The 262,389-nt window shown below is 40.6% G+C and overlaps 7 protein-coding genes across 23 annotated transcripts; 5 read left to right on the plus strand and 2 right to left on the minus strand.

Moving 5' to 3' along the window:
- The first annotated feature begins 22,779 nt into the window (after positions 1-22,779).
- Positions 22,780-41,785, plus strand: BNC1 (basonuclin zinc finger protein 1). The gene is made up of 5 exons (XM_074837495.1): positions 22,780-22,898; positions 35,376-35,478; positions 35,645-35,880; positions 37,089-39,013; positions 41,104-41,785. The coding sequence occupies exons 1-5, from the start codon at positions 22,890-22,892 to the stop codon at positions 41,783-41,785; spliced, it is 2,955 nt and encodes a 984-aa protein (XP_074693596.1). The 5' UTR covers positions 22,780-22,889.
- A 29,102-nt stretch (positions 41,786-70,887) lies between these two features.
- On the plus strand, positions 70,888-110,844 carry HDGFL3 (HDGF like 3). Its single transcript, XM_074837770.1, has 6 exons — positions 70,888-71,353; positions 94,337-94,413; positions 97,711-97,849; positions 99,149-99,307; positions 100,887-101,033; positions 108,484-110,844. Exons 1-6 carry the CDS (start codon positions 71,270-71,272, stop codon positions 108,487-108,489), a joined length of 612 nt encoding a protein of 203 aa, XP_074693871.1. The 5' UTR covers positions 70,888-71,269; the 3' UTR covers positions 108,490-110,844.
- A 237-nt stretch (positions 110,845-111,081) lies between these two features.
- Positions 111,082-132,454, minus strand: TM6SF1 (transmembrane 6 superfamily member 1). 4 transcript variants are annotated; one of them, XM_074837768.1, is made up of 11 exons: positions 132,262-132,396; positions 131,132-131,267; positions 129,965-130,068; positions 128,548-128,645; positions 127,465-127,568; positions 126,539-126,621; positions 125,022-125,143; positions 120,303-120,407; positions 118,151-118,243; positions 117,033-117,152; positions 111,082-111,457 (listed from the first exon to the last, which is right to left on the minus strand). In XM_074837768.1, the coding sequence occupies exons 4-11, from the start codon at positions 128,566-128,568 to the stop codon at positions 111,266-111,268; spliced, it is 840 nt and encodes a 279-aa protein (XP_074693869.1). In that variant the 5' UTR covers positions 128,569-128,645; positions 129,965-130,068; positions 131,132-131,267; positions 132,262-132,396; the 3' UTR covers positions 111,082-111,265. The 4 variants fall into 4 exon arrangements, with proteins under 4 accessions (XP_074693869.1, XP_074693867.1, XP_074693868.1 ...); XM_074837766.1 differs by lacking the exon at positions 131,132-131,267 and having other exon boundaries at positions 132,262-132,453; XM_074837767.1 differs by lacking the exons at positions 118,151-118,243; positions 131,132-131,267 and having other exon boundaries at positions 132,262-132,454.
- Positions 132,455-141,190: 8,736 nt separating this feature from the next.
- Positions 141,191-158,365, plus strand: BTBD1 (BTB domain containing 1). Its single transcript, XM_074837765.1, has 8 exons — positions 141,191-141,634; positions 148,291-148,447; positions 148,989-149,094; positions 150,715-150,912; positions 151,182-151,374; positions 151,926-152,013; positions 156,340-156,486; positions 157,259-158,365. Exons 1-8 carry the CDS (start codon positions 141,225-141,227, stop codon positions 157,415-157,417), a joined length of 1,458 nt encoding a protein of 485 aa, XP_074693866.1. The 5' UTR covers positions 141,191-141,224; the 3' UTR covers positions 157,418-158,365.
- A 379-nt stretch (positions 158,366-158,744) lies between these two features.
- C12H15orf40 (chromosome 12 C15orf40 homolog) lies at positions 158,745-199,303 on the plus strand. 12 transcript variants are annotated; one of them, XR_012624891.1, is made up of 7 exons: positions 158,745-158,854; positions 158,942-159,071; positions 160,179-160,306; positions 162,313-162,442; positions 177,142-177,312; positions 177,415-177,536; positions 179,572-179,643. XR_012624891.1 is itself a non-coding variant. In XM_074837649.1 (6 exons), the coding sequence occupies exons 3-6, from the start codon at positions 159,552-159,554 to the stop codon at positions 180,278-180,280; spliced, it is 525 nt and encodes a 174-aa protein (XP_074693750.1). In that variant the 5' UTR covers positions 158,824-158,854; positions 158,942-159,071; positions 159,512-159,551; the 3' UTR covers positions 180,281-180,476. The 12 variants fall into 12 exon arrangements, 8 of the variants coding, with proteins under 8 accessions (XP_074693748.1, XP_074693754.1, XP_074693755.1 ...); XR_012624890.1 differs by lacking the exons at positions 162,313-162,442; positions 177,142-177,312; positions 177,415-177,536 and adding exons at positions 195,958-196,073; positions 197,905-199,303 and having other exon boundaries at positions 179,572-179,791; XR_012624889.1 differs by lacking the exons at positions 162,313-162,442; positions 177,142-177,312; positions 177,415-177,536 and adding exons at positions 180,243-180,336; positions 192,887-194,228 and having other exon boundaries at positions 179,572-179,791.
- RAMAC (RNA guanine-7 methyltransferase activating subunit) lies at positions 180,585-185,396 on the minus strand. Of its 3 annotated transcripts, none has more exons than XM_074837657.1 (3): positions 185,284-185,396; positions 183,345-183,519; positions 180,585-181,722 (listed from the first exon to the last, which is right to left on the minus strand). In XM_074837657.1, exons 2-3 carry the CDS (start codon positions 183,509-183,511, stop codon positions 181,533-181,535), a joined length of 357 nt encoding a protein of 118 aa, XP_074693758.1. In that variant the 5' UTR covers positions 183,512-183,519; positions 185,284-185,396; the 3' UTR covers positions 180,585-181,532. The 3 variants fall into 3 exon arrangements, with proteins under 3 accessions (XP_074693758.1, XP_074693759.1, XP_074693757.1); XM_074837658.1 differs by lacking the exon at positions 185,284-185,396 and adding an exon at positions 184,144-185,203; XM_074837656.1 differs by lacking the exon at positions 185,284-185,396 and having other exon boundaries at positions 183,345-183,529.
- Positions 199,304-202,539: 3,236 nt separating the features above from the next.
- Positions 202,540-259,965, plus strand: HOMER2 (homer scaffold protein 2). The gene is made up of 9 exons (XM_074837646.1): positions 202,540-202,755; positions 225,240-225,396; positions 242,625-242,756; positions 249,640-249,732; positions 251,058-251,197; positions 252,711-252,867; positions 255,127-255,237; positions 258,173-258,253; positions 259,683-259,965. Exons 1-9 carry the CDS (start codon positions 202,664-202,666, stop codon positions 259,869-259,871), a joined length of 1,152 nt encoding a protein of 383 aa, XP_074693747.1. The 5' UTR covers positions 202,540-202,663; the 3' UTR covers positions 259,872-259,965.
- Positions 259,966-262,389: the final 2,424 nt, after the last annotated feature.

Raw genomic sequence — 262,389 nt, forward strand, 5'->3', positions numbered from 1 at the left:
AAATGTACTTTCAAAACAAAATATTTCATCATTTAATTCAAACTAAGTGATTAATTCCAACTTGTCAATGAAACTTCCTAATGTCATTCTAGCAAAACTTTCAGTTTTGACTAAGTTTCACTAAAACTCTTCCAATTTAGAAAGTTTTTGACACTTCTCTGAGCTGCTTTAGAAACTTATTAAAAACTCTGACCGAATTCTGTTGCTCATGAAGTTTGAACAGATGACAGTAGCTGGATCCTAGGCAGGCCATACTGCCAAACTGTGTGTATTTCTTCTCAGCCCAATAAGCCATGACTTGGACCTCAGTGGGCTTTGGATCAGGCTCTTTATGTGTCTTAATTCAGTGCAGCAATGCCTTTGCTAACCTCTGAGTAGGATTCTTTGAAGACAATGGTACACTATGAAGCTGGCCAGATGCTGTAATTTCGGTGATGAGGGTAAATATCCAATAGGAATTAAGGTGGATTAGTCAAACTACCTTTATATACTTGCCGAGCTTTCAAAAGTGAAAAGCTGCCACTAAGCCACAAGACCCTTACCACAAGCAGCACCATGCTCCTCTAACTGGTGTTTAAATGACTGCAGTGGGAGCTATCTCTTAATAATCATATTACTAGTGCAGAGTTGCTTAATGACTTCACAGGCAAATAGATAATTAAACCATTAAACACTATAGAACTGAAAATTGTGTCCCCAGCGAACTTCAAAGTTGTCTGTCACCTTAATGGACTGTGAAACCCAAGCCTGGGTCTGAATCCCTTATGATGTGAAGTGGCAAGAAGCGTAGGGGAATGTGGATTTAGAATTTACAGCTTCAGCCATTCTTCTCATTAGTCAGGTTTTTCTGAGTTATCTACTTTATAAACATACATGTAGATGTTTACACAAGAAAAACAAAATTATATCACGTCTTGAACTATGAAGGGGTTTCTGTGTATATAGTGGGTTTTTATCTTCTGTCTCACGGGAGAATAATACAGAGTTCAATAGGAAGATACTGTGAGAGGTACAATTCTAGTAGAGTTCTATATTTAGATGGGCACAAGATTTCTAATACTGCAGAATTTTTGCACCATTTATGTTAGGTGCATTTTTATCCTGAGATAAGGCAGAAACTATATTCTGAAACTGGCCTATTTCCTCACTGGAAGGGAAGGGGGAGGTATCTGTGTATGTGTGCACTTAGAAAGGGATGACGTGGATACTTTAGTGAGGTCTCCAGTAGTCCTTGGAACTTCAGGCATATATCTTACTTTTTTATCTTGAAAATTTAAAGAACACAAATACCGAAAAGAATGGCAAATATCTTGGATCTCAAATGGCAAGATTTGCAGTAGTAGTTCTTTTTTAAGAAAACAAGAAGCCACAGATTTGGTCAGTAAATGCTATGTCATAGGAACATGTATTATTTAGTGTACATTTCTGTTCTAGTATATTCATGCATCTCTTTTTGTAGGCTAAAATTAAGCATTTTGATACAAAGCTAGAGCAGACTGCAGTGTTTCTAAGATTAGAAGACAAGGTGATCAGGCCACAGGGCATCTTCAGTTTTGTCCTCTGAAAATAGGTGAACATATTAAAAAGCTATGGGAAAGTTTTTATAAGTGAGTAAATCTGACTTCTATGCAAGACTTTTATTTCTTGTCACCTGTCTGTTTTTATTAGATTTTTCAGTTTTCAAATAACATTAAAAAAAAAAAAGAAAGAAAACCCTCTGAAGAGGACCCTTGCCTGTAGCAGGAAGTATAATGTCCCCGTTTCTCTCTTTCTCTCTCTTTCTCTCTCTCTCTCTCTCATTATATGCTGGCATGAACACTCTGACATTGCTAATTGCCTCCACATTACACTGGCTGAATTCCAACAGTAGTGGCATAAAAATTAATGAACAAGACAGAGCTCACACATAAGGAACATATGGTGCAATAGCGGTCAATTGCATTCTAGTTTAAAATAATGTCTTGAGAGAGTCATGATCAAAGCAGTTTCACAAAATGAAAAGGGCCAGATTCTACTTGCACTATGTATCTATGCTACCTCACTGTCCTCAGTGAGAGTGCATATGTGAACAAGGAGATTCCCCAAACTGTAAATAGAGAATGCCAAAAAGTTGTTTCTTTTTCAAATATAATAGGAATTTCCTCCACTATTCTTACTGTGAAAAATACTGTGAATTAATTTTCAGCTGTGTAGCAAGGCTAGGGAAAAAATGTTCTTAGAAATGGAGAGAATTCTTCAAAGGTTTTATCATTGTCTCTGCTAACAGTGCCTTCACAGAGCGAGTTATGCAGTTTACAGAAAGGTGACACACAATTATTTCCCATTATCCTAAAATGTGCAATTTAAAGTTAACATGAGTTGTCTTTATCTCTGTATATGCTTCACGCAAAATCCAGATTTCAAAGCAATTAAGTTAGTGTTAATACAAGGTACTCTCAAGATTCTTTCAAGTTGAAAGCTTGCTTAAGATTAATGTTAAAATTCAGGTTTTATTCTCTTGCCAAAGTACATGGTAGGTAACCTCTTGTTAACATTAATGGGAGATAAATATTTGCACTCAGAGGAAAATAGACCTCAGTCATGATACAAACCATGGTTATATTATATAATACAAATAAACATTGCTTCTTTAATAACTTTTACTGCCATATTATGGAACAAACTGTTATATCGTAAGGCCTTGCAATACTATTATAAATTACTGATTTTTATCATACTGGTGATTTCCTATCATTATAAATGTATAAATGAGGTGTTCTTTGTCTCATGAAATTTGAACACTAACTTTAACTTAATCGCGCCAAGTCCTTCAACAGTTCAATGAATGACCCAAATAAATCACTATCAGTACAGTACTTCATATACAAGAAAGGGAGCTTTACAACACTTCAGTATCTGTATCCTCAGCCAGATGAGGTGCTTTGGTCCATACCCCAGGTTAGAGCAGCCTGGGTGTTGCCCAGACTGAAATGTGGCTGCAGATGGCCCCGTAGGTCATTACAGCCACTGGAGAGAGCTGGAATGCAGAAATGCTCCAGCCACCTCCCCGGCATGCCTCCTGCTACTCTGCAGGAATTTCCTTGGGGCTAACTCACACTGGCTCATAGCCATTTCTGCTTTAACTCCTAGCAGGATAAAGAATAGGTAGGACAGCTTATTGAGGCAGTGGGAATGAATGGTAGACAGTTCTTTACCTGTCTGGGTAAGAGTCTTATTTGTATTTGAATTTTTCCCAGCTACTTAAAGTAAGCATTTCTCAAAGAATTACTGCAACATCCTTTCAGTAATCCTGAAGTAGTAATTGCTTCTCATTTGGGTTTTCTGTATATGATATAATATTGATTTCAGTTGAGCTTTTATTTACTTATTTTAAGGTTAAATAAAATACTTGATTTTCAATTTTGGAAATAGTTTCGATTTTTGCTTAAGACATTGCAGATTATATTTTAATGGAAAAATCATACAATAGCTGAAAGCTGAGTTCAGTGCAGTACAGTGGCTTCAGCATAACCCTTTCCATTTACAATGCAATTAGATGCTATTCTCCTGCAATTAATGGGCCAAATGACACTCCCAGTTATTATAATAGGCTTCCTGATATAAATCTGAGATAACTCAGACTGATACTGAGACTTATGGAAATGCCCGTGTTCTACAGAGATGCAGCTGGGAGAGAAAAGCACCAGCTGGGTTGCTGTTTCTGCTGTTGGTTTTGGCCCACTGTGTCTTGGTCTATATATGAGGAAGCAGCCTCTCTTTTCTCCCTTTTCATAAAAAGAAGGCAAAGGGTACCAGATGGCATGTGTTACAGAGCTTTTCCTTCTAGCATAGAATTTATTTCCAAGATGTAGAATCGTGAGGATTCCTTCAGTCATCCCCCTAGAGTCACAGGTTTGGTATCTCGCCAATGGCATGTAATACACTTCCTGGCATGCTGTAGGAGAAGTAAAATTAGTTCAGAACTTCACTTTACAGTTGAGGCTTTTTTTTTTTAACTGTGTTATTTGAACATGCCTGGAAAAGGATCAGTGTTTAAGATTTATTAACCATTTCATTTCCGAGTTAGCCATAGCTTCCCACCCTGGTTGCAGATTTGGACAATTGTCAAAATATGTGAACACTTTGAGTCGTTGTTGCTTAATGCCATATGCAAGTATCACTCATGCTTTGTTCTGTTTCCTTGGTATGGACTAAAGCATTGGGAGGGAACTGGAAGTGATATTAGGAAAAATCTTTCATCTGTGTAGCTTTTCTTACAAAATAGTATCACTGGTAAAATTTATTTTTCGGGAGTTTGGGTTTCCAGGTGTAGTTTCAGGGTTGCTTTTGTAAACAGAAGCGAAAGAAAACAAACTAGAAAACTCAAGTGAGTAATTATTGTAGGCTGTTTCCTTTAAGGTTTTCAAGTGAATTTAAAGCTATGTGAAAAAAATCCTCATGAAACAGTTTTTAAAACCCAGTGATCAATGCATACAAATAGATACTTCTCTAGTTTGCAGGTTTGGGTGCAATTTAATAAGTTGAGTGTGAAAATAAAGTTTATCTCAAGGGGCTTCAGCAAAAACTTCGTGCAGCTATTGGGACATGACAATGACATTCTTTTATGGCATTTGCCTCTTAAAGGCTTTCTTCCTTTTTTTTTTTGTCAAAAATTCTTATTTGTATTGCATGAGCATTTGTTTATTATGGGTTGGTAGGGGGTTTTTTTGCTGTATCTCATACATTCCCTTGCCATTTTATGGGTATGCTGCACTGTTATCTCAAGAACAATACACATCACACCGTATGCATGTAGTTGAGTGCATGTTTATATGAAAAAGGAGATTGTTTCTGTCTTGCTATAATCCGTGTTTGTACAATTCTTTCAATGTCTTTAATTGTTTTGAACTCTAAAATGAAATGACTTCTAGATAAAATGAGCTTTCAGCTCTCTCCTTTTGTGACAGATTCCAGAGCATCTCTACCTCAAGGCACGTTTGGTCACCATTTTGCCTTTGTGACCCTTCCTAACCTGTACCACTCAGCAGGCTAGCACTAATGTCAGTACTGTTTACTTGGGCAAGACTGATAGCATCCAGGTGGAGTTTCCAGTCCTCTTTTTTTCTTTTTTTTTTTTCCCTTTTCTTTATAGAGCCATGGAATGCATACCCTAACCTAAAAGTCAAGCAGCAGACTATTTTGCAGCTCTGCCAGGTCTGTATTTTACAAACTAGTTAATATTGTCATTTTCTTTTGCATAAATGCAGGACAAAACCTCAAGTCAGTGGGAATCGGTATGTTTTAACTGACCTCAGTGGTCTTATTACCAGTCAGGTATAATAAGGATCCAGCTTGCAAATCCGAATTTTTCCCTTTATTTGACCTTTTCCAAATACAGTTTCTTTACACGTTGCCATGAGCTTGTAGTCCTCACTTCTCACTAAAATACTAACACCAGCACATCTTATTTCATTGATTTAAACACTTGTATGCTTGTTTAGGGATAACAGCTTAGTCAAATGCCCTTTCCCTGTTTTTCTTTCATTATTTACAGATTTCACCTAGATGAACAAGGTTGTGTGAATTAGTATAAATCAGTCCACTTGCATCTTCTGATGCTTATGATTTAAGTACTGAATTACTGTCCTTGACAGCTGAAAGCTGCACAGTTTCTCTCCCTTCTGAATTTAAGACTGGAATGTAATTCTTGGCAATTAATAATAGATCATTAGAAATACTCTGAAAGTATCCACAATTGAACTATAAAAGCAGCACGACTGATCAGAATCCTACAGAGTACTGCAGCAGCGCCTGTCAGAGAAAGAATATTTAACTGTGAGCGCTTGCCTGCCTCTGCTACATCAGCTCCTCCAGCCAGCGTAAAAGCAGGGTAGGACAAGTCCCCAGTCATGTCTTTGGGGACAACCTTTGCAGAGAGCTTAAATACCATTAGTGTGGCAAACTGTGCCGGGTACTTCTCATAGTCAAGTACAGGAAGTCTAGTATAAACCCACTCACTGCTCAGCTGAGGTTACATTTCTTTAATGTGCAGAGAGCAGGAGTCTGCTTCTGAAATGTGGTATGAGTCTCCATCCTTTGGCTCCAGTTGTAGAACTCATGCTTTTACCTCATTTCCAGGTAACAGCTAATGCTGTTTTCCAAACCTTTAACTATAGCTTGATGCTGATACCTCTGTAGGTTCCTCGAGCAAATGAACAGATGCAGCCCACCAAATTTTAGGGAGAGGTAGCTGAATGAATTATTTGCCCATTCAGAAGAGATGGATTTTGTCAGCAGGTGAAAATCTCTAGGGATGAGGTTTTTTAAATATGTTTTCCTTCCTCCCATTGGTCTTGGAAGCGGTGATTTCCTTTTTCCTGATTGTAGGAGTGGTGTGAAGCACTCCCATCAGTTCTGTGCCCACCTAGTTAGTGCTGCTTTGTAACTGCCACTGAGGGTTTGTGCACTGATGACCTAATGTTCAGATGATAAAACTAAACAAAATACCCCAAAAATAACGATTTCCCTTAAGTTTAAAACTGGAGAACCGCAAAATGTCAGTGACTCTTTCTCATCAGAATTACTGAGCTGTTTTAAATGTAGGTGAGTCCTTCATTGTCTGTTATACATTAGTTTGATATTCTGTCTGTTTAGAAGCTGAAATTCCCTGCAATAAGATGAAAACCTGTTTATTGGGCCTATTTTCTTGTGAAAGTGAGTTACAACTGGTTTTGTTGATTGAAATATTGAGAAAGAACACATTTTTGAGAAGGTTCATAGATAGCATTTGTGGACTTGTTATAAAACGCCTATCCAAGAAAACAGTTAAGATATTTAAAATACTCAAACTAAAATTAGTTTACCACAGAATATCAAAGTGTCCTGTTACTACTTACTGTAACTTTGTGCAGGAACACAGTCACTGTTGATGCTTTTATCACTGATAGCATACTGGGATCTAATTTTAAATATTTTTTAAAGGGAATTTAAACTAAGAAACTAAGAAATCTGCAGTTTTATGACATTGCCTTGATTTGGTAGTGTTTTCTTCAATGTGTTTGGAGGCAAGAGGGAAGGAAGGGAGGGAAGATGATGTGTAATGAAGCTAATCTTCCAAGGCCCTGTGTATCAACATTTCTGTAGAGGACTCTTCAGAGCTATGCAGAATATCTGTGTTAGGCTCCTGTTTTGAAACACCCACAGCAGGAGCCTCTCCCTCTGCACAAAAGACAGAGGAAGTATGGAGAGAGTAATCTTTTGGGATATCCTCTACTGATGCTTACTAATTACCAGAGAACTCAGGAAACGGTTGTGCTAAACATGGGTTTACTCAAGTTTCGTTCCTTTGAATGTATGGTTTTCAAAACTTTGCAAGAGGTTAACTAGTAGAACAGTAGCACTAGACTATCTGGCTCTGAAACGGCCCTTAGCAGTGCAGCCCAAGGTACTCTCTTGCTTCTGTGAATAGGGCAAACCCCATTGCACAGGCAGTAGGGAGAAGAGATGGAATCGCCTGCCTGTCGTTGCACAATTGTTCGGCAGAAGGTTAGGAATACAATCCAGGTCTCAAGTCCAAAGTCAGCATTTAGCCCATTAGGCAAAATTCCCTGGAAAACTATATAATAAATGTATGTAAGTCTAAAAGTATTTGAGCTTAGACTTGCATCATAAGGTCTTGCTTTGTTATATAAAGAGCTGTTCAAAAACTTTTGTTGTTGAATGCTACTGAGTGAATGACCTTTTTACATGTAAGATTGATTCAGACAATGTTTTTGCAAAAGTTAGGTAGTTACTTACAATGCTAAAATGGACACTTTCTCCAAAGATAAGAAATGTCTGGCTTCACTGCTACCTCAGGAATTAAAAAAAAAAAATTAAAAATTACACCAATAAAAAGGTCTTGCATCATGCCTAAGGTCATTAGCATCTGGCTTTGGGAAGCTGCCAAAGGGAATGAATTTCAAAGGCTGAGACTATTAGTTGAGAGCCTGCCAGTCCCAGGAGATCTTACCTCAGTCTTAGAGCAAGAGCTTCCTGGCAGATCTTAATAGCTGTGACAGTACTTTCAGTGCAAGGATATCACTTACGACTGAGTCTAGAACTACACAGGACTTGGAAGAAACTTTTCTAGCACAATGAATGGCTCCAGGAAGTCACCCGAACCCAGCAAATGGCCTGCGTGCAGGTGTTGCTTGCTCACATAGGTTCTCTCTGCTCCGGGGGAAAACAGATGCTTTTCTGCACCTGCTCTGCTTTCAGCCCAGCTAAGAAGAATGCACTGCATTAATCTTGTATAGAGGTGACCAAGGCAAGGTGAATCTGCATGGTCTCTTCCCCAGCCGTAAACAGGCAGCTCTCTAGACGAGCACTGTTGTATATAAACCCATAAGCCAAGAACAGTCAGTGCATATGCAGAGCAGGCACTGCTCCTGCTCAGTCCTCCAAATACTTCTCCAGCCAAAAACCTCAATCTCTTCTAGCTAAACTGAAATGAGTCGCAGTCAGATTGTTTCACAGAGTCCCCTGTCTTTGTCAGTCACTGAGGAATGGATCTATGGTTGAATGCTATCTGCCCGTTAATGTGATACTGCAAATCAAAATAGGTGCCCATGCCTTCCAGCAGCCTTTACAGACACAGTAGTGAGGACAGAAGAATGCAGACTTTTCTGGGGTACAAACAGTTGCCCAGGGGTGTGCTTTGGAGCATTTTAAAAGGGGAGTGCGTGTGTGTGTGTTAGCACATAAATAAAACCAAAAAGAACTTTGGCTGAGAGGCATGCAGGAAGTGAACTTCCAAAAAAAACCCCAAATAAATAAATAAAGCAAACCTGCAAGTCAAATACATCACTAGTGTAATTCCTTTTCTTCGGTGCTTTGTGTCCCTTTTCCAATGTACTTTTGTAGTCAGTGTCAGTTATTGTCTCCAGACATTAAAAAGCTGGTGTCCTCGCCTTATTACTGATGGAAATGTGAAATGGAGTGATCACAGTGGATACAGGTCCTTGGTTTCTTTTACAGATGGTAAAATAAGTGAGCATAAGCACAAAGGTATTTAATGGTTCACCAAAACTTGCCTTGCTTCATTCACCCTCCTGTTGTTCTCACCTGTTCTTAATAGATCATTGGTAATCCAGGTGTAATTGAAAGAAGTGCCTAAAATCACTTGCATGGCGATGTAAGTGGACAAAGAAGCATGTGACATTTGTTCCAATAGGGTGTTGGTGTTGCTGTACATAAAGAGATGAAATATATCTCCTACAAATAAAAACCATCACTGTTCCACAGAAATAAAATGTTGGCATTTAAAACTTAACCTGTGGCTCATCACTCTTCTACATGCGATCATTGCACAGCAGAATTTCACAAAACATAGTACAGATAATTTTAAAACAGGATGGATTACTGTCTTGCTTTAACCTCAGTAATGATGACTGGAAACTGTTCTACCATGTAGAAGTGAAAGTCGATAGGTCTCAGTTCAGTTCCCATATGGATTCAGTTTAGTTCTCACATGGGAAGGTGTACACATCACTGAAACTGCCATCTTTTTTTCTGTTCAGTTTTGTTTTTCTTTTTTGCTGGTAAATGAGATCATATTCATCAGGATCAGGGAAAGCAAAGATTTGAGTGAGCTGTGAAAAGGAAACATGTTTTTCTAGAGTTGGTCTCTCCAGAGCTAGATCTGGGTGTTAGGTGGGGCAGGATAGGAAAGCATACATGCCTGGTTGCTGTCTGCAACCCCCTTGAACGTCTGTTTGATGCCTTTCCTCAACAGCTAAAATAAGACATAATTTTATATATCTGCTTGCGCTATCATGGGGCCTGTGGTTTTTGTTGTCTGAGGAGCCAGAGAATTTTTTGTAAGAAGTAGAGAATAGCTTTCTCTCACATGGTTGAAGTTTGTTCATTTGGTCTTTAATTGCAGGTTCAGTGACATCCTTCGTGCAGTTTCCTCTGTAGGGTAAAAATTTAAAAGTGACACACAAGTCACTTAAGTATTTTCAAAACATTAACAATCTTATTATGCTTAAATTTAACTTCAGAGAAACCATCTGAATCTGAAACAAAATGTTTTTAACACAGATTAAGCAGTTTGACCCAAAATAAAATTATGAAGAGCTGCTCAAATATTTTTTTCCAAATTGTATTTGGAAAATAACTTGACAGTCTTTTTACTGTTGATATTAAGTGAAACTCAAGTTCATGGTTTTTAAAAATGCAATTATAAATTAAGAAAAAAGATCATAAATACTTATAGGTAAATTAAAAGGAGATCAGTGCAAATGTCACTTCTGCTATGCAGCCTTAACTCCTTGGTGCAAGGTACTGGCATTGGTAATTGGGTGTATTTTCGCCTAAAGCATCACAGCAGGATGCGGGACCTGATATCCTCCCTGCATTCCCTAGGTGTATGCTTGAGAGATGCTTGTGCTTCCTGGTAAAGAACTGTATGATTTCAGAGAGGAGGAGCAAATGCTCTTTAATATGGATGTCTGTCTTTTCCCAAGATTACTGTTACTTTATCAGCTTATTTATTCGTCAGCCACATTTCAAAGTTAGCTGAGAGTTCAGAGCTCAGTATAGATGGTAAGAGGCCAGTCAGTAATTTCCAGTCCTGGATACAGTTGTTAGTTACCTGAAGTCAGCAAACTGCAGGTCTTTGATAAACACTCATTTCAAACTGCGCTTATTTACTAGAGAGATAATAAAGTAGGTATCTGCTGCACTCCTGATCACAACTGTTGTTTACTTACATTCATTGTGCTAGTTTTTCTAATTATGGCTGGCTAGGTGCGATGCAACACTTCAATTGGTAAGTAAAATAAGCAGCATGTTCCACTGCTAATGGCTGGGCTGTGCAGAGCAGTCCCTAATTAGACTAAAGAGGCCCCAAATACTGGCATTGTCACAAACTGGCTTTCCAACAGCTTATTTACATCACAAAATCTGTATATAAAAGTAGCTTGCATCCCTCCTCCCCTGTAAACACATGTTTCACATTGTGTGAGGCTGATGCTTCACAATGAATGTCATCCAGATAATGTAGTTTGGAGTATGGAGAAAGCATCTTGATAAACAGAATACACAATTTCTATGGCTAGAAATGAGTTTTTAGAGCTTTCTAAAGAAGCCAATTTTTTTTAATAGATGTATGGCAAAGGCTCTGCTATTTCTCTTTACTGGCCAGTATAATATGATGGTTCTTCACAAAGACATCTTTTTCTAAGTCTATAGAGAAAGAGTTTGTAAAGGCAGGGATTGTACCTATACTCTGCTATTTTTATAAACAGCAATTGTCACTCGCTTGCTAAAATGGAGGTCAGGAGAAAGTGCTATTATTGGGATGAGGATGAAGCCACAGAACTGAGTGAATGACAGGCTGGCTCTGTCACAGGTTTATTATATAACTTTGGGTAAATCACAAATTTACTGGTTTGTAAAAGGGAGATAATGCTAAGCTTACAGTGAGGGTTGTGATGTTTTATTGGTGTTTTTTTAATAAAATGCGTAGAAATTACTTGAAAAGAATGGCCTCGAAGGTATATGGAATTTATTACAGATCTGGTATAAATTGCATTTCTTGGAACTAAACTGATTTATACCAATGAGGATTTGAATACATTCAGAGTACAAAAAGGCATTTCCTTCTTAGAAGTCCTTCTTTACTATAGAGAAAATTTAAGATCAAGTATTTAATTTCTATTTAAAATTGCAATAGTTTTTTAATAAAGATTGTGCTGACAATATCACGGCCTCATTTTAGCATGAGTGGTTTCAAAAGAAGATAGCACTAAATGCTTATGTTGAGTTTAGTGTTTCTTCCCTATTCAGGATTTTGTCTAATCAGCGTAGAGGTTTAGTGCTCCTTTACTGGAGAGTCACAGAGGCTGGGTGCCAGCTGCATCTCCTGCTTGTAGAAGACACAGTTCAAAAAGAATATTCTCTTAATAATCTGTTGGGCAAGCTGCGTATGGTAGAGCCATACCTGGGTGAAGAGTTTAATGCAGAAAAATTTATGACAAGCCAGAGGCTTTGGAACAAGGCATGTGGCCGGACTAATAAAAATGTCTCACAGTTACTGCTAGAGGGCTTGATCCTGCTTCCCTTGAAGCAAGCGACACGAGTCACGTTGGCTGTGCAAAGGCAGGATAAAGTCCTTTAGCTTGTGGAGACCCTCAGCAGGAGGGGACACCTGTCCCAGCCGTTGAAAAAAGGCATCAAAAGTAGTCCTGAACTCCCATTAACCCCATGCTGCTCCAGTATAGTCTGTTGCAGTATAGTCGCCTTTACATCCTATAGGGCAATGACCATTCAACTCTTCTCTATAGGAGCCTCAGGCTCCTTCTTACCACCACTGTATGGTTTATTTTAACATTAGGACAACATAAAAGAGAAAAGGAGGTTTGTGAAAAGTCACACAAACCATGTGTGTGTTTAGTATTCCTGAAGGCTCGTTACTTCCTTGTGGTAATCCTGCCAGGCCTCCTTCTTCAATCATTTCTGTGTCGGTCTGGCAGTCAGCTTCCTGCAGATATTATACCCCTAAACCACTGCTCCATAAGAGACTTCTGTTTTACACCTGCCATCCTTTTTTTAATTGTATGATTTCGCACCTTGTTCTAGGCCTGGCGCTCCTCCAAGCAATTCCCAAGCGTCCACTAAAAAGTGGTTGGTCTTGAAGCACTTTTCTTCTTTTCCACTTTTCGTGCTATGCATACTCCCCTATTATTTTAAACCGGGGTATTAATGGAGGGAAAGCCCTGGTAACCAGTCCAGTGCTTCAAAGTTATTAATAGGGCAGCTCTGGTCTCACCCTAAAATGGGCTTGTTGTTGTTCAAGTGCATTTCAGGCAGCATGGATGCTAAAATTTAAGCGACTCAGTAGCCAACACAACACTTATTCATAGCAGCTTTGTGTTTCTTGAATTGCTTCTACCTGTTGCAACATTCAAACATTCCCACAAGTTATTTAGTTCCCAAAGTTGCTAGCTGTCTAAATAAGCATCCCAGCCACTTTACCCAAGTCTAGTGTCCAGATCACCCAGATAGATACAGCTTGAGCTGACAAGGAGCTTAGTTCCAGTCTGAACACATTGAAGCTAATAATTTCCAGTATAAAAGTCTGTTATTAATGCTGCCTGAAAAATACCAGGTAGCAGAGAGATTCTGTTTTTTCTGTATAAGCAGTCTCCTGTTGGAAAGCTCAGTGAGACGGGGATTGGCAGAAGGAGGAAAGGGGCTGGAAAGCCTGGGTGTCTGTAAGTGGAGAAGGTCTCTGTTCTAGAAGGCTACTCTGTATCCTGGGTTCAGAGGAAGGCAAAGCGGTGAGGGGATGAGAGGAGGGGAACTGCGGAGACTGCCTGGGCAATGGGGCAAGACAGCATCGGAAAATAAATGAGAGCTCCCGGCAGATGCTGATTCCTAAGCCAGCTATTCTTGGCAATGAATAAAAAGGTTAAAGCAAGGAAGAGTTATATTTATTTATATATGCGTGTATGTATATGGATGTATGTATTTTATTTGTAAAAGGTTGCTTTTATTTCCAGGTTTTCAATTATTTCAAAGGTTGCCTGTATTAGAGGTGCTACAATAACTCAAAGCTTCACAGAGACAAATCTATTATTGCTTATATCACAGGAATGCCCAGAGGCCTCTTGTAGGGAGAAAGCCCCATTATGTCAGATGTTATGGAAACATCATGTATATCATTGATTTGTAGTGGATTTTGAATCACCCTTAATAGTCTAATATTTTTTTTACCATCAGTTAATTTCAGTTTTCAAGCTCTGAAAGGAGCTTTTACACAGCATGTGTAGGTTCTGGCAAAATGCTACAGATCACTACAGCCACCTCTGCATACCATTTCTGTACACCACCATTGGCAAATACCAACAGCAGGCAATAAAACTAGATCTAAGTGATTCTGAGAATGTATCACAGTGGTAGATTCAAGCATTAACTGAAAAAAAGGTAGGAAAACCAGACTTTTTTTTTTGTTAAGTAATCTTCTTAGAATTTAAATGTCCCTTTGCTAGCAAAGTATTTAGACATTCTGTGACCAAAAAGGAGACAGAGAGTAAGGTAATGAAAACACTGAAGGATTGTTTGGAAAAATTCAGTGTAACATTTTCAGGAAAAAAATAAAACTGACAATACTTTACTAAGAACTGTAAAATCTGTCCTAGCTGCTGATAAACTGCTTTTTTGGGTAAGACAGTGTAACAGACACTGGGCTGACATGGCAGTGTAAAGTTGTCCTATTGAGCAGACAAATAGTGGGATAGTTGCTCGCGCCATTTAGCAGCACACTCTGCAAATAATCTTTGGAAGCCACTGAGACTATTCATGTATTTTAAACAAGTGCTTCTGTAAAGTTCTGGCTTTGCCCAGGAATGGTAATTTTATTCATTATGTGAATGCAGCAACTTTGAATTTGTTCGGTGTAATAAAATAGCATCCGCTATACACAAATGTTGGAAGACATTTGGACTGTGGCTGCATAAAGTGATGGTTTCTGTTGTTCAGACTGGTGTTAGCCAGAATTCCAACATTTCTGTTAAAGCCACTCACATCATCGAGGTATATCCAAAGCTACCACCAACTAGCCAGGCAGCTTTCACTGCAAGTTTTTCACATATTATCCTTCTGCACTCCATTTCTAAAATCTTATCTCCCTTGTCCATAGCCAAAAGCTACTAACTTGGAACAAAGTTCAATCAAGACCCAAACATAATGAAGAAGGAGAAATCACAAAAGATGGAGTTAATGGCTGCAGCTACCGCTGTGGATCCTTTTGCCACAGGCTCTGAAAGTCTGGAAAATTAATCAAAGTTCAATCAAGGATGTATGATATTGCGGCTGCTGCAGCAGCAGTGTCTGGTGTCACCTGGGAGCTGTCCATTAAAAACAGCTCACTGCAAACCATCCTGGTATCGATGTGCTGTACTGGTTGAAGGGGGTAGTCAGATGCTACTCCAGGACATTGCTATACCTTCTACTTTCACTCCTGGGTAAACTTCAGAAGTTCAACATGTATTTTAGACATAAAAAGAACAGATGCATGTCTGGAGTAAGTTAATAAAAGAGGTAGTTTTAAAGGAATCTACTAAGTGGAGAATGGGTGACCCGTTCAAGGAAATTTTCTTGGAACGTCACTGTAAAATAACAACTGAAATTTCTTCCTCCCAATCAATAAAGGGATGTAGATGGGAAAAGATAACTGAGAATAAAAATTTTGGCTAAAGCATACAGTTATAAGAAAAGTCTTCAGCAGAGTGGGAGAGCTGGTAGATATGCCTCCATAATAAACATTGGTGGTCCTAGTAGTAACAGTACTTTAAGCATAGTTGTTAAACTCAACCATTTGGTCAGAAATTTGTAGTTTATGAGATTGGAAAAAAAATCTTCCTCAGATAACTGTAGTAATTTTTTTGCAGTAATTCTTCATTCAAAAGTTCATTTAAAAGTATAGGATGTTTGCTTTTTGTTTCATTGCCTGGGAAAAAAAAAAATTGTCCTGTAACCTCTATGATGTTTATGATTCAAACTTGGCAACACTTGTAGGCAAGGAAAATTCATCTTTCATTTTATCAGTCTGCCACTGAGACATGTCCTAGTCATCTCTCTAATACTGTAACACTCCCATGAAACAAAGCAAAATTGCCACCACTGGTATTACTGCTATGTTACTCATCGGTTATTATTTGCCATAGTTTAAACAGTTTCAAACCACTACCTGGTATTAAAGAGCAAGGACAGGGGAAAAAAAACAAAACAAAACAAAAAAAAAAACACAACCAAAAGGAGGGAAAATGCTGGAGGCTGTGAAAATAAATATGAAGCTCCATGCTGTAGGTGAAGTGTCTCCTGTATTGTAGGTCTTGATCGTCTTTGGAAAAAAAACCAACAGCATTACTGTTTCAGGTTTCATAGTGCCAACTCTCCTTTTCTTTAACCATGTGAATATGAGTGGCTACCAGTTTTATGGCAGGCATTTTATTCTGATTTCGACACACCTCTGGCCCGATGTCACACCCTTTGGCCTAGGGGCACAAACGTGGTTCCTGACTATTCCTCTTATGACAACACAAAGGCTGGAATTCTGTCTTAGCCCTTTCAATCAGATAGCGTAAACACATCTGTCTCCCCATTGTATTTCTGCCTGGTTCATCAGTATATCTTAACTGAAATTACTGGTATTCTTTTGATAAACCATTAGTGTTAGGAAGGAGGTTGAATTTTTTTGTTAATTACTAAATCTCGGTGACAGACAGAATCTGCCTGTTAAAACTTGTGTTGTAATTTGAGGATTAAATGCTGTACCTCTGAGAAACATCAGTATCAAAACTTATTTGCTGTAAGAGACTTAACGTTGTTAGGAGCTGCAGTTTGACAAAGTAGATTCCTTAATAATAGAGTTAGCAATTAAATGTTTTAAACTCCTCTCAGGACTTGCAAGATGAGAGGGCGATCAGTAGAAATGTGCAGAAAGGGAAATGTGTAGCCAACGTAGCTCCCACCTTAATCCCTGACAGCAAAAGACATCAACTTCCATTATTGTTTGGTTATTAGATAATACTTGAAAATTCCATTTCACTTGATAACACCTTTCTCATCTAGCCCAAAGGTTTGCAGGTTCATATTCTCTGCTAGCACTATTGTGCAGGCCCACCCCAAACTAGACTGACTGTGCAAAGAAAGATGGGCAGAGCTGCCAAGAGCACTTGGGCATCTCGTCCTTGCTGCAGCATTCCCATCTCACTCTTTAGAGCGATATATCTAGTTGGGTAGGTATCTCATACATACGACATTTATATATGACAAAACAATGCAGTCTCTTGCCATCCATTTAGATGGAAGCTGCGTACTTCATTGTAGTTAAAAAAAAAAAAAAAAAACCAAACTGTAGAAGGGTAGAGAACAGAACCTATGAGTAAGCCAGTTTTCCTTTGCGCAGTCCGGGAGGAGGTGGTGGGGGGAGTGGGAGAAGGGAGCAAAAAAAGTCCTTTAGTGTATGTTTAAAACTGTTCCGATTCAGGCAAATCACTTTAAATATGCTTATTTTGGATAGCAATGTATTGTGATTCAGATTTTTGTAACAGCTTTTCCGATCTTGATATTCACTGCGTATTTATGCAAAATGTTTCTATTTCTGTGTTTTTAAATAAATATATTTCTAGGGGTTAGACAACTACAAAGTTAGTGCTTTTTTGGCCTATCTGCAAGCTTTAGTTACAAATACAGATTTGGATTGTGAAGCCCTCTTCCTGAAGTTTGAATTTTGTGGAGGTTGATCTGTTTTACAAAACATTTTAAAGATGATAATGTCACTATATAAACTCTTTATAATTTCTTTTCTTGTACTCTTTGGTTGTACATATTGAAATCCAACTATAGAAAGCTACTAAGCAAGAAGGTGAAAGGTACTGTATTTAGCGTAACATTATAAACTGGCAGAAAGACAGAGAACAAACAATAGGAACAACCAGTGAGTTTGAAATGGCTAATAGGCTGGATGCTCCAGGCTCCACATTGGGTCAGATGGTGTTTATAAAAACACTGGGGAGGGTGGAGAGAGTACAGAAGGAATGCTGCTTGCAGAGAAGATACATGTTTTAGACTCATTAAGACTCTGAATTGTAAGGCTCTATGAAAAGATCTAATAAAACTGTTGAAAAATGCAAAGTGGAGCGTGCTGGAAAGAAGTAAATTGGAGTCTTTGTAAATGCTGTCACGTCCTGTAATGAAATTGTAAGCATTCAACAGAAAGGCCCAGTTATCACAATACCGGGTGAAGTCAACAGTATGGCATATATGAACAATGGATTAACTCTGCTGCTTTCATTAGGAGAGAGAAAATGCTGTATTTATCTGTCATCAAGTATATGCTAAAAGTTGTGTGTCTCTCTTGCTCAGTGCAAAACATCATTAAAGGGAGCAAACTAAAACACTAGAAAGCAAAAGAGTGGAATACAGTAATATTTAAGGTATGTTAATACTATCAAAAAGTCAAGTGGGGCAGTGTATCCCTTGTGGTGATCCTAAGACTCCAAAAAAGATCCAAAAAGATTTAAGCAAAGAATGAAGAATGAAAATTGAAGAATCAAAATACACAATTACAGAAATCATTGAAAGCAGGGGAGGGCTTTGATAGGGGGATCGTCAATAGGACCACTTCAATTAGCAAAGAGATTAATGAGATACGACATGAACAAATGTAGCGATTAGCACAGAGAAGTCAAACCAAGTCCTTTGGTTTATTGTTTCACATTTTAAACCAATGTGTTTTAAAACCAGTACATTAAAAAGCTTTTTCTTTGCAATGCATAATTAAGATATGTTATATAAATATGGTACCATTTATGCTGAGAAAAGGATGTAACTTAAAAAACCAAACTATATTAGATGGTAAACTTCTATAGAATCAGATTTTTCAAATACATTGTGACATAAAGCAATAATTAATAAATGTTTAAAACAAACTTACTATTCAGGCAGGTCTTTACATAAATATTAATTGCCGGGTTGCTTGATTCTAGTGACAGTTTCTGAGGAGAGGCACTGTTTCACAGGTACGATGTGGTATTGGTGATGTCTTTCTGGGTCTGCCATATATTAGCATTTTGTAATGGCCAGCGCTCACTTAACTTCACTGCTATTTTGAGCTACAGAAGAAAAGCAGTGCAGTGAATAGTTAGATGAAAATTAGTGCTGAAGCAGGGGCACAAATGCAGATAGTATTAAATATACTTCCTGTTTTCATTGGGTTCTTTTCGTCTAATTGCACTAAAAGTGAACATCTGAACTCTGGTCAAACTGTTAGTGGAAAAGTTTTGGACACTTTATAGCTCAGTATTATCTGCTTGGGCCACCTTACAAAATCAGCCTACCTGGAAATACCGAACAAGATATTTGAGTTTCTCTGTTGCTTAGATGAGAACTGGAGTGCCCTACCTGACTTTTGACGGATTTTAGGAAACCTTGTCAAGTACTTTATGGCTTTAGCAGGCCTATTTGTAGCTTGACTAGTGCTCAAAACCTATGCTGCAGCACATTAAGTTTAAAACGATTTTCATCTTCACGTGCAAAAGTTTGTTAAATTTTAAAAACCATTGGGCTTGCAAGTTGTTTGAAACCCACAACTGTGTTTATGTCTTGCCGACAGGACCTCAGTTTTCCTTGTTTTTGAGATCTGTTTCCTCTTTCCCTTCTTACCTCCCCAAAATCTTGTGTTCCTTCAGTCCTGAACAGCAATTCCTATTCCTGTTGGCTTTTCTCCCTGAAAGGTGACCCAGTGCCCATCTGTGTGATCATGGGGCTGACCATTACTTCACACGTCTTCTGAGAGGTGAAATGTTTAATCCACACATCTCTCCAAGGCAGTAAGTGAGCAGAGCATTAAATTAGCACTAAGATCTTTGCCAGAACTGATTTAAGTAAGAGGAACGTAGTGTATTATGTGTTTGGAATTTAGGCCAAGTGGGCAGGACATGGAGGTTAACGCCGTTTTGCAGCTAACTCTGGTGTAAGTGTGAAGCAGGCAACGTATGGTTGGGGAAGTTACATGCCTATTTGCCTAGGGAATGCAGCAGCAAAGACTAAACCTACTCTTAACATTTAGTTGGTGCTCGATTGGTTTCTTGATATCCGTTTTAGATTTTTTTTTTTCTTTTTGGAATGAAACACCAAAATTCAGATCATGATTGAAATTTTAAAATTGGGATAAATCTTTTCCGGGGATTGTATTGTGCTTTTGTGCTATCTCACACTGGCTCAATTATAGTGATTCCCTAGGATTAATACTAATTTTTTAAGCATCCTAGATAATAAAATCAGGTAAGAGCAGCAGCTTTTTGTTTATAGTCAGTTCCTTGTGCTGGAGCTCTTCTCAAAACTATGAATGCTCTTGTATTTGGTTAAGTAGTTTGAGCACTTCACAATCTGCCCAACATCTCCTTACATTCATGCTGCTCTGAACACAGGCTGAGACATGGAGTAGAAGAAACAGGCTGGGGCAGGTGGGAGCAGAAAGCAGCTTTCCTTGGGCTGTGTTGTTATGCCGTGATTCTAGGTATTTACGTTATGACTTACATGGAGTTCAGACCTGGGGACCCCTTTCCTTTGCCCTCAGCCCTGTCCCTGAGTACAGGCTAAGATGCCATGTTTTCCTTAAGGAGCTTACAACTCAAATAGATTTAACAAAAAAAAAAAAAAAAAAAAAAAAAAGTCAGAAGCAAGAAAATAGAAATCAGAATTTAAATAACTTGCCCAAGGTCAAATAGCAACTCAGTGGCAAAGCCCCAAATGAAGCCCAGGACCTCTGCCTCAAGCCTGGTGTCCTGTCCCGATGTCTGTTTCTTTCCATCAGAAGCTGGTTTTCCATTAGATTTTACTGCTGGAAGAGGAGTTATGGGAGTTACCCTCTGATTTCCATTTTGGTCATTCTTCAAGACGCATGTTGATAACTGTCCTGTACAAGCAAGCTTGAACTATGAATCAGCTGAAATTACTGAAAACACTGTTAATGTGCCAGTATTTCTTTAAAAGTTGACCTGTAGATATAAACTGTGCCTTGCACATGTCACGTTATGCTAGAGATCATTGGATTTTACTAAAAGGTGCACACATAGTAAAATGCTGGAAAATTGCTAATCAGTGATAGTGAATAGTTTAAAAAGAGCAAGGCATGAATATGGTCCCATAAAATATTCATTGAAAAAGCTCGAATAATGAAAATAATGCTTAAAAGAAAAGACTGTTAGTAGATAATTAATTAAGAAAAAAGTAAATTGGTCGTAAATTGTTTGCTATGGATAGTTAGCCCATTTAATAAGAATTATCATCTTCCAGGCTAATGGCAGATAACTAGTAAATAGGTTTTTCCTGGGAACTGGCTAGAGGGGAGAGCAGCTCTCCACACATCTAAGTTTTAGTCACTTATCATTTTGAAGTCAGTTCAGAGCTTCTGGCAGTTTATGTAATCTTAAGCCATTCTTCCCACTTTTGTTGCGGAATTCTCAATCAGGTGGAGTCCTTTTTAGTTACATCGCTGCTTATTTCATTAAGAAGGAAATATGATTTTAGTAACAAGGTGTGCCTTTGGCTTTGAGTTATCATCATGAGAGAGCAGTTAGGTTTTGTCTTCATCACAGAACATACGCTTTTAAAACACTGCTGTTAAGAATCACCTCAAATAGCATGACGTTGGCCATGACTTCTCAGGCACCTTTTTCCACATCTTACAGGCCTGCTGATAATCTGTGTGTAACTGCCTCGCGTGCCCAAGAGAGAAGAGCCCCGGCATGTTTCAAGGGGGAGAGGTGGCACTGGAGCCCCCATGTAGAGCTCTGCTGGGGAAGGACCAAGCCGCTGTCAGTGGATGACTCTTTTCACACTGCAGTGTCTTTTGGCAGAAGTACCTGGCAGACCATACTATGAAACTAAATCCCCCTCTTTGTTTTTCAGTGTTGTTCAATAGCTCAGTGGGAGAAATAAGGTATAGTGTGGAAAAACTTAGGGATTTAGGGAAAGCATATGCTTCATGTCGTGCTCTATGGGACCAGATTCTGGTATCCCATTGGCTTTATCCTGGCCTGGTTCCAGCTACTGCTGCGAAGTTAACATTAACTGTACTCCAGTATTTAGTAAAATGTTAATTAGGTTTTCTCCTTAAGCGCTGTGCATGTATCTAGCAAATAGTAAATAGGATTAGAAGACAACAAATTAACCAACAATAATAACACGTTAGCCGTCTACTCCCTACAGCTATCTTATTTCCTGCTGTCTTTCCTATGGGATTACAGGTATTCATCTGGTCAAATACTGTCCTGGTATGTTCCTACAAGGAATCCCACTGAGTTCAATGTGACTTGCTCATGTCTATCTCTGAGTGTAGTACAGTGTATTCCCAGGTTAGGAGAGTGCCAAGAAATTATCTACAGGAGGCAAAAGTACAGTAAAGAGGAGGGGAGAAGTGTTTTGTTCATGGTTTTGGGTTTTTTTTTAAATAGGTGAGAAATGACTATGACAAAAATTCTGCTCTAACTCATGAATGCAACCCAACACCTGAATAACTGAAACCAGATTTTGCCCCAATTACTGGAAAGTAATTCTTCTCCTGTCTTTATGACCTGTATTTCTCTTAATAGGAAGCTTCAACTTCATAAAAAGAAATAAAATTCAGCCCTAACTCAAAAGTAAGTTGATAGGGGGAAATGTTTTAACTTTAAAAAATACACACCCCACTCGGTGAACCTTTGAGACCTGCAAATGTTTAAAAAGGAAAAAAAAAAAAAACCACAGCAGCTGCAATTTGAAAAACAACACTCTGATGCTAAAAATAAGTAATTTTAATCATAAGTGCCTCATAGCTTATTTGCAGATAGTTGTACACTCTGAGAAGAAAAAAAACCCTCTGTAATAGGCCTTAGGTCAGCTGCATTGATTTAATGCATTACTTAGGCTGCCAGAGCAGAGGTAGAATCTCCTCGCACTGCATTAGGAGCGCCTCAAGCCTCCGTGACTCCTTTTGATCAAATCTCTGTGAAAGATGAGTGTCATGCCCTCTTCAAGCCAGCTGTGAGGGGACTGCCCTGCGACTGGAGGAGCACGCTGGAGCACACCACTCCGGGGCAGCGAGGTGAGAGCTGGCTGCAGAGGTGAGAGGCAGACACAACTTCGTACTGTAGGTCTGGAGAACACCAAGGGGGAGGATCTTATTTCACTCCCCTGTGCACAGCCTGAGCATACATCAGACCTTGAGGTGCTCAGAGTCAGACAAGAGTAAAGAGGCGTGTGATGGTTCTGCCTTAGTACTTGTACAGGCAGGAGTGTTTCCAGTACTTCTTTGTACAACTCACTGAGGGAATGGGAAACTGTTTTATAGCTCTGGAAACATAAGCACAGTAAGAATGTCTGAGGTAAGGAAAGTTCTTTGCAGTTCTGTATGAATGTGTATTTTTACTGTGCAACTTTACTTGTGGTTATGGACTGTGGAGATATAAAAAATTTTGCAGTGGTGTTGTTTTGGGTAATGAACAATGGAGATGAGAGCTGTAGGGAGCTGTACTCTCCATTTCTTAATTACAAAAAGATACTGTGAAAGTAGAAAACTAGTTTATGTAAAAAATCCTGGTTTTCTTTCTGCTGTGCACTGTAAACAACTGTATGACTTTTCTGTTCTACAGTAAGTAATGCAGAATTGCAGGCTGATTATAATAAGCAGAGCTATCACTTGTGTAATTGTTTTCCAATTGAAGTAGTAGCATGTAAATCATAAATACTTGACAATGTTTAATTGTACAAGTCCTCAATATACATTAATAGCAATAAAATCTATGATTTGTGACTCAGATGTGTTCTGAGTCAAGTGCTTTAAGCAGATACATTATCATTATCATGACGTATAAATGCACTGGAGAGCAGACAACAATGTAATTTCACTACGAAGTTCTTTAGAAATTACCACTAAAGTGGAGTCTAATGTATGCCCTTTATATACAGTTTATTGTTGACTATTCAGCATCCAGAAAATAAGGCCAGTAATTTTTTTCTTAGGATCAATCTGTTTGTATTTTTGGGGGGGGGGGGGGGGGGATGGGGGGACGGGGGGGGGGATGGACACGACACAATTGGGGAGAGAATGAGTGTGTGTATATGTGGGGGGGTCTGTTTTTTTAAATGCGTTGCACTAATTAATAGATGAAATGCATCAGAATACAAAACGCTTATTTAATTTATTTTGATTTTTTTTTTCATCACATAGAAAAATAACCATGGTTTAATTGTCAGCTCATACATAATGAGGTTTTGTTAGATGTGTTTAAGATACAGCATTTTACTTTCTGGTTTATTAATTGGCCAAATACTTCTAGTCCTCTGTGTAACAAATCCTTGGTTTAAAAATGAGGAGAGGGCAGATCGCTAACCCAGGGGAGGACTACTGGTACACACAGGCTGTGGTTTATCCGTCTGTAAAATCCTATGGATAAAAAGTGACACCATTTCTCTTTTCCCCCCTCTTTCTTTTTCTTTTCTTTTTTTTTTTAAATGTTTTTCAGTTTGAATAACCTGGGAGCCAGGCAACATTCTGATATTTTGGGGATGTGGGAGAGAGAAAATGAAATAAACTCGTTTTGTTTTAGTTTAAAACAAACCATTGTTTGAAAGGCATTTAGCAGTCAATTTTCACATCTGATCTGAAGTTGGAGTTTATTGTGCTCATTTAGTTGAGATTGTTGTTCAAGTGATTTCTATATAAATTTTTGTAATTCATGTAACTACTTGGCTTCTTGAACCTCGGGAGCTGATTGTTTGTCTTATCTTTTGGTGAGCTAACTCTGCGTTATGTTGCAAAACCTTGAGGCATGTTGTGTTTCTTCGTGTTCTTGCAGTCTGCAAGTGAAGTCAGCTTCATTAGTTTCATGATGGCACATCAGTGCATGGCTGGTGTTGCCGCTTCCTTCAAGCTACTCCCGGAGCATGATCTGGGCTGCCTTGGTTTGGATAAGCTTGTAAGGATTTGTCAGCCAGATGTGACAAGATTGTCAAGAGGCAAGTAAAGAAGGAGATCTGATATTAATCAGTGCATAGCTTGGAGCCAAACTTTCTCAAATGCAGTGTAGTAACATGTTCTTCTCATTTACTGCTTCTCTTTGTGGCTATAGAACTGCCACTGTCTGAGTTTGACGGTTAAAAGGGATGCCAGCTAATAGTCTTTAATTGTAAGGATACAATTCTAGGTGGGAAAAGATCATATGCTTCTATTTTTAACATCCTTTTGGAAAATACAGTCGTGTTTACTGCAGTTTGCTGAAAAATATGCAAGCTATGTTAGACAAGAGTCTCTATTTCTGTACTTTGGTTTTAAAATACTGAAATTGTGGCTCAGCCCTCAGTGCTGGAGGAGTGGGAGGTGGGGAGCCTCACTCCACTACAGGTCATGGTGCAAAGTAGGACTAGCATTATTTTTAACTACTAACAACAGTGCGTGTAGGTTTTCTTTGTTCTAGTGATTAGAAAAATATACACTGAAGAATACATTTCTAATTGATTCTTCTAGAAAAGGGAAAAAATACGGACTTTCAAAGAACGTATCATGTATATTCCGTTAGATCTATTTACTATTATGTGTATAATGCTAGTAAGTTTTCTTTATAATTAGTATAATTGTGCATTTCTGTTTGAATTAAACTCTAGAGTTTTTAGTAGTTTTCAGCTTAATCAGACTTTTATTTTAACAATAGGTGAACATATAAAAAGTAACCTTATGTTATGAAAAATACATTTTTGTTATACTTAATATATGGATTTTTGCATGATTGATTTTTAAAAAGTAATTGTTCTGTTTATTCTTTGAACTACTGAACCATATACAACATATTCAGAACCCTAAAAATAATGGTATCTGCAAACATATTCAAACCTGCAGGAGAGCTAAATCTTCACAGAAACAGGAAAAATTATTACAAATGTTGGGCCACTTCATGGGCTTTTACTATAGGTGAGATGAAATTCTGCATACTTAGGCTGCAACAAGGTTTGGCGTTTTGATACCAAATATCTTGACTTCCAGCTTCCATGCCTGTTCATTGATGTTGTTAAAAAATCCGTTCATACAGCATTGAGCATGTCATTCCATTCCCAATCAAACAAGCCAGTGATTTATTTTGTTTTCAGTAATAAGGTCTTCATTGTGATAATATTAAATACACCTCTGATAAGAACAAAAGTAATCTCATTTTATTTTAGAGTGCAGTTTTTCTACATATACATGTTTTAAAAGTACTTTTTGTGTGATTTGGCATTTAGTAAACATTTTACATACAGATTTGAGCTAAAATTTAGGTATGGATCTTGAATTCATTATTCCAGCAAAACATCCACCAAATGCAGGGAAGAAAAACTATTGTTTTGGCCCTCTGGGTCATCTCTTGCCCTTCCTGGCTTCAGTGGTGCGGGAACACTCACAGTTCCTATGTGCTGGGCAGCCAGCAGTTTTTGTCCTAGCAGATGCTACAGCTTAAGTTTTACAGCAAGTGTAATCGCCTTTCTTTTTAGTTTTTATTTCTTAGCATTTTGTTGCTAATCGCTATCTAAAAAATCTGCTTAGGGACTGAAATTTCAGTATTCAGACTCAAAAAAAATATTGTTGAAGGAATGAGGAAAACTGACAATTTCTAAAAGACTTCAGTCATTTTAGAATAAAGAACAATGACATTTTCATTCCACGCTTTAAAACCATGGTAGGATTGTTTATTTAAACACAGAGGTGGAAAAAAAAAGCAAAATGGAAACTTTTGACTTCAAATTTCAAATATAGCTGATTATCAGTGAGAAATTGGTATTTTTTCATTTGAAAGCAGCTGATGTCTGAAAGCCAATTAAAAATTTACTCATCTGTGTTCAATAAAAAGGAATACTAAGTTTTAAATTGTGAAATTACCAATGGAGCTACGCTGTTGCATAAAATATTGCGTAAGTGTAGCACCATAGATAGTATCATGCGTATATGTACCAATGCTGTTTGGGTTTAAAATTTATGAAATTGCATTAAATGAAATTGTGTAACGCTAAATATTTCAGAGAGCTGTTATTTTTCTTTTATTCTTTATGTCTTTGCTCTGTAACAGGGAAAAAAGGAAAAAATGTAAGCATGCATATTTTATGGCTTTAAGAGTTAAGCAGCGGTGTGAGGAGCTGAAAAAGTTAGAATTGTCTTTGAAACATTAACTCACCCACATTGCGCATATAACATTTTGTAAACTAGGTGAAGAGTTAAAGACATATTTTAAAGGGCTTGCAGTTGATTTACACTAATATTCTGCATTTCTCTTATACTTGGTGCATTTGTGTTTATAACACATTTCTTGCTAATGTAGGGCTTGGACTTAAATATTTAATTAAACTTCAATTCATGGATAGGTCTGTAGTTTCAGAATTTAACATGGTATGCATAGCATGTCAATACGGATAAATAGTATATGCACACTTTATTTGCTAGATTAAATAGCATCTAGTGCTTTATCATGAGAAATTTCACACCATTTCTATCCAGTGACTTATCTTTACCCCTAAAGCCTGAGCAGTTTTTGTCATCAGTATGCAGCAATCTGTTACTCATTTTTGAAAAGCACTAATAAGAACGATTTTTCCTGTAAATTTATTAAAAAGGGAAGTTACTTCAACGTCTTGCGATAGACACTACTTAATACTCAGCAAAATGTTTCTGACCTACGCAAGCTAGGGCAGGTATACCACGGCAACTGTACCATTGTAGTCTGTTTCAGAATCAGAAGTAAATAACAGCTATAAGATAATGATAATGCGACACTTTTCATACCTCAATTTGTATTTCTTGTTTTCTTTTCCAAACCAAATGGCAAAAGAGGATCTAAATACATTCCAGAGTTTGACCAAGCTGTCTGTCAGCACACACCTGTTATTAACAAGTGAGATTAATTGCGGCATAAGCCAATGTATCTACAAGCACGTTGCTGAACAACAAAATTAAGTTTTACTGTCCAGTGCTTTTTGTTTAAAGAGTAGCAGTCTGAGTGTGTGTGCTCACACACACACCACACACATTCTTTTCTCTTTATAATTATTTTGACAGTGCCATTAACAAGAGTTGCCCTAAGGGGCCCTTTAGGGTAAGTGACATGCATGAGGAGTGATTTTCATCCCACAAGTTATGCTGTGATTAAAGTTTGGCATTGTAGCTTTTTGCCTTTCTCAGAAACAGCTCCCTTCTGCTTCCTCGCCCAGCTGCGTTGCCCGAGACTGCCCAGAGCTCCTGGCTGCCCAGAGCTGCTGCTGAGCCTGGATTGTCTGTAGGGTTGTGAGTCTGTAGTTTGTTTAGTCTCTTATCTCAGCTCCTCACTCTCAGGACTATTCTCAGTTAGAAAAACTTTTTAACAAAGTAGCGGCATGTGGCCTCATGGTCCATAATTCAGTAGCCAGCTAAAACTGTCTTTTAAATCCACAAGCATGGTTCATTTGACAGGGTGGTGCCATCGTGTGAAGGTATTACCTAATTTCAATTCCATCTTACTGAGCTTTTCCACTCCCCCCTCACTTTTGTGCTGTTTTTGAGGATGTTTTAGTCAATTATTACAAGGACAATTAAACTTTCATTTCAAGGTGCTCAACTGCACCCACAAGAGAGAGATTTGGTCAAATTCTAGGCCAAAATTGTCTTTGTCCAGCCCCACTGAGGGAGAGGGTAATGGGGTAATGCAACTTACTGCAGGATCTGGGTTGTAAATACTCTGTTTACATGTATTCTCAGGCTGTGGCTGTTTAAAAGGAGGTCAGGTTTTGGTATCTGACCCCAAATAAACAATATGAATATATACATAAGGATCCAGATAACTAATGGGATGTATTCTGTGGTCTTATCTAGAAAATGTATTCAACTTGTGGCCTTTGTGTTCTTTTAGGAGTAAAAATCATAACATAATTTCCCCACAGAGAAGGGATAAGTGGGAGTTGAGTGGTATCAGCACCAGCCAAAATTTTCAGCACAATAGGTGTTAAGTTGATTTAACTCCTAAATCCATGTTTGGCCTCTGAAACAAAAGCTTTTTGTCTGGGTTTTCCAAAGCTTCTTGCACCTCCTGAGCTTGGTAGGAGCATACATGGTTGGTGTGTGTGAAAACCAGCCCAGTTATTGAGGAGCTGTCAGGGATTTAGGAACTGAGTTGCGAGTGTAACTTCATGTTCAGTGGCACTGTAAAAGGCAAGTTATGGCCCATCTCCATCTTTCCCATCTCTCTCCTAGTTGGTCTTTTAAGCAGGAGACAAGAATTTTGCTAAATTATTTTACTAATAAGCAGTTTGTGAAATGAATCATCTAGGGCTAGCATTTTAAACATGTCTGTTAATGGAGAAGGTTGGAGCTATTTGGTCAGTGCTGTTTACTCTGTCACATCCATGTGCAACTTTTCTCTACTTAATTAAAAGCTGAAAATATGGAAGATACCAGACTGTTTTTTGGATACAACAGGCTGTAAGGCTTGTTTGCTTCTCATGAAAGATGTTTGTTTTTACTTACTATGTTTATTAAATAGCTGTATTAATGACAGCTGTTACTTTGTAAGAAACATTTTTTGTAAGATAAGACTGTGGAAATACTGTGTGCAGCATTCAGTCCGATATAATTAGAAATCTTATAAGGACCTTTTCCTTGTTTTAATAATTTTAAGTAATTATTTATTTTAGTCCTAAGTATTTTTAAACTTCAGTATAGAAACAGCAGAACTTGCAACAACCAAATGTACTTGAGTAGGCATAAATGTACGTGAATGGAAATCCCTTTGTTTCAGGGCTGAGGTTGTTAAGGCAGGCAGCGTACGTATACTGTTAGTGGTGTGTAACTTAACAGTACAGCTTTGACCTCAGCCATAACTGAGAACCTTAAACAGGTGACAGAAGATAACATAATACTGAGCTGAACATGTGCAAGTTGTAGCATGGGCCAAGTCTACTTTGTGCAGAGCAACTCTCAAACTGGCCTTGCCATCGGACCTGTGCACATGGAAGTGCATTTCTGTGCACTATTGCTTGGTGTCTCCCTTTTCTCCATTCCTTATGTGTCCTCCCAGCTCTGCTTACAGGGAGTGAAGGGTTTCCATATTCTGTCCATCCTCCAGGCATCCTGTTTCCTCTTTGAAGTGAGCATGTCAGGAAGAAGAAAATGGCCCAGAGCCTTTCCTTGAAGATGCTGCAGGGGCCCTCCTAATGTTCTCTACAGGCAGCTGGAATTCATAGCCTTACTAAACTTGGAATACATTGAAACTTTCAAGGAACAATAGAGATATAAGATGCTTAATCTAAACTCTAACAGATATAATACCAACCTGCAGTTTAGACTTGATTGTTGGGCTGTGTCTTCAACAAGTACTTATACCATTTGGAGCAGCCCAACACCTTTTGTGATTGTACTCGGAATATACTGGAATATATTTTAGTTCCAGTAAACTGCAGGGAGCTCAACAGGGTATCAAAAACTGAAGTCTGTGTTTAGGAAGAACATGTACAAGGGCTGAATATGTACTATAAAGTGGACAGGGTGGATACAGATACATGTGGGACAGATGAAAAAACCAAGTATTGTTCATGTGATACAGATGGGCACAGTTGGGTTGTGGTACAGTGCAAGTAAGGTGGACAAAATGTAAATTGAGTACTTGTTTTAAATCATGACAAAACTGACAGACGGTGTTATTTATCAGTGGAATATATCCCTAGAGGAAGTGTCAAAAGTTGCCTGACAAAAAATGGACAAAGCAAAGCTTTGCTCATTGTATGATGTGGAAAAGTACAGCATTGACAGAGATGCTTAAGGTTTTTTTTAATTTGTCTCTGCTTTCAGTGGGTATTCAAAGGATTCAAATGCAGAAGTAATCAAATATAACTAGGTGATGAAAAAGGAAGACTTATTTAAGCTTTGCAACTGCAAGAAACCCCGTGGATAACAGTAAAAACAGGAAAGAACACAAATTCCAACAGGAAGGCAACTTCACACTCATGTATAGTTACTGTTTTCTGTACTGAAAGATGCACACAGATTTGGATTTGGCCTTTGATTTAGCTGTGGACTGTACTTTTAATTTAAGAGATGGTAAAATGTATCCATCCCTTTATTTCCCTAGCAAATCTTTTCCAAGGTTCAAGCAAGAAAATATTTCCTAATAATCAGACATATGTCCCATGTTTAATTTTATTTCTACAAACCAGAAAGAGACCTTAATTTCTGTGGATTATTCTTAATATGTGAGAAAATTGTTACCTGTACTCAAGGAAGTAAAAAGGCTTTCATGTTTTAGCTGATTGACAGAGAAAAAAATAATCCTAATGCTTTACAAATTTATCTTCTTCTCCCATTATAAATCTTGTCTATTCTTCAACAAGTGTTCTTACTGTTGAGCCACTGCAAATCTATTCTGCAGAAATGGGACACGTCCCAGTTCTTTCCTATAGGATATGTGCTCACCAGAGCACGTATCTTGGAGGGTTACATATATTCAGTGGGATTATTTCTTCTGGGAAATGAAGGTGAGATGGCCATAGGAGATACGGGTTGTTGCTAGAAGCCCTCAATAAAGGACATGAAAAGCGGCATCTGTTATATCTCATCTAATGAAAGTTTCTCTCATGCATTTCTTTCATGTAACTCCTATTTCTTCTTCAAACTTGCATTTTAAACTGATAGGAATTTCTAATCCCTGCTTGCAAAAGATGTTCCTGTAACATGGCATCAATGACACCATTTTGTCAGTAATCCTTATAGCAGAGCAGCAAAGCTCTCATGCTCTTCATGTGATGGCAGCAGCTTAAAAAAAAAATCAGTTTCTAAAGTGAGGGGTAGCTTTGTGCAAAGAAGACAAGGGTTTTTCTTGTATGCCAGAAACAAGTGAGGGTGCTGACCTGTGCATTACTGACACTAAATGCTACCAGGGTAAACTGGGATTTGCTCTTCCATTTTATTGGTGTCTGTACTTGCAGCTCCCCACTGCATGCAGAGATCCAGACCGGCTTTCTAGCGTGAGCAGAGATCTCTAATTTGGTCCTGACAGGTCTTCAGTATTTACTTACTTTTTAATTTATTTCCTAAGCCAAAGCGCTGTCAAACCAGTATCCACTTAACATGAATGAGCTTTGATAGAGTTACACCGCTCTTCTCTTGCTGCATGTTTTTAAACCTGCTGTTAGTATGTTGCAAGTGAGCATAGGTCCCAAAAGGCTTTAGGAGAGCATAGATGATCTCAAACTGGCTTTATGAAATGAAGCCTGATCATATACCCAGAATCAGAATGAACCTGTCCCATTAGCTTATGCTTTTCTTTAGCTGTGAAGGCTGTGAGTAGGTTGCAAAGGAAACGTTCAGTAACTTTTGAAGCATAATCGAAGTCACATTGGTATCCGGCAGAAAAGATGTTAGCAGTCATGACTTTCAGGCAACAGATGTTAAAGTTTCTTTTTCAGTATTAGTAGTTAGATATTTTTCACTGGACAGTTTAATGGTTAATCTGTCTCTGTAATAATGAGGAATCATTTGTATTAAAAATCCAGTGTTCACATTCCCACAGTCATGCTGGGAAAACCACAGAAAATTTTGATCAGAATTTTCAATTCTGTTTTTGAAAAAATGAAGAAAGTGCTACTGATAATGGATTTGGAAAGATCCATTTGTGATGGAGTGACTGGAAAGCAATAACAAAATCCTTGATGATAGCATAAGATTTATTTTTTTAAACATCTGCCTTATGTTGCTGGAAAATGAAACTAAATAATAGACCTGAATGAAAGGATTGCACTTTAAAAAATTTCCACTTTAATTTCCATCTACATTTCCAATCCTTTAATTACAATTTTGAAGCTTTACATGTGTGCAATATAGAAAGTTATTCCTTTGTTCTGTAGAATGAAATTGTGTGTCCATTCCACTTGTTGGGAAAATAAAGCTCATTAAAAGACTTACAGTACCTTAGAATAGGCATATTAAGGATAGTAGGATTAACAGACAAGCATATTAATCTCATGAAATTTTGCTAAATTTCTCTTCATTAAACTGATATAAGGTAATTTGAGAGATGATAAAAGTGCATCTTTTACAAGTGCCTTTTTAAGCTGAACAATGAATGAAGATTTAAAATTGTGACTCACTGATTATTTTAAAAGTTAATTTTGCCATGTTATATATTCTCTGTGACTATTAATGCAAATGTTGCTAGAAAAAATTTAGGAGGCACAGACTCTAAAAAGCACAAATGAAGGCAAATGCTATCAACCTGAAAATCACACTTGTTTCTTCTCAAGGGTTCTTGCAACTAATTTTTTAAGTCAGCGACAGATCCCTGATTTCAGGGCATACCTTTGATACGTTAGCAGGATGCAAGCTAACTACATCTAAGACTGGTGTCCAGAAGCAGTAATGTATTGACTAGAGAGGGGGATCAATTCCATATTTAGAATAGAAAGGAAACTACTCCCTTTCTAATAACCATTATCATATATGTAAATCAAAATGTCCTCCTTTTACTTTTTCTGATTTTTGCATGTGCAGTCTTCTACACATATACAGAAAGACAAAATAAGTATATGTACCATATAGAAGAAAGATCTTGCACTAAGCTATGAAATGCAAAATCTTGTGCGGTGTATCTTTCTTGTCTTAAGTACACAAATTAAGAAGAAAAATTAGTTTTTAAGGTCAGTGGTTTGTGGAACATGTCCAAAGGAAAAGGAATGAAAAAAATTTTGAAATCTCAATTAACTTATCATCATGACAGCTTTTTTCATTGTGCATATTTCTGTTACTTCTTGCAGAAAAAGGAAGTACTCTTTTGTAATTTTGTCTGCAAGGACTGCAAAAGATGCATTCGTGGAATGCACTGTAGTTTACCAAACCTAACAGGGTCGCCTGTGGAAGGGGTTCAGTCTGTGCAAGTCACAGACTATTGTTTATGTACAGAGGTAGAAGACTTGAACTGCATTATTGTTTGGTATCTGTGAGAGAAATGAATCAGCAGCCAACTACACCTTTTTTCCCAACCCTTCCATAAGAAATTTATGGCTTTTTATTGTTATATGAAAGTATTTTAACATCTAGGTGAAAATATATCCTCCATTAAAGTGAAACGATTCACACCATGTAGGGTATTGATGTGTATTTTATGACTTTATGGAGAGCACAGAGCTTTTCTCAAAAATTCAGTATTTTGCAATGGCTCCTTTAAAAGATTAAAGGCAAAGTGATTCAGAGATTTCAATAGCGCTGTTGCCACTTGTTCCGATCCTTCAAATGAAAATGAATCTCAGCATCAAGTCGCTGCAGTTTGGAGATGTGCATGTAAGCTAACTCCTTGATAAACCAGCTACTGAGATTTTAAAATCTTGGTCCAAATCCAGTCATGTGAAGCACTAGGCATCCAAATATCCTGCACATGCTTGTTTGTAGTAAACTGTTGTATGTAGTGTCCTCTTCTGCCCTGAGTGAGTCAAATTCTTCAAGCCTAAATAAATGCCCATTGCAAACCCCAGTGAAACTACTTTCTCTCACGTCCTTTTCATTTTAAACATTTCCTGTGTCCATCTTTCTTAGTCTGATTGTTCAAAAACTTGCTGCTTTGTATGTTTTCCAAAAGTGCCAATGTGGGGATGTCTGCGTTGAAAAGACAATACTTTTTTCTTCGAGTCTTGTCTTGCTTTTCTATGGGTATTAATAAGAGTGGAAGTCCCATTTTGCACAAGACCCTAGGAGCAGGAGTAGCAGCCAGCAGTGGCCATAACTTTGCCTTATTTCATATTTGCCTCTCTGTACTTTAAAATGTAAAACACTTTGTTTTAAAACCAGAAAAATGCAGACATGCTACAATTGCATAATCTAACTTTTTTTTTATATTCCAGTGCAGACTTTCTGCACGTTAATTTCTTCACTTTTCCTCCCTTAATAAATATTCCATTTATGCAGGAACTATTCTCAGTATGAAATCTAAGCAATGCAGAATCCTGCAAATGCTTTGCTCTATAGCAATCCCTATGGAGCTTTAACTAGGACCTCAAAGTTGTCTGTCTGCCTTCTGCGGTAGATGGGCGCATACAGAAGAAAGCATATATTCCAGGAACAAGTTTGTATTGCCCTGTTGATTAGGAATACTAATTTGATTTGCATTATAGATGACCTTGGTGAGAGTGAAGTGATGCACAAATTGAACTATGCAACTGGTTGCTATCTGTTTGTGTGCTCTATTTTGCCTACTCTCTTTCAAGTTTTTTCCTTACAAAATGTGACCACTGTTTTCTTTGAAGAGTTGGAGTACTTTTTGGTGAGCTTTGTTACTGAGAAGTGTTAGTGAACTTCTGTATCTTTGACAGGATACATATGTTCTATGTGGATACTGCTGTATGTAAGGGCTGGCATCTATGCAGAGCTAATGCATTGCTCATTAGAACTTCCTATATCGCAGTATGGAGTTCCAGCAAAACTTCAGGAGACTGGGGTTTTCATCTGTATGTCTCTTTTTTCAAACCTTCCTGAAAAAAGTGATCTTACATGAAGATCATAGCTTAGGTGAATGCACAACAACACTTTATTATTGTTATAAAGGTGCTTCAGCCTAAATAAATCCATGGAAGTGTTGCTACGTATGTCATTAAATATTTTGCTTCCATAATATTCTAGTGTTCTAGCTGGTGACCGATCCTCTTTAAAGCAGAGATAGTCTTGCATAACTCAGGTTTTCCGTGGATTACTTACACTGCACATTGATAGGTATGTGCTGGTATGTTAACTCTGTCTTCATATGGATTTTATGGGTGTCTTGTGTATGTATTATCTGCACACTCTAGATGGTGCTTATATATTACGTATCATCCTTTATATTGATTTCCAGGCTATCCGATGCACTCTTGTGAACTGTAGTTGTCAGTGTTTCAAACCTGGGAAAATAAATCAACGACAATGTGACCAATGCCGGCATGGATGGGTAGCACATGGTAATATTTTTTCTTTCAATCTATATAAAACCTTTTAGGATCCTCCTCACTATAGCATGCTTTTTGTGTCACCCCTCACCCTCCCCACATCCAGATATTAGTTACATTCAATTTTATCTATCTCTTGTGACTCAAGTTTATTTCCATTTTGTGATTTTATTTTCAGCCCTGAGCAAATTAAGGATTCCCAACCTCTACCCATCAAGCCAGGTAGAAATAGTTCAATCCAATGTTGTCTTTGATATTAGTAGCCTCATGTTGTATGGAACCCAAGCCATTCCTGTGCGCCTTAAAATTCTGCTAGATCGGCTTTTCAGTGTTCTGAAGCAGGAAGAGGTGATACAGATTCTCCATGCTCTGGATTGGACACTACAGGATTATATACGTGGATATGTGCTACAGGTATTTAGAGGGGCTTTTTTAATATAAATATGATAACTAAGTAATATTTCATAATGTTTTCTAGCTTAATCTTATCAGTGGTCCACAATGCATTAACAGTGATCTGAAAGGCAGACTTTACAAGTTTAGTGCCAGAAAAGAAAGGGTGGATTTTTGGTCATTGCTCTCTTTAGTCAGATGTAACTGAAATCTTCCTACTTTCCCCAAATCAATCAACAAAGGTAAGCCAAGATAAAAAGAAAAAGTTGCTGGGAATGTATCAAAGTAAAGGCTTCAGGATTTGCTCTAGTATTATTTAAACAGTGAGTTTACTTTTATGCAGCAGAATAATATCTTGACAAATAAACTTGCCATCATTTTAAACACCATCTCTGGTGTAGTGCTGCTGACCTTACTGGAGCTACATCAAGGGTGAATTTGGCCCTATGTGCTTACATTGATGTTACTTCTTGCTACTGTGGAAGTTACCTTTTATGTAAAGTAACATTATGATCTTACATTATGACATGAATCAATATTTAATGGTCTTGATAATCTTGCTTTTTAGTGTTAGGATTAAAAATATGGAATCAATTACCTTGAACTTCTACCACATGAAAAATTTATAATGTTACGTTCTTCATCATCTTAGAAACTCTTACATGCACTGTGAAAAATCTCAGTAGGCCATCAAATACATGTTCTGTGATAAAATATTTATTGTAGTTATTGGGAAAAGTTAGGCATAGCTAGAGTTTGAAAGAACTCCAACACTCTAGTGTAATTACAGCTGTGCTCTGTGAACACTGGCAATAGATCAATACAGGTTCATTTGTTCTCTGATCTTACTTGCTTGGAAGATTATTAAACTTGCAATGAAAGAATACTTGACTTAAATGAGGAGCTAAATCTTGGTCTGATTGCTCCATCTCTGCTGTCTGTACTTACATGATGCTAACTGTTGTTCAAATGACGTGACTTAATTTTTGTGGAAAAATATAGTTTATTGGAAAGTATTACTGTCAGTTCAGAAAGAAATAATATCACCAATGTGGTAAAATTTGGAAGAAAGTATCACAGAATTGGTATTAATCTCTCATTAAATAGAATGCTTTTATCATTTCGCTAGAGAAGAATTTTTAGTCCCTGAAAAAATGAGAGATCTGGGGGGGAGAGTTTTTTGTTTGCCTTAACTAATGTCTGACTCATTTAAATATTTTTGGCTTTAGGATGCTTCAGGAAAGGTGCTGGATCACTGGAGCATAATGACCACTGAGGAAGAACTGGCTACTTTGCAGCAGTTTCTTCGTTTCGGAGAAACTAAGTCCATTGTAGAGTTGATGGCAATTCAAGAAAAAGAAGGGCAATCAATTATAATACCACCACCAACTGCCAATTTGGATATTAGGGCATTCATTGAGAGCTGCAATCAACACAGTCCTAATTTTTCTGCTTCCTTGGACAAAATGAGTCCCACCAACATTCATCCCTTTGAGAATATTGTAAATAACATGGCTTTCATGCTGCCGTTCCAGTTTTTCAGTCCAGTGCCTCCACCTTTGATAGGTTCACCACCAGAAAGACATTTGATTGACCAAGGTCAAGACCATAGCAATGAAACTAAACAAGATGTTCAGATACCATTTTCTGAAAGCAGCTTCTTAACTTCTAGTTCTGCACCATTTCAAGTTGAAAATGAGAGCATAAATGGTCCAGATGTCACCACTAAAACAGAAGATGATGCCCTTTTAAGTGATTCCAGTTCACATAATACAGCAGCAAAGCTTGAAATGACAGCACTATCTCCAGAAAACAAAATGAAATCTGTTGAAAAAAATGGCGCTGGGCCAAGGAAAGGGCGTGTTTTCTGCACTGCATGTGAAAAGACGTTTTATGACAAAGGTACTTTGAAAATACATTACAATGCTGTTCATCTGAAGATAAAGCACAAATGCACAATTGAGGGCTGCAATATGGTATTTAGTTCTTTGCGTAGTCGAAATCGTCATAGTGCAAATCCTAACCCCAGACTCCATATGCCAATGAATAGAAATAACAGGGATAAAGATCTAAGAAATGGTTTGACCCTTGCCGGATCTGGAGATAGTAAAAGGACAGAATTTACAATTTTAACTCCGGATAGTAGAACTATTACCAGCTATGCCAGCTCTTGTATAGATTCAAAGGGTCAGGCTGGATTTCCCAGTATTGGACAGAATGGTGTCCTCTTTCCAAATCTGAAGACAGTACAGCCTGTTCTTCCTTTTTATCGTAGTCCAGTCACACCAGCTGAGCTTGCTAATACTCCAGGTACTCTTCCTTCTCTGCCTCTTGTTTCTTCCTCGATACCAGAGCAGCTTGTTTCAAATGAATTGCCATTTGACATGCTACCCAAGAAGAAATCTCGCAAATCAAGTATGCCTATTAAGATAGAGAAAGAAGCTGTTGAGACACGTAATGAAAGTAGTGATGTTGCCAGTTCTGAAGATGATACACGTCTGCAAGTGGTAAGCGATGGAGAGCTTGAGACCTGTGAGCATAAGATAGAGAAGCGGGTGACCGACAGGGTGGAAAAGCACCCCCATTCAGGTAATTCATGGAAATCTGTCTCTGGGGTAGAGGGCCCAAAGTATTTTGAATCTGTCTTTGCGCCAAATAACAAATACATCAAGGATATCTCTGAGAATGAATTGCATCACTGTGAGAAAGAGGTTAAACCAGAAGAAAACCAACCATTAAAAATAGTTTCCCATGAGATTATGTATGAAGATCCAAAACACCACCACAATGATGTTATAAAACCAATGACTGAACCCCCCATGTATATTAAAGAGCAGTCAAAGCGCAGGATTCCTAAAAATGACTGCCCTGAATTGCAACACCACTTGCTGACCGGGGGCTTTTTCAGCACTTTGTCAAACAGGGGTGCTGCCATTCCTTGTTTTGAAGACTCTAAAGATATGGATCATGTCAGTCAACATGCACTAGGGATTCAGAAGGAAGAAAGCCGCTTTCATTGTGACATCTGTAAGAAGACTTTTAAAAACCCTTACAGTGTAAAAATGCATTTTAAAAATGTACATCTCAAAGAAATGCATATTTGCACAGTTGAGGGCTGTAATGCTGCTTTCCCTTCTCGTAGAAGTCGAGACAGGTAAGAAAATTATAAACAAAATTGTATTTATTTTACCATCACAATGGAGCCTAATTTGAAATTGAAATGAGTGTTTGAGGAATGGAGCCTGCAAAGATTTTCTGTGTATCCTCGTATAACAGGTACGATAACTTATCAGAACATTCATGAAATGAAAATCCATTGAAAGAAACATTTCCTTTCCACTAGACTACGAGGTATTAAATAAAGCCATGAAAATTTCATAACTGATAAAGACTGCAATAGTTGAAAGAATACTTTAGAACATAAAGGGAAAGCCACAAGGGTATGAATTCAGCAGTTTTCCAGTAGATGCATGTGTGGACTTATATGTTTAATATGTACTTTCATGTGTATTTTAATGTATACAGTGTTCTTTAATGAAAAAGCAATGAGATCAATTCAGGAAATCTTCACTTGCCCTTGTCCTTGCTTTACTCAAGGACTTTGAACAGACTGGTGAGAAAAAGCCTGTAAGAAAAGCAAGATTACTCTATGTCAGTACAAAACTAACATTACACAGTGCTAGTTGAACTAACACTTATCTGGTGTGTATCCACATTGGTAGTGCTTTTATGTGAGATTGCTTACTAATTCCTAAACTACATCATGAGCTTGATTCAGTGTACTGTTAGCTGCAGTATTGTGTTGCTGTAAATCATTTTATTTCAACCTATTATGCACATAGGCTGAGAAACGAGAACTGAAACTTTATTGTTGACCATCAGTTATGTATCTGAACTGATAAGTGATAGATAACAAACCTGTTAAAGTGCGACTAAGTGTTGTAAGTTTTCTAACTCTCTTGTAACGGTGTTACAGCAGCTTTTGGCTGCAAGAAGCATGTCTGGATAGTAGTTCAGAGTGACACAAGGTTTAGATTGTCTGTAATCTGCTAGGAGTACTGGAGCCAGCTGATGCAGTCCAGAGAGAGGATGAGCCAGTCTCTGAGGACTGGCCGCTGCATCTGAGATGCACAGATTCATCTCCTGCTGGCAGGGCTTCATACCCTGATCTGCTGCCTGCATCTTCCCAGATGTGAATTCCTCTCCACTGTAATTGTGATATGGGCCACAGGAAAGAAGGCCAGCAGTAAGATTTGCATTCACATGCCACGAATTCCTTCCCACACCAATATATTCAGTTAAGTTTTAACATAGGTGCTTTTGGAAGATGGTTTATTTAAAAAAAAAAAAAAAAAAAAAAAAAAAAAAAAAGGCAGCCAACTCACAAGAAAGTTCACCAGCTTTGTGCAAAACCATAGTTATTTGGAACAACTTTGGAGAAGTTTCTAGACTTTAACATAGAGTGCTGTGACTGCAACTGCAAAATATTTCTGTGCCCTTTTGAACAGTTCATGGTTTGGATTAAACCATGATGGCAAGGGGAAAAATGAATTTTTTCCCTATCTTCCAATAAACTGAATCTTCTAGTCAGAGCCTGGAAGTTCCCCGTGAACTGATTGATAGTATTCAATGAGGAGCAGTGATTTCTTATGTTTTGGTGGTTTTAAACTGAATCCAGAGATGCCCATTCGAAAACTGCAAGTTGCATAAAATGCAGTATTCCTTTCTTCAAGGAAATTCTGTCAAGGCAAAGCTCTGTACTGATGTGTACAGGTGCATCTTGGCACCTGGTTACAGTTACTTGAGAACATCAATATTTTTTGCAGCCTCAGGTGTCACTCCTTTCCTGCTTTGTCCATTGGTAAAGAATCTTGTTTCTTCTCCCCCTCAGTCCATTCTCTGATCTCAGTTCAGTATACAGGTTTTTTAGTCTGTCCCCCAACTCTTTTAGGCCCAGCACTAGATCTAGTGGAGCAAACAGCTATCCCCAATGCACGAGAGAATCTGAAACATTGATTTCTGTAGAGTTGTTTCTTACATATGCCAACGTGAGCAAATTCAAATACCCAGTCACATGTGTAAATCATCTGTGTGCACTCCCAGTGTGGCAGTTGGTCAAATTAGAATTATACCGTTCATGCATGCTACTAAATATTGATTTTTTTTCTTTGTTAATTTTCATTATGAAACAGCTGTTAAGTGAGGCGAAACACTTTCTTGCTAAGCTTGTCTTTGTTCTTCTAGACATAGTTCAAACCTAAATCTTCATCATAAGCTTCTGACTAAAGATACACTGGAATTCAACAACCATTTCAATGCAACATACCTCTTGAAAGACATGGCTAAGGAGTTTTGTCAAGATGTCTCTTTAAAACAACATGTTGGACATACTTCTGTAATCTTCAAAGGAATGAACAGAACAGGCAGCTTGGTTTTTCCAATGAGCAAAATTAGAGAACCCTGTTCTGAGAATTATGGATATGATCCATTGAATGATGGAGCTGTTCTGGATCTAAGCACTACTTCCAGCATTAAATCTGAGAGCAGTGCTCATTCTTCTTGGGATTCTGACGGAGGAAGTGAAATATGCACCATGCCCTTGGATGATAGTGATGAAAGCTGTGAAGGACCCAGCCTAATGCCCAATGATGAACTCTACCAAGACTGTACTTTAATTGAGAAAGCTAATCAAAACTTTACAAATTTACCTTCCAGTCTGCCAATAACTTGTCATATATGTCAAAAAACTTACAGTAATAAAGGAACTTTCAGGGCTCATTACAAAACTGTTCATCTCCGCCAGCTCCACAAATGCAAAGTTCCAGGTTGCAATACAATGTTTTCGTCTGTTCGCAGTCGGAACAGGCACAGTCAAAACCCTAATCTGCACAAAAGTCTGACTGGGTCACCAACTCACCTACAGTAAGATCATGCTGATCTTAACTTATTTCTGCTAAGAATTAATCATTTCAATTAAGGAATGTGTTAACATTAGTTTTATTTAAACTCATTTGGCTTCTAGTCCATTCAACAACCGCGGTCAAATTCTTTTCTCCTGTGTGTGCTCTTCGGCAGTTTCATTTAGCAAAGCTTGGTGCTGTAGTTTTTGTGCAATTATTTGGTTTGATGTTAAATAGCTAAAGCTTCTGTAAGGAAAACAAAGCATCTTAGAAATGGGGGAAATATGCAGACATTAACTAAAGTGTTTCTGATACCTGTGAAGTATTACTTGCCAACAGTAGGAGCTTCAAATGAGAACCATCATCCCTTGTGTTTACATGTTAAATAAGTTGTTGTGTCGTTTAAGAAATGAGTAATGATTGGGTTGAGAGTTTTGGGGCTACCATTTCGTTCCTGAGACCATAGTCTGAAGCAGACTTGCAGTGTTAGTTGAACATGGTATTTGCAGTTTATATATATCCCAAAATCCAAAAGATAAAATATAAATTTGGGAAGACTTTGTATACAGTCCAAATCTTCTGAAAATCCTGCAGTCCATGCTCTTTGAAGTTGGCATTTCACTTGAATAAAGACTGCAGTATTTTGGCTTTCTTAGAATTTAATACCATTTGCTTTGCAAAAGAAGGGGCTACCTAACTTGACAGGGTTGCCTGAATAAATCTGAGACATTCTGATAAATTGTAGCGATAGAAAGAATGAATAGATAAAGCTAAAATTTCAAAGCCGCAGCAAATGCATCCATAAAATAGGGAGAAAAAGTAAACCCTTCAATTTAAAATGCACTTTTTGAGTTCCACTTTCAGGAAGAGAAAAGGTTTTGTTAAAAACGGGGGGAAAAAAGGAGGAAAAAAAGCCCCCAGCCAAATATCCGAACTGCTTTAAGAGTTTGAAGGTGCAATTCTAAGCCTTTGAGAGACAGAGATAAAATGGATGCAGTAGATATCTTTCATGATTCAGCAGTTATTCTCTCAGTGGTGGGGGAAAAAAACATGTTGATCTTTGTAACAATAGAAGAATGCTTATTCACACCTTTTTTTTTTTGAGAACATTGTTCAATATCTGTTAAAATGTTTAATATCTTTGTACTTGTCCCTGTAATTAACAGTATTCTGCATTATGTTCTATGCACTTAAGAAGACTGGTCTTGCATTGTATTTAAAAAACACTTTAATATTTAATTTGTAGTCACACCATACAAATGCTCTGTGTGTACTTGTGGTGCATCTTCTTTGACTGAATCATTTCCAAAAAGAAAAAGAAATAAGCAAGTCTTACAGTACCTTTTTTTGTTACTTTAATTCACCAGTTGAAATCTGTTGATCAATTCTAGTATGCAAGCATGATATTGACAGCACAATCTGTACATATTATACCAAAGCGCTTACAGTATTTGTGGTTTCTAGAACTAGTCTAGTATTCCAGTATAACTGGATCTTAGTCTTCATTCATTTTTGTGACTGAATAAAAATAGACTGAATTTCTGAATTTCATATGTATGTAGAAAGAATAGTACAATGCTATTGCCATATGTCTTGATGTTTAACTTATTCTAAAAAATACTATGGTATTGTAACCATTTCATATTGTATAAAAGAAACAAAAGTGGACTGAATATTTCACAAATTCTTTTGAAAACTGGCTTGTGTGTGAGTATGGGTTATGCAAGGAAAAAACATGACACAGTTGTAAATGTTTGTGCTTACTAGAAATGGTTTCCATGCATTGTGTAAAGTAATCTTCTATTTTTTTAATTTACAGTAGGTTTATGTGATATTTAAAATAATCCATTTGTGCTTGAAGCTGTCAGGAAAAATTAGCCTGGGGAAAGTTGTGCCATTGCTTTGAGTTTTTGTGTTGGGGGGGGTTGGTGTTCTGGGTTTTTTGGGGGGAGTTGGGTGGTGTTTGGTTTTTTGTTTTTTTTAAATGGGAACTCCTATCAGTGGAGATCATGGTTTGAAAGCTAAGGGCACAATCATAGGACTATTGCTCCCAGCCTTTTGGTAGTATAAATCAATGATTTGTTATCCAGCTATTTCAAGCTCTTTTTTTTTTAATATATATATATATAAACTTATTTGTTTAATCATAAACGGTGGTTTTTTGAAACAGTGTGATGTAAACTAATGCTGTAATGCCCATTAATTTAGCTTTCACTGTGTCCAAAAAGGAAACACATTTGTATACCCTAATAATTTTGTATGTGTTAATAAAAACAAATAATAATGCCTCTGGTTGATTCAGAAAAGTAGGCTTTTGTGATTAAAAAAACTACTATTCTTAATTTTTATTTTAAAAAAAATAGATTCCATCTGTGGAGAGCACTGTTTTGACAGTGGTACTAACTTACTCCATAATAAGGAAGTGTCATTATTTTAACGAGCCATTAGAAATAATGTAATAAATGTTGCCAGATATTTTATTGATTTTTTTTTTTCTTTTCTTTGTGCAGTTGGCAAGGATAGAGATTAGTTTAAATGTTACCAGCTAAACAGAAAGTAAATATCTCATCATTGAGAATTCTGCTGAAAGATATTTTGGGCCCAATTTATACTTTATATTTTGGAAAGATTTTTTTGTTATTTCTCCAAACTCTGGACAGAATGGGAGATTTGTCAGAATAGGCTAAGCCCTTAGTACCCCTAGTACAGCATATGTATCTCATGAAGCATTTGTGTAGCTCCCTCCTCCTAATGACCACAATGTGGCTGGACCAAGCCTTAACATCTCCTGTTAGTTTTAAATACGTGTGATGCTTATAGCAGCCTGTATCACATATTCAGCACAGATGTTGAAGGAAGTAACCTCACTTCAGAATAGTAGTACCATTATTTTTTGAGCTTTTCAGAGTCAGTCTGGATAGCTGAAGCAGCTTCCACTGATTGAGGCTCAGTTCCAGAGATGTTTACATCTGTGATGCTGCAAGTATGTACAGTTGGAGGCTCAAATCTTTACATGAGATTTGAACTGGGCCTGGATGTGCCCATCCTTGCTACCCAAGTATGTTGCTCCATTTTTTTATTTGTATCTTTTTTTTTTTTTCCCTTAGAAAACAAGAGCCTCAAAAACTAGATCCTGTCATCTTTCTGTGACTCCAAAGGAGAAGGCACAGATGCACACTGCGGGGTAGCCACTCTGTACGTTTGAGCATCCGATTTCTCAGAATACAGGTATTTTGAATAGTTCTTAGTAGCAAGCCTATATCGCTCTGCAACAATGAGTGTCCTAGTGCTTACAGGAGTATTTGCAGAAATCCATTTTGAACGGAGTGTAAGGGATCTGTTTTTATAGCTCCAGTTTTCTAAGTACTTTGAAAAGAACTGTGGCAAAACCAGAGGCTATTGTTTCTGATGAATCTTTAGTGAAGTTATGCACTGTAAAACCCAGCAGAGTGGAGAAACAAGTTCTGAAAATACCTGTCTGATGCCCTGCATTGAATAGCAAAGCCTAAAAAACGGCTAAACTACTTGGACTTAGTCCAGGGATTTTTAAATAGGGTGCCAGGTCCTCCTTGAAAAGGGTTCACAAGCAGCTTCTGATTAATCAGCAAGCACAGGTTTAAGAAATGCAGCTAAACTGAAAACACCTTTAGAGTTTGAGATACAGCCCATAAGGATTCCATTCAGCCTGCAAGTGAGCATTCATTTCCAAACTGAAATGAGAGTTTGACTCTGTATTGGGAAGGAGACAACAGTGCAATAAGAGAAGGAAGGTTGGATCAAAGAGGTTTTGTAGAGAAAGCCAGGCTACAGGCTTTGTTCAGAGCAGCATTTACTGCCAGTCCCCCCCATTTGAGGGGAGGGCAAGACAATATAGAAAAGGTAAGGTTTGAAGTTGGATTAAGTATGCATAGCATGATCCAGTCAGCTTTGAATTACTTGGAACACTTTTGGAAAACTCTTTTGAACAGTTTGCTGGCTAGTGAGATCTCCACATAACCTCAGCAAGCATGTTTCTGAAGGTACCCTGGCTTTTAATTTCCCCTTGCCTTCACCCCCGGCTCTCCATGCCTTTTGGCACTCCTTGGATTACGTGAAGTTGCTAACTTGCAAATGTACTGTTGAAACATCACCCTGTTAAGTTCTAGCCCTGTCAGCTCCGTTCCCTGTGAGGACCCTTCAGCTTTCATGTGTGTTCTGTAAGCGGGTGAAGGAAAAGTAATACCGTGAAGTGACAGTCCCTCTCTGGTGAGCACTACATCTAATTCTGCACTGGTTTAGAGCTTTGCAGAAGCACCTGTAGCCCTTTGTATTGGTCTCTCTAGCTCCTATCCTAAACTGGTAAAACTGATTGTGAATTACTGCCATTCTTGCCTGCAGAGGCATGTGTTTAATAAGCAGAGAAGTTGCTTTAAACTCCTGAGTGCAGTACTAAAAGAGTTTGTCAAACTTGTGCTTGCCAAAGTCTCTAGCAAAACTCTCATTAGTTTGAACTGGAAGGACTACCATGTATCAGCATCCTTCTACAATTTTTTGAAACTTTTTTTTCTTTTCAATAAATTAAGGCCAATCCAAACATGTCTTAAGTGTGAGCTGGTTCTTTGCTTCAGTCTTTTAAATCTTTGGTCACTAACCTTCCTGTTCTGTAATTTTCGCTCATTCAGTGTAGGGATTTCCATAATGTGTCCCCTTATTACAGTTATCATTAGTTCCCACCTCTACCATTCTTTAGAAGCTTACAAATTTAAGTAGAGGCAATCATTGAAGACTGTACACTTAGCAGGTAGTTGCAAGTCTGAGCAACTGTCAGGATTGGATGGTGGAAATTAGTTACCACTTTCTGGGAAAGCATGTTGATGTGCTGCTTGAAAAGAGGTCCTAGAAGCACTAGAAAAAGCCCAAGCCTTCCCTGTCATATGATGATGAGAGTGAGAGAAGTCTGTACTTTTGAAGCTTCCCTGTTGACTTTTTGAGGTTTGAGTCAGACTTGAAGTTTCTTAACATGTGTAACACATTTCCTACTCATTCCCTGTCTGCATATCTCCTACCACAGACTAGCATTTCTCAAGTCTAGAAGCCACAAACCCAGCTATCAGTGAGGTGACTGTCAATGATGCACTGAGCCATCCTGGATTTTTTTCACCTCCTCTTTGTATCCATTCAAGTTCAGAAACAGCTAGTCCTAACATTTGTTCAGTCACAATTAATAAACTGCAGTGGCTTCCTAATTTTTAAAAAAAGAGTTGCAAGTAACACATTAAGGTCTGTGCTGAGTAACACACTGCAGTAAAACTGAGCAGACAAAAAGATTTCAATCTGAGTTCTCATCTTAATTCCAGAATATTTTTTAATTATAGTCCTTATACAAGCCCTTTTCTATAAAAATATTTATCTTATCTGAATCTGCTGATTTATAAGAATGACAGCATATATTTGCACACCATGCATAGGTAATTTATGCACACATATATCAATACATAGTGTAATTGCATATGCATATGGCTGCATATTCATGTTAAACCTAATTCCACTCTCATTTATGGTAATATAAGTTGGGAGTAATTTCAATGAATTCAATAGAACAGGGCATATAATACTGGAGTCATGTCTCAACAAGGATTGTAAGTTACATGTGTGAGTATCTAGGCTCGTGTTGGCTGCTTGTACTGCTTTGTAATTGCCAGCTTACTGAGGCAGGTCAAAATATAATAATTTGAAAGAACAAATATGTTTTACTAATTTCTATGACCCCATCTCCACTATAAATGACTAGTTTGCAGCCATATTTCTACATGACCAATGTAACAATTTTACTATGAAAAGTGCCATCTCTGCTGGTAAGATGGCATGAGACAGATCCTGTGTAGATGTAAAACACTAACTCTGAATGAGCTCTGCCAGTCTAGGCAAGTTCAAAATCTGTACGGATATACCTTATGACATTCAGACAGTCTCCAGCCAAAAATTCTCAAAAAGAACAAAATGTGTGAGTGTATGGCATATAGAGATGTGCAAGAACCGGGAGCAGCCAGAGTGACTTCAGAGGAGACGCTAGGAAAACAACATAACTTACTGGAGAGGAGACACGTTATTGCTGCTCTGGGAAGCTGACATCTGCACCTCTGTGTGGGATGATATAAACCTTACGTTAGATTCCTGAGCACAGAGAGGCCATGTGCAAGTGAGAGGTATACGCAGGCTTCTCAGGCTACAAACAGCTTGAATAGAGTGTGCTCCAAACTAACAACTTGCCTAATACTATCATATGCACAATAATGCAGGGCTTATTAATAATATCTACAAAAATGAGAGCTTATCTCTTTTCAGAAAGTCACTGTGCAGAGCTTTCAGCCTTCACTGATATCCTATAGACCGTGAGTCTCTCTGCCTTCACTCATTTGAGTGAAATCATCTATGTAGCTTGCTTTCCCAGCACTCTGCCTCCCCCTGCTTTAGCAAAAAACCATGTCTTTACCCTCCGTATACAAAGGATGGAGTAGCTAGAGCTTCTGCTGCACCCATCCTTACCCTTCATCTATTTCTTCATCTCCTTCCTTTTCGGGGGGGGGGGGGGGGGGGGTAGGGAGGGGGGCATCTGAGTTTCTCTCAGTGCTGTGGAGTTGGACAAAAATCTCCAGGCTCCTTTTGCTTTTTCTCAGCCTTGTCTTGCACAAAGAAGAATGAAAAGCAGTAACTGGGAATCAAACTGGGGGGCTGTAATTTAGAAAGCCACCACAGGGTGGTTCCAAAGGGTGAAGGAGTGCATGGAGCACATAGTTACTAATGCAGGTGAGATTTGTGTACTTCTGTGTGTTACCACCATTCACAGAGAACGAATCTTTTATGAGGGGTTCCTTCTAGAGTATTATTTGTGGCAGAAAGGCAAAATCGTACTTTATTAAAAAAACAGTAGGAACTGAATGGAGGAGAACCCATTTTTGAAGCTATGTGTGCATGAACATCCACTGCTAGTGAGCGGGTGATGGTATTGTGGGAGATGAAGCAGGAATGGAGAAAGATCTGCATGTTAAAGATGAAAGGAAAAATTTTGTTATTCTCTAATTCACTTTCTCTGTTCCTACTTTTTTCCCTGTTGCATTTGATAAAGGTACTCTCCCTTCTTTTTCCTGTATTCTGTCATGATAAAAGAAAAAATTCTTTTAAGGGGCAGTTGGGAAGCAGTCTCAGTTTCTCACCCATATCTTTGCAACACTCTTCATGGTAAAGAATGGGGGTTTTCCCCTCACTAGGACCATGCAGTTCAGCTCTAAAAAAAAAAAAAAAAAAAGCAGTGCCTTCTCTCACCTTGAGCTGCCAGCACTGCATTACACACTCTTTGCTCTCTTGCTAGTGCCCTTGAGCAGATGTAATGGGAGTCTGGTACGTGCTCTGAGGATGCGTTCTTCATGCAGAGGAGGGGAAGGGCTATCTACAGGTAACTGAGCTGATTTGGAGCTCAGGAGACCTGCATGAAAACTCCAGCCATAACTCTAACTTTCTGTTTAATTTTAAGCAAAGCTCTGCAAAGGTATTTTACGCCTCAGTCAGAATAGTAGTGTCTGACCTCATAAGAAAATTGTGAGAGTAACTGAGCTAATAAAGGCTTGGATGTATGCTGTGATATTGCAGAATATGTAAGAATACAGTTCTATAAAATCCTTATTGTAGAAGATTATTGCAAAGGTAGTTTTTGGATATTATACTCCCTCACCCTTTATTTTTAAAAAAATCTTCAGTATTCATAAACAGTCACTTCCTCCATCATCAGTCTTTTTGTTTACAACAAAATGGCAATAAAAAGTAAATTACTGTGTTTTCAGACCTAAAGAGCAATAGCCACTGTTTGATGTCAACTCCCATCCCCTCTCTATTACCCTTCTGTGTGACTGAAAGAAATCAATTTGTTGTTAAACTGGCGTTTATTTTGTTTTACATGTCAGGCTATTATTGCAGGGAATGGGTGAATTTTTGGGGGGGCCATTTTCTGAGTCTGGCCTGTGAGGACATGTTCAGCATGGGTATATACTGCTGCACTCTTCTGGATGGAATTAGAACTGGCCAGACCAGCCGTTTCATTGCTAACAACGGGAGGTGATTCTGGTTCTGCCACATGGTAGATGCCTGTGTAAAATCTACACAGGCGTGCTTTAGAAAAATAAGATCTAAGTTTTCTTTCCTCTTGTTTCAAGAGGTTCCTAGCAGTAATATCCCAGGCAATGCCTAACTTGATGTAGATTCCTTCTAACACACTGTATTTTGTCTTATGAAGCCTGTTGGTCATTGTAACAGACCAAGATCATGATGTGTGCAGCATAAACCAACTGTTACTGCTTCAAACTTTGAGATAATAAATACACATGATCCCGTTAAGTAATGGAAATATATCAAGTGTTGCACATCTGGTTTCAGGGATGCATATAACCTAGACAAAAACAATAGTCAAACAGGGAAAGTAGAATAATTTCCAGGTCAGTAATAATAACTGTTCACACAACACTCAGGGGAAATCAAGCATGCGTATTTGCATTTGGATACATACTGCAAACTCAAGAAGTCTGCATACCCTTCTATAAAAGCATGCCAAAGTTTCTTTGAAAAGTTGTGTTTTTCATCACATTAATTACATGTTGGATATGGATAGAAGACCACCATCGTGACATTACATCAACAGCTTTTGCACTAATATAAATACCACAAGGAATCCTGCAAACTAAAGTGAGCACACTCTACCCCAGAAATCTCTGCAGAACATGATTTAGCAGAGCAGACCAGAAATATCACCCTACTTGGCACCCTGCTCCTGAAATTTAGAACACCTCATGGAGAGTGAAGCTTTTCTAAAAAGCGAGAAGATCTCTCTCTGATTTCCAAGTTCGCCTTTTGTCTTTATAGTTTCTATCTTTATATTAAATCACAGTTCTTTCTTAGATGTATTTCTCCTGTGCTTTAACATGGATGTAAGTGGAAAACTAATACAGTGCCTTTGAAAATCCCAAAATTACACAAATTCTGTGAACAGCAAAGAGTGCGCCCCTTTCCTAACTTAACATCAAAGGAGAGTGTCAGGGCATTTCAAATGAAGATAAAAATGTTTAATTCTGTGTATAGAAAATACTTTCAAGTGAAACGTACATTGGAAGGAGAAAGCTCCCTCCCCAGTGTTTTGGCCTTGCAGCCTCTAAAGTCCCAGGACTGAGACTGAGTCACAAGCCGAATTTGAATGCTTTATTTGTTGTTGTTCTTGTCTAAAATAATTATATGCTGCCATGTTAGTGGAAGAAGGTTACTGTATGGAAGAAGTAGCTTGGGGTAGCTGGATATTCAAGACAGTTGTATACTTTATAGAAGCTATGTCTAAGCTGGAGGATAGTCCAAGTTCCTGGATCTGGGTGCATGACTCTGTGTCCATCCAGGTGCGAGAGTCAACTCACAGCCTTCTCATGTCTTAAGAACTAGTGTCCTAAGGCATACAAGGGCATGCACCTAGGGTTATTTTTGTTGCAAACTGCATAGCTTAAAATGTGTCAGAATAGTAGAGTTGGGTTGGGTGTGCTTTGAGGTTTTTTTCTGCATAAAGCGGTGATTGACTTCTTCATCCCACTTTTCCAATCAAGGGTGTTGGCACCAAGTGTTACACTCTACTTAGTAGCTATGTGGCTTCATTGCACCAATGCAAAACTTCAGAAATATAATTTGATTAAATGAAGGGAATAAACAAATGTACTTTCATTCTCAGTCCTGAGAATTCTTACAGAATCTAAAGCTAAGTGGGAATTAGAAATGTGAGAAAAAGGACCCAAGCATAGAGAAATCAGTGCCATTGGCATGTTAAGTAGATGTGGTTTGAGAACGCTCAGATATTCAGCATTGTATTCCTCCATCCAGCCCAAACTGTAATACATTATAATTCCAAGTGTTGTTAATATTCCATTTTTATCTGTTGTTTACAGTGTGAAAACCAAGCCCAGTGTTGCATCCTTACTCAAGGACTATGTTATGAGATCTTTCTTATGTGGACTGTGGTATAAGGAAAGATTATTCACATGATCAAAACATGGCCTTCCTACATATTTCCTCAGGTCTTTTGCCCTGAGACAGTGACTCTCATTTTTAAAGTGCTAATTTTGAGTAGCAGTACGCAGCAGAAGTATGTTATTTTTTAATTTTTAGAAATGAATACTGTCTGTGCAACTTTATCATGCATGAAATTGACAGTGGCTGTTGGAATTACACTATTTAATCTGTTGAAAAGCTTGAATTCACACCTACAGGTAACTGAATAGCACTCGGTTTTGTAAAACAGCCAAATAATGGCAGTATTATGCCGAATATCTGACCAGTGGAATACATACAAGTTCTCTTCTGCAAGTATTGAAATATTGCTGAGATCTTAATGTTCATGGCTTTAAAAATTGAGAGTAAAGAATTGTAATCTCATGACTTGCTCCTTTCTCTGCATTGTTCAGCAATGTTTTTTCTGTTGTTGAGCACTTTTTCTGTTGTTTCTTGTGCTGTGTTAAAAGCTGGACCACATTCCAAGTTTCAAAGTGAGGATCTTGTATAATCTGTGCACTTCTACTTCTGTCTTCTGTTATTCCCAGATTCTGCTCTCACATAATAAATGTATATTTCTGCTGAAGTCAATACATAGGAGGAAAATTTTTTTTTTCCAGGCCAATGGTAAGGACATCTTTAAATGTTTTGCTATAGCAGGTGTAAAGCAGGATAGATGGGGGAAGATGTGTGGTAAGATGGCTCTGAACCTCTCCGCTAGAATTTTTCTACAAAGAACACGTGCCAAGAAAAAAGACCCACAAACCCTCTTTACCGGTTGGATTATTCATCACCTTCTTCTGGGTTCGTGGTCCATTCTTGTTCTATTTTCATAGAAAACTGAAAGGCCTCGAATTTTGGAGCGGTAAGAAAGGAGGGCCCTAACTCATTTAGAGCCCTAAACATCATCCTAAACAACAACAGAAAGTTCCTCAGTCTCTCAGCTTCTTTCACATGAAGTGACCAGAAGGCCACTTTCGGACACAAAACAGGGCTAATGCATCTTCTCTCTTCTTTTTCTATTGCTCATCTTTTCTTCATACTTTTCTTCTGCATTCTGGTCCCTCATATGGATCAAAATCCAGTTAATAGTCGAGCTCAAGGCAGCCCTTTAATCTGTGATATTCTAGTGAGCTATAAATCAGATAGACTCATTTGTGAGTTTCTTCAGGTGCAAAACATGATAAATGTGCCGTTGAACTTGTAGCCTTGCCATTCATCTCATTTCTTCCTAATGTAAGCTTTTTGAATGGTCTTGTTCTGAAGATCTTGGCTCGTGGAAACATTTTGAGACAATGTAGAATGCTTATAGAAAACTAAGGGAAAAGCAGTAAGGAGGAGGGATATGGTCAATTGTACTTAGTGTTCCAGACCACAGTGATACTTGTGTGGTAGCTGCAGAGCTTCAGAGGTGTTAATGAAACAGTCTTTGTCATTCTTGGGATAAAGGAGGATATTGCTGTCCTTGGCTTTTGAGACAGGGAAGGATAGTCTCCTCAGATGTAGTCTTGATATTGTTATGACTTCTAGGTAATTTTCAGACGTTCTGAACATCCGTAACTCCAAATTAAATCTCTGTGTTGTTCCCAGACAATCCTGCCTCCCATTGTAACTTATTGCAGGGTCTTTTGGTTATAAGATTATCCGACAGGGTAGAAGGAGGAGGGAGTTTTATCTACAATGTCATCCAGACTTGCAGCAGCTATGTGGGAGGAAAGCATCTAACTTCAAAGTATCGGAACTGGAATTGTACCCTGATACCCAGAGGTTAAGCAGGTCTGCCTCTCATCTCCCTGTTATCATAATCACAATACATTTTTTCAGCTAAATGCAAGGTAGCAGGATAGATCAGATTATGGTGAGTTCCCCAAAAAGCCAACATACCATCTTAAATCAGAGACAATACTGACAAAATAAGGATCAGCTTTAGCTGAAATGCAAGTATTTGCTGGGAAGAAGGGAGTGAAGCATGAATCAAATTCTACCCAGAGTTTGCAAATCAAAGAACTACTGAGTTGCAAGTGAGTTTTTTCAAAGGACTGCAAGAATATCTACTAGAGTACCAAGGGACTTCTGTCTTATGGTGAATTATAAGCAGAAGACAGGTGCAGGCATTGATTTGACTAAAACATTCAGTTTGAGACACAGTGGAACTTTTTGCTGTTTGATTAAAATTCCTTGTGCTAAACCACAAGCAGTTCTTCTCTTTCACTTTGTCCCAAAGGGCTTGCTGTAGCAGGGGACACTGAGCAAGTGAGCACGTTATCACTCTATTCATTCAATATATACACCTTCTGCTAGCTGTGCATGGATAGGAGGGATTGAGTCAAAGCTGAACAAAGAATTATGGTGCTGTTGGAATTTGGCCACATCCATATAATGCCACCTTAACTCCAGTATGATTGTGTTGGTATACGTCGGAGTAAATTGTGCTCCTGTGCTAAGGTAAGTTGTAGGTCTTGTGCTATATGCTGCAGAGCGTAATACCTATTCTCATTTTGCAATTGTTGTGTGTGGTGTTGTACTGGGTCTGGCTGAGCCGGAATTGGTTTTCCCCTGTAGCAGCCCTCATGGTGCTGTGTTTTATGCTGGGAGCTGGCAGGGTGTTGATAGCACACTGGTGTTGTGGCCACTGCTGAGTAGTGCTTACACAGCACCAAGGCCCTTTCTGACATTTCCCCCCCCACAGTGGGACGGGGTGGGCAAGATCTTGGGAGGGGACACAACCAGGACAGCTGACCCGAACTCACCAAAGGGATATTCCAGACCATATGACGTCTGCTCAGTATAAAGCTGGGAGAAAGGAGGAAGGGGGTGGGGTCACCCTTGGTCCTCCGAGGCAACCACTACGCGTATCGGAGCCCTGCTTCCTGAGAAGGCCCGACATCACCTGTTCATGGGAAGTAGAGAATAAATCTGTTTTCTTTTTTTGGCTTCTGCACGCGGACCTTTGCTTCGCTTTGCTTATATTAAAACTGCTTTTGTTTTACCCACAAGGGTTGGGTTTTTTTCCTATCTTATTTTCTTTCCCCTCTTTGCCCTATTGAGAAAAAAAGGGGAAGGGGGGGGGAAGTGATAGAGCGACTTGGTGGGTACCTGGCATTTAGCCAAGGTCAAACCACCACAGGTGTTTTAAGGCTGAATTTGTTTTCAGTATTGTTCTCATTACTATACATGCAGCTTCCAGTAATGCCTCAATGCCCCAACTTGCAATATTTTGTGGAAATGAAGTGAGTGAGAGCATGTATGTATGTAGAGTTACCATCTAATAATGCTAGATTTTATGACATGAGTAAGAGCTATTAAGAAATTGGTTTGTGATTCTTCAGACATTCTCCACAAAACCTACTGCTGTGAGTCACCCCACTGAGATTAGTAGGATCAGACTCCAGTTACAGAAGCTGGTCGTGGTGACACAGATGTGCTGGACTGGTCACTGGCCTTGTTTCAATTTCAAATATGGAACTGTGATTTTTGGAAAGATGGAGATGAAGACAATGGGCACCTTTCACATCACAGTTGAAAGACTACGTCAGGATACATTTATCGAGAAGTTTTCAGGGTGGACAGCCATTAGCAGTATTTTGTTGTTGTACCACAGTTATTGTAATGTTCGCACACAAGAAGGTGTTGCAATTGTACTATGAGCTGGGGAAATCATGGCGATTCTGCTGCAAGACTCTCACATCACACTGTTCTCTGCCATAACAAATGTACACACCAGCAAACGGCTTGGCACAGAGGAGGGTAAAGTTCTTTCCTGAGGTGAGGGAAGGGAACTTGCCCCACCCCAGTGATATTGTTTGAGCTTCAAAAGAGCCTCTGTTTGAGACTTCTTGAAGTTTCTTGGTAAATTGAGATGCTGCACAGAGCAATTAGAGACCAGACCTAAAAGTAGAAATGTTTAATCCTTACTTTTAGCAACCTGCATTTTATGAGTGCATCCCACTCAGTGAAGTAGATTAGTAAATAAAATTAAAGACAGGGAAATGTAGGCATAAAAATAAATCATTTTCTCATAAGCAGACGGTATGCTTGTATTAGAGCCAGATGAGAAGCAAAGAGATTATAGCCTGAAAGTTAAATGTCTCTTGGAGCAGTTTCCCTTGACCATAGTCAGATCTCAACTTTGGGATCAGAGTACACTCTGAAAAGAAAGAAGTTTCTTTTCTTTACTTGAAATGACCTTGTCTGTTTTGCATCCAGAAGTGTGATATTTACAGTTTAATAATTCTCTGATGTATTTAGCAACGAGGGACTCTTAATTCTTAAATTCTTTGAAACATGTTGGTTTTGGTAGATAGGCTACATGTGCTGTGCAAACCTCAACAGTTATTTAAAATAGCTTACATAAGGAAACCTTTCCTGAGAATCTCTGTGTGTATGTAATAGATGGGCTTTACTGCCCTGTGAAGTGGATGATGATTTCTCAGGCACTCAGATTCATGAAGTCTTAGTTTTGTTTCTTAATCCTGTGAAGGAACAAAGCCTAATAATGATTTTTGAACCCTGTGTGCATAAGCAGTACAGCCAAACTTTAATTATTAGTAGGCAGAGACCTCTGCTGGAAATTGTTCAGTACTTCAGGGAAATACAGATTTCTATTCACAGTTAGAACAAAGCTTGGAAAACCCTCCTGGTGAGAAAGGTCAGAGGCTGGGGAAGGACTACATTAATGGCAGCATAGATATTCTTTATGTGGCTCTTCTCTCTGTCTTTTCTGTGAGAGCTGAATGGGTCTCTTTAAAGAAAATAATTGATCTAACTTGGATCTGTACACAAGTACAACAATGGTAACACTTTCGGACTGCTTCTGGGAAGAAACAGTCCATTTGACCCAGCAGTGTCTTGGCAGACAGCAGTATGTCCATGACACTGGCAACAGCCATGCAGGGGACGCACCTTTGGCTAATGCAGGGGACCCCAGTAGGTTGCAAAACTTGGTAGCTGTCAGAAGCATTGGCTTCCCATTTCTGTAAAGGAGACTGGTTTTGCATGGGACAGCACCAGAAACAGCAAGCTGCCAAAGCTCCTGAGATTCAACGAGTGTCTGCCAGGCAAATTTTGAAGAGTCCCAAGTTTCTCTCCTGACAATAGGATTCAACCTCAAAAATAAAAGAACACTTCTCATGGAAATAGCAACTCATAAGCATGTGCTGTTATTTTCTCCCCAAATCCATAAAAAGTCACAACAAAATGTCTAGAAATATCTGGATTCTTTGGAGTTGATCAGTCAGTTCGTTGGTCTAGCATGGTAGTTACAAACAGTACAATCAATGCAATTTGGAGTGAATTATGCTATAAAATGGCCCTCATGCGAAGTTTATTAGTTAATGGAAAGATTCCTAGTGACTTCAAGTTTTTGATTGTGCTCAAACAGAACATCTCCACCAACTACATAATACGCATGTATAGTAGATGGCATTTTAACAGTTTCCCTAGCCATTTAGCCAACTGCAGCTTTCTCTGCTTTAAAATAAGCCGAGTGTAGCTGGTAGCCATGTATACAAGGAATGGTAGTGAAGTTTTCAGTGTGAGTGACAGTCTGACAGACTTCTTGGAGGGGTTGGGATATTAACTTTTAAAGTAAAGCTTCCCAGTGAACTTCCCATTTTTCTTAGAAAAAATTGCCAGAACTTTCTTGGCTTATCCTCAGACCAAAGCCCAGTTTAGAAATCCTAGCTTTGTAGTATTTTATGGTTCTGTCTGCTAATGTTTCTTTCACTTAATTTTCATACAAACACACTCCTGCTCCTACTGACCCAAACAGCCAATACTGAATGCTTGTGGACTAGTTCAGTTCACACACATCTCTTTATTTGAAAGGATATCCAGAGTTACAGATTTTCTGGTTAAAGAAGAAATCAGATAATCTTGGCTTAAAGTTCTTTCATCCAGCACCCCGCCCCAAAGCTCAGGCTCTATACATAACCGCTCTTACAAGTTCCTTCTCAGTGAGTTTTCATGTTCTGCCTCTTCTTATTTGGTCCTGTCTCTTTTCCTTTGACAAACCACTTCTCACACCAATCCTAGATATATCTTAGGAATTCCTGGGCTGCTAGGCTTTTGATTTTTAGAAGAAACCATGTGCTTACAACCTTTGTCTTACACAAAGAGCCACTGACCTACCCATTTCAATGATATTTAAGAGGCAGAGGATTCTCTGATACCTCCTTCCTAACACGTTGTTTGACTCTTCTTTGATCTATGCTAACAACATAATTTTTCTATGGTAAATAGAGTATGTAGCCTTGGAATATTTAAAATATACAGAATATATTGCCTTAAATACAGAGTTGCATTCATACAGATTAGCTTCCCTGACATGCCAGAACAAATCACTCAAATATATTTTACATTATTTACTACTGATCATAAATAAAATCCACACTGTGATAACCCGTGCTATGATATTGGGCCTGCATGTTGTTCATTCCTCCAGGTGTTGGCAGTTTTCATAACCTGTCTATCTAGTTTTTGTGACAAACATTTGTCACAGACATAGGCTCTACTGGGCTAGGTAGTAGACATGTGCAGAGCAAAGAGAAAGTTTCTGATTTTCTATCCACTCCATCATAACTTTTCCAAACACTGTGCCTGAACTTAGTTTTTTGTTGCTTATCCCTGTGAGCATGCCAATCTGTGTTGACATTTTAGGTTACTTAAGCGCTCTGATGGCCATTTTAGTGTGGAAGAAGAAAAATTAATAAGGTGTTCCGAGTGCTGGGCTTCCATGTCATCCTCAAAAATACTCAAAAAGGTCTAGTGATCCAAACTGAAAATAATTTGAACAGTTTTTGATAGAAATTGGCAGTACAAGCAATGTTGATAAAGAAACACATGGACAGCTTAGGATAGTCAGTACAAAGCTGCAAATTGACTCCATTATTTCACAGAGGATCAAACACTAGGCAAAAGTTTACTTACATTATTGTGGTCAACTCTGATGAAATAACTGAGATTGTAGCTGGAAGGAACTGTAAGCCATCGAATCCTTTAAAATGCCTGTTGTTTTTATTAGTATTTTCACCTGTTATTCACATCATTAGCATTGTAAGGAAAGCAAGAATTGTAGTACATGTATTTCTGAAAGCCAGCTAATTTTAGAGAAAGCCAACATTATCTTCCTTTTACACTACAAATAAGATTATTAGAAGTACAACAGAAAGCAAGAGTGTTTAGAAAGTGCTTTGGAAGCCACTTTAAAAGCATTTGTATGTTACAAATGATCACAGAAATTAATATGAAAAAATGCATAGATGAATTTTGAAATTGTAGAGGTTTTGGCAAGCGAGAAGCCCTTTTCTCAGAGTGTCATCTGTTTTTACTTTTACACTAAAACAGCCCTGCAGTATCCTTTTAGATAGTGCAGGAGCCCCCAGCTGGGCCTCCCTGACTTCTAGTGGAAAACCTACCAAAATGTAGAAAAAAAGCTTTTCTTCTAAATAGCAAGAGCCATGTGTCAAGAGTGCATGTGTGTATGCTATAATATAGAATCGAGTTGTGTGATTTGTGTAGAATTCACAGATTAGAAGTGAAACCGTTTTGTCACCATATTGATACCTTCTCGTAGGTGAAGAATTCAGGCCAAGCAGAAAACAAAAGCCCAGCATTGGGACTAATCAGCCTTAAAGATGGAATAAATTAACATTTTAAAAGCAAATCCATCCTCACCAGATTTGTTAGCCAAGAAGGGGAAGGCTTCACTGAATCCAGTAGAGATTCAGCTGTTGACATTGCACAGGCATATTCCGATGCATGGTGACACAATGTTAAGAGAAAACATCTTCAGTCTTTTGAAGTAAGAATCTTTAGTTTGCCTCTGTAGGGTTTTTCATATGGAAGTGTCTCTACTACAGCATTCATTCTCCTCAGTCATGTATTCTTGGAGTTTTTTGTAGGACATCTGAGTGATTCAGTCAGTCTATGGATAGACAGTAACAATACAGCTCCAGGCCTCAGGAGCATCACAACATAACCCAGATTCCCATCGATTGCAGTAATAACAACTGTACATGTTCTGACTTGGCTTCTGCTCATTACTGTAGCAGCATCTCCGAATGCTACTGCCCATTCAGTGGAAGAATGGAGCTGAGCATGCTGCATGGTGGGGCAGCAGCCTTTGACATGTCTGGCAATGAACTACATGCCATGAATCTGGAGACAAGCATTTAGGTGCTCAAAGCCCTAGTTTTGAAGTGTTTGAAGCACAAGCTTCAAATAAAGGAGCTTCACTATGAAAAATGAGAGAAACGGAGAATTTGTCCTTAATCCAAACCAGAGTGGTTACTGACAGAAGAAGGACACTGAGAGGATCAAAGCTGTCACCTAAAAGAATGTGGTAGTTAAAAGAGAGTGTGCAGCAGTATCCTCATTCCTACAGATGCTTCCCTCCTCTCTGCAAAATGCTGAGAGAGACTGCACGTAAACATTTTTATTATCATGTCACATGATGGTGCTGCATTGACGGTGATAGATTTCCTGGCAAATGTTTGTGTAGAAAGGCAAACATATGGCAGAGTGATCTACTATGAGACGGCAGTTTGGACCTCCGCCCAGCCCATCAGGGATTCTCAGGATCAGTAAGAACCAGTAGGTTCATTATAGTGTGTGTGTCTGTGTGTCTGTGTGTGTGTGTGACAACGAGTTCCTATTCAATGAAATAAAGGAATGTGTATATAACATTCCTGATGTCTGAAGGTTTACATCAGCTTCATGTGTGTATACTTCACTGAATATAATTTTATGGGATATATGTATGCAGTTTAACATTTAGTATAAATTTAATCTTCCAGTTTTTCATTAGTCTGTAGGTGTACAGAACTACATAGTATTTTGAAGACTGAAATTCTGTCTGGAAAACTCAAATGCAGAATCTTGCTGGTCGTGCAAGTGGGCAGTCAGAATTAATGGGACTTTTACACTCAGCAGGCTTGCATGAGTCTGCTTCCTTCCATTGCTTTGTGCAGCAGAGGACTGGGTACACCAGGTACATATTGGCCAAATTATTCCTTGTATTGGTGTCAGCAAAGCTGCACCAAGAGCACTTGGCCTACTGACCTTGTAAACTACATATTTGCTGAGAAATTAATTCATCCCTTGAATTTGTATACCTGTTGTCACTTTATTAACTTTGGGAAATGAACACAAAATGGAAGCATCTTTTGCCGGTTCATTTAAAGTCCCATTGCTGAAGCAAACAGACAAACAAAGTCTATATAATGGCCAGTACTACATGTAAAACAGCTTATGGTTTTCAGTTATGGAATAACCTGCTGTTACTGCTTTATATTACTGCTCTGAATCTCGATTGTTCATATCCCTTGTTAACAATGTTAATTCTACATTATGTGGACATTACTGATATCCAGGTAAATAGTTTATACTGGTTTGAATCCTTCTATATTGGATGCTGAAGTCTACATGCTATAGTTCCCTAAGCTACTATTGTAAGGTAAAAACTACCCTGGAAAGCAGAGGAGGACACTGCATGGGAAAGCAAATTGCGGCTCATTTCAATGTCATGCCATTGCTGTCTGAGACTTGTCCTTCATACAGATGTATGGAAAAGTGAATCTTTTCCTGTTGGCAGGGTCCGAAGTGACACATAGGTCCAAAGCTAGGCTTGCGGGGCAGCACAATTTAACTAAAGGTCTGTGGTGCCTAACCAGACATACCAATTCGTGCCTTTCTGCTACTCCTCTGATAGCCGTGCTCCAGAAATTCACTGTTGATCACTGGATGACAAAAAGCAGCTGTGAATGTTTGTCCTCTTTGGGCACCATGGGCCACATGGCAACAAAGACCAAGTTTCATCTTCATAGGGCCAGCATCTGCCCAGTACAGCAAGCTGTCAGACCCCATGAAGTTGCAGAGAGAGGATGCAATACAAGCAGTTAATACAGGCATTACATGAATGGACAAAAGATTCAGGTATCACTTTCGGTCCCAAAGTTCCTGCTCATCTCTAGACAGGCAATATGCCCTTTGAAAGTTTCAGTGGGAGGTTTGCCTGAGTAAGACAGGGGCATCATGTCCAGTGGGAGTAACAGTCTATAAATACCTGTCCATTGTAAGACTATCATTGCCAATTCTGTTTGGCTGCTTCATCTCATAATATTCTCTTTGACTTTCTTAATACTAACCAGCCTAAATATTTTATGCTTGTCTTCCAGCAATATACTAAGCCCCTTGCTGCTACTCAGTGAAGATAGGTATCATTTTTCTGTTTATTCTGAAACATTGTAGTTCTCTGAACTACAGTGGCAAGGTTTGAACTAGTGTTTACGTTCAATAAGATAGCATCCACTTAAACATAAGTGACAATGAAAGAAAAAAATAAACAAGTGACCAGAAACAAAAGCCATTGCCTTACCAAGTCACTATGTTCTAATTAAACAGTATTGTTGTCACTTCTCTAGAAATATGTACATTTTCTGGCTTATAATAATTTCTCTGCAAAGTGTGTTATTTTGTAATATTTACATTGTTGTTGTATCTTATTGAGATTTTACATTTTAGCAACTCCGTTTCTCAGTGATATGAATCAGGAGCAACTTGACTGTATCCCAAGTAGATAATGTGGCATAAACAGTAGCAGAAACAGATCCTTTGACTTCTAAGAGACCTAGTGCATATTGGCTGTTTGCTAGCAAGTGCAGTAGCCCTGATTTTTTATTATTCTATTTATTATTTATAAACATATAACTTTCCAAACTCAGAAGAAGAAAACCATGCCTTCTTTGAAGAGGGCAGTGTTGAGGAAAACAAAGTCCGACTATAGGGAAAAGGATACATTATACAACAAAGGGATCACTGAAATGAAAGGCAAGGTAATGTTAATTACAAGTTATAATCTTAATTGTTATTAAACATGCTAACTTCCTTTCCTCCTCCACATCCTACTCATGACCTTTTCTTCTCATCCTATATACCACTTTAATTCCAGGCTGTTTATATTCCTGTGCTAACCCTTGCTCATTAGAGATGTGGTAGACCTAATCAGCTGTCCTGGGTGTCTGGGAGGAATGGAGTTTTGAGGAAGGAATTCAAAAGAAAGGAGGCTGTGATTCTTGAGAAGCAGGATATGAAGGACATGTCACAAGCAGGGAGTATAGGCTGGAGATCTCTGAGAGACAAATAGGTGAGCAGGATATTAAGTTTGGCATAGTTAATGGGGAAACAATCGACATGTGGCTGCCACATGACAAGATGTAAGTAGGAAGGGGCAGTCTTGCAGGCCATCACAAGAAACATGATCTGGAGGTAGTGGGTATGTGGAATGTGTGAAGAAATGTGCTTTTAAGAAGTTCTCACGGGAGCCAGCTGGAACCAGTTCTTGCATTGCACAGGGTGGTGTACTGATCTTTCAGAGTACACCAGAAGGCTTAAGTGATAGCATTTCAGACCAAGTGTGGTGGTGGTGGATTTGGCAGCTTCAGTCCCTCCCTTCCAGCTTCCCTTTACTCCCTGGAGAGGAAAGGAGCAACTGCCCAGAGAGCTGGGTCCTTCTTTGTTGGGAATAAGGGAGAGAAAATAACTTGCCCCATTTTCTGTCTGGCCAGTGATGACTTACTTCTCCTGCAGCCCATTGGGCACAGAATCATCCATACCCATTTCCGCAAGCACTTCCTCATGCCCATTTTCATTCTGGCACCCATCATGGTCATCACCCTCATCATCGCTACAGCCACACAGCCTGAGAACTCTCCTCAATGCCTTCAACCCCAGTAATATCTCAGTCCTTACCCCCCCATCCCCTTGAGCACTAGTATCATCCAGGAGTCAGGGGGATGAGGCAGCAGGTCTGGGCAGGATGAGGGTGGGAAGGTGAGAAAAAAATGTACTGGTTTTGGCTGGGATAGAGTTAATTTTCTTCACAGTAGCTTATATGGTGCAATGTTTTGGATTTGTGACCAAAACAGTGTTGATAACACAGGGATGTTTTTGATATTGCTGAACAGTGCTCCTGCAGTATCAGGGTCTTTTCTGTTTCTCATGCTGCCCTGCTAGCGAGGAGGCTGGGAGTGCACAAGAAGCTGGGAGGGGACACAGCTGGGACAGCTGACCTCAACTGACCAAAGGGATATTCCATACCATATGGCATCATGCTCAGCAATAAAAACTGATGGAAAAAGGAGGAAGGGGGGACATGTGAAGTTACAGCATTTGTTTTCCCAAGTAACCACTATGGTGATGAAGCCCTGCTTTCCTGGAGATGGCTAAACATCTGCCTGCCGATGGGAAGTGGTGAATGGGTTTGTTATTTTGCTTTGCTTGCGCACACAGCTCTTGCTTTTCCCACTAAACTGTCTTTATCTCAACGCACAAGTTTTCACTGTTACCCTTACAATTCTCTTCTCTATCCCACTATGGGGGAAGAGTGAGCAAATGGGTGTGTGGGACTTAGCCGCCTACTGGGAGTAACGCACTGCAAAGAAGCAGCAGGATGCTCAGGCCAGTGAAGCCAATGTGTAAAGCACAGGTATGGCAGGAAGGAGACGTTTCCAAGTGACTCTTGAGCAAAGCAAAATGATTATAAAGAATTGCCATGTCCTCAGAGGCACTGCTTCACACAGACTGGAGAAAGAGCGTATGTGGATGGGAGAGGGTAAGAAAGATGTGTACTGGTCATTTCACAGAGAAGAAAAATGCTCATGGAAAAAGAAGGATAGTGAGATCTGGATGTGACCTAGGTAAAAGAGGTGGAGGGAGATGAGGATAAGACTCATTTTGTAGATTTGAGTCACTGAGAGTTTGGTGATGTTGGCCATGGGAATAGGGAAAGACGATCTGAAGAAAGCTTCAGAGGTGACATCATGGGAAAAATATTGAGAGTTTTTCTACTGATTTCAGCAGAGTTGGGATGACATCCCAGTCATTTAGCTTGGATTCTGTTAAACTCTTGTTGATGCCAAGCTATCCAGGAAGAAACTCACAACTGAATTATTAATTCCTTGTTTTTCTTGTGTCAACACCTATGCATCACACTGCCTTACAACAGATGAGATTCAGAGCTTGGGTTCTGGAGCTGTGAATTCTAAAGCAACAGGTACATCCCAGCATCAAACTGCTGCTCCTGAGAGGGGTTTTATGGTACGAAACAGCCACAATCTCAAGAAGTTGCATGCTAGCCACATTATTTCTTTCTGTTCCCCGGCTTCTGTCACTGTCATTCAGGTGACACAAAAGTAAAGTTACAAAGCTCCTTAAATAAAGATGTTGTGTTGTCCATGTTGGGATGTAATTATTCATTAAGTCACATTCCAAAAGGCACTTTGATGGATGTACCAGAGGGCATGTGAGAGAAATCCTTTTCTCCAGTATTTATGAGGGGAAACTACGATGGGGTAAGTGCCATGAATCTGGCACTAAATTTATTGTTCCTGTCAACTCTCAACATATTTCTCACCCAATAAATCTCTGAGGCTTTAGATGACACATTTAAAATATTTCTCCAGAGCAGAAATGTCTGTTGCAGGTTTTCTTTCCTAGGTATTATGGCTTTATAGCTTTAGAGATGGAGTTTCTCACCTGGCCATTTGAAGAGGCATTTTATAGATTAGTAAATCAAATGGAGATGAGAAGTCATTAGTTTCATCGTAATGACGCCTCTACCAAACACTTAAAATTATGGGAACAGCAAAGTAGACTGTGCAACTTATGACCAACAAGATAATCTTTATATCACATGTAATGTTTACTGCATATTAATGGAAGTACTAGATTTTGATGAGTGTTTCTCAACCAACGGCTGCTAAAGCATCTCACATGCCACAAGGGGAAATTCAAAGAACAGTGAAGTTGCAAAGTCAGGTAGTCAAATGTTGGGAAATACTTGGGCTCATGTTGCTGGTGCAACTTTAATTGTTTTCTTCTTGGGCGGTTTGTGATACAATCTTCAATAATCTCTTTCTGGGTTGGTTGGTTTGTTTTTCCCCCATAGAAAATCTCAGGCTGGTTACCACTTAGAGACTCTAGAAGGTCATAGAGTCCCATACCTTTAATGCAGTGTCAAGATTTCCACATAAGATGATGAGTTAACTGGCAACATCGTTACGGATTATTAGTCTTTGTATGGAGAAGTTACCGGCAGAGAATGAGGCATACTGGGCAACAGAATTTTCTTAGATAATGTGTGGGTTTTCTTGATGTATTCGAAGATATTCTGAAATCTTTGTCTTCTTACACTTGTGGCTGCTTTTACCTGTCTCCTAATCCCTTTCTGCTTTTCTCACATCCTTCCCGGGCTTTAGCTCCTGCTACCCTTCCAGCTTTTCCCAGTTCTCTCTCTGCATGCAGGTATACTCACTGCACTCTGGTATACTGTCTAGGTACTCGTAGGGAGACAGCCATTTTTTCCTCTCATAAGCTTTGCTTCCACAGTCATCTCCAGTCATGAGCTGAATCACATTCACTTTAGCCTAGAGCATGTTTGGTCCAGACAGAACATCTGAGACTTGTTTATCAACCCCTGTTGAGCACGTATGAATGCTTTTCAGTCTCTTGCAACTTGGCTACATTTATATGGTACCTGGCGATTTGGTAATTTTACAATTATTTCTTCTGCTGTCATTGTCAGAAGAGTTTTGGTATTTAGCCACAAAATTATCATGGAAAATTTCAATTCTAATGGTTAAATTATGAAAAATATACAAGCAACAGAAAACAAAGGTCTGAATTGGAAATTGTTAAGCAGCATTGACTCTAGGCATCTTTTGTCTGCTGTAGCTTTAGCTGAAATGCCTGTAGAGAACAACGAATGGCAGCAATGCATACTTGCTAATAACATTTCCATCCCATACAAACCTTTCCAGCTAACAGTGGAAAGCTCCCAAGCAGAGAGGAAGTTCATTTTAACTGAAGTGCTCCGATCTTTTATGCCTCTAGGATACACGTTCACACCTCTGCAACATGTAAAGCAATCACCTTAAAGATTGTCTTATTTAATATGATTAGGAGATTGCTCCAGTGTATAACATAAGAAGATTCATGAAACTGAGTATAGATAACTTGCCCTGGCTATGATACACACCCTTTTCCCTTCTAAGCTTATTACAGAGAAGGCTCAAGGTCCCCTGGTGAGCTTCTTATCTTCAGTAATTAAGAATATCCTAATGGGCATAGTAAGTGCCTTTCTGTGCATGTTGGGATGGACATATAACATCATGGCCTCTTTCTGTCTGACATGAAGTAGCTCTGTGATTTCAGACAGCGCTCTCAGACATGTCTTGCACAGGGGAATGGCTCAGTTGTGACTCAGAACAATTTCCTATTAAAATATTTAACAGACAAGCACTAGCTTACTGTGGACATAGGCAAAATACTAATCATCATAATCATTGCTGACACATTTTTACATACAGGAAAAGGAAATGCAGAAGAAAAGAAAATTATATCAGCTATAGATAGATAAGTAAAAAGAAATAATTACAGTAAAGTTGATTATACAAGTGGCCATGCTGCAGAGCATTTATAGTTTTATCTCAGAAGGGATTTGAGTGGGGAAAGGAAAAATTGTAAGGTGACCAGGGACAGAATTTCAGAGGCAAATACAATAATCTGTGTGTCTTCGACAGACACAATATAGGCAGCATCTCACAAAATGACAGGTGCAAGACAGCAGCATGAATAGGGTCATGCGAACAAGACAGCACACAAACGTCCAATATATGTGTACAAAACCATGCATGGAATATTTCATGCAAAACTTCTGTATGTTTAAAAATGTATTCATTACTTTGGAGCATGCTTTTGAAATTAAGCCTTTTGGGTCCACATGCTCTTTTCTTAAAGATTGATCCACACTTTTGAATTAATGGAATTTTTCCTCTATGACAATTCTCAACCAGGAATGTAGCTATTTTCCTCCTCATATGAATAGGGGGGGAAATGATCAGGACTGGCTTAAAGCTTCTCAGTAGTTTAAGAACACTGTTTCCCGGGAATTATTGGGAAAAAAAAATTCAGTAATGTGGTAGTGGCTTCAAAACAGTTACCTCAGACACTATCTGTCCTGGGTGACGTTTCACTACTGATCACACTCCTGGCCCTGCCACCTCTCTGCATGGTCCTGCTGGGCCTCTGCCTTTATGCCCTTCCCCTGCTCATACCTGTATATACCGCCCTGCTCTGGAAATATAACACCTGTCTGGCAGCATGAGAAGTGACAGGGAACTTGGTCTTACATTTGGGGGAGCTTAGGGGGAAGGAGAGCCATCCCTGCTGCAGGTCTCCCTTGCTCAGGTGTTGATGCCTCTGTGATCAGCTGTCTTTGTGCTCAGAGCAGACTCAGCTGTTGACTTCTGTGGACTTAGGACCTGGCCTATATACATGTAGCACATATATTAGCAAGCCTCCGCATCCCTCCATTCACAGTTATGAGCTGAAACTGCTCTTGAAGTGTTTGGAAGAAACTCTCTTCACTCTTCTTTCCCACTTCTGTGTAGAAGGGGTTGATGAACTTCCCTTTGTAACAGAAGGAAGAGAATACAGGTGACAGCAGGAGATCTCAGGCTTTGTATGCTGTGATGAGTGGCTGACTGGGTTATGTACACTAAGGAAATCCTTTGCTGTTTGTGCTGAGGTGGTTTTCTGTGCTGTAAACGTGTGGAACATGTGATTTGGTTTTTCATTTATCAGCAGGGAAATTTGCTTTTTTCTTCCCCATCCTCTCCCAGCATCTTAACCATGGCTTGATGGAAGAACTATCTGCAGAGTGTGTTTAAGGGTCTTCAGCTGACCAAACCTGAGCGGAGTTCTTACCTTGGCAACTCATTTATCCTTTGTGGCCTACACACAAGAGAAAAAGAGCTGCATCCTTGCATGTCCACAGGATGAGTTTTCTTTGGTATGTGATTATCTTCACTGCTGACTATAAACATTATTCATTCACTGCATTCTCTGCAGACACCAATGCTGGGACAAAAGGAAGTAAGAAAATGGACATTTCAATGAGATGTTTCAGTTCAGTACCTAGTCACTTTGAATTTTGCTATTCTGACATTAGGAATGCATTGTTGCATGGATGTGTATATAATATGTACAGTTTCCTTTTGGAATAAATTAGCATACATCCTGCTTCTTTCTGATTTAAGGTCACTAAATAAGTTTCTAGAAAGAGCTATTCATATCTGAGATGAAAAGCAAATAATGTGTTAAAAAAAAAAAAAAAAAAAAGCAGCTCCACCTCTCTAGTAAGTATTCTGGAGATAAGGCTGGTTTGGGGAGATAATAGAGGTATGGGAGGTAAGTCACAGCACATGCGATTATTCTGGACAGACTCAAATCAGAGTCCACAGCTCCTATATTCAGAGCTTTTATATTACATTTTCCTGAAGGGAATTTAAACTGAAATGAGGTATCAATTTAAAAGGATGCAAAATCCTATCTGATGTGAAAGTGAAAGTGAGCTGTTTGGCCACATGTCTATACTGAAGGTGGCTGTGTTGGCAACCCTGTCACTGATCTCAGTACTTCAGGAACAGATAACAGCATTGAGCATAGTGCAGGCTAATCATCTAAATGTTTATCCAGCTTCTTGGATTTTTTTTTTCCATTGTTAGTCTGCTGCTGATACCTGAGCTAATGATTTTACAGCAGTGCTCCCCCAGCAGAGAAGTGCTTATCCTATTTTATGATCCAGAGTGACAAACTTTATTGACTCATGTACTACCAACAGCAGCATTTAGGTACCAGAACCACATCTGGGGACACCATAAACAGTAAGAGTTTTCTTGGTCCCGTTCCAGCCCAGGAACGGGTGCTAGAAGCAGCGTTTCTTTCTCTGTCATTACCAGCCCTTACAGACTGGTAGTGCTCTCTATGGTCCATCTACTCCCTCCCCAAAATGTGACCCTACAGTCTTCAGCCACCTATTTCCTCATTCATCACCGGGAACTGCCTGCAGCCAGGCGCTTTCCTTGGGACTCAGAGAAGTGCCCAGCCAGAGCTGTCTCCCTAAACCCAGAGGGGATAGTTGCCATCTTGCATGTGGGAATGGTTGGGGAACCCACTGCTACAGTCTCAGCCAAACCTGCAGAAAAACCTTTCCTGAACTTTTCCATTTGTGGCCCAGCTTGCAGGTGCCTACCTAGTTTTGCTCCTCGAGACAATACTTCAGTATAATAAATGTCAAGAATAATTGGTTTCTGACCATTACAACTTAACCAGTAACATTATGGTAAAATCAGCAATATCAGGGCTTTGGATTTGTGAGTTCTCAGTGCTTCCCCTCCACAGAGGTGCATGTTTGTAAAAACTGGCATCATCTGGCAAGAGCCAGGTCCCAGACACCCTCTGAAAGGAAGCCCCTGTGGTGAATTTAAGCAGATCCCAGGTCCAGGTCTTTGTGCCTCTGGGGTTTTTTTGAGTTTTAGACTGAGAAGGAAGGTGGAGGGGTTGGCAGCGGGGAAGAGCCTGGGTACAGAAATCAGGAAAACCATGTGCCGAGGAGTCAGGCCTTTGGCCAGGGGCCTGTTTGGGGCCGGGCGTTTGGCTGCCTGGGGAGGGCCGGGGTAAAGGCCGGGGTCTGCAGGCAGCCCTGGTGCAGGAGAGGCCTGGTGACAGGCTGTGTGTGCACCAGCGGCGCGGGGGGGCCGAGGCACCCCGAGGAGCCGATCTGGGCTAGGGCCCGGGCCTCCATGGCAAGGGGGGACAGGCCACCCACCAGGCCCCAGGGCTGGGAGCCTCTGGCCAGGGGAACTCGGGGCCCCCGCTGCAAAAATCAGCCGAGCTCGGCCGGCTTCTCCTCGTCGCCCAGCCTCCATGTCGGGCGCGCATAAAGAACCATGTCATGCTTCAGCTGGGAAGGACGGGCCGGGAGGGACTGGAGCCGCTCTCTGCTCTCCTATTTTCATAGAAACCGATCTGTGTACCTAGAAAATAACAGGAAGGGAAAGCGCGGGGGGGAGGCGCGGGCGGGGGGGGGGATAAGAAGATCCTGTTTTCGGTCGCTGCCCGAGGAGTAATTCGGAGGAGACGGCTCCATATTCCCGGGGCCGCGGCGGCTGCGGCGGGGATGGAGCGGGCGGCGCGGGCGGCGTAGCCAGCTCGCACGGGGGGGCCGCGGGCAGCGCCGCGCCCGCCCGCCGCCGCGGGGTGAGGGCTCCCCGGCCGCCCCCGCCCGGCCAGGCGCCCCGCCGCCAGCCGGCTCCCTGGTACCGGGGGCTGCTGGGGTTGTGTCCAAGGCCTCCCCCTCCCCCGCGTACACACTCACACACAGACACACACACTCACACTCACACACACACACACACACACACCCCATCTCCTCCTGCCGCCGCCGCCGCCGCCGGAGAGATCGGGGATTGCCCGCGGCCCGGCCCCGCTCCCGGCTGCGCCCCGTACCCGGGCGCATCGCACCCCGCGGGGGCTCGCCCGGCTGCCCCCGGGGCGGCGTGTGCGGGGCGAGGGGTGTGGGAGGGCGGGGGGACACACGGCAGCTCCCGCGGCGGCTCCCGATGGCTCGTCCGCGGCCCCGAGAATACAAGGCTGGAGACCTGGTGTTCGCCAAAATGAAGGGGTACCCGCACTGGCCGGCCCGGGTGAGTACCGCGGCGGGGGCGCCCGGCCCCGGCCCCGCGCCGCCGCCCCCCTCGCCCCTCCAGCCGGGCGGGCAGCGGCCGGGCCGCGGCCAGCCTCCGCCGGAGGCCCCGGCCCCGGGCCCGCCGGCCGGGGGGCCGCGGTGCGCGCCCACCCCGTTATTATTGTGCATCTTTTCTTTGATCTGCAGATTTCTCCCCGGCCCCCCGGGAGGAGGAGGAGGAGGAGGAGGAGGAGGAGGGAGGGAGGGGGGCGAGCGCGGGCTGTACCTGGGTTGTTATCGCGGGGAGGAGGCTTGGGGAGCCGGCAGCCCTGCCTGCGTGACAACGATGCTGTTTATTATACGCCCTCCCTCGCCCCGGCCCCCCGGCTCCCCCGCGGGGCAGAGGGGCCCCCACCTCCCCCCGCGGCCGGCGCCTGGGGCAGGGCAGGGCAGGGCAGGGCAGGGGAGGGCGGCCGCCTCCCCCGGGCCCAGCGTGGCCCAGGGCCTGGGCAGGGGGACAAGGCTTCGGGCCGGGCCTGGGGGACCCGTGTGGGGAAGGGGCACGGCCTGGGGTAGCGCCAGGTCTAGAGGGGGCATGTGGGGAGGGGGGGGAAGGGGCCAAGGCCCGGAGTGAGGCTGCGGTTGTCCCCAGGGTGGCGGGTGCCAGGAGACCCGGCGGTTGGGGCGCCGGTGGCAGCAGGAGCCATGGCTTGGTGCGGAGAGGTTGGGTGAGGTGAAGAGCGGCCTGGCTTTGAGGTGCGGCGGGGTCTGTGCGGGGTGCTGGCATCCATGCTGCTCGGCGACCACCCCTCCTGACGCAGGCGGTTTGGGTGCTGGGCCTCCCGCTTTATTTTGTCTTACTGGGTTGACTTTCTTTTCATAGTCCCTTTGTCATTTTTTGTTTTATGCTGCCATGATATAACAGGTGGAAAGGCATCGTGGGCATTTGGCAGTCAGATAAGCGCCCCGTTGTATTTAAACATCCATTTTTGGTGCTGCTACAATAATGCAGAGCAGAGCTTTCTCCGGGGCATCTGGTACCATGGCACACCGACAAGGCCTGTCCCTTCCCTCCTTCTTGGCCACTGTTGTGTAAACTCACTGCGTAACACGTGTTGCGTGAACTCACTGGCAGGCATCAACCAGTGAGAGTCTGTATTTACTTGTCTTCTCCAACCTTACCGGGACGATTGGGTGGTGCTTCATGCTATCATTTTCTAGTCAAGGAAAGTTACTGGTCTTTATAGACTGTAAAGAGCATGAAGATAATGAAGTGTTGTATGTGACGTGCAGGAAAACATAGATGGGCAGGATAAAGGTGGACTGACATTTAGCATTACCCTTGACAAGAGAGCCCTGGAAAAGGATGAGTGTAAGTGGTGGAAAGGTGTCCTGAGTATAACTGAGGAAGCAGAAGTGGTGTTGAACAGCAGACACTAGACAAGGAGGGAGGGCCAACACCACAGGCTTAAGCAAAGGTTGGTGAAGGAAGATTAGTGAGAGGGTGCTAAATATCTAGAAGCATGTAAATAAGGTGGTTCATTCAGTTATTTTGCCAGAGCAGGTAAAATTAGCATGCAAAAGGCCAAACTTAATCAACACTGGGTTGCGGTTTTATTATTCTATCATTATACAGGTTAGTGGATATACTACCTAAAAAATGGCAATTTATGTCAGCAGAACAGCATGAGCCACTGAAAATTGACTTCTTTCCTACCTCTGTCATGGTTTAATTTACTGTGAAAATTTTAATGTGAACAGTTGAGACCATTACCACGTTGAAGCATGTTAATCCCTTTCCTTTGTAAAACTCCCATTTGTTTACCCAGAAGCAGAACTGGGCCTTTTGTTTTAATGGCGTTTTCTTTGCTTTAAAAAATCATTATATGCTATGCAGCTGGTCATAGCCTTTGACTGGGTGTCTAAATAGGTATCTGAATGGCAATAATATCCAACAGAGTACATCTTCACTAGGAAAAAATAGGTGTGCTGTTAACATAACTTACTTCCTTTGTGCAAACTAACAGGATGTAAAGTTCAAGTGAAGCCAAAGTAGTCTCTAGTTTTAACATGATTTAGCAAGCAGAGTTGGAAACTGTTAGAGAGCCCAGCGTCTACGGTTGGGTAGGAAGAGAGCAGTCGGGCTAGGGGAGCATTAGTACTGGGTTTTAGTTCACCCGAGAGTCAGGATGCACAGAATGTGCTCAGTAACATGTGAGGCAGTTACATACAACTTCATGTTCGGTCAGGCTGATGTCTGCCTAAACCTAATGTATTACTCATGAAAAATACAGTTCATACCATCTTCATTAGGACTTTTCTTCATCTTGGTTGCCAAGTTTTGCCTGATGCACGCTTCCTTAAGTGAAGTAAAAACCTAGTGAGGACACTAGTCTTTCTTTTGTTTTCCAGAAAACATTATTATATACAAATAAGAAAAGGAAGTATTTCAGTTGAGAATCCAACTCAGATACTCTGATTAACTGAATGCCTTTTATCCAGGGGTTTCGCTTGTTTCTAGATCCTTGAGTGTTTGCTACCTACTTCTTTATTCATTATGCAATTAATGTGTTTGGTCTTTGTATTCTTATGTAAAAACTTACATATTTCATGCTAATATACTAGCTTAATAATACGAGTAACGATACATTTAAATGGCAGTGTTATTGCCCCTACCAAATGGTGTTTTGCATCTCTGAGACCTTTGGCATGAATTTCCTGTCTAGGGACAAACTTCTTAAACTGTGTTTAATAAACCTGAGAAGTGTTAAAGCAGGACGGAAGGACTCTGCCTATCCTTTAATGAAACACACAGACATAACCGACCTGGCTCAGAGTCAACCGTATATTTTTGTGTGCATGGGTAGTGTCATAGAGAAAATCTAACTCAGATCCCAGAAGCAGTCCAGCTGCGGTAGTGCAGATCTGCTCCTAGCTCAATTACTCTTGTCTCTCATTAGGTGTAATGCTTGTGGGCTCAGCCAGCTCCATGGGGCACAACACTGCAGACATACTCCATGTAGGCAGCAATCTCTGGTCCTAGACCAGTAGCTTTCCACCCCCTCTCTTTGGAGACGTGTTGATCTAGCGATCAGCAAGGACAAGACTGGCAAGCCTGACTTAACATCACTGTGAGTAAAGAGAGAGAAAATGTGAAAAAAGTGGCCAGGTGGAGATGATACACCCAGGGACCGTTGAAAAATTTTGTCTAATAATTGATGGTGTGTTATAGCAATCAAATTGCATTTAAAATTTCTTTGTGGATTGGTCTAGAATTAATTTGAAAAGGACCAAACTTGCCACATGTAGCCAAAATGGTAATAACCAGTAAATTTTATCTTTACATACCCTGTTGAAATAGAATTGGTGAATAAAACCACTCTCTTCAAAAGTTGGTTTTGGATACTTGGTGTCTGAAAGATGTCACTTAGGTCTTATTACCTGGAAGGGCCGCTTTGCATTTTGGTATCACATTTTCTTGGGCAAAGCCAAAATTTCCTTTAGTTTAACTGGAGGACAATGAATAGATTTAGGATTTAGGCCCCAAGAATTGTATTGAAGCTTAGTAATAACAGTAGATAAAATACTGGCAGCAGTTTGGTTTAACACGGTTTTTATGTTAGCCTGTGATGTCAGTTGTCTTCAGATGCTCATCAAAAATGTAGAATAAAACAAACTGATTGGGTCATCAGTCGCTGTGATCCAACAAATAAGTAATTGTGTATCCAGGGTGCATGCAAAAATAGAGGGAAGATGCTGTTGTGGTTAAAATCTAGGAAATAAGGATTCAATTCATTCTACATTTCATGAGTGGGCTTTGCCTTTGAAGCACTAAATCCTGCTGTGTCTTAGTTCCCTGTTTGTAAGAGACAATTAACAACACTTTTCCCTTTTAAAAGGAGTTGTGGAGACAAAATCACTAACATTTATGAGTCGCTTGGCTACTGCCATGATAGGAGCTGGATTAGCACATGTAGAGAGAAAAATCTCTTTCTTCAGATACCCTGGTTTATCTAGGATAGATGTCCTGGTTTATTGAGAAACTGCCCCTTGAATAGTCACTCAGATGAGATAAAAGGGAAAAACTAGTGGTAGATTCAGAAAGATCAATAATGGTGTTTGTTTTATGAGTGACCCTGAAGAAACAATAAGCACTTAGTTGCTGAAATTAGCTGCTGATTTAAAAATAGGAAGGAAGCTGTTAATGCAACTGTAGAGAGCGGAGGAAAAAGTCTGGAATGACCTCAATAAAATAAGAGCGTGCCCAAGTAAATGGCTGATGCCATTATTGAACAGAAATCTAGGATCATACAGCTGCGGAGACAAGAAGTATATTTGGGTAAACACAAGTAGTTTGTGTAGGGATGCTAAAGTTCATTTGGGACAATACAGAAGAGATCCAAGCAGGTAGGATCTCTTTTGTATTGTAGTGTAAAACACATGGATGTTTAGAGCTGCTTAGAACATTTTGTGTTGAGAGGAGAACACGGCCTTTGAAGTGAGGGTGCCACACTAACTATTATGGTGTATTTACTGTTCTGTGAAGGTGAATTTCCTATTTTCTGGACTCGTGTTTGTCTTGTCCAGTTTCTTTATTGCTGCTCTGAACACCTACTTGAACTCCAAATTTGCTAGTTAGCAGATAATCCTCATATGTGAATATCACTATTAAAAAGCAACTGCCAATAGCAATGGCAAAATGGTATTTGGGGCACTTTAATGTATTAGAGTTGTAAATGGGTATGAATTTTCAGTATATTGCTTAGAGTAATACATAGTAAATGCTGTCATTTTAATGGGAACTAGTGTCTGTGGCGGGGTGAGCACCATAAATGTAATGATTGCATGATAGTTTTTAGCTGAGTGCATTTTTTCAGTATTGTTGATTATGTTCCCCATCCAGCAAGGCATGAACGTAAGGCACCTTAAAGTATGAACTAAAATAATCCAAGGGAAGGGCTTAAAGGTAAGCTTATGCTTAAAGACTTCGTTAAACTAGAGCCTAAAAAGATAAGGCTAATAATACTGTACTATTGTAGTGTAATGTAATATTAGAGACTATAAAAAGAAATTGCTACTGCAGAGTGACAGAATTACAGAAGACTTTCAGTATCAGTAAAAAAAAAAATTTAAATGTATTTTGGAATGTATTTTGGACACCTCTACGCAGGCATTTTAGTAAATAAACCTCTCTCTTCCAGTTCAGTGAAGTATGGATGGAGCTAGGAGATTGATTGTGGTGAAGCTCTCAGTGTAGGACCAAGGCCTATGTTCTGACATAGTTTGGTAAAATACAAGACACTTAACCAGGAACAACTTTGGTCAGTTACAATTGCAAATATGACAGCTTGGAAATATCAAACTCTCAAACACATCATAGAAGAATGATTCTACATTTTAAGTGTTTGATATTTAAACCAGACCATTTGTTTTCTTATTAGTGTAAGGATATGGGAAGGTAGGTTTTCCCTGGCAGGGTTTATCTTTTTTGGCAAAGAATGACAGACAAAAATCAGATTAGATCCAGAAAACTTCAAAGGGTCCATCAGAAATAGACAACAGATCTTTCTCTGTGTTTTTCTGCCAAAACCCAGTCTACAGTCTTTTGAGCTTTTCTCCTTGGCCATTTGGGACCTGTCCAGTCCTTCACCATGTGCTCTTCTCCTTTTCCCCCTTTTGGTTGCTCTGGTTTATGACCTCACTTCTGCCGTGTTACTAAATACGAGTCTCCTGTGACTTCTCCAACTCAGAGCTTCTTCTGTCTCTCTCTCTCTTTAATTATGTACCTCACTCATACATCACTCCTCAGAGATCTGCAAGCAGCTTTTCATGGCAGGTCTCTGTTTGTTCCTTTCTGAGATGAGACATGGTTTGCTGATCACTGCAAAGGTCTGTCTTAACCGAGGAACTAATGGTGAAGTCACGGCTTCTTCAGGCAGCATTCCCATGACTTTTGCTGTGGTGCATCTGAAAAGAGCACATGTAAGGCAGTGAATCCTTTATGGAATTGTTTTTTGCTTTCTAAACCTTCTGCACCAGGTTGACACATGTTGCTTAGATAGCATTTAAACTTTTATTTGCAGATATCTGGTCATATTTAGAGTAGGTGTGAGTGCCTTTTCAGTGACTTCATCAGCTCATTGAGTACTGTTTCCTTCATTTCCTAAAACAAAAATAACAAGGAGTGAAGTGTGAATTCTCCTAGTGTTTGGAAAGTGGGGAACCTCAGCAGCTGATGGTCTTTATCCATGCTCCTGCATTTTGCTTTAAGTGTGACTTAAAAACAGATTTCATCTGAGGATTGTGGCGTAAAATGGAGTAGCTTTTATACATAAAGTTGAACCATAGCTTAGCATAAAACCTTTCCAGTTGCTCTTGTTTAGCAAACAAATCATTTTGGGGCCAAGATGTTCTATGTTTGTTGTTAGCATGGCAGGGATATTTGGGAAAACTTCTGTAAAATTCAGTTCTTTAAATCTCTCTGGTGTTTTTTTTCTTTAATTAGTTTAAATAACTAGCCCCAAATGTGCAAGTCTGATCTTTTTGTGTAAATGACAATAGATGAATACATTTTCTCCTGCAGTGTCATGATTTTAAGTCCAAATGAAGCTAACCCAGAATGAAGACAGTTGTCTCAGAAGTTTTGAAGCAAAAAACAATTGAAGTTTTTCATAGCCATACTGTACAGGCTTTTTGTTAGATACCTTTCCTCGTCATTTTGAAGCCACTGAATAATTTTCACCAACAAATCTCATGGAAATCATTGAATATATGTTTTGTTTGGAGGAAGGATGCCCCTTTCAGTGAAATCTATAGCCTGTCAAGTCCATCTGTATGTTCTTACTGCAAAAAGTTATGAGAAATGTTTTACATTAATTGACAGAGCTCTTCTTTTTATTACTGTGTAAAGAACCTTTTAGGACCCCCAACTGGAATGAATTTTTTGTAAGCGTAGACAGCAAAACGAAGGCTGAGTTTTCAGTTTTAACTCTTCATTTCCTGATTTCCCATTCATAATAATGCATTAACGAGTCTTCCTGCATTTAGGGTAATAAAAATCTTGTAAGCAAGTGATTGCTGACAGTAAGTATATACAATTGTCATTTGAGGAAAGATGAAAGGATTTCCTGATAATACTGGAAAAGTGATGACAATGTAGAGAGCTTGGACATTTTAACTGTTAGAAATGGTGATGTCTGAGCAGTAAAGACCTTTCCACTGTGTGCTTGAGAGGCATAAGGGAGAATGAGTCTGCCTGAGGCCTCTCAGTAATACTGTAATTCGAGTGATAAATATAGCAACAAACACGGGAAGGTAGCCTGTATGGAGCAGGCAGGAGGAGGTTATGGAGCCAGCTTTTTAAAGGTGTTAGGAATTAGCTGAACATCAGTACTTGTCTGTATCTTTAGGTGCCTTGGTACTATTCAAGTCGTCCCCTGTGTCATCTGATTCTCTGATCTCTACATACCATGGATAGGTATTTGTGTGTATACACATACCTATTCTGTGCATAGGTATACATACTCCCATAGAAAAGACAGATCCTTAAAACATAGGTGTAGCACATTGCCATGGTAGCATACCACTTCACTCCGGACTCCAGTAGAGGCAACATCAACAGAGAAGGGCCCGGTAGTTTGGCTGAAGCACAATAGGAGCAACTAGAATGAACAGTTACTTGAAAGATTCCAAGAAATATTTGGCAAACAAGTGAGTATCATGAGGTAAAGCTTCTAACACTTAAAGAAGGAAAGAGATCCTTGCTTCCTCTTCTTGGGAAGTTCTCTGTATTACTGACTTTGCACATCTGAGATTGTTTCGTTCATTTGTGTAACAGCCAGATAGAGAAATTGGAAATAAACTGCAGATTCATTTCCAGTTTTCCTTTCTTCTACTCAGACTATTTGGCATGACAGTCTTGAAAATACTTTTACCCAAAAGGTATATGAGGCCTGGCTTTGGGATTGGTTTTGTTTATTTGTTTGTTTATATTGGTTTTTAGTTCTAGAAAGCAAAAGGAAGGTAAGAAATCTGAGTAAATACTACAGCATCTTAAGCCAATCTTAATGAACTTCCCATGTTATGATGTAGTTCCTGTTGCCCCGTTCTGAAGTTCCCCATCCTTTAGATGGTCTCAGGTCAACCTAAATATTATCCTTGGCATCATTGCTGCTCCAGAAAGGCACATAATGTTCTTGAATTTCGGAGGGATTCAGTCTCTGGCTCCTGGCCTTTTGTAACGCCCTGCTGAAATCTGAAAATGCCGTCAGAGTCAACATAAAGAGAGGAAGACAACTGTACTCTGGGTAGCACAAAGCCCATTGTTAGAAAGGACAGGTGTCCATAGACTTTGGTCTCTGCCTTGCAAAAGTACATTTAAATCTCTTTCAGTTTTCCATTAGCAGACTGAAAGGATAATTAGCATACATCTGTAGCCCCAAAAATGCAAACTGGAAACAACTGTTTATTTTGCCTTGCAGCAATGTGTAAAAAACCTAGAGAGAGGCTGTTTGCCAGCTCTAGTTTGGCTGCTTGAATATAAGACATCATGTAACAAAAGAGGAAAAACAGGGCAAGGAACATCATACACCAAAGAATTTCTTTAAGACCATCAGTTAACAAAGCATCCTACACACAGCAGAGTAAGTAGGGCCAGGGAGGAAGGAAAAATTTCAGACTGTAGGGACCATACAGGTATCACTGTGGTGTCACCGATGTCAACTAGGAAACAGTATGTCAGCCTTTAAAGTCAGTAACTTTGTACTCCTTGGGCTTGGAAAGCACCTACCTGTGGAGCCACTTACAACACAGAAAGTAAAACCACACTGAGGCGAGGAGTAGAAGAAACTTTAAGTCTGGGAGAGCTCGAGACACAATTGCACAATAATGCAAGCCATTTCTGGGAATCAATCCTGTATCAGACTGGATTACTAAATGTACTAAATATAAGTACATAATGAAATTTCATAATAACGTAGGGAGTGACCTTACAGAGATATGTAGCATCAGTCTGGATATGGAATCCAGGTGGGAGAAGCAGGAAAGTACAGATAGAGGAGCAAATGCTGTAGTTGCAAAGAACAATTCTGGAGTTGCTGTCCTTCTCTTGATATGTTTAAGCATTTTGCATAGCAAGTCGTTGGATACAAGCAGCTCAGTTTTGATAGTTTTTCTTTGGCTCTTACATTTTACAAAGCCTCCATGAAAGCGATACTGTGAACCCCTTCTTTTAATTCCTGGAGGATGGGATATCTTTCTCATCTGGAATCTGCTCCACATGAAGAAAACAAGAATTCAGGTCTCTGTTCCTGGCTGCTACCCTAGTCCCTAACCTATTGCTTGGTAACTAGGAGGCAGTTCCTCCAGCTCCTCCTCCACATATCCTTTGGGAAAACTTTAGATGTAGGGTACTTACAGGTCACCTTTTCTATGGCACATATCAGTATCTTCCCATTGCAGTAGCTGTGGGGTGGGGGAGAAGGGAGGAAGGCACTGATGGAGTGACGTTTAGACTAGCATGTCCTGTGGGTTGGCTATCCTCACAAAGCAATGTGATGATGCCAGAAAGCAGAGCACTGCCTCAAAAGGAGGTTTGTGTCCTTCCCCCTCTCGAGTTTTGCCTTTCTCTTTCCTATTGCTTCTGCAGAGACCACCCAAGCACAATGGCCGAGGGGGGCTCCAGAGCCAGCAGGCATGGAGGGGTGTCATTTGCACCCCATAGCAGAAGTGAGGCGGTCCATGCATGGCTTGCTTTCCTTCTTTGGGATATAATTTATTATTCATCACTGTATGTAGATCAATCCCTCCGGCCCCATTGATTGCTTTTTGGTGTGTGCATTGACATAAATACCTGTGTATTTTTCTTTAGCTTCCTTCAACTCGTTACCAGCCTGTACAGCGATGTCCTGCACAGGGCCGAAATAATTTTCCTGGGCGCGGTTGCACCACGTGAGGGTTGTCTGCCAGCTCTCTGGCAGGATGTGTGTTTGCATATGGGGATTTCTGCGTATTGCCTTGACCTTTGCAGCACATTGGTTGTTCAAACGTAACTTGTGGTCCACTATTGGCTTCCTGTAGTATTGCTGCTTCCAGCTTTCTCTCTCTTACGTTGCCAATCCTTTTTCCCAGATGTGTTAGCTTTTTCCTTTTGCAAACTAAATTTTGGTTTCCTTGCAGCTCGTATTTCTCACAGACCCGGGACTCTGTGAGTCAGTTGTCATATTGGTTTTACCATCACTGGGTGTAGTGAAGTGACTGCATCTTTATACATACATACATATAAGCATAAGAGACTATCTTTGTCTTAATATTTGCAAAGGTTCCCAGCTTGCCGTCCCAGATGCCTCTTCCAGAACATGGAAGAAGGTGTTAAGTGAGGGAGATCCTGGCAAGGAATACACCTAAGCAAGGCATCTCATGCCAGGCACTATGCCCTACTGTAGTGGCATCTTTTGTCATCTTTTTCTTAAACTAATTAGTTGCTAGTTGGTTTTCAGCCCAGATGTCACTGTTTCCATCTGAGCCAGTGTAAATTTGTATTTCTGTGAGGATTTCTTCAGACACTATTATCTGGAATCCAATTAGGTAGCGTTCATTCAGGATTAATCACATGTGGAAGTGTTTGCAGAATTGAGGTTCCTGTGTTCTTAGCAGCGTACTATTACCACTGTTTCATTATCCTCCAACAGGCACGGGCTTGGGCATTTCCACGTGTTCTGGGAGTAGCCCTGCACAGATCCACTGCAGGGCTGGAGGCTTGCTGTCCTGGTTGTTATGGAATAGAGGAAGGAAGATGATACCTATCCCATTAGTTTGCAGTTTGCTCTCTAAAGACGGTGTCCCAAAGGCAGCAAATGAGTTCGACTGCATAAAGTTTCCTTGATTCAATAAAACTGCTTACATGTGTGCTGCCGTGCCTGAAGAAACATAAAGTAGGACCACAGCCTAAGGGAGAAGGCAGACATTCATCTTAAAAAAGCAAAAAATAAAAGATGACATTCCTTACTGCAGTCCCTCTCCAAATACCAGGGCTTTTGAAAGATATTAGTGGTGCAGCAAACTCAACAGATAATTCTTTTCGTATGGTGTCTGGATCAGGTGACTCACATATGTTCACATATTCAGGTACCCCTTTTGCTGCTTGTTATCAGGAGTTCTTTTTCGTAATCTTCCTCTTGTGCAACCTTTGTTTTTCTTTGTCACAGTCAGTGTTTCTATCACAGCTTTTAGAAGAAGGTAGCATAAAGTTATTAAGCCTTGTGGTTATAATTTTAATGTCTGCAAAGACAGTAATAAGCTTGTTCTATCTGTTAATATTTTGTTTTCTTTGCATTTATTTGAGAGACTCTGCTTTGGAGCTTTTTATTGTTGTTAAGGGAGTGGGTCAGTTTTCTGAGCAGGTTTTTTGAATCGGTACTCCTGGTAAAATGACAAGAATTCCTTGTTAAAAGATGAAAACAGATTAGAGAAGACACGTTTGTCAGACATGGCTCTTCAGCATTAAAATGCTGTGAATGTTTTCTCCTTATCTTTTGGAAGATGTTTTATGCCATCTCCTGCCTTACAAATGAATGGATTCACCTGCGTATATAATTGCCATGTTATTGTGCTGGATGGGATCTGATCATACAAAGACAATGGCTTTGTTTATGCTGCCAAACTGTATGCCCAGCTGTGCTTGCAGGATCAGCCTCTGGCTGTTAAGTTTCTAGAAGCCCATAATAATAAAGATTTTAGTGGCAATATGTTAAGAAGAAACACTAGCTTCTTTAGCAAATGTGGGTGCAAGGGGAACAATTTTTTAATGAGAAGCTTATACTTTTTCTGAAACATTTGCTGCCAGGAGAAGGTATTAGTTTACTTGTTTGTCAAATGTCAGCAATACAGTTGACCTGGTATAACAACAGGGTTGTCAGGGTTGGCCCAAGGCAGATTTATGGAAAAGGAACACCATCATGTGAGACTGAATTGGGGATCTTGACAATTAAACACAGTGTGAGCTGAAACTCTTTGGTTGTGGAGCATGGTTTGGACACATCATGTGTCATCACCAGTGTGCTAAAAAGTAAAAGCAAGTGATACTTAGAATTAAAATTTTGAATACTGACTGAAAGGCTTTTGGTTGGATTTTGTTGAATCACATGAAGTGTATATAAACACTGTATCTGTCATATGAAGTGTATATAAACACTGTACCTGGATCTCAGGATGAATTTGTGCAGTGTTCCCTAATGCCCTTCCTAGTTGCAGATACGTGTCTCACTAACCAAGTTCTCTTTTATGTGTAATTGTCTTTTCCCAGTTATTTGCACAATATGAGTCAGAATAATATGCTGTTTCTTTACAGCTGCTTTTTAAAACAAAATAGTAACCTGATTTAAAAACTGTTTTTTTACTGAGCTGCCAAGGGAGAATGCTAAGCTCCCATGCTTAGTATGGATGCCATTCCTGATTCAGAGGTAAAGAGTGGTTTTAAAATTTAATATTAATGTATGCAGGAAAACAGCTATTACAGTTCCACACATCTAATTTGTCCCTTGACAGCCTGTATCCTTTTAAAATCATCATTCCTTCAAAATTAATCTTCCAATTACCTCTCCAAGTCTGGTATAGAAATGAGAGAGAGCGATGTCCAAAAGCTCTTGGTCTCTTTTAGAGAAGGAAAGTTAGAGGAAGTCAGAGACTTTTGGGAGAAAGCAGATTCTCAAGTAAACTTTGTAACTTTTGTAACATAACATAACATAACTGCAGCAGAGGCACTAGGTTTTGTAGGTTAACTGGTGTTCGTGGAAACACCATATTCTGAAAGGTTATTTGAAAGTAACACAGAATACACATACCTCATACACATACTGAGGTTAACTCACCAGATAGAAGGAAAGGATATTCTAAAGTAACTCTTAATCCTACAAATAGATATATACGTGTGTGTGTGCATGTATAGGCCACTTCAAGCCCATGATTAATCCATGTACATTAAGAGAGTACTCACATGCTTAAAACTCATATTTAGTGTTTCTGATGTAAAATATATTTTTTAGAATAATGGGCATGCAACCCTAGCAAGTCTGGTCACTACCATATTGATATATTCATCTTGTCTCTTGACATTAATGCCACTTACATCTCTCAAAATACATCTTTTTGTCATTTATGTTTTTATTATTTCATTTGAGTAATTTTTTTCTAACATGATTTAGTAATTAGGATTTAAGTTCATAGGTCTGCATGTACATAATGGGTTGCTTTGTATATTTTTATATAGTTTTATTCTTGTAAACTGCTGCTTGAGATTTTATTGAGGAAAATGTTCATTTTCATAAATCAGGTTGTTAATCTTTTAGGGACTATCTAAGTAAATTTCAGCGACATTACATTTTTGGTCAAAACTAAATGAAAACTCTCATTCTGAGGTTTTGGAAGCAGAAAAACAGGCAGGTGGGGAGGAGTATGACTTGGCTTGGAAAAACTCGTTCTTGAGTCTCTTTAGGCAGACAGATTAAAATTCCTAAGAGTTTAACCTAGATTGAGGGACTTTGCAAAGAAGGTATTTGACACCGTAATGACAGCTCCTGGAAATCTGAGTAGAGATTGAAAGCAAACCCAGTAAAAATACAAAGTTGGATCCAAGTGCTGCACAGAGGCCACTGTGACTCCACAAATCTCTTTTCATTCCATGGTTTTTGCAACCCAGTCAAGACAGGCAAAAGTTCTATTTTAGCAAAATAGTCTGCTGGTTTAATTGGTTGTTTTGTGCCGTAGATGGTGGCTAAGGCTGCGGGAGTAATGGAAACAATTATTTACAGACAGTTGTTAGGTTTATAGCGACCCTAGGCTTTCTACAGATGCTGAGCTCTTCTGCAGGTACAAATTTGCAGTTTGTCAGCAGAGTAAACAGGAAAACCTGCCTTTGAAAAATTGTTGCACATCACTCCATTTCATTGGCTTTGCAATTAGGTTTCATTGCTTCTCGTTCCCCCCAGATTGTGTACATGTTGTTGTTGTATGTGTTATTTGCATCACAACAAAATAATTGGCCTGTGTGCCAGTGATGCATGGTGATTATACTTATCCCATAGACCCAGAAGCTGGACTGAGGCCTCTCCCCTGCTGAAAAGTCCCAGTCCACTGTCTTCACGTGAGCCCCCTAAGTGCTGTGACTTGGTGCTCTGAGCGTGCCTGTGCTTCCTCAGTCCTCAGCGCCAGGATGTAGGGTCTGTTCAGGGACCTCCACCATACTCACTGCCTGCAGAAGATACCTGTTCATATGGCTTCTGTGTTGTGTATGCAGCTCAGCTGGTGCAGACTGCCTGTGCCTGCAAAAAGGTGGGTAGGAAATAGGTAAATCAGTTTATGATACTGTGAAACAGTTTATGTTTTGAAGAAGTTGCTTAAATCCTTCAAATAGGTATTCTCTTGTGAACACATACACTCAGGTATTTAAGACCATGAGTCTTTATGGTCAGTGGGTCCACAGAGAGCAACATAATGAAGACAAATCCATGCTTAGCTGTATCTCCATTCCCTCTGGAGAACTAGTCAGGAAACTCATGTAGTCTCATCTCTACTGCTGCACCCAAACCTCAGAGGGTTGCAGGACACTAAAAATATTGTGTGCTTCTAAGGGACAAAGGTTTTGTGTTCTTTTCCCATGTAACAGTAAGCATTTTTTCTATGCAGGCACTTGTTCAGTGACAAGGAGTGCTTCAGTCCCCTGATATTATACTCCTTAGCTGCAACTGACGGTAACAAAACAGGTCACAGAGGAGCCAAGTAGGAAGGTTTTCTGTACCCAAAGGCCCAGATGATAGTTGCAACCTCCAGAGTGTCAAGCTTGAATCCTCCCTAGCAGGAGCCTGCGTGCAGGCTGCAGCAAGTGAAGCAGATTGTTCCCTTCTTTGTCTCCAGTATGTTTGTGTCCACCCTGACGCAAACTGGAGGTTTGTATTCTGGGACCTGCAGTCTTCATTGATCACGTTTCCTTACTCAAAACAATTTTAGCCGCAAGCTGTAATGCCAGCAGGGTTTTGTGTACTTTGTGGGAAGCTGGACAAAAAATTGCACAGGGATGCTCAATATTCTTCAGCCTGGAAATATTATGCCAATCCAATTTTTTTAACTGACTTTTTGGGGAAGTAAATTACATTGGAAAAGAAATAGTAAATTAATCCAGCCAAGTCTAGGAGACTGCAATCTTCCAGAAGTTTGCTTACCTTTTGGCTTTAAGTGTGCCAACATGAGTGTAAGGACTAGCAATACTTCTTTTAATAAAAGCTTGAACAGTGGAATATGGAACTTTGGATATGTGGAACAGATGAGCCTCGAGAATAAAATTTGGTGGTGTGTATTTGACCAAATGTCAACGCTCTAGGCAGGCTGCATCTGATTGAAAAGGTTTTGATGAAGTTGACTGGCCAAAAAATTCTCTCTCATGAATATTACATTTTTCCTTAAAAACAAACAAAATCAATGAAATAGTAAAATTCTAGTGTAAATATTGGAAGGCCAAAGAATATTCCTCAGTCTAATGAATCCTCCCTCGTCTGATCGGGACATGACAACCATTCATCCACTCTTTCTAGCAGATGTGATACAGAAGGTGGCAGGGTTTATCTGAGCACTTTGGGGGGGAAGATGATATGACTTTTCATGTCCCTTTGGCTTAGGAGAAGAGAGTGACAGGAGAGAAATACGGTGTTTGTGAACGTGCAGTCCCTAAAAATTCTCATCTGTTGATGTCTTGACTGGTTAATTAGTTTTCATTTGCTGTATATCTTCCAAACACATTTTTGTATGTGCATTTCTTGCACACTTTTATGTTTCAAGACAAAAATATTTGTAGTAAGATGATAAAGTAATATAACCAGATTTTGTCATCAGAAACTGCTTTCATTTGGTGTTAGTGGGCTCACTATGGTTTGCTCAGGTGGATGTACATTGCAAACAGTATTCTGATCTCCGAAGAATAATTCAGACAAAGGAGAATCAAGCTTCACTATGCTTAAAGGGAAGAAAAGTAAATACAAAATGCCTCAGAGCTGGCAATAGTTGTTGAAAATGAACAACCTCTCCCCACCCATCCACAAATAAAAAGTAATTTTCTGAGCCATGAAACTTAAGAAGTTTATTTTTCTCTGTCTTGCCTTCATGTGGATTCCCCACTGCCTGATGTTTTGGTTGAGCCTGCACTGCAAGCTATCTGTCAGCATATGGACTGCTTGCCTGTCCATCTTCTGATGGACAGCCTATTTATCACAAAACATGGGGAAACTTAATATCTCTTTGGCCTTTCTCCTTTTCTGTGGTTTGGCAAAATTGTCTGATGTGTCCCCGAGTTATTGCAGGTAAGAGTCAGACTGAAAATAGTATGACCACATGCTTTCCTTTCTTTAGGGTACAGACTGGGAAAAAAAAAATCCTACTGGTAGCACCATTGCTTCACTCACAGTGGCAGGGAAACACTTGATTTCAAGAAAATGGAGCATTTTTTCAGCAGTCTAACTTTGGGGCGTGCTCCCTGGGAGGATTATAGTTTGGTAACCTGAAATCCTCCTCTGACAGAGCTGGAAGTATTTGTTATTAGTAATACCTAGCATTATAGCAGTGGATCTCAAGTGTTTTATAAGGAGAACAGTACCATAGTCCCCACTTGTAAAAGTGAGCCTGGAGGAGATACAGTGATGTGGCCAAGGTCATCCCAGAGGCCAGTGGCAGAGACAGGGACTAGTCTTTGTATCCTCAGTGTCTCCTCCTCTGACAGTCTTCTGTCCACCAGCCACGAAAGCTCACAGAGGACTTGCATCAGATGAACAGATCTGTTATCTACAAAGTCATGCATATAGATACCAGTCACGCAGAACTAAGCTTTGGCCCCATTTTTATATTGAAGATTAAAGCAGCTCTGCAGAAAGTGTATTTCAACTTTCTGTCTTAAAAATATGCTGCTAATTAGAGATGTAAAGGGGCTGAACTCAGCTGCAAGACTGCTGATCTTTCCTAGTGAGACATTGCCTGCCAGCATTGTTTGGACTCCAACTAACCCTTCATTGTCTTCTATCTCGTTGAGGTCCTGAGCATGCACAGAAAAAAAGGAGGATTGATGTCTTTATATTGTCATTTCTGCCTGTCTGCAGGATACCCTTCAGCCATTTTCAGCAGTGCTCAAAAGTATGCTCTGCTGTTTTTAATCTTGTTTTGCTTTTTGTTTTTGCTGGTGGCACTCTTCCATGCCCAGAGACTTTTTTAATTTTTACTTTTGTAGCTGTGCAATTCCACCTTATTAAGTTGGATTCTGCTTTCAGTCTCACCCTTCACAGGGTTATCTTTTTTAATGGGTGAAAAAGTGCATATGCCAGCATTCCACACTAGGAGTTCTAGTATGTGATGTACATCAGGGAAGGAGTTGTGCTCTGCTTCAAATATCATATAGTCCTCATAAATGAGAGAAAAATTCAGCCGTCTCCAATCAGCTTTAGTTGGATTGCTGTTCAATTTAAGTACTATAGAATTTGAGTTACAGTTTTTAGCTTGAAGGAGGTTGGATTTTTATTTTTTTTCACATTTTTGGATCCTCTGGGGAAAAAAAAATTAATATTTTACATTTTACAGAACAGTATTTTAAATAATGGTTTAGAAAAGATACTGCCATGCTGCTAACTCCCAGTAGCATTAGCTATTAAAAAGCATATTAAATCCGTTTTGAATAAAAATGTTGTAGAGAAGCAAAATATCCTATTTTAATAATGGATTTTGAAGAGTATTGCTTTTATCCATCTAGAGTTTTGCTAATAAGCTAACTGCAAAAGATCAAGCTGCTTGCATGTGTTGGGCAATAATAAGCAACTTGAACCACTTTCCAGCAAAAATACTATAGGCCTTTGCTCGACTGCTGTGCAGTGACTCCAGGGATTTCAGTGGGAGATACTGATCTCTGCAATGCTTCTGTGTGCTTTTGCCAATCAAAGGCATTTACAGTATGTCAAAACAATCAGTGATCACTGCTCTGCAGTTTTAATTCCCTCTTTCTGCAAAATAAAAGGACTTGTTCTTGTGGTTTCAATGCTCGCACAAGCATCTCTGCATGCTGAAGTAAAGCTTTCTTGACTGTACACGTGAACCTGATAGGTATTTTTGCATAATACCTTTTTTTTTGCAGTGTAAAATTCTGTTGGAACATAATGGAATAGGGTCTGGTCGGAAAGCCACCCTGACAGCCTGGAATTCCTGCTTCTGAACAGCAGCTTATCCACAGCACAGAGATTTTGCGATAGCCCTACAACCTGCCACCTGCTGTCCCTCCAAGTGGAAGAAGACACATCTGGGATGCCCTTCCGCCTTGATGGGCAGAACTGCCCCTTTCTTGACTGCTGCAATAACGTAAACCTCCACAGAAAGCTGCTTTACATAGACGAGCAGAGAGACAAAGCGTGCCGTTTTCTCTGTGGCTCGGAGAGACATGTTTCCCATTTTGCAGGGAATGTAGAGCTCTGCGGAGCAGAACACGCAGGAGGGGGTGCAGCTCCCCCCGGTTCTGCACCAGCCCTCCCAGGGAGCTCCTCCGCCTGTCTGGAATATGCCACATTATCCCACAGGCAGGCACGGGGATGATTTGTGCTTCTGGGAGCCACTGTTGTTCTCAGAGGGCAGCTCTGCGCTCTGCTCCTCGCAGGGCTTCGGCTCTGCAGCTCCCGTCCAACCCACCCAGCCAGTGCCTCTCTCCCCAGGGTCCCTAACCTCATGACAACTGGGAAGAAAGTGTTGCAGTATGAGTACTGCCAAACCCAGCCTGTGAGAACCAGTTGGAAATACTACCTGAGAAGTCAGCAATTACTGAGCACCTCTGAGAGCAAAATATTTGGGCTGCATATACATCCTAGCCTGTAAACTACAATGTAAGGAGACAGATTTCTTGCTTGCTCCTTGGTAGTCCCTAGCAACACCATTTGATAAAGCCCTGCTCTGGTTTGAGAAGTCCAGACTGAATTTTCTGTTCAGTGTTCCTGACCCTAGAAGCCTGGCATTTGTTTACTGAAAAAAAAAAAAAAAAAAAAGCACAGTTACGTCTTTAAAGCTCTGCTGCTTGGTTGGCAAACAAATGCTGGGAAGTGCAGCTCTGCTGAGGTTGTGCAAAAAGAAAGCAATTGTTATTCATTAAGCAGATGACAGCAACGGGAGCAAAGGGGATAAAACTCGAAATCTGAAACCACCTGCTTTAATTTTAGCCATAATTGAAGCGGCAGCCCATGATGTTGCTGATGCACGTATCAGATTTGCACGCCATGCACCGCTCTCACTGATTTCTGTGGCAGCAAGCTCCAGCCCACTGTCTGCTCTGGTTCAGGAGGGGATGGATCTCCTCTTTGATTGCAGGTTATAACGGGTACTTTAGAATCTGTTTGTTTCCTTCCAGGAGCAAAATGCAATCGCAGTCTGGCTCTCTGATAGACAGATGCTTTAGTCATTAGTGAGGTTTCTGTAACTACAACACTGTGTCCTAGTATGGGTGCACTTATCTCTTTTGTTCCTGGTTAGCAGCAGTGATGCTTTTCTTGCTCTTGTGCTCACACGCTCTCTCTCTTTCTCTCCCTCCCTCTCTCTCTGTCTTTGATCTTGCTGATATGGGGGAAAATATCAGATCCAAATCTTCAGCATATTTAACCAAAACATCTTGTAGGATGGGAATAAATTGTGACTGAGTGCAGCAGCAGGGGGCTGCAGTATGGTTGCTTGTACTGCTTGCTTTCTGTTACTACAAAACAGCAGCAATCGTTAAGCAGTGCTGGGGTTGTTCTGCAGCTAAATAAGCACTTAGGGGTTCAGCATTCACAGAGGGCTAAGGTGGTTTTGCTGAGAATGTGTGGACTGTGCAAAAGCTCTCCTCTCACAGTCTCTAATGCAGGGATTTGCATGAAATGGGTAAAAAGGGAAGAGGTCTTTCCTAATGGCAGAGAGGGTCTCATCCTTCACTAAATTCCCTGGAGTTTTTGCCACAGACTTAAATGGCCATAAGACAGCACTGTCACTTCACTTCATATTCAACCTCATTACAGTACTAGCGACATAAGCCTGAGAGCTGGGGAGCTCACAGCAAAATCAGTGAAGGCAGGGAAAGTCTTGACCTCAGCTGCACAGTGAAATGTTAGTGTGGGAGCATTAACGGTCGGTCTATCCTTGAGCTGTTTAGTGCAGATTTATACTGCATGTGTTCATATGTGTATGCCAACTTTCAAAATCTATGAAAAGCTTTTTTATGTTTTCCTGTGATGGTGCATAGTCAGAGGGGATACTCAGATGAATAAAGAAATATGCCACGAAATGGGGAGCAGGTGAGCTGCGTGACAGATGTGTGTGCTGTCCTTTGTCGATTTGGTGCTGCTCCTTAGCTAACGGTATAAAGTGCTGGGAATACGACATGAGGCTTAACTCTACTTGGGATGTTGCTTTGGCAAAGATCCTCACTGCTTTGGAGCATAGCACGTGTGTGATGTAAGATCCCCATTCCCTTCTGATCAGCGTTCCCTACTAAGCATGTCTTCATTCCTCTGCTTTACTGATCATTTACAGCTGTTTGCTTTATTTCATGAGAAATTCTTAAAGGACTGAGACAGTAACTGGACTGTGCAGTTCTGTAACATAGCCCAGAGCTGGCGCCGTGTTTCAAGCAGCCAAATGAGATTCTCACTCGAGTCCCAGCAGACATTGTTCGTCTCAGTCGTGGGAGTCCACATTTTTCTGGGGTCTGGTATCTCTCTGGACATCTTCTTTGTTGTAATAAAGAGGAAGATGGCTATGGCATCCAGACAGTTGAGGTGTATTACCCCCATACTTGGTAAGCTGCCAGCGCAGCCTTTGGTCTGACGCGTAGATACTTCTATCTTTAAGGAGACATAAAATGTGTTGCAGAGTGGGACATACTATCTCCCTGACTTGCTATCAGTTTGTAGAGTGAGTTGCAGTGTTTTTCCCCTGCAGTCTTTTTATCACTGTTATAGTCTAATACCTGTATTTAAATCATGAATTAGTGAGCAAATGACCACATTATGAGCACTTACTTAGAAACAAATAGTTAATATCAGAAAATAATGAGTTCTAAAAAAATATCTTTGGCAGTCTTTCCTCTATGTATTCCTGATGATGAAGAGGACACTGAACAGCCTGTCATGTTGTTTCAGTTCCTTCTTACACACAGCTGAGCTAAAAGGGAATGCACGCTTCCATCTTCTACCAGGGTGTATCTTCTTCTATGTGCATTTAAATAATAGATTCTCCTTTTATTTATCAATTAAGTAGCTTTGTTAAATAAAAGAAGCAGGGTAATTGCTGTGCCCACAAGGCATGTGACACCTCTGACCATCATAGATTGTCTCCTGCAGACTGTGCTGGGCAGTGAGTGCACCATGACACATGGCCCAGAGTGCCAGAGCCCCACCATCCACGGCCCAGAGTCATGCCACAGAAAAGAGACAGGGAATGGTTTGGAAGTGCTCTTATATCTCCTGATTTTGGCATAGCTTCAGATAATGCTCCACTTAGACCTAAAAGATAGGCATCCATTTCTTTTGCAGAAAGGAGTCCTGTGATGTTACAGCTCCACATGTGGCTCTGGTTTCTCTGTCCCCAACGGGTGTCCTTGCAAAAAGACCAAAAGGACTTGAATTCTATAAAAGCTTGTACTCCTTTGAGAGCTATGTAGCCAGCAGATGCTTTACAGTGAAAGAGAACATCCTTTGAAAACAATCTGGTGTTTATTAATCAACAAGAATTCAGTGTTTGGGGTCCTTCGGCAGGAAAAGAGAAGGAAAGCACATGTGGGCCTGGCCTCCTGAGTGAAAACATGCAGGTTCCATCCCCATGCTCTGCTGAGGAGCAGATTTCATATAGCATTGGTATGTCAGCACTTTGCTCTCCATTCCAGTAACATTTGGCAGGACTCAGTATGCTTATGTTGAGGTTGAGTTGCTCAAGACCCAGGCAGCAAGTCATTCTTCTTCTCTCTGGTGTTGCCTTATAGGTATCTAGATTCGTTAGGCTTTCTCTTAGCCAGAGAGTTCTCTGGACACTTAATTCTAGACGCCCACATATGCTCAAAAGTGCCATTTCTGAGAAGACAGGCACTTAGATCTTATTTAAAGCTGTGCTGTGTTTCTGGTTTATGTGGGTAGGCACCTGGACTCTCATTTCTGTTGCAGAAGACTGAAAAATTAGATAGGGACAAGACTAAGTCATGGGCCTAATCTCCTGCCTTGCAACCAATGCTCTCACTGAGACATCGGAACGTGGAATCTAGGCACTGCTCAGCCTGAGGGGTTTGTCCCAATCCCATCTATGTCTCAGGAGAACACCCTCATCATCCCTCCCTTAGCTGCTCTGCAGCTGTATCTTGAGAAACAGGAGGCCAGGGATAAAATGTGAAAGAAGAGATGGAGTACAGAGAGGAGTGGTGACCAAAACCAGTTATTAGGATGGTGCAGGGGAAGGAGAGTCCCAGACCCTCCTCCCTGGTGTGCGTTATGCCTTTTACACTGCACACCACCATCACTACCAGGAAGCACCGATGGGAGTTTGTCTGGTTTTCCAGCTACGGAGTCTCAGAGATACCATCTGTTCCCCATTTGTTGCAGAAGTTATTTAGGTGGCTGTGTGAGACAGACAGGATTACCCTCTGGGCTTTGGTGCCTTTGATGAGGCAGCATCTGAAGTTAACACTTAAATTAAGCAGACTTGATTTTATTGCCTTTGTGTATTATGCCCGTGAAATCATTAAAACTTTTTGTCTGCTCCTTGGTCTTCTGTCGTCTCCCTGTAGTGTTTCTGTCATATGCTGACTTTGTATGACCTGCCTGCCTGAAAAATTAGCAGCTGTCTTCCCTTCCCCACCCCAGCAGACAGTGGGACCTCCCAGGGCTGTGGGATACCTGCACTAGCACTTCCATGGCTTGGTAGGGATTCTTGGATGAGGGACACCACATTTGGGAATAATCCTTTTTCCATTTCTGTCTCACAGATTGATGAACTCCCCGAAGGAGCTGTGAAGCCTCCAGCAAATAAATACCCCATCTTCTTTTTTGGGACTCATGAAACGTAAGTGAATGAACATGATCTTTTCCTTTGAAAATGTCTTCTTCCACTGCAGCTAACATCACCTCCACTGCTTTTATTGGAACAAATCCTGATGGAAGCCACTGGGATCCTAGAGATAGGTCCTACAAGCCCAACCCATTTATATTAAGACATGGAAGCAAAATCTGAAAGTAGGTGGGAACACTACTGCGTGGATGGTAAACCATGGTGGCATGATGGCATAACTAGTGCCTGTGTTTCCTGTAAAGAAAAGCGTTGGCATAAGTTTTTTAAACGGATCATCTGAACTCAGATGCAGGGGCAAAAATTTTTTACTTGGATGTGCATGATAGCAGAGATCAGGCTGCTGTACTCGGACATGTTTGGGTTCACGTCCTGTGTGAGAACTCACTTGGTAGTTTGTAAAATGAAAGGAAGCAGACCTCAGAGCCTCACGCAGTCCTCACATAGCTTTAAAATATATGCATTCCTGTGAGATTTGTGCTGGAGATACTGTAGGATGGAGCTCTCAGAAGTGGTAGAAGAACTGAGCTGGCTGAGCTCAGAGAAGAAAGGAATCAGAACAGTAAGGGTAAGTTAGGACTTATAGTAATTGCTACAGAGTTTCAGAATTCTAATGTACGTGTCGCTGTTTTAAACTATGTCTGAGGTAGTTAAAAGAATAAATCACCGTTTCCATTTTGCATGAAATGTTTACATTTTAAAACTTTTCCTTCCCCACTTTCAGGCAACATGTTTTCTAGAATTCCTTAAAAAATGGAAAAATGAAATTCTGATGACATTTTAAATTCAATTTTAGAGGTTTGAAGCTTTATTAAAAATTTATTATTTATTTTTTAATTTTGACATTATTTCAGAACATAATAAGCCCTGTAGCTCATACGTCACATTTTATTTTAGAAATCTTTAAAAACAGTTTCTGCTTAATAAAGATCAAAATAGATTCTCTTTAGTTAAAATACTTCTTCCTATTGCTGTAATGAAACAACCTGATGTTTTGATATGTTGCGACCTACTACTACTGTCACAAAATAACCGAAAAAGAATAAAGTTGAAATAAGCTTATGATGCTTTAAAATCAGAAACTAAATGTGGGGTTTTTTTTAATGGAAACATTTTTTTTGAGAAACGTTTTGAGAGAAAAACTCTGACTACTTTTATTCTGAAATGAATGAATCCCAAACTGCTAATCTCTTTTGGTTTGGATTTTGTTAGCTGATTGACCTGACTGTAACACCTGAAACAGGAAAATAGATTGTAGTTACTACCTTAATAATTTAAAAAGCATCATAACTGTTAAAAATGAACTGTAGATTGCAGCTCCTTAGTTTTATAGCAGAGCGGTGGAAACTATTATACTCTCCCAGTGGCAATGAACATATTTCAAACAAAGATGTAGACAATTTTTCAGTGTTTACTATACATAAAAGGCTGTAGAAACACTTCCATACATTACTGTTGAGCTAAATTAAGGTAGCTCACGGTAAGTTTCATACAGTTTTCCTTTGTTATTTGTGTTATAACTGGTTTTATGTATTTTTGGCAACAAGGAGACATCTCCTAGTATTAGCAAAAGCATAGATAAAATAATTTATTCAGATCCCTTGCTCTATTGTAGGCTTTAATATTAACGAGACATCTGTTAGTTTGGAAATCACTAGTTTGGCTTTCAGGTAGAAATGCATTCTTGGCTTTGTAATTTTATAATTGAGATATTTTTCAATGAGACAACTGAGTGTGGATACCATTCTGTCTCCTGTGTAGTTAAAAGGAAGCTCTTGTCATCTGATGCCTTTAGCCACTAGTTGGCTCTGTACTGGCAAACTTCTTGACCAGTGGGCTGATTTAAGTGAATGAAACTTTGCACATTCATAAATGCTGGGAAGAGTCAGGGCATAAATCAGGCATTAATCTGAAATATTGTTTACAGCAAGGAAGAAATATGATCCTGTGATAAAGGTATTAGTCTGCAACTGAAGAGAGTTGGGTTTTCCTCTGTATTCTGCTATCAGTTTGAGTTTGACCTTGGGCAAATCTCTGTGCCTCAGAAGCCCTTCTGCAAAAAAGGGCAACTTCCCAACCTCGTGGTGATGTTACAAGAATACATCTGTTGTAAATGGTGGAGCTCCGCGGTCCTGTGATAACGGAGACCACAGAGTTAACGTTAATTGCAAAGATCATCAGGAAAGTAGGACGGTGATTATAGTGAAGGACACTGTGACTTGCTCAGCTCCGGTCATTGATGACATAGAATCTTCCATGTGAGAATGAAGGGGGTTTTTTGCCTTCACTGTTTTTAATTTAACTTATGACTAGCCATCCCAGTACCGTGATACAGAGCAAAGACAAGACACTGGATATAGATGCCCAATGAAAAAGAAATTATGCTTTCTTCAGTTTTATATAAGAAGTTAAGAGTTTTACTGTAAAGTATGTAGAGAAAGCAGGATAAATCACCACTCTTCTTTTTTTTTTGTAATTATTTTTCCCTGCATTGTGGTGCCTGTGCCTGAATCAGTTGGCCCAGTGCATAGCTGACTTAACGCAGCAGCAGAGCACAAAATCCCTCCTTTGCTGTGCTGTCTAAAAACCAATTTGGCCACAAGCACCCTGTGTGTCTCATTGTTTCCTTGTATTAGTCATCTGCCTATATTCACCCATTGTTTCTTGTCTTATATGAAATTATAAGATTTTTGGGAAAGAGAGTATTTTTATTGTGTTTGCACAGAATCTAGCATGTGGGGGGCTTATTCCAAGAAAGAAACTCCCAGGCTTACTGGCAGTATAGATAATAATAAATGCCACTGCTTTTCCTGTCCTGTAGTACAAGGGATAAGTTTTGGCTCATGGGTTCTAGGCACTCCTTGCATGCTCTAATTTTCATATGGTATTTTTAGGCCTTTCTGGATTTGTAACACATAGGATTGGAAGTTTGGTCCCTTGCTATTGCAGGCAATTACGTCATATAATCCCTTTCATAAACTGTTCAAGAGCCAGTTCCCAGCAGTAGTTATTATAATAAATGAGACTCGTTTTAGTTGTTTCTAGAGAGACCCAGCATGATTTTGTAACATCAAACATCAGGATGGTGAGCCAACCATTAAATCGGACTCACAGCAGTAACTCAAAGCCAGCGTGTTAAATAAATAAATAAATAAACAAACAAATAAATAAAACTGAAAAAGAAATGATGAGATGAGCAGAAGAATAGGGAAAACATTTGCGCTGTTAATGTGGGGTTTTTTGAAGAGGAGGAATTTAAGTCCTTTTTTCAATGTTACCTTTGTTAAAATGCAGCGCATTCCTGGGGCCCAAAGACCTTTTCCCATATAAAGAGTATAAAGATAAGTTTGGGAAGTCGAACAAGCGAAAAGGATTTAATGAAGGCCTGTGGGAAATAGAAAACAACCCTGGAGTAAAGTTTACTGGATATCAGGTAAATGACTTTCAGTTCTATTCCTCCTTACCTGTTGTGTTTTATTCGTTGAAGACTTCTTGTCAATGTAAACACTGTATGAGTGATGTGGAGGGTCCTGGGTTTGGTGGAGCTAGAAAGTTTCACAGCTTTTGTAATTGTGGAATGTAAAGACAGCTGTGGTCTTGCACTCTTGACAAATTGAACTTTAATCATACCGCAGAGCCCTTTGCTTTCTGTGATATTCTGGGGTGGCGAAGTGGAAAATTCTGCAGCAGATTTAGTTGAATTAAAAATGGAAGGTTTTATTTACTCCAGTATAAACATGAATAATTTCTGACTTCTTTCTGTTGTTTATTTTTATATCAGGTTCAGTGTATTTTACACAGACCTTAAGGTCACTGCACTTTTGATTTTTACATTGGTAATGTATAACACGTAGAACACCACTGCCAGAGTTGTGAGGGGTGAGAAGGTGGAGGTTTAAGCTGCTGTTACGAGATAGTAGCTGCTGTACAACAGCTCTCCCTGTTGGATGTCTGGAGCAAAAAGTCAGTGAAGCTGGAAGGGGGGAAGAGTAACTGGTGGGCTGTATAAAACCAAAGAACTTTTCTCATTAAAAAAACGTGGTCCTTTGAAGGCAGAAATCGCCTCCAAAAGGAGGCAAACACCTATTACATTATTAGCACAAAACCTTACAAACCAAAGATACGGACCACCTGCAGACAAGCTGCTGCCCCTCTCAGTTCCTGTTTCATATTTTCAGCCCTACAGATGTTTTGCATACACTTGGCGATTTAAAAAAATCTAGTGAATAGTCTGCGGGAGATGGACTGTCAAAGAGCTCTCAGCCTTCTGGTCAGTGTCTGCTTTTTCCTACACAGAGATCTTGCCCTTTGCAGGGGTTTGTAACAGCCATCTTCTCTCCTGAACAAGTTATCTCCTATTGCAGCCAAAGGCTAAAAGTTTCCATAGTTTTGCCTGAAGTAGAACGTGCCAGGTCTGTCCACTGAGCAACCCTTAGTTCTCTGGCAAACACATTTTTGTTATTGGATCTTCTGTTTCTGTGTAAACCCTTCAGAACATGCTATCCCAGAATCTGCATCTGATAACTGTTTTCAAGTGGTGACTGAGAAAATTGCCTTTGCAGCCCTTTTTCTTGTTAATTGCAGGAATAACCTGAGCTCTTCCTGACTATAGCAATTAAAATGTAAGCTGTCTGTTACCAGTATTTCTATCTTCAATAGAGAACAAAAATTAAATAATAGACTTCAGTGATATTTTTGTTGTTTATGTTATTATTGTTATTGTTATTTAAAGGCAATTCAGCAACAGAGCTCATCAGAAACTGAAGGAGAAGGAGGAAATACAGCAGATGCCAGCAGTGAGGAAGAAGGTGATCGGGTAGAAGAGGATGGAAAAGGAAAAAGAAAGAATGAAAAAGCAGGCTCAAAACGGAAAAAATCCTATACTTCAAAGGTTGTCTTCTGAGTTTTTCCATTGTTACCCATGTGCATTTATAATTAGAATACTGTCCACCTCATGGCAATCTGTTCTTCCTTCTTTAGCATTTTGATTCTACTACCATAACAATGGTGTTCAAACAGGCAAAGGGCAGTGCTCTTGCTTTTGTAGACAGCATTAGTGAGCCAGCGGTTGAAATACTGTGCCCTGTTCTAGTTCCCACACTTTGAGAAGGAGGTGAAAGTATGGGAAGGAGTTCAGAAGGGCTGGAAAGAAAATCCATGCGAAGATGGATTGATAGGTTTGATCATCTTAGATAAGTATCTCCCCATGAAGAGCAAAAAAAAGCTGTAGGAGTGTGCCTCCTGGGAGACGTGAGCTCAGGTTTGGTTCCTGTCCAGGAGAATTGAAGCTTCCCTCTCCCATCTCCAGTGTGAATGCCCCAGATGCCACGCTAAAAGATAGGTAGGGTCAGATGTGCTCAGCTGCTCCTGTAGCTGAGTGTAAAATACTTTAGTACAGGATATGGAGGAAGAACTAATTCATTAAGGAGGGAGCAGGGCACTCAATTTGTAGATAAAAGACCTGCATTGTAGTATCTACCTGCCCTGTTAATATCTAAGTAACAGCGTAGATGAGGGGGCTAAGTGTAATGTGTGTTGGACTGCCTCGTAATGGCTGAGGAGCTTAATCACCTGCATAGTGACAACTTTGGGTTCAAGTAGGCTTCTCACTTGTCACCTGGGTGAAAGGGAGCAACATTATAGTCACTTCCTCCAGTTCTGTGTGTACCTCCAGGTCTGTGCTTTGCTTAAAAAAAGGTGGAAGGTGTGGCAGAGTCACGTTCATTCACATTCATGTTATTCTTTTCTGAAAGTGAAAACTAGATGAAATGAGAAGGAGCAAGCAAACAATCTGATCCAGGCTCAGTTTGGAGGAGAGCAAGAATTTTCGTGGTTCATCCACTGAACAAAATGTATTAAGTAATTTCACCCCCTTTGTGTGTTTTACATTAGAAATTCAGGTCTGGTCTACCATCTTCTTTCCAGAAGACTCTGGGCAAACAGAGGATTAGGAAAATGGTGGCTTAATGCCACAATTTATCCTTTTGTACTGTAGAATTGCATAACATAAAGGGAGCAGAAAAGATATATTGGTTCCACATGGCTTTAATGTTAATATATTAAAGCTGACAGCACTAAAAAAAGTATGGAAAGCAGCTCTGCTAATGTTATTCTCATTTTACATCTCTGTGTTTAATCAAAACTTTTGTCAAGCTGGCACCATCTGTTTCATTAACTAACAAAACCTACAGGTGACCCAACGCTAATACCCATCTCCTATTACTGTGTCTGTCTTACAGTCAGTTGTGCTGCCAACTTGTGTAGAACACAGAATTTCTCCTTTTGCTTCATTGATGGCAGTAGCTCCAACTACTTCACCTGAAAAATGTTTTCACCCCACATATCGTCCCCAATATTCACCTTGAACAGGGAGCCACATGATCAGACAGCATTCAGCATATATTTCAAAAGTGTCTTTCTATGACTGAAGCTCAGTTTTTACTTTTTAACTTTGTTGTTGATCATTTTAGAAATCCTCCAAGCAGTCACGGAAATCTCCTGGAGATGAAGATGATAAGGACTGCAAAGAGGAAGAAAATAAGAGCAGCTCTGATGCTGGAGACGCAGGCAATGACACAAGAAACACTTCTTCAGATTTGCAGAAAACCAGTGAAGGGGTAATCTGTTAATATCATTCACTTCCCATGCAGTTTGCTACCAGGGGGCTTTGGAGCTAGGGGTGACCGACATTGCATTGCAGTGACCTGTGCGTACCGCATGCGATCTCTTTACGTTGCACTTCAGCGCTCAGAACGTGTCTAGAACAGAAACATGGGACTGGTCCCTCCACTGGTACAAATTTTGCTCTAGAGAAACAACTGAATGAGAAAAGGTACTATAAGCATTATTTTTGTTCCAACACTTGCGTGGATGTCAGCTGAGAGGAACTACTGAAAACCATGAGCTGGACTGATGCAAAATTGATGTGAGAGCAGAATCAGACTGTTTGCGTAATGCATTTTGGCTCGCTAAACAGTGGGAGCCTGCTTATCCTTTTACACTTGTGTAAAGTTTGTGCAGTCCCACTGACTTCTCTGGAGTTCATGAGGGTTCATGTGCACATGACAGACCCTGCATGCTGCAGGTTTCAGGGCAGATCCTGCCTTGGGATATGACCTTCTAAGGAGGGGATATACAGTCTGCTCCAGGGCAGCTTCATACGATCTCCTTGTATGTTTGTGTCAGTTGTGTGCTCATATCAATATTACTTTGTTGTGACCACAACAATGGAAAGGAAGGCTGCTGAGCAGGGGAGTTAGCAGGGGCACTGGGTAATCGTCAGTCACCTTTAACAACCACTACTATTTCTGAGCCTTTGGAGCAGCACAGGCCTCCCTGCTCCAGCACTTACTGCTCCGGCTCAGAAGCAGTTCTTGTGCAGTTCCCATGCCAAGGCTCTGCCACGTGGCCAGCAGCCGGGCTGGGCTGTCATAGGAGCTGCTGAGTGACACGAATCCCCAGGTGTGAGAGGAAGCCAGCCAGCACAGACTCTCATCTGACACTGCCGAGGTGCCTTTGCACCCAGCTGCGTGCTCAGCCTCAACCCTTTCTCACAAAACACAACCTCTGGGGAGCTGCTGTCATCTCCCGCTTAAACACTCCTCCCAGAGCTTCCTTTCCTCTTGTCTCTCTGCGGTACAGTGTGTCTGTTTTGTGGCTCTTCACCTCATAAAGACTTTGATATGTGGCTCGTGGGGTTGGGAAGATAATGTGCCCCGAGCCTCTCCCATTCACTCTGAACAAGCCACTGGCTTGAGCCAGGGACTGACACAAGGAAACACTATGCCCGGCTGTGCCTTCCCAGCACCTCACCCACAGAATTTGAGAGTCTGGGGCTGATGAGTGTGGCAAGTGCGTAGCACATGTGTTGCCCATGTTCTGGCTTGTGAACCCTGTGACTCTTTCATGTCTTCAAATATGTATTTGAGTGAGAAAACTGGCCATAAGGTCCATCTGAGGTGGCAGGAGGTTCAGGAGGGCCTGCTTTGTTTCCCGTGTTTGTAGCAGTGACGGGATATGCCTGTGAACTTCAGGTATGTTCTCCATGTAAGTACCAAGTGCTTACTGAGTTAGGTCAGTTGCAGACTAAGTGGCTAAAAAGTCATACAGGATGTTGGCTTTGCGGCTGGTGACATTCATACAGCTCTTCCTTCTGTGTGTGATATGCTTGTAACCACTGGGAGATAGAGTCCAGCAGAACATCATTGTGCTCTTCAGCGTGTTCAGGATTGCAGATATTTTAGCCTCTGTGCTGAATTATCATCAATAGTCTGTGTGCTTCCCGCCAGCACCAACTCCACAGAAGTACTCACAGTCATCACTGTCATACCCGTGTGAGGAGTTGGCTCTGCTCTGACTTCTGCAACCCCAACACTCGGGCTTGTCTTCACACTTGAATGACCAGTCTTTAACTAGATCTTGGATGCTTTTAACATTATGGGAAAGGTGGGTTTAGTAGCATGTACTGAAGAGAAATGGAGAGATGGTTTTAAGGGCAGCTTGAGATAAAAGCACTGATAAGTTTGGAGACATTTGCATCCTGATCCAGATGTTTCACTTCGGGCATTTCTGCCACAGAATCAGCATTTCACATGTAAATCCTTTTCAGTGTTTCTTTGGAATTTTGTCAGTAGTGCAGTTCTCTTTTAGGACCAGGAGAGGACACTCCATCTCCTGGCGTCCTCAAAGCCAGACCAGGTGGCTTTTTAGAAGGTATGCCTTCATCAGACACCAGGCGCTCGGGGATAGAGTAATCTGAATTTTTTTTCAGCTGATCTCAGAGCGTGTGTCTAGATTGACCTGCTGGGGTGCAGGCCTGGCACATCCACACTGGGAGTCTGCCAGAGGGCGTTGAGCTCCTTCAGCCCCACGCACTTGGACTTCTCTTCTATAGAAAGGAAGGTCAAAAAACACATGCCTGCAGAGTTGGGATACAGTCCTCTTGTTCACACGCATGAATTCAGAAGAATTTCTAGGTCTGCTAAAAGACACCATCATAGATGAGATTTTGGTCTCTTTAAAATCATTCAGCTTGTGAGAAGAGCATTGGACCCACAACACGCAGTCTGAAGAAGATGGGCTCCCTCCTCCCCAGCGTGCAGCACAGAAGCTGCACCCCCACCACTGCACCTTCCTGCACAGCCGGCCGAGCTCCGGCCGTTTCTCTGGCCATGAAATGCCTCCAGGAGCGTCCCAACGTGGGTACAGCACTGGGTGCAAACCTGCTCCCCACCCCTCCTCCACAGGTGGGGTGCTGGGGGCTGCGTGACACACACCAGAAAAGAGTTTGTTTCAAAATAACTTGTAGAAAGGTACCATGAAGGCAAAGAGACAAGAAAAGCAAGAGCTCAGAGCCCTGATCTCGAGGATAGGCATGTTTCGTTGCCCTGGTTTTGCCACCGTGACCGGCTGCTTAGCCGATGCCGGGTAGTGGCGGCTGGGAGGGCTGCGGGAGGCTGTGGGCTCAGCTACCCTGCTGGTAGTGCTCCCGTGGCCGCATCCTGGCGAGCCTCTGGCTCCTCTGCTCTGCACCTCCCAGGGCTCTGACCATGCAAGAGTTGCCTAAAGGACACAAGCACCTTTTCTCTTAATAATACTAATAATAATGAGGTAGTGTTTAGCTTTTATAATGTTTGGGCTGTAGGCTGAAGACACATCTCCCCTCTTCAGATTAGAGGGAACCTTGCCTTTTAATCACAGACTTACCTTCAGCATTATGGGGATCTTCTTGAAGGGTTAACGGCTAAAGTCAAATGATTGCAGGAGCATCTTCACCTATATTTTTTAATGAAATTTCTAACCTCCAGGTGGTAGAGGATGAAAATGTAAGTGATGGCTTCCTAAAGACTCAAACCCAGAGCAAATAAAAGTACTTCCAAAGCTATGATATTTTTTTCAGCCAATTTCATACTGTTCAAGGGCTCAACTTGTGATTTTTTTTTTTTATCCCTGGGGTTGACAAAGCTGCTTTCTTTTCTTATCTCCATCCCTTAGTTTCTCAGCTGTTCTTGAGGCACTCTCAACAGAAGAGACATTAGCTTCCTCAGACTCAGCCACAGTTTATAGCTGCGTCCTGCCACCACCTGTTTCTCAGGCTCTTACCCTCACTGGTGTTCTTTGACCGATTCCTTCCCAAGAAAGATGCAGAGCCTGAACCTCAGGGGTTTATTATCTAATATTAATTAAATAATGATATATTAGCTAAGACAGTCCATCCCAGAGTTTGCTCAAGTCAAGAGTCACGGAACCCCCCCATGACAGTCCTCTGCTCTTAAATACTAAATTGTTTTGACTTTCTCAAAATACCACATAAACAGAATATTCCAGTGGAAAGGTATTCATGGCTGTGTGTTGTTTACTTTCTGTGGTACAAAATTAGCTCCTAAATTAGTGAATTCATGGCAGCAGTTTTACATTCCACATTTAAATATCCAGTGACTTGTGTGTTTGGTTCTTGGCTGGCATAACTCTGAATCTTTATAACTGAACACCTAAGTCGCTTTTTACTTTCACTCTCTGGATACCCATACAGTGACGCTTGAAAGCTGGCTGTGCTCCCTGCCCTATTAGAGAGTATTTGAATGTTAAGGTCAGCACTCGGGGTTGTGGCAAGTTTTTCTTTCGGTATTCCTTATTTTAGTTACAGTCCCGAATTGTGTTGGCAAATGAGGCATTCTCTTTGTGTACAGATGCATGTGGTTGCCTTTCAGGAGGTGAATGATTTTACTGAGTCTTTGAAAAATAATAGATTTGTTGGAAGTGAAATACATTTTTTTGCTCCTGGTACAGCCTGAATATTAAAGTGGGGTAAAGGACTGTGATCTTTTTACTCACACTGACAATCAGTTACTAACATGGGAGTCAGTGGATCTATTTGTGGAGGCGACTGCTTGCCAGCATGAATAAGGGGATCAAAATCTGGTCCAAAATTACTGCCATCTGATACTATTGCAATTGGGAGAACATATTTAAAACAGCCTGTGTCCAGGACATATTTTTTGTTGTGATGTTCTTGTGGGGTAGCAACAATTCCAGTTACTGCTGTGAAAGACAAGTGTTACGGTCGAACTGGCCAGAGAAACACAGGTTCACCATGTCCTTCTGATGTGGTTTTGAGATGTTTGGTTGCTTCGCTCTTCCTTCTTTACTTCTCAAGAATAACACTGGTTAGGCTGCATAACAGGTTTGGGGGTTTATCAACATTAAAAGCAGAGCATTTAGGGCTCTATTCAATGTAAAAGCATTTATGTGGGCATTTTTTCAGAAAATGAAAATAGAGTATGTATTTCTGTCTTGATTTTTTTTCTGCAATTTGAGATAAGTTAAAATCTACCCCTCCGAAAAGGTAACATTTGTAAAAATGTGTTTAGCTATTGTGCAGTGAAAATTTCTATGAAAAAATCAAATAGTGGCATACTCTCTGGTGTGAAGAGTTGTGTTGTCTGCTGCCTTCCTATAGCTCAGGATAACAGCACTGCTAAGTAAGGCAACAGGACGTAACTCGGGAGAAACAGAAATGTCTGAGTGTAAGTTTGAGACTAAAGCAGCCGGTATAGATAAAATCTACTATTTGCATCTCTGTGTACATTGAATGCTATAACTATTTTGACCTCAAACAACAGGGAATAACAATGATCGTACAGAGCAAGTAAATAATTACTTTTCTGCCCATCCAGCAAGAGCTTTTAGAGTACAGGATGGCTGAGTCAGTTGCCAGACACTGTTGAGGAAGGAGTTTTCAGTGCCAGAAAAAACAAGGCAATTTGTGGATTTAGTTTTATTCCCTGCTTTCTGTGTTCTGTCCTTCAATTTTATTGATGACTGAAATTTTTCACTTGAAGCAGTCAGATTCTGTGCTGTTTCTTTTGTGTGCAGTAGCATTGGTCAGCGTGGCACATGTTGTACTGTATCTTACAGTAAAGCTGAGAGACTTGTTCAAACAAAGATGATGAGAGTTGATCTGTTTCTGGAGAGACGTGAAACCATGGAGACCATGGAAACTGCTCAGCTCTGCCGCATCCTCGCTCAGCGGCTGCGGCGGGAGCCTGGCAGCACGTGCTGCCTGGGCAGGGGAAGGAGCTGAGGGCCCTGTGCAGCCCCGCTGGCCCCGGGGCTGCCGCACCTGGGGAAAGGAGAACTGCTGACTTCTGAGGCACCCAGGAGCGTGCCGAGGAGACACAACGTGTGTCACGCTGGCAGATGGTACTGGAAACTGAAAATGCTGGAGGATGATTTGCATACCTGGCTCTTTGTTGTCCCTCCTGTGCCACACTGTGGCCCAACCAGACGTATCTGTGAGACAGTGGGGAGTGGAACTGTTAATATTCCCAGTGCCCCACCTAAAAATGGTGCCTACCCAGTCTTCTGGCCTTAGCCCAGGGAGGAATTGTTGTTAATAAGTGCAGAAGTTTCATATTCCAAAAGGACAGCTTTCCTTACTGGATCTGAGGGTGATACTGTAGGGACCGACTGTTTCACCACCCATCCTGCCTACCAGTGCTGGGTAGCAGCTGTCCTTCAGAACTTCAGCAGAAGGCATGGTTTGATTGACTAATCATTTGTAGCTGTTTTAATGGGTGTCTGCATTTCCCTCAGAAGGGAAAGAAACGGCAGTGAACCCCTCCAAGCCACATCTCCAAAGCATCTGTAAGTATAATCTCATTGACTCTTAAAGAGGTGAGAGGTGAAGGAAGTGCGGTGCTCTGGAGGAGCAGCACATAGTTACACCTTTTGGGGGGAGGCAAGGCTCAAGCAGTTCCTGTGAGCCATCATGACATGCATGAGCATCTTATAATAACCCCTTATCATGTGTCGTTAGTCAGGATGTACCAGGACCTCCCACACGGAAAGTGCAGGTTTCCATTACTTACTGTTTGCAAACCCCTTGTCACAGGAGAGAAGAACCACACTGAACAAACACAGCCCTTAGTTCAGAGGTGCAGCAACCAGACTGGGATCCCAGCCTGCTCACTGGGCACTTGTATGCACTTATCCTCTTGGATAGAGAAGCACAGTCCACTATAGCCCTGGCACCACACGCAGCAGGTATGATGAGCCAGAGCAGGAAAGAGTTTAGGAGCAAACTGCTAGTGCAGGGACGTTAAAATGTCTTCTTTTTGTACTCTCCTCCAATCCTATGTAAAATGAAAATTCCACCATCCCCAGTGGATTTAACCTGTACCCCTCCACTTATTCCTTGATGTTGATTTTTCTCCTTGGATCATCACACCAAATGCAGTACTAATTCCTTCGTACTGCTTGTGTGTTTCTTTCCGTCTGTCAGGGTGTGGGTGCACAAGCATTCACACTCTGAATTCTTTACAAAGGAGGAGGGATGTCATGCTCAGGGTTAGGTAGTCACACAGCGTTGCATGTCCTCATGTTGCTGGACAAAAGTGGTGTGTCCCTGTGCCTGTAGGTGAGTTTTGCTGTCACTGTTTCATGTGAAGAATTGCCATGGTCACACGAGGACAAGCAAGAGCTGACTTTGACTCAGTCATGAAGTGGGAGTTTCTTCCTTTTCTGTCATCACCTTACAGTGAACTCCAAGCCAAACTATTTCCTTTTCAGAAGCAACATTCAGATACATTAGCTATGAAAACTGTTTATCTTTCTTCATGCTTGCTAAGTGTTCATTTGTTTGAACGACAGGGTGTTCCCATCGCAAGGCGTTCAGGAATACAGCAGTGCCTGAGCTTTTGCGTGAAGCGTAGCAGTGATTTAGTGTAGTGGAAAAATGCAAAATCTGGTTGTGTGTGAAGTATACTGCAAGATTCACAATTAAGTGATTGGGGAAAACAGAAAACAACCCACATAGAGGACTGGAGCTGCTTATTTGAATAAAGCCCTAAATGTTTACATTTAAACTTTAATGTTTTGTAGTGGTATGTTTAGTTGATGTAACATAAGCAGTTTTCTCTAGAAAAAGATTCCTGTTCAAACAGACCGGGTGGTTACTTGTACCTGTGACTTCAAAGTGTGGGAATAAGGCATTAATTATATCAAGTTTGTTGCAGCATGCTTATTCTTACATTAAATGTGATTTCTTTTTCTCTCTTTCTCTTTCAGACTTAACCAACATAATGACTGCTGAATATTAAGGGAAAACACAAGGAGGTTACATGTTTGGTTGTCTAATATTCTTGGATTTGATATGAGTCACCACATCTGTTCATTAGTATCATCAAGAGCATCCCAGTTTGTATGCACATTATTCACATTCCTATCTGTTGTGTTTGCAGAAATGACATTTTACCCTTTTTTCTAAGGGTTACTTTTTGATTTTCATATTATTTGGTTGCATGAAGTTGCCCTTTACCAGTGGCTGAGGTTTATGAAGATTTCGCATACTTGAACACGTTTTAGATTCCTTTTCTAGATAGAAAAGGTGTAACTCCAAATTATAGCATTCTAAATCAGTGGTTTTTTAAAAACAAGTAAATCTTAGAAATGAGTCCCCTCCATACAATACTACAATATCTTCCACATACAAACATAATTTTAAATTACCCTATATCCATACTTTCTTGATTTTTGATCAGTTTACAACATAAAAGAAAAAATCTTCAGTTGAGATCACCGCCAAGTTCAATAATGTAATAAAATACCTTTCCTTATTAGAAGTACCTAGCTAGTTATACTCTTAATACTTCTCAAAATCATGATGTAATGTACACTATCTGACTTAGTTCCTATATGTGGAGTTAGTGAAAGTCTTTTTGTGTTTCTTTAGATTAATACAAGGATTTTTTCCAATGCCAACACAATTTGAAATCATTCATTTGAATGCTTTCCATTTTTAAGCTTACTGTGATATAGAACCCTATGGGAAACCAAAAGAAAACATCAATTTTAAATAATGAAAGGCTTAAAAAAGGATGCTGTCATTCTGGCTTTTTTTTTCCTTTTGGAAATAGAACTAGACTAGTAAGTAAGCATTCCAAATCCATTATTCTGTGTACATTATTGTTGCTATTGTGATAATAGAGATTTTTATTTATTTTTATGCCAGCTCTTATTGTGAAAACATATTTAGTCTGGTTTTATCAATCCTTGTTATGCTTGTCCTTGGAACATCTTTTGCGTATTCAAGGTTTGTAGTTGATGAGTTTACTGTAAAAAACTAAGAAAAACCACAACAAAAAAACAAAAAACAAAACAAAAAGAAAACAAAAAAATGTATTGTTTTTACAGAATAAATTTATTGGAATGTGTATTGGGAGTAAGGTTTGAGGTTGTAAGCAACTAAGTTAGCGTCATATTTGGCTTCATACGTGTAATAATGTGAGGTATTAATGTAAGTAAGTCAAGTATTAAAGCAAAACATTCTGTTAACATGAGTTGACCATAATAGATACAAGTGCAGGTGAGATCTTTATTTTTTCTGTACTTTGCCTTTTCTGGATAACAGGAGGTTATTAAATTCACCTTGAATGTATTCAAAGTTTCTTTAAAAAAACATTAGAAGTAACATCAGAGGCTCAAATACCTGTTTGTGAGCCAGCATGTCCTACCACAGCCCCACAGCTCTGGGTTTGTTTTCTCGGGAGGAGGTGCTGGGATGGAGCTGTCCCGAATTCTAGCGTACGTGGAAGGAGCCCACACCAGGGAGGCTGGGTGCTGGAGGAAATTACTGCCAAGTTCCTTTTTGCCAAGGAGCATTGACTGAGATGCGTTGTGGTTAGTTTGGACCTTTGGCTGGAGGTATAAAACCGAGGGTTCTCTCTTCGGAGCACTGCTGTGAACTACACCTCAGTGCTCAGCGGGAGAGCGTCAAAGCCTGAATTTCTTGCTGCTCTGAAAGTCCCCTTGTGCAGGGTACAACACGCATGCGCGTGAGCTGTTGCTTTCTTGTTCCCAATTAGGTTTAATAAGAAAACTAAAATTCTCTAAATCAAAACACACAAAAGTCAACATCCCAAAATAAAATGTTTCCAGTTAAAATGTATCAGTTAAAATGTATCATCTGTGAGAAAGGCACTAAGTGTACTGCTTTTAGTATAAATACACATAAAAGGCATAGAAATAGCTGTAATTGCAAACAGAAACATCAGCCACACAAACCAAGGTCGCTGTATTTGCTGCTACTTGTTTATGACCTAACAGCATTAGCAAAAGTAGCTGCAGAGAACAGGGCCAAAAACCCCTCCTCTCTGAAAATGCATGCTACGGTGTAAGGCCTGACTGTTCAAGGTAATGAGCCCTCCGTGCCCACTTCAGAAGTGCTGGTAAAGCACGTGCGTAACTTCAAGCTGATGAGCAGTCCTTGCAGAAGTGAATCCTTAAAAGAATTAACAAAACTACATGATTTGCTTATCATATATGGAGTCTTACCATAAGAGTTGATTGCTTCTTAAAAGATTTCTTGGCATTTTTAACAAGGCTGACCCAGAGGACATACTTTTTGACAAATAAAACATGTGCATGTGACAGAGTTATGTATGTTAATTTTTCACACTTCAAAATATTGACCTTCACATTCTACAGTAGCTCTGTATAGGGATTGCTAGCATTGATACTCTTCGGTGTGTGGAGGCTAAACACTGACATCATTATTATTATTTAACTTCATGCAGTATTTCTAAAACTGTCAAAGCAGCTTACTTAAAAATAGCTATGTGAACTGGCAACTCCACTGCAGCGCAAAGTCAAAATGTTGAGAAGTGGTACTGAAGGCAGTCATCTTTATTTTCCCTTTTTGAGTAGGATAAACAAAACAGACCGTGCAACTTTACACAATTGTGCAATTTTACACATCTTACACGCTTCATTTGGGTTCTATTTGAGCAGTGCAATTACATCCCAACCCAATTATATACATAACCAGAAAGAGGAGCTGAAAACAGTTGTGCTATTCTGTTTTTTCTTCTTGTTTTGTTTTCATAAAAAACTCTGGCTTGTTGACACACCTGTAAGCCAACAGCTGGGGAAGAATCCCATACATTATGTTCAATATCAGGAAAAACTGTTTTGCTTCTTCAGGGACTCTGTAGATGTAAGGAGTTCGAGCATGAAGAGAAGCACCAATATGGGAAAATTGAGCCTGTGGTGTGTACATAACGTATATATTAAAAAAGGTAAAGTTGATGTATATTTTGGAAAGACAGCATAATCTGCACGCAAGTACGCATCTCCAGTGACATTTTCCAAGCCAGCCCTTTTATTCCAGAATTATCTATCATACTTTTGCATAGTGGTATAAAAATACAGCCTAAACTAAGATCATTAATATCTTGGTATAAGAGGCATAAATGGAACCATCAGCGGCATGGTAGGAGATGTATTTTATGCACACAGTGCCACTGATCTTTACATCGGCTATAGGATTTCACCCTTGGCTTACAGGTGATTATTCATGCAGCAGTGTCTGTGATCCTTCCCCTGGCCAGTGGCCGCTGAAACGCGCATCACCGTAGAGATCTGCACTCCTGAGCCCCAGCCCAGGAGTGGGGGTAGGACTCGCACCCACCTACCGGGGAATGTTGTGTTTGGCATCAACGGGAAACAGACAGACACTCACTCAGCCTGAATAAAGTTAGAAAGTAAAATCTTGGAAGCTTTGTTAGTTCTGTTTGGGTTGTTTTTTTTTTTTTTTAAATCTTAAACCCAGTCTTCCAGATTCTGATCCCAGAACTCCTCATGATTTCAGAATAGGTTAAGTTTATCAGTGAAGGTTATATGCAAAGACAAGCTTGCTGGGCTGAAGCATATTTTTAGCATAAACAAACATTTAAAGATAGAAGTGTCAGGGTAGTTGCTGTCTTTTGTCTCCATCTGTTACCTGCTATTTCAAGCCACAGCTCGTTCACATTAACTATTGTGTGTCCAATTTTTTTTTTCTTTTTTTTTTTTTTTTAGTTAGCAGTGGAGGAAGATCTGGGAAGATAAACATCTATTTGATCTTAAGCAGAGCAGGAAAAAGGGACACCAGGATTTTAGTAACACAGAGGAGTACACTATGGCCAGATCACATCCTCTGTCCTGGGTTCAGCAGGAGTTATTCTGGACCCACGAAGAACACAGTTAGCAAAGTAGAAAGTGAAATACAGTGCAGGTGTTTTAATACACACCGCTCTAGCAAAAGGTTAGGCTCAGACCATACATCAAAACAGAAAAGGAAATCAGTTTTCAGGTGATTCTAGTCACCTCCACTGAATGGGAAGAGCTGATCTAGCAAACCTGAGTCAAGAAACGGAGTAATCAAAGAAATCAAACACAAACACACTTCAGCAGAGTGCCACTTAGCATGTTTCTGTAAATAGCTATTACACAGTAAGCAGATGTTCAGGAGCACGCTATCAGCAGCCTTTTTATATCAGCCTCAGAATTCAGTCTGCCTCTTACAGCCTGTCCTCACCTGTTTCAGGCAGGAACTGCCTTTGGCACCTGGGTGGTCTTGCTCAGATCCTGCTACCTTCCTTGCCTCGGGAGCCATCTGGGCCCAGGCAGCCAGAGCATTAGTGCTCAGCAGCAAAGCCCTCTTGTTAATGTGGGGTAGCAGTTTCCCAAGGAGACCCAGCCACCACCGGGCTTCAGGTAGGAGGTTTGGGTCTGTCTGATGTTTACCTAGACACTAACAGCCTCCTGATAGTATTTTAGAGCCTCTTCTGGGGTGAACAAGATGCTAAGCTACATACTTCTCTGTGGAGGATTGCAAGGCTTGTCTGTCTCCAAGAGTGGCCAGGTGTGTGTCATAGTAAGTTGATAGTAAATTCGTAAGTTCATAGTAAGCCTTGTCAGAAGGAGCTGTAAGGGGCTGCTTCTGAGAGACCCAGAGCTCCCACAGCCTCCTAGATGCCTTTGACAATAAGCCTTACTGTGTGGTCTTGTCTCTCACAAGAGTTGTGGCACATTAGTCAGCTTTGAGCATTAGAAAAAGCAGAAACATTTTGTTCTATTTGTAGCCCATGAAGATTTTTACTAGCTAATGATGCACCGCATAATGAAGTTATTGTTTATTAGACTTGTTTTTCAATATAACACATTGCTTTTTGCTTTCATTACCAGGGAGGATATTTAGGTCTGTTAAAGTCACTTTTTTTTTTTTAATTTGATTTGCCTCTGTGGAAATTGTGTTAGGTCTTTAATCTCATGTGTTTCCTTTCCATGACTGTACTGTGCTTCTGCTTTTTTTTTTTTTCTCCTTTTTTTTTCTCCCTTGAGGCAGGGGGTGTGTCTTAAAAGCAGATCTCTCACCCCCCAGTAGCCCAGTCCTGCTCTTCTTTCAAGTACCAGGCAGACTTGCACCAAATCCATAATTTTAAGCAGTAAAACAAGAGCTGTTAGTTACTGCAGATCTCCATGCCTGTTGTGCAATAGGCTGGCATTGTGGCAAGTGAGAGCAACCTTGAGTCTGTTGTGTTACCTCGCCATGATCAGGTCTTCTCAGTGAATAAGCCATTCCTTGGTGCTTTCTGTTATTGAACCCTTTCTAAGTGGAGAATTTTGAGGATCAAACGCCTAAACTTTGGCTGAGAAATCAACCAAATGAGATGCTGCAGGTAAACTTCTAAGGTAGCTTTATCTGTTTAACATACAGCCTTTGTTAACCTCGAAGCCTCGGCCAGTCTGACGGAATTGGAAGGTGCCTGGTGCTGGACATGGCAGTGCTCAGCTTGACAGCTGCGATTTGCCTATGCCTGCTACTCAGTAAGTTTCTTGTCTGTATGAAATAGTTTGGGTTTGGAATTTTTTTTACAATAGTTTTTGCCTGTAGCCTAATCATAGCCAATACTCCGAATATTTCTTACCATGCAGTCAAGAAAACAGAGAAGGACCTGGAAAAAGGTTAGGAGTCCTTCTTCACTCTGTGCCTTCTCTCTAAAACTGACTAAAATCAGGCAAAGACTAACTTATTTTGGAGGGGTTTGGACCATGTCTTATGAGCCTAAGGAAAGCCATCAAATAGAGCTGGGGAGAGAGTAACCTAGAAAAATACGTTCCTTGGGTTTATGTTCTCTTGAAGACAAGAGGCACTGCAGAAACTAACCACCAAAATTGCAGGATTAAGGAAAACACTTAAATGGGGGAGTAGAAAAACTTTCTATATGTGAGAGAATAGAGAAGTGGGCTATGGAGAGTTAGTGAGACAGAATGGTTTTGGATAGCTGGGCTATGGCTCTTCATCCCTTTTCATGTGGCTCACTTGCATAGGGAAATAGCAATTTAATCAAGTTCAGAGGCTATTCCAACCCTTTTGCATAATCAAAGCTCCTGGTACTTTAGTCATATGACATTTAAAGAGCTCTTCCTGAAGCTTCAGAAAGCCTAATAAGGGTCACAATCTGGTTTTGGAGTCTGAAAGTTAATAATGGAATAATTCAAGCTGATAACTGTATGTAATTCTGAAAAACCATAAATATTTGTGTGTGTGAAAGGCTAGGCACTTTCAGAGGTTCTTAGTTTAGATGAATCACATGGTATTTTGAGACTTGCTTTTGTAAAAAGTACATACTTCATAATGATAGAAATAAAAAATAATTAAAATCTCCACATTCCCCATCTGTAGGAGCAGTGTTCATTCCCAGGGAGAAATGCCCACTGTTTCCATCATTAGATATTTGCCATTATTGGACCTTTGTGCGTAATAGAAAGCAAAATGTGCTTCAGTAACTACATATGTTTTAATTATCAATTACAAAGTTTTAACTTGAGAAAACAGTAGACAAACCTGGAAATGTGTTTGTGCCTCAAAATGACCAAAACCAAAAAAATATACAAGTCCTCAATTCATTGTCACACACATTTTTCATCCCAGGTTGCTCACAGTTCACCAAGTCAAATCAATTAAATCATATTCACCTGTGGAATGACTGAAGTTCATTCTGCAGTGCATTAAAATAAAAACTACAAAAAACCTCCCAAACTCAAAGAAATGTTTTTTGAATCAGGATAAATGTGTGCAGCACACTCTTTAAGTTCTCTTAATCAGTTAGTTTTTGTCAGCCCACGGATTTTGCCTGTGCCTAGGACAAGCTTTAAAGAGTTAAATGGGAAATTTTGAGTGTTAGTTTTTGTTATGAGCAGCTTTTCTTCTCCTTGTCTAATGTGTAAATCGGCATTATCCTGAAGCCAAACCACAAGGGACAACAGAGGGGTTTTAGACTTCAGCAACAAAATGTTGCATGTATTCATCATACAGCTAAAAGGTACAAAGTACCATTAAAAAAAAAAGAAAAGTGTTGGTTATGGGAAACATTTGAAAGAAAGAAAAAAAAAAAAAATAAACCCCAACAAACCAAAACCAACCAAACAAAAATTGCCTCCAATCTGGGAGTCTGAGCTTCTTTGGCAAGTTTGCAAGATTGTGATACTCAGCACACTCTGACTTCTGGTTTACTTTTCCTTGTGCTAAATAATCTTTGAAGGAGTGGTTTCTTTCCCAACTGTCTGGGGAATTCATGAAACCTGTTTTATCTGTCAGTAGTGAGAGGTTCCTGGCACTGGTTTGCCTACTTTAGCCAGCTTGTGCTTTTCCTAGATTAGATTTGGGCCAAACACAGTTGTATAATACTTATGATACCTTTTGAGCATCTAAACCTTCTCATTAATATGTTTGGCAGATTCTGTTTGGATATAATTTGGTAATTCAAGATTCTCTATAAACTGTTTAGAAAAAAAGTCATGTTCTCTGTGATAATTGCTCACAAATAGAAAATAAAATATCACTCCCCCCATCCTTACTGGGCAGTTAAGCTGGACTGTAGTTTGTATCCATGATTGTGATCTCAGGCCTGAGGAACAAAGTGTTGGTCTGTGTTTGTCTAATAGTGGTACTTGAATTACACTTATTGCCGCATCCCTACGTTCTCATTAGTGTTGCAGGATTATGTGCGTATTTTCTGCATTGTCTGGATGCTCAGAGCGTATTTCATTTCCTATGTACAGTACAAATCAATTTTGTCACTGTCTCAACTGTTTAATGGTCATCTATATGTCATGAGAAGTCATTTACTAGTTCCTATTGATTTTTTTTTTTTCTGTTTTGGTCAGTCTTCTCATAACCATCAGCACCATGTAGTGATTAACTACAGTTGTTTATTTAAGAGAATCGGAACAGAATGAGTTAAGAAAGTATGATCATGGGTCTGCCTCTGGCAACACAAGCAAGTGTTACGGTGGTTTGTGGCCAAGGAAGTTCCCAGTATTACATCAGCATCATCAACTGGTATTGTCCATTTTGTGTGACTAATAGATATTTTTTCTGTTTATATTTTTCGGACTACCTAGTTGGCCAACACATATTATGGAAACAATGTATTGTATTGTTTTGCTGCGTTTGGGGTTTTTTTACATGGTCGACTGTTACAGCTTTAAGACAGGCTTCCTACGTGGTCTCAGCTAAAGAGTGCATGGTGCCCAGTAAGGTTTAAATGAGCCCAATAAAAAGATTCTGCGGAAGGAGAGAACTCTACTAAAGCAAGAATGCAGTCATTAAAGACATGTAATAGGTTTGATTCTCCAGTCCCTTATATTAGACTTTACAGATACAAAAGGTGATCTGAGTTACAATGGCATAAAACCTGCATGGGAAGATCAAGCCCTGGGCCCCTTACTTATTCTGTAAGTCTCTACTTACTACCATGTAATTCAAGAGTGAACATTTTACAAAGAAATACCTGAGCTAGTCCTCCAGCATGTATAAGGGTTAAATCGGGCATCCAGGAACAACCAGGCACCAGTAGGCCATACAGAGCAATCACATGGTATGGCACAGAGTAGAACATGTATGCCAGCATCTGCATTTTAAACAGAAATATTAGTTGCTTTGCAGTTTGAGGGAGATGCATTTAAAAATCAGCCAGCTGCTGACTGAAGAGACTATTCAAAACTACACTCCTGGCGGCATTGATTCCCAGGCCTTCTTGCAGCTATAACTTCTTTGAGAAAAGTTTCACACCTGGATGCTGTTGACTGGATCCAGCTACCCCAAGGCGTCCACTAAGGCCTCCACTAATAGTGATGGCTCTTATCTCTTTGCCCAATCCAAATCCACTTCCTCCCAGGACATGTTTTCCTGCCCCTTGCCATCTTGCCAATAAGCATGGCTTGACCTAACTCAGCATCCAACACAACATGGGTGTCCACTTCTCAAGCTCCGTGGACTTTCAGCTGGGAGGTACGAGATAACCCAAGCCACCCCTTTCCCAGGAAGAACAGCAGAAATACGTGGTTTCTGCTCATCATCTCACTTGTGAATCCTCTTACTGCTTCAGGCCCTGCCCCCATGCAGCAGCCACGGTTGCAAAAGAAAGGCAAATACTGCAAAACTAAAGCACAACATTCCCTCCTCTGCAATGCTTGTGTAAATAGGGTTTGTAAAAAGTGTCATGTTTCAAGGAGTGTGTCACTGGTGACAGAAGCATAACATGAGCTTAAGGAACCTAGTTCTGCTACACCCCTTTCTGCTCCATTATTCCAGACTGGAAGTCTACTTTGCCCTCCTAAGGAAGGGGAATGATCATAAAAAGCATGTAGATCTGTTTCATGGACTATGTTACAAGAAGCCCGAGTAATTAGGTTGTATAACTATGTAACTGACTTGAATCTGAGTTAAGCTTATCACAATGAAGAGTTGGTACCCTGTAATGACTGTAGTAGAAAGTATGAAATACCTTTAACTTGCCATGAACAAATACTTTCCTTATTGATCTTGTCATCTGTGAAACCCATGGCTTCATCTTTGCACCAGTTAACAGATCACTTAACACTCTATGCTCCACAGTCAATGCTTTACCTGAAGCTTAGGATAGGCAGCAGGGTCTTTTATATAAGGCTCGTGAAGTTGAATATATAGCCGGCAGAGTTCAGCAGGGCAATCCAGAGCAATCTAAGAAGAATTTTTAAAACTTCCCGTGAACAAAGAATTTGTTCCAAAATGAGCTAACCTGACACCTGTTACCAGCCCTAAAGATTCACTAGCTGTCTGCAGCACTGCTACCCTGGAGGCTTGCTCAGATTCTATTGCAAAGGTGATCCATTTGATCACCAGTTAAAAAACCAAAATGCAGTCTCCTCTTAGCTCCTGCACTGAGGGTTTGCAAGGAAATGCTGACAGCCTGCTTTAAAGATTTGAGTGGAAAAGAATTCAGTCAGTTGGCTATGCTGTAGTAAAAGTATCATTGCTATTGATTTGCTCTGATAAACAGACTTTAATCCCAGCAAATGAAATTTCCAATAGAAAATTGCTCAAACAGTGGAAACTTCAGGTTAAGCACCCAATTTTAGGATAGCAAGCTATGAGTGTAGACCAAGAAAAGAGTTGCATTGTGGCAAGGTAGCAATGGAGAGCAATGCAGAGAGACAGGTGTTACTTAATAATAATTTTTAAAAGAGAGTAGCAAAGGAAAGATTATTGGATTTTACACTCTTATAGAAAGAAAAAAGTTCCTGATAAACATGAAGAGAGACCCAGTTGCAAAAGTAGTTCCTTTTCATAGTAGCCCTTAAAACTACTACAACAAATACTATTCTGAATTAGCAATCCGTGTCAACAGCTGTCACTAAGTGGTTTATGGCAAGGCATTGTTAATGCCAAAGTTACAGGACTGAACAGTTTTGCACAACTAAATTTCATGTGTGTTTGTTGTATGACTTTGAGGGGGAAATGCAAAGATTCACAAACAGTGGATATTCCTCCCTGTTCTTTTCCAACATGGGCAGGTCCACTCAGGTCTGAGTGGATTATAATGGATTATGTTTTATTAGCTTTTTCACAAAATCATGGTTACTGCATCTTACACAGAGATGTTCAGTTGATCTCTGTATGTATAAGTAAGGGCAGTAAGCAGATTCTGTTTGGTAAAGGAAATATGTAAGGAAATGACCACATTCTCAAAGTCAACAAAAAAATTCCTCTGAGAAATTGCATAACCCAGTTAGATGTTAGAGCATGAGATTAACATTTCCCACAGCGAAATTACAGGTAAAACAGCTGATTATCCTGCATCAGTGGTGCTCTAAAGTAGCATGATCTACAAGAAATAAAGCAGTCTGTGACAAGTTGGAAGAAAGAAAATATTTTTGAGAGGCAAGTTTTCACAGAAACAGCAGAAGGTGACAGCAATGTGAGCAGCAGAACTACAAAAGGACAATCTGCACTAGGTAAATAAAATGTTGCTTGGGTACTTATTGTCACCTCTTACTTGAATTATTTTAGACAGGATCAGATCTACAAATCAAGCAAGCAGGCGGTTGTCTGAGACACCTAAACATTTGAGTTCTGTTCACTGAATGATACACAACTTCCCTTCTGCTTAAGGCAGAAAGTGTTTTAGAGCTGACAAAGGACTGGATTTACTTCAAGCATTTTCAGTACTGATTCATTCCCTCAGAAATTTTAATTCAATCAACTATGCTTAAAAGGCAAACATTTTTTTTAAAAAATAGCTCTTGGTAAGTAGAAATGACGTGTGTTGTTTAGGTAATATGGATAAATCTTTTTTTTTTCAGGTGGAAATGCTCTCCTCTATCTCATGCAGTGTAAATTAACTTGGTTTCCTATATAATTTTAACTATGCATCTCTGTTTAGAAAAACATGAATACTGACTTAATTTAGTTGGTTTGTCTCCATGTTCTTGGCCATAAATGTAACACCAGACCAATGAAAACCATTTTGGGTCATGTTGATCTGCACTTGGGATGCTATTTACTCTTGTGATTGTGCACCTCCTTTTGAAAAACATACTTTACACAGGGAAAAATGGAGAAGCAAGGCACTGCTAATTATCATAAATTGTCCATTTCTATCAAAGCCCTATTCCAACCCTGAAAGTCACAGGATTTCCCTTGACCAAAATGTACACACTTTCTCACAGACACAATTATTTCAAATTTAAAAGTCTGACTGAAAATTAGAGGCCAGAATATTAAAATATCTTCAACTTACCATGCCCCTAAATATGCAAAACCCCGTTGCTAGAATGAGGTATGCAGCTAACATTAAATCTATTGGTCGTCTTAAGAGTCCTTTCTTCTGGACTTCCTGAACCACCTGCAACACAGAACGTGTTTAGTAAGTACATCCCGGTTCCACATGACATGTATTTTAACTCCAGATCAGTTGCTACAAGAAGGGTGAAGCAGTGAAACATTGATAGACACAGTTAGCTCTCATTTATCTTACCATATTTATCCACTGATTTCATAGAAAGATTTCCACATCTAAAAAAGTTAACTTCAGACTTTATAGGATGCAGTGGGGAAAATTAATCTGAATAAACTCCAGAAATTGATGGATCCAACTAAAGCCATTTCAATACAGAACAGTTTACTTTCAAAGCAACATAAATCAAATGAACTCTGCAATCACATAAGGCTTTAAAGGAGCATAACTAACTTCTTCAAAGTTGTGTCTTTTGTTAATTGGAGTTAATTCATCTTCCTGAATATCCCTATGTAGACAAGCTTTGGAAATGGAGGTTTGTCTCAAACTTTTGAAGTTGAATCTAACACACTTTGTAAAACTACTCTTTGGATGGACAGCAAAATGAGGGTCCATCTCTTTATTGACAGTGAATGCTGGATTTGAGCAGCCTGTGACACTATTGAAATTAATGGAATACCACTGGCATAAAATAAAAGCTTTTCTGTAGCCAGCAGAGTTCTCTGCTGAGTTCAGTGAGCAAATGATACATCTTAATATGTAATGCAGAAATAGAGACTGAAATGTGTTTGTGCATGTATGGAGCACGTGGCAAATCCTCCATTCTTCTGTTACTGTACACTATGGATTCCTCTGACGGGCACTGAGGCACTTCTCAGCACCTGGATCTGATCTGTTCTGTACCTCTTTTCCTCAGCCTCAGAACAGGAATCCCCCCGCTGCATCACATGGGCAGATGTGAGGGGTTCACACTCTACAGTAGCAAAGGAAGTATCGATATCTAACGTGGAAGATGGCTTGGAGGAACCAAAGTCATCTCTTTGCCTACATTAAAACTTTCAAGAACCATGGAAGTAATTCAAGGTACACTTTCAGCGCTGCATAGTCACAGACAAATTATAAGCACATCAGAGTATCTTTCTGTAGTTCAGAGGGAAACTTCTCCATTTGTATGTTACTCATTTCCTCTTCCTTTTTATTAACTGTGTGTTGGCATGCAGACAGCAAAAGAAAAACCCGATTTCCTTCCTGTTATACACTTGTGGAATTGTCTCCAAAGCACAAAACAATAATTAGGATGTAGAGGCACAGTTAAAAGCACTCAGGATCAAGATACTCACAATAAAGTTATTGAAACAGGAGAAGTGATCTTGCAAGCACAATTCCTGAGTAAGAACTGCAAGATCTGAATTGTAGTTTAAGAAAAATATGGCTATTTTAAACACATAGGCCACCCCTTTCATAAAACTATTTCTTTTTTTCTTTTAAAGGATCTTTTTCAGAAAAAAAAACAGTGACCCCTTTGTTTTTCAAACACAAATTACAGGTCTGTTTTGGCAGTATGGTGTCACTTCACAGTATTTAAAGTACTAGTGTAGGAATGTTTATAATATGACCTGCAAAGAATGTCTATATTCTAATATTTATTCCTATGAAAGACAAAGGCTGCCCATGGCTGCTGAGTTGCAAGTAATTTTCAGATGTAGACTACCTAAGGATAATGGAAAGTTTGAGGGTTGATAAATTTTCTTTCCACTTTTGTCTAAGTTGAAGCTTATATATATGCATCACTCCTCCTTTCAAAAGGTATAGTAAATGAATGTGTGTATTTACTGTGATCACAAAGCTACAATACAACTTTGTACTTAGAGGTTTTGGAGGCAAAGCCAGTATTAGTGGAAACAACTTTTGGTGCAGTATGAGTTTGTGAAATTGCTGAGGTGCAGAAAACTCACACCTTTTTTCTCTGTGCGTACATGTACGCAAACAAAATGAAAATGCAAAGCTTAAAAAAAAGCAGAAGCAAGAATTTGAAAGACTATGCACTTTGCTGACAGACCTCAGCTACACAGTGATACTGTCTTACCCTTCTTTTACACAGCAAAGTCACATCAGTACGCTAAAATGAATTACGTGTTAAGTACGCCGGCCAAGTAGAGATGACCTGCCACAGGTTTCCCATTTATTGCAAACAACATTGAACTCTGCACAGATCTCACCACCCTGCTGTTTCTTTTTGTGTAGCAAAGAAGTGTGTAGGCAGGCTTTGCATTTTCTCTCACTCCCATAACTTCTGAGAGGGTCCTGACGTGATCAGTTTTAAGGAATCAAAATAATCTTATGTGCTGTCCATAGAGGTCAGTCCCTTCAGAATTCATGTGCAAATCTGAATTTATGTGTATTAATCCTGTTAATTAATTTTAAATTGCATTAAACTTTTCTGGGCTGCTATATTTGTAGATAAATCTGTTGGGCTTTGTAAATGCTGCAGCACAGCTTAGTTTGATTCTAAATGAGGGCATAACTCCAGTCCTCTCCCATGCACCCACCTCTATTAGAAAACATCCAAAACTTGATTACTTCTTTTCTGTCCCCACAGTGATTTGTCTTTTTTTTAGCTAACTAGTATATAATAATATTAAGCAATGAACACCTTGGCCACCAGACTATACCTTGCTTCTGTTGCTTTCATGTAAGTATTTTTCTGTATACTCGCACTATCATGTTTAAAAGCATTACTACATTTTCTTCCTACATCTTTTAATCTCAACTCTGAATAATGATAGCTAAAAAAAGTTCAATGCAAATGATCTACTGAAAGAGAACTAAATATTTTCAGGACTTACAATAATTAGCTAACTGGTTAGTAGCGTTACGCACAATTATTATCTGGAAACCATTTAGTTTAGGACTGAGTTGTATAAAAAATAAGAAAAATTTATGAGTAGTCATGTTAAGATTTAAAGACATTTTAAGGCATACAGTTACTGAACCCAGCTATTTATGCTTGGATATGGAGCATAAATTAACTGTGAAGACAAACTAAGGCTTTTAAAAAAGAAACAACTTAGAAAGGGTAGGAGGCCCCAGTGAAAGGAATCAAGGCTTTTTCTATGACCTTTTGAGCAAGGAAGTTTAGGTCTACAAGAAAGGATTCGCTAAGAAGTGCAATGTGAAATTTTCAGATCACCAGCTTTTATGCACTCTCTTTTTGAAACAGAATTAAAAAACCTAAGTTTCTCTGCAATATATATACCAAAGTAAAATATCAAACCTAGGTAAGCAGTTTAGCTCCTGATAAGCATAGGAGACATGGCTATATTTCAGCAAATAAGCAGTCTATCACATAATTTCTATAATAGCAGTTTCTGTGGTGTTCTCAGTACTAGGAAAACAAACTGAAACCTTCATCCATCCTCCATGTGAAGGACGTTCTCATTAATATATATGGCAAAAATCACCATCACTACGTTTAACTACACTTAATTTCTCTACCCTGATGACTCTAAAGAATGTGTTGCTGGCCACAGTTAGTGACACCTTTAAGTAAATCAGCTCAAATTGCTTTGGGATGGGTCATGTGGTTTCCTATAAGCCTGTGCAAGAGGGTAGAGGAGGGTTTGGCACCTGAAGTCTCCCCCAGTTTGCCTTTCATAGAGATTTGCCCTAAAAGTGGTGATTCTGTAGTGGTTCTTCAAACTTCAGGAGATTCGAACATCTGTCTATACCCCTCTTTCCTATTGAAGAATCATGGATGGATGGCTGAGTGTTATCTTTCATCCACTCCTGGGAAAATCTGTCAGTGCATTATCTGCTGTTGTTCTATGCCATAGGCTGTGCCCCTTGCATACTGACTGCCTGTTAGCTACAGAATAGGAACTAACTCCTTCATCTGTGTCTGTGTTTTCAGTTACAGAATGAACCTAAATGAGTCTCAGGAGCTCTTGTGATGCAAAAATATTAATTGATTATATTACTTACAAATGATATGGTGTGCTGTGGCAATAAACTGGCTTACTTATAGCAACAAAGAGTTAAAGATCTGTTCTGTGCTTTGTACTGCAGGGATCTTTTTTTAACTTTTTTTTTTTTATAAAACATGCCTAAACTATTATTGCATTTTTTGATTACTTAGTTAATCTTGTTACAGCCCAACTATTAAATTCAAAGGCAAAGGTCTAAGGAGTTTTAAGTAAACATTATTTTTACAGATTTTTTTTTTTATAAGTAAGAAGTGTGTAAATAATTTTCATATCAATCAACATATGTTTTACCCATAAAATCTAATATTGCAGAATGCACATATGAAAAATTATTAAATTACATGAAAACTGTAAATCATCTGCAGAAGAATACTTTCCTGCAGAGCTTCTATCAGGATTTTGTGGTGCTTTATAAAGCTGGTATATGTCAGTATTTTCATCAGCTAAGAAAATGAAATAGTTAGAAACTGGATAGAGGGTAGTAACACAATTACACCTAGAAATGGGTTCTTTACTCTAAATGTGAGATTCTTTTGCCTTTTCTTTATCCCACCATAATGAAATGGTCCTGCAGTATAGATACTTTTACAGTGTCTACACAGCCTGGCAGCAATTGTCATAACAGTGAACAGTTACAGTACATTCCATGCTCACCGAGGGACCTATAAAACTCAGTAGAAACGGCAAGCATATTTCAGTTTTCCTAACAGTAGCCAACACTTAAATACAATAATATTACCTTGACTGGAGTGTCGTGAGTCACCGAAGGTTGGTTATAAATTCGGAACCCAGCCCATATGGGAAGGCAAACATATGGTACACTTAAGAAAAAAGCAGGACACACTTTTGTTCCATATTTGCCTGTTAAACAATAATTACAAGATGTATGAGAATTTGTAACCTGTGTTGCAGAACAGCTAAAAAATACCCTATGTAATATCAAACCCAAAGCAGCTATGGTAATGTAAACATAAAACAACACACATCTTGAAAATCATGTGCTCAATAGTGGTAGAGTCACAGGTGACAAAGAGCCTATCCGACAGGAAGTAATTTTGGAAATTAGGGTTTTTTTCAGGGGACAGGAAACCACCTCTGTCACTCTGCAGTAAGTAATCCTATAGGATGGAACAGATTTGAAATCTCTTAACGGAATCTGCTTCAAATAGAGACATCATTCTTTTAAAAATGGAAAAAAGGAATGTATCCATTTTTTTAAGATCTAAGATAGTGTTTGTTTTCCAAAGTCCTGATTTTGCCTACAGGCCTGTACTAATATTTGAGGACAAAACATAAATTCAGAGAGCTATCCTCAACCCAGTTAAATCAGGAAAAACTGTCTTTTACATTGGGTACTCTCTGCGTCAGAAAGGAAGGCAGAAGGCATGCTCTTGAGAACAAGTTTCTCGGCCTTCCCTAGAGGAAAGAGGAAAAGAGATTGTCACATTAAATTTGCTGACTCTTTTTTCTGTGGTGCGTGTATATCTACAAAGGATAGAACTGGACTGGCCCCAGGCTGCACCATGAATATTCCTCCTCTGTCATAAAAAGCGGGGCTATAGCGAGCTATTCTAAAGCTGTCTACAGGATTTGGACACATGAACATTTTTCTCAGTTGAACACTAGTCAACTTTGCATCAATTTAAGCTTTGTGAAATAGGAAATCTTTAATTGAGGGGGGGGTGGCACTCTCAAAGGATCACCTGCCAGTAATAATGATGTACAATTTTGTATTACAATTCTGTACCTCTAGCAGCGCAGCTATGCACTGATTTATGTTAGAAATCTAGGAATGTTACATTATTTTGATAATAGAATAACTTCCAGATTTCACTTTTAAAGGTGATTTGGATGCCTCCTGTAAGCTGCTTGAAAGTCAAACTACTAAGTAAATTGTAAATTTGATGCAAAATAAGATTTCTATTTTTCATGACACTAAGAGACAGTTATTGTCTCATTGCTTAAATTAAACCTAGTTTGGATGAAAGCTTTATGGGTATAACAAAATACAATACTTCAGGTTTTTTCCCCCTCGGGAACAATGTCAGTTGAAAGGGGTTTTTTTCCTGATCTCCATCTTCCCCTCCTTGTATTTAAATTTTGAAATATCTTGCATCTCTTTACTGATATTCCTAAAATTCCTCTTTCATATTATTACAGAAAGGAACCAATACTGCAGTGAAATACAGATAGCCTAATGCTGAATTTAGAAAATGTTTCACAGGAAAAAGTTAGTCATATAAATTATGTCCTTACCCACAATGTTTCCAGGCATAAAGACAATTATGCTCATAATAATGGAACCTAGCCAGTAGAGGCCAATGGTTCTATAGCTTTGTCTGTTTAAAAAAGAAAACAAGACATAATTATTGCACCATCCCTAAAAATCCACTAACCCAAATCACCCTCAAATATTATACTGATTGCCATGGTTGTATTTTACTAAGTAAAGGTTTTAAAATCTGCACCACAAGTCAACAGTGGATTCTAGCCTCTGAGAGGAGGATATGGAGAAATCCTACATTCACGTGTGAGAAGGTTATCACATGAACAGTACAGGATTTGTGCATACTCAGTTATTTGACATTATGTTTTACTCATCTGAAGGCTGACTGCATGATTTTGCACATCACAGGTTGTACAAGACTACCAAAAATTAAATCATTTATTTAATTCTGGTAGTGCTTCTATTACCAGTGGGTACATTAGCCTCTGGAATTTAAGTAGTCATTTTCATCAAACTCTTTATTCAACAGCAATAAACATAAGAATGCCTAGAAATAACCATTTTCTCTAAAACTGCATGATACTCTCTAAAATGGATGTGAGAACATCATAATATGTTATTTAAAAAAAAGTTTTACATGCATGATTTTAATGTGCATCCTCTTTAAGCTTTCCTTTTAACTAATAAAGTGTTCAGAGGGGCTACGCTCTCTGCTGCAGAGTGAAGAAGAGAGGCTACAACTCAGTGGATTTGCTGGTCTTATTCAGCTGAGTGAAAGGGTAACTTGGTGATGTTTCAATTCCTGAAAGTAATGAAATTTTAATAGTGTTGCTTTGGCCTAAGACATGAAATAGTCCTGAAAGAAAAATCTAAATACTGCATAGAAAAGAAACCCCTTTGTAGGTTATATGAGAATGCAAGCAAAGTAAACAGTATACGAATCAAAATGACTTACTCCCATGCAATAGCTGCCACCATCACCAGATACATCAGATAATGAACAGAACCATCCCAATAGCAGATCACATGGCCATACGCAGTGTTCAGATATGGTTCGCCCTGGGAAACATTTATTTTTAAAAAGATACAGTGATTAGAGGAAGAATAACAAATAATCAATTAATAAAGAACAGCAGGAAACCATTTCAGAAAAGTAGCTGATATTCTTTCAATCCAGGGGTACAGTTTCTGACTGACAATACACGTTTCCAACCACAAACTTGGTTTAGGTAGGATCGGGTATAATTAAAGCAGTTATATAGTTGCAAAACAGGGTGAAAGATGGAAGAGAAAACTCCCGTCTATCACTGTCAGCGTTGTTCTGCTATGTTATGGAAATACTACTTTTCCATATTTTAGTGACAAAAGCTAGAAAGTAAAGGTACATTTAACATGGAACAAATAATGATATATTTATAAACCTAGAGATCTACAACAGTGTTGAATATATTGATGACAAGGTATAACCTTGTAAGGTCCAACTCATTTCACGTTCATGGAATCTTTTCAATGACTTCAGTGACTTTCATATCAAGCTCTTACTGAGCTATTTTTGGGGGATGTTGATATTCAGCAGCCAACAAAATCTGCTGACTAGGTATCTGGCATCATCATTTTCTAACTCTACTTTAATTCCTTTTAGTAAAGTGATTAGGCAAAAATAAAGGAGCAATTTTGTTTCCTTCTTGGTAACACATTTAGGTACTGCAGTACTCATCCACTCCCAAGTGCTGAGTGTCTGTGGCTTTCTGCAAATGTGTACAGTCTATTCAATTCCCACAGAAGTTAATACGGAACAGCATTACTTCAACTAAATAAAATAATGTTGGAGGTTGAAAGGTATGCTATTTTTTCCAAATGGATCGGTGATATCAAGTCAATGAAGGTTTTGTCCACAACAAAAATGAAACAGGTCAATGACCAAATTCAAGATGACCCTTTTCAATGCGTTAGTGGCTGTTTTTTCTGTGAAAAATACTATTAAAAGCTATTTATAGTAAAGATTTTGTTTATATTTGTAAGCCAAACAATTGTTTACCTCTCTCAAGTAATGAGTCATGAACCCATCAATAATTCCATCCTGTTCCAGTCCAATTATTAGATTCACTACACTCGTAAAGGCAAATACAGCATAAACTGTAATAAGATAAAGGGGAAAAAAATAATAAATGAATGAAAATCTTGGAACCACACAGTTACTTCACAGTCCAATAAATTCAGGCACATCTAGATGCATCTACTTTGAGGTCATAGATATTTAGCATACAATATGACTTTCTCGCATAGCTTAATATTTTTTGTTGTTAGTCAACAAAGTTCTTCAGAAGCTTTTCTTAGGAATGTGAAATTCTGTAGAGCTGTAGGTACAGCCTACATGAAGAATCAGCATCTGCAGAAAGGACTACGTAGCCTTTCAAAAATCTTGGTCACACAAAGTATGCAACGTTGACTGTAGTCATCCCTTGGAAAGGAGAAAGGACAACAAAAAGGAGGTGGAGAGGGAAACGTAACATGCCATTTTTAGAGGTGAGCAAGGCAAACTGCGTTAGCCACAGCAGTCCATAGGAGACCTATCTGGCAAGTTAGCGAGTCACTCCTTTGAGGGAGGAAATTTATTTGCAGTAGGTTTATGTTATTTATTTCCTTTGACTTCAATGTGAACGGAGAGTTCCCAGCCTCACGCAGAACACTGGGGACAGACGCCTACAAGTTGCAATGAGGAGGAAGACAGAGGGCAAATACAGGTGGTTTGTGCGCTGCTTTGCCTATGGGCCCATCTTGTAAAATTCAAAAAAAACAGCAGTGTTTTTTCTTCTAGATTTTTGCTATAAGGTAATCTAGATCTAAGGTTTCCTTTTAAAAGGTAATATCTCCATTCTTTTATGGCAAAGTATCAATATAGAAATGTTTGCCCGAGTCTGCAGACAGGCTAAGCCAGGAGTTGGGGTGGTTTGAACTGTCTTATATATCACAAAGGTGAGTTAACACAGAAGCCTAATAAAAATGGGAGAATTAAGGAATTCAATCATAGGAAGAACTAAGCCATGCAGGCCATTGATCCAAAAGATCCAAAAATCCCAAATGAGTCCACTCAGGATGAGATATGTGTGAAAGGTCTACTGTGGTGCCTAAGTCCTGCTACAAGGAGGATCTTAACAGAGCATGTATGACAGTATTTTGAACACTTTCACAGCCCAACTTGAGTGTTATTCTTTCCAAATAGGAGGTCTGGCTTGTCGCTAAGATGGATCTCCTATTTGAGAATAAAAAGGTTCAAAAGAAGCATTATTTCTCTTCCTTTTTCCCCAGTCTTTCCTTCTTCCCTGGCGCCTTAGCACCTCACCAGACTGGGTTCTGAAGACATGCCTTAAATGTTCAATCTAAAATAACTATCATCTTATCATTTATATAAATTAGCACTTTCTGAATTTAGCTTCATTGTTACCAAGGCATACCATAAAACAGCGGGTCTTTTGGTGGTTTTCTTTTGACAAGAACACGAGCCAACAGAGCAATAAAAACCAGAACCAGCAATCCAACTGCAACGATTGCCCAGGAACTGTAACAGTATTAAAAAGAAAAAGAATTTAAAAGAAAGACAGAGAACGAGACAGAATTTTGTTTCTTCAGCTTTTCTTACCAGCTATCCTTAAATGCACATACTCTTAAAGTAACTTCTAATACTTTAAAAGGCTGTTTTTAAAGTCCATCACATAGTCTGTCACAGTATTCATTTTATAGTTTTGCAGAATTTATGTGCCTTTCTTTTCACATGTGATCATCTAAAAAAAGAAAATACTAAAATAGCTAGATAAACAATGTAACCAGGAGTCTAGATTTGTCCAACTAAAATCAGTTTTCATACTGGTATCTGCAAAAATAAACAAAAATGATGGAAAACTTAAAGGCCAATGAGAGGTGAAAGTCACAAGCACAGAGATTTCAAGGCCGAAAAGGATCATTAGGGACATTTAGTCTAACCTCAGCAATAAATTATCTACTCAGAAAATTACATATTGCACAAATAAAACACATCAGTCCCATGGAATAGGAGTAGCAATGTGGACCGCCTATGATGGATCTAGGTTTAATTTACAGTTTTGAAGTGCTACCAAAAGTCTCTCTGGTCCTACAAGGCAGGATCGCTTGAGGGGGTTCAGTAATCAACGAGGGTGGGCTTGGCAGAAAAGACCTTTTCTCAAGATGGGGCTATAATGATAGTACACGTAAAGTGGTAGAGGAGGAAAACACAAAAATCTTTGGCACAAAGCAGATTTGCCTCCTTCCCCAAGAAAACGCAAGTTAAGAAAATCAGTTTGAAATTGGTTTATAGTTCTAAGTGTGTAAAATGTATTTAGTTCTCTTTAAGACAGACTCTACTTCTCAGTCTTCATTTTTGTGCTTGCATGTGGGGAAAAAAAGGACGGGAAAGTTAGGTAAAGTCCAGAAGCGCAAGCTAAAAATATTTTGTACATGATTTAATACATAGTACCGCTCTGTGTGTCAAGAAAACAAACTGTGTACAAATAATAATATGACAATTTCTGCCTTAGTGAAACTTGACTTAAAATTATTGCAAAAAATTTGCAAGATCAAATATTTCAGAATATATACACACATACTTTCTGGGTCAGGATGAGCAGTACTAGCTTGTTGATTTAATATATGGTTTGAATCTTCTGCTAGTCTGTTTTTCCAGTGATGAATTTCTTCATACCATTACAGCTGTTAATATTGCAGTGACTTTTCACCTGCAGTCTAACAATTTGAAATAAATATTGGCAATGAATCAAGTAAGTCAGCATGTGTTATTCGGCATTTCTCTAGTAATGAAAAACAAAAAATTAAGTTATCGGCCAGAAGGAGGAAAATGAGGAAGGAACACGGGTAGCAAAGCCTTGAAAACACGAAGCAAAAATTTTTGTGCAGTAAAGTTGCAAAACGTCCCCGGGGCCGTGGGATCACAAAATACCACACGGACCTTTAAGTACATTGTTCTTCCCATGAGGAAAGACCTTTCCTTTCTAGACCTGCGGTTTATCCTGGGATCCTATTTTTCTGGCAGAGCGAGGGCATATGGACATTTTCAGTTAAAACTCGCAGGTTTTACGGGGCGCCTGAAGCGTGCGGCTCGGCAGCTTTCTGAGGCTCTTCCGTTCTTTCCGAGTTCCTCCATTCGTTTTTAAATAGAATTGGATTTTGTTTGCGAATGCCTCCGCAGGGAGCGGGCGGGAGGCCGCAGCGCCCCGGGACAGCCTCCGGCGGCCGCGGCCCCGGGGCTCAAGGCGCGGTGCGGGCGCAGCTCCTGCGGGGCCGGGCGGCACCCCCCGGGCCGGTTTGTCCTTTCGGCGTTACCAGCCGGCCCCGGCGGCGAGCCGCATGCGGGAGTGGCGGTGACCCGTGCTCCGGGGACACCGGGACACGCTTCAGGTGATGCGAAACCGGCAGTTTGGAGGGTCCGGGGGGGGGGGGGGGGGGGAGCGGCCAGGCTGGGCTCCCTAGCTAGGAGTCCCCGCTCACGTCCCCCCGGTTGGATCGCGGCACGGCTCCCGTTACAGGGCGCGGGCAGGACCCGGGAGCGGGTCTCCGTCTCCCCCCGCCGGCGCCCGGCTGCCCGCTCATCCGCCGCTAAAAATACCCGCCGGGCTCCGCCGGCCGCCCGCACCTCCCTCACCCCCGCCGCCCCCTCCCCTCCCCTCCCCTCCCGTCCCCTCCCGGTAGGGCGGGAGCCGCCCGGCCTCGCCCGCCTCACCTGCCGCCGGCCGCCAGGGCGTTGAAGAGGTACGTGACGGGGATGGCGGTGAGGGAGAGGACGAAGACGCCGGTGGCCGCCGAGGCGCTCATCCCCGCGGCGGGAGGAGGAGGAGGAGGAGGAGGAGGAGGCGGCAGCCGCCCTCTGCGCCCCGAGGCGAGCGCCGCGCCTTGCCCGAGGCACCGCCTCGCCTCAGCCCTTCACGCCCCGCGGAGGGGCGGCCGCCCGCCCGCCGCCCTCTGCCCGCCGCCCGCCCCATCGCCGCCGCGCGCCCCGCGCGGGAAAGGTTCAATCCGCCTCAGAAACCGGAGCCGCCCCTGGCCCCTGCGGCGGCTCGGGGAGGGCCGCGGAGCTTCCCGCCTGCCCCGGGGGTGGGTAGGGGGCTGCCCGAAAGGCGGGGAGGGGGGGGGGGATGAGTGTGTGTGGCCATCGGGGAAGGGCTCCTGCGGTAACCGCCGGCCGGCGGCAGCGGGGAAGGGCCAAGGGGGGCTGTGAGGGGCCAAGGGGGGGGCTGTGAAGGGCCAAGGGGCGTTGTGAAGGGCCAAGGGGGGCTGTGAAGGGCCAAGGGGGGCTGTGAAGGGCCAAGGGGCGCTGTGCGAGCCGAACTAAGCGCTGTGAAAGAGGCCTCGCTGATTAATTATTGGCTCGTGGCACTGCGGAGGGCTGCAGCCCCGTGCGCAGTGTCTTTTCCGGAGCGGTTTGTTTCGTGAGGGGTGGCAGGTAGAAAAGAGGTTCCCTTCATCTGATTAGTGCAGGAGTCTCTCTAAGAAACCTGTAAAAAAGAATGTATGCATCTCTTTTTGCATCAGAATTTAGGTGGGTTATTAAGAACAAGGTTTGAATTTATCCATCAGCATTTTTTTCTGGCTTCAAACTTTGTTTACACACGAGTATCAACACCAGTCAGTGTGCAAACAAAGGTGGAATGAGTCTTGTGTGCCAGGCAAACAGAAATGAAAACCACTATTCCTAGAAGTGACTGAGCATTTAAATTCAGGACATTGGCAAGAGAGAATGATCATCCTGTGTTGCTTAGGGTAAAACAGCAAATGCATTTCTGGCACGCCCCACAAGCTCATTCTGGTAGAGATCAGGAAATATTAACACCACTGTAAAAGCACCCATCTGCAGTTAACGGGCACAATTCTGATTCTCTCGGGTTGAAACGATACAAAGGAGCTCTGCGCTAAGGTGGCTGAGGAAACAGGCACCTGTCCATCAGCGAGAGGCTGGAGAGCTTGGCATACGAGTGCTCTCCATAAATACTTGAGGAGTTAACACCAGGGAGAGGAAAGAACTCTTTAATTTGAAGGACAAAGCTGTGAAGAAACTTTCACTAGTTTCTAGAAACAGATTTTTAGCTATGAGCAGTAAAGGGTCTTCCAAGTCTTTTACAATAAGGTGTGAATTTTTTAAAAAGTCCAGTTTTAAGATGTTATTTGATAAGTTTAAGCAATAGACTAATTGATATGATTGCCTCTGACAGAAAGGAACTTGATGACCCAGAACATATCTATGTCCTATATATTATATACAAACAAATTCTGGCATAGTTATGTCAAGTGAGAAAGGTCTAGAATCTGGCCATAGGTATACGAATGGGTTAAACCATGCTCAATCAAACTATCTGGTAAAAACATGATGCAACTCCTAAAAGTAATTTAGTCCACCCAAGTGTCAAAATTGCCATTGGATGAGTCAGGGCTAAATTTACCACCTCCAAATGCCTACCTTTCAATGCACAGCCGGTTTACTTCTCAAGCTTTCAAATGTATAGGCTGCTTATTTGTATGCAGCTGCCACAGTACAGTCTCAAGATTCATGTCTCAAGCTTCACTTCTTAGTTCCCATGTCCATAAAGTCAAACGCTCTGTGGGAAACTTCTTCCTTACCACTGTCAGTGTATTCCAGCACTGATTTGCACCCGGGCTTGTGAAGTCCTGTTTCAGCTTCTGAGTAGACACTGTCAGGGCACATCCTGTGGTAGGCACATAGCAACTCACCTGTACGGGGTGCATTGTTTGAGTCTATTGTGTTAAGATTTACCAACTTTTGATTAAAAAAATAATTATGAGCATCTGATAGGAGAAAAGACCCCTGAAATGGGATGTTTCAAGTGTTCGTTCAAAGGGGCATGATTTTTCCTTTCATTTTCATCTCTCCCCCTGTGAAAGAAGCACTAGTGAGCCTTCCAGCTCCATCGTTCCTTTCCATCTCTTGACAGAGGAGGTCCCCAAGTCCACCCATGGTCGTGTTGAACATGGCGATTCTGGTACGCCACGCTTTCCATATCAGAAATCTTTATTTCTAGTAGCTACAGATCCTTCTAATTCCAACCTTCCTTCTCTGTGCCAAAATATCCTGGCTTCTATTTCAGGCTTTATGGAGAAAATAACATCCCCAGAATTCTTGTTGACTTTATTTGTATAGCAGACACCAATTCTAGAGAAAAAGGGAAAACTCACTCAGTCAGTGCAGCCCAAAACCACTGACTGACTTTCCCAATGGCAAAGTTTAAAATTTGGGTTTGTCAGAAATTAAGTCAAACAGCAAACTCTCTTACTGATTGAACAACACCCTCGGTTTAAAAACAGGAGTCCTCAAGAACTAACACATGCATTTCTTGAAAGCTTTAAGTGTTCTTGTGGGGGAGGAAGGGGAAAGAACTTCAACCTCAACTGTATGTAACACCACCCTCTATTTACATGTACCAGAACAGCAATATAAAAATGAAGGTAGGAATAGGGTGTCTTTAACAACATAATTACTAATCAAGGTGTTACATGAAAGCGGTGTTGATAAGCTGCTGTCACCAGAATAAATGTAACATCTCAGCTTCCTGTCACATATTCAATTATATTCATTTCTTGATGTTGCAAAATCATTCTTTCTTTCTTTTCCCTGAATTTTATAAATGGTAACATCATCATGAGGCATGTGGATGCCATCACTTGTAGAAAATCATACAACTGTTTAACTATTTAGCAATATTAGCCGTCAGAATAAGATTGGAAAACATGTATATCCTACAGAAACTGCAGTGCAGCTTAGGAAAGCAAAATGGAGTAATGAAAACCAGAGAATTAAGAGTCCTGCCCATGCAGAAATTGTCAGAGGATCATATTTATTGACAACATAAGATTCCTGGAGTTCTGATCTCATGTTTCATCTGAAAGAGTCCCTTCAGCAGCACGGTGTCTAAAACAATGATCCTTCACCACACTGTAACATTCCTGCGTCAGAAACTACATGATTTCTGTCTAAATGGTCATTTTTAAATAGGTAGCCCAGCTCTCTGTCAGATCACAAGTATCAGCCTTATGCCACATGGCAAATTCCTCGCCGGGAATCCCGACTGCAGCAACAAACCAGATCCACTTGTGTGGCCCCTCGGCTGGCAATACTCAACACCCAAGCAATATGCTTGGGCTGGTGTTTGTCAGCTGCTCGATTAGACCATTACTGGATCAACAATCAGTATTCATAATATGGAAGAAGTTTCTCTCCAGTCTCTCTACTAAATGGCAGCAGATCAGTCTTGATGTCAGGACTAAGAAGGCATTTGTAAGTGTGCCAGCAGAAGAATACTGTGGAGGACATAAAAATGCTTATTTATTAATGGTCAGCTTCAAAGTAGGAGACTAACTGGCCATTAGGTCTTTTGTGTCTACTTTTAGTCTGGGAAACAGCTCTTATCTTTAATAACTGCCTGTTAAATCATGACAAATTGTAGGGTTTAACATTATATTGAGACATAGCTGATTTTATTTTAAATCAAAGAAATGACATTAATCTATACAAATATAGGTAGGTGAACCTTAAGCAAGCACATGAAGATCAATGCAAGGATTAAGAGATGCTATTTAAAGCTCATGGAAGCATTGCTCATGTGTTCACATATGGCTCTGCCAAGCAGCAAGCCTTCATTGCATTATGATGCCAGCTACAAAATACCATCCTGGTACAAAACAACTCGTGTCATTCAATTTTTATTGAAGTAAGCTGATACATTCTTGGGAGTGTACTTCCTGTATTTGCAAGTGAGTATTTAAGGGAAGTCAGTAAGCAACAGTCTAGATAAAGATGGATTAAAAGCTGAATTAAAAAGATGAATGAAAAGCTTCATGTTTGGGACTTTTGTTGATTTGTTAATTTGCTGAGGGAGCAGCTTAGACCAGACATAACTGCAGTCCTCTAACAGCTTTAAAGCCAACCTATTCTATTTCTGAATTTCTTCTTAGTTGAGGATGTAACACCTGACAAATGGTGCCGTATTGTAAAGCACAGACTGCACGGAGCACCAGGGGCAATATAATGTAGTTCATATGATACGCACTGGCGGTCAGGGGGCTGCGGGCTAATGATCTGCTGAGGATTTGGGGGGATTCTCCAGCAATCACAGCACTGAGGAAGGATGCAAAAGAGGAATTAGTGATTATAGTCTCCATTCCACTTACAAAACTGAGTATCGGTACCTCAAAAATGGAGCTGCTTTTTGTGCTACAGCCTGTCTATTCACCAACGAATAAGCTTAAGAGGGAAAGAGACATATCAGAGTAAAATTAATAGGCGTTACAGTAGAAGGGAGTATGTCAGTTGTACTATTTGACTTAAACTGTAAATGGCAAGAGTGTGGCTTCTCAGTAAGAATCTTGTTAATCGTGTGGAAATTGAACTGCTAGCTGAATGCCCTGGTAGAAATGGAGGAAATGTGCGCTCTGTCTGAAACGCTGCTGTGCCTCAACACATTTAGCAGGGATTGAAAAGTAAATAGCTCGTAAAATAGGCACTGCTCAATCATAAAGATATGCGGCCAATAACTAATAAAAGAATTTCCCCTCCTTTGCTTCTCCAGCTATGCAGTAATAGAACATTTTTGACAATTTAAAAAATATGGCAAACTGTAAGATTTTTCATAGAGCCAGTCATGTCAGTATTTGAAATTATACGTAAAATAGGTGTGTGGTGAGTAGAATCTTCTAAGGCTTAATTAGTTGGTTTTGTTTTGTAATTACTTTCAGATAAAAGATGTGAAGAATGTTGCTGTTGCCATTTGCTGTATATTTTTGAAATACATAAATTTGCAGAATGAAAAATGAAAGAGCTGCCTCCACAGTTGGAGTGATTAAAAATTTCCATGTGATGCTTGTATCAGTTGTATGCATCTCTAAGTTAGGATTCTGAAAATTTTCAAAGAAATATTTTGATTAGCAGGAATGTTTATGGCCACAGTGTACCGCAAGCAATAATTACAATATATTAATATAGAAATTATTATCACTAAAAATCAGAAAAGTATATCAACAATAATTGAGGGCACAGGATACTTAACAACCTTGATACTCCAGGACAACTAACCAGCACAGCTGAAATGTACAACATACAAGAATTACTTGTACAAAATGATAGCACAAACAATGATGAATTTAAAAAACTCTGAGAAAGTTGCATACTTATTATGGTCAGTTTAGATTACGGCTGAATTTATAGCAGAGAAAAAATACCAATTGCTCTTATGTTGGCTTTTTCATCAACATTATATAGGCACTTTACAAGACATAAGAAAAAACCATAATCCCTGCCCTTCAGCGTCCCTCACCTCTAAGACTCTGAACTTGTTTCTGTGCGTGCATGGATCCAGTGCTCCAAAAACTGCAAGGTTGTGTTAGCTGCAGACCCCACATCGCAACAGTACAGGTTACTGCGAACCAGAGAGAAGATAACAATAATAATCACAATAAAAAGCCCAATGAGATAATTTTTATTCTTGTTATTGTACTATTATTATTATTTGAAATCATTGTTATTAGAAATGTATACATTTGAGTAACTTTAATGCTACTAGTAATTCAGTCATGGGAGTGGTAATATCATGGATCAGATGTAGGGGATTTTAAGAATCTAACTGAGCATGGAAAGGAAAAGATGTCATCAAATGGCCTCAACCAGGAAGTTTAATCAGAAACAAATCTGTGATTTAGTCTGAATTATTCTCTTCCCTCCTGAAGCAGAAAAAGGATGCTAACTGCTTACAAGAACAATTGCTAATCACTGTAAAAATACGTGCCAGCTCAAAAACGCTGATCATAACAACAAATAGCTCTCTAGAACGTACACAAAGCTGAGTTCACGTGGGGAAAAGAAGGAAATGGAGGAGAATTTAAATAATTTCAGGAACAAATGATTGAAAACAATATGCTTTGTAACGCAAACCCTTTTGATGGCTCTCACATAACTGGCCCCGTTTCGCTGGCAGGGAAGGCCAGGGCCGCTGGGCAGGCATTCCTGTGTTTCTGGGACATCCCTGGCATCACAAGTATCTCAGAAATCCTTGCAGTTTGATCAGGACACTCTCTGGTTCCTCTTCAGTATATGTAAACCCACTTTGTCCTCTCTCTCCCTGCTGACAGTAAAGGAACCTCAAAACTTGGAGAGTACTTCCTTCATGAATTTCCACAGAAAAAAAAAAAAAGCACCAGGTCACCATGAGCTTGCTCAGGCCATTATGTAGACCTTGAAAATGAGTTGCTCAAAAGTGTAGACACTCCCTGACCTTCTGTTTTGCTGGCTAGCGATCAGGACAACCTTCACAGCCATATAATATAATACTGTTGAACTTTTGTCTGCAGCCCTTGATTTGTAGCCATTCTGTTACATGAGATCAAACAAAAAGTCCTTCTTGGGCCAATCTGCACTGCTTGTGTTATAAATATTTTTCTCTATATTAATTTCTGCTATATTTCCTAGGCAAAAACTGAGCATGCTAAGAAAGCAAACAACAGGACGGCATTTTAGTGACATTCATGTGTAGCTCCTTTTGGGAAAAGCATTGTGTATTATTTCTGATCTGGACTGGTGAATACAATCCCATGACATCACATTTAAAAATGGCTATGATCCACCTACTGACAATGTCAAAGAAAAACTGGCTGATTTTTTTTAAGAAGGAAGCTGGCACGAAGATTACAAGGTCTGAGGCTCATTGTCTACATGCAGGAAAGCCCAATTTCAAAAGGAAATCTGTTACTTAATATTTTTTTTAGCTCTCACTTTCAAAAGTGTTTAAATTAGTGCATTTGGCTTTTAGCTGATCAGATCTAATGGGCATCCAGGTCGCATTTCTCCTTTCCTTTGTCTCCTTTCCTGTTTTTCTTTTTCTTTAGATTTTTGATTTCTTTCATATTATTTTTATGTTTGAATTTTCTCTCTCAGCTTTCTTTCTCAGCCCATCTCATGGACCCTTCCCATTTTTTCTATCTTGCATAGCTGCTGCTTCTTATGATTGATTTCTCATCCCTGAAGCTATCTTACATATTCTGTCTGTGGCAGCCACCCTCCTTTTAGTTCTTTGGCATACCTTTCCCTCTTTTTCCTTAACCCTCTCCCATCCTAGTTAACTTCCTCTAAGGTGTTACTAACAATATGTTCACTTTTTACAAACACGGTTCTCTATAAGCAGAGCAGTCACGGCTGTTGGCTCTCAGCTGACAGACTAACCTGTGAGCGAACGCAGAAAGGTAAGAGCAGAAAGACAGCAATGACGGAAACTCCCATTAATACTCAGATCATCCCATGACTGAAAAAAATACGCCCCGAAAACTATTTATTTGTGTCCATGGAGTCACCTTTTCCCTCATGATTTTTTCCATCTCTGTCCCTAAGCTATCGGATGGAATCTGGGCTCCTCCCGCTTTCCCTTCTTTGCCCACCTTGGGACAAGAAAAGCACAAAGGTGATAGCTTCATTCTTCTAAGTCAGCAGTATGATTTTATTTTTAAATATAGCCTCTGTGCAAAGCTACTTGCTGCTTTCTGGTTGGTATACTATGTCTTCTTGTGCCCTTTCCCACTGTAGTTTACCCTGCTGAAATTGCTTCCATCTTGCCTAAGGTTCTCTAAAACTTGTTCTGCGAAATGGACCACATTCGCTTGGTCTCCGTTTTGTCCTAATTATAAACCTAAATGCAGAGTGGTGACATATTCTATTCCTCTTTTAGCCACACGCTTCCATAAACGCTGACAAGTCAGGAGCTGTGATAAATAGCCTTCAGCTCCATAATTTAAATTGCTGTTGTATTTACTGCAAAACTCCAGTAGATGGCAAAATGATCCACCGTATTTTTCAGCTGACAGCGTCTGGTTTGACAGCACTGTGAAAACGCAAACATACCTTTTTTAAAATTTCCCCTTTGTTTCCCAAAAGCCACCAAGACAGTACACTAAAAATGACCCTACTTTGCTTGTCAAAATCTGCCAAATTAACTCACCACCTTACATTCCAGGTCCAAGGGCGTTAAATTTGATAGCTACTGCGTTTTCCTCCTCAGTTGATAAAATCACAAAATGTCGAGATAGATTGTAAATGGATTTTTTTTTTGTATAAGAAATGTAAGGTATACGTGCTAAGTCAATGTTTCGACATTATTTCAGAAACAGTTAAAATAGGTGATCAATCCTTGTTTTGCCCATTATGAAGAATCTGGTATCATAAAAATTAATTTGCATTTCACGTGCCTAAACAGAATAGCTGCAAGATTTCTTCATTCCCACATGTAACGATATAAATTTCCGTGAACGTTGTGGTGCTCTGTGCTTTGCATGTCTGTTTTTACCCTCTTCGCGGCTCTGGAAGCGCATTCCCGCTGCACACGCGGCTGTCAGACGCCTTTCTAAAACTAACAAGCGACACATTCAAAACACGGCCTAGAGGACGCGGCCGACGCCTGGAAAACCGCGTAACTCACCGCCGCGGCCTCCCGCCCGCGCTACCCCTCAGCCGCCCGCGCGGCCCTGCGCCCCCGGCACACCGGCGGCCGCGGCTCCGCCGCGAGGCTGCGCGGGGCGGTGGCGCATGCGCGGCGCAGGGGCGGCGAGCGGCTGACGTCGGGGCGCGCGGCGGGGACTCGCGTGCCGCCGGCGGACGGAGCGGCCCGGCCCGGCCCGGCCCGGCCCCTCAGGGCGGCGATGGCGGCCGCCGGCGGCGGCTCGGGTGCGCCCGTGGAGACGCCCGCCGCCACCGCCGCTGTTGCCGTCGCCGTCGCCGCCGCCGCCGCGGAGGCCGGCGCGGTGCTGCAGCGGGAGCCGCTGTACAACTGGCAGGCCACCAAGGGCTCGCTGCGGGAGCGCTTCGCCTTCCTCTTCTCCAACGAGCTCCTCAGCGACGTGCACTTCGTGGTGGGCAAGGGCAGCCCCCGCGGCGGCGGCGGCGGGGGCGCCCCCCCCGGGCCTGGCCAGCAGCGCATCCCCGCCCACCGCTTCGTCCTGGCGGCCGGCAGCGCCGTCTTCGACGCGATGTTTAACGGCGGCATGGCCACCACCTCGGCCGAGATCGAGCTGCCCGACGTGGAGCCCGCCGCCTTCCTGGCGCTCCTGAGGTCAGGCCGCGGCGGGGCGGAGGCGGGCGGCCCCGGGCACGGTGGGGGCTCCTGGGCCGGGGGCACCGCGCAGCAGCCCGCCGGGCCGGGCCGGGCTGAGCTGAGGGGGGCCCGCTCGGCCGCTGCTGTAATTGCCTCGCTCGGTGGCCGCTCCTGTCCCCGAAGAGCCCTCCCTTCCTTTCCCCCGGCCGCCGTGTGCGTGTCCGTGGAGGGAGATGCAGAGAAAACGCGTAACCACCTTCTGGGCTGGCACGCAAGGTCAAACCGCCCAGCGAACACATTTTGGTTCCTTCTTGCTCTTTCCCCTGCATCCTTTTCCCAAGAGAAGTGCCCTAATTTTAGGGCAACTAATTGTCCATTTAGAAAAGTACTTTGATAGTGGTGGGTGTCTGGTTTGGCTCTTTGATTCCGGTTTTTGTTAAGTAAGGTGCTGGGACTTAGTGGTTCCTCTGAGTGGTGCAACTATCCATCCACCTTCTGATAATGGTTAAGAAAGGACAGAGACTGTTGTACCAAGCTTTTAATTTCATTTGATACTTACTTTGAAATTTTATTCATCTTACTGTTCACTTTTCTTTTTCAGCAGTGGTAATAAATTGTGTCTTTTTACCAGAGTAATACCCATTGTAATCACCCTTATTTCAGATACTTTTGGGTGGAGAGTGGACATGCAGGAGAAGGCAGTAACTAACTGGTTTTTACACACAACCCACCCAAGTGGTACCATGAGTGCAGTGATGGCAAAAAGTATGTAAAATGGGTTAGTGATTCCTAATTCTGGCAGAATAGGATCTGCTACTTCTCATGCTCACAAAACTGATGAGTTTATCTACCATTTCTTTTTACTCAGTGTAGTGGTAAATATATGGTGTTCATAGAAACAATTACTGGTAGTTTCTTTGTGCATCAGGCTGTGGTGTGGTAATATGACCAAACTGCTTAACCTTAAGGTTTTTCTCAAAGAAACTCCTCTCCTAGGCAAAACCTCTGTAAAATATGTGAAACAGATTCCTGTAATGAACATTTGGGAAACAAGTAATATTATTGCCTGGAGATAAGTATATAGTGTGTCAAAGCATTCTGTAATGGGAAAAGCTCCAAAACCTTAGCAACTTTCTCTTCATTTTGAGGCCTGACAGATAAGAACAGTGAGGAGAAGATTTCGTAATCATGGACACAGGAGTTGCAGCAACTGATTTCGAAAAAGAAAACCCAGAAAACAACAAACCACCATGCAGCAGCAATGTCTCTCTGTTGCCATTAGCAAAGGAACTGTATTTATTTTGTGGATGCTTAGCAAAGAGGGAGTGGCAAGATGAAGAGTGTGTAGAAGAGTGGGAGATAGTGGGAAGTGTCTTTCAAGCAAAATGGTTTCAAAGGTTAAAAGTAAATGGCTCTGCAAATAGATACGTTTCTCTCTATATATGTGGAAAAAACACTGGACAGTGAAAACTGAATAGAAGCTTGTCTGGATAAAAATACAAACATGGAAACAGGAGAGTTCTGAGTAATGATAAGCAGGATGGTATTTGAAAACCGTAGAAGTGAATGAAGAGATGTTGGAAGCAAACAAAAGCCATCTTGTGTTGGTAGAACTGCTAGTACATAATGGCAAGGGACTTACATAAGGACACTGATTATATGTGTGTCTTGTCTAAATATCACCAAACTGATGAACTGTTGAAACATCTCAGGTTTGATGTCTTCTTTTGGTATTAAATACATGGCAGCTTTGTAGGACATTCTTCCAAACTATATGTGTGTTTTGAGCTTATATTGGAATAAATATACATTGCAACACCTTGTTAAAAACATACCTAAGGAGAACTTCTATAATACAGACCACTACTGGACTTGTATACATGTTCCATGGTTGTATTCCATGCTTATATACACTGTTTTTAAAGTATACCAACTATGAGAGAACCTGGGTTTTTTTCCCCGTGTTGACCAGAAGAGGCGAGAATTATACCTTGCACTGTTGGCCTCTTTCATCTAATCACTAGTAAAATGGTCAGATAATGATGGTTGCCTTTCTTTAATCTTTGCAAAGACCAATTTGAGGTGTATTGGCTAGAAATTAATACACATAGCAAATGAACATCAAGGTAGAGGAACCGTTTAAGTGATGCAAAAACTTTTAGGGGTAACTCACTAATTATTTAATGTTCCGCTGCTCGTTTCCATTTTATTTACTTGTGGGGTTTGTTAGGTCCTATCTGTAGTTGATGTGTTTCATAAAGATCTACTGACAAATGCTACTTTTAAATTAAAGCCAAACAAAAAGATTTTTGATGAAAATTTTTCTGATTCTCTTAAAAAATTAATTTCATCTCTATCTGTCCCATAAGACTGAGTGTAATTTCTCTGTTCTGTGATGTAAACTTTCATCAGTGTTAGTGTTTTGTCACAAGATAGATGGTAGTTCAAGAATTATGTTTATGGGAAATAAAAAAGTAGTTAGAAATTGAACAATTTAAACATCTGATAGTCACCAAGTTAATGTGATGTCTGTTTTTTTTATTTTAATTTTGGATATAGTCATACACAATTTAAAATTGGCTACAGTTGCTACTTTTTTCTAACAGGGGACTCTAAAATAATAAATTCATAGAGTTAAAGTATTTATAAATAATTAAATGAAACTTTAATTGATGGTACCACTGTAATTCCAGTCATACATTTCAGGATTTCTTTTTTCCCCTTGAAAGTTGGATAGGCCTCGTTGTCTGTGGGCTAAAATCTTACCTGTAAAGACAGGAAAAGGGGAGACTTTTAAAACTGGCTGGAGAAGTGGAGAGAACTTTCTTAGAAAACAACTGGCCAAGCTCAAAGGCTTAGAAATGTCTGTGGTGTGTGCTTTGGCTCATCAGCCAGTATTCCTCTTGCCTGCAAAGTTTTCAGACATGAGACAGAGGAGTTTTTTAAAAGCAGCTGACTACTTCAGTAGTTTGACAGATAAATCCTTAAGAGATGAAATAATATCAAGGTCACAAAGTTTGAATCTGTCTCCCAGTTAAACAGGGTTTTTTTGGTATGTTTCTAACTGTACAAATTGAATAGCGGTGATCAAGAAGATTAAAGTTGTCTCAGCAGGATTCTGCTTTAGGGTTTCATTTTGTTGTTTTTAATAAGATTTTTTAAAATTTCATTCACGTTTTACAGTAATTTAACTTGTCCTTTGATCACAGTATAAAGGAAAGTGACGACATGGAACAAATTTAGCAGTCCGTCTTCCAAATGTCTTTGCAGAGGACTTTGGCAAGCAGTAAATAAAGGGGTAATCATGACTAACTGGAAAAAGATTCCTGTGTGCTTTTAGAATGGTGAAAATATTTCAGCTGTTGGGACCATACTAAGGCTAGGGGAGAAGGAAGTGTGAACTGGAGGGTAAAGAAAAGTGGCATAAAATGTATGAGAGGCTTATGTGAAGTGAATGATCGAGTGGTCACTTGGAAAAATTGTTCTGGTCACTGAAAGTGCACTGCGCAAGTATGGACACACCCCCCCATCCTGGATGACAACACCATTAGTCAGTATCTAGAGAGCAGGTTGTTTCTGTAAGGATCTCAAAGGGAGGCGAAGAGGGAAAAAGGCAAGGGGGAAGGATAAGTGATCTTGAGCCCCACTGAATTAAGTGGAGGAGAAACAGTGGTATCAACATAAAGGTGTGCTAGTTCAGGCATGCCCCAAATGGGAGAGTTAACACAGAGACAGAGCTCTTGGCACATGAGCAGAGGGATTTTTAGAGGGAAGACACACCTGGAGTTCCTCTCTTATGAGTAGGTGAATGCATCATGATCATCCATCTGTATACTTAAGGGAAATAAGATTATACAACATCCTAGAGCAGTGTACTTTATTACCATTTTTCATAGTTTTTGCAGCTACCTTTTAACTTCACAAATTCACACTTTTTAGTATTTGCAAAAGACTACAGTTTGGCTTTGAAAATTCCAGAATAGTATTAGCATTGTTAAAAACTTGAAATATTAAACACAAAAAACTGACCGTGTAACTTTCTTGATGTATTTGGACACTCCTTGTCCTGAGTTTCCTTAGTTTCAAAGTATGTAACTATATCAGATGTTCTGTAACTACGAGTTGTTATGCCCAGTGGTGATCAATGCCTAGAAACAGATGGGGTCAGTAACTCCATGCAACACACCACCTCTCCTGTCCTGAGTGAATGCCATAACAGATGGAGCCCAAAGTCATAGACCAAATGAACTCAATGGGGAGGTCAATGAGGATGTGTTGTGATGGTGTGGGACCTGAATGATGTAAATGGTATGCAGTAAGGGATGGAGAATGTACTGGGTTTGCCCGGGATAGAGAAATTCTTCATAGTAGCTTGTGTGGAGCTACATTTTGGATCTGTGCTGAAAATAGTGTTGATAACACACTGATGTTTTAGTTACTGGTTGAGAAACTGTGCAAATTTTAGTGGTCAGAACTTTTAATTGCTTAAAGTCCTGTTAGTTTGTCATTGACACACTTTCAGTTGGGGAGTGTCTCTTACTGTATATCCAGCCATACGGCAGGGGAGGGATTGGAGCATAGAGCCTCAAGTGTGTCCTTCATGGGATGAAAAAGCATCCTGTAACTCCTAGATCTCACATGAATGAAGAACCTGCATGTATATGCACTGTTGCCACATTTGAATTCCTGTCATTTGGGCCTGTAATTAGTTTTTGATCATATGAGGAAAAAGCCTGCAAAATTCCTGTGAAAGCAAGGGTCAGAAAAGTGCAGTTTGAAACTGCACCCTAATTCTTAAGAAGGTGTAGTAGAAAGTGAACCACAAGCCTAATGGAGCTCCTCTGGTGTGTCAGTTCATTGGCTTCAGATTTGACACACTTAAGGTATAAAATCAAAATCATGTTCCAAAACCAACTTGGTGATTTTTTTTTTTTTTTTTTAGGGTTAGGTAAAATTTATAATATAGTTTGTGTGGTAATGCTGCTTTTTTTACAGCCTGTTAATTTTCAGTTTTTATGTAATTTGGACTCCAAGCTCCTATAAAGTCATACAAAGAAGGTTAGGGCATTTTAAACAGATTTTTTAAAATCTTAAAACCAAAATCTAAATGCACTATTCTAGTGCTTTAATGATCTACTTGTCAATTTGGTATACAAAACTTACCTATGAGATCTTAGTTTCTTAAAAATAATTTTGTCAGTGATTGTGACTGGCAAGTCAGCCCGTCATTTTCATCAACAGATAATAGTTTATAGCTTTCATAACTCAGTTCTAAATGAAAAGTATGAAACTTCTACTAAAAAAAAAAGGTAGCATTTAATTAAACTCATTCTTTCTAAAAGCTGTTTGATGTAAATCTAGAAGAATTAATCTAGAGCATCATTCACATTCCCTAAGTGATGTGAAAGCTGGCTGTTTGAATAAGTTGGAGTATTGTAATGGTAAATTTGTACCCATTGGTAAGCGACAGCAAATTTAGTGTTGAATACCATATTTAGTTGTCTTAGCGATTACCAAGAATTAGTTTTCTTGGAATATAAGAAATATAAACAGCTAAGAGCTTTAGTTGAAACTTTAATTCTAGGTTTCTATTACTAGATCTCCCTACGTTGCGAAGAAGTTTAAGTCCATTACTTTCACAAGTTTCTTCTGTTAAATGCAAACTGCTTATTGTTACATTTAAAAACCCTTCTAAACACGCCTTCCATCTCTACGCATTGCTTGCCGTTCATCTCCAGAGGTTCTGAACAAAAAAATATTAAGAAATGTAAAGGAAAGACATGGTCTTCATTGTGGAATTCCTGCATTTGCTAATGTGCCCTGGTTTATTATGTTTAATCACCTGTATATTGAGGACAAATGTATTTTTCTAAGTCACAGGCTATTCTTGATTATTATCTGAAAGACTGATGAAATATTGCTAAGATTATCTTCAATGTCACCTGTAAGAAAAGGTACAGAACCTTAAAATAAATCTTATCTTGTATGGTCTCAGATAACAACTGCTCAGGAAACAGGTTTTGTTCCTGGTTTTGGTGGAGGCTTCTATCTTTTGGTTCACAGTTTATGCTAAAATCTCAACCAATCATCTAGCCTCAAACAGTGGAGACAAGCCAGAGCCTTTTGCTGTGGCAGGAATAGAAGAGTCAAGGTCACCTGCTAGAATGTTACTTCCTTTCCTCTCCTCTGAACACTACAGAATGGTAACTTTGACATAAGATGTTACCACAGTATAAGTCCTTGACACTGTTTCCCTCATGGTAGGGAAGCGAGTGTGACGTGTCAGTAAATTAAGTTCAGTAATATAGCCACAGAGGGCTATGTATTGATACTTAGAAATACAGCTCTTTAGAGTGTGCATTCGTATATTAAGTAATTCTGCAGCTCAGCTGTTGTTTACAGTTCAGTAGCTATGTATAACTAGTACAGCCAGATCAGTTGTAGGGAGTAATGCATATTTAAAACAAATGTATGCCATTAGGTTAACGTAATATTCTTTCTTCAACCCTTTAACTAGCTTATTAATTTGTAAAAATGCTAACGTGGTCAACTGTTGCATGTTCACAGTGCAGATCTTTGACCTATTTTCTAAATGCAAAGAGACTGTTGTGTTGTGCTTGACTGCCCCCCTCAAGATACATTTTTATGATCTGTATTTGTGTATTGATTTCTAGGTTTCTTTATTCTGATGAAGTTCAAATTGGTCCAGAAACAGTCATGACTACTTTATACACTGCTAAAAAGTATGCAGTCCCAGCCCTGGAAGCACATTGTGTGGATTTTCTAACAAAGCACCTCCGAGCAGATAATGCCTTTATGCTGCTTACTCAAGTAGGTAAATTTAAGCTTAGTTTTGATTCACTAGGAAAATCAGTATTTGGAGGAAAATTACTAAATATTACATCACAGTAGGTTTGCTGTCACATAGTCTAATTTATGTATGAAAATGTCTTGTTGCTCTGCTAGCATTTTTAAAGACTCAGCTTCTTATTAATGTGGAGGAAAGGCTTTTTTTCCCTTCTTTTTTTCTTTTTTTTTTTTTTAAATATGCCATGGACTAGGACATTTCAGATGGAGCCAGTTTATCCTACAGTGTATTTGCATGAATCTCTTAATTGTTTTTTTGTTAAGACTGTGCTTCAGTTCACTATATTGGATTTTATGTGTACTTTTTAAAAATTATATTGCATTTAGTGAATTCTCATTAATTATGTACTCCTTTGAGAATTTAAGTGCTCTTTAAGGTACAAACAGAGTACTTAGACAAATCAACCTATTTTAATTTGGATCTATACTAGAGTAAAAATACTTGCTTTTTAAGATTAGTGGTTTGTCAACTTTATGCTTAAGATGTATTTCTCTACCTTTATAGGCTCGTTTGTTTGATGAACCTCAGCTTGCTAGTCTTTGTCTTGACACAATAGACAAAAGTACTATGGATGCAATAAGTGCAGAAGGCTTTACTGATATTGATATAGGTAAGTAATTTTGTGTGTCCTAAGCATTAAACTTCTGAAGGGAATTGTAGGGCATGAGAAGGCTTTGTTACACTGACTCAGGATAGTTCGCCTCCCACGTCTGAGTGGGTAGAGTCTCAAGCACATCTTATCCCCTTGTCACGGTAACCTGGGGTCGTTCGCTTTCCCCGTCATCTGCACCCACCTTTGCACAGACGCCAACGCAACGGCCAGCTGTGGATCTCAGAATTCGGATGACAGTACCTGTATTACATCAGCAAGTTTGCTAATGAGCAAAACAGGACATTGCATATGTATGATATGTTAATCAGCGCACGATTTATTATCCACCCCTGCAGTGCTTCACTCTCAAGCAGGGTTCCACTGCATTGGGTCCCCATTTGATTGGTGTCAGTGTCCCAGCAGGGCTCCCACCACGGTCACACTTTTGGCTTTCATTAAAGCCAAAGCTTTCACTTGCTCAGTGTTGTGGCTCATCCCTGGGGGATCCACACCTCCTTTTTGCATGTAACAGGAATTACACTGTTTTGTTGCCACATGGCGCTTCTCTATTCAGAGTTGTGCAGATCAGGTACAATTTATGAAATCTGTTTAAAAAATAAATATGTAAACTTCTGGTTTCTTTGTTTCATCTTTTATGAAAAGCTAGCAGTTGTAAATTTTCTTGCTTAGTTTCATTGCTACTATATGTGTCTATGATTTTACTCCAATTCAGCTAGACTGTGTGAAAACTCAGACTGAGGGAAGGTGTTCCAGCTGCTTAAAAAAATTCTAAAGTCATTGTTAACTCATGTTCAGTGGGATTTGTGCCCAGACTGCGAGTGCTCATCTCTGCTCTTGATAAGTCCCAATCTGTTTTGACTTTCCAATATGATATTTTCTATGACCACAAACATGCTGTGCTTAAATTCAGGGCATATAAAAATTCCCAAGGAAGACAGAAGATTCAGAATATGAAAACACATTTGTTTTCAGGCTTGTGTTCTGTGATGAACTGAGAATTTTTACATACCTGTTATTCATAAAATGCCAGAACAAGTAAGAAATACAGGAAAACTTGCTTTTCTAAAGCACATGAGAGTACCTAGCCTCACATCCTGTGTTCCACCTTCGAGCTTTGTGGGTGGCAAATACTTCAATGTTTAAGACGACTTTCATGTATCTTTAAACTGGTTTTGCGTGCACCACTGCTGCTTGTGTCTATAGTTGATCCGGATTGGCAGGTGGCTGTTTGGATGAGAATATGACAATGTCATCATGAATAACTTGGTTTTTTAGTAGTGTGCATTCACCACTTGGTCACTTCCAATTTAATCCTGCCCTAGCCATGGAAACTCTTAAGGATATTGGTTGTCACTACATACATTATATATAGTCACACTCTTGGGAATCCAGAAGAAAGTTCATATGCTGTCTTCATAACAGGAAAATTACTTTTTTAGTTTGGAGTCTATACACCACTGGGACATTTCTTCATACATATATTAAGTTGTCTTATCTTTGATGTCTTACTATGAATGTTCTTAGTGTTTACTTAACAAGTTAAGTTTACTTAATGTGTAACACTGTTACTGGTGTGGCTGAAAACTGATATAAATCTGTTAACTGTTTTTAATTTAGACACATTATGTGCAGTTCTAGAAAGAGATACCCTTAGTATTCGAGAAAGTAGACTCTTTGGAGCTGTTGTTCGCTGGGCAGAAGCAGAATGTCAAAGACAACAACTGCCTGTGACATTTGGAAACAAGCAAAAAGTCCTTGGAAGAGCTCTTTCCTTAATCCGTTTTCCATTAATGACTATTGAAGAGTTTGCAGCAGGTGAGTTTTGGGGTTCTTTGTCTTACTGTTAGACCATATCTCTGCACTGTTCACCTGTAAGTGTTTAGAGTTTATGTTTAACACACTATTCTGTTATTAATATCATACAATAAAGGTTGTGATGCAGAAATTAAAGGAAAACATTCTGCAGAATATGTTCTGGCCGTTGGAAAATATTATTGACATCTTCAGTTTGCAAATATATGTGGTTCGAATACAACAGTTGGAGTAATTCTTCGAATCATCTTAGAAGTTTTTTCTTTTCACAGGCCCTGCTCAGTCTGGAATCTTGTCAGATCGGGAAGTAGTAAATCTCTTTCTGCATTTTACTGTCAATCCTAAACCTAAAGTAGATTATATTGACCGACCAAGATGTTGCCTTAGAGGAAAAGAATGCAGCATTAACAGGTTCCAGCAAGTGGAGAGTCGCTGGGGCTACAGTGGAACAAGTGATCGGATTAGGTATGGCTTTTGAAACAGTTTGTAGGAGAGACAGAGAAGTGTGGGAAGAAAGGGATGGTATTACTCAACTTTAACTTTTTGGCGTAAGATACAGTAACAAACATGCTGGTTCTGTTTGGGTAGGTGTAATCTTTCCCTTTTTAAAAAATAACTTAGACTGTTGTGCACATAAAACAGAGTAGTAAAGAACAAAGTTCAGGACAATTGCGTGCATTCTAGAGTGATTGGTTGTTAGCTGCATATTCCTTTTTAAAATACCAAGTCTTGATCTGATTTTATTTTGGAGATGTTGAAAAGAATCTGGCGATGTTTTGTTTAGTGATACTGAATATCTTGGGGGCTTAGCAAAGCTTTAACCTATAAAGGTGATACCTTACATAGCATTTTTCTTACTACTGAAATCTAAATAGAAAGTGTTATTGAAAAAAAAAAAAGTCATTTTCAATTTACTTCACTACTCTTCCATGGGAGTCTTTTTCCTATTTGACTAGGAATAAGGTAACACGTATCAGAGTTGTTTAAATTCCTTTCTTGGCTTGTTGTTTTACTAGGTTCACAGTTAACAGAAGAATTTCCATAGTGGGATTTGGATTATATGGATCTATTCATGGACCCACAGACTATCAAGTTAATATACAGGTACTGTATATTCTCTTTAAACAGGCTTGCGCAGAAACTACACTTGCAGCACTTGCAAAAGGTTTGGTGTATATTTGGTTAGGAGCAATTGATAGGTCAGGAATCTATCTAACCTGTGTTTTGTCCCCAGCAGTGGTCATAAGCAGATGACTAGGGAAAAGTAAGAACAATATGAAACTCTTCTCCCTTTCTGCTGTATTCTCCTGTCTTTCAGTCATTTTCAGTATAGGTGTTTCCCACGACCGATTTGGTTTCTCTGTTTAGTAGCTCCTGGTGAATCTTTCTTCAGGATACTTACCTGGTCTAACCTTGAATTCCTGTAAGCTTTCTGCAGAGGAATTTCATAGCTTTATCATCTGTTCAGTTGTGCACAGAGTCTGTCCTTTATTAAAGTTTCTAGTAATTCAGAAAAGAGATCTTGGATTTGTCATCAACAGCTCTCTGAAATCAGTGACACATGTAAGTGACTGCTAAAAAAGCCCACTATGTCATCAGGAAGATACTGAAAACAAGATAAAAGGTGACATTGTGATGCTGTATGAAAGCCAGGTGTACCCACATCTTGAGTATTGTGTGCAGTTCTCAATCCCACACAGTAGAATTAGAAGATAAAGAGGAGGGTAATTAAAACAATTAAGGGGATAGAGCTGCTGCTTTATGGAAGAGACCAGAAAGGCTAGGACTCTTCAGTCTGTAGGGAGGAAGGCTATGGGGAAGTGTGGGCAATGCTTCTAAAATCATGAGGGCAATGCATAAGGTAAATCCAGAACTGTTTGTTAATCACCAAACCCCAGAATAGTAGAACTAGGAGACTCTTACTGATACTAGCAGAAGATCAAAACAGTAAGAGTATTTTTTCAATGCAGAGAATACTAAGCATACTGCCACATGAAGCAGATACCCTGTTTTAAATTTGGTATTTGAACATGCTCATTCATCAATAGCAGATCCATTAGAAGATTCCAGAAGAATCAGAAGGGGCATGTGCACCGTAGCACCCCTAGTAGAACAGTTTTGGATGCTGGGGGAATGGACAGCAGAGCCCAGACCTGTGTGCTAATCCTCAGCAACATCTTCTCTTGCCACTGTTGGATCATATTGGACCATTTGTCTGACCCAACTGGGTATTTATTACACCCTTAGCTCACCTGGTACATGTATTGGGGCTTAGAGGCTTGTCCTTGCCCAGAGCTTTTTGGAAAGCCTGACATCTTATTTGCTACTGGGTTCAGTCTTAGGCAGAAGGTTGTATGTTACTGTTACCATAACTTCTTCCTTAAATTACTCCAGTTTTAGGTTTGCTGAAAACATTGTCCCAGCATAACTATCTCCCTGGTTTCTTCTGCTGGTAAATGATTTATTTGTATTGCTGTTCTCCAGGCTCCTATATGAAGATCTTATCCTGCTGCTACTTGTTTTATATCTTCATGCTGTTTAGCCCACCAGAGAGTCTGTAGGGCTTTTTGCTACTGCTGTGTTGAAAGAATGATTTAACATTGGTTTTGATACTTTCGGATAGCTGTTCCTAAAGCTTCTTTTGGCCTGCTTGATTGTATTTTTAAAATTTTAATCTGTCAGTTTGAACCTTTCTATTTTAATCTGGATACAACTTCACATTTCTCTATGATGCCCTTTTTTGTTTTTTTCCAGTAATAGCCTTTTGCTGATCAGCCATGCCAGGTTTTTTCCCCTTTTCTGAAGCCTTTCCTAATAGGTGATATGCACCAATACTGTACTTGGGCACGTGATGTCATTCAGCAGTCTGAATGCTTCTTATAAGAGTTTGATTTTAATTGCTCCTTTTAGCTTCTTTTGAACAAGCTTCCTCGTTTTTCTCCTTTTTAAATTTAGCACAGTTGTGGTGGATTTGCTTTTGTTGTTCACGTGGAGTGTTGACTCTTAAGGATATTATGGACACTGTTACATAGTGTTTCCATTATGAAATTTTGAATCTGATCCTGCTCATCACTCAGTACCAAATCAAGAGTTGCGTTTCTTCCTACTGAGCAATTGGTTAGCAAGCTCACGAAATGGTCAGTGATAGCATCTAAAAATGTCACCCCTGCTTCATGTCCTGATATGACACTTGCCCAGTCTGAGCAGGTAATTGAAGACACCACTAAAATTGTATTTCCTGCTCTTCTAGTCTGTTTGATTTCTCTCAGCATTTCGTGGTCAGGATTGTCTTCTAGTAATACTGATCCAGTACTATATTTTTTCCTTTTTAAGTATGGAATTTCAGTCCATTTGAATTCTCTTTCTTACTGATAATAGTTTTGATTTGATTCTAAGCTTTCTAACAAGGTATTGGCATTCCGTGACTGGCACGGTTTTACTCTGTGCTGTGTATGTTGTAACCTGGTACTATCGCATCACACTGATTTATTAGGGATGGGGGAAATTTTGTGAAAGAAGGAATCTGTGACGTCATTTAAGGACAGGAATTCCATTGTCCCTATCTTATTTTGTAGACTTCTAGCATGTGCTGAGACTGCTGTTTTGGTTCATTTCTGGGCATCCTATTTAAACATCAGTTTATTTGTTTTCTGTTTCCTATTTGATGATTACTGTTCTCTGACCATCCTGAACTTAAGGATAGGAATTTTGTGTCTGTCTCTTAAGAAAAAAATGTTGTGCCTTTCCTTTTATGATGTTCCAAACAGAATGTATCTGAAATGAGGTTTTGAAGGAATTTATTGGCTTTTCCACATTCTTCAGTTTAAAAGTTCACTTGCAAATTGATTTGAAGTGCCATCAGTTTGGTTTTCTCAAACAGTACATTTATGTAAATGAGTAACATAATGCACTAGATTGGATCTTTAGAACAAAAGAGTTGGTGCTGAGGACCTAGCAGCTATCCTGTACATATTTGGGGATTTTTACTTTGCATTAACTCTTGTTTGATTCTCTCAGCTGAATTCCAAGATGAAAGCATTTGGTGTGCTTCCTCAGCATGTTTACTGTATTTATTTCATCTGAAAAGAATTTACTACTTGCAAGGCAAACCAAAGCATATTAGTAGGAATGATCAAGAGATTCACTTGAAAAACATGCTCCCAATCCAAACTGAAAGGCTAATGTACCTTTATGTTTCAAATGAAGGCCATCCATGTTATACAGGTTCTCTTTATTCTGGAAGTATCCCCAATTCCTGATGGATCCAAAACTTTCTTGTCACAATCTTTTTAGACAGGTATTTAAGTCCTGTGTCTCTGCCTTTCTTCTTGGACCTGCATCAGTACTAGCAGAGCTCCAGAGAGTTAAACATTTAATACTTGTCCTAAAGTAGTGATAATGTATATTGCAAATCTTTTATGTGAAAGGGGCTTAGGACTTCAGCATTATAATTGTTAATATTTCTATTGATTGTGGCTGGAAAAAAGAGTTAGAGCATGTTTTGCCTAGAATAGGGCTTCATCTCATTTGTGCAATATCAAAAATGATATGGTATTAAAATTGATTACTGCACTAACAAGAATCCTATCATGAGAAGTGTTCATGTTACTCTAAGGCTCTGATACTCAGCTTCTGCAAGAGGTGTTCAGCAGCATGGATCAGGATATCTGGTGTTTAAGAGTAGGGTCGACTTAGCGCTGAGGGATATGGTGTAGTTGGGAACTGTCAGTGCTAGGTTAACGGTTGGACTAGATGGTCTTCAAGGTCCTTTCCAACGTAGATGATTCTGTGATTCTGTGAAATGACAAGTGAGATATCTGCTATTACTACATCTTAGCTAGTGATTGCTATTTGCCACTAAAATTGAAGGCAAAAGAATTAATATGTAGTCTGAGTGTAATTTTTATACAGAATCTAGAATAGAAGTAAATTTTATAAAACATAGCAGCACGAGTTCTCGTTTTAAGAATGTTAGCACTGACTGCTTATATTATCTCTAAAAACTTGTTTTCTAAATTAGCCACAGCCAGCAAATATGCTTCCCTCATGTGGGCTGTGTAGGTGTACGAAGATCAGCAAATCTAAGTACAGGATTATATGTAGTATATGAAGGTCAGAAGCTGAAGGTCAGAGAGCTATTTATTCTTCATCTCCCAAGCAAAGACTGTAACCTGGTTGGAGCAGTGCTGAATCTAGCCCACAGGTCGGACAGCCTGTGTAAAACTCAGAAGCCGTCGTTTGGCATGCTGCTGGGTCACCCTAATGGTATCGGGAAATTACACCTACTTTCCAGTTCTGAGATTGCGCTATCCTTGCAATTAAACTGGGTGGAGTAGGCAAGTGTTTGGTTGTAATCTTCTAATATGCATACAATAAGAATCTTTCTCAAGCTTGTAAACCTAAAAATACTATTTTCATGTTTTTGTACAGATAATTGATTATGAGAAGAACCAAACTCTAGGACAAAACGATACTGGGTTTAGTTGTGATGGAACAGCCAGTACATTCAGAGTTATGTTCAAAGAACCTATAGAGATTTTGCCAACCGTTTGCTACACAGCTTGTGCAACGTTGAAAGTAAGAATGCCTAACAGTACAGAAGAAAATACTATTTTGATGCAAGAGTTGTTCTTTTATCTGTCTTCTGATGGGAAAGTGTCTTCTAGATCTTGAATTTGTTTTAAGTTTAGTGCTAAAGAAGGATGTAGTTAAACTCCACAGTAACTTGTAAGACTGCTACCCCTTTTCTGTGCCACAGCACAGAATTTGTAACTGGATCTTTTGTGCCTTCCCACTTTCTGGCTTGATGTAAGAGTTAGAATGAGTCCTTATGGAAGTCACTGGTTCTGTGTGGGCAAAAGCACTATCTAGAATATTTAATCTGGAAGCTCTTTATCAAAATTTGTTTGATTTCTTTTATTAAGGACATTCTAATGACTAGCTAGAGTCGAGAAAACTGAAAGGTTTTTTTAATCACTTTTTATATTCTAGTGCTGAAATATAGGAAAGAATTATTGTTCCAGGAAAGTCTTCTCTTAATGTTATGGACAAATTTATTTATTCAGTTTTCTCAAAAATCTTTTAATATTCTTTTAAATATAATTCCCTATACAGAAATGAAAGTTGAGGGGCTTGGATAAAATCAAGCTGTCAGAGAAACTTTTCTTTGTTATCTAGACATAGTGCATTTGCTTCTGTTGCCTGTGATTTTGTATATAACTTAAATGATGTGGGTACAGCAATTTTATACTATTAAAATAACCTGAGTCAGTAATGTTCGAACTTCAACATTTTATGGGTCTTGCTGCCCACTTCCATTCAGTTGCTAATCTCTTCTGATATTTTTCAGGGTCCTGATTCCCACTATGGAACAAAAGGTTTGAAGAAAGTGATCCACGAATCTCCTACTGCTAGCAAAACATGTTTTGTCTTTTATAGTTCACCAGGTAACAACAATGGTACATCAATAGAAGATGGACAGATACCAGAAATAATATTTTATACTTAATTCCACATGATCATCTCGAATGCCTCTGTGTATCAGTGGACTTCAGCTCACTATTGACAGCAGTTAAAATTCTGTGAAACTACATGAATGTGTGAAAACAAAACTAGTTTGAGAGGTACCAGAAAAGCTATTTTCTCTGCATCGTTATTGGCAGAATGTAATTTAGCTTTTCCTCTTACCAAATTGTCAAGTGGAATAAATGCTCTGTATATTGAAAATATTGTTTTAAATAGTATCTTGTGATTAATTGCTTTGTATTTTCACCCCTTCATTTTTCATGTAGTAAAATTCATTTTCTGAACTGGAAAATCCTTAATCATTATGAACTTCTTGTGTATGTTTTCTCTAAGCTGTCCTAAAAAGACAGTAAAGCTGCTGCTGTAATTCCAGCTTCCACTTCTTTCCAAAATGACCTTGGAATGACCCTACAGACACGAATTGCTACTATATTTTTTGAAGTACATCAGCAAAGCTGGATTCATATTGCTATCATCTTGGCTGTTTGGATGAGCTGTGGAGAATTAACGGACTTAGCCCTGCAGACAGCATCTGCAGCTTCACTGAAGAAGTCAAATTCAGCAACAAACAGATCTTTCCAGAATCTCTCTTAATTCAGAAGGGCTGTTTTGGAACATAGAGCTGGTTATGGAAATAGCCACTGTATATACATATGTGCCTATAAGAAAATGTATAGTGTGAAAAGGAGAATACAAGACTTGTAATGATGTTATTTTATCATACTAAAAAATTAGTATGGACTAAGGATTGTGTGCAACTGGTTTTATGGATTGCATACAATACTTTGATGCAGTTGATGTATGTATATAATATTCAGTGTCTTGCAATATGTGCTGTGTAGAAGTAGAATGTCTCCATGTACAAAATCCTGTACCCTCCCCCAACTTATACTAAAGTAATAATTTGAGAACACGGGAGAAAAAAAAGAAACAGCTCCTCTTTTCTGTAATTTCTCTTTAAAGGCCTGCTCCCGGGACGGTCGGGCAGGTCTTAGGTCTCAAAACAAGCCGTGTATTCCCAGCCCCCTGCTCTGACGAGTTTCGGTCAGCGCCCTCCGCAGGTTTTTCACTCGGCCGGGACACGGGGCGGGGGGCGAGCAAGGGGCAGCCGGGGCTGGGCGAGAGACCGCGTGGCGCTGGCGGCTGCTGCGGTCCCGCCGGGCCGTGCCGGGAGAAGCCAGCGGCCGCACGGCGCCCCGGCCTGCCGCTCACCGCCCCACCGCTCGCACACGGCCCAGCCTGGGCCAGGCCCATGGCGGCCGCGGCGCAGCGCGCAGGCGCGGCCGGGGGCGGAGCTGGCGCCTGGGGGCGGGGCTAGCTGGTGTTGACGGAAGGGCCGCGGCGCGCTATGCTGGCCCTCGCCGGCTTCCGTCGGCTGCTGGCGGCGCCGGTGCGGAGCGGCGGGGCCATGCCCCGCAAGGTGCGGGCGGGGAGCCCCGGGGAGGGGGCACCGGGGGCGGGCGGGTAGGTAGTGACCGCGGTGACCGCGCCTGTTCCTGTGTTTCAGGGAAAAGGAGCCGCGAAGGGGCCTGCGGAAACGGGCGCTGCTGCCGCGGGACCGGTGGTGGCGGCAGGCGACGGCTGCGTGAGGGTGGCGGTTCGCGCCAAGCCCGGCTCCCGGTGCAGCGCCGTCACAGGTGGGGCTGCCGGCGCGGCGGGTCGCCCTTCCCGGCCCGCCCGCGCCTGCGGAGGGGGATCTTCCGCGGGGGGGGAGGCGCGGGCAGGGGCGGCCCCGCGCGGACGGGCGGGAAGAGGCGCGCGCTGCCGGCGGGGGGTCAGGCGCTCCGGCCGCTGCTTCTGGAGCGGGGCGCGAGGCGCCTCCCGCTCTGGGAATAACCGCCCGGCAGCGGAGCGGAGCGGGGAAGCTGGGGTTGTGACTGGTCTTACTAACGAGCTTCTCTCTAGCCATTAAGTTGGAAAAATAAATATTCAGAAAACTGAAGAAAGGAGTAATTTCACGCTTTTCTTACAGAAAACCGGTAGCAGCTCTTTCCCATTCCCCCATAGGTAACGCTAGGTGGTGCAGCGAGCACGATATAAATCCTTCTGAACCATTTTTTTTTTTTTTTTTTGAAAGGAGTAACTGCAAACACCTTTGATCAGCACTTCAGTTTGACATGGGTCATTTTGTGCATGCTGTTTGTCTCCCGAGAGGTTGTGCCGTTTTACTTGAGCTACAAAAGTTTGATCTAATAAAATATGTTCTCCCTCTGCAAATCTGGGCTTATCTACAAATTAAAAGTGCTTTTTATACAGGTGTGTATATGAGGCTAACGTGGTGGACTGTAGTAGAGTATCCAGGCTCAACTGGCAACACGAGGAAATTGTTGATGATGGCATAGCTCTCTGGACAGACTTATTTATCATGCTTTTTTTGGTGAGGTAACCTGATTTGTATTACCCTACACGATGCCAAGCTGGACTACACCTGCATCAGAACAGGCAACATAGAGAGGGGCTTAGAACAGTGCCCCAGTTGTGTGAAAACTGATAATTCATGGCTGCGCTCTGATACAGCTCTGAAGGTCTCGCTGTTCTTTGTATCAGAAGATTATCTTTGTACGGGCGAACAGTTTTAACTTAAGGGGATTTGTGAAGTGTAAAAATGTCATTACCTACTAATCTGTAAGTCTATTTGGTTTTAAATTAAAATGCTTTTGAAAGCATAAACATTCATTTTTAGGAGACAGTAACTAGATGTTTTGAATATTTTGAGCATAAAATCCTTCAAATATTTGTTACAGATGTGACAGCTGAGGCAGTAGGTGTAGCTATTGCTGCACCTCCATCAGAAGGGGAGGCAAATGCAGAGCTGTGTCGCTACCTCTCTAAGGTGCTAGAAGTGAAGAAGAGTGAAGTTATTTTAGAGAAGGTAATTCCTTTTTTTTTTTCTTTTCGGTCTTGTTCTACTGCAGTTTTGAAACTTATTGAGTACAGGGTGCTACTCTACAAGTTCAGTCCAAAAGACACTTTAATGGTGTTTAGTTGAGTTAGTGAAATAATTCATTGAGAACAAACCTAGTGTAAGAAGAACCACAGCTGATCTTGAGATCTTTAATCAGAATAGTTATCATCATGATATATTTTTCCAAATTTGTGTGGCTCATATTTTGTGTTCTTCAAAGATTCTCTTGTTCTTGTATCAAATACAGTTCACAAAATTTGTGCTTTGCAGAGAATGTGCATTTTATTAATAACTTTTCATTTGTTTTTTTGAAGTAACTTCTGTATTTGAGGGAAAAGTTTCTGACAGCTGCCACGCATAAGCAAGAGCATATATAAGCACTCGGATTATAGCTGGGCCTCAAGAGTTTCTTTGTATTAGAATTTACATGTCTTGACTTCGGCGAGTGGAAACTCTTTGTTTTATTCATTGCACTGAATAAATAATTTGTTTTATTAATTCATTGTACTTAAAGTCAGTCTTTCCAGCCATGTTCATTTATAGTTTATGAATATAAGAGCACAATGCAAAATTGTGCTTTTTATTTTTGCCTGTTGGTTTCATGTAGTAGTTGAAGCCTGTTAAAGTATAGTGGTAAATGGCGACGTGATCAATGAATTGTGCACTGTGTTACTGAAAGGTAGAGATGTGAAGTTTTGAGTATTGTTTTTCCTGAATCATGGACAAACTGCCTCATTTGTTTGTCAACATTTTACAGATAACACTGTTTTCCTACCTTAAAGGGATGTTCAGGTTTAACTAGATTGTTCTCAGAAGTGCTAAGCAGAGTTGAACATAAAAGGGGTCAGTGTTGTCTGACCTTGATTCAGTTGTTCTGACCTGGGGTGTCCAAATAATTGCATGCTAGTGTTTCTTTTTCACAAGCTGCTGTTTGTTCTCAGTGAAGCATTGTGGTAAAGTCTGTATTCTACCTGTGGGTTAGATTTTTCCATCCTGATCTGCTAGGTGTAAACAGCAAGTGATTTTTGGTACTGGTTGCTCTCTTAGGTGCTACTTGCTCTATGATAAGTGCTAACATTAACAAAACCAATCCAAATCTGGAAACTGGTGGGAAATGATCTGGTATAAAACTGAGGTTACTGGATTTTTATGCAAGGGCCTTTATTTTCATCATCAGCTGGCTAGACTGCTTCAAATTTTAAATGTTAAATTTCATGCTATATTTCTGTATAGTAAAGGACTTTTTTTTTTCCTTCAGGATGTCCCTTGTGGGCATTTCAAACTTTTTGCCAGGCTGCAGATTAGCAAGCAACTTGTTTCTCATGGTTTACTGAATACTAGCAAAGTTGTGTCTTCAGGCAATGTGAAATGAGGTTGCAGATGTGCCAGTTCCTATGTAAAATAGCCTTTTTTTTTCAGTAATACAAAACCAGGTCAATAATATTTCATGCTGTATGAATCTGAATATCTTATAGGTTATATACGATGTGATTTCATTTAGTTGATATTATCAATCTGAGAACTCAGTTTAAGAGTGACTAATACCCTATGGGAGACAACTTTTGAAGAAAGATCTGAAGGTACACAGTTATCAAATATAAATTTATAGATACACACCTTTTTAAAAACAAAAATACAAATTACTTGGAGTCTTGCTTCTAGATGATACAAGTGAACTATGAAGACTTACCACTCCTTGCTTTTCATTCTAGCCTATAAAAAGAGCATCAATTCAGGGCATGCTCTGGGAGCTGTATCCAATTTTAGAAGGAGAGTAGATAAGACTTTGTTTTCCTCCTTTCAAATAACTAGAAAGGACATTGATGAACTGTCTCTTCTGTTGTTAATTCTGCATACCCACAGTTTAAGAATTATTTTTAAAGTTATTTTTAAAACTGAGATTTTTTTTGGAATGTGTATGTGGTGGTGATTCTCTGAAATATGTTTTTTTCTTGTGTGTGTATCTAAATCAGGGTGGTAAATCACGTGAAAAAGTGGTGAAGATTTTGGTATCCGTGACACCAGATGAGATTTTAGAAAAACTGAAAAAAGAAGCTTCCAGTTGACCTAAAACAAGAGCGGGAAATGGGACAATGCATCTTGGTAAATGGACTGATATTCTTTCTTACGTAAATCTAGTCCTGTTGAGAATGTGGGTAATGACTAGGGAAAGATACTTCTCCCCCGCCGCCTTGTTAATATAACTGTTGTATAGTTGAAGTTTTTGTGTAGGCTTGGTTAGAAAAACTTGTCTTTACTGAGGCTCTGTATCTGCATCTGTCACTGCAGATTTTCTCCCCTCAGGAGAGTTTCCTGTGAGTAAGATTTGTCCTCTTTCCTGGTCCATGAACAAATGGTTTAGAAAACTTGTTTCCTACTGAAACAAACTGGTTAACAAAGTGAAAGGCTTCACAGCCTTCAATGTGAAAAGTGGTACAAAAGGATGAGTCTGGATGGTAAAGACCCTAGAAGAATGTTCTCCTCAGAATCTAGTGGCCAGTACTGGGTGCAGTTTTGCACTATGTGCACATATGTACATCTAAAATGAATGTATTTGAAGCCGATATACTGTTGTTGATCACACAGGCAGAATCACCTGAACAACTGAAACAAAACCAGAATTTTGCAGTATGAAAAACTGACCCAGAACCTCATAATTGCATACATGGTGTCAATGCAATAGTCTGTAATTAGTTTTCTGAAAAGTAGGGATACAGTCATGTATCTTTGCCAAATGTATGTGAAGTGTAATGACTATTTTTAATAAAAGGGGTAAAAGTATTATCAAACTTTGTTTTGTGTTTATATTTTTATCAAAAAAATTGTTTCCTAGAAGTCGCTTATTATATTATTTTTAAACAGGGCTTTTTTGCAATCTTTCCTTGGTTTAATAATGAGTATTATTATAGAGAGAGAGAGAACCGAGCAGAGTAATCTGTAGAACAGAACAAGAAGCCTGAAACAAAATGGTCAACTATACTCCAGTCTCAGGGCTAATGAGAAGCAGGCTTAACGTCTCTCTTAGTCATGCTTGAGAGGTCAGAGTAAGATTTAAGTAGTGTTTCACAAAAATGTATGTGATATCACACATGTCTGATAGGAGTTTGCTTTTTCATCTGCATCACTGCTGATATCTGAAATTGTCCTATCTTTACTATGGTTGTCATATTTTTTAAAAAAAATGCCTAAAGTAAAGAAAACCTGTTCTGAAGGTTTGTTTATGGTTTGTCATACCTTCTTCTGGAAAACAGTGTTACAGATGCCTAAGTTACAGCTGAATTTCTTTACCAGCCTCATGTAGTGCAGATGTCATAGCTCATAATTTAGTTTTTGATGGACAAAAAATCTTTTGCTTTAGGAAATTCTTCCTGCTTCCTGTTATGCTAAATATTGCAACAGTTGTTTTTAGAGGTAGAGAACTGGTGCTTGTCAAGATGACAGCTCCTTCAAGGTGACTCATTTTAAAGATGTTATGAAAAATGTTACTTTCTTGTTTGGACAGCGTTTGGAGAACTAAATCTAAATTGTTGTTTGCTTAATGGTTTGCATCTAGACTCACTTTCTCAGGCTTTTGGTCAGCCATACATTGCCTTAGTTGCCTTTCTTTACTTATCCTTTTTCAGTCTATACAGGCTGGTTTTGTTTTACTGTTCAGTCAGTTTTGGTTAACAGCTCCTTGCTGTTTCATCTGTTCTTGCCCAGCAGAGGGGTAGCATGTCTTGCAGAAAAACTAAGGCAAAGCAAGCTAAAACCAAGTTTTCATGTTTGTTTGTTGGTTTATTTCCTAAACTTTTTATTGTGAGTAGAAAGCAGCAATCCAAAGACTGAGGAATCCTGCATTTATGTTATAGTCTGAGTTGGGTGCTGCAACAGCCATTAGAAAGATTTCTTTGGAAGCTACTACCGTGTGTTACATTATATGTCTTATATGCTACATTGAAATACTGTATTACACTTTCCCATGACTTCAGACCCAGATTGAGGGAGGAGCTGGGTAGGCAGGTACAGGCTCTGAAGTACATTGGTCTTCAATGATGATTATCTAAATAGCCAATTTAATCTTTCAGTTCCCTCTTTGTCTTGTCAACATGTTCTGTCTGGTCTTTGCTAGCTTCTGCTTCAGAGGTTTCACCTCTCCTAAAAACCTTCAGCTGGTGTTCTGCATCTTTTCTTCCTAATCAGTGAAAGTAACTTGAAGACAAATAGGGTGCCTTCAGTGTATTATGCTGTCATTTCCATGTAATGTGAGCCAGGCATATTGTCATATTCATCACTTGTCAATCAGAAGACACATACTGTTCAGCTAGGAAGTTTACTAGTCCTTGGGAAAACAACTACACTGCCCTCCTCCCTATTGTATTTCTGTTTTCTATTTACAAGTATGTGTGTGCAGGGAGGGGGGAGCCATTTATATAATACTGATTTTGTGCTTGGCCAAGCCAAGTACTTCTTCTTTCATCTGGATTGTAATATGGCATTTAAGACTCACTTTTATCTGTCCAGTTCAGTCGTCATACAGTATTTTTTTCAAAACTTGTTGCAGTTGTCTCTTTTTTAGCATTGCTTCTTAGGAAGAAGAAATTTTATTGGTGGCATGTAGTGAAGCCCTATCTTCTGTTGCTCAAGGTATTACTTAGTTGAGGCCCCCAGTGATTGTGTAAAAAAGCCATGGCAGGTGGAAACCATGGTAGCAATCAAAGCAGAGGGATGGAAATTAAGTTCTCCTGGTAGCAGTGCCCTGTGCCACTTAAGGCTGAATCTGTGGACTAGCTAGCAGTGTGGCAAATAAAGCCTTTATGTGCTGGGAACAGAGAATTTATTTAATATGAGTAACCAAAATTATTTTAGAAGGGTAGTATAAATAACACTGGGGTGTTGCCATATCTAATATCTGAGATCCTCTTATATCAATGTTTTTCATGCAGTCTTCCAATTATATCCGTAATATCTTGGTTGTGGATGCGTGTATCCTGGTGAAATGCCTGGGAGGCAGGAATTGCTGATCCATTGTATATCAAAAGTGAGATACAGAAAAGTAAGCAGTTTGCGTGACCAAACAAGTCAATGCCAAAGCTGTGGTTTAGGCCTAGCTCTTTCAAATCTTGTATTGAAATCCTAGCCTGTCAACTATCTCTTAATGAACCCAGTGGAATATCCTTCATTCTAGTGAGAAAATTGTGGTAGCAAATATCCCAAACTCTTCAGCAGAGTATGTTTTTAATAGAACAGAGCTTTGTGATATTGTAGGAGGCTTCTTCCAAGAATTTCAAAACACTTTTCCCATCCCCTGTCTCAAAATAAAACTTAACTCTTACTTCTAGACCAGTTTAAAAACATTGTGGTGCCAGTTGCTACCCTCCTTTTACTTATTGGTCCCGACTTTATCCATGTGCGTTAAGCTACTTGATAACTCAGCTACTTGAAATCCTGCTATTGACTCAAGCACTGTCCTCTTTTCCTAATGCATTGTCTGACCAATTTCAGTAAAATCTGTCTAATGGTGATTTAATATCTTACTGCTTATAGACCTGGGCATTTTTTATATAATTAAGTTATTTAAGCATTAGCAAAATGGAAGTTATCTGAATAAATTCTATGCCAAGCAGTCCTGTGGCATAGAACATTCTTTGTCTTTCGTCTACTCAGTTACATGTATTTTCTAAAATCCAACTTTGAAAGTAAGTATATGGTTTCATTGCAGTAGTCTGGTATACTAATTAAGGATATTTAATTATACCCTCTGAAGCTGGCCTCTTTGCTCTTTGCATCCACTCCATTTGTCATCTGCAGTGCATTCCTATCTCTCCTTTTAGTTCCAAGTGTTTCTAAATCCCCATTTCTTCAGGTATCATCAGTCTAAATAATCCTGTATAATTGACAACTTTGTCAATAACTGGCAATGGCAGTTTACCAGAAAGCACAGTTTAATATCTTCCTTCTTTCAGCTTCCAGGAAGATAGATACACCTGATCTTTCTGCTCATTACTTCACATGTCTCTCTCTGTGTTTCCCCTCTTAATACTGTTTATTTGCATATGTAAAACTTGAACCAGATGAGTCCCTTTTTTAAATTTTTTACTTCAACCTACTGTATTCCTCTCTTAATGTTTTTAGTCTTATCACAGGAGGATGATTCATTGCCATATTAGCTATTATAAAAATGTGCTCCTCTGTCTCCTTCTGGGAACAACAGTGCTTTACCCACATGTAAAGCGTATCTTAGTTATTGTTCTCTAGGAAGGCTGCTGCACTTGGGGCGAAGTGCTGTTAATGTAACCAAGGCACAATGAACAGTCAAAAAGCTGCTGAAAAAATGAAATGCTTGCCTGAAAGGAGGAGTCTGATACTTCTCTAAGCTACTGGGAATTAATTTCCTCCTAGTCCTTTACATATTAATTTTTCAAGTAATTGTTAGTGAGCCATGAAGAATTTAGCTTTCATCTATTAATGCTGCATTTATTTGTTTTTGCGTTGTTTCAAGAGCTGGGGAACTTAAGAGTGATGAAGTACTCTACCATACCATCTTACTAGAGCTCGAGGCTCAGTTTTTGGAATGTTCTTTAAACAACATTTTGAGTTTCCAAGTCTGAAGTAAGGCAGGTGGAAAGGGAAATACATTATCAATTTAGCAGTTGGTCACTATAGAAACATGCTGTAAAGAGAACAGTTAACCATGGACTTCAGGAGAAAAGAATGCTGGAATGAACAATAGAGGGTCAAAGCCTCATTTTGTGCTGCTCAGATAAAGCAGTTGTCTGCTTTAAGAGAATAACTGGGGTTGCAAAGTGTAATTCTGGGGTGATTGTCATTAAGTTGCCTTGTTTCTATTACCTAGTGTGTGTGTAGTGCACGTGGGAAGGGCTGCAGCATGTTGTTCCTTTGGCCAGTTTTCATTACTGTAGTGTTTTCCAAACCAGGATGCATTGAGGCATAATTTATAAAAAATTTCAAAGCTCTCCGTGCATCTTAGGACACACTTGGTGCCTGTCTGTCTGAAAGGGGTGTTAGCAAGTTGAATTTTATAAAACAAGCTATTTCTATAGAACCTTTTTTTTACTGGTGCTACTTCCATTAGCTTGTCTTGAAATCTGCACATTTTTCTGCTCTTTTCTGATGTTCAGAAGGTCTGCAGGGTTAAATTTGATATCGATATCACCACACATGCTCAGCCCAAGCAGCCACTTTCCTGTCTCTGGTCCCTGGGTTCATATGCCCTCTTGCTGCCTCTCACCTTCAGTTTTCCTGCTGTTGTTTCAGGTAAGTGCCCTCCAGCAGGACCAGACTCTCTAGGGTTGTCTCTGCTCTTTATTTGTCACACCAGCACTGTTGCTGATGCTTATCTCCTTAGATGCTACTGCATTTCTTTTTCTGTTTCCTGGGCCTGAGAGCTTTTTGAGATGCATTCATTGTGGAAGGGGGTAAAAAGACCTTGTGATATAATCTTTGCAATCAGAAGGCAAACCTGCCTGTTCCATGGAGGCCCTATAGCAGCTCTGTGTAGCCTCCTGGCATTTGCCCTTTAATAAAATGTCTCCTTTTGTCTTCAGTAAATCTGACAACAATCAGGTAGCACGTATGTGAGGTCATGTTCCTGCTATGAGAAAAGATTACTGTTAGAGATTAGGATGCACTTCTGAACAGACAATTTTCTTCGGTTTCTTAGCTGCCTTTTAAAAAATGGAAGTGCAATCTCTTACTAATAAACCTCATAGGTTATGTTTTTAGGGGGATTTTTTCTTTTTGTTTGAAAACCCTGGTTAAGCTCATCACCGGCTGAATACAGATGTTAATACATAGAGGGGACCAGCCAGGCGAATTGCACTTGGCTAATTTTACTTAATGAGAATGTCTGATTCCGCTCAGTCACTTCCTCACTGAGTTCAGATTCAGCCACTAAAGCAGACCCAGGAGCTTTTTGTTAAATATTTTTAAAAGATGATCAGCTTATAATGATGTTCTCAAACTGTATGACTTCTGTTTGCAGTGATTGCTGTCACATATCAGCTAGAATAAATTTTTCTCTTTATTTAATATGGTGCCAGGCAATATTTCTGGCAAAAGACAAATGTGAAATTAGAGCATCTGAAAACACCAATTTGACAATAGCTGTCATTAAATTGTGTATTAGCACAATTACTTGCCAATAATTAATTGTGTGGCAAGGCCAGTCTTTCAGTAGTTGAATGCCTGTGTGTGTAAGAGTAGAGAAGGTGAAAGATCTAAGTAAACACAACTTTCAGTAGTCTGAAAAGTATAAATTCTAAATCTGCAAAAATAAGTCAGCTTGTCGGTGGAGGTGTTGGTATACGTGTGTTACACACTTAAAGAAACAAAGACAAAAAGAACATGTAATACCAGAGCTTGCCGTAAGCCTTTCTGCCAGCTTTATGGGGTTGCTGTTGCAAATTGAATCTGAAGGTGTTTTCTCTGATATTGCTGTAAGATAGACCGCCACAAGAAACAGAAAACTTTCTGCACCACTGCTCATGTCACAAGGCTGTGAAGAAAAGTTCCACTAAAGCATGTTTTATGGAAAATGGTGTTTAACAACCTCTTCTATAGAAAACCTTTGGTTTCTCACTGCATATGATTCCTGCTCACTTTAGTGGACCAACTTGATCTTTTTACCTGGGGAAGAATTTAGTGAAGTGCTCCAAGTTTTACACATTTGGGCTTATAAACTTAAATAAGCAATTAATGTTAGTTCATTTTCAGATCTTAGCTATTTCCAGTTTGGGTTTTAGGCTCTTTCCTGTGGTAATCCAGTGGGAGGTACCTTGGTTAGACTCTCTGAAGAAGAACAACTTGTTTGTTTTGTTCCTGGGTTTGCATACTAGGTGAACTTCTCCAGTCCAAAAATAATCAAACATGGTGAGGAGAGGGGAGTGAAAGAAAGGGAATGATTTACATCAATCAAAGGTCATTTATTGGGCTAGGATCAATTTTACTTGCCTTGTTGGAAGTATTTGCTGCGTATCCTTCTAAGCTCTGCTGGGGAGGAACATGCACAGAATAGAGGGTGTTACAGACTAGATATTTCTATAGCACCTGCTCTGCTGTTTAGCACTCGAGTCAGAATGGGGAAAAAAACTTGCCAGGTTTTCAAAGACTGTAAATCTAATAATTTGCAATGTAACTTTCACAGTTCCTTTTTACTTGCAATCTGTGAATCTAGGTGGGGAAAGGATATTACCTATGGCCCTCTTAGTGTGAATCCTGAGCCCTTAAATGCCAGTCTGAAATTTTTCAGGAAGGAGAGATTCATCTTCTGAAATGACAGATTCATGCAAGGGCCATTGATGTGTAATATAGGAAGAGCATCTACTGATACTGTTGTTATTTAGAGGTGTGTGGGTTAAAATACAAATTCAGATGGAAAAGTTGGTGAGTTGCTCATACCTAGGTCATCTATCCTGCCTTCCCACCTCATTTAAGTAAATTGATTCTACAAAGGCAGCTACAGTTTGCCAGTACTTTTTTCATTGTGGTGACTGAACTATTATCCTTCACAGCAAGTCAGGACTAGCACTTTGTAATTGCTGTGAGAGGCTGGCCATCTGCTTGACACCAGAGTTGGCCAACTGCAACTCCCAGGGTCTTGTCTTATCTGCAGAGCTTTGTCCAAAGTATTGTGAAGTCTCCCACAGGTTTTCATTACGCTAAATTGGCAGCCCTGGGAGCCCAGCCTCCGGCCTTTTGCAGTGGGGGGAGCTGCTGCCAGAAATGCTCGTTCAGGTTGGTGGATACAGTGAGAGTTTGCTCTGCAGGAGAAGATAACTGGACTGTATTAATAATTGTTTGAAAAATATGAGACACTCTTCTATTTCTGTGTCAGAAAAGAAAGTGTTAAGACTCTAATTAGAAGAGAAATTTGAACTCGGAGAAATTCATTGCCACCTTTCATCTCTGAATTTTAGACGTAGCCTCTCTGCTACATTAATTTCCACTGTTGAAAAAGTACAAATACCAAAAGGGGATGACGCTTCAAGGTTTAAGTGAAATCACTTGGGAATGGTGAAATCAGGTCTTCTGATTAACTGACTCATTCAATAGCGTAGTATGTGAGAGGGTAAATCAAATGCTTGTTTTCTTTTACTTTACTGTCTCTGAACAGCATTAATCAGAAGAGACACCCGTCTTTGTTTCTTCTGAAATGGTGTGCTTTCTCCACAAAGAAGCCTTTGGTCTATTGCTACATGCTTGTTCAGTTTTAGAGGATAAATACAGCCCACAGTTTTAGAGGATAAATAAATCTGACTTCTTAGTTGCAACAAAAAAGTGTGACTGGAGGCAAGTTTGGCAGCTATCAAGACTGTTGTGAATGTTGGATTGGCAGCAGGGGGGATAGCTGTGTTTAAGGATTTTAGAGAAGAACTTGTCCTAAACAATAAGATTTGAGCCAATTCTAGAGACTAGGACTGCTGATTGTCTTTGTGTCCAGTTTCATGAAGGACAGACTCTTTTCCAAAAAAGAATGTCAGACTTCTAAGGTAAGAAAATAAGAGCATATAAACTAGGTATAGCAACCTCTGTGTGTTGTCCCTTTTCCCCAGTCTTTTCTGTTTGTAATAACCTACAAATTCTCATTCTAGATTAGATGCGGGTTCTTGGAGATGCACGCTCCTCTGTTCCTTTGGTAAAGCTCAAAGTCTCTTGTTGCCACTGTAATACAAATAGTAATAAGAGCATAATCAAGGTTGTATTTGTTTTGTGGTTATTCTGAACGCTAGAGACTTACAGTAATTATAATACCATTAAATAGTAATGGAAAAAGATTTAAAAGCAGAACATGAGACTCCTGGAAGGAGATTAAAATCTTGCTCAGTTTTCTTCTCTACCCCAGGTGTTGCATTCCTCTCTTTTATGGTAAAAAGAGCAACCTAAAATGATTTCCAAATGCTGGGGCATAGATCAACCCCTCTGTGCTAGGGGCCAAGAGTGCCATATAAAAGACAGGTTTATGTGGGGTAAACTAAACAGGAATGAATTCAGTTTCAGAAATTAGTTTTCTGTAATTTTGGAAGCGCATTGCATCTAACTGCATTTAGTAATTACAGATACCGCATTTAGTGCCCAGAGACAGGAACGTAACTATGGAGAAAGCAATTCTTCCATATACCTCGGCATACCTCTCACCATGGCATCTTATTGCCTTGTAGATCTATGCAGCCAGTGTTATGACACTATTTCAAATATTTTTTTGGAGTGCACTGATGTGAAAACATTATATGATATGGCTCTGTGACCCAGCCCTTTGTTTCATGAAACAATACTCAGTCCCAACATCATGATTTGTACAAGCCAGTGTAAGGTGCTATTTGTCTCCCGTCTTCTTTTATAATGTGTTCACGGCGTAAAGCTCTTATTACGTGCTTGAAACTTTGTGTAAATACAAGGGATAAGAACACTATCCATCTAGAAGCCAGGTAATAAAATTGGTTGTGATAAGACTTAAGGTGGGAAAGTCCCCCAGGGCCAGAGCGGGGTGTGTGTAAGGTTCTGCGCTTTGCACATGAGATAGGCTCCCTGGAGCTGGTCTTTCAGGAGGTGGAAGGCCATTGCCTTGCCCTTTCTTTGGGATGAGTAAGTTTTAGGGAAAAAGTAGTTTTTTTGGGGTAGTTTAGTCTGTCTACTTTGTCTTTTGTGAGCCACAAGGCCTACTTTGGGCCCTGATTATACAGTGTCTGTGTGGCTGTTGCAGTGTTTACAGTGTTCATTTGTGAGGGAGAGATGATGTACATGGCTTTGGTTAATGATCCTTTAACACACAGTGCTTCCAGTCCAAATTGGAAGAGAGCATTCAAAGAGAAGGACAGGCTACGCATGATAAATACCTTGCCCACTGCAGTTAGAGAAGGCTCATAACAAACGTAAAAAATGCAATTTCATTTTCCTTCAACCTTTCAATTTCCTGCTAATACTTTTCACAGAGGAAGAAATGTTTTTTGTCAAAATCATTATCATTTAAAGCCATATAAATTTGAAAGCTCTTAGAAGGTTACAAAGATGAATTAAAATACTCATTTTAATTGTTCCTTAAGCATACTATGTTTGATTTTGGTTTATTCCTTTACTTCCTCTTGTGTCTAGTGAAGTTTCCTGGCAAAGGGCCGATGAAGAGGATTTATAAACTGATTTTAGTATAATCACATTCTGGCCTGTATCAGTATTCAGGACGCATTGCTTATCTTAACTTGAAGTGATGTGTTAATTTGACTTGGAAACGGAGTAAGATGTGGACACAAAGTAAACAATTTATTGAATTAAATATAACCATAACTACAGACCAGTGATTCTGCTACAGTGTTTTGCTAGTTAAAATAGAAGGCCTTGCTGTTGCTGCATGAGAACCTGCAGTTTATCATCTGCCGGCAGATAATCAGCCCTGTTACCAAATTGTGCGCTCTCCAGTTTTGCCTGCAGGCCGGCAGTGTCCCAGGGACAAGCAGGGCATCGTCAGCCTTGGAAAGAGCGCAGACCCAGCGTGGCACTTCCCCACCCCAGCTGCGATGCAGATGTTATACGCACACGATCCTTCATGCGTTATAACATTTGTTTAGGTTCTCAGCATGCTGCAGTGGACTGACTGTTCCTATATATTTATATCTGTTATGCTCACAGAAAAGAATGTGATCCATGTAGCAGCTTAATCCATAGGAATTCAAATAAATTCTACTCTTTAGACCCTTTGCTTGTTTTCAGGTCTAGTGTTCTCCACCCCTGTCTGTGTTAACCCAGACAAATCCTAGTGAGAGTCAATGACTTTTTATTACCTACAGTCATTTTCTTTTGTTAAATCACCTCTTCTCAGCTGATGAAACTGAGGCACTCTTGTGTAGTTAACTATGAGATTTGCCATATTAAACTCATCTCTCTTGCAAGCAATAGTAGGGGAGCTCGGTAGAGATTTCTGTAGGTGCTGTAAGGATCCTGGGCTCTCCCGAACTCAGCTGGGATTTTTGACTAGGCTGCTTTTATCCCCAGTGGTGTGGACAAAAATACTATAAGGTCACTGCCACACACTATTCCACAGTGAAGCTGTCCCAGAGTAACAAATCCATAGCAAATGAAAAGCAGTGTAGAGGAGGTCCCATACTTAAGCCATTGTTAAGAAAGAAGGAATTGGCAATGAGCTCCAGGAGGTTCAAAGAATAGCTTCCAGAGGGAACTGTAGAAAATCTGTCTCTCAATCTAAAATTAGCTTGGGCAAAACCCCCCAAACCCACCTACAAATGTTCTGTGTATGGAGGGATGGGATGATGGTATGGTGGCATCACAACAAATAGGAGTGAAAGACTGGTGATGGACAGGGAATAAAGATTTTTTTCCACTCAGAGACTTATTTTAAAGCCCTGCTCAGATTTTGCCAAGTGAAACCAAGATGCGCATATTTGATACGGTCTTAACTCAAGGTTGACATTTTCATCGTCTTGATGCGCACTTTGGGAGGCGTGAATAACCAAAAATGAGCTGACATTCACTTGTTAAGATTTCCTTTCTTTTTTTGTGTTACAATTCTTAATGTTTTCTAGCAATCCTTAAAGCTTCTATACTAGTAACAGAAAACATGAAGAGCCTGAGAAGGTTTTCTGAGCCATGTCTTGGGTGGCACAGTTACAGACAGGTTTCGGCCTTTTAAAACATAGTACAGGAGGTGTGATCTAAAGAGGCAGAAACTAAGAGTTAAGTCATTCATCAACCGATGTCCTGTAGCACTGCTGCGTGCCATATGCATGTGCAGCAAAAGTGGAGTTGAGCCAGAGAGCAGCTGAGTTTGTGGACAGCTTTGAATCCAAAGTCACGACGGGACCTGCTGGGATGTCTAGGATCCTCCCCCAGAGCATTAATGAGAAATAGATGCCATCTGGAGGAGTTTTCCTGCCAAGGGACTGTGATGCCATCTTTGTCTTCCAGTTCTTATCAATCACAAATGGTTTTAAACAGATTTGTATTTTACCTTCAGTCGGATGATTTTGTCTTCTTGGCTTCTAAGGACACTCTGACCTTTCAATAGACTCTTCTGGAAGACTTTTTACTTCTGATAAGGCACATTTGTTGCAATGGCTGCTCTGTCATCTTCTCTTTCCTTTTCCTGCACCAGTACATTCCCTCTTTCATCATAGCTGACTCATCCACTCTTCCCCTTACCCCACTGTATTTTCTTTCCTCTTCTTTTCCTGTAGGTGCAAAGAAGAACTTTAATGGTTTTAAACTCAGGTGCTTAACTATGTAATTCTAGTAGTTTGCATTAAAATTTTTGCATCTACTTGATTTTCAAAAAGGCAAACACTGTAATATATAAGGCTGGAATTTTAATCACTCTTGCCATGATTGTATGGTGTGTGCATGAATGTTTTTAAAATCAATTAAATATAAATGAGTAGTACATTCAATACAGTAACCATCAGAAGTTGTATTGGTGTGGAATCTAGTTTGCATAGATTGCCCCCTCATTTTTAATTCACCTCTCTTTAATTCAGTGTTAACCATCAAATTGGACTACCCATAGCTCTTAGCTATGATGAGGCTGTCTTTACGCTACTTAGGTTTTTGAAGGGCTTTTCTACTACACCCATAGGATTAGAATCACTTATTGTTTAGTGCAGGTCTAGCTTGGAGAGCTTGCTAGGCCATAGAATCCCAGCCTCTAAATACTATACTATATAACTATGGAGTGACATAAAGGCAGTATTTAAATCAAGTCACTGCCTTCATAGTATCTATAATGTGTTTGGTTTTAGTTAAAAAAAATATTTAAAAATCAGCAAATATTAATTTGCTCACCAGAATGTTTCTAATGCATTGTGTTAGGATATATGGACCCCAGCTGAGATTGTTTTACACCATACCTATGTTTTAAATGGAGTAGCCCCTGCCTGGGAGGACTTGTAGCTGAAATACAGAGCACAGAAGAGGGAAACAGGGCAGATGGAAGCTGAGACACAAAAGCATTGAAAGGGGTCTGTAGCTGAGCTGGGTATTAACACACAGGTCTGGTTCTGTCTTTGAAAACATCCTTTTAACTTTCTTTTTAGTTCAGGTAGAATGACTGGCACTGTGGCAAAGTTTTCTTTTTAGAATTTTAAAGATGTTTTAAAAGGTCTTGTCTTCAGAAGCATTCAAGAATATGAGGAAGTAGTAAAACAGATATAGCTGAAATAAATAGTGCAGTGCCTGGGTAGTGATAGGAAGGAGACAGTAAAAACAGTATCAAATTTAAAAAACATTTTTAGGCCAGTAGGAAGAATATGTCTAATGCAGATATGGAGGGAAGTAAGACTAGGCTGATCTTTTATTACCTAGCACTAAATCCATTTTGTCTCTAAAACCTAAAATCCTGCTGGTGAGGTCTAAAGAGGTTCTTCAATTGGATTTACCCAGACTGCAGGATATGCAATCAATAGCTATTTGTTTATCGTCCCTTGGATCTCTCCATCTTACTTAAGGACTTAAACTCCGCCAGTGTAATGAGCCAGCTGCTTAACTGCTTCCAGATTCCTGGGTCATATTCTGCCAGCTTGTTTTGTGCTGGGGAGGTCCCTAGTGTCTGTGGAGGAGGAAGGAATTTATCTTCACACACACACCCCCGCCAGTGCTGTGGTGGTAAAGTCACTTGATAACCAATAATCAAATCTTAAAACTTATTTTCCCCTGCAGGGTTCAGCATACGTGAGGAAATGGCCATGGAACAATTGTTCCTTTAGCTGAGCTGTGCTCCTTCCCATCATTGCCTGGACTGTACAACGTACCCTCCCACTCTTAGAACAACAAAAAACGTAATTCTGCTGATGGAAGTATCTTCTGACCTGCAGGCTTGGAGAAATAGGATTTGCCCATATTAACAATTTAAAGTAAAGCTCCTTTACATTCTTACAGCTGTTTAGCTGTACCTGGGGTTTAGAGGAGGGTATGTGTACCCCAAGCTTGATGCTCCATCAGCTCACTTCAGAGTGGGCATTTCAAGCATGTGGCTTATGAGTAATGGGAGCTTGATATGAGAAGAACATGTGTCCACACAGAGCTCTTGCACCAAACTGATCTAAACTCCAGAGCTTTTGTATGCTGTATTTAAATGCTTATACCATTAAAGCCACTGAAGCAGTATTCTTAAATGTACTTTATTTTAGGTCTCAGTGGCATTCATAAATCAAGATGACTTGATGACTCCAGAAGGAAGCCAGGCCTTTGCTATGGAAAAAATAATTTTATTTTGTAAGAGACTATGTAATCATTTGGGGCTGGTTGCACTTGGCAATTATTACTGTTAATTTCTTTTTCTTGAGCACATTTTCAGTAGAAAATGTATCATTTCAAGCATTTCTTCCGAAACAAACTTCAGACATGACTTTGGACAAAGAGCATCCACTTTCTGATCAGCTCTGACCAGGCTAAACTTGGAACATGGTGGCCAAAATCTATGTGAAACTTATTACAGTATGTTTGCAGTTCTTAACCTTTATCTCAGCAGTACATGTTATAATCTTAAGTATTTAATTTATGTGGGTATATAAATACCAAATTGTCTTTCCTCATACTGAACAAGAGCTTTGAAAAAACTTATGTGTCTTAATCATTCCTTTAACATTTAACATGTTTCAGTTTGAAGATTCTGCTTGAATCCTTGAAGTTTATTTTTTTTTTCTCATGGATGAGGTTGAGCCTTGGTTTATTTTTGTAGTTCTATAACAAATAACTAAGTTGTTTTCTAAACTTTAACTCATCTTTTGAATAGATAAAGTTTTTTTCTTCAAACAGTGAGCAGGAGTAACTTTGATACTTGTTACTGATACATCTTTCATTAGTGAAGCAGAGTTTGAATTACACAATATAAAAAAAAAGAAAAAAGAAGACAGCTCATACTTGTGGAAAAAAGTCATCCAGCTGCTCAAGTATTATTTGAAAAGAAAGCATTTCTGTGTTAGGAAAAAGGCAACATTCCTTTGTATTCCTGTTAGTCATGAATAACACAAAAGGTAATTATTGGGGATGATGATCCTGTTATGTGTTATTACTTAGAGTAAAACGTAGTTATTACCAACTTTCACCATCTCTTGTTAAAATTTGTATTTTAACAGGACAGAGTACTTAGTTGGGGTGACCTGTACAGAAGGGTGGCATCACTGTTTCGTATAAGCAAAGGAGGACCGACAACCACTAAGTGCAGTCCATGCTTTACTGAAGAAAAATATAGGCCGTGGTAAATGCAAGAATGAATTCCAGCCTGCGGGGCCTAATAGAAAAATAATCCTCTTGAGAGGCAAGATCATTGTGCACCACCATAGTACAGTTGCCATCTACTCTCCTGGCAGTGCTGGAGCCACTGGGCTCTGTTTTGATCTCTAGGATTTACCTCCATGTGTCTCGAATCAGGCTGCCTATTTCCTAGGTACTTTCAGGGAAACCTGGTCTGCCCTATAATCTTGCTTAGCTTCTGGTCATTAGGGTATCAGTACTGTACATAATTTAAGCAGGGTTATACAGCTCTCTTCTAACATGCAGGGACAAGGGGACAGATTATAGTAATTTTTCCTGATTGGCAAATGAAGGGCAAGGGAGGTGTGGTTTCGTTAAATTGCTCCTGAGGTGGTCAGTAGCTGCTGTAAGGAGCCATCCTGTTTTCCCTGCCTTCTTGCCTCATGTTCCTACATCCTCTTGTGTGTCACAGTTAGAGAAGGTGTGACTGGAGTTGTGTAATTCGGAGATTTTTTTTTTTTCCCCCCCCACTAAGGAACAGGGGTGGTGGCAAGCAAAACATTAGCTTAAATTTGATACAAAAAGAATTTTTCTTTCAACATCTGAGTATAAGAAGTACAAGAAACAAATGTGAACACATTTCTTGGTTAAGCAGAATATTTATTAGCAAATTAATAGTACAAGTTCAAATATATTCAAATATATAACTGTTGCAAAATATTCAAATATATTTAAACAGTAGATTAAATATCTCTCTTGTTCCAGAAGTTGAATGTTGATGATATGTATATCAGAAATGACACTTGTCTTCCCTGTCTGAAACGGCTACTAAAGAGCCTCTTGAAAGTAGTTCGGCTTCTAACTAACCCTTCAAAGCACATCTGCACATTTCTATCCCCAGCTGCAGAGCAAGGATAAAATAGAGGTTGAATAGTAGTGAGCACTTGTAAAATTTTATCTCACAAATCACTCTAAGATTATTTTTGACCATGCACTTTCTTTTGCCTTCAAGTATCTAGTGGCTTAGCTGCGATTCAAGTGTTTTTTAAAACGCTAGTTAAGAAATTGTATAAAAACTACTGAGTTTTCTTAGTTGTTTGCCACAGCATCTGTAATTTGGCGTGATAATTCTTCAGTATCAATTAACAAGTCCATACAAAATTGCTGTGTGTGTTCAGGAACGGGTTTAGAACTGCTGCAAGAGCTGTTTCCAGATCTTCTGGAGTGTTCAAACTCTTGGTGATGTGACAGCCATTTTTTAATACATAAGACTGACTTACCTTTCTTTTGTTTTATTCATGATAATAATGATGTCTGAGCAAATGTCAGATGGAAGAGATCTCTTAAAGTCAGATTCCAGACACTGAATTTCAATGTTTACCCTGCAATCTCCAGCACAGTAAAAGCAAACAATTTCTGTAGTTTGAAGTTGCACATGTTGATGTTACCGAGCTTCAGTTTTGTCATCTGTAACACGCTGTAATGCACAAATGGTAATTGCAGGCAATACTTACTGGTTTTATTTAGCTTGACAGAAACAGTAAACTGGACATTATCATAAATAATAATTCATTTAAGTGGAAACTGCTGCAAGTAACATATTTTGAATTCTACTTATCTTTCTGTCCAGTGCAAGGCATGCATTTATTTAGAAATGTATTCCCCCCAAAAAAATTAGATTCTTGCCATAATTGCTCCAAGGAAAAGTTTTGTAAATCATACAGGTCCTTAAAGTTGGATTGAGAGCTCTAAGGGTGAGGCAGATGGAGTCAAGAATGTAAAGACAGAAACTGGGAAGCTGCACTGGCCTGTGTCTCTCCTGGTCTCACAGTTGAGAAACTCAGAAAAAGAGAGATGAGATCATGAAATGTGTAATTCTAAATCATAACTTCCCCTTAAGCCATCCTAATCTAGCTGCTTCTAGTTTGGTCACAATGTTGTACATTCTTTTATTCACTAGCTGAAAGACACTAAAAATAAAATAGTTATTGGGTTTGAAGAAAAGCAACAGATGAGACAGAATCTGTTCCTTTTGCCAGGTTTTATTTCAACCTGAGATGCTACTCCAGATGGTAAGGAAGCAGAACATCCTGACACTGCCTGACTTCCGTGGCATAGCTGGCAGTGTCGGGCTCTTCGCAGAAAGAGACACGCTCCCTTCTTGGAGGTGGGAGGCTGGGATATCTGGCACTTGGCATGTCATTCTGCATCAAGAGGGAATTCCACCACACCAACTTGCAGGCTCTCCACAGCGCACCGGTAAGAACTTTGCATGATCTTATATCCCCCAGTGTCACAGCTCTGCCATGTTAGAGGGTTAAAAAGGCTGTGTTTCATCCAGTGGAAGTCCTTAAGGAAAAACAAACCTCTCGCTAGAAGATTTCTAAGGTCAAACAACAGAATTCAAGGCAAATACTTCAGGGAGTAGGATTATTAAAAACTGTATGAGAGTCAACAAGATTATATGAAAAGCAGAAGACAGAAATACTTAAGTAGGTGGAGATGCTTGTGTCATGGCTTTTGTATCACAGACTGTAAAAGCTACATGCAGTGTGTTTCTAACATCAACAGTAAACATACTCTTCAGCTCTTAAAAGCATCTTATGAGCTGGGAGACTGTGCTTTTGACTTCTATATTTATTCTTTGTTTTTAAATCAAGATGCACTAATTTGCTCTCTTTATCCCATAATGTCATGACTTTTACAACAGCCAGCACGGATGGTTCCGTGTTTCTGCACAACAGCTGAAGAAAATGCCAAGCGCACAGAAACGCACTGCCCTCCTGTACAAATTAGCTTATCACGTAAGTGGTGAAATAGAGAACTCTGACCCTATTATAGTAGAATGTAAGGTAGCAGATTAACACTCCAGACTTCTACTTAATCACAATGTGTCTCATCCTCTTGTTGTAGCGGAGTAGGCCATTCTTCAAACTTAAACCAACAGCTGTCCAGTATCACCACTTACCCGGTAGTGCTGCTGCTTGGGTGGCTCTCAGCCTCAATGACACTGGTGCAACTCTGAATGTTTCAAAAATATTCAGAAACATCCTTACACATGAACTATAATTTTATTGTGTGAATACTTAAAAAACCCCACAGAACTTAAATTCTAAGAACTGAGTAACACTCTGTACTGCTTATGCTATTTTCTCATGCAAAAAAAATACAGAACAGTACTGATTATGGTTCCTTTCTTCTACAACATGCACAAAGTATTTAATACAAACTAATTACAACTATCATCAAAATTTTACAGCTTTACTGAAATGGGAATTCCAAAATCTGTTATGCACATACTAAATATATTTTAAGGTGGCACAAATTATTCTGTGTCTGATACCACTTCTCAGGTAAAACTTGTATCACTGAACTACTACAAGATACATATTTAAACTACTTCATTTTTATTCCAACTTTTAGACCATGTTTTAACAGGAATGCTGCAAATAAATTGAAGCCATTAAGTCAACAGACATTATGCTGACCCCATAAAATATTTCTGTAATAGCATCTCTCTTTGCAGTTTTAAGGCATCTGAAATTCAAACCAAACTGATTTTCTCACTATCAAAAGCCAAAGTAAGAAACTCTCTCCAGAGAGACACAGCATGCCGCTTTCAAAAAGAACTGTCTTAAGGCAAGGTGCCACTGCTACAGGCTGCACACAGACCACAGCGATTTTCCCCTGACCTGTTGTCTCTTCTAAAATGTAACAGAGAGAAATCACAGTGATGAAAGAAAAGCGTACTAGTATGTATTCAGACAAAGGAATGAGACTCAAATTTAATCTAAGATCTACAGACCCTAAACAAACTCCCTATAATATGCTTTTATTATTCATAAAAGGTATTCCCTTTTTCAGTTCATACTACAGATAAACAACAATGAGCTGCAATGCTGATTCTTCAGTTATCTGTAAAACTGTGGAAAAATAAGGAAACTGAAGCCTAACTGAATTTGTTACATAGCATTACTGGACTGTCAAACCACAAGCATCATCAGTAGGGGTGGTAACGAGGCCCTGGGTTGTAGGAGTTGTAGCCATATTGTCCGTAGTGGGAGGAGTAAGATTGTCCTTGTCTGTGTTGCTGGTAGTTATTACCCCAACTTCTTTCTGGCCTCTGATTAGATCTATAGTCACCTTGCCAGTTGTATCTGTCCCCTCTAAAATATCTACCATCTTGAAACCTGCAATGAAAAGAAATGTCAAAGATTCACACAAATTGTGACTTTAAAAACATGAATGATAATGAACTCTTAAAATGTACATTTTCATGAAAACTATCAGGTAACTGTTTATACACTCAATTACTTATCTGTTTTTATGACAAACTGATGAAAACATATCTACAGTCATCTGAGATCATTTATTAATTTCTTACTACTACCCAACACACTAATTGCTAAGCGATGGAAGGACAGTTTCCTAACACAAAGCATTCACAGGCATTAGCTGAACTGCTGGAACTTTGAATAGACTCAAACAGACCATGTATCTAAAAACCAACCAGAAGATACATCCATAGCTGTATGAAAGCCAGGTTCAATCTAACAGCTTCATGGCTGAAAGCTGTGGCAAAGCAGCCTTAAGTACAATTTGGCTTCCTAACAGCACAGAGTCCTGGAATTTGCATATTCTCTAAAATACATACTACCACTGCTTTGTGGTCTCTCGAAGATTCCCATACGCAAAAGAGTGTATCTTATCAGTGGTATTTAGCCACTGTTCAGTCTAAATTTTGTCTTTTCAGCTGTAACTTGATTCCTATCAACACTTCAGCTGCCTCAGTCATTTTCTTTAGATATCTCAGTGATACAGTGTAGACAAACAACATTTACCTGAGGTTCACTTTGTGACCAGCGTACACATAAGAGTTCATTAGTTCAGAGAACCACAGTTTTGTAAGAACATCTCCTTAAACAATCACCTTCTTTTTTTTTAATCTCTAGAAACTGATTCTGTGTTTAACTTAATGACAAGCTTCTAGGGCAAGAAAAAGTTACAATGTTGTCCTTCATTTCTTCAGATAAAGCACAAATCCTATTTAGATATTTAGCTAACAAGTCTTCTCAATTGTTAGTTGGACTGGAGTTTAGCTACTTTATATTAAAAGCTGATATTAGTATTACCAAACATACTACATGCTGTAATCATTGTTTTTCAGTCACACAAAAATCAGGTGTTACTGTCCAGAATTCAGTAAAAAGCTGCAATTACATCCTGAAGAAATAATTCAAAATATGTGGCAGTAGACAGGTAACACTGCACTTACTAGACAGATTGGATGATGGATTTTACAGTCATTTCTACTAGATAAAAGAAATACTGGCTAATCTAAGAAAGTACAGCAAATATTTAGGTTACAAGTTAAACATTTTTCTGGACAGCTAGCAACCGATAATCACACTATTAGCCTGTTCCTTTGCACATTTTCCTGCCGGTTATTATCCAACAGATGATGGGCTGCTTAGTTTTGCAGAACTCTCATCTTTCCTCTCTGGAAAAATGTTCCTGGCTGAGTAGTACCAAACCCCAGGGCAATGGGTTTGGTGGTTCCAGCTTATTCCTTATTAAAAACCAAATTAATACTTTTATAAACAATGCAAAAACTTTTGACTATCAATACAGAGAAAATGTAATACCTCATTACTTCTCAGAGAAGACTATTTCTTAAACTTAGTTATCCATGAAGTAACAAGAAGATACTTCCGTTAACAGAACAAATTCCTATCTTTCTTCTAAAATAAATGATCATTTAAGTATATATTTGTGAAACTACCAAGATTTAAAAAAAAGAAGAAATCAGTACCGATCTCTGTTTCTCTGGTTGCCACCAGATCTGTTTCTCCATTCTTCAACTATAGGAGGGGGATCTGCAGGGCGTTTCAGATATTCTTGGTATTCTTCGTCATCTGATGTGAATCGATGAGCAAACATCTTTTCATAATTCAGGGGCATGTCAACCAAGGAAGTCATTCTGAAAACTTTGAACATGAACACAATAAAAGCAGCTTTAGCATGAAGTCTCTTATTGTAATAGCTACCAAAATCCACTTAGGACAAATGAAAGACAATGAAAAGTTACGCTCAGTTTAACACAGCAGTTAAGTTTTGGTCAGACAGCATAGATGATTGACTCTTAAGTCTTGATGATCTAAGACTGTAAATAACTCTCCTGAATAGCTTATCTCTGATGGAAAGCAATTCCAATGCCACGTGCAGTCTTTGGACATCTCTGCTGGATATGCAGACACCGATCTGTCTAAACACTGGAAGTAGTTCTAAGGGACTCCATCCACACAGGAGAAATTCGACTCATGTTAATACCCAATATAGTCAGCCATTACACAGCATCATCTTTGAATCAACATTGATAGACCTAGATTAGATGAGGTGTGGTAGAAAGATACGGGACATTTTTGAGGGTTAGTAATAGTAAAAAAGTATTTCTTCAGAATGCACTCCCAATCTACTCCCAATCCATTTCTGACACGAAAAACATTACTACAATCAACTTGAAAAGTTTGCTAAGGTAGAACATCATACAAAGCCTACAGATACAGATAGCCAGCAAAGCAAAATAATCAGATTTATCCACAGTAACTTACGTGTTAATAACTTCAGTCAAGGAAAGGACAGCCCCTAAGAGGAAGTTAAATTATCTCATAATATGCCTGTCTGATGGGACCTGTGTTTAAGGCCTTAGTTTCCTTATTTACCTGGCTATATATGCATTTGCCCTTCAGACGTTGGTGCTATCTAGTACTACCCATCAGTAGAAGTCTGGCCCTAATAGCAGATGCTGAGAAAGGCTCTACACCTACTGTTTTAACAAGCCCTGGGTAATTTAGAGCATTAAAGGCCTCTGCCTCTAGGCTTCCAGATTAAGCTCTTCTGTTGACTCCTGAAGAATTGCAGGCAGGACCAAATTCACCTTGCAAAATGGAGGTAAGGAAGGAAACAGGCTTCTTCTGGACCCTGAGAACTAAAATATACACCCTCAATGACCAAGCCCAATTCTTCTCCCCACTGTACCCATAAGCAGCTTGAGACTAGGGTAAGCGGATGTTTATGGGGAATCCAGCACAGTACTCTTTCTGTAGACTGAACTCCCCTTTCGTGAGTTTCAGAAAGTTCAGTGTTTGGTGATCTCCAGAGACCATCTGCAGCCTTCCCCCTTTCACCTAATGACACTGCGTAAATCTTTCTGAATCAGGTGTAGGAATTACTACGGCAGGATGTCTGGTGACTTCATCCTCCTTTTTTGCAATGAGCCAACCTCGTTAGTTTTTACTATAAGCTATCTCCAAGGAACCTCGCTTCTCGGGGGCAGTCTCAATGTGGGGGGTGGGGGGTGGTAGGGTGTAACTGCCCCGGGGACCCACCGCATACCACTACTCTTCTCCAAAGAGCACTGGGAGCGGCTCTCCTCGCGATTAATAACTTCAATATCGGTATTCATCCTGCGGGGGCCGGTAACAGGGGAGACCCGTCACCTTCCTCTGCCTAAGGCCAAACACTGCCCGGACGGGGCTCACTCCCCTCAGGAGGGCTCACGGCAGGGCCCTGTTCCCCTCACGGCGGGCCGGGCCGAGGCCCTGTTCCCCTCAGGGCGATGCGGTCCCCGCCGCAGCTCTGGCGGCTCCAGCCGGAGCCCGCCGCGGGACGAGCTGAGAGGAGCAGCGGGTCTCGGCCTCCCGCCACCCTCCTCCCCGGCAGCTGCCCCCCGCCTCCGCAGCCCCCCTCACCCTGTGCCGCCAGCCACCGCCGAGCCGCCGCGGAAAGCCCTCCTCTTCCGGGCCGGGCCCCGCCGCTTCCCCCCGCCGCCGGGGCGGCGCCGCCTCAGGCCGCCGTCCCCTCAGGGAGCCCCGGGGGTGGTTGAGGGGACGCTGGCCTGAGGCGGCGCCGCCCCGGCGGCGGGAATCCCGTAGGGGTGGAAGGATTGATTCCCCCGAATTCGGTTTTGGCACAAAGCACGTTGACGTAAATAGTATGGAGATATGTGGGGAGCTTTCCTTGGCTCCTACGCAGGTTTTAAGGAGGTGATACCTGAAATATTTGGATTTGAACAGGAAGGTGCAACTGAAAAGGGTAAAGTGAACATGGCGCCTCCAGCCGTAGCCCTGTGGCTATTAATAATGCGATTTCAATGTCTTTCAGGCATAAAAAGCTTAGAGGATGCGTTGACTGCTGTGTGAGGGAAGTAAGATGACATGAAGCCTTTTTGGCAGCTAAATAATTCCGTGTAAACCAAAGTAATTCTGGTTTGGAGTCTGCTTCAGCAACATATTTACGCTCCCACCTGGCGCTGTAGCTAGTGATTAGTCCTGTCACCTTTAATACACGTGAAGTTATGCATGAGTGTCAAAACTTTTCCTAAACAAGGTCCTGTGCATGTAAATAGCTAGAGGCAGGGAACTGTACCTCACCTCCTGTACTCCTGCCACCCTGGGTGTTGTTAACTAATTTATGAAGTGCCACAGCAGTTATTAACAGCTCAGTCTCCAAAGGATTTGCAGTATGGGGATGTGGTGTTGGCTCTCTACTCTGAACGACTGGTGGTATCAAGACCTTCCTGTAGCAGAAATGGTGTTGGTGTCCCTGTTTCCTTATTTGCCTTGTTTCCACAATGCTGACATCTTTACATTGCTGACTGTTTTCCACAACTCCTAAACCAATGATTTGGAAATGGTCTCTTGCGCTGTGTATAAGAAATAGATTTTTTTGTAGGACCCTTTCAAAAAGCAATGTTTTTTTATAAGCTCTGCTAGAGACTCTACCCCTCACAGGCACTAGCAAAACATAGAGACTGTTAATTGAGTACATCACTTGAAACAAAATACCCCAGCAACAGCGATAGTGGCATCCAATTCTCAGAAAATATTAGACCGGAACAAGTGCCCTATGTTTGATATATACAGCAGTAATTACTGTCTGCTCCCCTGCGTGACCTATAGCAGGAGTGTATTGTCACTTGCAGAATAGAAATGATGACCTCAATTCAAACAGCCTAATGCAAATATCTTATCCTGGATACTAGTTCTAAGCCAAACAAATTGTCATTTTGGCTGAAAAATTATATATTTTAGCTTGAGTTTTCCCCATATAATCCCTGTTCTACTGACTGCCCTTTTAAAATGGGCAGAAGTAAGTAGGATTCTATTTCTTCCCCAGACGTGCTTCATTTTGACCACTGGATATTGCAGTTTCAGGTGTGTCTACAGAGGATTTCATGCATAAAGTTAATGAGATGATCCTTAATAAAAGGGATCTAGTCTGCTGTTTCATGAGTGACATTTTTCATTAAAAGATCAAACTTAATTTAATATTAAACTTATAATTATAGACTGAAGTCATCCATACATTCAAGCACGTACATAATCTAAGCGCATATATATATATAAGTTATGTTTAAGGCATGGACCCCTTGTAAATGCCATGAGCAGTGTACTTCACAAATTACAGTTTTGCTAAGGTGCTCTCATCGGCATATTCTGCATAGAAAAAACACTTGTAGGGAATGACTAAATCAGAGTGGCACATAATTATATACATATCATATATATTTATACGTGATGCTTGTGCTTTGGATCTTTGTTCCTGACATGTCTTTATGCCTGCTATGGGTTATAACATTAAGAAGGAGATCATGATCTGGGTAGCAATATCCTAAGGTTTCTCACAGATGTTATACTGAAGTTCAAACTGCATGTAAAAAAACCCAAAGTACAGGTGATTTTTAAAGGAGTAAAGGCACTCAAAAATTAATATTGTCACCGAGTAGGACTTTCAACACCCACTAAATGCCTCACATAGCACATACCTACATAGTAAGTGCCCAAGTACTTAAAAGGTCTAGCTCCAAGTGTTGTCAAGACTGATGACTTGATAATCCACGCTTGCAATCTTTCTGCTCACTTCAAGGCTCTCCGGGTAATTAATGTGTTGTTTTTGTGTGAACACAATCTTGTAATCAGCATCTCTGAAGTCTACTGTAGTGTGATAAAGCTTCAAAGGGTTTGCTTTTTTTCTGTGGATTTCATTATGTTAAATAACATACTGTTAGATTAAGTCTTATCTTCTAAATTTTAAACCAGGAGTTGTTCCTTTTAGCCTATCGGAAATTAGTGGAGCTTTTGTAGAATGGATCTTCCTGACTGAACAAAGATACACTAAAACTAGCAAAGTCTTGTTTGCCTTGAAACAATGGAAAAATGACAGTTCTTTTTATAATTATTTAATATTGATAACTCTTACTGTTCTGTCACAAGACACTGTATTTGGTGTTTTACATAAATCCCCAGCTTCTGGACTCATGTGTTTTCATTATACTCAATTTTCTTTTGAAAATTAATTTCTAGCCCTTGTTATTATGGACACTTCTTGGGAAAAGAAGTAAATCTGCTGTACAGAATAACCAGCCTGTACCAAGAAGCAAAAGGAAAACATTATTCAAGTTTTGTTTGTTTAAAATCTTTTATTTTTTGCAATCTTCTGTTTCTTTATGACTAGGTTCGTTGCTTTATCTCAGTAGAGGTTGACAGCTGTGGCATTTTTAATGAAAAGTCAGCATGTATCTTGGTAGTAGGGGAAAAGGAGAACTACATTTTTTGTGCATTTCTATATCTTTAAACAGGAGGGATCCTTTTACTTCAAAGTTAATATCTACCTTGAGAAATCAACTAAGGAACTAACATCCCTGGTAATTGGGGCCTGTCTGATCAAGGGAATAGTTGTCTATAAACGAATAAGCAGAGAAACATCCATAGATTGTTATGGATCCTGCTGGGTTTCTTTAATAACAATATATCAGATAATATTTTAGTGAAATTTGTTTGTCTTCAAAACTCTGATTTTTTTTTTCTTAGCTTGCTGAATCTGCTCAGTGATTTCCTGTCAACCAATTTCCCTCTCCCCCCATTCTTTTTTCAGTGTCTCAGTTACAGTGTAACTGAATGCCTGGTTTGTTTGTGCAACGAAACCCGATTTCCCCAGATAACTTATTCTAGGAAATGGTGATGTCTGGCACTGCTAGAGAGAGCAAGACTTTGTGTTCTGGCTAAGGGCAGGTACAAAGGGCATGCGTGGCAGCCTTGTTATTGATTACACACTAAAGGAAAGCTGTGTTTCTGTGGGCAGAAGAGCCTGTAAGATCACCAGGGGACATCTGAGTAAGTGATGACCGCAAATTATTTGCTAGATCATTCATTGCACTGAGAGATAGGTAAGCCAAGATACTCTTTAGCCAGTCTGCAGAGACACTCGGAGGTGTGCTCTTTCTCTAGGACCTCCTGTGCTCAGAAGATAAGTTCTCATCATGGGGTATTATTCCTTTGGCTGGAAGTGATTATTGCCTAGATGAAGCTCACTTAAATAACAAGAAAGACAGAGCTATAACAGCTGTTACTGACAAATGCCTCTGAAGCCCATGCAGTTATTCTGTCATCTCTGCCTTGCCTTTGCCGTTATATTGTACAATATTGCCGAGCTTCAGAGTGTCTTTCACACACCTCCATATGGTATTGTAAAGTGAAGTCCATAAAGGAACAGACTGCGTGTTTCTACCAACTTCACTAAACTTAATACAAGAAATGTTTCCTTCCCATAACAATGACCTTTAAATGTTAACTGCCTAAAAAAATAACATTGTCCTTTTTTAAAAAGGGGAAAATGCAATTCCTGGTGCTTGATTGTGTTACAGAATATCGGTTTTGGTGCTGTGGGGCCCAGTTCCTTTGCATTAAGCTTACAACAGTGTAACGCTTGATTAGAAGGAATTTGTTCCTAATTTATGCCAGTATGAAAGAAGGCCTTTAATTTTCCTAAGAGCTATTTCTGTTATCAGTCTTTTAAAACTTCCAGTCACATTAAATTATATTTCTAGTGTATTGTTCTTAAAATTAGTGCAGAGGTGGTGTTATCTGACTGTCATTTATGCATATGTATATACATATATACAAATTAAAAATCACTACATTCTAGCTGCCTTCTTTTATTTTCACCTTTTAAACTGACTAAGCCAGCTGTGCCCTTTGGGGTCTATAAGAATGAATCATTTTTATTATTTTTGCTCTCTTAGACAGTAATTACAGAGTAGTACGCTGTCTCTGTTTTTTAATATTATGGTGCCATTTTAATCCTTGGTGCAACACCATTAACTTCAGCAGAGTTACACTAGAAATGAATTTGTCCCCAGGAGGCTTTTCCAAATGTTCAGTTCTTTTCTCATGATTACCCAGAGGAATGGAGAAGAAGGCAAGACAGAGGGCCCTTTGATAGGAGGAATGTAGTTCAAAGTGAAGTCTTGTTTCTGCCATTCATGGTGCTCCATATGTTCCTCATTTGGGGTGGAGGTGGGTTAGACCCCGTGGAGGCACGCATGCTGTGGCTGAAGGGCAGGCAGAAGTTTTTACATAGCACATCTGGTGCACAGGTTATGTTCTTTCCCAGATGTAGGTACTGTACAAATGGAAAAAAAAAAAAAAAAAAAAAAGAAGAAAAAAAAGTGGGAGGAATACTCAGATACTTAAAGCGTACTTCTGTGGAATTGCCTGAAAGTCAGAAAATGGAGTAGCCAAACACTACCATATCAAACTCATCATAATTGTCAGGCTGTCTAAACTCCAACTCAGACGCTTTTTAGATGTCGAATAATCCTGCAAGTGGGGATGTATGAATCAGTGCTACCATGGATTGCCTATTGTTAAGATAGTTGCAAAACATAAAGGAGGCACTTGCAGAAGTTTCTAGGACTAGATTTTATTCATATTCAATCTTCTTTTATAGTTTGCTATTTAATTTTAGTTTGGGCTCATTTCTCATGCCCGTATCCAGTCTAAAACATTCAAATCTGCTGTGGTATGGAAACACCAACTTGTAAGTTAGATACAAATTAGTAGTGCCTAGCTGAGTTTAGAAAGGGAATTTAGAGAATTTCCTCTTTGCTGTCGGGAGCAGGGAGGGACGGGGAGCCAACAGCACGGCTGGCAGGGTAGGGGGCCCGTCCCACAGTCCCCGAGCAGGGCTGGCCAAGGACAGCAGCCAAGAGCTCAGAGGGCCAGACAATCTCATGGGGACGAGACAAGTCCAAGGCAAGTCAGAAATTCATTCCATGGGTCACTGCCCAGATCAACAGGGCACAGCACAGCCGCAGCACAGCTGGATCTGAAGCCCAGCACAGCCACGACCAAGGGCCCAGGGCTGAGCTTACTTGAGCCCCTGTGCCTGCGGCAGGGGTGTGGAGGAGGCCCCACGGGGACTGGTCGTGGCAATTAAGGCCTGTCAGTGCATTCAGGGCCCAGACATGCACATCTGGTAACAATTTCTGTTATGTTTGAATCAGAAACTCAGATCCCTGCAAAACCTAGGATCTAGCAGAAGGAAGTTGTTATGCCTTTTTAGAAAACGTCTAGTGTTCCTCCAGGGTTGGATAGTTTATGCAGTTTGCATGTTGCACACCAATCAGTTGCCTTGGATACAAAGTCAAATATTCAACGTCTAAAGAGGATACCTAGGTCTCCCGTTTTACTCCTGGAGTCTCCCTTCTCCAGATGGTGATGTTCCCCAGGTACTGGAGCCTCAGGGCAATCCCTGAGGCTTCTTGTGTGGGACTCCTGTGTCCTCTCTGAGGTCCAGGTTTGAAATTTGCCCTTGCCGCCAGCCCTGCAGATAGATGTGCAATGAGGCCCTGCTCATGCCCGTCCTCCCGCTTCTGTGTGAAAGCCACAGCAGATGTTTAAGCACATGTTCGAGTTCTGCTAAAGGCAGTGAAACACAACAGTATTTCAGTGTTTTGTACCCTCTCAAGGCTCAGGTCAGTGGAACTGGTCTAAGTAATGCTCCCTCTGATAGATACTAAACATGGCTCTCCCCAGATGGCTTTACCAAGAAGCTGTTAGTTAGTACAGGAATTTATCTCCCTTCTTTCTCTTCTCTTTGCACGTAAGGAGAGTTCTTGAATGTTCTCTGCAGTTCCTCTTAAGGGCCATTAGAGAAAGAAAGGGCTGAAGTATAGGCCAGCTTTGTACTACTTCAAGTTTGGAGTGTCTTCTTAATCTAAAGTAATTTTTTTTAAAATTGTAAACCAGAATTTTCCAGAGATACCAGTCTGTATTGAGACCACACTGTGCTAAAGCGAAATAAGGTATAAGTGAATTAGCTGAGCTGCAGAGAAGCCTGCAGGGTTTTGCAAAGCTGGACTAAGCAATCTCCTCCTTGTTCTGACATTGCCTCGCTACTGCCGTGCACTCCCTTGGGCATCTCTATGTTGCTCCTTGCCCTACACAAAATCTGGCAACTCTGTGGGCAGAGACTATCTCTTCATTCTATGTTTGTGCTGTGCTGGGGCTGGTCCTTGCCTGGGGGTCTAGGTCACCACTACTCCTAGCAGTAATAACTCTCCCTCCTGTTACTAAACTAGGACTGGAGATCATTCTTTCCAGCAGACAAGGGTTCCTGATCTTTCAGGGGATTATGATGTGGCTGCCACCCCTCTGCGCCCCCTCCTGCCCTCCTCGACCCCTCTGCCTCGGATGTCAAGGCACAGCATCCTTGCCTGCCCCACACTGCCGTAACTTCTCCATCTTTGCTCTGGACTCCTGCAGCAGTTTTCTTTGCTGGGACCACTGTTCCCATGGCCCTGCTCACCCTCCCAGTTTCAGGTCTCTCTTCACCGCTTTCTTGAGTTGTGGCTGTTTCTTTCCCATCCCTGCACCACCTGCAGAAGCCATGCTGTGGTAGCAACCAGCTGCTTAGCATGCTAGTGCTCAGCTGAACACTGCTTTCTAATGTTGGTTGGGAACCAGTGCAGAAGAACATGCTGACTACACAACAGTCTAAACTTAAAAAAATATAGAGATGTTATCTTGGAAACATTCTGATGAAGGCTCATTAAAAACAAGCTCAGAAAATCTCACACATAAATGAAAACCACACGGTAATTTTTGGTGATACATTAAATGTGATTGTTTCATATTATGCTATGGCTGCTTATTTTAAGAATAATACACAGTTATTTTCTTGGTCTTAAATGCTGGTGTGGGGGTATCACAAACTTTCTGAGTGAAAACTTTAATTAAAAAGCAAACGTTAATCTCCAAGCAGTAGCATCTGCAGCATATTGCAAGATAAGAATTCGCCAACCTGAAAAACTAAGCAAGATTCTAATTAAATCAGGGGAAAGAATGATGAACTAGATATACGTTTTATTTAAGGATGGCAGTTACATAAGATATCAAAGATCTCATGGTTGCTATCTGATGAGAAATGTTGCTGCCAGATCTCACAGACTATTTCCAGGGAGAGAAATCCTTGTTCCACTGGTTCCAAGTACTGTTGTGATTTTGTCTTCAGCGGGGTCAGGACTTTGCTGTGGCTCTCGGTTTGACTCGGAAATCACGTCAGTCCTGTTGAAAGCTGCCGATGTTCCAGCAATGAAGCAATGTGTCAGCATGGTATGAGGAAACACCGTACTGCGAGTGCTGCCATCTTTCCAGTGAGGCACAAATACAGAGTCCTGACTATTTATGGTTATTAAAGGTCCCAGCACACCTTTTGAAAAGTAAGGCTCTTAATCCCTGTGTGCTGGCCAAAATCTATTTTCAGTGATGCCATTCTGGCTATCAGCATTTCCTGTATTGTTCCAGATGGAGATAGTGTTGGCCATTGCATCCTGTTACAAACAGTGTGCTGGGCTTCTCTCCGTTTTGGAACAGCTGATATTTTCCAGAAACAACCATGCTGCAGTGGTGTGTGAAGTGATCTCTATATATCCCTCACTTGTCTCACAGGAATGGAATGAGGATTAATCAATTATGACCGCATCATGATCCCAGTGAAGTCAAAAGAATGTTTTTTTTCCATTGGCATTATGGGGGCCAGGGCTGGCTTCTGTGTGGATATTATTGTTTTGAGATACCTGCACATGAAAACAAATGAAAATGCAAAGCATTACCTTGTTGAAGGTGTCTGTGTAGTGAGAATTCCTGTAGCTGGAGAGGAAAATGCATTTTAAAGGCTGTTTCTTCAAGAGTCTAGTTACTTATCACAACAGGCATTATTGTGCATGAGGAAATTCCAGTTTGTTGAATGCGGCTTTAAACATGTGGTGTTGGTTGGCTGGCATTTGTGGCTTTGCATGTCCTGTGCATTCAAAACATGCTTTGTTACGCTTTCAGGGCTGGCTCCTGTTCTTTTCCCAATGCAGCTAGTGGTGTGGAATTGTATCTGAAAAGCCGTGTTCTTAAAACCAACAATAATTCAGCTTTAAATATTGGAAGAAAGTTGAATACTGAGTAACAATAGCGGCAGGTTATTCTCTTCGACCAAATGTTAATTCTTCTGGGTAAACAAACAGAGGATCTAAAAGAGAGCAACTCCCTCTAGATTTCTAAGAGACTACAAAATGTTTCCTGCTTAGGCCTTGTCACATGCCACTTATGATGTCACATTTCAAATTGTAAATCAATTTACAAGTTGGACAAGTGATATCACTGAAAAACATTTTTGCAGGATCTCCTAACTTCTTGCGTGTGAATATAATAATAGTACATCTCTCGTGCAAATGTAGGAAAGAGTGGTCATGGACTATTTTGGGAAAAATGTACTCACCAGACAGACATATATAGAATATTCAGTCAGCAACTGAGGAGCAGAAGAACAGTAATAAATATTATTAACGGCAGGTATGGATGAAGATTAGCCTATTCCTCCAGGAATACTATCAAATTAAACTTAGAAAAATGTTGGTACATTCACAACATAAATCACGTGCTCTTCTGCAAATGAACAGTAAATGAAAAATAGAGGATATGTGTCATCCATACTTTATGGTGTTGACTTCATTTTCTCAACTATGTAGAAAAGGTTTTGATATGTGTATATTAATATTTCTCTATTGGCTAAAGATTAATTTAAACAAAACATAGCCCAAAGCTTTTCTGAAAGTTGTAACTGTTCTGCTCCACCTTCCACCAAGTCCCATGGAGTTAAACTGAATTCTGTAACTGCACGTGTGTTGTCATCTCCCATGGAAGTGCACTGTGATCCCTCCCCTGGCTCCAAAGCCCCAACTGAACTCTGGCTGAAAAACTTAATACTATATTAATGCATGGCTGCTGCTGCCTGCCATCCTTTCAGTACTTCTTCAAAACCCAGGTGAGCATTCTGGATCTAAGAGAGTGCTCCTCCAGGTGCTGGAGCTGCAAACATGTCTGTAAAATGTTTTTTTTTAAATATTTACAAGTGACTAAAAATTTTCCCGAATTTTCAAAACATATGGATTTTATACACCCCCCAAGGACTATGAAATTTCCCCAGAAAAGTAGAATCTGTGTTTACCATTAGATATGAGCACTTTTATAACTTCTGTTAACTAGAATTACACAAGATTGGATTTAAGAGTGTTGACAGTAAATACTTTCTGAGAAGTGAAATATGGAGCTGAAAAAATCTGATTGTGTTTGTTTAACTGATTGGTAGTGTTTATGTATTTTGTTGTCCAAGTATTGTTGCAGAACAAAGTTATATTAGGTAAAATTAAGAATGTTGAAGCTCCCTGTGAGCTAATTTTATCTAGGAAACACATGCAGCCCAACTTGCCACACAATAGAGTCTTTTAAAATGCATTTCCTGTCAAAGTATTCCTGGCATCTTCATTTGAGGGAGATGTATTTTCGTTGTTCTTTTGTCAAATAACTGTTTTTCACTTTTCCAGATTTTAATTATTAGTGTAGTAAAAAGAGAACAAATTCTGTATGATTTGTGGCCTTCTGGCTTCACTTTCATTATTGATTAATTACTGTAGTTTAGCAGGACCTAGACATAAGGACTGGTGTAAGTTAAGGTCTTTAACATTATTTGAAAGTGGTAGGGTTATTTGGTTTTTTCCTAATGCATTTTGGAAGCATAAAAATATTAGCCTACTTCTTAGATGCATCTTAATTGCTTTCCATAGAACAGTCTGCAGGGTGAAAAACTTAACACTTTTTTCAGAGTATGGTGCAAAATATAGCTCTGTGGTGACAAATAGTTTCCTTCACAAATGGAACCCATAGCTGGGTACTTCCAATTTCATATCTCTGAGCCAGGTCTGACTTCTCTGAACTCAAGATATTTTCCACAACTGGAGGTGAAAAATCGTGTGCTGTGGTGCCACTCATGTCCTTATGAGATTTAGTGAAAGCTTAGAGTGCTCACCACTATACTTCAACCACCAGGTTTTGTAAATAGGCTTGAAATCCCATGAGGCTTCATTCCCACTGGCCCTCTGTCTGTACTGCTCAGTCCTTTGAAAAATTCACCCAGGTGAGGGATCCAGATACCTCTGCCCACAATGAAACATATAAGCCTTTATCAAGCCATTGGGCATTCATGTAAATGAATCAGACCTCCAGTGTACCCAGGGAAATGTCTTCCTTTTCCAGTAAGGCAAGCAAGGACCTGATTAAGGGGCAAAGTCCACCGATGAATAAGTTCTCAAGAAACACAGATCGGGATATTTTGGGCCAGTCTGAAGTATGAATTCCTACAAACATCCAAGGTAAGCAGTTCTGGAGAACTGAAATGCTCTGAAAGGTCTGGCCCCAGCCTCTCTTCCTCTGTACTGTTTTATATGGGAATAGTGGTTTTTTGGGACAGTGAGGATGGGGATGCAGTGGGGAGTGACCCTTCAGGGAGGGAGCTGGGGGATGGAGACCTGCCTGCTGGCACATCCAGGGCCCTGGGAGAAGGGTGAGGGAGAGACAGGGTGTCTTGGAGGAGGACAGGCTTCGAAAAGAAGAAAACACATGTCTCACTACAGCCCCTAGGAATATCCCAAATCTCCTCATCCCCTTCCCTGGCACCCACGGCTCTGCCATCCCTTTCTTTCTGCCATACCCATCCCCGATCCCCAAATGTCCCTGATTACACTCCGAAATTGTACCCACTGCTGCAGACAGTCAGGTGTGGGGCAGCAGAATTCAGTTTTACTTATGCCAGTTGAACTGGTTCTGGTCTTACGGGCAGGATCAGTTTTACACATGATGCAGGACCACAGCAGAGTCCCAGGCTCAGCAAGGGTCCCTTGGCACTGCAGCCCCCTTTGGAGGCCAGACCCTCTTCCTGCTGCAGGAGAGCCGGCTGCACTGAGCCAGGGGGCTCTTCTCCACCTCCCCTCTTCCCTATCGCCCCAGCCCCTGTGGCAGCATGACCCCCTCGTCCAGCTCGCCGACCCGCACCCACGCCAGATATTGTTCATACACCACAGAGCCCAGTACAGCCAGTATAGCGGAATGGCTAATTAAAAAGGCAGCATTTAAAATGCCAGTCCGTGGTTGCTTGGAAATGTAATCCAACTTCAGTATTATTTTCGAGCTTAGATTTTTGAATCCAAAATTCCATGTGACGGAAGAGATGGGTATTTAAACAGATGTCTGCAATTTCTTTAAAAAATAGAGATTGAGTTACAGATGGTAGAAAAGGCCTGAGAATTAAAAACTCCTGAGCTACAAGAAAATTTACATGTGAGCAAAATGATTTGCTGAAATGAATGGTCGTGCAATTCTGCATGTTTGAAAATTAAGCTTCTTTCACCAAAAATATGAATCTTCTCCCTTCCATATTATCTGTTTCTCTACTACTAGCCTTGGCTGTCACCATCATCATCACAGCCAAGTCACAATACGAGGGTCCTGTTTCTAACAGACAAGGCATATAGTTCTTTCCTTCTCCTATCTCTTGTACAATTTGGCCTGCCAGGACCAAAAATTTTGATCTGAATTAGTTTAAAAGAAAACTAATCTACCCCATCTGCATAACCGATGCCTGATTGCTCTAACTTCCATTTAATAAATCACAAATAAATGGAATTTTGTGATGTAAGCCTGGAAGGAAACCAGAGTCATCATCTGTACTTGCAGATGAAATGGATTTTTTTTTCCCTTCTTTCGGAGATTTAAAAAGAAAATGACCAAAATAAACTTTGAGTGAAAAAGCTGGTAACTTCTAAAGTGGCATATGAAATTCAAAGCACTGCATATTGGAAGAGAAAAACTGAGCACATTTAGTACAGTTTTGAGGAGCAATTCAGGATCCAGCTCATCAGCTGGGAGATCTGTGCGTTGCTGTGAGTAGGTTTATGAAGATCTCCACTGATGCATATGTGCTAAAAAAAAAAAAGCAGTGTTAGGATGTATATGAAACAAGTACATAGACTCAAACACAAGCTGTAGGAGACCTTTACTTGCACTGCTCCTTACCTACTCTGCAGAGTCCCAGTCTGTCCATTGCAAAACCAGTTAAAATTAACATGATTCAGAGAAGAGCAGCAAGACCCACTAGGTGCAGAAAAAAGCTGTCATGTGAAGTGACCAGCTTTATTTACCTTACAGTGGAGTGGGCATAATCAAAGCATCTACATCAATGAAAACATTACGAAGGAGAATTGGGAGTATCTGTCTGTCTGACCTTGTAAGTACAAAGAAATAGGTCTGTTAAAGGGAACAAGGTTTGCTCAAAGTATGGGACCACCTTTACAAATGTTCAGGTTCAGTGTACACTCCTGGATATGTCTCAGGTGGGATTTCTAGTAAACCAAAGTACAGAGGATGCCTAGAGGATCTGTCCCAAATTGTTTATTAATGCTGACAGATGCTCTCTGACTATGCCAGTATTATTAGAAATCCATCAGCCTCTTAAAATTTTGCAGCCTTCAACACTGTGCTGTGTACTGACATTCAGGGCTGGGAGACCTGTGGTGGCTGGTAAGGCATTATTCTGCTTTTGCTTTGGCTTTGGGTGTCTATGTCTTTTCTCTCTAAAATCTTATTTAATATTATTTTTTGTTAGCTATGTATTTATGTTCATTGAGAAGGCAGCATATACCACAGTGTGACAATGACAGCTCTTTGCATTTACATAAAAACCTTCTTTGAACTGATATTCACATATTTCACAGGACAACTTTTTGAAAGTGAGGTGGAAACCCCTTGTGTACCTTCTATTACTCCACTTAGACAGGAGCTTTCTGGCACTAAGTAATTACACATATAAGAATAAACTGCAAAGAATAATAAGAGAATATTCAACCTACTCTTTTAGAGATGATTGACAAAACGCTTTTAAATGGGCTTCTTTTTTACTTTTAAAGACACAGAAAGTAGTCCTACATGATTTTTCTAAGATTATTTTGGTTTATTTCTGGAGGAGAGCGGAGAGGAAAACTGCTTTTACCTTAGAAATCACATGTCTTGCTGGAGGACTTGTTGAAGGTCTCAGATATTTATTGTGAGGTCTGACATTTTAATTGAAAGGACAGGAGTGTTGATTTTTTTTAAACAAATAGATCCTTTGTCCAAATTGTTTATTAGATGTTGGATTAAGTAGGTTTTAACAACAAAAATCATAAATCAGAATATTTTCAATTGTCTGACTTAAAATCCTTTCTTTTCTCAGTTACTCATCTTTAAAATTTTATATCCAGTGATATTATAATTACATTAATTCTCCATTTGTCAGGGGATTTTGAAAACTAATTCTCTGTTTCAAATGTAAAAATCAAGAATTCCCCAAAGCTTTTTTTGGTTAAACTCCTGGATATCATTTCAAGCTTGAAAATGGTTGGTTATCTGTCAAAGTAAAAAAAAAGGGAAATGGCATGGTTCTGTTAGAGTGAAAAAATGCAAATTTCATCAGGCTAGTTGGAAAAAAGAGAAAATCACAGTATTGAATATTTTATTTAATACTATCTGCCATGGGAAATAGGGAGAGGACTGGCTTGAAGTATAATAGTTGAAAAAGACTAAACAGCAGGTTTTCTGAAATAAAGTTATATCTAAAATAGAGTGGCAAAAGATGACAATAGTGAAAGCCAAACAAAAGGAGAGAATAGAAACACTGAGAGTGAGGAAGAGACTGGTGAAGTCTTTGCTTTTCAGAATGCAGACTGGGTACATACCCCTGATTGCTAGATCAGTTTTCTGAAAAGGATATTCACCCTGTATCTAGGAATCAAAAAATTATATCTTTAGGAGGGCCATGGGAATAGGAGAAATTTCTTGTCTAAAGAAGTTACATCCATTTACAGAATGTGGATATTTTTATTGCTCAGCTTGAATCATACCAAGGGATCCTGTGCCTTCAGTATTTTGAGTCTTCCTAACCGTGCCACAGTAATAAGAGCACTCCTGTGAATACTAAATGAGGACTGAATTACCATCATGTACACATCCTGCACCAGAGCCAAATCGGAAGTGAAATATCATGTCACATATGAAAGCTTAAGAACTGATTAATTTTGATAGCATATTTATAGTTCTCATTTACAGAGAACTCAAAATACTTTAAGCAAATGGAATACTAAATTATACCAAAATAATGTAAATGAATGGGACCTATAGACAAATTAGGACTCTTTGTGATGGTGGACGAGTTCAAGATGGAACTGTCTGTAGAGCAATTGCTTCATTCAATATTGATAATGTTTGAACGCAGGCCTCATTCAAATCCATGGGACTTTTACCATTGACTTAAATTGAGGACAGGATTTCATCCTCTTTTTAGCAGAGATAGAGGACAACAATAGTGTGCCACATGTCAGAAAGAGGAATATCTCATCCATTTGGAAGAATAGAGGGAATATCAGATGAAGGGAGTGCACTTACAGAAGCCCAAATATGAGCAGAAAACTGGGTTAACTTGCTGTCTGCTGACCAAATGTCTCAGGGTCATTGAGAAATAGGACCACAACTCTGTTTCTTCTAGAAGACAGTTCTGAAAAGTGCATAAATCAATTGGGAAGACCTTATGAGCAAAAGCAATATACAACATTTGTATCATGAGAATTTCACAGCCAATTATGCTTCCATAAGCTTAAGCTTTTTTTATATTTGGGGATGAAAATACACTCTTGAATGCAAGATCGGAAAACATTAGAAAATGCTAAGGCAACTGCAGTTCCAATTTCCAGTTTTTCATCTTATCATGACACATGCAGTAAGTGCACTACCCCATTTTGATCCAATTCCATTAGATATTTCTAAGTCACATACAGCGCTGGTTCATGAAACACAGCTTTCAGATACTCACCAAAATGAGCTAATTAATCAGAGAGGACTAAGACAACTCCTCTCTGATGAATGGAGTATGTAATTTAACAAAATTAAGTCAATGGTGTAAAAACAATGAGATAAAATAATCTGATTTCTGGTGGGACTTCCTTCCACAAGATTGCTAGGCTGCTATTTTTTCCCCTCAGAGAACGCTACCCCTTGCTGTTTACCCAAGAAAAGAGGAATGGTCATATCAAAGCATATTCAAGGCTGCAGCCCATCACGAACACAAAAGGATTGTCGCTTTTGCCATGACTGTCCTGGAGGAAACAGAGCCTCGCCTTCAACTGGCACAATGAGACATGGGAAGTCTTTAGACATCAGTGATTAGGTAAGGAGTTAAGTCTCCTTCAACATCCACAGTAACTAGATATCTGGCCACGGTAAAGAGAGCAAATATGTTGGAGTGGTGTCACCTCATGGCCTTTTGAAAATGTCTATGTAATTCACCCTGCTTTTTTTTTTTTTTTTTTTTTTCCCCACGGCATAGACTTTATTTGAGTGTATGGGATTGAAAGATTGAAATTCCATTTTGGTGTTCCAGACATCAGGAAATAATTGTCTGTCAGAGTGGGAGACAGTTTCGTTCTCCATAGCTGGAAGGTGTCAGGTTGCTGGTTAACTTTGCCTTTGAGGATTCCCATGAGGTCCCCAGGTAATACTGGGGACAATGTTGGTTATTGCACACAAAGTTAAAGCAAGCAAACATAAAGCCTTCCCCACAACTTCTAAACTTTCTTTGAAAGAAAGGATAAATCAACATGAGATTAAAAAAAAAGATGAAAATAATCACTCTTGATGGCAGGGTAGTAATTATAACTTTGTGTGGGAGAAGTTAAAATCCTCTCTTATGTGTGAATTGGGCGTCTTTTCCCCACGAAAGAATAAATGTGTCTGTGTAGCAGAGTCCTACGAATTCCTGAAGGAGCAGGTCCGTGGCTTTTCTATGGATTTGTGTCCTGTGGTCGCCTGCCAGAGGCCAGTGTCACCCTCGTGGCTGGGCAGCTGTATGTTATGGCAGCTCCTCCACACGAGTGCAATTTTTCCTTCCGTGGAAAGGGATCATCCTTCTCTTTATTTTCATGAAACCTACAGGGAAACCATAGCTTTGGGACGATGTCTGGCACAGATTTGCAGGGGGCTGAGGGGGAGCAGAAGGGAGTCAGCCCTCCTGGTGCAGTTCGCACTCCTGGTTGAGCAGCAGGATGGTGTTGGGGGGCGAGACCCCGGTCAGGGCTGTGGGACCCGTTGCCCAGAGGTGGCTGACCGGGGCTCCTCGGGACGGTCACGCACCAGCGCCCCGCGCTCCCTCCGTTCTCCTGGGAAAAGGGATTCAAAGCGTGAAAAGACGTGGGGAGGGCTCGGTGCTGGGAGAGAACCCCCTGCTTGTGTTTCACAGCATATCGGGCTCGGAAGGGCACCCCTGGGACCCGCTCTCGGGACGCAGCTGTAGGAGCCGGGGCTGTCGGCGGGGGTCCCGCCGCTCTGGGCGCAGCCGGTCCCGGGAGGAGCATGTCCAGGACCGCCGGTCTGGGCTGTCCCCCCACACCCCCGCCGTCGTGGCTTCACGGCACCGGGCGGGGCCGCTCGGGGGGCACCCGCACAACTTCACCCGAAGTTTTCTCGCCGCCCCATCCCCCTCCAGCCGGTCGCGCCCGCCCCCCCCCCCCCCCCCCCCGCCAGCGCGGGCACCGGGCGGACGAGATGCTGAAGGCTCCCGCCGGGGCTTCTCGCTCCCCAACCGTCGCACAAACCGTCGCAGGGCGACTCTCGCCGCCGCCTGTCCGGTCCCGGGGCGTGCAGCGGAGGGGCCCCGGGGGCGCGTCCCGCCGCCCCGCCCCGCCCCGCCCCACCGCCCCCGCGCTGCCGCCTCGCAGGGCGGCGGGTGCCGCGGGAGGCTGCTCGGTGCCGCCGCCGCCCGGGAGGGAGGTTATGTAAGGGGGGAGGGAGGCGGCGGGAGGAGGAGCAGGACGCCTCGCCGCCGCCGCGCAGCCGGGTAGCCGCAGCCAGCCGGGGCCGGGTCCGGTGCCGGGGCGGCCGCATGTGCGAAGTGGGGACGCGGCCGCCGCTGGCCGCCGAGCGCGGGGAGCCGCCCGGGGGTGCCGCCGCCGCCGAAAGGTGCCGAGACATGGGGTGAGTCCGCCGGGCCCCGGTCACGCGTGGGCGCCGACCCCACCGTGGGCGCCACGTCCCGCCCTGGCCCCGCGTGGGCGCCGCCTCCGCCGCCCCGGCCCCGCGCCCCGACCCACGCGTGAGCGCCGCCTCCCGCCCCGGCCCCGCCGCAGGTGCGCCCGGCCGCCCGGCGAGCGCTCCCCAAACCCGGCGTTTTATAACGTAATTAATCATTTACCGCCCGCTCCGAGCGGCGGCGGGGAGGCTCCCGCCAGAGCCACCGGCGGAGCGGGCACGCAGCGGAGGAGCCCCTTCCCCCCTCCGGCACGGTACCGGTGGCCAAATCCCCGCTGGAATAAGCGGGGAGGAGCTGGGGGTGCGGCGGCCTGGGGGGGGGAGGTGGTGCGGGGCCGGGGGTCCGGCCCCTCGCCGGGCAGCTGTGGGATGTGCGCGCCGGGCTGAGCCGCGAGTTCATTGTCAGATGTTTCATGCTCTGGTTCGGCGAGAGCCCTCGGCTGCGGGAGGAGGCACACAATAAACTTGCCTGAACTGTGCCAGTTGTTTGCTAATTTCTGTAAAAATTCCCCTCTTCCCCCCCCCCCCCGTTTGTTTTTTGGGTTTTTTTTTAACATGTCTCTAATTACACGTGATGGTCTCTCGGAGAATTCCTTTTGATCTTTCCAAAAATCAGTCCTGCGTTTTTCCTAGCCTCTAACTTTAACGAGGGGACAAAAGCCAAATGCGGGCATTAGAGCAGTTCGTGAACTACCTATCAGGGAACAGAGGTTAGCGTTGTGCTTTTGGCTTGACCTATATATAGGTTTGAGATCCTCTCGACCAGAATGTCTTGGGGGATTCCAAACCCACACATTTAATTTGCTTTATTTTTATCCTATTATGTTCTCTTACACCTTTTCTCTTCCTTGCCTCTCCTCACCCCCCTGTGGCAAGGAATCGTTCTCCAGTTTCTGAGCTGCCTCATGCCACTTCCAACTATGCAAACTCTCAATATAGATTTGTTTATTATTGTCAAACTGATATAATTCGAGACAGTATAGATAAATAATGAATTAAAATGCCATGCATGTGTCTGAATTTGATACCCAGGAGTACAGGGGCAGAGTGAGAAATAAGATCTAAGTGAGTATCTCCCCGTGTTTCAATTCAGAATTACAAGGGGCTCTTCTGCTTCTTAATTGTGTAAAGTTCCATTGGAAAACAGAACAGAAACTGTCCTTGGGGTTGGAGAAGCATCAAAACCTGGCTGGAGCAGCACTGCCCTGCTGAGTCCAGGATGGTCAAGAAACAGCCATCCAAGGGAAACTTGCCTCCATCGTTTTACCTGGGCATCTCTAAAAGCAGATATTTTTGTTGTCATGATTTTTAACCATTTCTGTACTGGTAGACCAGTTTAGCTGAAAAGTTTAGCTGTGGCTTGGTGAGAATTGAGAGGAAGATTGCAGTGGTGTCCCCCACCTCTTCTGTAAGTCAGTCGTAGCTCTGGGCTTGGCATGGTTCTGCTCTGCCCCAGAGCTGTTCAAGCTGCGAAGCACTTGAAGGCTTTTGGGTGCTCTGGTTGTGCTCGTGTCTGCGCTACGTGTACTGCTGTTGGGTCATGCAGACTTGTACGGGTATGAGGCACGTTTACTAGTCTAGTTCAATATCCTGATTTAATGTGTTTCATTTCAAGTAAGTTATTTCAGTCTTACACCAGTGCACGTGATACCAAGCTCCCAGCATCATTCATTCCCAGGGTTTTGGCGTGGGTTGTACACACTCGTACACTCTGTACAGAGTGCAGACAAGGTGTTTTTTGGATATACATTTTGCCAGTGTCTCACTTGCCATTCACCCTTCTAATACAGAAGTACTTGGAAGTACGTTTGAAATAGCGTTACTGCAGCCGTGGCTTAGCATATGTGACACAGGAGCAACCCCCCCAGGTTCTGCCCTGTTCCATCTCTGCTGGCAAATCCTTCCCCTCTGTGTGCTTCAGCTTTTCCTTCTGTGAAATGGGCACCTCTGTACTTCTCTGTCTTTGTGAAGCATGTTGTGATCAGAGCACAGAGTTCAGGCTTTCTTGAAAGAATATATTTTGTCCCAGGCATTCCAGTAGGATTTGCTTCCTGGGCATGTTTTGGTGTCATGTATGGGGCATGTTCTCACAGAAATTGTGACAATAACTTGACTCCTAGCTCTTAAAATATTTTTTTCCTTTTTTTTTTTTTCCCAGGAGGTGACCATTACTAATGATTCATTTAAATGCTGCCTATGGATTTGGCAATGACTGATGGTGCTATGAAACCTGATATAGCTACTTGAGCTCAGCAAAGCTATTTAAATTGCTTATTAGCTGTGAGCTGAGCTATTTAAACTGTTGTTTTAGTTCAACTTACTAGGCAGCAAGGTAGTGTCAAGTTTTACAAAAGTAATTTACATGTTTAAAAAAAATTAATGCCTGTAATTTAGGGGATGTGAAAACAATGTTGTAAAAAAAAGTGTCCAGGGAAAAAAAAAGTATCTGCTTCAGTGCCCTTTAAAGTCAATGTGAAAGTTCCTGCTGGCTGAAAACCATTGTCTTTGGGTCAAGCCACTGTTAAGAATCTCACTGGACAAATATTTACTTTAAAGGGAACAAATCTTTTCCTAAATCACTATTTTCTTCTACCCAGCATGTCTGATAACTGGTGTTACCTCAGTAGTCTCAGAGCTTAAATTTAAGCTATTCAAAAACCACAATGTCATGCATTTCTAGCTGTAGAAATCTTTCTCTGAAAATACCACCTGATTTGTCTCTTGGTGTTGTGAGCCAAGGGCTAACACAACCAAGAAAGTGGCTTGCTTGTCTATGGCTCTGTTATTAGTGAGCTGTACCTACTCATCTAATAGCTGTGGTCTGATTCAATTTGACCTCAATTTAAGCAGTCTAAGCTAACTTTCCAGTCATAAAGATGATTCGGGTTTATTTATTAGATGATTTAAAGAGGTATTGGATAGCTGCTTCATCTGTGCTTACATTCTTTTACTATTTTAATTTCTTTAGTATCTTTGTGTGTCCTTATCTATCCATTACAAAATATTTCTTATTGTGAGGTGTGTGACAAGTATCCAGTTTGGATTAGGCATGTAAATCACTGCTGCTGAAGCTGTTATTTATGTTATCTGTTGGATTAAAACTCCACTAATTTAAATACCTGTAGCAATAAAATTGAATTTTAGATCTGTTTTATAAATCATATCAAAATGAAAATCAGGTCTCTGAGTGTTAGAAATTACTGCAGAAAGCTGTACAACCATGAAGAAGTGTGCGCTATACAGGTTAATGATGAACTAACTCATAGCACACATTTCTTTTGGCTGATACGAGAGGGCTTCTCTGTGCTGCTTCCACAGGGGCTAATGTGGCAAATTAGTCCCATCCAGTTGGGATCCATCTGTACCTCCCCCAGGTGGACTTTGAGCCCACACCTTCCTCCAGGAAGGTGGGAAAAGGTGAGTTTCTAAGCCTGGGTCAAGCAGTAAATAAGCTCATCTTAAGGAGACTGGACTCATGAACAGAACTCTGCCCCTCCTGTAATATTTTCAAGAAAAGGTGCAGTTAGGAGCCTATATTTCTGAGAGCAGTCATATATAATGTTTTTATTACGTAGTGACATGTAAGAGCAGCAGGAAAGTCTGCCTTGCACTCTTCCTTTCTGCTGTTAGCAATAGTAATGTCCATCGGCCAACATACAACTTTATGGGGGGAGTAAAAGGCAGACAAATGGGAGGATGGGGAAAGAAGAAGGTGAAGGAAGCAGAAGATGTGAAGAAGCTAGTGTTATAGGAAGACATTAATTTTGGGTGGCGTTCAAGCTGGCCTTTCCCCGTACCAGCCGTACTTTAGATACCATGGTGATAAGCTTTGCCTAAGAAGCTCTGTAGCGGGGAATAGCGTGTTGCAGAGGAAATTCACCTTGGCCATCATCCAGCTCCCGCTGAAATCCACGGGAGTCTCGCACCAGCTCCTTCCAAAGTTTGGCGGAGCCATCTGTCTGTGAGGGAAGGGGGCAGCCTGGGACCCTGGGAGTGGCAAGCAGGTAACAGCACTGGGCTTTCAGTGCAAAACCACTGTCCCTCAAAGCAGGGCTGGGATGAGTGTGCCCCAACACAGATGAGTTAGTACTGTGAGCTCAGGGACTCTTTTCTGAGGTTTTAAGGTCAGTAGCTTCAGTTCCTGGAATAGCTCAGTGGGGCAGCTTATATCAGGCAGCATCCAGCTGGTGATGGTGTTCAAGGAAAGGGACTGAGATTCGATAGATGCTGAGGCTGTTAATCTCATGATTTTTGAAGCATCTGGCTGGGGATGCTTGATTCTTCACAGCCTTGGTTCCTTATGTAGCTATTCCCATTTTGCAGAGTGGATATAAACAGCTGCTGTTCTGACTTAGAGAATTTGGTATCTCTGTGTAGAGATACAGGTGTCTGTACAAAATCCAGTGGAAAAATTCACGTCCAGAGAACTTGTGAGTTCTAGAGCAGTATGTTGAGTTTACTGAAATGGATGGGAAAACACCGTTGACCTCAACAGGGTGTATAAAACCTGTTTTATGTAATTCCTTTCTTATGTTTAACACAATTTAAATAAGGTTAGAGAGGCAAGGAGCTTGGCGGAGTGGGGGAAAGTAAGAAAAAAAAGAGCAAATAGCTAGATTGCCATAAGGATTTGGGGTATGCTTAGTATTCTGGTGTGGTTGCATTCAAGTGAGTGAACAAACCCGTAACGTTGGAGTGTTTCATCCAAGTCTGCCATCAAGTGAGAGACCTTGTCATCTCTCACACAATTATGTGAGGAGTTTGTAACAGTGCAGATAGATGCAGGTAACTGAATTTGGGCAAAAATCTCCTGTGCGAATAAGCTGCAAGGAAAACATGGGATTGGGAGAAATTACAAAACAAGCTAATAAAAGAGTAGCAGAAAGAAATTATGAAAGAATGATTGGCATGAAAGACACAGTGGGTTAAGAAAACAATTCTAGGGTCTGCTAGAGATAAGTTCAGCAAATTACAATAGGAAAAATCTGCCAGTACCACAGCTACTTTGAGTGCCCTGGTACAAATTTCACTAAAATTTGCTCATGTAGACAATGCTGTAGAAAGAGTGAAGAGAAAAAAACCTTAATGTTAAGAGAGTGATCGTAGTCAAGTTGCTTTCAGCTACTAACCTAATTAATTACCACTGTTAATTTGATTGTCACTTGAGAAAAAACTTATAAATAAAATATCTTCCACAAAGTCGGGATGTCCCTCAAGGCCTTCTTTCTATTTGAAGAGGATGGTGAGTAGGTCTCCTGATAACAAAGGCATCACTTGAAATGTTAAAAAGAGTTATTTAATGTTCAGTTCTTTTAAACTGAAAGTAGTTTTAACTAGTCCAACATTTGACAAAAGCGTCTTAAACTGTTCAAGCATATTCCCAGCATGAGTGAAACAGGCAGAGAGAGGCAATGAGTTTGCTGAGAACCCAAAAGCAAAGGCACCAGCCTTGTTTTGCATCTGGATTTTCTGCAGCGCTGTGTATTCATTTTATTCATTCATTTGGCTCTATTAAAGCAGTGTCTACAATAAATAGCCTCACCCATGAACATATATTTAAGGACGCGTAAGCTTTTTGAATCAGCTGTTGACTTTGTGATAGGGTGTGTGCAGAGTGGGAAAGTCCTTGGTCCCGAAGGTTGCTACGTGGTCAAATCTCTGCTTGCTTTCACCTTGAGCGCTGTCTATCGCATCTGTGCACTTTGTACACTGCAAATACAGCGTGTGACTTGTTTATGCTGTGTTTTGGTTGTGGCTCTTCAGGATGTTAATGTGCTTAGGGGAACGTATTTCAAGTATGTTTCTCTGATAATTCAGCTGTACGCTGTAAATAGCTGACAATCCTGTTATTAAATCTCAGAATGTGACAAGGGCACTGGCTTCAAATGAAGACAGGAAGTGTTTAAGCTTGAGCATTAAAGAAGCACTTTTAATGGCAAGAGCAATTAGACAGGGAATAGACCATTAGTATCAGGGAAGGTTACTACTGTGCCACAGGCACACATCACCCAGCTGAGGTTAGAGACGGTGTGAGTAGGGGTTGTGTAATATGTACTCATGCAAAGTGTACAAGATGAGATTGGATGATGCAGTTGATCTTTGATTATATTTTTGATGACACATCCTAGATGCTCTCTGTCTGTTTGTAAGAGAGAAGTCTGCCCGCTGCTGCTGGCTTTGATGCTCTGTGCTTAGCTCATGTGTGACATGAGTAGCTGGCTGCTTACTCCTCATTGACGTAGCAACTATTAGAGGCTATTGGACCCTCTTGCATCACTTGGAAGTGCTTTGTAATGGTAATTTTGCCACTGGGGTCAGGATTAAAATGAAGATATTTTAAATAATTGATGCTTGAGGCATTTTAGGATTTGTTTAAAAAAAATGGGTATTGCTGAATGACATCACCAAGTGGGACAGCCTGCTTAATGACTCATAGGGGAGCAGGAGGCTCTGCTGTGTAGGTGTTTTAGGATTTGTGGGCTTCATGTTGAAGGCTGGCAAGACTGGAAGCTTTAGCTGCAAAACAACTGTGGCTTTATCATGGAGAAGAGTGAACAGATTTGACACAGGGGAAAGAGGGCCTGGCAATGGAGGTGTGAGCAGAAGTGACTGCTGGTTACTGTGCAAAGCTTGTTCACTTCAGTGGCAACGCATCCTCCTTTCCTGCCTCCCACACACACTAGTCTGATTTTATTTATTGGACGTAGCTTATCAAAATGCAAGCTTGTAAGAATTTCTGAAGTGACAAACTGTTTTCTTTCCGTCTGGAAGGTTCACTGCAGCCTACAGGATTTAGAAACTTGAACCCTGCTGCAATTCAAAAAGAAATTTTCTGTAGAAGTTGTACTTTTCTGCCTACCTATCAAGGGGCCTGAGAGAGCCCTCTGGAGCTGCTAGGTGTTGTTCCCTATTAGCATTTGCATTAGAATAATAGAAGTCCTGTAACTGCATTCTTACCAGGTGATGTTTAGTACATCAATGCAGCAAGACAGCAAAGGCTTGAAAATATGCAGCCAGCCTGTACAATATTTTTTCTAAAGCTGCTTCTAGTTGTACTGAGGATCCTTCCTTGTTGACTGTGAAATTATGTGTATGAGTACTTACTGTAGAAAATACTTGTTTGTCTCTGCTTAACACTTTGCAGTAGATTCTCCTCAGATAAGGAACACTGTATTTTTTTGGGAAAAAAAATAACAAGTGTTGTATGGCTCGGAGAGAAATGTTAATTTTATTATGTGGAGGTGTGAGCATCTTATTTTCAGTATTCATTACTTATTGTTTCATCTCTGGGAGAAGGACAGGTAGTGTAGCCAGAGCGGGGAGTATTCAGCAAGGCTTTTCTTTTTGAAAACGTCGTCCTTCAAGATGCACCCTGTCTCTCCTTCATATTAATTGTGTTGCAGTGACTGACTCAAGTTCTTCGCTTTTGGTGAGTTGCTCTGTAATCTAACAGCAACACTTCGTTGTTGCCTTTGTTTCATTCCCCAGTTTTATCAGGCTTTTGTATTCCAGCTTCCCACTATAAATCTGTTGCACACATCTAAAATGTCTCCCTGCAGTTGTTTAAGTGGGAACATGTGATCTGTTTTGTGATATTGAAAATTGTCAATGAGAACGTATGAAAAAAACGGGAGAAATTCTCTGAGACAAGACATGCAAAATGTCCCCAACCAGTACTCAGGGCTGCGCTGGGGCTCCGGGCTGCTTAGAGGATGCGTGGGAAATGTGGGGAGTCTGACACCTTATTGTTTATTTCGGAGATGGTGATGTCTAAAGACGAGGCAGGAGCTCTGTTCTGGTAGATAGTTCAGACGCCCATGCAAAGATGGCAACAGCGTGGTTGTCCCCCTGTCTCTGCCTTGTCATCACCCCATCTCTAACCAGGATGTACCTATGCATTGCTCCTCCAGCCCCCGTCTCCTACAGCTTCACGTAGTCCAAACCCCCGGTAGCCCCAAAGCTGAAATACTCTACCCTGACCTGCCAGGAGGTTTCTACCTAGACAGGGCAGCCCTGAGGTCCTCATGAGCACAAAATACACCCAAGGGCGCAACTGTTGCCCTTGGGTATACAAGGAGGAGATAAAAGCATCTTCGGACCCTATTTATGTATATGTATAATCCATGATTGTCCTAATAATCCTCTCTCCTCCATCTGGGATAGGGAGAAATTTATTCTTTTATTAAACAATAAAGGAGATTTAGTTGCCTAAAACTTTACAGCACACAGGTGAATGAGAGCTCTCTCTTTTCATGATTATTTTGTGTTTGACAGCAGTTTGTCACTTATGTGGTCCATTACAAGAGATAGCTAAATTTCTGTTGCCTGTTGTTTATAGAGGTGGTCTTTATAAACTTGTATTTAAGGCATCTTCTAAAAAAGCTAATACATAAAAAGGAGTCTAATTTGGTTTATGGTCCTTTTCAAGACAGACTGGCTTGACTGAGAACAGGGATTTGTCACTTCACTATATCCACCCAAATTCAAGGATATTAATTTAAAGCTTGAGTCTCTAATCTCAGTTACAATGAAACACAATAGCTACAGAGTAAGGGTCAGATCCCACATTCCAGAAAGGAAGCTGATGGTTTGGGAGTTATTTAGGATGGACGGGGAGGGGAACTTTCCTTTCCCCTCTGTGCCTCTTCCACTTTCCTCTGTGCTCTGGAGCAGGGGAGTGGGTGTCTGTTCCCTGGGCAGAAAGTTCTGAGCATTTGTTTTCTGAGACCTTCAAAATTGCATACTATGGATGATGCATCAGCTTTCAAGGACTGTCGTATGCAGCCTGATGCACCCAGCAATCTCTCTCGCCCTGCTTTGCCTTCCCAGACTTCTCTGCAAAGCCTGTGGTTTTGCAGAGAGATGTGGGGGCTGCTTCCTTCTTCAGCTGGACTGAGCTCCTCGTGAAGCTTGGGGTAAACAGTTCTCCTGTGGTTGTGGTTACTTGCTTTTCCCTCTACAGAGAAGGTCTGTTCTGATTTTTCAGTCTTGGAGCAGTAATCTTGCATACGTATTGTTCAGATCTTTGCAAGAACTTTTCTCCATTGAGTTAGAAATTAGCATTTCAAATTCTATGGGGGAGAAGTTGCCAAATTTTTTTATATTTTAAGCTTAGAGTTTGGAACAGAATCAAAATATCTAATCCACTTTGCATTCCCTGCTTGGTCTTTCCTCCCTGCCTTATGAATTGGCATCCTTGTCCTCAGGAGGTAGAGCAATATCGTGCAACTCTATAAGGCTTCTCCCATGAAATATCAAAGTAACATGGCACTGATTCTCAACACACTTTCCAATAACTGTTAAATTAGCATAAGTGACATAAGGCTGTACTGGAGAGAATTTATGCTCGTCAACTGCTTTACAGGATGACCTCTGAATTATTGGCCAGAAGAGAAAATAGACACATGACCGCTGGGAATGGTTTGGGATGGTTCAGTGCTGCCTGTTATTCCTTAAAAGAACAGCTGACTTTCATGACTTAAACAGCGAGGTCCCAACTTTGCACCTTGGATCTAAGTTACTTTTCCTCTTTTTCTTTTCCTGTCTCCTTTTGGCATCCTCCTTCCCCTGCCATGGCTCCCTGCGGGGAGGACAGCCCAGCTGGTGCCTGGGGTGGCAGCAGCTCTGAGCCTGGGTCAGTGCTGGCTGGAGAGGCATGTGGAAAAACACAGGGCTGGTCTGGGTTGTCCAGGGAAAAATGGAAAACCGAAGTGCTCTTTTGCTGCCTTTCAGGGGTAGTAAAGCTTCTTAGAAGAAAACCGTGTTTAGAGAGATCTGTAATAGAGGCCTTACAAGTCAAATAGATTTAATTCTTAGGGTGCTAAAGTGTGAATGTGCAAAAAGCATAGTAAGAATTTCTCACCAGTTGGCACCTTATCCTCAGTGGCTGAGTGAGTACTTGATCCATTCTGCATACTAACACCAGCGACTAATTTTAGATCACAGGGACTATGAAGAGTGCAGTTTCTAGCTCTTGACTTGCTATAATTTACTTATGGCAAATAGGGGAAACTGGTGCATAACCTTTTTTCTCCCCCAGCAAAGGAGGTATCTGCTTCCACTTGCAAGGAATCTCCTACCATGAGAGTGCACTCAAAACAAAGTATTGCAGAACACAAGATACGATTTTTATTCTTATTTTAACAGAAATAACTGTTAAGAATTTTTTTTAAAATGAAGCAAAAATCAAATTATGTAAAATAAATTAAATTGTGTAATATGGGTTATTATTCTAGCATAAATCTGTCTAGAATTTGCGGGCTGATTTTGCTCACATTTGTTTGGTATAAACAAGCAGTAACTTAGAGCAGAAGAGGATCAGGTCTCCTGCTTGTACTCTCCTGTGGTTTTCAAGGGTGAATTCACTGCTGCATAAATCTCATGAAAGGTTCAAAGCCCCACAGCAAAAGTATTAGTAAGGGACACAGAAATAAGCAGGTTGTGTCATCTGGGATGCATATCAGCCTGACGCGTTATCCATCGAGTGCTTTGTTTGCATTTGGTAAATACGATGAGCTACCGGCTTCGTGCTGAAGTAGCACTGCAGAACTTAGCAATGGCTTATCCAGTCGGCAGTGAGCAGGATGAGCCTCTGGTCACCATCCAGCCAGTTTGTTTTGTTTCACAGGATTTCTGGGGCATAGTTCTGTCCTCTCCCACTTGATTTTTCTTTTGGGAGCAGACATGGGAACAGCTAAATGCCTATAGTGCATGTATAGTCCTATTCTAGAGACCCTACTGTCCATGGTTTGGGTAGCCCTCCACCACAGTTTCATGGGCCAGGGCTGGGTATGTGGCTACCTTTAAAAATAGGATGATAACGTCAATGTGTTTTCAACCAGAGAGCAGAGAAGGATTTAGAAAAAAATACCAGGAAAAGAAAGTGTATCAGTGCTGCCAACTCACAGGGCAGCCGGCATATCAGGCAGCAAACAGTGGCAACTAAATAAGGGCAACGCAGAATAGCTAAAATGAGGCATGTTATCACCTGACTATCACAATGGCACTGTACTCCAGCTGAGCACCCAGTACACAGTCGGTTTCATCAATAACTGTGCGATACCCGCAGGCCTTCGAGCCTGCACCACATGGGAGTCCTGGGAGAGAGCCCAGCCCCAGTGTGCCGGTCCATCTAAGCCCATCATTTTTATCCTAGTTCACAGAAAAAATTATTTTAGATCATCTCATCACTTTAAACATTTTGGTAAGTGTTAATATACTTTCAGCGCAGTGGAAATAATCACCATATGGCTGTAAGATTTGCCATCTGTCCAGAGATGCTGAAATACAATTAGTCCATGTAGTCCATTTATCAATCTATAAGTGACAATATTCATGGTCCTGGCAACTTTGGCTGCTGTCAGAATCAGCACTTGTATAGGCCTACCTGTCTGGCCTTATTACAATCAATATATAAATGAGATGGAAAAAAATCCCGTCATTCAGCTGTGTCCTTCACACTTGACAAAAAGAAAAAAAAGTCTATATTGGTGCAAATGAGACTGAGGAAGTGTTATGCCTTATTTTTTGTAGTACTAATTGGATTTTTATGTCTAGTAGACCTTAATTTCATAAGGCAAAGCCAGATTTACTTACAGTCTTTCACTCAAGAAATACCGGCAGGACAGAGTATGTCACAGGGGGAAAAAAAATATTATTAAATCCTCTCCTGTTGTACTAACTTCCAAGGCACAAAAAGATAAATTTCAGAAACATGAGAAATGTGATCATTAGCATCATAGAGGTAAGATTTTAGTTTTCCAAGGTTCCTTGTTTGACTTCAGAAAAGTGAGAAGATGGCTTTTCAGCAAAGTGAATAATTTTTTGAAAAAAGGTCAAGGCCTTTTTATTTTAAAGTTACTAATGATCTGACACTATAAGGGGTCTGACTTTTGACCGCTTCTGCAAATCTAGCCCCTGGCAGGTTTCCTAGCCTGGCACCTCAGGACTGTTACCCCCTTAAAACTTGGGTTAGATTTGTAATGGCTAATGCATATCCAGAAAATAACTTGAACTTTTTATTTGGTTTTACATATTACCCGGACTCATCTTGCAAAATAAGTTTATAATAAGAATGTATGCTATGTTTTGTTTATTCTAAAATTTTCAGCCAGCCCACACTAATTTTTGAGACTCCACTGACAGGAAAATGTAATTTTTTTCGCATATTTGCATTATAGCCTGTAGTTATGGAACCTGCATCATATGAAAAATGCTGATACTTGAAATTAAATCCTCCCATAGCCTACACCTTGTATAACCTGTACCTTGCATAACCCACAAAGTTGGAGGCATTGGCATGGGGAAATCAGAAGTGCCAAGGGAGCAGGACTGCGGGGATCAGAAGTAGGTGGCTGTTGAGGTTCAGGAATTTCTGGGATAAGTTTCTCCCAGTATTACCCGTAAATATGTGCAGTTTGCAGTGTCAGCAAGTTGTAGGGGTTTGGTTTTGTGTTCTTACTGGTATGGGGTTTTTTTGTGGCACGGGGAGTAGTGGGGTTTTTTTGTTTTGTAGATACTGTGTTTCTCATGAATAACCTGTTGGTTAAGTTTTTCAGATTTAGTAGTTTTTCTCTCTGAAGCTCAGGAGATTACCAGAGGATCTTCACTTCTGCGCTGGGGTTGCTGACAGCTTTTTATACCAACAAGTAAATGTACATATCTGAGATCTGTACTGTAAATCTGATGGCAACAGATGGTGTTATATTTTTAAAGATTAAAGTGAATAACGTTAGCTTCTAAATGTTTGAAATTTCCTCTGTATTTTTAACTTGAAGCAGAAGAAATGTGTCATTCCGTGATCTTACTGGCTGCTAGTAAATACATTAGTTTGAAGAACCGTGTCCCCCAGTTCCTTAGAGAGGTGCTGCTTGTGTGCTAGCAGCAACCAAAATACTCTGGTTGTTGATTCTATTTGTCTATTAAAATTGCCAGAAAATGGAAATCTGCTTTTTTCCAGATAGTCTAATTTAAACTGCATTGAGTGGGGAATGATGCTGGCTTTAGCCGTGCTCATTTGTGCCCAGCACCTTGCCCTTTCCCGACTGCAGCTGTGGGGTTCCTGTCTGTGAGCACAGGGGACATGCTTGCGCTGGAACCTCTCTTTGCTGTTTTTAGTACACCATCTTGGGTGCTCTTGGCTACATTTGGTGAGTTTTGTCTCCTAGATGGTTTGCTTTAGAAGGAGGCTGGTAGCAACAAATCTATTTAAACATGGCAATGCTGTTGCCAACCTGGTGCTGTTCTCAGCACGAGCAAGTTGATACATGTACTGGAAACCCAGCGCGGGCATTGGTTTGCATCTTTCTAATCTCTTACAGAGTAAAATGCTTATTCTTTAATTGCTTTTAATTTTTACATGCTTAAGTTTCATTAAAAGCATGCATCCTCGTGTTAAACCAACTGTTGGCACCCTTTTTCTTGCAGTCTAATAAAGCACTGGGACCTGAGTGTTTTATTAGCCCAGGTGCTCTGGCAGCGTCTCCAGTCACAGCGTGTACCGGCACAGGGTGCGCACCGTGCCCTGCCTCTGCTGCCTGCACGTGGTGGTGGCCACCGCAACAAGCAAAGCCCTATCATTTGCTTCTGACGTTACAGTTGGTAGAACTTATTTTATCCATTAGGCAGTAGATCAAAAAGAGTTATACAATGTGTTCTTTAAACTGAAGTGATTGGCTTTTTTTTTTCCCCCCTAGTGTAAGTGGAAGAAAAGCCTCAGGGGAGAGCATTTGAATAGGGCATGGGAAAGCATATCGATAATTACATGCATGGATTAGTGCACAAAAGTACTCCCCTCCAAGGATCTGCTTACTTCTGTGGTGTTTGAAATAATGGAATGTTTAATCATATTATTTTGCAATAGTGAGGCCTTGATTATGCTACTGATTAAAATCAACTTTTCAGATTTCTTTGTGCGAAGGTAACCTCATCTGTCATGCAGATTCTTACAGCACGGGAGGAGAAAGTCCTAAACCTAAAGATGCTGCCCTGGTGGTGTCAGTGGGTTTTACATGCACAAACACAGACATGGTCTTCCACTTCAATCTTCTATTTGTAGGTACAATGTATTTTGAGCATATATCTTCTGACATTTAATCTCTTAATAGTTTGAATAAACACCAAATAGCACACACAGCTTCAAAGTATCTGCAGTCTTCTGTCACACAGCAGACATAGTGCAAAGGATTAATAAAATAATAAAGGCTCCACTAGGATGCTAAAAGATTTTCCTGATGGTTTACACATGCAGAATACATTACTCTTCCTCCAAAATTGTGTCTAAATTATTTTCTCTTCTTTGATCATTTCTCACTGATGCTAACTGTAGATGTGTATGGTGTCTGATGGGAGGGGAGGAGGCCCAGGAGTGGCTGAGGCTGGCACCTCATCGTCATCAGTGGTGGGGGCTCCTGGGCAGTGCTGGGGACTCCTGGGCAGCATTTGCGGGGCAGGTGAGGGCTCTGAGGAACACTACCTCTTTTATTTGGATGGTACTCAAGGAGCTTTACGCAATTCTCCTTTCTAAAACAAACCAACCAACCTCCCATGGTATTTTACTTGTGCATGAGAAAATTCATGGTGGCACAGAGCTGCAGAGCTGTGGTTTCATTTGGTTCATGTGGTTTCATTGGTTGGGCTGCTCTGACAGCAGCACAGACCGATGTCTGCCCTGTGGGGGTGAGCTGAGTGTTTCTTGCATGTGGGGTATCCCTGGGCTGACTCAGTCCTGCACCCCCCCACCCTAATGAGCTCTTGTGGGGTCCCTCCTGCTCAAGCCTCTCTGTGCTGCTGCAGAGGCTCCTGCCAAGAGCTTTCCAGAGTCCCCCACATGTAAAATGCAAGGCTAGTGCATGCTGGTGCTTCATCCTTCCTAACACCAGGTGCATGGGGTAAATTTTGGTGCATGCACACAGGTCTGTGAGCCAGAGCCCACGGAGTTGTAACAAACCCGATGTTTTGTGGGTTTGTGTCTGGGTGGGGACTGCTGGCACTGGGCAGGGCGCAGAGGGAGGCTTCTCTCCTTCTCCTACGGACTTGTGCTCTCTACTCCAAGATTTACACTTTCAATTTACAATGGCAATCTCTTGCTGAAATATTACAATGCAAGCATTGTGCCACAGAGGAGGCTGTGCTAAAAGCATTAACTCTACTCAAGCTGGTGAACCCAGAGGATGTAATTTTTAACTGATCCAGAGAAATAGGAAGGCTTTGGGGGTCTGCATATGTGCTGATGCAGCCTCATTTGTCAACAAGGGTAGGAGAGGTGCTGGGGGTAAACAGAGTACAAGTATTTTTTTGAGTTTAATAGGGTTTGAATTTATCCCTATGCAAATGGGGGGCCATGTAAACATTACCAGGGGTGCAGATTTATGGATCCTCTTTCAATGTCTTCTCAGGAAAAATATCTGAAATAACAACACAACCAGTTTCACACGTGCATGCCTCAACTTGTTTTATTTTCTAATAAATACCCTTACCTGTGGAGGATTAGTTCAGGGTCCTTTCAGTTCCTGTCACTTGTGTATGAGTGTTTATTTGCAGTGTCTTGAAAGGTTAATAGCTGTCTGGAGATAACCCAAAAATACAGTGTGAGCTTTTTCACTGCCCAGGTTAAGCCTTTTAATTTATATATTGACTTCATAAAGGCATAATAGTATTGTGAGACCTCGAAGATGTTACAGTGATTTTCATACTGAGAGGTTTTATCCTCAAGATTTATTCTTTTGGACATACTCAGCTGCAAATCAAAAAAGAGTTTAATTAATGTCTGTGCTTTTAACAGAGAATTCCTCTTTAGCTAGCTAGGGTTTTTTCTTATTTTTTTTCTAAGTAACTGGAACTATTATGTTTCCTACAATGCAGGAAGCACTTTTGCTAATTACATTCTATCTGTTGAAATAATAATTCCTGTAAAAGAAAGGAGCTAAAAAGATGGATTTTTTTTTCCTGAATTTCATGCAGGTGAGTTGATATCAAATCTAGTATAAAGTGGGCACCAGAGAATCATGACTGTGGTTATATGAACGAGATGCATGACCTTGCCCTTGATTAGTGCTGCTGCCAGATTCAGCAGTTCTTTTCAACCTCATTGCAAGGAGATTGGTCTGCCTGCAAGACAGGAATTTCAGCAGCAGAAAAGCTGAAAAGAAGGACTTCGAGTAAATTTATATTTTTTTTCTCTTTCTTGTTTTCTCTTTTTTTTAGGGACAGTGTAACTTCTGTCCTACTAGTCTGGGTTTTTCAGAAGTTGTTCCCTGTACCCTTCTATGTACTGGCAGGGAACAGGAATGCCACCCCGGAGTGCAGGGCTTGGCTAGCAGAGTACTGACAAATGCAGTTTAAGGGGTACCTGCATATTTGTTTTTCACAGAGGGGGGAAAAAGGAAAAGCAAATCCAGAGTGCAGTTGTTCCCTGCTAGCCCAGCCTATCGCTCTGGGCCAGTTTTCCCATCCCTCGTGTACAACAGATAGTAAGGCTTCCTTCTTCTCACTGCACTCACCCTTCCTGCCCTGAATTGCTCAGTGTTGCTTCTCCATCCTTCCGAGTAACTTTTGCTGTGGAAATACCTGCATGAGGAGGACTCTTTGCATTGCAGGACAAACAGGAGCTGCCCAGCTCTGGGCAGACCCTCATCTGGCCACCAGTGCTTGGCTGCAGGCGGGTGGTTTGCAGGGCTGGCACCCTGTCCCACCCTCCTCCACATCGTGTGGAGCAGTTGTTAAACCCACCAATAGCTTCTCTCTGGTCTGTAAAGACTGTTAATTTTTACAACAGTCTCTTTTGTTGAGTGGTGAATATTCAGCTATTGATTTAGCCTTTTAAATTCCCGTAGTCAAAAACTTCCCTGGGTAGAAGATCTGTTATAAAACTGCCCTGCAATGATAGCGATAGCAAAGCTAGAGAGAGGAAATGAGGCGATTTAATTTTATTTCCAGGCTTGCTACTGGCTCTGTTATCCTGGGATGCCATCTCACTCTCAATGGCTGTTTCCTCAGGTGTAAAATGGAGCCATTACCCACCTGCTTGCTTGACGCTATGAGTTTTGCACCCTTGCAAGTTGAAACAGGCTCTTGACTTCTGCTGGTTGTACACACTGGCAGCCAGCACCAAAACCTGCCTGTCGCAGCTGATGAGATCTGAATGACCTGGATTAATTAACATATGCCAATTTGAGAAGGGAGCAAGCTGCCTGCTTTCGTAATGCCAGCTTGCTGCTAGCACATGTGTAAAATGTACAGGTTTAGCGTTTGCCTCTCTCCAGCTCTGTGTATTGCCTGTGCTGACTGGCCCCAGCCTGCCATCCTGGCCCCTGACCCTAGCCATGAACTAGGCGGTGATGGACGTTGAGGTTACAGTATCTCAGGGAATTGGGCTGAGACAGCTGAATGGACCTTGTTTGTGGTGAGTGTAAGGGGACTGCACTTGTCTTGACTGGAGTGTGTGTGGTGAGACGAGGAGGGGTCCTCCAGCTTCATCCTCGGTCATCACTAAGAAGGTAATTTGTGTGGCTAATCCACTGGTTTTCCTAAAAAGATTTGATCCAAAATGTCGTGACCGTTCAACATGCAGAGGTAACAGACTGGGGGATAGTGGACTCTCTCTTGCTTTGAGCAAAGATTAATTTTGTATATAAACTGCAACTGATGTGCTAATTACCATGCACGACACCATGAACTGTAACTTCTCCCCACAGCAGTTACATCCTTCATCAGAGGTCTGCCTTTACTTGGATTTTGGTCATTTTGGGAAGAGGGGTTGATTGTTTTTTAAAAGTTTGATATGTGTGTCTATGAACAAGTGACTAGTGTTATGGGTAGATGAAACAGTGTTTTCACAGATAATTTTTAGGCATCGCTACTTGCCTGAACTTTCATTGGCATGAATATTTCAAATAGGAAATTTCATTCTGTTAATGAAAGTTTTAGCAAAGTGTACGAATAGTGGTTTTGCCTCTGGTGGAGTACCAGAGCTCCTGTCACATATATGTTTGATGTTCCAGTTCAGACAACAAGTAAAGGAGCTGCTTTGTTCTATTTACTGCTCAGTCAGCGCGTCCACCCGACACTTTGCACATTTGAAAGAATTTGTGTGCTGATCCTGCAGGCACCCACATGAGCCACAGTGTTGTATTTACTACCAAAAAAAGATTTCTCCGGTACAGAAGTGTTCACATCATCAGTGCCTTGTTTGTAGGCAGAGCTGGCTCCACGTGGCCCCACGCGTGGCTGAGATCTGGGGTCTGGGGCAGGGGCTCTCCCAGATACCGACTGGCCACCCAGCCAGGGCTTGCCATGCTGCGGCTCCATCAGCCACCAATATCCCACAGCCTGTATGGTGCTGTCTGCCAGTCAGCAAAGGCTCTTTACAGCTGAAGTGATTTAAATCACTGGTTGTGCTCATGATTCAAATGATAAACAAGGAACTTTGAATTAAATAATTTGAACTTTTCCTAAGTGAGAGCTCATTCCCGTTGATTAGGAGGAGTAATATAAAACACATGCAGCTAGTCACACACTTGTAAAATTTGGCATGGTTGTATATTAGCCAGAAAGCAATACTGTATCTCACACAGCTGTGGATGCAGTTAGTTAGCTCCAGAGTCTTGGTTTTTTAATTCTTCAGAAAAGCTTTATGACATATTTCTACATTAATGGAGAATGATTGTTTTTTACTTGAGATTTCTCATATGACACAAGGACAGAAATTAAAAGTCAACTAAAATGCATAAAACCATGACTTGCAAATTGCAATCATATTTATAAAACATGCTGGCCATATTTAATAATAAAGAAAGCTTATCAAAGTACATTTTCTGTCTTAATCTGCATTATTAAACAAGGAACTGTTAGCTATAATTTTGATTTCCATTTGCTACTTTTCAAGCAGCTTTACTCTAAGCAGTGGATATTACTGTCAAATTGATTTTTAAACAGATTCTTTAAAGAGTGTTTAATCAATCATTAACAACTTTGGTTAAAATTAATGAGATTTTAAACATTCACAAATTCTCTTTGTCTTCTGATGTAGAAGTCTGCAGCCTGGCTGGCAGTGCCACTGTTCCCTGCCTCCCCGGGCAAACTGTCAGTCTCCCGTAATGACCAGTTTACAGGGGCTCAAATGACACAGGATGTGCTGCGGGAATTTCAAGTTAGCGTTGCTGTTGTTTTAAGCATAAAACTTGATAAATCTCTGATAAAATGAAAAGGAAAGAAACCCTGGAAAATAAAGTAATTGTTCTATCAGTAAAGTGCTTTCTTCAATGTCAAAAGTTGCGAGTAACGCAGAATAATTCTTCTCAATCTGGAGCGCTGTAAGGCTGTGTAAGTGCTTTAAAAGTGTCTAATCCAGCATTTCATTTGAAAATTGAGTGCCACAATTTTATAGTTGCCTCTGTCTGCTTCACTGGTCAAAAGAGTTTGGGATGCAATGAAAGAGGATATTCCCCCTCCATTATAAAGCTGCACTACTGGAGTTTGTCAACGCTGTTGGCTTGCTGTCCCGCTGTGGGGTGAGGGAAGGCGTGGTGGCACGGCTCCCAGTGCCAGTGGTGCCGGCTCACGGGCCCTGCTGACGGATCTGGGCTCCTTGGGGTAGCAGCTGAGCACAGACCTGCAGGTGGATTCAGCAGCAGGGAGTGTGGCAGGGCAGGCATAGCTACAGAAATGCATCTTCTTTTCTTAATTTCTACAAGCCAACACTGGGAAATCCTTCCAGGAGGTTGTGTCCTGGGGGTGCTTCATCTGCTGCAGGGGGTCAAAAATCAGTCCTGGGGCTTTGCTGCCTAGTAGAGCCACCTATGGCAGAAAGGTGGAAGGCATATGTGGAGAGCAACCAGCTGGCCCTTCCAAATTAGAGTCTCAACGAGAGGTCAACATCTCATTTATCTTGAATGAGTTAAAATGCTTGCATTTACACATCACATTTCCTTCTTTCTTAATAATTTATCAACTAGCACACTATCACTGTGAGTGATAGGGCTGCTGTTTGCACCCAGGAAGACAAAGTGCACTCTTTTTTGGTTTAATAATCATAAGGATTAGAAACATAGCCAGGTTTTGCCTTTACTTTTTAATAAAAGCCCCACATGAATGGATAGATGTCTGTCTCAAGCCCTGAGCTTCATTATCCATTAATTTATCCACTTGGATGCATGTATACAGCTCCTGTTGACAACAGTAGCTGCTACAAGACTCCTAAAAAAATAAATAGCTTTTCCCTTCATTCTACTTTTATCTCCAGATTTACTTTATGTGTTTACTGCTACTGCTGTAGAGAGGCCAGGCATAGTTTTAACAGCGTTTTTTGGTATTGTTAAGATGGGCTAACAGAGTTAAAGTTGTTGTGGAATAGGTTTGCATGAAGGAAACTTCTGAAAGTTTAGACTGAAATATATAGGTCATGTTACCATTAGCAAAAGCAAATCTTAGTAGAATCCACTAAAAATACAGAGCTAAGTAAAAGGCAAAATAAATTCAAAATTATTCTTCACTCAGAGAAAGTACACATTTTTAGAGTAAGACTAAGCAGCTTGGGGGGAACTTCCCTTCCCTGCATTTCTTATTGCAAACTAACTCCATGACTTTTGTGGGCATTACGCTGCTAATCCTGTGTAATGGATGATGGAAATATTTTTAAAATGTTAGAGACCTGCTCCTTTTTCCCTCCCAGGATGGCGTCAATTTTAGCATGTGAAATAAGAGTCAGGTTCAGTGACTTACTGATAAGAAGTGAAAAAAATGCTACTCTTTCACAGCTGTAACATGACAGTCTCATTGTCATTTCGATTTATTTCATGTAAGTATTTTAGAGGGTTCAGCACAGCTGTCCATCCAGAAATCATGGCAGCCCCTGGAAAAATGTAAAACTGCATATGTCTTGCAAGGAGAAAACCATTGTTTCAGTTTCTCCCTCCTGAGGCCTTGCCGGGCTTTGCAAGCTCACTCCATCTTTCCTGAGCTAATTCTACACTTAAATTGCTTCATCTGTTTGATTCTTGTAAATTTACTCCCCTTGATTTTAATTTAACTGCAGTGGTCAAGATCATGTGTGATGTTTGATACAGTACCTGAAGTTGTTCTGTTCTAAAAATGCAGAGGTGGATATACAAGGAGCTGAAGATCATAGAAGTCTTAATAGAAACATAGTTCCAAAACTATGGGAATGAGAATAATAGAAAATAATTATTTATATGAATAGGAAAGAATAGCATATGAAAGCGAGAGATCTCTCTGGCCTTTCACCTACCTCTTTTCATTTGTTTTGTGCAAAATTCAGCCTGGCAGCCTTTTCAGTTTCTGTGTGGTAAATATTTTTGGGCGGTAACTCTTATTTCAGTGCAATTGTTTTTGAATCCTGTCATAATTCTGTCAAGTGTAACTATTCATGATACAATATTTTTATGTGATGAGAATATAGAGCAGTACACTTAATATAGACCATTATATGCAGTAGCTTTTAAGAACTAAAAGCATAAAAATGTATATAAAAGCACCATAGAACTTGATTTGCTGTTCACTTCTACTTCTAAACTTGGTTTAAGGGTATAGTTGGGAGTGAATTTTAGTTTTAGACTTAAGTCTTAATTCTGGTTTTCAACCTGAATGACTGTGTGTGTATCATGATTTATTCTTTTGGTCCTGCATCTTCTCTTTATGTGTGATTTGCATTGTCATGTGTTGAAGGTAAAACAAAACCCCTCCACTGTATGCACAATTTTCTTGATGAGAAGAAGCATCTGAGGAGGGCTGGTGTTTAGGAACGGGGTGTCAGGGGCAGTATGTCGTCCACTAAGAGTTGAACTGAAAGGCAATATGTATCAACACAGGGTTTTGGTTGTGTTTTTTTTTTTCCCTTGCTCCCCAGGATGATTGGCTGGTTTTGCATCTGATGAAATTTTCATGCACATCCACAGAACAGTGGGATTCTAAGGATAGAGATTAATATTTCAATAATTATACTGTGCCAAAGGTCACTGGAGTCCTTGGTGCATCCACAGAGGAACGCTGGCTGTAGGTAGTGGCTCACAGGAATGCGTGGCAGGAGGAAATCCAGCTGTGGGGGGCTGCTTGTTGCTTTTGGAAAAATATGTGGATGGGGAAGGAAAGAATGTATGTGAGTGTTCTTTCCTGGAAATAAATATTTTGAGGAAAAGGTGGGTACCAAGTTAGTATAACATGGGGAGAAAAAAGCTGATTCCTTCCTGGGCTATGGCAGTAACTTTAAGGCACTGAATGACACTTAGTGATATCAAGGAGAGGTATCCAAGGCTGGATCATGGCTCAGCAGTGTCTCTGCTCTGCCTTTTCACTTGGGGGATTGCCAGGCACTCTCTGTCTTGTGCTTTCAACATGCCTGGTCAAGGCTGGGCTTCTGGGACATTTCATCTTCCGCAGACTCATGCATCCATTTCTCCTGTCCCTCCCTATTCCAGAGAACAGCCCATCTTCACCACCAGAGCCCATGTCTTCCAAATTGACCCCAGCACGAAGAAGAACTGGGTTCCCGCAAGCAAGCAGGCTGTAACTGTTTCCTACTTCTATGACAGCACGAGAAACAGCTATCGGATTATCAGTGTGGATGGAGCCAAGGTAGGAGGCTGATGGTACCTCGGCGTGTTTACTGTGTGGAGAGGATCGTGACTGCCAGCCCTGGCTGAAGATAGACATAGATGGGCTACATTAAGCACTTAAATTCATAAATAATCACTTTTTTTAATATAATCCATTATGGGCACTTGTAGCGATAATTGGAAAAACATAGAACACCTTAAAAGTGATTTTGCCGAACTTAACTGATTTTCTCTCTGACTAGTTTGACTTCCCAATCTTAATGAGCCAAGAGCTTTAAGTGTCCAAATTGAGTCTGTAGCACAGTATCTAAAACCACCACCCATGTTAGGTAGATAAGGCTGAGTTTGGTGAAAAAATGTTCTTTTTAAAGGGAATGAGGAGACAGATATGTGCAGGCTAGAGCTTTTAATGTAAATGCCAACTGCATCTTCACTTTTGCCCAGTTGAACTGTTTACAGGTTAGCACTTCAGCTTTTGCACTGGAGTTCATCAGCCTTAGGTGACAAATTAGGCGTGAAGACTTTCCCCCTCTTCCTCTTTTTTTTCTTACTTTGTTTTGCATTACCAGATAGTGTGCTGAAGTGTTTCCTGTAAGAATCCTGATCAGTTGGATTGAATGGGTTGCTCAGACAACCATTTTTATTACATACTAGATTTATCCCTCTGATTAATCCCTCCAAAGTAACTTGTAAGGTGACTGCTTTCCCCTAGCAGATGCCAGTCAGAGGTATAAGTTAAAACATTTCACTCATGTACAAAAATCATCAGTCACTTCTGCCAAAGCACAAACCACAGGGTAACGAGACAAGTTTACAGCCTGTTTATCTGTGTTCCTGTTTAGATGAGGATGTTAAAATATCACTGTCCTGGGAGAGAGACATTGCAGAAATCATCCCTTAATAAAGCTTTTCTATTTGTCATGCCTATTTCACATACTTGTTTTTCCAAACATCTCCTGTGTTATATTTGGTTATATATTGGCTTATAAATCAGCCATACTGCCTGCTTAAATTGATGGTAATGTTTCATTGACATCGGTACAGCATTAATATATCACCATCGTTACACTGTTTGTGCTGGTGTGTTCATTTCCAGAAATGCCAGCTAACTGCCCTGGCTGCCTCAATTTGCAGTTGACACACACAACCCCTGCAACTTGCTGGGTAAAGCTGAGCCCCTCCCCGATTTGCTTATACCCCACAGATACTCCTGCTCCTGCTCAGGTGAAGCTGGTGCTGGTGGTAGTGGGCTGTTGGCTTTACAAACCCAGGCGAGTGTGACTTCCAAGCCAAAACTGCTGTACTCACAGCAGTGGGTTGCTTGATTTGTGGATGTGCATGCATGCATTAAGACCAATTAATGAAAAGAAAGTAATTATTGTATGTGGCAGGGGGAGGCTGCAGGGGCAGCGTATGCTCACAGCCAGAGGTCCTGCCCAGAATTGCAAAGTGTGTGCTGAGAACAAGATGGGCATCCAAGCTTTGCTTTGTAGTCTGCCCACAGACATTCAGAAGGAGCCACCCCCCATTTTAGCATGCCCCAGAAGAAGGTGAGCTTTCCATGATTAAAATTCTCCCCTGGGGCTGCCCAAGCAAGAATCAGTTGCTGGCCACATGAATTATTCCTCTTGTGTTGAACCTTTGCTGATTAAGGAACAGGTTGAGAAGAGATGCTGCCTTCACGCTCGCCTCTGGAGAGTCCCCAGTTACCCTGACTGATTTAAGAGTGTGATTTGGAAAAAGAAGGGTGTTTATACCCAAATAAGTTAAAAGTTGCTTTTCTCCCTCAAACGATTGTTTAGTGTTTTGACCTACTTTTCTAGCCAAAAATGAAACTGGGTAGGACTGTGAGGAAGAATATAGACAGCATCAGTTGGTGTTGTCCTGCTTTCTGTCCATCTCACTCATTAGAATAAACTCTGCTGTGTGTTGGCAAATACCGATGAATTAGCATCATGGCATCACTGCAGGCAGTAGTTATCTCTGTTTTAAAGACAAAAGCTGAAGCTCACGTACATTCAGGGACTTGACCCTAGAAGGAAGGTGGTGATGAAGGAAATGTATCTCTGACATGTATCTCTTACAACTCTCTGTCCTTGTCTGAACTGTAAACGGGCTGCTCTAACAGTTTATTTTAGACAAACGTGTATGATGCACATTGGCTTGCAGAGAAATCTCACTTAAATACAACTTATATGCAGCTGTTAGATTAATTTGGGGTTTTTTTTACCCTATTTACATTACATAGTAACAATAAAAATACTTTAAAGTGATCAAGGATACAGGGCACTTCACTTAAACATTGTTTGTTACCCCGTTGCATAAGCTTTATTTTACTTTTAGCATTCAACGTATTGCTCTGGGCAGCATGTTGAATTGCAAGTACGCAGAGTAGCATAAGGCTGCTGAAAGCCATTAGCGCTGCTTTGTGCAGGATGTGGGGCAGGCTGCGTAATGCCAACCTGATGAGTATTTAGTTTCCTCCCGATGCACCACTAACCTGATGGGCTGTAATTCTTGCAGGAGTGGCTTCCTCAGGCTGCTGGTGCTGTCCCCAAAAGTCTGGACTCTCTGCAGTCCCCTGTCCTTCAGCCCCATCCTCTCTTCTCCCAGCAGGCATAGGCTGTCCCCTTCTCCTTCCTGGCAGGTCCCTGTCCCTCATCCTCAAACCCCTGGGGTGCAGGAGGGTGAGGAGGGGTGTGGCAGGGCAGAGGGGAGCAGGAGGATTCAGGAGTGAGCTGATGGGAGGGATTAAGGGAACTGCTGGACCTGTGTGTTTAAGGGCATAAATACTGGGAACTCATTTTGTGAGCACAGCTGGCAGAGGGGCAGGGGGGTTGCTTGGCTCTGCTGCCTGTCACAGTAGGACGATGCCTTCAGGTCCTTACCCATTTGCTAAGTGGTGGAGGAGGACAGAAGGGCCCAGCTGGTACAGGTGAAGGTGGTGAAGACGGACGTTGCAGCAAAGAGGAAAATGGGACAGAAAGGGAGCAGGATGAAGTCAAAGGAACTTAGCTCTTCCCTTGCAGAGGGATATGCAAGAGGCTCATGCTGAAAACTAGGAGTCCAATGTGATGGAGGGCAGCCAGGTGAGAGCATACACCTTCCAGGTGCCAGATTTCTTCCACATCTTCCCAGCCCAGTGACAGAAAACCCCATTGAAATGCGTGAGGAGTCAAGCACTGAAAAGTAGAGACCCTACATTCAAAACTGCTTGTATCACTTTAATTCCTTGTGTTTGCAAAGCTAGAAGAGAAAAGGTATTATAATTCCTGTGTCTTTCACAGAAAAACAGGTGCTGTGGGCAGTAGCTTACAATTTATAGCAAATGATTTCACAGATACCATACAAGTAGGCACTGGATGATCTTAACAAAGATACCATTACCAAACAAGGGAATAGAGTAGTATATCTTTTAATTACATTATAATTGACTTGTATGTTGTTGAGAAAGTAATTTCATCATGATGTTTTAAGAAGTTTCTAGCCAGAGGCTGTTTAAACTGCAGCATAATGAATGCTGGAGGAAATGATACAGTAAAATGCAAGGGCACACACTGATTCAGAGTTAATGAGGCAGCCAAGAGACTTCACCATATGAAAGTGCCCAGTGTTGTAGGCAAAAGTCAGTCCTGTTGAAAAATGACAAAATACAGTGATGATGCAGGGAGAACGTGAACTCATAAGTGCCCAGTTGCTGTGTGGTGTGTGGGGAAAGCCACACACAGGCCTCCTCATTAAAAGTGACCTACATTATTCTGCCTTTTAGAGGCAAAAAGAAAGTTTGAAAGCATGAAAATTACTCAGCCTAATATCCTTTGTCATCCTGTGGAATAATGCATGGTAGTGCCCTGGTTGGTGGGTTTGTTCATATTTTATGAATTGGAAATATGTGTTATCTGAACAATATAGACAAGGAGGAAAGGATGAGAAACTTGTTTCTGTGTAGAATTTGAGAAGGAAATATAATCCCTCAGGAACAAGCTTCTGTCCTCATTTTCAAATGTTCAGATGTCTTATTTCTACAGAACCTGTGATTGCAACAGCATAACTTTTATCTTTTGAGAAATAAGTTGTTAATAAGAACATAAAACTATCTTAAAAATTAATAGCCAGCAGTAAAGTATATAGTGAGGCATTGTGAGATGGCATCAGCAAAGTGACACAGCAAGAGTCATCTCAGATGCCAATCCCAAGTTGTCTCTGTGAGATGCTTAAAGAGATGACTAGAAAAAAATTAAAATCAGGGTTAAAAAGATTAATAGATTGCGAGAGTAATTTTGGTAAATACATGATACAGAAATAAACACTTTATATTTCAGAGGAAAAAAAAAATTGTTGGCTGACAATCATTCCCTGTTGCTAGATCATTTAGAAGAGTTTATTACCTAACAATTACCTTGAATATTGAAGATCAGCAGCTAAGTTGGGCATAAGTGTGTGAAAATATTGGAGAGAGCCTGAAAAACTGCTGTGCTGGGAAAGCAAAATCAGTGAGTCTATTTCTGAAGTATATTGCAATTAATAGGAAAAGAATATGGGCCAAATTTTGCCAGTCAGTATTCACAGAGTGTTTCCCAAAGTGAATACAGTCCATTATATAGTATGATGAAGCTGTTTAAGTGGCACATATGCCCTTATAATGGGATCTATCAGTGAGTGTCCCAGCAAGAATGGACAGTATGATTTCCAGAGCAGAATGAAGCTGACAGGGGCAGAGCCGCAGCAGCGTGTGGTAGCAGATATTTAGGGAGGTAAGAAGGGGTGATATGTAAATCTGCTAATATCTGATGTATTTCTGGCTTTCTCAGTTCCTGTGCCAGTCCTAATTGCTACCTAATTTAATAGCTGCCCACCTCTTTATGACCACGCTTTTTTTGTTCTCATGACTGGAGACAGGCATCCTCAGCACACAGAGAGGAAATTCAGAGTTCTTCCAGCGCTGTGTTCAGAGACTCAAAACAAATCATTTTCTTTGCCCATGGAAATGGAATTATTTTAAGACATAGTTGTTAAAAATATCCTAGAGTATTTTGCCAAAAGGTGACTCTTAGATTTAAGAAGCTTTCCTTTCACAGGAAAAAAATTGCAGGGTATGGTAGCATGGATGAAATTCTTTCATCTGGCTAGTTCTTTGTTTTTTTTTTTTTTTTGCTTTCATTGACGTAAATTCAGCCATTAAACCAATAGCAACTCTTTCTCAGGAAAAACTTAGCAAGTAATTTAGATATTACAAAATTTTTGGCACTGAAATAAAAAAGGCTTCTGGCAGCGCGTACCTTGCCAGGGGCCTGCGTTGGTGTGGCAGCATTTAACTGTGCCTCTAAGAACTCATGGATCTGATTTGTGAAAACATGTGTAGCAGAAGTGATCACAACATCACCTTCCCTCTTGGCATTCAGAGTATCAGTGTGTGTTCACCTGACCCCCTGCTCGATGAATTAGGTGGAGTGATGTACTGTGTTTCATATATTTTTAAATACCTAAATTTTTAAAAATACCTACGTTTTTAGTGACCTACATTTTCAGGTTTAATAATTTTGTAGTGAAATGATCAGAGGATGTTTTATAGCCTTGGGTAGCCAAAGATAAAGGGATGTAAAAGTGACTTTATGAAGTGGTGTATGGAGAAATCCTGAATTAAATGCTGTGATTTTGAAAGGTGTGGGTGAGCATATATGTGTGTTTTGTCAAAGGGATGGAGATTCTTTTATTTCCAGTTTTGCCTGCCCTAGTTTTTATTTATGGCCATCGCTTGTCAGGAGTGCTGTGTGCTGTGTTCATGCTGGAGGAGCGCGGTGCTGCTGGGGCGTCCGAGCCGACTGCCCTGTGCCTGCTGAAATGCCGAGAGGCCCCGCTCCTTGCCCTGAAGATTATTTTGCTGACTGCAAAATCTGCTGACAGTAAAATCTGATTAAATTAGCAGAAAATATTTTTTATTCCAGCTTCTAAAAGCTTTTTTCACCGCTGGATAATCGAGATGGGTATTTCTCTTTTTTTTTTTTTTTTTAAACTTTTTCTGCCATGCTCTTTTTTGCCCTTCGTGCCATTTCTTCCAGGCTGGGTGGGAAAACTCTTATTTTCTGGTTGTCCCAGAAAGAGTGCCAACCATAAAGCAGGGGTGTGGTGGGAGCATGAGCTCAATATTACTTATACTTCTGACACTGAGAACCAACATAAAAAGGACCTTTCATCAAAAAGGCAGTGTGTGACACTTGTTACTGTTTGAAGAGCCCAAAAGACAGATCCCAGCTTAAGGGTGACACCGCATTAGTGTAAGCTGGTGGAAAGGTGACCAGGTTTTGACCTCTGGAGGTCTGAGTTGACTGATCCAGTATTCCTGCATTCTTGTCCATACCTGTCCCCAAAAAAAACCCCTTTGTATGCTATAAGAAAAGATTTCCAGTACTGGTCTGGGTGATTACTGTAATGAGAGAAATTTGAGCATATTTGATGGTCTTCATCTTCTCTTTATCATAGTGTTAAGTATTTCATGAACTATTGGAGCTAATTTCAACATGATTATTAGCACTAGAGATGATACTGGAGCCATAAAAGAGTAATTCCAACAAATGGAACTAATTAACCCCCCACATAAAAGGAAGAACATCTTTTGAAATACAAAAACATGATATAAAATATAATTTTAATGCATACTCCTGTCTTCCAGTGTGCATAGTTTGTGTGTATGTTATAATAAACATCTCATTGCTTTTATGCTAGCGAGATGACTATTAAGTAATATTAGTTGTGGGTTTATGCTCTTTATATTTACATCATATAATAGATAAGTACTTTACTGTTGAGACAGAGCAACATAATAATATCGGTGTCTATAAACTGTGAATCCATACTAGAGCCTTTAAAATAATTTGATGCCATTTAATCACTCTCATCAGATGAGTTTTCTTCGTAAGGCGACTGCAGTGTGGACTTTTCCTGGTTCAGATTTCCCAGCCTGTGCTGGAGAACGATGCTTGTCTGCGGGAGACATGTTCTAGCACCAATGTGCTAAACAAAGTACTTTGTAAAAAATGCCTGAAGAGTCTCTAGCTGCTTTTTGCAGTCCCTTTTGGGCTTGTTGTTGCTGTAAATAATAAAGCTGGATCAGGCTGCTCTCTGAGAGGCAGCTGCTCCTTTCTTGGAGAAGTTCTCCTTCATTTTGTATGATGAGCAGATTATGAGCAGGAGAACATCTGTCCTGCCCTGAGCCATAGCGCACCAGCCTAACCTAAGCTGGAACCAGTCTCTCAGACAGTGAAACAACTTGCAGTAAATAATTAATATTTTTAATAGCTATTTTCTGATTTCGTTTAAAGATGTTAGTGTTGTGGTGATACAACTTCCAGATTTTTTAGCATCACTTTAAATGATACAGAGGGAACTCAATTTAAGGAAAGCTTGCCATCAGTGGGTGGTGCTGGTGCCTCCTAGGCAGAGGTTGCTGCTCCGGTGAAGGCTGAGGTGCAGGCGCCAGGTCAGCAGCAGCTCTACAGCCGGGACGCGGGTGTAGCGGCAGGAGGGTGTCTGCACAGGGTGGCGGGTCGGGCACCTCGAAGGAGCAGGGTGTGCCCAAGGTGTTACACTCCAGAGGGGTCTGTGGAGACGTAAATCATTCAGCCTGTGGAGTATCAAAGAGAAATGTGAATGTTGGGGTTAATGGAAGTTGAAGCAGGACAGATGCAAGTAGAAAATGAAATGCATGTTTTAAAAAGGGGATCAGTATCTATGTGGGGTGAGCACAGTGAGGCGTGCGCTGGATCCTTCTGCTACATAGACCAAGACTTCACATTCTTCTCAAAGACATCTTTGAAATAAGAGTGAATGAAATTAAGGAAAATAACGGTTCCCTGATGATCTTAAAATATTTGTGTTGTTTATGTCTGTGGTATACTTGGCTTGACTAAAGTTACTTGAGATTTTGTTTCTCTCTAGAGGTTAAAATAACTTGAGAACATTTTCTTTGGAATTTGGTGATGAAGAAATACAGCATGAAGGAGAAGCAGAGCTGTCAGCCAAGGATGAGACTACCCACTTGCATCATCCTTTATTTGCCTAAGGTGATATCAAGTATTCAGAAATTCAGGCTGAGCAAAGGTGCAGGATTTAATAATTGGGAGGATAGTACATTGCCTGGAGTTTTGTCTGCAGGAGAATTTTCAACAGTTGCCAAGACTGGTTTAGATAGGTAAAGCTAGTAACATTAGGTGCACTTGTGTGAACAGGTCCTTGAGTGTTCAGAGGATGAAAAAAAAAAAATACTGTTAGGGCTTAACTGCAGTGGTAATTTCAGAATTGCTAATACTGGTGGAGATGAGCTGGGAGTGGAAGGAAAAATTTTAAATGTTTGCACAAACAAGACCTGGGGCTTCAGGTGAAAGAGAGCTTGTCAAAAGCTGAGAAATGGAGCAGAGTAAATGCTAGGAAATTTGGTGGGTCCCTTGAGACTGCATCAACCAGAGATCATGATCATCTGCTGAGGATGTGTTTTGATTTAAAAAAAATTAAAAGTCTAGAGCTGTAGAACTCACATGTTTCTATATTAATCTCTTTCCGTGTTATTAACTTTGAAATGTGAAAAATCCTCTGTTCATTGTCTGGATTATTCCTGGAAGTAAGTCCTTCAGAAGCCAGTTAGTAAGCTTAGGAGAAAAGATAACGAAGTGCTGGCAACAGCTGTATCCTTGACAGAAGAACAGAAGCACATCTGCCACTGTTTGATCCTATCTGGCTCATTTTTCTGCTTGTATGTAGTGTGTATGTGTGTCACTGACTCTGGAAAGGCCACACACAACTGAACCCAGGAGATTGCAGAAGCCTTTTCAGAAACACAATTTGTTACTCTTTAAAAAGAGAAAAAAAAAAAAAAAAAAGATAAAAATCCATGCTAGAGGGTTTCTTGCTGCACCACTCACCAGCAAGTAGGGAAACTTTGGTCTGGGTAGATTTTTTTCCTTTTAAAACCTCTCCATAAATTTCTCAGAAGAGGAAGTGTTTCACCACATAACTGCCTCACACAGAGTTGTTTCTGATCACCAGACTTGAGTATGAATGTGGCATCTGAACATGCCAGAGAGGTTAATTAAACCATGTGATTTTATTGTAAAGAAACCTGGTATCAAGCAAAGAATGCCTGGTTTAGGTCATGGTCCTTGAACTTGGTGAAGCTTTTGAAGAATCTTGAATGAATTTTTGGTGAAAATAATCCATGCCTGTAATTAAGTGAAAATTGAGAAAAAATTGAAAGTTTTTAGTAACATCATCAACACAGGCACAACATGGTAGAGTTTACAGATGCTTTCCCTCATCTTTTTGGTTTCATTATCTGATCAAAGTAAAACCTGTGGGATGAGACTGAAATAAACTATAGATGGTAAAAACGTTCATATCTGTTCACCAGACTCCAGGGAGTGCAGTGGTGCTCACCTTGCTTGTGGGTTTTGCATTGTGCTGCCTTTTTCTTCCAAAAGAAAATATAAGGGGCCTGAGGAACCTTGTGGCCAAAGGTGGCCTGAGCACCTGCTCCATCCCCTTGAGCTTTCCACAGCCTCCTCCTAGGGTACTAGGGACTTCTGTCAAGAATTGCAATAAACGCAGCACTGGTTAGCTGTTAGTTTCCTAATCTGGGATATTTACTCCCTTGTTTTTTAAATTCAGCTACTGAAAGTAATAAAGAAAAATTCCTATCAGCTGTGCTTTATGAAACTCTTAAGGATTGCTTGTCCACTGAAACAGCTATATAAATTATTTGTTCCCTTCTCCCCCCTGCTGTAGTTCCAGAGGTATCTAATAGTTGGAAATCCCTATTCAGAGAATTAATGTATCAGACATGCTAATCAAGTCATGCCAGATGGAGTTTATAAATAAACTACACTGCATTGTGTATTCTTAAAATTTGAGCATGAAACATAATTCAAGGCAATATTTTCCTAGTTTTATGAAAAAACCCTAGAACATCACTTCTTTCTTGATTCTGGATTATGAAGTTGCATCCAATGACACAGTGGTTGTTAGATGGAAAATGAGGAATAGTATAAATGACTCAACCATTAAATACTAGCTGAAGTCCGAAGCTGATTCACCCTGAGGAGTGAACAAAATGTTTACATGAGCCTCAGCTAACCTCCACCTAGCTTTATTTTCTAACAGCAAAATAAGGGATGAGGCATTTCTGAAGACATGGAAGGATTGTTATTTTATATTATCTCATAGATACCTTGTATCTTCAGTTATGTTAGTGTATTGTTCCTAAGTGTTACTAGACCTGGTTGCTCTTGATTGTCATCTAACAGTGACCACTTTGAGGTGCTTTAGAAGATGCCAAGTGGATCCTGTCATCTCCTAAAAATGATGTACCTGTCCTTCTTGGCTATTCCTCATGCCAAGGGACAGTTTTTCCAGATTTTGGACAGAAAGTGCTAAGCTATCCTATTGCTGACTGCTCCCTGGGGTGTGTAGGTTTTTAAAGAGTAGAGGAGTCTTTAATGATGCCACATGGCTGTGCCATTTCTGACCTTTGCAAAGGGACCTTCAGGCTTACATGAAGCTGTTGTCATACAGCTTGAAGGATGCAGAAGATTATCAGTGCTTAAATGATTCTCATAACAATATGGTTATACTCTACACAAAGACTGTATGATTTTACTAAATCCTCCAAAGCGTGAATGTGATATAACTATGGGGTTTTGTTTAATTGTATCTAATTGTAGGTAACACAACCTTTTCCCTCACCCCAATTTTAGTCACTAGGGAAAAATAATCTCCACTGTATTCTTCTCCTTGTCTCCAATAAGTTAGAAATCTTATTTATCATGTGAAAATAACACAAGTGTCTTGGTTTATATATTTTGTAAAATGTTGCATGAAATTCCTGGGTAACAATTTGTTCCAGTGTAGAGGGTTTGAAAATCCTTGCTGTAGATTTTCTTCATGAAACAGCTGCTGGTGCTTTGAATTGTGTGGGTGGGTGGATGTGTGTGCTGTGCCTAAAAGGAAAAAAAATTCTAGTCAGATGTCAAAGCAAAAATAGGAGATTTTAGAAATTTAGACTGGGTGGAGGAGGTGGGAAGCCAACTCTGCAGAGACGTTAATTACCTTGGGAAGAAAAAGAGCACAATGAAGTAGGTGTAGCAGGAGATTTACTTAATAGAATTCACATAATCATGAACCCACTTTCGTTGCATTTAGACAGGTTCTTAGTGAGGGCTTTACAACAGAAATATTTTACCAGAGAAAAAACAGTTATTAGTCTTTTTACTGAAGAGGGGCAGCTATTTTTACATCTCTTTTCATGAAGGACAAGAACTGTATGGTTTTTGTTTGATTTGTTGGCTTTTGAAGTTAAAAATGAACTTAATCATTCATTGAATTATCCTGGGGATGCAAGGTGATGCAAGATAAAAACAAATCTATGTGCAATCATAGAAATGGCCTTTTTCCCCATAGAGCAAGTAGCAGCATGTGAGATACTTTATCCATAGAAGGTGAGTCTACCCTCTGCAGGGGGAGCTCAGGTTGGGAAGTAAATGCTTTGGACTGCAGCAAGTCTTCTGTGGCTTGCAGGATGTCCTGGTGTCTTCCTCTTTGCAGTGTGGATGAATCACTGCGGTTCCCCTTCCACTCCTGCCTCCTGCAGAAATACGTGATGTAGCTATGGAAGCTTTTGGAGTCCATTGATGGGTGAAATAGCTACTGTCCTGGTTAACTGTGTAGAACAGAAGCTCTTGAAAAGCAGTGGCTGGCCGGGCTTACTAGCACTGTAGGGATAAAATGTTGGGTAACCAGAGCAAGAGTCTGGTAGTAGATGTCCTGCCAACTGTTGCCTATGTGCTCCGCCTCCCCGTCATGCACAAATGATGGAGCGAAACAGGAGGAACAGCTAAATGGAGAAACCCAATGATCTTTTTAACATATGTTTACAGTTCTCCTGATCCAGTTAATGCATACCCTCAGCCTGTCCCAGGCAGAGCACTGTCTGTGTGTCAGGTGCAGCAGATAAAGCAAAACTAGAACAAGTGCTGTTGCTACTTTGAGTTTTCCCAGGCTTTTTTTTTCTTAAAGGACCTTCTACAAAGACTTAGCAGGAAGGGTGGGGAGAAAGATTTGATCGTATCTGCTGGTCCTGATTTGTAAAACAACTGTAATTAATCCTCCTGCATTACAGGTTCACTGTTTTGGCCAAAGGCTGTTCGTTCTTTCATCCCCAAGTTCTTACGCTGCTGTGAGCATGTCTTTGTGCTGCTTCTGTTAGGTGGCCTCAGAAGGGGACTTTCTTTTTGCCCTTTAATAACATTGTCTTGATTAACTGTGTGTGTGTGTGCTGGCTTTGTAGGACTAGAAATGAGACGATCAGTTTATCACCAGTGACTTACTAGTGAAAAGATGTTACATCTAAGTCTAGAAGCTCTCAGCAGAGGTAGGAAGGATGGTAGATAGCACAGGATAGTGCAGAAACATAGATGGGTTAATTCTACAAGGGAGTTGCTGAACATTTGGGATAGAGGGAAAATTTCTCAGCAAATCCATCCGTCTCCTCATCTTCACATCCAGTGTTACAAGCTCTTCTGATTCATGTTGACTTGATGAGCTGGAAGAACCTGCTGAGCCTGTGATAGCTGTGGCCAGAGGATTAACAGCTTCTTTCCCTCTTCAGTTCTGTTTTTAGACTGGGATACATCTTTATTGAAGATTAGCAGCCTGGTGGGTTGGGGAAATTAAATTTCACGAGGGCTGCAAACTGGAAAGCACATATTCAGAGGTGTGAAAATGAAATGGGGATGTTTTAATGTAGTGACTTCTTAATGAGTAGATCCTATAGCCTCGAGCCTTGGGGCTTTTCTGGAGGTGAGGTTACTTCAGAGTAACAGATGATGTGAATTTGAAGGGGAAGTTCCAGAATAATTCCTAATCTGGCACTCCTGTCCCAGAATAAGGGGCCCTTTTCTGATTTAATTTAATACAGTTCCAAAATATATTGGCTAATATATTCATTAGCTATTTCATAGCTGTTATTTTGGTCTTTTCCCAGGTAGACAAGCTTGTGACAGGGCTGGCTCATCGTCCCCTTTGGTGGGTGTCTCATCAGAGGAAGTGTCCTGGCCGATTCCTGCCAGCGTATGAGCCCCCCTCCTCGGGGCTGTGCCAGTGGCTCTGCCAAATGCCCGCTGTGATCTCTGCTCTCTTCCCCTTGGAGCTGAGCTTGCTCTCGTCTCTGCTTTTCCCTCTTGCAAATCTGGCAAGCCGGGACCAATGCAACCAGGGTGTACGCTGTGAGCCAAGCCGGCAAATCCCCGTGTGCTGCTCCAGTTCTGCTCCCTCTGTACTCCAGCCAGCCGACACGCACGTTCACGTTATGTTAATGAAACGATGACTTGGGAAAATGTATTTTCAGGAGTCACATCGGCCTTTCCCCATTAGTGTGCTGTTGTGATACGGGGAGTGTGGTACTTGAAGCATCCCCTAAAAGAAATGGCATCTGTATATATGGGCACTGCTCATATATTACGAGCAGCATGAGCTGCCAATACATTTTTTTTCCTCCTACGCATTCAGGTCATCTTGTGACCTCTCCCTGCTTGATTTATTTGGCAGTCTCTCTGGGAAGGCAGCAGGATGGGTGTGTTGCAGCCTATGAATGTTCTGCTCTACGCCAGCTTATTTGCATTCACTTTTATCAGATGAATATACCCGGTGTGTTTCTAAATGTCTGGAGCATTTCTGGTTGATGTAGTGCTGCCGTGTACTGTGAACATTCTTCTGTGTCATCTTCAAATAAAAATTTAGATCTGTCAGGATTGTTTTTCTCCCAAAGGAAGTGAAATTAGTATGAGATTTTGTTTGACTTACGTGGATGTATCAGGAATGTTCGCCATCTGATACACTTGCATGTAGATGAGAGCAAAGGCAGAATTTTTTTTTTAACCGCATGTAGGCAACTCAGTATGATGAATGAGTTTATTATTCTGTAAGGTGCTTATTGTATTATGCTCCTTTTTGCCTTTGTCTTTAGGGAGAACTCTTTAACCACTTCAGGGATTGATTGCATTTGATTAGAGAGTAGTTTGTCTTTTGAATCCATTATCCTGGATGAAAGTCCGCAAGTTTATTCCATTTTCTGATGCAGCTGGAATTGCACCGTGTATATTATGTGAATGCGGACCAAATGCAAAGTTATTTTGTAAGACCCTATTTGATTTGATGAGTGGCCTTTTCTTATAGAATTATAATACTGGATTGCAGGTAGGGGTAGAAATGAGCCCACAGCAGCTTTCAAATCATGCCCTTTCCCTCTGCACCCTTCCTCTCAGCTGCTTCTTCCTTTGAAACTTGAAAATTCTAGCTCATAGTTTATTGAAAAAAAAAAAAATAAAATTCCTGGTTTGGATGATCTTTCCTGTTGGGGTGGCCACAAATACTTCCCACGCCTTTGGGCCCGGCAAGAGACCTTCTGCCTGGGAGATGGGAGGAGTGGTGGGGAGTACTTTTCTTCTGGCCTCATTAGCAGAGGGCTTTGGGAGGGGGGATGGTCCGGGTTACCTGGCAGGAGCACTTGCAAGCCTCACTTTTCATTGTTCTTTGAAATCATAACAACCTTTCTTTCTCCTAAACACAACCAACATGATTGTTCCCTCACCAATGTTGTGTCTCTGCTCTGCAATGATGACCAGATTTACATGGGAAGTGAATATACAGGCTGATGCTCCCAAAGTTTGACGTTACGGCATCTTCCTCCAAGCATGACGGGGCGATGGGGTGAGGATGGGGAGGAAGACCGGGTGGATAAGTGCGATGTACCCACAGCATCCAGCTCCTCTGAACTGTTTCTGTGAGCTCTGATTTAATCTCCTAAGACTCTACTTAGGTTTTCACTTTTCTGGAGGAATGCAGCATTTCTGAAGTGGCTGACTGACAGAGGAGGATTTAAGGGGGAAAAAAAAGGTAGAGCCAGCTTCCAGGCAGTTTCACTAATTGCATCTTATTATAAATTTAACAGATGAACTGTCAGTTTCTTGAAGGTGTGTGATCACCACAACCTTTTCTTGGATTCTGTGCTGGCTATAGAAAAAAATTAACCTCTGAGTTGCTAAGCTAATGTAATGCATTTCATCACTCAGTAAGGTGTTCCTTGGTTTACAATTTGCAGGCTTCATTATTCCTTTTATCATGTCTTTCATAATACTGGACTGTGGTCTAAAAGATATCTTTGTGTGTTTTTTAAATATATTTGTATTTACTCAGTGATTATTGTAGGAGGTATGGAAGAATTTTATTCTTCTCAGAGTCTGCTTCCAGTGAATGAAGCTTTTGCCTTTCAATAGAACTGGTCATTTTATTAGTTTTTCCCCACAGATGTCTAATTTGATAGGCACAGTAGAACTGAAATAATACTTTTTATCACTTGAAATTTTTGAGTATTTCATAACTTCTAAAATAAATTCTGTAACTTGAGAAGCTAAACATTTGCAAGTAGTTCATCTGTCTGATGTAAGATTTTTAAAGAAATATGCATATAGCACTTTCCTTAGAGTTTTTGAAAAGCATCCTGATTTTTCTGTGTTGGTGGTAGCTTTTCCTCCTGTTCTTGTGTCTCTATCACGCAATCCTCATATAATCATACTCCCTTTGCATTGTCAAAACCCTACATAAAACCTTTGCTTTTCTTTTAATTTAAATCTCTGAAATCACACTTGGATTTTATATTGGCTGCATTTATGTTGTGTGACTTAGCCGCAGGAGGGCACATCTGGGGATCTTTGCTTATACCTCTGCCTGTCAGCTGGCCATTCAAAAAGATGTTTTGACCCTGAAAGCTGATGTCTGTATGGTGTGTCTTGGCCAGCATTGGTTGCAGAGTCACCTCTCCTCCTTTCTTGCCCTGTCTTTGCCATGCAAAAAGCAATTTCAGGGGTACCATCCACCTGGCCCTCCTCCAGTTTGATCCTTCTGGTGAAACTTTCAGTGATAGGAAATGTCAGAAAATCCTACGTTTATTTGAAAGTGATGATGCAAAAAGAGGGAACCACTGAAGTTGAGCAATTTCTAAGAAAGCCAATAAAAGCATCATCACAATGGTCAGAAGTTAGGTGGGGGACAGAGGCAAGTAAAGATCTTTCCCCAGTAAATTTAATTCATACTTTTTGCTAAATGTAAATGATAGCTTAGGAAAAAAACTGCTTGGAATACATAGTAAATGATGTTGCCAGGATACTTCCTGATCATGTTAATTAAACTGTCCCACAGATTTGGCTTAATTACCGCATAATTTGCATGTTGGAAATGATGGTACACATTACTAAAGAAAGCTCCTATTCTGTTAGCAGAAAGAACATTGTACATGAATTAATTTCCAGGGGAAGGAGTCTCTAGACTCATATAATGATGTATCTTGAAAATAAAGTTAGGATTTTTGATAATGAACTGACGTATATCTCATTTCTTTTTGCAAGATTACATTTTATGCATGTTCCACTAGGTTCCTTAGAGACCTCATCCCAACAGCCTTCCTCTTGGTGGCTATTTCTTTAATTACAAGAAACACTGTTGCTTTCAAGGTCGCTGGTGGGAAGCAGATATTCATTAACTTTTGTAAAGTGGCAGGATATTTTTCTTGAGGCCCACATTTGTTACTGCATGCGTGTTGCTGGTGATGCATTTCACCACCCTCCCAAGTTAGGCACACTATTAAGCTATCAGTTTCTCCTTGCCTTGTTTTTTGTTGCTGATTGTTTTGGTTTTTTTTTTAATTTCTGACATGTCTCTGGCATCCTACTTGTGGAGGCCTGAGGCCAAATGGAGAAAAGCAGATATATATCTTTGCTCTTCCAATATGAGGGCAGGTGTTGCTGGTGGACACCCTGCTTGGAGGCCTCAGGCCATCCCCGGTGCCTGGCGGGGCAGTGCGAGTAACCGTGTGCCTTTGTAATGCTGAAAAAAGATGATTTTTTCATCAGCTTTTCTGCCAGGGTAATTTTATAGCTCCTGTCCCTGCTGTTGCTTTGAGTTCAGTGACTTCCTGCAGCTGTGTTTAACTGCAGGACCATGATAATGCTTTGGAAAAGAAGACAAAACTTCAAAATTCCTGCATGAAGTAAGACAAGATAGAAACTGTTTTGTTTTGGGAAAAAGTCTTCTGAATACTGCAATTTCCCAATTTAGACTCCTGATTGCTTTGGATGATACTGTTGCTAGGATATGCATTTGCAATGTGGCTTCTACTTTTTAATTATTTTTTGATCTGTTTTTAAACAGGTGATCATAAACAGCACAATCACACCTAACATGACCTTCACTAAAACATCACAGAAGTTCGGCCAGTGGGCGGACAGCAGAGCAAATACTGTGTTTGGTTTGGGCTTTCCCTCTGAGCAGCAGCTGACCAAGGTAACAGGGCTCACTGAATTTCTGCAAAGGCTGTCATCTTTGTTGTGAATGAAGAATTGTGTATACCCATCTGACCTTTTCTGAGCTGCATGCTTCTGCGAGTCCTCTTCGTCCGTGCAAGTTGTCCATCTCCTATAATTACTCAATGTCTGTATATACAGAAGCAGGCAGTATTGCAACTTTGCAGTCAAAATTATAAATTAAGTCTGACCACTGATGATGGTACTAGTGAGGTGATCTCGACAGTACTTTGCCCAGTGTGGCTGAAAGCATTTGTGTTTTCAGATGTTTACAGAAACGACCTGAACTCTGTAGTATTTTTTGGCATCTCCCTGGCCTATGTGCCTATTTCAGCTGAAAGTGGCACCAAAAGCAAAGAGAACCACTGATATGCCAGGACTGTTGGCATTAGGGCTGCCTAACGTGTCTGAAGGAAGAGAGTTGCTCTCCCAGCCTCAGAAATGTGCGTTTTGATGACTTGGTGCTGTTGGTAGCTAACCAAGGTAAAGGAGTTGCCAGCCCCCAGGGCTTGCTGGTGCCCTTGTTTTGCAGATACCACTGTTGGAGGGGCCATGCTCTCAAGAGGCTGGGTAAACTCATCTGGCTTAAAATAATACTGCGGTTTTGGCATTTCAGCTCGGTGGTGTGATTTGCAGCCCTGACCCAAAGTTGCTTAATCACAGACCTGAGGAGGTGGCAGTGAGTCGTGGCAGTGACAGGGGGATGAGTAGCCGGGGAGGTCTGACGCCAGGTTTGCTGGCAGAGCTGCCTCTCTCAAAGGGCAAACCTGCCTATGGATTTGGTATTAATGTAACACTTCCCTGACCAGGGACTGACTACAGCAGCAGGCTTGTAAAGTCTAGAGCTGCCTGTTGATGTGAATAACCAGCAGTTTAAAATACATCCTCAGTCGTTAGATCAGTGGTCTTGCCAAGTGCTCATCAAGCAGCTGAGATGTTTGTTTGTTCATGTAGTAAAAAATCCCTACTTATCTAACACATAGTTGACACCTGAAGCATGGCTACTTGACACTGGGTTTTGTCAGTTAACTCAATGTTGTGTCCTTGGGCATGGCACACAGACTCTCGTGTTGCTGTGCTCTTGTGTGCTTTGATAAGAAAAGAATCAGGAGAACAAGATGTTTCTTGTAGTATCTAAAATAGCAGAGGCAGACCATTGAAGTAGAAGGAGGACTTTTTCATCAACTGGATTGTTATACAAATCTATTTTACTAAGTTTGTCTTACAGAGTTTTTGCAATTTCCAGAGAATTGCCTTTTTTGTAAGTATTTCTTAGAGATAAAGCATATTTTACTTTTCGTGTTAAATTATTTTTGGACTGGGGATGTCCATAAAGGTACTGTGGCAATAATGTGCTCTTCTGGGATGCTAAGGCCACCCAATGAATCACATGCAAGACTGTTTTTTAAAAATGAGGTGCTGGTGATGGTTATGTTTTATGATGCTTGCTCAAGTGTAGCGAACTGCTCATTTCACCTGTGTATATTCTCCACTCCTGTGGCAAAGAGGTGTTCATAGTAGGTAATAAGTAGTATGGGAATATGGGAGGAATTAGGGGAATAGGTTGTTTGCATGACAGATAACCATAATACAATGCAACATTCAGACACCAAATGAAAGAATTAGAACCAGTGGATAGTAATTTTTAATCCCGAATTACTGAAATCATACCTCTGCAACATGACGGGTGATCACAGTGTACCTTGGTGCTGGCTGGGCTTAAGCATGCACCGTGTGCCACGTGGAGCCGGTGGTGCTGAGGCTGACTCAGGAGAAGAGAGGTGTAACAAGGCACAAGGTACATTTGGAGGTCCTTGCACCCTAATCTGAGAGATTTTACAGTATTCTCCAAAACTGTCCAAACATGTATTTAGAATAAATTTAATGCTGGTATCAAAAAGCAGCTCTTTAATGTTCATGTGGCCAGACTAGAGCCAATCTGAAAAACATGTTATGTGGGCACAAGGGCCTTGGCACCAGCTATGTTTCTCCCTAGATCAGTTTGCACATCTGTTTGCACTGCACGATCTGCTGAAGAGCCCACTGATGGTAATACAGCCTTCAACTTGCAGGAAAAGCTTTCCAAATCAGCAGAAAGACTTTTTCTGGTCAGAATGTTGAAGGAGAGCACTTCTGAAAATGGCTCGAGATGATCTATTTAAAAAAAAAAAAAAATAAAAATCTGACAGCTAGCTGGAAAATGTAAGAAAATCTGGTTTGTTACCACCATGCAAAGCAATGGGACAAAGATATCCCTTATCATCCATGCTCCTCAGTTTAATTATTGAACCATTAGGAAGAAAGATCAGAGATGGTAGAGAGATTATAGATGTACAAGTGTATTTGGAACAGTAAAATCAAGTTTCATTTTATGTTGATATAATTATACTCTTATAAAAGATATAAAGCTTGCCAGTTTTACTGGAAATAATTGAAGTTTTTAGTCAGATTGGAAGGACACACTAAAACTCCACTAAACCAGAGATCAATAGCTGTGTCTTAAAATAAATAAATAAAGCTGAAAAATGTCTGCTGAAAACAATGAAAACTAATGAGACAGGAGAAGAGGTTAGCATGCCTAAAAATGTCTGTGTTTTTAAGTATATTGGTTGGCCTAATAAAAGATATTGTCTCTTTCTAATGCCTTGCTTCTCTTGAGATATTTAAGCATTAATCCATACCTATAGGGAAAAGCAGTTCAAATTAAACATGAGCCATTAATGAAAACTGCATTCAGTGACCTAGTAACCTAATTACCATTCACATTGATTGGGAGAATCCCAGGGCTTAAAGTTGATGTCCTAGTCAGCGTCCTTTTCCCCTCTTGCAAGATTTGCAGACACTCCTTTTCCCTCTTCCCACCCTGTGCCTCAAAAAGGTCTCAAGACATTATTCAAACATTGCTACAGCCAAATTGAAACAGGAATCAAAAGAGAATTCGTGATGTGCCTGAGTGTGATGAAGAGGCAGGGCTGGTGCTGCAAAGGTAGTGATGTATTTTGCACATGAAGTGATTAAGTAAAATTTCTGCTATCATTCAGGATGCTTTGACGCAGACGTGCTACGTGAGGAGCTGTAGGTAGTCAAGGGCATAGGGACAAAGATTTATACAGGTGAGAAACTCAGTAAACCTGGACTTTGCACATCGTAAAACAACTGCATCCAGCATCTGGGAAGCACTGGACTTTATTTCGATGCATGCATGCACATTATGTGTGCAGTATTTGCCAGGTGCTGTGTTGCAGGGGAGAAAGCTCAGAGCAGAGCCTGCCCCTCCCAGTCCAACTGGCATCAGTGCTGTCAGCACACTGGCTGTGCCAGAGCAAATTGCTGGTCACTTTCTGGAGTAAATAGTCTTGTTGGCTGCCAATCTGCCCGGTGCTGAGGGCTCATTGAGAGAAGACCATGGACAAAGTGACGTGTGCGTTGTGGGTCACGGCACGGTGGTGCTCCCCAACAGGAACGTCGCATCACCCAGCCTTCTGCAGACCGAGAGGGTGATGAAATATTTATGAGACTGCTTTGGGTGGGAGCAGCTGTTTCATCTGACACTGGCACAATTTGTCAGTAGGAGACGTAAAATGTAATGCCAGATCAGGAGCTTAAAATTTACACATATACAAAATAATGCTTTTTAACGTATAAAATGTTAAGAAAGTCTATTTAAATATATATATATTTCTCCAGGTGACAAGCTGACTGCAGATTTGAGCAGCCTTTAAATAATTTGTGCAGTGCACAGTAACATCCTTGAGTGCCCATTAAATTTCACTGGCCAAGACTCATAATCAAACAGTGTTCATGGGCTGCAGCAGTTTTAGACTAAAAGCCTTCACAAGCGTTGGTAGCAGCAAATCTTTTCCATATTGCAGCTTAGTCTCACAGCTTCCTGTGGCATGGCAAGACACATCATATAATCCATTGTACTGGGTCTGCTTGAGCTGGAATTGGTTTTCCCCTATAGCAGCCCTCATGGACTATTGGAGTGATGTTTAGTTGGAATCACTCCTACTTCAATGTTGGTTTTTTTGCTAATTTTGGGGAACTTTGTCTGCCAAGGACAAGGGTGGAAGAAAGGGAAGATGGAGTAAAGATGAAAGGAGAAAGAACATGATGATTTTTTAGTTGGTTTTGGGTATTTATACATGCCCCTCGAGACCACATTTACCGAGTTTTCATTTACTAAACAGAAGATTCTTTCACTTTTTAACAAGAGATTTCACATATAAAAAGCAGTCCCTATTGTTGCAAAGGTTTGATAGCTCAAAGTCAGCTTAGATCTTGGAGGTGGTACATGATTTTGTAGTATCAATTATTTGTCAATTATTTATGTTCGTGACAGAAATCAGGTGCTGGAGAGAAACCATTTCTAATATCTGCTAGTGATTAGACACTGGCCATGCCATCGCTCTCAGAGTCAGCCTTGGGATCTGGATAGTTTCAGAAACGCCTGGTCTGCTGCTGTAGCAATTAGCGTTGGTGATGCTACACAAGTTTGGGCTGTCACCACCGTGCTGTTGCACTCAGAGTGATCAAGTGAAAGGCTTTAATTTCATAACAAGCCAAGTGATTCTCTGTAGCTTTCAAAAATAGACTGTTAGTAAAATCTAGCAGGTATTAATTAGCTAAGAATGAAGAAGAAGCAGCAGCAGAACTCTTTACGCACTGACTGTTTCCAAGTGTATGGGGTAAACAAAAACCAGAGACAGTCTTTCACCACCGTTTCTGTTACAGCCATCTTTAAGTTTGTAACAATGATAAGAATGAAGGGTAATATTTTGACTCTTAAAGCAGAAGATCTGTCACTAAGATGGTGAAAAATTCAGTTATTTGTACTTGTTTCTAAAAACAAATGTGTTAAATACATGTGTTGGTAAACTAGAGACAATGAATGAAATCTATTGTTCAATGAGATCATTATTGGTTTTATATTGAAGATTAGCTTTGCTCAGTCATATATAATTTTTTGCTGTGGAAATGTGGAAAAATGTCCTTTTCCTCTCAGCTCACATAATTTTTCATAGCAGCCTCCTGTGTGCTTTATGAAGATAGCTGCAAAAATAAAATTTGATAGATTACTTCCAATTCTTTTTGTCTTCCCATATTTCATATAGTCCATGAAGAACCCTCATAAATTTTTCATACTTGCCCATAAAGATTTATTGTAAGAGAGAGACTCAAAATAGCCCTTTACTATTTGCAAGAAACCCAAGTGTAGAACTTACTGTTGATACAATGTTTAGAAATAATCAGTTTGTTATAGCTGTTTTGTCACAGCAGGAGATACATTTTGTGTAAAGTTGGAGTTAAATCACTTAAGGCAAAAATGTAATGTAGTTGTTCCTCATGATCTTTATAGGGCTCCAAAGGTAATCAAGTCATTTGTGTGTGTAGTGACTGCATGTGCCATCAGATAGCACCTACTGCCATCCGAGACCACATACTTTGCATATGCAATTTTAGCTGTCGTATAGAAAACAGCTGGATTTGAGAGCTCGATCTTCATTCATAAGCATCGTCACAGATCTTAGTCTACATCTGAAATTTCACTTGGCTTTGGGAATGTGCTAGTCCATGGGATTTAAGAATGATGTATGTGTGTTTGTTGGAAATTTCCATTTGTGGGTGTTTTACAAAACACAGGTGCCTCCACATATAAATCCAGATTTCTCTTAGACCAGTTGGAGAAGATTTGTTTTATCAGTCTTTATAGTCCCAGCATTTTACAGAGAGAGCGCATGCTAAATACCTGCTGTGAATGTAAAAGTTAGAAGATAAGATTAGTAAGTGGATAATGATTTTTCCCATTCCTTGACTATAAAATGTGATTATTTTTTTTTCATGCTTTTATTTACAGTTTTGTCATAAGTGTTCTGAATTATCTGAGGGTATAATGGCAATCCTTTCATTCACAAACTGTGCAATAAAATACATCTATTTATATTTTTACTTTAAATATGTCTTTCTAGCATTTCAAGTTTCTCAAAACACAGGCACGCAAGACTAAGCTACTTTAGCAGAAAGACAGTTACCCATTCTTATACTGGATACACCTTAGTTAAAATCAATTATGTGTTACGCCTTTTCTTCCATCTTTGCAATCCTCCTTTTAAAACTTCAAACACTGTGACAATACTTGTATTTCAAAAGTCCCAGACTGGCTTGGGAGCAGATGTCCTACAGTAACTTGTAGCAATTGGGATCATTGGTTTTCATCTTTATCTTCGCTTTCCCCTACCTCCCCCAGTTTGATATAACCCTCTTACAGGAAGTGTCCAAGCCCTTCCCTGAAGTCTTCTACCTTTATTTTTGACAGTAATAAGAAAATTAGACCAGAAGAGCTGTGTTTTCATATGGCCCCATCATACATTCAGATCTACCTTCTTCACATTTTTTCTGTGTCTTGATAACCCCTTGCTTGCATCCTGCAGATGAGCTCATTTGCATGCTTTAATTTAATTGACTTGCTCTTAGGAATAGAAGACGCTGATAGTTTTTTTATCCAAGCGTATGTCTTTTGTACTTTCAACTTTATTAGACTGTCAACACCAAGTGAAACAGAGGAGGGGAGGAAATAAACAAAACCAAATCAAACTACGAGACACTAATAGCTCCTTTTTCTCCACGGGCTCTTACTGTGATCAGCCAGAGCTACAGAGATGTCCCACTTTTAGAAACACCCCCGTTTCTTTTGAAAGAACCTCCCTGCCAAAGAATTAAAATGCTTTTTCTTGCCAAAAATTTTAAATTATCAAAATTAGTTGCTCACTTTTGGAGATCTGTGAACTGTATAAAGACAGTAATCTGAACGGTTTAATAGATGATAAATAATTTTAATAAATATCTTTCATGCTTTTTTCCAGTTTGCAGAGAAATTCCAAGAAGTAAAAGAAGCTGCCAAACTAGCAAGAGACAGATCTCAAGAGAAAATTGAGACCTCAAGCAATCATTCCCAGGTTTGTAATTTAGCTTTAATACCTGTATGCATACAGGATAAATAATTTAAAGTTAAATTTTCTAATGGACTGTACCAGCTTCTGGCAGCAAGCTTAAAGTATATAAAATGAAGATTGCCAAAGGTAATTAATTGTTAGCTGCTGGACATTAGCATTGTCAGAGGAATATTTTTCATCCATCCATGCTCTTTGCCTTCATTTAAATGTAATTTTTTTCAGCAGTCCTTGAGCTGTTACGTAGTAACAGGGAAAGCGATACGTCCTTTGACTTGTACTGTTACACATAGTTTGGGTCACTGGAAAGTAAGTCAGTGTAGTGCTTCAGCAGACAGTAAATGAGATTCATCGAGATACTTCTTTTTGTCATCTGTCTAATGTACCTTTGTAGGAGTTCAGTTTGCCAATGGAGAGGCTGACTTTGTTACCTGGGTGTGACTGGTGGAAAGCTGGGGTGTGGGAACAGAGGCGGTGCTGTAGTGAGCGGTTGGAAGAAGCTTGTGTTGCATATTTGTACCATATGCTTTTCTAGACACCACACCTTGATATAGCCAAGTGCCTCTGTGTCCAGGGAGATCTGGGTTTCTTACAAATTGAAGAAACTGAGTGTTGTCCCAGTCTCCCTATATGTTTGGCTGTAATTTCATATGCATTGCATTAGGTAAGAATGAACCCTGTTCAGCAGGCGTCCTTGGCCTGGACAAGAGGACAACCTGCTTGGAGGAAAATTAGATGAATTTTGGTCAGAGAGGAATTGATCAGAAAAAAAGCTGCTGAATGCTCTTAGTCTTGCAACTAACCCCCTTTGTGGAGTCCACAAATATTGATCTGAGAGGCTGACTTTGGATACTCATTTTTTAAAGACTTTGGTCATGGCCTTTATGATTCACTTTCTTCATTCTCTGTTGGTGATCAGCACCAAGCACTGTATGAATGGTATCTCTTTGGAGGAGCAGTATCTTCTTTTTTTTTATTTTTGGTTTGGACTTTGTGTGCTTCCAGGTGCACTGTATTATTTCATTATCTTAAAAAAAACCCAAATAACCTTTAGAAAACACAAGCCTTGTCAGCTAAACACTCAAAAAAATTTTAACACTTTAACCTTCCATTTTGTGCATCATTATCATTTTTTCATTCTTTTTAACCAGACTGGCTTTGCTGCCAAGATGTAACGGGTATGTTGTTTGTTACCACTGTTCTGCCAGGAGAACATATGCAGCCTAGGTCTCAGCAGGGTGGTGTGGGATCAAGATTACAAAGAAATTGGTGTTGTGGTGTTGCAGGAGATGCAGGTGACACCCAGTAATCATTTGTGTGTTGTGCTGCAGGAATCTGGACGTGAAACACCATCTTCCACTAGAGCATCTAGTGTGAACGGGACAGATGATGAGAAGGCATCACATGGTGGTCCTGCTGAGGCACATCTCAAGTCTGAGAATGATAAATTAAAAATTGCTCTAGCTCAGAGGTGAAGTTCCTTTAATACCTAAATGACATTGGAATAGCATGCTGTAATTATCTGATGGCTAGTGATATTAACAGAAATTATTCAAGTGTAATTGCATTAATTTAAAATGATGCAACAGAATGGATGAATGAGCAGATTTTAGCAACTACCTCCTAGTATTGAGTTGAGAGATAGTTACCGTTTAGATTTTTCCTGATCTAGTTTGTGATTAAATCAGATCTCTTATTCTGCTGATGCCAACTCTTACAACCACCTTTGTTTGTGAAGTTTTAGAGCTACAGAAATAACATTAAAGCCATGGGAGAGCAATTGCTACTGATAACATGTGAAGCCAATCTCTCTTCCTCTTTGAGTTTGCTACAATTACTTTGATGAAAATAGATACGGATATTTAAAATTATAAAAGGGAATGAACTCAACCGTAAAAAGTTGAAGTGAGAAATTTCACTGGGCTGCTTAGAAGTCTTAGGGGGATGTTTCTGAAGCTGTGGACAGTGCCCCTTGAAGTCACATTTTTTGCTATTTGCTTTGATAAATTATTTGAAAATGCTGAGAAGAGTAATTTGCAGCCATAGTGAAACTACAGGCATTGGAATATCCAAAGTTACGACATTAAAATAGAATAATTCTCTACTGGGATCTTGCCTTGTCTGCCTCTTGCATGTGAATATATCTGTGAATGGAAAGAAAATATAACCGGATTAAAGTACTCTTAAAAAGCTATTTAAAAAATAAGGCAGCAGCACCATAAGCAGCATTACCCAGTGAGCAATTCTAAGGTTGAATATATTATATTTGAAGTACATCCCCTCTATTGACATTTCAATAGCGTAACCTATTTCAAATCATAACGTTTGCTCATTCCTTCTGCTGAAGACACCTCCACAGGCAAGTAGCAACTAGCATGTAGGGAGTTTCAAAGCCTTCTTTCCATTCAGTCTCTAATCTTGTGCTCTATGCTGCAGCTTGAAGCTTTGGGGAATGAGTAGTTTAATTCTTTATTGTTACATAACAGTTTTATATTTAAGGTTGAGATGGTGTCAACCCCCTGACATCTTCCGTTCTGACTTACTGTCCCATCCGCAAATGTGTGGAGTCGCTTTGTTGCATGGGTACCACATGCCCAGGCCTGCACTGCGGTGGGTGCCCAGCGACGCGCAGCTCTGGGGGTGAGCACAGACCGTGCACAGCGCTGGAGTGAAACCCCTGTTTGCAAACGGGGGCTGTCTGCTTAACCCCACAGCCTGCTTTGAGTTGTTCCAGGCACACAGGTCACTGTTGCTGGAGTTGATAGATCCCTTTGTTTTGACAGAGACAGACAAATTAAGGCTTATGTTCTCCTTAGGCAGGCAGTGGGTAAAGGCAATTACATACATCTGAGTATTCCTGATCTTAAAACCACCAAATTATTGGTAAACACACACCATGGATGGATGAGTTTGCAGTCAGGTAAAGAGTAATGATATGCAGAATTAGAAGGTGAAGCCACCTAATGGGACCTGTTTTTTCTCAGTTCATCCAACGTGAAGAAGTGGGAGACAGAGCTGCAGACGCTGCGTGAGAGCAACGCCCGGCTGACCACGGCGCTGCAGGAGTCTGCGGCCAGCATCGAGCACTGGAAGAAGCAGTTCTCAGCCTGCAAGGAGGAAAACGACCAGCTCAGGAGCAAGGTAGCAGAGCGTACCCCCAGGAGAGCCGTCTCTTCCACTTAGCTGCTCCTGCCATTGTTCTTTCTCTTAGATTGCTGCTGCTTTGTCTTTGTGTGTGTTAGGAGATGGATTTTGCCTTTGAAAGGGAGGTGGACAGGAGGGTTAAGGCAGCTGCTTCCCTCTTCACACAGCAGGCAGGGAAGTTCAAAGGGCTGGGGATCAGCGGGAGGACTGGTGCTGCCACATCACGTGAAGCTCCCTGCCTCTTGATTTGGGATACTTGATGTCAGCAGGAGTTGCTGGCCAGGGTGATAAAACAGAAAGGTTTTAAAAGTGGGATTACTATTGCGTATCTCTTTCAAAGCTCACTTAAATACTGCCAGATGATGAATGGGCAGAAGGCATGGTTATGGCCTGGTTACCCACAGGGAACCAAGCTGGTAGCCACTCAGGATTAGAAGCAAATCCCAGTGGCGGGCAGGGGAATGAGGACGTGAGTTATGTCCTCAGCATTGTAGGCTGAGACAGGTCCTCCAGCACTAACGCTGGGCACATCTCATCCAGAAACCTGCCAACAGGCATTGTCAAAAGCCTTTTCCACTCTTAGAGAGCACAGAGTTTTTCAGTAGTGTAAAACTAAGGGTGAGCAGCAGCTACAGCAGAGGACAATTCATAATTAAATTTTTAAAGCCTCAATTTAGAGTAGTCAGTGGTACTGTCCCTCAAATAATATTGTGCTATCTGTAACAGCCCCACACAGGGTTAGCACCAACCAGGGCACGGGGGAGCCTGGTTTCTGTAGCACTGCTTGCAGGGATAATTTCACTCTATTCATCTTAGATGTCTTTGGAAAAGCTGGATCCTTTTCCTGCTCACTTAGATGGATCACTGGGACGTTTGGAGTAGAGATCAGATTGTATCAGTCTGGTGAGGATTTTTTTTGATTTAGTGTTTGCTTTCAAAGAGGGAAGGAATTTCATATCTTTTTATATGTCAGTAGGGTGCAAATAGTATTTCAACATTGGAGGTGGCCTGGGCTGTCTGTCAGCACTGAAAATCCATGTGGAGCAACCTTTTACTGAGACATATACTCTGTCTATGTATTTTAGGTATGCACAGTCATATAATTCAGAGATCAGACCAGAGCTGTATTAACTGATGTTACATTAGCAAATTAATATTAATTATTACACAATTTGCATTCCTGTATCCAGTCCCTTTTGGATAGGAGAAAGTGAGAGACTGGAACAGCATGTTATAAGAAAATATCATAATTTGCACTGTGGTTTTTTACTTTTCTGTACTGTTGCAGAGAAAAGTTGTTCTCTTTAACTGATAAAACATGCCACATCTCGGTAGCTGTAGCCTAGATATGATACTGCCTTAATACAGCTGCAGAGTCATCATACCAGTGACTAGCCAGACTGTGCAGCAATGCTGTCTGTATAATGCTCTGTCTTTTTCTATACAGAGAGGTTTTCTGAGCTTTTCCCCCAAGCAGGTTTCTTGCTCGGCGCTGACACTGCACCACTGCAGTGCCCTGGGAAGTTTCTTCTCCTTCATTAATTGGGTCAATTTTTTGCATATTGCTCTACCTTCAAATGAGGGAAGTTATAATCCCAAAGCAGCACAAAACTGAGAATTAAAGTACATACTTTAATGAGCTGGCCCATCGGCCTGTGGGAAGTGCACCTTCTGGGAGCTAAGTCCAGAGCTGGCAGGAGGAGGTATGGAGGGAGCAAAGCACATCCCTGGGTAAGAGAACAAAGTAATGTACCTTGCTCTGAACTGGTTCTCCCCCCAAAGTTTTGATGTTTTGTCCCATGTACTCCAGCTAGAATAACAGCAACCCCTGAGGAGGCAAAGCTGGGAGTGCTGGAGAGATTTCTTTTCCTTGCTGCGTTAAGAAAATCCATCCGTTATAATCCTGTGTTGGTTTCATAGAAGTGAAGTGCAGATTTTATCCCCAGCTCTGCTTATTTTAGCAGCTCAGTGTTTTGTGCATTCCTGAGTACTTATATGAGATACTGTGCTGAAGAGAATAAACACAATCCCAGGGCTTCCTAGTGGATGTGTAAATTGGGTCTTTTTAAGGAGAGAAGTGATAATTTTGTTGCAGTGAATCAAGTGCTATGATCTAGGAAACAGATCCATGACAAATTAAAGTTGTCTGTGCCTTCCCTTTGCTCAGTGGAGTAATGCCCATTTACATCAGCTGTGTTCTGCCCCAGATTTTCAGAAATTTGAAAAATTTCACCTAATGTCTGACATTTCTTAAAGATTGAAGAACTGGAGGAACAGTGCAATGAAATAAATAAAGAGAAGGAAAGAAATGCACAGCTGAGTAGACGTCTCCAGGAACTGGAAACAGAACTTCAGGACAAAGAGCTGGTAAGTGCCCTGAACACAGAAATGGCATGCTTTAGAGATTGAGGGGGTCTGTCTGCTTCTCTGGGGTGTAGATTTATGGGCTGGCTCACCTACAACTAGGAGCAGCCCAATGTCTCAAGGTGTTGCCTGTTTCTAGATTTTCCACATACAGCTCCTTAGCAACAATTTGATAGAGTTCCTCGATCTCAGTTTCATGATGTGTTATGCGCTGTGACAGCACACTTTAATTTGGCAGTGGTTAACAAACGCGATACTTTTATGTATACAACCCTTTCCTCCTAATACAAGAGCTGGAGTGATGAAACTTGTTGCCCAAAGCCAGACAGATGTGTGCTGAGAACAGTTTCATTTGTCAGTCCCCATGCCTGAATTGCCATAGACATCAGGACCATCATTCAAAAGACCTCATTTACAAAATACCTTGGCATTTGGGTAACAAGTCTTGCTTCTTTTGCTGGATGGCTCGTAGTCTTCAGCTTTGCTGTTTTATGGCCTCCCTCTTATCTCAGGACTAATGCCAAGAGTGAGAAATCCAGATTCATTTAGAGTACCCCAGTTTGTCATTTTTGACATACAGGGTGTTCATTTTTTGAAGGAGAATGATGTTGATGGCTTGGATCCCCTGAACAGGGGGGAAAATAATGGGATCCTTGGTTTTTTCATTCATTCCAGTGACCAAATGCGCTGTGCTGACTGAAGAGAAATGCTGTCAGCAGGTGTGTTGAAGTTTGCCATGTGCCATTACAGTATCTCTGGTGGTGCTCTTAAAAGCAGTGCTGTTAAGGGGTTTTAAGATGGCACAAGGAAATAGTTTAGGGAGATGGGTTTTGATGCACTGTTATAAATATATGTTTTTCAGCCCCATATTTCAAAGGAAAATGTCATGCTTTCTTCCCAACCTTTCTATGGTAATAACATGTATAATAATCCTTATTCTCTGCTAGCGTTTTCCTCAAGATTTGCATTTTTATGGTACTGAATGAACCAGAAAATTGATTGACTTGTGAATATTACATGCCTATCTTCCATTTACACTGACAATATATTAACTTGCTTTCAAACTGCATACTTACACTAGCAGGTTCTTGATTAGGTCTAAATCACCCATGAGTAACCTTTTCATGGTCTGCAATTCAAACCAGCATGAAGCCTGCTCATAGACGTTGCCATGATATCCTCTTCATGCAGGAATTGAGAGAGAAATGTAAAGACATGGGAATCAGGACAGAGTGAAATATTTGTGTTTTTATATATATATTGTATGCAGTATGCCATGTACCCAGTGTGTGTGTATATATATATAGTATATGGTACATGGCATATGAAAAATATGTGCATATATGTACACTATATATATAGTGTATATGGTAGATGGCATATATAAAAATGTATATATATAGTGTGCATATATGTACACACTGTATTATACTATATATAGTAAGCATACAGTATAGTACTTATTATACTATATATATTTACTCTCTCTATATATATATTTATGTTTTGAGATGTGAGCTCCCAGGCATTGTTCATATATATACAGATATATATGCATGGGAGCTCATATCTTAAAACAAAGGGTGTTACGCTTTCTTTCCCCTATATCAGCAGCTGGGATATTGCCTGGATATAGTTACTCTTACATTATTTAAATTCTTCAGTGCAGTTCACAAAAAATCTGTAATATTTTATTATTTGTCTTCTTATATTATTGTAAACTAATGCTGAAAAATGGGAGAAAACAGTAAAAGCAGTTAAAGCTGTCCTGGAATTACAGAATTTCTCAGAAAAAGAATTTATTAATGTACTGGTGCTTTTGGCAAACCTCGGAAGAAAGGAACATTCTCTCCAGGATACACTGGATTCTTTAGAAATCTGGGTGAGACTGGAAGTGTAGAGTATTGATGTACTTAAAACAGGGGAACTGGGGGGGACTTGAGGGAAAATGGTATTGTCCTGTGGAAGAGCTTGACTTATGGATTCTGTTACATTCGTATTATGCTGTACGTTCACCTGTGAGGGAAGAAATCACCTTTCGTAGCCAAGAAATCTGCCTTTCGGATAGGACTGGCTTTGCTGTCCTGTGTCAGCACCTCTCAGAGAGGGTATACCCCTGCTTACTCTTGAGACCATCACCTACATGGACAGTTTCTGGAGAAGGATCTTGCACTCTCTTCAAGTCAAGTCACAGAGTTTCTCTTGGACATGTAAATGTGCTTTTCAGATGCTCTGACAATCGCAAAAAATGTACAGGCTTTGTTTTGAGTCTTTCCCTACTACCCACATTGGTGTTCATTTGTGGTGTTAATGTATTCAAGTTGTCTTAATCACCGTCAAAGACATGGACTCCTGTCAAGTCACGCTGCTCTTTTCATGAACTCCTTTCAGCTAGTCCTCTCAATTTGGACAGTGATGCCAGAACCGAATACAAATTTCAGTGGGAAGGGGGTTCTCAGAGCTGTACAGTTACAGCTGTGCTCTGTAATAATGCCTCTATATATGCAGCTCATAATGCCATTGGCCTTTTTTTGCTGCCATATATCACTGAAAATTCATGTCTAATTTGCTCTTTGCTACCATCTATAAATTGCTTGTAGCATTACAGCCCTTCAGATTTCTCTCTTATTGAATAGTATCTTTTGCATAGGTATGTGTTTTAGGTTAAGATTTCATTAAGATAATGGCATTCATGCTAGAGATTGGATTACATTGTCTGTTTTAGAAATACAGAGTTAAAAATGGAGGGAAAAAATGTATTCTAGTAGAAAATTATCATATGTTTTGGAATGCAGACATGCTATTTTGATTATTTTACATCCAAATACTGTGCAGAATACAATAAAATATGAAAAGCCATTTCATATTCTCAAATTTTCATTATGTTTTAAATTGAAGCTTACACTAATATTTTTTTTTTTCTTTTATGTTTTCAAAGGAACTGGAAGAGCTCCGAAAGCAGGGTGAAATTATACCACAGCTAATGTCAGAATGTGAATCTGTATCTCAACAATTACAGGTACAGTTTAGCAATTAAATTAATTTTAAAATAGTTGATACATTTACTTTCTTTCTCATAACTATATGCTTTTCTCTGTTCAGACTTCAGTGTTTGAAGGCAAAAGAGCTCCGGTTTGTAAAAAACAAAAAATGCTAATGTCGTGCAAAATACGCTGTGCCCTTCCCAGCACAGGAGTAATTAAATAGCTTCATTTCTTTGCCTTGCTGTTTGCAGAAATTGGTTTGCCTGAGATTGTGTTGCATCTATCTCCTGCAGATTCCAGGCTATGCTGTATCCCATATTTCTGCTGCTGTGGGCTTGTGGAGCTGCGCCGCAGCCATGTGTATGTCAAGCAGCACTCCAAGACCTGCGGCTAATTGTCGCAGTGGCACCAGGGAAGGCTTTTTGGAAAGAAACAGATGAGCGTAGCTGCACACCACCAGGGAAAAAAAGTTCACCTGAGGATGCGTTTACATGACGCATCATTCCTTTCCAGCAACACATGGCTCACTGTGGCTCAGTTTTGTACGTGTGGCTCCTCTGCTGGGAGGTGCTCGCTTGGAGTGGAGCTCACTGGGCTGCCAGAGCCCTGCCCCGGCCAGCGGCTGGGCTTTGGGCATCACTTGTTAAAGCTGGGGCTTGTGTAAATGCAATAAATTAATACATGAAAGGAGAACAAATATAAGCAGTCTCATCAACGAAATAAAATCCAGTCAATCAAATAAGCCGTCACTCTGATAATCTATCCAAAATCATTTAGAAGGCTGCTGAGGAGTGCAGATGCTGAAAATGGTTAAAATATGAATTTTGTTGGATTCAGTATGGCAAAGTATGTCGTCTATGGCTTGTGGTGAGAATAAGCATGTGCTTACACGCATGAAATGGAGAACAATAGGCAGAAGAGCTAATGAGAGGTGAAAATAATGGAATGAACTGCAGCAAGGGAAGTGTTATGTGGCTGCCCCATTCCTTGCCTGAGTGCTCACACAAAGTGGAACTTTAAAAAAAAATAAAAATCCAAAAGCGGTGAATAAAGCAATGTTATTCCTCAGGCAGTATTTTCTAAGCTTGTTTTTCAAGGTTAAACCACCATAGATAATTCTGTATGTAATTGGTGGCACACTGTCTAATTCTGCAACTGTAGCAATGACAGAAATATATGCACAGTGCATGATTTAAATCCAGCTGAATTTTAAGATATCAACCAAATGACAAAATCTGATGCAAAGCATCTTTTCCAGTTAATCTGTGTCCTTTCCTGCGTGGGCTTTCTTTCCTTTTAATCTGACTAGCACATGTCACTTGCTCTCAGAGGTGCTTGTGTTATTCAGTTTGCAGAAGTCAAAGCAAACTTTTACAGCCCAGCTGTCGTTTGTTGCTTTACCCTATTAAATGCTGTTCATCCTTCTTCTCTATGATTCATCTTATTGTCTCTTTTGTCTTTAAGGCTGCTGAGAAAAAGAACAAAGATCTTGAAGAGAAAGTCAGAACACTAAGGACAGAAGTCGAAGAGAGCAAACATAGGCAGACCAACCTTAAAACTGAATTAAAGAATTTTTTAGATGTACTAGACGGGAAGATAGATGAATTACATGATTTCCGACAAGGACTGTCTAAACTTGGGGTTGACGATTAGATGGCAATAGATTTTTTTGTAATCTAGGGTCTGGATGTTTGATGTTTTGTTGATCCCAAACATGTGTTTTACAAAATATAACTAGAATGTTCCACTTGTTTGCATTGTTTTTGTACATAGAGGCTGAAAATTTGCTGTGGGGGTTTTTTGTTGGGTTTTTTTTTGTTGTTTGTTTATTTTCCAAACCAATCATGCTGCTCACTGAATTCTGTTGAGATTAGAAACTTTCTATATTGCTGCTCTGGCTTCGTGCAGTTGGGAACAGGTAGAGGGTTCTGTCTCAGGAATCTGGAACTAGATCTACCTTAAATGAATATGCAGTTAGTTGTTGCAGGGAAATTTATATCTTTCTTAAGGGCTGTTGCAACCATAGAAACAGAAAACAAGTCTTTTTCTTGTCCGGACTATCAGCACTCCTAGAAACATCCACTTTTATTCCTTGGTGGAGCAGAGAGATTAGCTGGAGCTCCTACAGTTTGTAAAATGTGCCTGTGATGAGCTGCAGTCAAGTGAATCACTTCACACAGATACCAGTATCTTTAGGGACCATGTCAATCAGGCCTGATTCACCAAAAAAATTCCAGTGGATTTCAGATAACCTCCAATACAAGTTGCATGTGCTTGCCTGGACCCATACAGCACAAAGTCAACTATGTAGAAATGAATTTCAGCTCTTCAAGTCATGCATCTTACCCAGTAGGTGCAGACAGCTTCTCTTGCTTAGCAAGATCATCTCTCTTTGGCCCTCAGTTTTGAACCCATATAGTTCTGTCATTATGTGCATCTCTTAAAAAATGCCCACCTGAGTCTTGAGACCAGATACTTGTTTAAAAAAGCGGTATGTTGCTGATTTGTACACGGGGCGCACGCAGCTCTGTGCAACTTGATCACTGTTGATTAACTTCTGCAGTAGTGAAGAAGGAGACAATCTGAAAAGCAATATAAGGTTATTTGAAGGTGTTGCTCAGAAGCAAGGAGACTGGCAGGGTCATGACCACATGAAATCAAAATCCTTTCCTATGATTTCTGCATTCTCACCTCGTGTATCTTTGACAGTAGGGTGGGAATTAGTCACCAAGTTAGACTGTCCAAAAAAACCTCCAACCTGAAAGGCAGAAATACTGTTGTATTCTCAAACTGATTATTCAGCAGCTCTAAATATGTTTTGAGAAATGCAAGGTCATACACTGGGCTTCAGCGAGAAGGAAGTTCACGTCATCACAGACAGGGATGTAAAAAGGGCCAGAGAGGAGAATTCAGCCAAAGTTTTGCTCTTGCTCCTAGGACTGCCTTCAGCTTCTTTCTCTTCTTTCTCCATAACCTAGTTTGAGAGTCTGTTTACATGGGATCTGAATTAATTCAGGAAAGAACTTTTGTTGATGTGACATTATTTTATTATTTGCTTAATTCAGGCGAAAGCTTGGTTAAGCACCGTGTCACTGCATTCCAGCAGTGACTGATAGAAAATGGCCGTGCTTTTCTTTTTATTTAGGGGCTTTTTTCTTTTCTTGGCACATCTCAGTTATAAAAGTGACCTTTAAAAGAAAGGTGAGTTATAGGTGAAACGTGCATTGAATACTTTTTGCACACAGATCTATAATCCCCATGCTGGAGATAGGTTCTGTCTCCAATTGTCCCTTGAATTTTCATTTCATCTGTTACTGTTGCGTTGTCTTCATTGCCTGTTTTTCAGACTGGACTTTGTGTATTTTTTGCTTTTGCTTCTTTTAAACAACGGATGTGAAGCTGGGACCTTTCGTAACCATTATGACCACTTAAGTATCTTTAAAAAAAATTGCTGTAGGCTGTTGATATTTAAAAATAAAAATAAAAATCAGGTACATAGCATGTAGGCGTGTGAAAATTAGACTTTGCCAGCATGGAAGATTCAACAGTTGCATAATGTGGGGTTAGATCAGACTTCTCAAAACTGAAAATGACGTCAGAAACTGTGTGTGGTTGTGCACAAGTAATCTCCGTTTTTAGTCTTTTTATTTGATAGCAAGCGAGATAGACACCACCATTCAACAGACAGCTTGTCTTGCTTCTCCTCTCCTCCCATGCTGCTTTGGAGTTCCCAAACTAGCCAGTCCCAGCATCAGCTAGGAACCAGGGAATAACACAACTAAGAGCTGCAAGCAATATGGGTAGTCAGGGCTCTCCTTGTCACAGTGGTTGATTGTTTTTGCACCAAGGACCTTGCTCCATCTTGTTTCCTTCTTTTCTGTTGAGCAATCTTAGGGCTTCCTTCTTGGTTTTAATATAAAATATTATTTTTAACATGATTCTGACTAGAGGGATGCAAAAGGCTCTGTGAACAAATTATTTTATTGGGGTTAATCCAGATCTTTTTTTCACTTTAGTCAGGTCTATCTCAGATCCAGTTCATTAGGAGTGTATTAAGCCACTCTTAAATTGCAAGAAAAGTGTTTCTAGGGGATTGCATCAATTTAACAGATGGAATTTAATGCTGGCACATTAAACCAGTGCACAGTTTTGACACGGGCGGTTATTTCTG

Source organism: Strix aluco, chromosome 12 (genome assembly GCF_031877795.1).
Source record: "Strix aluco isolate bStrAlu1 chromosome 12, bStrAlu1.hap1, whole genome shotgun sequence".
Lineage (NCBI taxonomy): Eukaryota > Metazoa > Chordata > Aves > Strigiformes > Strigidae > Strix > Strix aluco.

Coding starts and splice junctions, on each gene's coding strand:
- RAMAC (XM_074837656.1), bottom strand. CDS start 183,529: ATGTTCAAAGTTTTCAGAATGACTTCCTTGGTTGACATGCCCCTGAAT. Junction 181,723..183,344: donor AACCAGAGAAACAGAGATCG/GTACTGATTTCT, acceptor TTTTCATTGCAG/GTTTCAAGATGGTAGATATT.
- C12H15orf40 (XM_074837647.1), top strand. CDS start 158,783: ATGCTGGCCCTCGCCGGCTTCCGTCGGCTGCTGGCGGCGCCGGTGCGG. Junction 158,855..158,941: donor GCGGGGCCATGCCCCGCAAG/GTGCGGGCGGGG, acceptor CCTGTGTTTCAG/GGAAAAGGAGCCGCGAAGGG. Junction 159,072..160,178: donor CCGGTGCAGCGCCGTCACAG/GTGGGGCTGCCG, acceptor TATTTGTTACAG/ATGTGACAGCTGAGGCAGTA.
- HDGFL3 (XM_074837770.1), top strand. CDS start 71,270: ATGGCTCGTCCGCGGCCCCGAGAATACAAGGCTGGAGACCTGGTGTTC. Junction 71,354..94,336: donor ACCCGCACTGGCCGGCCCGG/GTGAGTACCGCG, acceptor TCTGTCTCACAG/ATTGATGAACTCCCCGAAGG. Junction 94,414..97,710: donor TTTTTTGGGACTCATGAAAC/GTAAGTGAATGA, acceptor GTTAAAATGCAG/CGCATTCCTGGGGCCCAAAG.
- TM6SF1 (XM_074837766.1), bottom strand. CDS start 132,353: ATGAGCGCCTCGGCGGCCACCGGCGTCTTCGTCCTCTCCCTCACCGCC. Junction 125,144..126,538: donor TATGCCTGGAAACATTGTGG/GTAAGGACATAA, acceptor ATTGTTTAACAG/GCAAATATGGAACAAAAGTG. Junction 118,244..120,302: donor TTTGCATATTTAGGGGCATG/GTAAGTTGAAGA, acceptor AATTCTTCTTAG/ATTGCTCTGGATTGCCCTGC.
- BTBD1 (XM_074837765.1), top strand. CDS start 141,225: ATGGCGGCCGCCGGCGGCGGCTCGGGTGCGCCCGTGGAGACGCCCGCC. Junction 149,095..150,714: donor CTTTACTGATATTGATATAG/GTAAGTAATTTT, acceptor TTTTTAATTTAG/ACACATTATGTGCAGTTCTA. Junction 151,375..151,925: donor GGAACAAGTGATCGGATTAG/GTATGGCTTTTG, acceptor TTGTTTTACTAG/GTTCACAGTTAACAGAAGAA.
- HOMER2 (XM_074837646.1), top strand. CDS start 202,664: ATGTGCGAAGTGGGGACGCGGCCGCCGCTGGCCGCCGAGCGCGGGGAG. Junction 242,757..249,639: donor CTGAGCAGCAGCTGACCAAG/GTAACAGGGCTC, acceptor GCTTTTTTCCAG/TTTGCAGAGAAATTCCAAGA. Junction 258,254..259,682: donor CTGTATCTCAACAATTACAG/GTACAGTTTAGC, acceptor TTTGTCTTTAAG/GCTGCTGAGAAAAAGAACAA.
- BNC1 (XM_074837495.1), top strand. Junction 35,881..37,088: donor TACGTGGATATGTGCTACAG/GTATTTAGAGGG, acceptor TTTTGGCTTTAG/GATGCTTCAGGAAAGGTGCT. Junction 39,014..41,103: donor TCTCGTAGAAGTCGAGACAG/GTAAGAAAATTA, acceptor TTGTTCTTCTAG/ACATAGTTCAAACCTAAATC.